General features: G+C 35.8%; 28 protein-coding genes and 6 long non-coding RNA genes across 85 annotated transcripts; 20 read left to right on the top strand and 14 right to left on the bottom strand.

The window, feature by feature from the left end:
* Positions 1-612: 612 nt before the first annotated feature.
* On the bottom strand, positions 613-3,213 carry LOC131014891 (pentatricopeptide repeat-containing protein At3g24000, mitochondrial). The gene is made up of 2 exons (XM_057943035.1): positions 834-3,213; positions 613-790 (listed from the first exon to the last, which is right to left on the bottom strand). The coding sequence occupies exon 1, from the start codon at positions 2,926-2,928 to the stop codon at positions 958-960; it is 1,971 nt and encodes a 656-aa protein (XP_057799018.1). The 5' UTR covers positions 2,929-3,213; the 3' UTR covers positions 613-790; positions 834-957.
* LOC131014883 (putative late blight resistance protein homolog R1A-10) lies at positions 3,201-11,435 on the top strand. 4 transcript variants are annotated; one of them, XR_009098367.1, is made up of 4 exons: positions 3,387-6,055; positions 6,267-6,522; positions 6,907-6,992; positions 9,769-11,435. XR_009098367.1 is itself a non-coding variant. In XM_057943024.1 (2 exons), exon 1 carries the CDS (start codon positions 3,542-3,544, stop codon positions 6,050-6,052), a length of 2,511 nt encoding a protein of 836 aa, XP_057799007.1. In that variant the 5' UTR covers positions 3,201-3,541; the 3' UTR covers positions 6,053-6,055; positions 6,267-7,127. The 4 variants fall into 4 exon arrangements, 1 of the variants encoding a protein (XP_057799007.1); XR_009098368.1 differs by lacking the exon at positions 9,769-11,435 and having other exon boundaries at positions 3,387-4,058; positions 4,248-6,055; positions 6,907-7,127; XR_009098366.1 differs by lacking the exon at positions 9,769-11,435 and having other exon boundaries at positions 3,201-6,055; positions 6,907-7,127.
* Positions 11,436-12,341: 906 nt separating this feature from the next.
* LOC131014960 (uncharacterized) lies at positions 12,342-13,857 on the bottom strand. Its single transcript, XR_009098387.1, has 2 exons — positions 12,972-13,857; positions 12,342-12,763 (listed from the first exon to the last, which is right to left on the bottom strand). It is a non-coding gene; the product is annotated as an uncharacterized LOC131014960 (long non-coding RNA).
* A 14,568-nt stretch (positions 13,858-28,425) lies between these two features.
* Positions 28,426-29,242, bottom strand: LOC131014962 (uncharacterized). The gene is made up of 3 exons (XR_009098390.1): positions 29,074-29,242; positions 28,740-28,779; positions 28,426-28,663 (listed from the first exon to the last, which is right to left on the bottom strand). It is a non-coding gene; the product is annotated as an uncharacterized LOC131014962 (long non-coding RNA).
* A 3,427-nt stretch (positions 29,243-32,669) lies between these two features.
* On the bottom strand, positions 32,670-33,607 carry LOC131014948 (kirola-like). The gene is made up of 2 exons (XM_057943134.1): positions 33,310-33,607; positions 32,670-33,131 (listed from the first exon to the last, which is right to left on the bottom strand). The coding sequence occupies exons 1-2, from the start codon at positions 33,479-33,481 to the stop codon at positions 32,851-32,853; spliced, it is 453 nt and encodes a 150-aa protein (XP_057799117.1). The 5' UTR covers positions 33,482-33,607; the 3' UTR covers positions 32,670-32,850.
* A 17,693-nt stretch (positions 33,608-51,300) lies between these two features.
* Positions 51,301-56,418, top strand: LOC131014872 (putative late blight resistance protein homolog R1B-8). 3 transcript variants are annotated; one of them, XM_057943006.1, is made up of 3 exons: positions 51,301-53,877; positions 54,021-54,134; positions 54,974-56,418. In XM_057943006.1, exons 1-3 carry the CDS (start codon positions 51,367-51,369, stop codon positions 56,183-56,185), a joined length of 3,837 nt encoding a protein of 1,278 aa, XP_057798989.1. In that variant the 5' UTR covers positions 51,301-51,366; the 3' UTR covers positions 56,186-56,418. The 3 variants fall into 3 exon arrangements, with proteins under 3 accessions (XP_057798989.1, XP_057798991.1, XP_057798990.1); XM_057943008.1 differs by lacking the exon at positions 54,021-54,134 and having other exon boundaries at positions 54,983-56,418; XM_057943007.1 differs by lacking the exon at positions 54,021-54,134.
* A 737-nt stretch (positions 56,419-57,155) lies between these two features.
* Positions 57,156-61,643, top strand: LOC131014881 (putative late blight resistance protein homolog R1B-14). Its single transcript, XM_057943017.1, has 4 exons — positions 57,156-59,948; positions 60,033-60,112; positions 60,536-60,606; positions 61,328-61,643. The coding sequence occupies exon 1, from the start codon at positions 57,257-57,259 to the stop codon at positions 59,831-59,833; it is 2,577 nt and encodes an 858-aa protein (XP_057799000.1). The 5' UTR covers positions 57,156-57,256; the 3' UTR covers positions 59,834-59,948; positions 60,033-60,112; positions 60,536-60,606; positions 61,328-61,643.
* An 861-nt stretch (positions 61,644-62,504) lies between these two features.
* Positions 62,505-67,934, top strand: LOC131014882 (putative late blight resistance protein homolog R1B-16). 5 transcript variants are annotated; one of them, XM_057943021.1, is made up of 5 exons: positions 62,505-65,584; positions 66,101-66,160; positions 66,742-66,820; positions 67,317-67,393; positions 67,691-67,934. In XM_057943021.1, the coding sequence occupies exon 1, from the start codon at positions 62,920-62,922 to the stop codon at positions 65,437-65,439; it is 2,520 nt and encodes an 839-aa protein (XP_057799004.1). In that variant the 5' UTR covers positions 62,505-62,919; the 3' UTR covers positions 65,440-65,584; positions 66,101-66,160; positions 66,742-66,820; positions 67,317-67,393; positions 67,691-67,934. The 5 variants fall into 5 exon arrangements, with proteins under 5 accessions (XP_057799004.1, XP_057799005.1, XP_057799002.1 ...); XM_057943022.1 differs by having other exon boundaries at positions 66,738-66,820; XM_057943019.1 differs by having other exon boundaries at positions 66,684-66,820.
* A 1,949-nt stretch (positions 67,935-69,883) lies between these two features.
* LOC131014877 (putative late blight resistance protein homolog R1B-14) lies at positions 69,884-77,548 on the top strand. The gene is made up of 5 exons (XM_057943012.1): positions 69,884-72,530; positions 72,730-72,833; positions 72,918-72,997; positions 74,002-74,433; positions 77,361-77,548. The coding sequence occupies exons 1-3, from the start codon at positions 69,951-69,953 to the stop codon at positions 72,925-72,927; spliced, it is 2,694 nt and encodes an 897-aa protein (XP_057798995.1). The 5' UTR covers positions 69,884-69,950; the 3' UTR covers positions 72,928-72,997; positions 74,002-74,433; positions 77,361-77,548.
* A 766-nt stretch (positions 77,549-78,314) lies between these two features.
* LOC131014874 (putative late blight resistance protein homolog R1B-8) lies at positions 78,315-83,408 on the top strand. Its single transcript, XM_057943009.1, has 2 exons — positions 78,315-80,895; positions 81,992-83,408. The coding sequence occupies exons 1-2, from the start codon at positions 78,385-78,387 to the stop codon at positions 83,180-83,182; spliced, it is 3,702 nt and encodes a 1,233-aa protein (XP_057798992.1). The 5' UTR covers positions 78,315-78,384; the 3' UTR covers positions 83,183-83,408.
* Positions 83,409-85,400: 1,992 nt separating this feature from the next.
* Positions 85,401-86,341, bottom strand: LOC131014964 (uncharacterized). The gene is made up of 2 exons (XR_009098392.1): positions 86,271-86,341; positions 85,401-85,607 (listed from the first exon to the last, which is right to left on the bottom strand). It is a non-coding gene; the product is annotated as an uncharacterized LOC131014964 (long non-coding RNA).
* Positions 86,342-86,509: 168 nt separating this feature from the next.
* Positions 86,510-88,954, bottom strand: LOC131014956 (uncharacterized). Of its 2 annotated transcripts, none has more exons than XR_009098380.1 (5): positions 88,488-88,954; positions 87,662-87,741; positions 87,517-87,556; positions 87,310-87,433; positions 86,510-86,991 (listed from the first exon to the last, which is right to left on the bottom strand). It is a non-coding gene; the product is annotated as an uncharacterized LOC131014956 (long non-coding RNA). The 2 variants fall into 2 exon arrangements; XR_009098379.1 differs by having other exon boundaries at positions 86,511-86,991; positions 87,310-87,417; positions 88,488-88,953.
* Positions 88,955-96,961: 8,007 nt separating this feature from the next.
* LOC131014878 (putative late blight resistance protein homolog R1B-16) lies at positions 96,962-102,558 on the top strand. Of its 25 annotated transcripts, none has more exons than XR_009098358.1 (6): positions 96,963-99,717; positions 100,243-100,302; positions 100,882-100,960; positions 101,440-101,498; positions 101,790-102,023; positions 102,322-102,558. XR_009098358.1 is itself a non-coding variant. In XM_057943014.1 (2 exons), the coding sequence occupies exons 1-2, from the start codon at positions 97,048-97,050 to the stop codon at positions 100,255-100,257; spliced, it is 2,685 nt and encodes an 894-aa protein (XP_057798997.1). In that variant the 5' UTR covers positions 96,963-97,047; the 3' UTR covers positions 100,258-100,303. The 25 variants fall into 25 exon arrangements, 1 of the variants encoding a protein (XP_057798997.1); XR_009098352.1 differs by having other exon boundaries at positions 101,701-102,023; XR_009098355.1 differs by lacking the exon at positions 100,882-100,960 and having other exon boundaries at positions 101,701-102,023.
* Positions 102,559-104,907: 2,349 nt separating this feature from the next.
* On the bottom strand, positions 104,908-106,990 carry LOC131014958 (uncharacterized). Its single transcript, XR_009098381.1, has 3 exons — positions 106,503-106,990; positions 105,819-106,390; positions 104,908-105,385 (listed from the first exon to the last, which is right to left on the bottom strand). It is a non-coding gene; the product is annotated as an uncharacterized LOC131014958 (long non-coding RNA).
* Positions 106,991-107,439: 449 nt separating this feature from the next.
* On the top strand, positions 107,440-111,088 carry LOC131014880 (putative late blight resistance protein homolog R1A-10). 2 transcript variants are annotated; one of them, XM_057943015.1, is made up of 3 exons: positions 107,440-110,152; positions 110,501-110,560; positions 110,637-111,088. In XM_057943015.1, exons 1-2 carry the CDS (start codon positions 107,528-107,530, stop codon positions 110,513-110,515), a joined length of 2,640 nt encoding a protein of 879 aa, XP_057798998.1. In that variant the 5' UTR covers positions 107,440-107,527; the 3' UTR covers positions 110,516-110,560; positions 110,637-111,088. The 2 variants fall into 2 exon arrangements, with proteins under 2 accessions (XP_057798998.1, XP_057798999.1); XM_057943016.1 differs by having other exon boundaries at positions 110,632-111,088.
* Positions 111,089-114,947: 3,859 nt separating this feature from the next.
* On the top strand, positions 114,948-119,085 carry LOC131014919 (uncharacterized protein YKR070W). Of its 7 annotated transcripts, none has more exons than XM_057943087.1 (13): positions 114,948-115,712; positions 115,822-115,925; positions 116,204-116,239; positions 116,438-116,530; positions 116,620-116,693; positions 116,777-116,817; positions 117,263-117,334; positions 117,429-117,624; positions 117,716-117,811; positions 117,946-118,013; positions 118,309-118,510; positions 118,590-118,673; positions 118,757-119,085. In XM_057943087.1, exons 1-13 carry the CDS (start codon positions 115,627-115,629, stop codon positions 118,814-118,816), a joined length of 1,212 nt encoding a protein of 403 aa, XP_057799070.1. In that variant the 5' UTR covers positions 114,948-115,626; the 3' UTR covers positions 118,817-119,085. The 7 variants fall into 7 exon arrangements, with proteins under 7 accessions (XP_057799070.1, XP_057799069.1, XP_057799071.1 ...); XM_057943086.1 differs by having other exon boundaries at positions 116,198-116,239; XM_057943088.1 differs by lacking the exon at positions 116,438-116,530 and having other exon boundaries at positions 116,198-116,239.
* Positions 119,086-119,554: 469 nt separating this feature from the next.
* Positions 119,555-120,559, top strand: LOC131014942 (50S ribosomal protein L10, chloroplastic-like). The gene has a single exon (XM_057943123.1). The coding sequence runs from the start codon at positions 119,724-119,726 to the stop codon at positions 120,408-120,410; it is 687 nt and encodes a 228-aa protein (XP_057799106.1). The 5' UTR covers positions 119,555-119,723; the 3' UTR covers positions 120,411-120,559.
* Positions 120,560-123,428: 2,869 nt separating this feature from the next.
* LOC131014937 (protein TONNEAU 1a-like) lies at positions 123,429-126,908 on the top strand. The gene is made up of 8 exons (XM_057943119.1): positions 123,429-123,912; positions 124,624-124,756; positions 125,075-125,163; positions 125,249-125,371; positions 125,617-125,750; positions 125,845-125,870; positions 125,948-126,104; positions 126,551-126,908. The coding sequence occupies exons 1-8, from the start codon at positions 123,826-123,828 to the stop codon at positions 126,585-126,587; spliced, it is 786 nt and encodes a 261-aa protein (XP_057799102.1). The 5' UTR covers positions 123,429-123,825; the 3' UTR covers positions 126,588-126,908.
* A 2,126-nt stretch (positions 126,909-129,034) lies between these two features.
* On the top strand, positions 129,035-131,738 carry LOC131014936 (probable adenylate kinase 6, chloroplastic). The gene is made up of 4 exons (XM_057943118.1): positions 129,035-129,664; positions 130,041-130,181; positions 130,651-130,923; positions 131,290-131,738. The coding sequence occupies exons 1-4, from the start codon at positions 129,389-129,391 to the stop codon at positions 131,431-131,433; spliced, it is 834 nt and encodes a 277-aa protein (XP_057799101.1). The 5' UTR covers positions 129,035-129,388; the 3' UTR covers positions 131,434-131,738.
* Positions 131,739-131,922: 184 nt separating this feature from the next.
* Positions 131,923-134,060, bottom strand: LOC131014938 (elongator complex protein 6). The gene is made up of 5 exons (XM_057943120.1): positions 133,619-134,060; positions 133,391-133,463; positions 132,765-132,973; positions 132,520-132,666; positions 131,923-132,349 (listed from the first exon to the last, which is right to left on the bottom strand). Exons 1-5 carry the CDS (start codon positions 133,835-133,837, stop codon positions 132,227-132,229), a joined length of 771 nt encoding a protein of 256 aa, XP_057799103.1. The 5' UTR covers positions 133,838-134,060; the 3' UTR covers positions 131,923-132,226.
* A 12,671-nt stretch (positions 134,061-146,731) lies between these two features.
* Positions 146,732-150,169, top strand: LOC131014926 (probable serine/threonine-protein kinase PBL7). Its single transcript, XM_057943105.1, has 5 exons — positions 146,732-147,058; positions 148,156-148,349; positions 148,512-148,701; positions 148,929-149,320; positions 149,427-150,169. The coding sequence occupies exons 1-5, from the start codon at positions 146,974-146,976 to the stop codon at positions 149,691-149,693; spliced, it is 1,128 nt and encodes a 375-aa protein (XP_057799088.1). The 5' UTR covers positions 146,732-146,973; the 3' UTR covers positions 149,694-150,169.
* A 154-nt stretch (positions 150,170-150,323) lies between these two features.
* LOC131014887 (uncharacterized) lies at positions 150,324-158,201 on the bottom strand. The gene is made up of 18 exons (XM_057943031.1): positions 157,569-158,201; positions 156,779-156,848; positions 156,093-156,677; positions 155,859-156,008; positions 155,659-155,772; positions 155,332-155,390; positions 155,091-155,157; positions 154,903-154,954; positions 154,709-154,801; positions 154,494-154,577; positions 153,988-154,352; positions 153,113-153,174; positions 152,372-152,441; positions 151,880-151,960; positions 151,643-151,744; positions 151,191-151,315; positions 150,907-150,994; positions 150,324-150,739 (listed from the first exon to the last, which is right to left on the bottom strand). Exons 1-18 carry the CDS (start codon positions 157,637-157,639, stop codon positions 150,626-150,628), a joined length of 2,352 nt encoding a protein of 783 aa, XP_057799014.1. The 5' UTR covers positions 157,640-158,201; the 3' UTR covers positions 150,324-150,625.
* A 5,848-nt stretch (positions 158,202-164,049) lies between these two features.
* Positions 164,050-167,753, top strand: LOC131014932 (CDP-diacylglycerol--glycerol-3-phosphate 3-phosphatidyltransferase 2-like). The gene is made up of 7 exons (XM_057943112.1): positions 164,050-164,641; positions 165,150-165,247; positions 165,348-165,398; positions 165,753-165,866; positions 166,723-166,779; positions 166,865-166,950; positions 167,103-167,753. Exons 1-7 carry the CDS (start codon positions 164,194-164,196, stop codon positions 167,224-167,226), a joined length of 978 nt encoding a protein of 325 aa, XP_057799095.1. The 5' UTR covers positions 164,050-164,193; the 3' UTR covers positions 167,227-167,753.
* A 462-nt stretch (positions 167,754-168,215) lies between these two features.
* LOC131014922 (probable protein phosphatase 2C 38) lies at positions 168,216-171,218 on the bottom strand. 5 transcript variants are annotated; one of them, XM_057943100.1, is made up of 5 exons: positions 171,035-171,218; positions 170,141-170,667; positions 169,970-170,013; positions 168,793-169,410; positions 168,216-168,711 (listed from the first exon to the last, which is right to left on the bottom strand). In XM_057943100.1, the coding sequence occupies exons 4-5, from the start codon at positions 169,372-169,374 to the stop codon at positions 168,481-168,483; spliced, it is 813 nt and encodes a 270-aa protein (XP_057799083.1). In that variant the 5' UTR covers positions 169,375-169,410; positions 169,970-170,013; positions 170,141-170,667; positions 171,035-171,218; the 3' UTR covers positions 168,216-168,480. The 5 variants fall into 5 exon arrangements, with proteins under 5 accessions (XP_057799083.1, XP_057799081.1, XP_057799082.1 ...); XM_057943098.1 differs by having other exon boundaries at positions 168,793-169,397; XM_057943099.1 differs by lacking the exon at positions 169,970-170,013.
* A 4,391-nt stretch (positions 171,219-175,609) lies between these two features.
* On the bottom strand, positions 175,610-176,394 carry LOC131014961 (uncharacterized). The gene is made up of 3 exons (XR_009098389.1): positions 176,282-176,394; positions 176,088-176,165; positions 175,610-175,770 (listed from the first exon to the last, which is right to left on the bottom strand). It is a non-coding gene; the product is annotated as an uncharacterized LOC131014961 (long non-coding RNA).
* A 25,173-nt stretch (positions 176,395-201,567) lies between these two features.
* On the top strand, positions 201,568-203,719 carry LOC131014934 (aquaporin PIP2-1-like). Its single transcript, XM_057943116.1, has 4 exons — positions 201,568-201,993; positions 202,427-202,722; positions 203,144-203,284; positions 203,382-203,719. Exons 1-4 carry the CDS (start codon positions 201,705-201,707, stop codon positions 203,505-203,507), a joined length of 852 nt encoding a protein of 283 aa, XP_057799099.1. The 5' UTR covers positions 201,568-201,704; the 3' UTR covers positions 203,508-203,719.
* A 3,518-nt stretch (positions 203,720-207,237) lies between these two features.
* On the bottom strand, positions 207,238-217,086 carry LOC131014884 (vacuolar protein sorting-associated protein 53 A). Its single transcript, XM_057943025.1, has 25 exons — positions 216,828-217,086; positions 216,606-216,679; positions 216,044-216,138; positions 215,275-215,331; positions 214,991-215,141; positions 213,885-213,955; positions 213,502-213,626; positions 212,952-213,112; positions 212,704-212,845; positions 212,244-212,307; positions 211,622-211,804; positions 211,464-211,505; positions 211,000-211,104; positions 210,848-210,907; positions 210,434-210,511; positions 210,210-210,317; positions 210,035-210,100; positions 209,304-209,381; positions 209,084-209,217; positions 208,914-209,007; positions 208,557-208,634; positions 208,287-208,349; positions 208,134-208,205; positions 207,946-208,041; positions 207,238-207,800 (listed from the first exon to the last, which is right to left on the bottom strand). Exons 2-25 carry the CDS (start codon positions 216,661-216,663, stop codon positions 207,510-207,512), a joined length of 2,472 nt encoding a protein of 823 aa, XP_057799008.1. The 5' UTR covers positions 216,664-216,679; positions 216,828-217,086; the 3' UTR covers positions 207,238-207,509.
* Positions 217,087-219,965: 2,879 nt separating this feature from the next.
* On the bottom strand, positions 219,966-224,541 carry LOC131014886 (U-box domain-containing protein 35-like). 4 transcript variants are annotated; one of them, XM_057943029.1, is made up of 10 exons: positions 224,204-224,541; positions 223,911-224,026; positions 223,724-223,842; positions 223,390-223,637; positions 223,261-223,318; positions 222,918-223,179; positions 222,747-222,848; positions 222,254-222,667; positions 221,325-222,183; positions 219,966-220,099 (listed from the first exon to the last, which is right to left on the bottom strand). In XM_057943029.1, exons 1-10 carry the CDS (start codon positions 224,388-224,390, stop codon positions 220,086-220,088), a joined length of 2,379 nt encoding a protein of 792 aa, XP_057799012.1. In that variant the 5' UTR covers positions 224,391-224,541; the 3' UTR covers positions 219,966-220,085. The 4 variants fall into 4 exon arrangements, with proteins under 4 accessions (XP_057799012.1, XP_057799011.1, XP_057799009.1 ...); XM_057943028.1 differs by lacking the exon at positions 219,966-220,099 and adding an exon at positions 220,923-221,127; XM_057943026.1 differs by lacking the exon at positions 219,966-220,099 and having other exon boundaries at positions 221,199-222,183.
* A 1,393-nt stretch (positions 224,542-225,934) lies between these two features.
* Positions 225,935-227,429, top strand: LOC131014949 (uncharacterized). The gene is made up of 2 exons (XM_057943135.1): positions 225,935-226,432; positions 227,117-227,429. The coding sequence occupies exons 1-2, from the start codon at positions 226,180-226,182 to the stop codon at positions 227,143-227,145; spliced, it is 282 nt and encodes a 93-aa protein (XP_057799118.1). The 5' UTR covers positions 225,935-226,179; the 3' UTR covers positions 227,146-227,429.
* Positions 227,430-229,620: 2,191 nt separating this feature from the next.
* LOC131014930 (caffeoylshikimate esterase) lies at positions 229,621-231,413 on the top strand. The gene is made up of 2 exons (XM_057943111.1): positions 229,621-230,781; positions 230,972-231,413. Exons 1-2 carry the CDS (start codon positions 230,134-230,136, stop codon positions 231,323-231,325), a joined length of 1,002 nt encoding a protein of 333 aa, XP_057799094.1. The 5' UTR covers positions 229,621-230,133; the 3' UTR covers positions 231,326-231,413.
* LOC131014896 (uncharacterized) lies at positions 230,886-235,326 on the bottom strand. The gene is made up of 3 exons (XM_057943043.1): positions 235,080-235,326; positions 232,161-233,658; positions 230,886-232,068 (listed from the first exon to the last, which is right to left on the bottom strand). Exons 2-3 carry the CDS (start codon positions 233,578-233,580, stop codon positions 231,704-231,706), a joined length of 1,785 nt encoding a protein of 594 aa, XP_057799026.1. The 5' UTR covers positions 233,581-233,658; positions 235,080-235,326; the 3' UTR covers positions 230,886-231,703.
* A 12,679-nt stretch (positions 235,327-248,005) lies between these two features.
* On the top strand, positions 248,006-252,342 carry LOC131014901 (protein disulfide isomerase-like 1-3). The gene is made up of 12 exons (XM_057943047.1): positions 248,006-248,903; positions 249,477-249,606; positions 249,773-249,938; positions 250,028-250,146; positions 250,232-250,312; positions 250,470-250,556; positions 250,648-250,722; positions 250,799-250,867; positions 250,971-251,051; positions 251,155-251,289; positions 251,778-251,834; positions 251,952-252,342. Exons 1-12 carry the CDS (start codon positions 248,359-248,361, stop codon positions 252,120-252,122), a joined length of 1,716 nt encoding a protein of 571 aa, XP_057799030.1. The 5' UTR covers positions 248,006-248,358; the 3' UTR covers positions 252,123-252,342.
* An 803-nt stretch (positions 252,343-253,145) lies between these two features.
* On the top strand, positions 253,146-255,165 carry LOC131014947 (30S ribosomal protein S13, chloroplastic). The gene is made up of 3 exons (XM_057943133.1): positions 253,146-253,514; positions 253,601-253,825; positions 254,885-255,165. The coding sequence occupies exons 1-3, from the start codon at positions 253,401-253,403 to the stop codon at positions 255,044-255,046; spliced, it is 501 nt and encodes a 166-aa protein (XP_057799116.1). The 5' UTR covers positions 253,146-253,400; the 3' UTR covers positions 255,047-255,165.
* A 22,621-nt stretch (positions 255,166-277,786) lies between these two features.
* LOC131014911 (patatin-like protein 6) lies at positions 277,787-282,913 on the top strand. 4 transcript variants are annotated; one of them, XM_057943069.1, is made up of 3 exons: positions 277,787-279,293; positions 280,854-281,165; positions 282,596-282,913. In XM_057943069.1, exons 1-2 carry the CDS (start codon positions 278,142-278,144, stop codon positions 281,115-281,117), a joined length of 1,416 nt encoding a protein of 471 aa, XP_057799052.1. In that variant the 5' UTR covers positions 277,787-278,141; the 3' UTR covers positions 281,118-281,165; positions 282,596-282,913. The 4 variants fall into 4 exon arrangements, with proteins under 4 accessions (XP_057799052.1, XP_057799054.1, XP_057799053.1 ...); XM_057943071.1 differs by having other exon boundaries at positions 277,874-279,293; positions 280,854-281,148; XM_057943070.1 differs by having other exon boundaries at positions 277,874-279,293; positions 280,854-282,913.
* The last annotated feature ends 2,592 nt before the right edge of the window (positions 282,914-285,505 follow it).

Here is a 285,505-nt window from a genome sequence, read left to right as displayed (position 1 = left end):
TATTATGATTAGTTGTAAATGAGTCGAATTGTTAAGATATTGATTCGAAAAAAGTTCGTCCGGGCTTGTTAGTATAAACATGTCAATTTTTTTTTTTTGATCGGGCAAAGTCATGTTAGATGTTACTAGTTAGTTCCCTCATCCACTCCAAGAACCACCTTATCTCTCCATTCACCAAAATCCACCTTATATCTCCCCAATCTCCAATTCACTCCCAAGAGGGATCGAACCCGGGTCACTTCACTTGATTGGTTAAAATTGAGCTTGATATTACTTGATTGGTTAACTCGTGATCAAGCTTAGTAACGATCTTGTAAAATAAATGTAAATATATAGTAAGTTAATGATCTCGTGAAATATATTTCGAGAATTTAATAGTTTATTTTAAGGGGACAATGAGTTTTTGAATTTTTTAATATAAACTCATTTACACTTAAGTTCAAGCTCAACATAATTATAAAAAGTTTGAAACTTAAGGTTGACTATACTTGATTCCACTCATGGCGATCTCTACAGCTTATATAGTCATTTTTTTTGTCAAACGAATAATTTTGATGTCTTCACATTGAAATGCGAAATGAGTTTGTTAGGTGTAATGAATTGGAAATGTTATGATACAAAGTGAAGGGTTTGGGCCTTTAATTTCAGAAGCCAAAGCCCAAGTATTTTAATGTTATGGGCGAAATAACCATTGTTCAAAATATGGAAAGACAACGGCATTCAAGCCCAAAATATAATATAATTTCTCTAGTCAATATTTCCCAAAACTCTTCTACTTCATCCTTTCACACTAAATATACATGTGAAGTTCAATCTACATAAGCCGAATGCACAAATGGTGCTGAAATATAGGTAATCGCCTCTGTTTCACGCAGGAAAAATGGAGTCACTTCCTAATAAACTGCTGCAGCTTTTAAGCACAAAATGACCTTTTGATCTGCAGGCAGTGTTTCTTGTTTACCAGTAGTCTCTGCAGGAGCAAGAGCCATGGCGGAAGTGATGGAATCTGTTGGTGTCTCTCAAGATGATTTCCCTATCCACCAACTTCGACACAAACTTGAACGCCGCGTGGCAATCGCCGCACACTCTGATGTTCTTCTTGATGGAGACGGGGGCTCCGTTTGGCGTGTTGAGGAGCGCAAACGCTAGAGCTAGCTTCTCGCTATGCAGCTGCAACCTCTCCTCCCTCTCCTGCTGGTCCGCGTACCAGAGCACGTGGCTCGTATCCGGGACATATCCGATTTTCTTGATCTCGTCTCTCAGCTTCTCCCACATCACACGAATCTCCGGTCCCTGCGGATGCGTGTCATCATTCGCCACAAACAGATGCACAGAATTCCCAATCTCCACCCAACTACAAGCCGGTTCCTTCTTGACACCACTCTCAGCCATCATCTTCCTCACTCTTGCAGCCTCGTTGTGTCTGCCATGAGAGGCGTAGATATTCGAGAGCAGCATGTGGGGACCGGATTCGTGGGGATCAAGCTCAAAGACGCGCTCAGCAGCATAGCCGCCTAGAAACATGTTCTTATGCACCCTACAAGCTCCAAGCAGAGCTTTCCAAACAGCTCCTGTAGGTTCAATAGGCATTCCCAATATAAACCTCTCTGCACGCTCGAGCTGGTTAGCGCGACCAAGAAGATCAACAATGGCCACATAATGTGTAATATCGGGTTCTAACTTATTCTTTTTCATCAGCTCAAAATAATGCAACCCTTTGTCAAGAAGCCCGGTGTGGCTGCAAGCATTGAGCACGCACAGGTAACTGATCTCATTCGGCTGCAACCCCACAGCGCGCATTTCTTCAAATAGATCAATGGCTTCCTGGCCATGTCCGTGCTGCGCATAGGCAGTTAGCATTGAGTTCCACGAAACAACATCCTTCTTCACCAACCGATCAAAGACCTTCTTTGCATCCTGAATGCTCCCTGCCTTACCGTACATATCAAGAAGCGTGTTGCCAACAAAAGCAATGAGCTGCACTCCCATCTTTATCAAATCCGAATGCACCCATTTGGCCTGCTCCATAGCTCCATCACTCGCGCAGGCAGCAAAGATGCTCGAGTATGTGAAATGAGTCGGTCTGAAACCTTCTCTTTTCATCTCCGAGAATAGCTTCATAGAATTGTGCCCCTCTCCGCCCCTCGCATACGCTGCAATCAGAGCATTCCAAGAAACTTCATTCCTAATCTTGAGCCCATCAAAGAGGATATTCGCTTCCGCCATTTTATTACACCTTGCATACATATCCACCAATGCACTACCAACATAGACATTATCCTCGTACCCGAATTTGATACAAGCGCCATGAATCCCCCTTCCCATTGAATGACTCTGCATACCACCGGCCGACTTCAGAGCGCTCCCAAAAGTATACTCATTAGGGCGGAAGCCCATCTTCACCATCTCCACATACAATCTCAACGCCTCCTCGAACTCTCTAGTCTGCGAATAGCCAGTGATCATCATAGTATAAGAAACCATATCCCGTTCAGTCATTTCATCAAACACTTTATGGGCCATCTCCATATCACAGCATTTTGCGAACATGTTCACAGCACTGTTCTGCAAAACAACGTAGTGACTAAAGCTCGATGTCACGAAATGAGCGTGAGCCATTCGCCCCTCTTTCAGCTTCCGCTGATCAGTGCACTTCTTGAAGAGATCAACGTACAATCTCGCGTCGGGCTGGAGTGCGCGGCGATCAATGAGGTCTAGGACAAGGAGATTACCATTTGGGGTTTTCTTGAGGAGGTCCTTATCATCGATTACACCATTGAATTGGCCTGAATCACTAGTTTCTACCGTTTCTGAGCATTGAAGTGAGCCTAAGGAGTGGGAATTGCGAGAGGAGAAAGATACGAGTGATTTGAAACGTTGGAAATATGATGTTGAGCGGAAGATAGGCATTTGTGCGGCTCCTTTCATGTCATGAGCGCTGCTTCATGCAATCTGATGACTGAAAACGACCAAACCCGAGGCTGATGACACAGTTGCGATTGTTGGAGACTTGGTTCCACAAAACCTTTTTGGGACAAAATCTAACTTCCTATTTTCGAATTAGAAAGCAAAAGGAACAAAAAAATTGGTACGTATTATTAAGTGAAAAAGAGAAAGAGGAAAATCAAAATGGAGGAGATGAAAAAGAATTAAATTAAAAAACCAGAAAATAAAATAAAAGAGAAGCAAATAAAATCTGGTTCCATCCGGTCCGATCAACTGGCATCACATGCCAATATGCCATGAAAGCTGCTAGCCCAGTCTGAATTCGGGCCGAACAAATGGGCTAGCCCAGTCTGCCCGGTCCGACCCGATCTTATTTTCCTGCAGTCGACCCGGCCCTTTTGACAATGGTGAGTAGTGACTAGTGAGTACAGAGTATCCAATGCTGCACAAGTCTCTGGAGTCGTTTTGTAGCTGAAGTTGACAGTTGCTAATTCTTTGAACTCCTCTGTATCTGCTAATCATCCACAATCTCTCTCTCGCTCTCTCTAAATTGTGTGAATTAACAAACCAAATTGAAGTCCTCCATTTGCACAATATGGCAGCTTACGCTGCTCTCGTTTCACTTGCACGCACAACAGAACTGCTGCTGAATTCTGATAAATATTCCATTCCTGTTGATGAAAAAGCACAAATTACATCTATCCGCGAGTACGCGATGTTCCTCATATCATCCCTTGAAGATTTTCCAGAGAGATCCAGCCGTCTGGAAGGGAAAATCAAGGATATAGCTAATCAAACCGAAGTTCTCATCGAATATTTTATGTGGAAGCAAATTCGGTTGAACTGGTGTAGTGTTCAGAATCTATCAAGATCTGAGTTTGACGAGCTGCTGACAAAATCACGAGAAGAGATTGGTTTAATTGTTAGCCAGACCATGGATGGACAATTCGTGGGTGATTCATCTGCTACGATTTCACCAGCAAGACTCGCACCGACGAACAACAATGATGTGGTAATTGGTTTAGGTGCTGACCTAATTACAATTAAGGATCGACTTTGTGGAGCGTCATCAAAGCTTCAAGTCATACCCATTACAGGAATGGGCGGGATAGGTAAAACCACTCTAGCTCGAAATGCTTATGATGATTCATCAATAGTTGGGTACTTTCATATTCGTGCTTGGGTCACAGTGTCACAACATTATAGTGCACATAGAATTCTTTCAACTCTCTTAGATTCGATGACTTTGTTTCTGAAAGAGCAAGTGTTAGGAGAAGAGATTGATGAAACTGTAATGGCAGAAAAAGTGTACAAATGCTTAAAGGGAAGGAGGTATCTCGTTGTGATGGATGATGTTTGGAGCACAGAGGTTTTGGATGATGTAAGGAAACTATTCCCAGATGATGGTAATGGAAGTCGAATCATGTTAACCACAAGACTATCAAATGTAGGTCTTTATGCTGACTCTTCTGGCCCTCTTCATCAAATGCGATTCATGGATAATAATCAAAGTTGGGATCTACTTAAGCAGAAGGTGTTCATGTCTGGCCAAGATTGTCCTTCAGAATTGGAAGACATAGGGAAAATGATTGCACGATGCTGTGGAGGACTGCCTCTAGCGGTTGTCCTTGTTGGAGGCATCTTGTCTGCAGGTAAGATGACTCAAGCTTCGTGGAAGGAAGTTGCACAAAATATTGCTTCAATTGTTGATGAGCAGTTAGAGAAGTTATTATCTTTGTGTTACAAACACTTGCCTCAACATTTGAGGCCATGCTTTCTATTAATTGGAGGCTTTTCAGAAGATTACGAGATTCAGGTGTCGAGGCTCATCAAATTATGGGTAGCTGAGGGCTTTCTGAAATGTGGAAATAGATATAAAAGCTTTGAAGATGAGGCAGAAGAGTATTTGGAGGATCTTGTTAGGAGAAATCTTGTTTTGGTCGCTGAAAGGAAAGCCAGTGGGAAAATCAAAAGATGCAAGCTCCATGATCTGGTACGAGACTTGTGTGTAAGAAAATCCAATGATGTTAATGAGAAGTATACTACAGCATTCATTAAAGATTTCCGCTACATCAATCATATTGATCATTATCCAAAAGAAACTTGGCTTCCAACCTTCCTTGCAATGTTAAGCCAAAGGGTTGCAACTTCCCTACAGCCAGACTTAGTAGGGAACTTCAGATTGCTGAGGATATTGGATGTGATAAATGATTCTGACAGATTGCTGCCTTCTCAAGTGTTTGAGCTATTTCATTTGAGGTATTTTGCTTTAGCATATTATGTCAAGATTCCTCCATCCATATCAAACCTTGAGAATCTTCAGACTTTAATCATTTGTCCTTGGAGAAAATATGGGAGGTACCCTGCACATTTTTCATCCTTGCCATTGGAAATTTGGAGTATGCCACAGTTAAGGCATCTTGTCTTCTCCTACTCTTATATTTTACCTGATCCTAAAGACTGTTCAACTCCTCCTCTAGAAAACTTGCAAACACTTTCGGGTGTATCAAGTCTTGTATGTAGTAGAAGGGTCATGAAACTTCTTCCAAATCTCAAAAAGTTGGGAATTATTTACTCTAGGAATGAAGATTACAACGTCTACAATCTTATACATCTGCATCAGCTTGAAAAGTTGAAAATAACTAGATGCAGGGATTCTTCTTGGCTAAGGAAAAATCCTATATTTCCTTTGTCACTGAAAAAATTAACCTTATATGGCGGGGAGTTTCCTTGGAAAGATATGGCAGTTGTTGGTGCTTTGCCTAATCTTGAAGTGCTTAAGCTCAGATTTTTAGTTTATGATGGTGACACATGGGAAACGACTAATGGAGGGTTTCTTCAGCTGAAATTTTTGCTAATTGAAGAATCAAATCTCCAGTATTGGATAACTGAAACCAACCACTTCCCTAGACTCAAGAGTCTAAGGCTTCATTATTGTTGGGATCTGAGCCGGATTCCAGATGGTATTGGAGAAATTCCAACACTTGAACTGATTGAGGTGGATGATGTGAACAAATCTCTAGTGGATTCGGCCAAACAAATACTAGAGGATCAGCTGGAATACTACGGAAACAATGCCCTCCAAGTTCATTGCATTCGTGTTTAGGAGGTTAGAGGCTAAGATTTAATTTCAAGTCATTTTTCTTTGAAGCAGAATATGTTTGTTTCAAGTCTTCATTTACTGCATAAAACATATATGAACTGCTAGCTTTTGAACTGTAATAGTATAATAACCTAGTGTATCTGCATTCATACTACTCATGGATATTTATTACTTTTGTTCTAAGTTTTATTCTAACTACTCTAGAACATGTGACCAGGAGAAGGAATCTGAGCTTTCTTGGTGGCTATTCACCAGGCCTCTCCGCCTACCTTAAAAGACCACTTGTCCTGGAAAACAAAGAGACAATCGAAAAAGAAAAAGCTGTTTAGAGCAAGCCAAATCTGATAGTTATGATCTGCAACAGCTGACAATAACTAGAACCTGGAGTTCGTCCTAGATAACTCACAAGTCCATGGGTTCACTTCTTCAGAAGAATGAACTCAGACTTGGAAAGGAAACTACAATATCAATATGTAGGTTCTTTTTTGTTTTTGGCATTTCCATTGTTATAATCATTGAATTTCGTTGCTTTGAATATATTCTCATATCCATAGTCTAGCAGAATGAGCAAGACAAAAAGCAGATATCCTTTCTGAGCTTTTGTCTCTTTCTAAAGAGAGCTTGTTTAAATTTGATTATTTGCTTTATTGTTTATACTTTGTTGTTTTCTGCTTCTTTATTGCTGGCATTGTTTATCTTCACCAGGTCGGCTCTGTTCTTGGCACCATTGTGTAATTTTATTTGCTTTCATTGGAAGATGATGCATATTATCTCTTAGAAGCCTTTTATGACCTTCTCCTTTCCTAGATTTTGTATACAAGGAGGCTGATATATGTTTGAATATCTCTCCCAAACAGATATTCGTTATTGATTCTGGTGCATGGTGCACTAACTGCTCTTCTGCTACCAAACACTCTGCAGGAGAAGTGGAGTAAGGAATCTGGTAATGTCTCTCAACGTAATTTCACCGTCTGTGCATGGAAGTTTGTTACTTTTTATTATCTGAGATACTATCCTAATCACTTTACAATGCATTATTATCCTTTATTTTATGCTATAGTCTTGCTCTTCTACCTAATCTCACTCTTTATTTATTACTATAGTCTTGCTCTTCTACATAATCTCACTCTTTGTTTGTTAAGTTTTCAACGATTAACAGATATCTTGCTCTGAAATGTTCTTTGTGTATTCCATCAGCCATATCTAATCTTGTGAATCTTCAGACCTTGATCATTCATCCAAACTTCAATCAATATATAAGAACTTACAAATATGCACCTCATTTCTGTTTGCCATTGGAAATTTGGAGTATGCCCCAATTAAGACATCTTCTCCATATGGTTCGTATCTTCCTCTACAAAATCTTCAAACTCTTTCACCCTTAAATAATCTTGTTTGGAATTTAAGATTTGTGCATATGATTCCAAATGTCAAAAGATTAGAACTTGTTTATAGGATCGATCAAGAGTATCACCTCCACCATCTCAAGTATATGCTTCAACTTGAAAAGTTGCAAGTAAATGGGTATTTTGATTTTTGTTGGCGGGGGCAAAATCCTAGTTTCCCTACAACACTGAAAAAGTTAATTTTGGTGGGTGGTGGATTTCCTTGGGAAGATATGTCAATTATTGGTTCATTGTCTAACCTACAAGTGCTTAAATTACGAGATGAGGCTTGCCAATGTTTCGTGAATTATTGGATGAAGTTATGTTGAACAGGGCTGTCGAATGTTCTTTTTTGAATCCATGTAGAAGGGAGTGATCCTTAAATCTTTTACACTATTTACTTTAAGTACACTGCTATTTCTTATGAGTGTGATTTAGGTAGCTTTGTGACTTGTAATATTTCAATTACAAGGGTGTCCATTTTCCTAACATGCATAAACTTGTTTAATACTATTAGCTTTTGTCACAGGAGCCATTTTGTCATCTCCTCACAATAAGAGATGCCATGTTTGCATCTCTAAGAATTATTTTCTTTGATAGTATCGATTTCTTTTTTCCCATTTTGTCATCTCCTCCAAGAATTATTTTCTTTGCATTAATTTTTATAATGGATGCATTAGATTTGATGGTTCTCACGTTTTCATAAATAATATAATTCTTTCTAAAACCACACTATATATATATATATATATATATATATATATATATAGGAAGAGGTTAGGGGGTCTCATTGGAGCGGCCCCCTAACTAAAATTAGTTAGATCTAGGGCACCATCCGGTGCGTTTATTTTATCAATCCTATGGCTGATATTGTATCTGGAGGGTGATTTTTTTTCGCAGGGTTCGAATCCTGGAGGGAGCAGAATATTTTAAATTTTGTTATTCATCAGTATATATTGCATTGTTCATCAGTATATACGGCCTTGTTCATCAGTATATATGTCTTATTCATTACGAATTTTTTAAATTTTATTTTTCATCAGTATATACATCTTGTTCATTAGATATACGTTTTGTTCATTAATATTATATGTCTTATTCATTGTCCTAGTGTTTCACGAAAAATATGGGGTCTCACTGGAGCGCGCCCCTATATATATATATATATATATATATATATATATATATATATATATATATATAGGGTATGGTTATAATGAGAACCTCACTTATCGTGAGAACATAAGAACCATTAAAATCAATGCATCTGCTATATAAATTAATGCATTCGCTATTAAATTTAATGCATCCGAAAATAATAAAAATTTTGCTCCCTTCAGGATTCGAACCCAGGATCTGCATTCATCCACCAAGATGATGCATCCACCGTAGATCTTGATGATCGAATGGCTTAAAATGGTTCTCCGTTCTAATTTTATTTAGTGGTTCTTATTTGAACCTCTCCCTATATATATATATATATATATATATATATATATATATAGGGCCGCTCCAATGAGACCCCCTAATTTTAGTGAGATCTAGGGCACGATCTGGTGCGTTTATTTTATCAATCCTATGGCTGATATTGTATTTGGAGAGTGATTTTTTTTCGCAGGGTTCGAATCCTGGAAGGAGCAGAATATTTTAAATTTTGTTATTTATCAGTATATACTGCATTGTTCATCAGTATATACGGCCCTGTTCATCAGTATATATGTCTTATTCATTACGAATTTTTTAAATTTTATTTTTCATCAGTATGTACATCTTGTTCATTAGATATACGTTTTGTTCATTAGTATTATATGTCTTATTCATTGTACTCATGTTACACGAAAAATAGGGGGTCTCACTGGAGCGCGCCCATATATATATATATATATATATATATATATATATATATATATATATATAGGGAATGACTACCGTGAGAACACCTCTTAAAATAAGAAATAAGAATAATTTTGAATGTATGAATTTTATGTAGTTTACGTATGAATTCGTTGTATAAAGGTATGAATTGTGAAAAATAATTTTTGCTATCTTTGAGATTCGAACTCAGGACCATTAATTCATCCAACAAGATGATGAATCAATTGTGGATCTTGATGATCTAAGGGCTGAAAATGAATTTTATTTTATATATTAAGAAGTGTACTTATTTTAGCTCTCCTCTATATATATTGAAAATGTTTAGGCTGTAAACAATTCTTGGAGTATAAAATATGAATTTAATTGTTCGTGATGTGTGTCTTTTAGTTGTTTATATGTTTAAATTATTTTTTATTTTAATAAAATTTAATATACACAATTAAGTGACTTTTGATGCAGAAATTGAAGAGTTCAATATCGATGTAGTTGATGGGATGAAAGAAAAAAGTGAAGATTTTTTGATGCAATTGTTGAGAAAGCAAGAGTACAAGGATAGAAGTTTTAAAACATTAGGATTTATTTATTCTTATTTTGTTAGAGGGTAATTCTATTCATAGCCCCCGTTTTACTCCCTATAGCCCCCAGTCAAAAATAATGAAAAATATATTAATAAATTTACTACTCTACCCTTATAGCCCCAAATTAAAATTCTATTAAATCAATCCCTACCATCATAACCTATTAAAATTATATTAAATCAAATTTCTGAATCCTGATGGTTACTGGAGTGCCACAATCTCTGAGAAAAAGAATTGGAGGAAGACGACGACATACTGGAGAATGTCGTTTGATGGTGCTCGGAAACGACCTCCTCTACACAAAATCATCAACGCAGTCGCCATCTTTGTCGACATTGTTAATTACAGTAGCCATTGCCAACTTTCTCTTTACACTATTGTCTGAAATTTTGTGGGGTTCTTGGATTGGGGCGGCGTAATTGGGCTTGACGGATTTGGCGAAAAGCGATTTGAGGTAAGCTTTGATTTTGCGAGCGAGAATGGAGTGCTTGAGCCTGCCACTTGCCTTCGTTGTTGAAACGCACCACCGGGAACACCATGCTCTGGTGCCGCTTGTCGCCGTCCGTCATCGTCGGCCACTGCTGTCCACTGATTCACTAATTTGTAATCCCTCTTCCCCTAGTTTCCTATTTACCAGCAATGACCCAAAAGGAAATAATAGGAGAAGAAAATTCCAATTTTCGTACTTCAATTTTAATTCATTTTTCTCTTATAATGAAAATTATGACACGCTTTAGAAGTAGTTAATTCTTACCTTACCCTACTGCATGTTCTTGGGTGAGGCGATTTTGATGGTGGAGTGGTGGTTGATGAAGGTGTTGAGATTGTTGGATCATTAGAAGTAGAAGTTGTTGGGGGTGAGGTTGCAACAACTTCGGCAAAATTTCGATGGAGAAACAACAATGAAAGTGGTAGCAGCGGCGGTGAATGACGTGGGGGCTATGGTGATAGTATTATTTTAATAAATTTAATTTGAGATTATGAGGATAGAATAGTAAATTTATTAAATATTTTTATTATTTTATTATATAAGGGGCTATGGTGAGTAAAATTGAGGCTACGTTGAATCACCCTTTGTTAGATTAATAAGAGTTTTAAGCCCATTAAGGGCCGTGGGCCATAAAACTTTGATTAGATTTAGAACTTTAATTTAGCCATAAATGAGGGAAGAGGTGTGCAGTAGAGATTAGGGCCTAGGGGCTTGGACGGCATTGGGAGTGAGGCGGCCACATTAAGAGGAAGTTTACTTTATATGATTGATAAAGATAAAATGGATGATTGAGTATTTTTATCTTTAATATTAGGATTATTCTAATTTTATTTTTTTAATGAGATAAAAATCAAATAAAACTAATTTGGAGGATAAAAATAATCAAGAACCTTAAAATCTCCCAAAATTGCGATCCATGAAAGTAAACAAGAGATTAATCTTACTATTTTTATCAATCGAAACTTATCCATAAAAGTAAATGCCCCTAAAAGCTTTGACTTTACTCGTCACTTATGCATTGAGACTCGGCGGCGGAAATAAGGAGATTGGCGGCTGGGAGGAGAATTTTACATGGCCAATTCATCTTTCTAGACTCTAGAGTTTGGATTTTCGTTTTAATTACAATTGCTGTAATTTGGATTCACGTATATTTGGTAATATTACTTTTATTTATATAATTCAGTTTGCTAGATAATGCTTATTCTCATCCAATCAAAAAAATTAACTACTCATGCTATTGAAAAGAAAAACATAAGCATTATCTAAAATCATATATAACCGGGTTTGGGTCATGGAATTGGGCAGGGTACAACCCGAGTGTATGGTACACCCGAGTATACACAAGATTTTGCGATTTACTTTAACTACACTGCTATTTGTTATGAGTATGATTTAGTGACGTGTAATATTTCAATTACAAGGTTGTCTATTTTCCTAACATAAAGTTGTTTAATAGATGCAATGTTTGCATATCTAAGAATTATTTTCTTTGATAGTATCGATTTCTTTTTTTCCATTTTGTCATCTCCTCACTCTCGCTCGAGCTATTTACAATGATCCATCTATCGTGGGGCATTTTGATAAATGGATGATTCTCAAAGTTATTCTCCATCACGATTAACGATTCCATATAATAAATCATATCCAAATATTAATTTTTTTTATATATTTTTTATTTCTAAATTACTCCCTCCGTCCACTAATTCAAGGCCTTCTTTCCTTTTTGGGACGTCCACCAACTCAAGGCCTATCCATTTTTAGTAAGTTTTTATTTATATTTAATTGGTGGGTCCCAAAACAATACACTTTTTCTCCACTCAACTAATAAACAATACATTAATTGTGGGTCCCTTTCTCCACTCAACTAATAAAAATACACTTTTTCTTAAAACCCGTGTTTTGCTCCTTAGGTCATGAATTAGTGGACGGAGGGAGTATAACGTAAAATGATATTCCGTCGAAACTCGACTAATTAAAGTACTAGTTAAAATTAATTAGACAGTGGTACACATAAAGTTATTAGGTGGCATGCGAGATTCATAACTCGCCTTATTTATCAATCATAATGATATATAATGAGAAAGACAAGGTGGCGGCGGCGGTGTTAATTGGGCACTCGGCGGCGGCTGCACTCAACATCTTTGAAGAAGTTAAGGAGCAAGTCCATGAACACGGTGGGTTCCGGCGCTTCATCACTCCTTTTTTCGTACTCCACGCTGTATCTAATCACATTGTCTTCTTTATCTCCATCGCTCTCTACGTCGCATATAAATTTGAATTCACTGTATAATTTCAAAGCATCTCCTTCAATCACCTTGGTGCGTTATCGATTTCTTCTTCATATCGATCGCTTCGACTATCTCTTTCGAAACGCTCTTTGCTCCACCTGTTCATATTCTCATTCTCAAAAAAAATACTATAGCGCTATGGTATTATTTTATGCGTAAAAAACATAGTCATATATAGGAAAAGCATAATTCCGTTGGATAATCAACGTTCATCAGTCAAGATCTATCGACTAAATTGATTTCTAATTAACAGAATATATATATAATTAAGGGAACTGATAATGTTTAATGAATAATTATACATACCAAACATGTATGTCCATAAAATGATGGAACCAACAGTGCCCCAAGAGCCAGCCAAGAGATCAACAGAGTGAATCATTTGAGTGATTTCTGAGAGTTGATGGGGGAAAAGGAATAGGTGAAACAAATCTCCTTCCCATTTGATGCTTGTTTGTGATACAAGCTTACCCATCTCTCAATCTGCTACTAGTTACTACTCACCCCTCACCTTCACAGGTGAACCAACAGCAGTCGAGCTTTGGTGCCCATCAAAACCAGGCTTCGATTTTCAGCCAAAAACTGAAAGAAGGCTTCGATTTTCAATCAAAAACAAAAAAAAAAGCTTCGATTTTCAACCAAAAACCAAACCATACTTCGCATCATCGCATCACCTTCATCACCAGAACCAGGCTTCGATTTTCAGCCAAATACCAAACAATGAAAGAGACAAACCAATTGATACTCCTTCACCCACCCCCAAATCGCGGACCCAGGCCTCAATAGGGCGGAAACTCGAAAGGGTCGTGGCAAGAATTGCCGGTGTACCGAAGGAGGCGGCGGCGCCGTGCCTGGAATTTCTGCAATTGACTTCGATCGCAGCCCTAGCCCCCAAAATCGCGCGGTGAGAAGAAAGGGGCGAGAAGCGGCATTGGCCAAAGGGGCGAGAGGCAGCGGCGGCCAAAGGGGCGAGAAGCGGCGTCGGCCGGAAGGGCGAGAAGCGACGGTGGCGAGAGGGAGAGCAGAGGGGGGAGAGCAGAGGCCAGGGAGAGGGAGGTCGGGGGCGGCGACCGACGGGCGAGGGAGAGAGAGCAGAGGCCAGGGAGAGGGAGGTCGGGGGCGGCGACCGACGCCGGCGTTGGTGTCGTCCGCTTCTCGCCGGAGAAGAAGAGAGAAGGGCGGGGGAGGGGCTGTGTGGGGGGGGGGGGGGAGTTTGCTGTGCCACGTTGAAGTAGAGAGAGAAGATGAATGTGTGTGTTTTGTGTGTGTGTTTGTTAAGTTAATGAGGGTTTAAGTTTAATTAGAAATTTAATTAAATTGATTAATTTAACTTAATTAAATACTAAATATTTTCATTTTAGGAAAGTGGTCACTTTTAGTGGGACAAATCAAAATGAAAATATGGCCACTTTTAGTGGGACGGAGGGAGTATTTCACAACAATTATTTCTTTTCTACTATAATCAACTCCTATATATAGGAGAGGTTCAAATTATAAATTTTATTTTAAAATAGCTAGAAATGGAGACTCTTTCTCAATCCTTAAATCATGAAGATCTATATACGATGGATGCATTATCTTGATAGATGAATGCATCACTTGGGTTTGAATCCTGAATAGAGCAAAACAATTATTATTTTTTTCGAAAGCAACAAATGCAGTAACTTTACACTCTAATGCAATGTTATTGAGTCTCATTTTAAATTGCAATTTTCACTATAACCAACCCTTATAGGTAAAGAATAAGGCAAGAATCACATCTTTTTGTGAGAATTGGGAACCATGAATAAATACATTAAATAACACGAATAAGATATGGTTAGATCATGAACATATAACACATAGATCTGACCATCTCTTATTCATGTATTTTATGTATTATAATTATTTATGATTTGACTATTTCTTATTCATATATTTTATGTGTTTGTGCATGGTTCTCAATTATGACCAAAAAGATGTGCTTCTCACTTGTACCTACCCCTATTTCTCTCTCTCTCTCTCTCTGAAACTCCCTATTTTTCGTGAGACACCGAGTACAATGAATAAGACGTATATATTGATGAATAAAGAAATTTTAAAAATTGGTAATGAATAAGACATATAAACTGATGAACAAGGTAGTATATATCAATGAACAATGCAGTATATACTGATGAATAACGAAATTGAAAAAATATTTCGCTCCCTCCAAGATTCGAACCCTGAGAAAAAAAAAGTCTTCCTCTAAATACAATATCAGCCATATGATTGACGAAATAAACGCACGAGATCGTGTCTCATGTCTCACTAAAAATAGGGGGTCTCATTGGAGCGTCCCTATATGTATATATATATATATTGGGACTGTTTAGGCTGTGAACAACTCTTAGAGTATAAAACATGAATTTAATTGTTCGTGATTTGTGTATTTTAGTTGTTTATATTCTTGAATTGTTTTGTATTTTAATAAAATTTAATATACACGATTAAATAATTTTTGGTGCAGAAATTAAAGAGTTCAATATCGAACGGAGTCGGAGGGATGAAAGAAAAAAGTGAGGATGCAATTGTTGAGAAAGCAAGAGTACAACTTGTACCGAGCCTAGGCCTGACCGAGCCTCGCCGCCCCACGCCGTCGCCTAGGCCCGACCGAGCCTCGCCGCCCCACGCCGTGGCTCAAGCCTGCGTCACCGTCGGCCCGTCGTCCCTGCCTTGCAACCTCAGTTTTTGAATAAAAAAAAAATTTGGAACGGTTTTAGGCCAAACCGAACCGAACCGAACCGAAATTTTACGGTTCGGTTTGGTTCGGTTTTTTCAAGTAAAACGGTTTGGTTCGGTTTGAAATTTTAGTTGGCGGTTTGGGTTCGGGTTGGGCGAAACGGTTCGGTTTCAACCCAACCCGCCCGAATGCTCACCCCTAAGTACAAGGATGGAAGTTTTATAACATTAGGATTTATTTATTCTTATTTTGTTAGATTAATAAGAGTTTTAAGCCCATTAAGGGCCGTGGGCCATAAAACTTTGATTAGATTTAGAACTTTAATTTAGCCATCAATGAGGGACGACGGCATTGGGAGTGAGGCGGCTGGACATTAAAAGCTTTGACTTTACTTATGCATTTAGAGTCGGCGGCGGTAATAAGGAGATTGGCGGCTGGGAGGAGAATTTTACATAAGCCAATTCATCTTTCTAGACTCTAGAGTTTTAATTTTCGTTTTAATTACAATTGCTGTAATTTGGATTCACGTATATTTGGTAATATTACTTTTATTTATATAATTCAGTTTGTTAGATAACACTTACGTTTTAAAAAAAAAAAAAATTGACTTGATTGTGTTTTATTTCTATAGCATGAGTAGTTAATTTTTTTGATTTGATGAGAATAATGAAACATAAATTAGTCCAACATTTGTAAGACCTCAATTGTTAGTCCCCCGTCCTACGAATCTTGACACGTATTTCTTTTTGGGTCGTTCCATGAATCTTGACACGTTTCTAAATATAATAACAATTAGCTTACATTCTCTCTCCTACTTTATCACTTTATTACCTTATCTCTCCTACTTTATCACTTTATTATCTTAGAGCATTGGCAACGGGGGTACTCGATGCCTTACTCGAACTCGAGTATTGCACTCGAGTAGGCGTTGCAAGTGAATGCTACTCGAGTTATCGAGTATGCTCGATAATTTTTTTTTTTTTTAATTCTCTTCTCCTCTTTAAAAATTTCTCTCTCCTCTTTAAAAACTAAAAAAATCAAGTAGGCTATCAAGGAACCCCAATGCAGCACTACCTACTCAATAACACAACCACTATCAAGTAGGCTATCAAGGAACCCCATTGCGGATGCTCTTATCTCTCCTACTTTATCATATTCTCTCTCATACTTTATCACTTTTATACTCCTTTATTACCTACGCACTTAAAATACTAATCTACAACTCTTTAATTCCTGTGCTGAAACCAAACGTGTCAAGATTCGTGGGACGGATGGAGTTATTAATTTAATTGGATTTTAATTAATTGGATTTTAATTTGTTCTCTGAGTAAAAAGTTTTAATATCATTTTCTTGAATCAGATCATTTTAGATTAATTTAGATTAGTGTCAATTAGTTCCCTCAATTCGTTATTGTTGGAATCAGGCTAATTAGTGACGAAGTTATCGTATCAATAATAGGGAATAAATTGAAAGATGAATTATTACTTGCGTTTCTTGGGTAATTTGTCTAAATTGGGTCTCTTCATCATCTTAATGTTATTGAAACATTAAATTTAGGTTGTGGTTTCCAACTAGATTATGTTCTAATAAGGGTGAAACACTAAATTTAGGTTTGTGGCTTGCAACTAGATTATGTTTTAATAAGGGACATAGTTAGGTTTGATGTCCACAACTAACTATCGATAAAGTAAGTGGGAGTTGGGTTATGTCCGTTGTCGATGATTAGAATAGTGACTAGTGTGGATTTATTTGAACGTTTATTCTTGATTTATCTCGTATTTGCTATTTTAGTTTGTTTTTCTTAGTTTATAATCGATCTCTCAAATTTATGGAGAGGTGTGGCTACACCAAACTTGATCTTTAGGAATTTGAATGCATTTATTCGTTCTCTGTGATTCGACCCTGTTTATACTCATTTAATTCTTGGCAAAATTGCAGGAATTATTTGGTGGTAAACGACTACCACCAATACAACATAAATAGATATACACAATTGACGTATCCATAATTTTAAATAGATATATACAATTGATCTATCCATAATTTAACGATTGAAATTTACTCTTTAAAAAATCGTGTGTAAATATTTAAATTCTATATAGCATAATCATACAACATAAATAGATATACACAATTGATCTATCCATAATTTAACGACTGAGATTTAATCTTTAAAAAATCGTGTGCAAATATTTAAATATTATATAGCACACATCAAAATTCGTTGTGTAAATGTCTTAATTTAGAAAATTAATTTTAGCTTCCTATAATTAAGATTTGAAAATTAATACACCCTCCGTCCCGCCCAAGATGCTACATATTCCTTTTCGAACCGTCCCAACGAAGATGATACATTTCTATATTTGGCAAAAATAAGAAATTTTAAACACTTAATTAATTAATACTAATTAAGTATTCCCTTATTACCTTATCTCTCCTACTTTATCACTTTATTATTACACACTTAAAACACTAATCTATAACTCCTTAAATCCCGTGCCCAAAAGCAAATGTATCGCCTTGGCCGGAATGGAGGGAGTATATATTTGTACAAATTAAAAATTAAAGAGAATATATATTTGAGCTTTTATTTTTCACAAGAATATATCCATTTACAAAATATGTGCTTCTACTGCGTATTGGGATTCCATTCAATCCTATACTTGCTCCTTTATTGAACATAACTGTGATCGATCGTTGGGCTTTCATACTCAGATTTTGAATTATTATCAGGGCAATTATTTTTATGAATTGATTAATTTTAAACTTCAATACTCATGAAGTACATCGGGTGATGGCAGTTTTCTAGTGCTTTATTAAGCTACTAAAAAGGTACATCCTGAAAAAAAGGTGAGAGAAAAAAAAAATTCCATCAATTATTGAAGACGATAGGGGAATATAAGATTGGAATCCATATATAGATGTTGCATGCCAAAAATGAAAGAAGTTGTGTACTTATCAAGATTGGAAGAACGTGAATTATTGTGACAAAGACACTGCTGCTTATAACAAATAAACTTTTCTGTGAGTATGAGCATTATTAATTAGTGCATGAATCTTCTATAAGAGCTTTTAATATGGTTAAATGCTCCCTTGATAAAAAATTTTGCATTTTTCCCCCTCTGCAACAGTTTGATTATTAGCAAATACGAGCGACCATCAATTCAAGAGCTACAATCTGCTGAAAAGTTTGTGATTATTTTTCCATATTCATAAAGCTTTGGTGCATTTTGATATAGTCATATGACTCATATCACTATAAATCTTTTACATTATTTACTTTAACTACACTTCTATTTGTTATGAGTATGATTTAGGTAGCTTTGTGAATGTAATATTTCAATCACAAGGTTGTCCATTTTCCTAACATAAACTTGTTTAATATTAGCTTTTGTCACGGGAGCCATTTTATCATCTGAGCGTTTACGTTGCATGATTGATAAAATGGATGATTGAGTATTTTTATCCTCAAGAGTAGGATTACCTCAATCCAACCCTTTTGATGGGATAAGAATTAAGCAAAACTAGCTTGAAAGGATAAAAATAATGAAGGGACTTGGAATATTCCAAAGTTGCAATACATCAAAGTAAACAAATGATTAATCTTATTATTTTTATCAATCAAGGCTTATCTACCAAAATAAACACCCCCTGTAAGAGAGCAACCCACACGTTTGATTGTGTGTTTTTAGAGGTTGGGAAGGGATTCAATTAGTTGAATCCATTACTTATTGTTTAGTTTGAGTAATGAGTTAACCATTACCATTAGCCTTACTTGAGGATAACCCAATCACCTAATTTGTTACCCCTCAAAATAGAGGGGAAATAAAACAAATGGAATCTCTCACTAATGATTCATTTCCATTGTTAAACCAAACACTCGATATAAGTAATGGTTGTTGTTACCATTTTCACTCCTTTATTTAATTCCATTCCCTTTACATTCATCTACTTGAATCAAATGAGCACGCAATGTTTCCATCTGTAAGAATTATTTTCTTTGATATATAGTATGAATTTCTTTTTTTCTATTTTATCACGATCTCCTCACTCTTGCTCGAACTAGCTCGAACTATTTACAATGATCCATCAATCGTGGGGCATTTTTTCATAATGGAAGATTATCAAAGTTGAGATTTGCTTAAGCAAAAGGTGTTCCCACAAATTTAACTCACCAATATAGAAACATGAAACTGTATATATATATACCAATTGTTACGAAATTGTACTTTCACTTTCTATTTTTGCTTTCGTGTAATAATAGTTGATTTCGAATTTAGCGCTCTAATACATTTAATGAACGTTTATTTTTTATGATCGGTAATTATACATGGTTGAGAGAGCATAAGTAAATCTTTATATAAACAACATTTGAGGCTGTTTAGTAAAAGGTTGTGTATATTGTATATATGTTCATAAAAGGTTACTTTGTGATATATATATATATATATATATATATATATATATATATATATAGGGGAGAGTTCAATGGAGACCACTCCCCTATGCAAAGAATGAAGACCGAATCGTGTGCGTTGATTATATGATATCTAACGGTTCTGATTTATTTTAATATTCAAACGAATTTAAATTGTTTTATTAGCAGGAAGGATAAGTTAGTAATTAACTTTCAACTCATATCCGTTTATTGAGCAAAACGTATCTATCGAAATCTTGTAATTAAGGAAAATTATTATTAAGATACGTCAGTTACAGATAAAACACAATCACAAAATACATCCGCCATCGTATTGGTCTGTATTTTTTTTTTGTGAAGAAGACGACAGTTCAATAAATTTTTTCAATGGAGTCGGAAGGTACGTGCAAGAAACTCGAATTCCTGATCACATATATTAATATTCATATGCAGTTTTGATTATAATTTTGTGCTTGGCATGTTATCGATGATTCGGTGGTTTAATACAGTTATTAATGCATTCTTAATGAAATAAGGTTATTAGTATTCATGGTTTTTCTATTCTAACAAAACAAACATGAATAAGAAGAAAACATGAATGTGTTCGAATACACTGAACTCTTCATTAAATACCATGAACATATTATTTGATGTTCGCTATATTTTGAACAAGTGTTTGTTATTTTTGATGTCAATATTTATATATAGGGTTGCAAATTTTGATAGCGCATTGTTTAATTCAGTTCTCACCATCAAAACAGTTATAAAAACAGTCAAGTTCGTAATAACTGAGCTTCGAACCAATTATTCTATGATATTTTGCTTTCACGTTATTGATTGCAGATATAGTTCAATCAAGAACACCAGATGGTCAATTGTGTTATCCAATATGCGAGGAGTCTAAAAAGCCACATTATGGGATGACCTTTAATATACTACGCGAAGCCAAAAACTTTTACAAGGACTATGCTAAAGCATGTGGATTCGAGGCTCGTGTCAGCACTAATAGGAAATCGAAAGATGGTACAATAACCTGACAATACGTTGTCTATAACAGAGAAGGAGTATGGGTAAAGGCTCGTTGACCTTTAATTTGACATGTTCACAAATTTAAGTCATTATGTTGGTTGAACACATTCATTGAACACGATTTTCTTAATTTATAGAATTGGTCACTTGGGCATGCACATATCGTCTTTTTATCTTCATGTTTTGTGTTCTTTTTACTTTATTAAATTTGTGTGGGATACAATGATATATTTTTGCCAGCATAGTTATATTATATTTTATAAATAGAGTTAAATAAACAGTTCTTCAGTTCGTGGTGTTTATCAGTACCCTAAAGAACGGCTGATCCTTTATCAGATGAAAAATTTCTTCTTGTGGTTTAATCAAGGGCGTGTATTCGGTAAACCGCGTAACCTCATTCACAGTGCGCTGTTGTTGGGGCGGCATTCCTCCCTGGGGTGGGAGTACTCTCGGAGGCAACCCTCTGAATGGGGCCCTATCTTGATGTCTTTGTCTTTCGGGTGCTTCCTCAGCTTTCTTGACCCTGTGTTTCTCATTTTCCACCTTCCTCGCCATTTTGGCATCCTCCAATTGTAGATAACCCGGCAGCCTTGCCATGATGTCATCAAAATCCCTTGCTGGTCGAATTTGTAATTCGTCAAAAAAGATCCCTGGCCTGAGTCCTCTGACATAGGCGCAGTTTTTAATTTGCGATTCTGCCTCTGGCACCTCCAGAGCGGCAAGGTTAAACCTTGCTGTGTACTCCCGAAGCGTTTCTCCCTGCTCCTGCTTAATATCCATCAGCGAAAGAGCTGACTTCCCTACCCTCCGTGAACTCGCGAACTGACGCAAAAAACGAGTCTGTAATTCTTCGAAAGAGTGAATGGAATTTGGGGGCAGCGTCCCAAACCATAACTGAGCTGGTCCAGTAAGGGTAGTGGAGAAGATCCGGCACTTGATGCCCTCCGTGCACATGTGCAACGTGACCAACCCTTCAAACCGATTGAGGTGTACCTCCGGATCGGTAGTGTCATCGTAATCCAGTGAGATGGGCTTGTAGCTTCTAGGTAAGGTATCTGCCAAAATATCGTCCGAGAAAGGACTGCGGTTGTTGATCGGGTGGAACCTCGATGTCTTAGCTCTCTTGTCCCCCTTATGCCTCCCCTGTTCCCTTCTGTCCCTGGGTACTTCATGAGCGTGGCGCTTGTGGACTCTATATTCATGTCTGCCAGAGGAATACTCCGGCTCTCTTTCCTCTGACCTCTCTGTGTAGCGCGATTTTTCCGATCGATGGGACTTCTCCACCCGGTGCGATTTTCCTGACCTTTGTTCCCTGTCCTCCCTTCGGGATTTCTCCCTCAGTGATTCCTCCAGATCCTGGAGTTGATGTTTCAGCTGAGACACTTGGTTTTTTAGCCGAGCTTTCTCCCTCGGTCTCTCTTCTTCGAACACCAAGGAGACGGATTGACTATCAGACTCGTCAACCCTCTCCTTTCTCACAACACTGTTGAGTCTGACCCGGCTCCCCTCTGGTCTTCTTTCCACTTCCCTGTCAGCCGGGTCCCCTTGCACTTCCAGAGGCATCGCAGCTTGTTTGTTGATTGCTAAAGTGTTTACCTCCTGAGCAGCGGGAGGTGGGGCCTCAGCGCCCTGCAGAGTAGCCGTTCCCACCAGTGGAGCTACAGTGGGAACAGTGGACAACATAGGAGTTCCTAGTGCTTGGCGCACAGCGGAGTAGTGAAGCAGCGCCATCATCTGTTCCATCGATCCAAACGTGAGTTGTCCCGCTCCAGACGCGGGAGTTAAGCATGGCATGTCAGATCCTGGAGTCACCAGAGCAGATCTCTGGAGGCTTGCATTCAACCCTGTCAACGGAGTGGCGGGGATAGCCTGAAACCCTGGTGGGGCAGTGAAGGTAGCATTGCCCTGTAGGCCAGGGAACAGTGAAGGTGGCACCTCAGTGGTGAGAGCAGCGGAGTCGAACTCCCTTTCTAGGTTGCGGTGAGCATCTGATGATCCCATGGTACCTACATGTAAGCAAAGTGAGAAAAGTTCCAAGGACAAAAGAACAAACCCTCCATTACCGATGGGAGTCCCAATGTAAGAAATCCAATAAGAAATCCCGGCTTCCGGTGCAGAGACCGTTAAAAAATTCCCTTCCAAGTAATTCTACACTCGGGGAAATAAACCCAGAGTATAGATTGAGAAAACAGAGCCCTCAATAAAACTTCAACAGACGCAAAATACCCAGAGATAAGTACAAACAGAGCAACCACGAAAAGATATGTTAGCCCGATTCATTAAACATGATAACAAAAAGAATTATGTAAAATACTACCATAATATGAAGATTAGTCAAGGAAAACATGGAGAACATGAATAACAGTTTCCCATAAATGAAGATCGTCCACAAAACAACAATATGAATCTCACCATAACTAAGACAAAGCGTTTAATTATCATATTACTGAGGTAAATCCCTTGCATCGACGACAATAAATACTCTTGAGATCGAAGACTAACCACAAAACCCATAGATCCACAGCAAGAAACCTCAATATATCAGGAACAGAACAGAACTTCCAATTCAACCATCGAAATCGAAGATCAACCACGCAAAACATGGAAAACGCCCATAAACCCCCTCCCTTAAATGAAAAACATCTATAAACCCCCGGCACAGAACTAACGTACCAAAAACAGATTATCACCCCCGATTCAGCGATAAAAAGCGAGGATTAGTCACCAAAACATAGGAAGTAACGGTAATTATCAATTGCAAACAAAGAATACCCCCAGATTAGCAACGCGAACCCGAGCACAACAGAAGCAAAGTATTAATCAGCGTATTATCGATGCAAACCCATGAATTAACAGTAATAACCACCCGCTTCACCGAAAACAAGATAAAACACGAAGATCGCCCACAATTATCGCACTAATACGCAAAACAACCACATACAAGCAACATAAACCCAAAATATCGGGGATCCGTAAGGAAACGACGAACACAATCGGAACAGAGCACCCAATCACAATTTCCTCATGCAAAACATTAGATCGGCGAAGAGAACCTCAATTCTACCAGAGAACCCCTTATTCGCAGATAACTACCCCAAACAAACGGTAAATAAACGTAAATTTCCCCTGATTCATGTTTTACGCCCGTCGCCACCTTTCCCCATGCACCCAAAACACAAATCAACGCAGAACTCAGCAGATTAACCACATATTAAACCAAAAAACGCAATTAAACGATTAAACACAGCTGGATATCCGGATTATCGGACCAATCGGTGCCAACGCCCGCAAATCCGATTGAAATCACAGATCTGCGTACGTCGGCGACCGTAATCTCACGTCTTAATTCAGTAGCTTTCCCACAGACGGCGCTAGTTGGTGTTTAATGAAACCAACACCTAAAACTATGGAGAAAAACCATGAACTATACCTAGTGTAATGACTGGAAGAAGACGGAGTAAAGAACAATCGGAAATCTTGCACGACAGGAGAAAATATCAGTTGTATTTGAAAATGTGAGATAGCGTAAAAAATAATACACGAGCTCGGGCCCTATTTATAGATTTACAAGCAAAGGGGTAAAATAGTAAAAACATCTTCGGTGCATGCGTCTTGCGTGACGGAAGGGTACAATGGTAATTCCGATAATACGCGGGAGACCTTCCCGCGCGTTTATTGGCTCCTCTGATGGAAATGTCTTCTCTGGCGAAGGCGTCTTCTCTGGTGATGTTGACATCTCTGGCATGAAGGACTCCTCTGGTAAACACGTCATCTCTGGTAAAGGTGTCTCCTCTGGCGATGGTGACTTTTCTGGCGCGGATGACTCCTCTGGAGAAGAGGGCTCCTCTGTCAAGAATGACTTCTCTGGTGAGGATGACTCCTCTGGCTAAGAGGGCTCCTCTGTCAAGAATGACTTCTCTGGTGTGGATGACTCCTCTGGCTAGAGTCATTCCTCTGATGGGTGAAATCCTTCTGGTAAAAATGGTTCTTCTGACCCATACGGCTCCTCTGATGAGAGTGATTCCTCTGATTTGTACTCTCTCCCTGCTCTGCATATATTGCTCCTCACCAATTTCAAAGAATCAAATGAACCTGCTAGGACTAATACTAATCATTATTAATTGACATGTTCATCTATTAGATTGCTTCTTCAGTTCGTGGTGTTATTTCAAAGAATCAAATGAACATGTTAATAACGAATTAACTGATTGTAAAAAGCAAAAAACGCATTTAGTTATCAAAAATATATCCATAATATTGCAGAATTAGAGATATAATGTATGTACGAAATATGGTATGCACATATTTAGTTAATATACCATAGACATGTTAATTTGAATGAGGTTAATGAAACAATCAAATCATGTCATTTTCAACGAACATAACTAATGAACATATAACATTATGTCATGTGCACAACAGTTCGTATAATAGATCAATGAACAAACTTAATGAACATGTATAACATCTACAAATGTATTGATATAATAGTTCACAGTCATATCGTTAAAAATATCAAATATTGCAATTAACATATCAATTTGACATATTCACAATATCCAAATATCAAGGTTTTGAGGAGCAGAATGAAATATTTGCCTTTTCTTAATTTGACATGTTCACAAAATTAATTCATAATGTTCGTTGAACACATTCAATGAACAAGTTTCTCTGTATTTATGCAATTGGTCAATTGGGCATGCACATATAGTCTTTTTATCTTCATGTTTTGTGTTCTTTTTAATTTATTAAATTTGTGTGGGATAAAATGATATATTTTGCTAGCATAGTTCAACAAGATTTTATAAATAGTTTTAGATAAACAGTGCTTCAATTCGTTGTGTTATTTCAAATAATCCAATGAACTTGTTAGATTATGAATATGTGAATTTGAAAAGTGGCGTAATATCTTATTGTGTAAATATGAGCTTGGATGGTTACTCATTTTCATAATTGCATACTATTAGTTCATTAACAATTCCGAATACAGCTAATGAAATGACGTATATATGTCGCGACGAACATTATTTCATATATTATTGTGAAAGAGTTATACACTGAGATATACTAGTAAATGAAAGTGAATGATCCATCAAAAAAGTGCATAGTTTTGAAAAATGTTATATCAGATGTTGCTAACGTATAATAATTAATTACATTGAACTGCTAGGACTAACACTATTTGTTAACGAATTAACTTATTGTAACAAGCAAAAACGCATTTAGTTATAAATATAATGTATGTATGAAACATGGTATGCACATATCTAGTTAATATACCATAGACATGTTAATTTGAATGATGTTAATGACACAATCAAAATCATGAAATTTTCAACGAACGTAATTAATGAACATAACAGTTCGCCATGTAATTCATTGAACAAACGTAATGAACATGTTTAACATCTCCAAATGTATTGATCTAATAGGTCGCAGCCATCTCGTTAAAAATACCAAATATTGCATCAATTAACAGATCAATTTGACATATTCACAAATTCCAAATACCAAGGTTTTGAGGAGCATAATAAAATATTTGCCTTTTCTTAATTTTTACATGTTCACAAATTTAATTCATTATGTTGGTTGAACACATTCAATGAATAAGATTTTTTTAATTTATGCAATTGGTCAATTGAGCATGCACATGTAGTTTTTTTATCTTCATGTTTTGTGTACTTTTTACTTTATTAAATTTGTGTGGGATAAAATGATATATTTTGCCAGCATAGTTCAACAAGATTTTATAAATAGTTTTAGATAAGCAATGCTTCAGTTCGTTGTGTTATTTCAAATAATCCAATGAACCTGTTAGATTATGAATATGTGAAAAGAGGCGTAATATAAAAAATATATCCATAATTTTGCAGAATTATAAATATAATGTATGTATGAAATATGGTATGCACATGTCTAGTTAATATACAATAGACATGTTAATTTGAATGAGGTTAATGATACAATCAAAATCATATAATTTTCAACGAACGTAATTAATGAGCGTACAACATGATATCATGTACATAACAGTTCGTAAAGTATTTCAATGAACAAACTTAATGAACATGTTTAACATCTCCAAATGTATTGATCTAATAGATCGCAGCCATCTCGTTAACAATTCCAAATATTGCATTACTTAACAGATCAACTACATATAAAAAATGTATAATATTTATGCATTATTCTTATATCGATACAGACTATAGATTGTTAATATAAAATAGTAGTACCATTATTAAAAAAATAGCAATGAATAACTTCCAAAATATGGCATGTATCAAAAATATATATATTATTGAAGGTTTCCAAATTAACCAAAAAAATCTAGATACCAAAAACCTGGATAAGTCTTATGAAAAAAACAAGATGTTCTATCATCCTAACATAATCGCATCAAATTTCGTTGCATTGTTTGCAAGTTCAATGACATATTCAGATGAATCTGTTAAAACATCATCCTTAAGCTTGTTGTTGGCCCATGAAATTATAGAAAGACATACTAACACAGCCTCAATAGACGTAAGTTAATCTGCGCTGCATTCACCAATCCAGTATTCCAATTTTGTGATGTGTCGCCCTCAAACGTCGCCATGTGCCTCATCAAATACACAGAAGAGTCTATTTGATTTTTCTTGTCTGCCCACTCGAGATCTACAACTTGAATAGTTGATTTGGCAACAGAAGAAGCACTTAAATCTTCACCATTGTGTTGTAGAAACTCCGACAGCAATGAACGCTGAAATTATATAAAGACTTATGAATAAATTTTCCAACATAAAACTCTTCTGGGTAGACTATATCATCATCCAAATCCACAACAACAGTTTTTGGACCTTCCGATTTAGGATGATTTAGCACTATACGAACACCAGTGAGTTTGAACACTTCATCAACACTATCCTTAAATGTTTTTGATATTTTCTCCTTCATTGAAGCATTGTTTGCTAGATTATTTAATGCCTCCATTCTCTCTACTATATTCTTAGCATCCTCCACTAGTTTCTTGGATATAATAAATTCATCAACTACACCTAATGGCATTCCAAATTCCCTAGCCAGCAATCTAAGAGGTTCACGCAACTTCCCTATTCCAAATTTAGGTTGATGGCTTTCGAATCGTTGACGTTCCCGTAAATCATTGCTAGACCAGTTCAACAGTATTGGGAATAGTCTCTTAGCTATGGCACCTGTTATGTTGATACGATCGACGTAAAAAAGCTGGAAAAAAAAGACACATTGTTAGCATGTATTTAAATATATCTCAAAAAGTATCATATATTCTTGAACTTATACTTACCACCAAAAACAATGATTGACCTATATACATCCTTGAATCACATCCAGCCCATGTCTTTCTATTCTCAACCAAACTCCTTATCCTTTATCAATGGTTGTGTTCGCTGTTTCCTTTCCTTTATCCTCATCAATGACAATGTATTTCTTCCCATCTGTATCTCTGGCAGCAGCTTGACAAGCATTCTTCGAGTATTGTTTGTGATAGGATGATGCTTTGTATATATAAAACACATAAATTAAACATTGTATATTGGAAAAATATGTGTTAAATATGATCACACAAAATATCATATGACGCTTAGGTGTATGGAACATACAATTAGTTATGCTACTTTGATTCAGTTGACTAGCAGCACGGAATGAAATTGGTATCTTGCCTAAGTAAAGAATATAAAATATAATATTGTATATGGTTAGAATAATGAATGACTATATATTAATAAATAAACAGATAGTTTGCATTGTACCTTTATCATTTCGTGCATTGTTTGGGTAAATTATCTTTTTCCGTTTCTTGTCCGGAGAAATCAAAGAATCACTTGGTGTATCTGCCAAAACCAGCATATATGTTAAATACACAAAAATGCAACTCTAAACAATGAAGTTTTATAAAGATCACAATACCTGGAACTACAATCTCATTTCTATGCACAGGTTCCATAAACTGTGATGACATGAAAAAAAAAGTATAAGCAATAACAAAATGACAACATTACTTTACACACCATACATATAAATAATCGGCTTCCAAATAAACAATTTTTGAGATACTTAATCATACGCAGAAACATGTAATCTACTTCTAAAGAAGATAACTATATACATTAATAATCAACTGAATGATATTTTGGACATAAATCCCTCATTGTAGTTCATTGAATTCTTAGAACCTTAGAAAAAATGATATTTTACAACAAAAATTAGAGTTCTCAATATATCGTTCGAAATTGAAACTCACATCTGTGGATGATTAGTATTATTGAAGATAAGTATGAGATTGGATTTGTTGTCTTCCTTGTCGCACAAATTCTTCTTTATTAACACAATAAAATAACCCCCTGCAATAGCGAGAGTCGCCACATCGAGCAGAACAAATGAGATTCTTTGAACGAATTGATTCCTCTGTCAAAATATTCGACGAAAACATAGAAATTTCATCCATTCAGTCTAAGTTGATTAGCCCAGATTGGAAATGGAGAAATTTCCGGGATTTGATAGGCTGAAGATTATCACTGTAATTCATATGCCAAATCTGCCCTTATCATATTTAACAATTAAGAAACAACCTCGAGTGGAGATCACGGATCAGGTTAAGGTGAATTCGGAAAAGGAAAAGGTGATAACTAAGGGAGATAACCAAACTGATCCAGGGAGTGGCAATAAATCGGCAGAGGTTCTCAAAAGACCGGTGCTGGAGGGTCCTCAATGGCAGGTGGTTCCGGCTTCGGGACATTCTCAGCAGGAGAAGCAGCAACTTTCCCTGCGAACTCAGGATAAAAATCGGTTTGCGCTACTCTCAGAGGAGGCGGCAGATGGCTCACAATCTCAGCAAGAGACCGAGCAGCAGCAGGCTGCTCCTTTTACGGAGCAACAGCAGTTCACGCCGAGGGGACCGGTGTTGGTTGTGGGTTCTCCGGTTTTGAGGGCAACTTCTCCTTCTAAAGCCAATTGTTTTAACGTTCTTGCTATTGAGGATTCAAGTCATGGGATCGATGCGGCTACGATGAATGCCCCAGATTTTTTGGGCATCTCTAACCATGCTTCCCAAGTGGTACTCGAGAAACCGTCTGGGGCAGGGTCTCCCACACATGTTGTGCCTAATTCTAGTAGTGGCATACCCACAGCCGCTATTACGACTTCAGCATCTCAGGATGAGCCTTGCATCGTTCGCACCCCTGAGTCTGGTGCTTCAATCGTCCCTCTGCATGATGACTCGACTCATGCAACTGTGCCTCTTGATCAGGTTTGCCAAGCTCCTACGGCCAAGCGAGGCCGAGGGCGTCCTAAGGGCGCTACCAAGCAAGTCGGGAAAGGGGGGATTTCTGATACCTCTATAAAGCAAAGGTTACGACATCCTGCTTCTATCTCCACTCCCGGGGATGCAGCTGGTCTTGCGATGACGGCGGTCTCTTCTCAACGTTGGGGGGACATCATGGATTCTGATATTCAAACGGTCTATCCTCAACGTTGGGGGGACATCATGGATTCTGATATTCAAACGGTCTATCCTCAACGTTGGGGGGACATCATGGATTCTTATATTCATACGGAGGATGATGCTCTTGAATTTTGATTGTCATGGGATTCCTGCTATGGAGATCCTGCACATTTCTTGACTCTTTTTTCCTCTCACGGTGTTTTTCCCTATGGGTCCTCGCCGTTATGGTTTCGTAGCCCGTTAGTTTGCGTCTGTTGTGCCTTCAACGGGTTTTCTTTGTTACTTTCGTTTTTCTTTTTCTCAATAAAATTTCAATTCAGCAGTATTTAACAATTAAGATAAAACAATATTTTAATTCATAAAAAACTGTTTCAGAATAATTCGTGGACCGTTGATCTAAGTTTTATGAATGCACCAGATGTGGTCTTTGTTCTCTACATAATATAGTGGTTGTCATGGAATGCAACCCTATATATATATATATATATATATATATATATATATATATATATAGGGGCGCGCGCCAGTGAGTCCCTCTATTTTTCGTGTAACATGAGTATAATGAATAAGACATATAATACTAATGAACAAAACGCATATCTAATGAACAAGATGTATATATTGATGAAAAATAAAATTTAAAAAATTCGTAATGAATAAGACATATATACTGATGAACATGGCCGTATATACTGATGAACAATGCAGTATATACTGATGAATAACAAAATTTAAAATATTCTGCTCCCTCCAGGATTCGAACCCTGCGAAAAAAATCACCCTCCAGATACAATATCAGCCATAGGATTGATAAAATAAACGCACCAGATCGTGCCCTAGATCTCACTAAAATTAGGGGGTCTCATTGGAGCGGCCCGCTATATATATATATATATAGGGTCGCATTCAATGGAGACCATTTCTTATATAGAGAATGAAGACCAAATCAAGGTCATTCATCTCAATCCAATCAATGATCCAGATCATTTCCTGATTTGATTTTTCATGTAATTAAATAATGGTTAATTACATTTATTTAATCCAAAAAGGGCAAAAACGTCCACTCAAATCCACGAATTATGGCATCTGGTTGAACAAATCCCGAAAATTACTCTCTTCCAATTCTGGGACCTGATCCGTCAATGAACATAATAGGTGAACATTAGTATGTTCATTTGTTTTTCGACGAACATATTGATGAACATTAGTATGTTCATTTGTTTTTCTACGAACATATCGATGAACATTAATATGTTCATTTGTTTTTCTACGAACATATCATCCAGCATTAGTATGTTCATTCATTTTTCTACGAACATATCAACGAACATTAGTACGTTCATTAATATTTTCTACGAACATTAGGTTCAAACTCCTTAATCAACCAAATTTTTCCATTATTTTTGCAGAAATCAACCAACAGAATTTATACAAAGGTTCTACCTTTTAACACCCAACTGGACTTTACAACCAACAGAATTTACGAATTTTGTAGCACATAACCACCAAAATGGTAAAATTCATCTCACAAAATCGAAATAGGGGTGATTTCTCTGTCCTGCGCTATTTTAACTCGGTAGGGGAGATCGATCTCCATTAGGGCGTGGAGGCCGCTGCAGATCATGGAGGGGAAGCGGTAGATCTGGGATTGGAGGCGGCAGATCATGGACGGTGGTGACTGGAACTGGTGCGAGAAGGCGGCGACAACTGGAGGGCGGTGGTCATGGCACCTGCGGTGGTCGCCGGAGATCCCGGAGATCGAAAGAAAATGGTGCAGATTTAGGGATCTAGGGTGCGGTGGCAGTGGCTCCACCTGCGATGACGACCATTACCAAGGCAGGAAGGGATGGCGATTTTGAGGAGAGAGGGACGGACGTGGGGGAGCGGCGCTGCTGGTCTGGCGCGGCTTGGGGAGATTGGGGAGGCGGCGGAGCAGCAGCAGGAGAGATGGAGGCGATTAGGAAGGTGGCGGGGAGGAAGGCGGCGGAGCAGCAGCAGGAGAGATGGGGAGGCGGCAGAGCAGTAGGAGAGATGGGGAGGCGGCGGAGCAGCAGAGATGGAGGCGGCGGGGGAGGGGGGGAGAGTGATTGAGAGAGAGAGATAGAGAGAGAGCGTGAATGAGAGAGAGTGTGAGATTAAGGTTAAATAGAAAATGACATGCTTAACCTTTTGATTATAAAATAAATGAAAATTAATAAAATTAATCAATTAAATTACCACCATTAGATTAAGTTAGATCAAGGAACCATATCTGGTTTTCATTCTCTATATAGGGGAGTGGTCTCCATTGAACTCTCCCCTATATATATATATATATATATATATATATATATATATATATATAGGGGAGAGTTCAATGGATATATATATATATTTTGTATTTCTTGGAATCCTGATTGATTCTTGTGCATCAGTTTGAATAGCAAGAAGACGAGTAAGCATGGAGCAATTAAAGTTAAAAAAGTGGTACATAGATGGTTACTAGATCTAGATGGCATCCATATCTCCCCTTATTTATCAATCACAGTGATAATGCATGGGAAAGACAAGGTGGTGGTGGTGGTGGTGGTGGTGGTGTTAATTGGGCACGAGGCGGCGGCTGCGCTCGATATCTTTCATGAAATTAAGGAGAAAGTCCATGAACACGGTGGGTTCCGGCGCTTCATCACTCCTTTTCTCATACTCCAACGCGCACTTATACACCTTGTCTTCTCCATCTCCATCGCTCTCCATCTCGCATATTATTTTGAATTCACTGTATAATTTCAAAAGATCTCCTTCAATCACCTTAAACGTTATCGATTTCTTCTTCATGTCGATCGCTTCGATTCTCTCTTTCGCAACGCACTTTGCTCCACCTGTTCATATTCCCATTCTCAAAAACAAACAACTTGTTAACAAAACATTAATATTATATATAAAAAGCACTATTTATGCGTAAAGAAACATATATATATGGACTAAATTGATTTCTAATTAACAGAATATGTAATTAAGGGAACTGATAATATGTTTTTAATGAATAATTATGCATACCAAACATGTATGTCCATGAAATGATGGAACCAACAGTGCCCCAAGAGCCAGCCAAGAGATCAACAGAGTGAACTACTTGAGGAGCGATTTCTGAGAATTGATAGGGGAAGAGAAATAGGTGAAACAGATCTCCTTCCCACTTGATTCTTGTTTGTGATGCAAGCTTACCCATCTCTCAATCTGCTACTAGTTACTACTTCACAACAATGATTTCATTTCGGCTATAACCAACCCCCTATATAATATATATAGGGAGAGGTTCAAATAATTTTTTTTATTTAAAATAAGAAAGGAGAACTGATAACACTCATGTTTCCATGGTTTTTAATGTTCATATGATGTTAATTTTATAGGAAATTGAGTGTTGGATGATTGTTTTGTGCTTAATTTGCTTTATCTTGTGAAACATGATTCTTACTCGAACTTTGAAGGAATTTGCAGATTTATTGAGTTCGAATTTGGAACAATGTCCTGAAATAGAAGTTGTAGATCATCTCGATACGAGTTCGTGAGCGCAAACGGATCGTAAATCCGAGTTCGGACGAGAAAGATATGGCCGAAACAAGAAAGTCGCGCGCAGCCGTGAATAGTGCCCGACGGGAATTTCCGAATTTTCGGGATTTTGCGGGATTTTCGGATTTTATCATTATTTTCGAGCTCTATACTGTATTTATCCCATGTGCCTATATATAGGTCTTCTTTTGACCTATTTTGGGTTCCCTTTTCAGTTCCCAACTCTTATTTTTCAATTTCATAGCTTTAGAATTTATTGCTTTCCAGTTTTTATTGCTTGGATTGGATTTCCGAATTTATTGCTTTCCAGTTTTTATTGCTTGGATTGGATTTCCACAAGATTGAAGATTCAAGCTGCTACATTCGTTCTTATTCAGTTTTTATATAATTCAGTTTTTCCAATTGCTTTCTTTTTAATTATGTTTATGCTTTCTTTTATTATGTATGGCTAGTTTCACTTAGCTGATTCTAGGGTTTGTAAATAGTTGATTGAATTTATGTGATTTATTTGTTAATACCTTTGTGCCTTCCAGTTTATGATTCATAATTCATGGTGCTTAATTTCTTGTGAATTATCTGATCAATAGTTTGCATGTGTAGCTATTCGGTTTGAGACCTAGCGGAGATAACTGTTTAGCGGATTCAGGAATGTATGATATGATTTTAACCTTGAGACCTAGCGGAGATAGGTGGATCATAGGGAGCTATTCTTAGGAGCTATTGGGAGTTAGTAGATTTTCTTGAGACCTAACGGAGATAGATAATTTACTAATCTACGATCGTTGCTGCTCTAGCGAGAGTGATTGATTAATTAAGTGATCTCTCATCATAACTGGATTAAACTGGTACATAGGATTAATAGATTTATTATGTGGATTTAGCTAATGAATTTACTACCCTAGGATCAGTTGTCTTTTAATATTCGAATTTTCCTACGTGTTTTTAATTATTGTTATTTGCGTTTTAGTTTAAGTTAATTAAACCTTCCTACTTTCGTTTACCTGCATACTGTGAGAGTCTGTTTAGGAGATAGATAAAGTAATTTCGTTTTACAGTCTCTGTGGATACGATACTCTGCTTGCTATTTCTGTGCTACGATTACACCGTGTTAGTTGCGGTATTTTTGTTGCTAATAAAATAGTGATCAAGAACCACTCTTAACCCTTAGATCATGAAAATATACGGTGAATGTATTATATTGATAGATGAATGCACCACTTCAATTCGAATCTTAGATAGAATAAAAAAATTATTTTTAATGTCATTTTTTTTCCGATCCAATTAATTGGATGGAGCAAAAAAACTATTTTTTATTTTTATTTTTTTGGATGCAATTAATTTAAGTGAATGCAGCAACTTTGCACACCAATGCAATGTTCTCTATTCTCATTTTATATTGTAAATTTAACTATAACCAACCCCTATAAGGTAAAGGAACAAGTGAGAATTACATCTTTTTGTAAAAATTGGGAACCATGAACAAATACATTAAATACATGAATAAGAGATGACTAGATCGTGAACAATTAAATATAACAATAATAACACATATAGATTTGAGCATATCTTATTTATGTATTTTATGTATTATAATTATTCGTGATTTGATCATTTCTTTTTCATGTATTTTATGTGTTTGTGCATGGTTCTATGTTCCGACGAAAAGATGTGGTTCTCACTTGAATATAACTTCACAGTTATAAACTAGACTATAAACTACTCCTAGAGTGTAAAACATGAATCAATTTACACAATTGATCTATTCATAATAACGGTCGAGATTTAATCATTAAAAATTCGTGTGTAAATGTCTTAATTCTATATAGCATATATTTGGATTCGCTGTGTAAAATTAATATATATTTGTACAAGCAAGAATATATATATTTCTGAGCTTTTATTTTCCACGAGAATATATCTATTTACAAAATATGTGCTTCTACTGCATATTGGGATTCCATTCAATCCTATACTTGCTCCTTTATTGAACATGACTGTGATGGACCTTCATACTCAAATTTTGAATTGTTATCAGGGCATTTATTTTTAGGAATTGATTAATTTTAAACTTCAATACTTGTGGAGTGCATCGGATGATGGTAGTTTTTTAGCGGGCTAATAGTGTTTTATGTCCCAAAATTTCAACGTTTTTCACAAAATGTCCCAAACTTTCATTTACTCCTAAAAAACCTCGAACTTTTAATTTTTTCTATAAAATGTCCTGCTATACAAAATTCGGTGACAAAAGAATTAATTATCTCGCCAAAAGAAATATTTTGGGGACCGTCATTGTTGAAAAACCATATTAGGAACCACTATTGTTGAAAAACGCTGAAAGTTCGGAGTATTTTTTTATCATCTTTCCGTCATCGAATTTTATATAGCGGGACATTTTATGGAAAAAACTAAAAGTTCGGGACTTTTTAGGAGAAAATGAAAGTTCGGGACATTTTATGAAAAATGTTGAAAGTTCAGGACATAAAACACTATTAACCATTTTCTAGTAGATGGGATCTTCTGTCCCAACATGTAGTGTGTACCACTCTTAATTTTTTTTATTTTATAATATAAAAATAAAAATTATCATTATATTATGAAGTCTAATTAATATTTTTCACTAAAAATTGGAATTTAAAAAATTATATATATATCCTAACTTTGAATTAATAGACCCAAATAATCTATAATTAATTCAAATAAATATAAAAAAATAATTATAAACCCTAATTGGATGAGTGAACCCTTGTTAATTATTTTTATACTATATTAAAGTATAATAAATTAAAATTGAATAATAAAAATTTAAAATTATAAAAAATAAAGAGTGATATACTCCCTCCGTCCCAATAATGAAGTCTCCTTTGTTTTGGGCACGGGTATTTAGGAGAGGTAAAGTAGATGTTAAATTAGTAGGGACCACATAATTAGTGTTTTAATTAATGTTATTTTATTTCTTAATTAACACCAACACACATACACTCAATGAGAGAGCAGCCGCCTCCTCCGGCTACTCCGCCGCCAGCCTCCCTCTGAAATTCGGCAGCCGCAGCGGTTAGCAAGGCCAACCACCACCGCACCGCCAGCCTCCCTAACTCCCGACTCTCACCTCTCTCCCCCGACTGATGCTCACACATCAACACCAACAGCACAAGCCAACACAACAAGCCAAAACAACAACAGCTCTCTCCGCGAACCGCCACTGCTGTTTGCCAGGAGAGATTGGAGGCGGCAGCGCCTTGCCGGAAAACGGGCGGCGAGGCAGGGGAGGAAGAGGGCGGAGGGAAATCTAGGGTTTGCAGTGGTGGCGTTGGAGGCGGTGCAAGAGGATGGCGGCAGAGGCGCGAGGCGGTGGAAGGTGGAGGCGGTGGAAGGTGGAAGGTGGTGGAGGCGGTGGAAGGTGGAGGGATTGGAATTTGGAGGTGATGAAAGAAGAAGAGGAGAGAGGGGGGAAATCAAGGTCCAAATTTTTTTCCCCCAAATCTGCAACAGAGCTGCCGCCTCGGTTGGTGGTGGCGGCGGGAGGAAGAGGCGAAGGAAGACCGGTGAAGGTGCGAGGTTGGTGGTGGCGGCCGCGTGAGGAAGAGGGCGGCGGGAGGAATGGTGGAGGCGCGAGGTTGATGGTGGCGGCGGCGGGAGTGGACGCCTGAACAGTGGGGTGCGAACTGCGAAGGGGTGGGTGGCCTGACCGCCTGAGTCGCGCCGCGTGAACGGCGGCGCCGGACGGAGAATTAAACGAGAGAGGGCGGCGATTTGAGAGTGAAGGAGGAGAGAGAGAGTGTGACAAAGAGAGAGATAATAGAGAGAGAAGAGAGAGAGAATTGTTAATTAAGTAACTAATTTTTGCCAAAAAGAGAAAGGAGACTTGAATATTGGGACGGCCCAAAAAGGAATAGGAGACTTGAATATTGGGACGGAGGGAGTATAATAGTACACATTATATTTGGGACGAATGATCTCATTTGGTTTTCTAGTGCTTTATTAAAGCCACTAAAAAGGAAAATATCCTGAAAAAAGGATGAGAGAAAAATATACTTAGAAAATTCCATCAATTATTGAAGCCGATAAGGGAATATAAGATTTTGGGGATTGGACCTTTCTAGAGGAATACACTAGTAAAATGTTACTCTATTGGGCCTCTCCAAGTTTAAAACATAATCTATTTATTGGAGTATATGAAAACACAATTTATGGCGAAATTATAATTAAAGAATCAATCAAAGTGTATTTATAAAACTCAACAAATCCCATATCCCATGTATTTTCTCTCTCCTCTCTCCTCTCTTTTATTATAGGCATTCTTCAATTTTCTGTTCTCTCTCTCTCTTTCTCTCATATTCTTTTTTTCATATTTTGATGATTTTTTTTAAAAAAATCAAATTTTATTTATAAAAAATATTCTATATATATCTTAAATTAAAGATGAATGCAAGATCTTTGATTTGGTATCAAATAATTATTCAACTCTTTTATTAGTATTCTAATAAATTCTAATAATATAATTTATTTTCCTACTTATCAATTGAAGCTTTTCTAATAAGATGACATAGATAATGAGCTAACTTAGAAAAAATTAATTTTATGCATGATTAGCTTATGTTTTAAAACTATATATTGTGATGTGAAAACTCTTTTTTGATTGTTTCTTCGTTTCTTTTAATTCGAATGATGTGTTTATTCTATAATTTTAAGGAAAAAAATAAAGTTTCCATCAAATAGATGGAAAATTAAAAATGATACTTTTCAAAATTATAAAATAAAATTAAGGATCTTTATTGAGTAATTGATGTAGTTTATTTTATTTTTTAAGAAAAAATAATTTACATTTACTTATATTCTAACTATATTTAATATTTATTTTTTATTTATTTGATACATCATTTAATTTATTTATTTTTGATAAATTAACATGATTAAATAAAAAAATTTAAAGGCCGCGCCACAGGGGCTCAAATCCAAGACCTTCGGTTTTAGACATTAACCCCTAATCGTTTAACCGATACACACACTACATCGTTTAATTTTGATGCAAAATTATGTTTGCCGTGCATTGAACGGGCGAATGTACTAGTTTTAGAAAAGGCAGAGATACTGTGAAATACTTGAAAAATAATTGAAAAGATAAGTGAAGCGTGGCGGCGAGTACACTCAATCTTGTAATGATGCAAGTAGGCAGTGTTGGGGATAAGAGAGAGAACTGAGAAGCTGAGGTGGGCTCTAGTTGTTGATATATCACACAACTCAAACTTGTTGATACCACAGCTTAAACTAGTAGGAACTTATCTAGTATTTCGAATAATGCCATGAATGTAAATGAATCAAATTGAAATGAATATCATTTTATTTGATTTATATTCATAAAATATTTATAAATTTGAATCGGTATTTGAATATATTTAAATTTTACTTGCGATTTGTATTTGTTTCGCACACTAATTTGCAAAAATTCGAATCAATCAAATGTCTATTTAATTTTTTTTAAGTATATTCAATTTAAAATTTCTTACTATTTGATTCAATTCGATTAGATTCAAATATACTCCACACATAATTCATTTACATAATAAACAATCAATAAGATGTTTCCATTGTTTCAAGTTCCAACTCCTAAAACATAATACAAGCCATAAATTCAAAAGTTTGGAATCAAAGAGTTTTTTGAAGCTTTGATTATTAGTAATTTTCTTTTTCACAGATTCATTTTCATTTAAGTAAATATTCTCCTTTTCTCTTCATTTTATTTTATACATATTTTATTCTTTTTTTAAAATATAAATATATAGAATCAAATTATAATTTTTAAATCATATTTAATAACTAATTGAACAAATTATTTTGATTTTATAATCATAGAATTTCTTATCTTTGTTTGTTTGCTTGGTGAGGGGAAGCAATGGTGATCGAACGTAATATTTACCTTTTGGGACACATGAGAGCTTCACTAATCTATATAATAGTATAAAATATGGGGGTTTCCTCTTCTTTTCTCTCTTTTAATAAAAAGTGTTAATAGGGAAAAGTACCCACCCTCATAATATGTCTATGAAAAATACCCACCTCCTAATATTTTTTTTTTCTCTCCCATCAACTTTTTCATTCCCCCTCTCTCACTTTAAATTTTAATTATTTTTTAAATATAGTCAAATTTGAGTTATTAAGTATTCAATATGCATCTTAAATTTAAGTTCGTGGTTTGTAATATGATATAAAATTATCAAAAATAAATTTAAAACGAATAAATATAAAAAATATTAAAATATTTAATAATCTCTTTTCGTTTAAATTTTACAACTTTTTATTTATATTTGTATGAAGATATATATATATATATATATATATATATATATATATATATATATATATATATATATAGGGTGGGGCTATAATAAGAGCAATATTAAGTGTATAAAATAAGAACTATTTTTGTCCATTTGATCTGCAAGATCCAATGGCTTGAAATCATCTTAAAATTCATACATCAAAAACACGTCTATATAGTATGAGGAGTTTAGTGTAATTTAACAAATCTTAACAAACTAAATCTTAACAAACCAAATCGTGTTTTACAAGGATTTGACTAGATTTAATAATAAAATTACTTCCATATCTTAACAAAACAAATATTTGATAATTCATGATTAGCCATTAACATGTCATTGCTTTAGTTGACTTCTCTTCTACAGACGTGAATCACAATTTCCTCTGTCGTCAGACGTTCATTCAACATCACAACTTTTTTATCAAAGATAATCATGGATCACCCAGGTATATGTGTTGTTCTTCGTAATTTTTATTATTACATTAATTCCAATTACTTGTTGATTAAAACTCCAAATAATTTTGAAAACTATATTTGATTTCTCAATGTTACTGTTTCTTGATTCGTACTCCAAATATATTGGTGAATTCAGTATCGTGAACTATGAATGCAAGATAAACGAATTTTGTGATAGTTCCTAATTAAGTTTTAAGAATCGTGAATTGTTAGAAGAATTCATATGAATTGTTAAATGTTATATTAAGAATCGTGACAGTTGCTAAGTTTTTTTTTACAGTTTACTTTATATACACGTTTTATAATTCATTAAATATGTTAAAATAATTCATACTCCTTATCCTTATATAAATTTCGTATGCATTATTAAGCAGTAGCTAATAATTCTTAGCGATTTGTCATATAAATCGTGATCACACTTCATTCATTATATTCATAACATATTGAATGTTAGTATTATATTCAATCTTCCTTTCACTCATCTCACCAAAATATTTCACAATTTACTAATTTATTGAAGATTGACTTGTGGGATTCATTTATATTGAATGCAATTCATAGTATCCTTAACCAAGCTGAAAATATATTACGTTTCATTTTCAGATTCAGATCCTCATGAAGGTGAAATAGAATGTCCCACCGATTCATACTTGCCCAAACTATGAGAAAAATCTGACATTCAGAATAAATAATAGATCTATAAAAAATTTTGGAACCTGCGCAGCCGGACTTCGTCATCGCCATATCAATACTGTTACGAACCGACTCAACCGACGGGAAAATCACAAAATAACTTTTCAATCTTAATCGCCGGAAGTCTGTATGTTTTTGCCGGCAATTTGAGAGAATATTTGTGAGGTTTTGATTTTTTTCCAATGTGTAGAGAGATAATGTGCCTAAACAAACCTTTATGCTTTGAAATTCACAAAAAAAATGATATTTAATTCACACTCATATTCTTTATGCTTTGAAATTCACGGTAATTGAAGAGGTTATTCTTTACACACGCATAAAATATTATATTTAATTCAAATTAATGATTAAATGCATTAACATTTAATGGACAATTATTTTCAACAGATTTTGTTTTGGATATGGAATCCAAATCTTCCAAAATTCGTTACCTCCAACTTTGGGAACGTACAAGATACATTGAAAGTCAAATATTGATTTATACCAATTATACCCTTAAACCGTGTAATGTGATGAATTAAATGGTGCCATGGTGGGAATTAATCAGTATCGAAATTTAGATCTCAGCCGTTAAATACAAGCTGATCGACGACTACAAATGATTCTTATATTAAATACTAAGAGTTGCTCTCATGGTAGCCCGCGACCCATATATATATATATATATATATATATATATATATATAGAATGGATCCATAGAGAATACATCTTTTTTAGAGAATGGAGAATTAATATCCACCCTTAGATATGGATGATCCGACGGTTTTGGTAATTCAGTTTAATGTAATCGATTATTATATGAAAGGGCATCTTAGTAATTGGATTTTTTATTGTAACCGTCCAATACGTAATTATAGTTGACCGAATCTTGATATTTTAGGTAGTTAAATTTAATATATATATATTTTAGTTTTCTACTTATTTTTTGCCGTTTTTAATACCTAGGTTTATATTAAGCATAATTCGTTTTTAATTATCTGAGATTTTATTGTTAGTTTCGCTTAACACTATTTTTGTTCATATTATTATATTATTTATTCAGTATAACTTATTGATTTCTTCGTATAAATCTGACCTTGTTCGATAAGTTTTCTTACTTATTCAGTAAACTCTTACACCATATTCATAAAAAATATTGAATCACATTCGTCTCACCTTATTCGATAAGTTTTCTTACTTATTCAGTAAACTCTTACACCATATTCATAAAAAATATTGAATCGTATTCGTTGTAAACTCTTACACCATATTCATAAAAAATATTGAATCATATTCATCTGACCTTATTCGATAAGTTTTTTTACTTATTCAGTAAACTCTTACACCATATTCATAAAAAATATTGAATCATATTCGTGAGTTGATATTACATTTACTGAATCTCCATTATGATTAAGTGAAGAATCTTCAATACATACTAAATAACAGTACAAATTTTGTGAATAATAAACAATACCTATAACGAATAACATTGATATTTATTCGAACAAATCATAACATTAAATTTCTAATAAATTGCTAACAAAATTTAGAACATCAAAACTTAATTCCTCACAATTATCTGCAATTGTAATCCATAAAATACCTAAATTGCTGCATTTGTCCAAACAATATCACCCAAAAAATTAGAACGAATAAATCCTTAAGAAGTACGATACATCATCACGGAAGTCACCCAAGCAAAATTAAATTTACTTTAAATTTGGATCCATGGACATTTCTTCATAAGTCTTTGAAGCTTTGCTCAGAACGTCGTCCTTCAGTTCGTTTCCGGAGCACTAGCTACGGCATCTGCACCTCTCTCCTACAAGTTTTGAACAAGTAATGTCTTATATCTGAACAAACATAAATTATTTCCGAACAAAGATTATTATTTACTGAATAAATAGTATTCGAAATTTATACCCTTTTCGATCTACAAACTAGTTTCCATGTCTATCGCTAACTCACCAACAAAAAAGCACTATTTTGGGACCCTAGAACTTAATCCAATTCAGCATAACATAAAAACAACAAAAAGTCCAATGATTTTTCAATCAAGAAGCGGTCACCGTTTAACATGAGTAAACCTACAACCAAAAGCTTGAAAGCAAATGAATCAATAATAGAATATCAGAAGAAGGATAGATGCTTACCATTTGTTGAAAAGCCAAGTCAAAGGATCTTTTCGGAGCAGAATTTGACAAAATTTTGATTGGTTTCTTGGAAAAGCCCATAATTCTATTATTTGGGGAAGTACCTAAGTTTCTTGTAATTTTTTCCCTCAACAATCTCTCTCATTGTAGAATTAAAGCAAAAATAAGAAATTGAAGCAATAACTTCGAATTCCAGAATCAATTCTCAGTTCTAATAAAAGTGCCCATTGTTCGCTTCTAAGCGCATCAATCAACCAAAAACATCAAAATAAGCAAAAAAAAAAACCCCCAAAATCTCACTAAATTCACATAAACCCCTAATAGATTCCAAATCCAGAGGCGAAGAGAATAGAACAAAAAAAAAAATGCTAAAAATGGCGCACCAACAACACACGCAAGAGAATTATACGAACAAAAAATAATCTGGTGAAAATCGTTGTGTTTATTCGAACATATAAAAACAGATCGGCTCATATTTAGTTAGATAGAAATATTCCATGCTCATTCCAATGTTTTTATTGTCGAATAATACAATATTAGGCTATAGATTTTCTGGAAAACAGTAAAAACCTCAAAAATTACAGTTCTGTTTTAAAGGGATCTATAAATGATATTGGAGTGATTTTTACTTTCGAATGAACAATGTAATGTTGAAATTTGAATGATTCGAACTTACCTTTCGAATGAAACACCGATGATTCTGCAAAAACCCCGATGTTTTTCTACCTTCTTCGATAATCTGCAGAAGTTGTGCGGCAACGTAATCGTTGTGTTTATACGTAATGGATGTTGCTATTCCGTATCCCAAAACCCTAGTTTCCACAATATTTTTCGAAGAGAAGGTGGAGGAGTGATTTTCGGAAATAATTGAAACTTACTGATTTACATTCATTGGTAAATTCCAATTTACCCCTTCCGGAATTTCTAAACACTTTTTTAAAATGTTTTTCGATTTTAAAAATACTAATTGGAATAAAAGAGGGCCGTAGGATGAAGTAGATCATACGGTCCTGACTTTTTCTCTATTCTATACTATAGTAATTCTCCATGGATCCATACCCTATATATGTTCAATGAAAAAGGCCTAAATGTAAGAAAGAAGAAAGAAGTAATCTCATCCGTTGATCTTATCTAATCTAACGAACATGATTTGTTCACGCCATGTTCAACGGATTTTTTCGTTGAACATTCGTGAACATATACAATATTTTTGGGGGTTCTGGGTTTCGACCCCCCATATGTTCAACGAAAAAATCCGTTGAACATGACGTGAACAAATCATGTCCGTTAGATTAGATAAGATCAACGGATGAGATTACTTCTCTCTTCTTTCTTACATTTAGGCCTTCTTCATTGAACCTTTGCCTATATATATATGGAAGGGCTAAAATAAGAGCATCTTGAGTTCGAATCCCAAAGGTAACAAAAAATTATTTTTCAAAATTCATACCTTTATACAGCGAATTCATACGTGTTCTACATAAAATTCATACATTAAAAATTGCTCTTATTTCTTATTTTAAGATGCGCTCTCACAGTAGCCAACCCCTATATATATATATACATATTTATTTATTATGACGTGTAATATGTGTAATGCCATTATCCATTATTTAGTAATTATAATTACCATTACACTTTATACAAAGTTGAAAATTTATGTTTTTAAATTTGAAATTTTATTGAGTAATTAATGTATATTTTATTTTAAAAATATATATTGTATTTATTTATATTTTGATTATGTTAAATATGTATATTTATTAATTGAGATATTTGCTGTAAAATACACGAACTTTCAACGAATTTAGATTTTTCTCATGACCTTTAAAATTTGAAAAATAAACCATCTTTTAATTTTTTTTTATTTTTTTATGGGTATGAAATGCTCCAAATAGAAGCTGATTTTAGAATTTTTGATTTAGATTTTTTTGATACTTTTTTTTTTGAGAAAGAAACTATCATATATTGATATCCGAAAGAGCAATATTTAGAAGCCAAGAAGGAAATCCCGACTTCCAAATCATTACATCATTAGAAACAACAGCAAAGCGAGCAAGCTCATGAGCCGCTCTATTAGCTTCACGCCGGGCGTGAAAAAAGTCGACCACCACATGCTTCCGGGCATAATTAAAAACCTCCCAAAGCTCGTCACAGAGGGAGTCTGAACCAGAAAAATCATCATGAAGGACATGGATAGCAAGCAAGGAATCCGAAAATAAAACCACCGGTCCAATGTCGTTCTCCAAACAGAAACCAACAGCAAGCATCATAGCTTGAAGCTCTCCCAACAAGACAGTAGCTGTAAACCCGATAGGTTGACAAGCAGCCGCAATAATCACACCTTGTGGGTCACGCACAACAAAACCAACACCAAACTTAAGCCCATCCGCATCATACGCCACATCAACATCGAGACGAAGAAGGCCCCGGGAAGGAGGGAACCAGCTGGAATCACCTTCTGGAGGAAGAGCTCGTTGAGAGATAAGAACTTGTTTCCTAGACTTCTGAAAAGTGGAAAGCAAGTTATCACTTTCCAAAAGATCAACATGCACATCTCCATTGATATTCCCATGTCTCAAATCACAGAGAAACTTCCAAGCTCGCCACAGCTTGAAGATCCAACTTTCCAGACCCTTTTTGCCCCATTCATCAAAAATAACACCACACAAGTCGACAAGCGAGAGATGACCAGATCTTCGAAGTTTAGACCAGAAGATCGTATCTTTCCAAGCATTTCGCAGCTTCTCACAAAAGATCAAGCAATGAGAAGTGCTTCCCCAATTCTTTAAACACCAGGAACAGATGCCTTTAACTGGAACGTGGTGGCGTGCCAAGTTAAGGTCAGTCGCCAGAAAATTATGGAGAGCTTTCCAAGCAAAATGTTTGACTTTAGGAGGAAGATTAAGAGCCCACAATCTCTTCCACTCTGAACCCGCAGTTGAGGAAGAGTTGGCAGGAGTTCCGTAGAAATCAGTCGCACACAGATAACCAGATTTGACGGAGTAGTGGCCTTTTTCATCAAAAGTCCAAAAGCGACAATCACTCCCATTCGCCTGAAGAGGATCAATTGAAAGGATGGCGTCAAGCAGATAAGTTGGAAAGGCCTCAAAAAGCTTGGCTAAATTCCAGCCGCCATCATTGTTAAGAAAAGCTGAGACCGTCGCCCCTTGAAAAAGCGGGCTCAGACAGACACCGCAAGGACCAAAGCCCGGAATCCAACTATCCTCAAAGGCGGAGATACTTTTTCCGTCACCAACCTTCCAACGAAGCCCCCTCAATAAGAGCTCTTTACCCCAACAGATGGAACGCCAGGTAAAAGAAGAGTTTGGTGACACCCGAGCAGCCAAAAAGTTGCCATCCTTGAAGTACCGTTTCTGCAGAATACGAGCCAGAAGGGAGTCAGGTTTTTTGATGATTCTCCAAGCTTGCTTAGCAAGCAAAGCTTGGTTAAAAGCAGCTAACTTGCGGAAGCCCAGCCCACCCCTAGACTTGGGCGAACAAAGTTTATCCCAAGAGGCCCAATGCATGCATTTACCGATATCTTTCTCACCCCACCAAAAGTTGCTACAAGCCCTCTCAATATCCGAACAAACACCCCCCGGAAGGCGAAAACAAGCCATAGCATAAGTCGGGATGGATTGGAGGACCGACTTAATAAGAACTTCTTTTCCTCCTGTTGAAAAAAGCTTTTGGTCCCATCCGGTGATTTTCTTGAGCACACGATCGCGAATATACTCAAACTGAAGCTTCTTTTTCCTCACAACAAAAGTAGGAAGACCGAGGTACATCACGTGGCCCTGGGTCTGTTTAATACCCAGAATACTAGTGACCATCTTACTATCCGCTGAACTCGTATTGGGACTAAAAGCAACTGAGGATTTGTCAAAATTAATCACTTGCCCTGAAGCAGCTTCATATTTCCTCAAAATATCATTCAAACCATTGACCGACTCCATGTTTGTCTTGAAGAAAACAAGACTGTCGTCAGCAAAAAAAAGATTGGAAATAGGGGGGCAGTGTCTAGCAATAGAAATCCCGCTGAATAAACCCTGATTTTCATAGTTGCGAAGAAGTGAAGAAAAGCCTTGAGCACAAATAACAAAGAGAAAAGGGGAAAGAGGACAACCCTGGCGCAGACCCCGTGTCGGGAAGAGAGACCCGTACACTTTACGGTTCACCACAAAAGAGAATTCCACTGAAGAAATGCAGAGCATCACCAAATCCACAAGATGAATCGGAAATCTCAAAACCTCCATCATATCTCTGATAAATCTCCATTCTACACGGTCAAAAGCTTTGCTCATGTCGAGCTTAGCAGCTGCATAACCCTCAAAGCCCTGATTCTTGTGTCGAAGCCAATGCATACACTCGTACCCCAATAAAATATTATCAGAAATAAGGCGCCCCGGGACAAAAGCACTTTGCGATTCATCAATCACTGAATGCAGGAAGCCTCTCAATCTGTTGGCCAGAGTCTTAGCAACGATCTTATAAGAAGTGTTGCATAAGCTAATGGGGCGGAAGTCTTTCACAGCAATCGGTTTCAAAATCTTTGGGATAAGCACTATCAGCGTCTTGTTCCAATCACAAATATTGGCTTTGCCATTCAGAACACACAACACATCATTAGTCACAGAATCCCCGATCTCACCCCAGAATTTCTGAAAGAACAGGGGAGGAAAGCCATCGGGGCCCGGCGCCTTATGCGGAAACATCTGGAAAACAGCCTTTCGAACCTCAGCTTTAGAAAATGGAGCACAAAGATCATCCCGTGCTTTCTCACCTAACACGGTAGAAACTGAATCTGTCACTTCAGAAAGCATGTCGGGCGTGGGAGAATTCGAAGAAAAAAGCTCATAAAAGTAGTCTTTAATCACATCAGCCATCTCTCGATCATTCTTAACCAAAACTCCCTCCTTGTTAACCAAATAATGAATAGTGTTCTGTTTTTTCCTTTTGCTCGCAAAGGAATGAAAGTATTTAGAGTTTCTATCCCCCAATCCGAGCCAATTAACACGAGAACGTTGTTTCCAATGAATCTCTTCCGCCTCAGCCATACGTTCGATATCTTTCGTGAGTTTCTTCAACTTGACATCAAAATGTTTATCCAAGAATTGGGACTGCAACAGCTTAGCTCTTTTCTTACGGAGAGCAGCCAATTCGCGGGAAGGGGCTTCGAATTTCTTCTTAGACCAGGACGTAAGGAATTGTTGGCAGCCATCAAGTCGTTCTTTGAGTGAAGCCATACCCAGATTGCTCCATTGAGTGAGAAAATCAGCCGCAAAAGTCTTATCCACAAACCACTTTTGTTCAAAATAGAAGCGCTTATAACCATTTCCCAATTCCACACGATCCTCCATCTTCTCCATCTTGAGAAGGAGAGGTAAGTGGTCAGACATGTGCGGATCAAGGGCCCGAACAATCTGGAAATCGAAGACATCCATAGCCCCCCGATTACAGACAAAACGGTCCAGCTTAAGAGAGCGAGCCTCCTCATTTTTCCGATGGTTAAACCAAGTAAACTGTGCTTCACATGAGAGAGTTTGAAGGCCACAAAACTGGAGAGTCCGACTAAAATCACGCATTTGCGACCATGGCCGGCGGCTCCTGGCACAACAGTCTTTCTGGCTCAGAATTTCATTACAATCTCCTCCCACAATCCAGGGTAAATCATGAAAACCACAACAAGCAAGCCTCTTCAAGAGTTCCCAAGAGTTCTTACGATTTTTAGTCTCCGGGTTTCCGTAAAAACCAGTAAACCTCCACTTGATGTCATTAAAAAGAACGATACAATCAATATGTCCCATAGAATAACTACGAATATCGACCACACAAGGGTGTTTCCACAGAAGCATCAAACCACCACTAGCACCTCTAGAATCAACGACAAATTGTCCATCAAAATTAAGATTAGTTCGCCACCATTTGCTTTTCATGGTATTGACCTTGGTCTCGCTGATAAACAGCAAATGTGGGGAGAAGCCAGTAACCAACCGGCGGAGCTCATGGAATGCTCGGGAGCTCCCTAACCCCCTAGCATTCCAAACAATACAATTCATAATACTCGGCGGGGCTGCTCCGCAGCCTCCGCCGTTAAGTCATCGTCCACAACCTCCTCAATTCTTGACTTAATGATTTTCTGTTTTTGTTTAGGTTGCATGTCTTCCAAATTACCATCAGAAGCCTCATGTCTTTTGGTCCCAACTTTCTTATCCTCGCTTTTCCTGACTTTACTAAATTGTGACCCAGAGCCCGGGCCTCTCGCCAGCCTCTTCCAGCCTGTACTTTTAGGGTTGAGTTTGGCTTTTGCTGAGTGAATTATGCCCTGTTTGTTATGTGTAGGGCCAACTAGTTCTTTTTGGCAAAGGGGATCCTTCTCTTTAGGCTGCGCCTCTATCATAACTTGGCTCCCCACCCCGAGCTCTTTTACTGGTACCTCAACAAACATAGCAGTAGACGCCCCTTCGTCAATATTATCGGTTCCCACCAAAACGTTAGTCTCACCGGAAACCTCCGTGGGAATAACAGTCTCATCGACCTGTTTGGTATTAACCTCACCTTCTTCCGATGAGTATTGGGTGGTATTTTGGGACCCTGAGCCCTGGTTATTGAGAATAGAAAGATGCCGAGTTCCTCGTGGAATCTCACGAGGGGTATTAAATACCCCCCCCGTGGTAGCTCTTGGAGTAGGACGTGTATGGGAATTTCTCCTGTAATCCACACCCCTACCTGCTTTAAGCCAATTACCGAACATGGGATTTTCCTTAAAAACATCACTAACATCACAATCTTTAAGGTAATGCCCAAGCTTTCCACAGCCGAAACAAAAATGGTCTGGAAGGCGTTCATACAAAACCAGAACCATCGCATCCTCATCCTTTCCTTCAGCCTTGATCGGAACACACCGGACAAGCGGCTCAAAAATCGATCTCGTAACCCTCACACGACCATAGCGTCCCATACAAATTCCCCCATTGTCATCAACCTCAGTAACTCTGCCAATCTGACTACCCACACGCCGGAGAATTTGGGGAGTCATACAAGCCACTGGCATATTGTGAAGTTGTACCCAAAAAGATACTTGATCAAATTGGGCATTTGTAGCAGTAAGCATCGAATCAGTTTCTTTCAGAATCATAAGCTCATTGAAGAAATGCCATGGTCCCTCCGCAAGGATCCGTGCTCGATCAGATTCCAGATCCAGCGAAATAGCAAAAATATTTCTTCCCACAAGCTCGATTTCCATTAGCCCCCTCGGCCTCAAAAGATTAGGGAGATTGTCTCGTAAAGCCTCTCGATTAATCAAGCGGTCTGAGAAAACTTTGCCAAGGATGAGTTTCATCGCCCTCTTATCACCAAGGGCAGATTCCGAAGCAGAGAGCAATACAACTTTCGATTTTGCCTCTGCTGATAAACGAAGATCAGCCACGCGTTTAGCAATTTCTTCGGGATCCATCACACCAGACAACCAAAAGCACCCTCACCAACAGAGAAAGAGGAAGACAAACTCTCAAGAGAAAAGGAAGAACACCGCTCCTAAAACCTAATCGCCAAGGGTTTCAGAGGAAGAGAGAAAAGCGATTTTTTTTTTTTTTTTTTTTTTTTGATACTTAAGTGTGATGGATTTTCAATTCATAGATACAACCACTTTATTTAACCCTTATTATCCTTTATGTCTGGGTATCAAAAAATTTAATTTAAAAGCTTAAAATCAGTTTTTATTTGGGGCATTTTATGCCCTTGAGAAAAATAGAAAAAAATAAAAAATAATAATGTATTTTATTTCAAATTTTAAAAAATCATAATTCATTGAAGAATTTTGACCCTTATTTGTTTAATTTTCTGACATAGTAGTATTTAATAAGTCAAAATCTCTCTCCCCTCTGTGTCGACTCTGGAGTGTCGGTTCTCTCTCTCTCGCACATAGACTCAGCATCAGTATGGCAGCTTATGCTGCTCTTCTTTCCCTTGCTCAAACTACACATCTCAATACATATCAACATCAATCTCTCTTTTCTTCCGAAGCAGAAGAAAAAGTTAGATCAATCCACGACTATGTCAGTTTCTTGCTATTGTTCTTTGAAGATTTTCCACAGAAAGTCAACCGTTGGGAAGGAAGGATCAGGGACGCAGCTTATCAAATCGAGGATATTATTGAAGTTTTTATCTGTCACCGAATTCAGCGTCATCCATCACGCGTCAAATTGGAAGACCAGCTCCAAAATGTGATGGAGGAAATTGGTTTAGTCGCGGGCGAAGTCATGGAAGAGCGACCTACTTATCTACCTGCATCTTCATCATCGTCATCAAGGCTTGCATCAACTGGCAACGACGCAGTGATTGGTTTAGACGACGACATCACAGCAATAAAGGAACGGCTTTGCGGACAGTCACCCAATCTTCGAGTCGTCCCCATCGTGGGTATGGGTGGAATAGGTAAAACCACTCTTGCTAAAGCTGTTTACGACGATCAATTAATCATTGAGCGTTTTGATATTCGTGCTTGGGTTGTGGCATCACAAGATTACAGTCCGCATAGGTTCAGGAAACTTCTTTTAGATTCAATGAAATTGTTAGAAGATCAAATGTCAGCAGATGTGATTGATGAATCTGATATTGAATTGAAAGTGTATAAAAAATTGAAGGGTTGGAGGTATCTCATTGTGATTGATGATGTTTGGGGAACAAATATTTGGGATGATGTAAGGTATATGTTCCCGGATGACAAGAATGGAAGTCGAATCATGCTAACTACAAGGCAATTGGATGTGGCCAGTTATCCTGACACTGCTGGCCCTCTTCATGATATGAGGTTAATGGATTGTTCTCAAAGTTGGGATTTGCTTAGGTTGAAGGTATTCACAGACGGCTATTGCACGCCTGATTTAGAAGACGTTGGGACAGAGATAGCACGAAGGTGCGCGGGGCTACCCCTTGCTGTTGTCCTAGCTGCTGGAGTCTTGTCTTCAGTCATCAGGACTAAAGCTTCTTGGGAGGAAATTGCCAAAAATGTAAATCCTGTTGTTGGTTGGGAACTAGAGGAGATACTCTCTTTTAGCTATACCTACTTGCCTCATCATTTAAGACTGTGTTTTCTGTTTATTGGAGGTTTTCTTGAAGATGCAAGTATTCGTGCTTCAAGGCTAATTAGGTTGTGGGTAGCTGAGGGTTTTCTGAAGCATCAAAACGGAGGTAGTAAAAGCTTGGAAGAGGAGGCAGAGGAGTGTTTGGATGATCTTGTAAAGAGAAATCTTGTGATTGTGACTAGTAGGAAAACTAATGGGAAAATCAAGAGCTGCAGCCTCCATGATATGGTACGAGATTTGTGCATAAGGATAGCCCGCGAAGAGAAGTTTCTTCATGTTATGGATGGGCGTGATCTTCCACAAGGCTTGATGAATGAGCGACGCATCAGTTTCAGTCGTTCTGATATAGATAAAATTTGGGGTCCAACCTTCCGTACCATTCTGTGCTTCCAAATGAAGATTTTTCCTAGTTGGCTAGCCATGTTAGGAAGCTATAAATTGCTAAGGATATTGGATGCGTTACATGTAAACCTGAAAGAGCTACCTACTGAATTATTTGATCTGCATTGGTTAAGATATCTTGCTTTAATGGGCTCTTTCAGTATTCCATCCGCTGTATCTAATCTTGTGAATCTTCAAACATTAGTCATTCATCTAGAGTTTGGAAAGCTACGACGAAGGTATGATGATGGTGTACGCCGCTCTTTGCCATTGGAAATTTGGAGGCTGCCGCAACTAAGGCATCTTTTCTTCCATGCTCCTTATATGCTACCTCATCCTCTGGAAGGATTTTATCTTCCTCTAGAAAATCTCCAAACTCTTTTGCTTGTCAAAAATCTTGTATGGAATGAAAAGATCCTACAATTAATTCCCAATGTCAAGAGATTGGGACTTACTTATTCAAGCAATGAAGACCATCACCTCCATCATCTCAAAGATCTGCATCAACTTGAACAGTTGAAAATGATTGGGTATCGGGATTTTTCATGGAGGGGGCAAAGTCCTACTTTTCCTTGTGCATTGAAGAAGTTGACATTAGTAGGCGGGGGATTTCTCTGGAAAGATATGGCCATTGTGGGTTCATTGCCTAATCTGGAAATCCTTAAACTACTAGGTAACGCTTGTGATGGTGAAACATGGGAAACAACTGATGAAGATTTTCCTCGGCTGAAATTTTTGCTAATTGATGAATCGCATCTCCGGGAATGGATAACTCACAGCAACCCTTTCCCAACACTCAGACGCCTAGTGCTTCGTTCTTGTTGCTATCTGAGAGAGATTCCAGAAGGTATAGGAGAAATTCCAACCCTTGAACTGATTGAAGTTGATTATTGTACAAATTCTCTTGTGGAATCAGCCATGAAAATAAAAGAGGATCAAGAGAGTTATGGAAATTATGATCTACAAGTTCTTGCTGGCCATGAGGTTAGAATCCCACCATCCTTGAACAATTTCAAAACTTTTTTGATACATGTAAAAACAAGACTAGCATTTAAGTCATAGAAAGTAATTTTTGGTATATAAGCAAGCCCCTCTTACCCCGATTCTTCTTTGTCAAGTTATATTAGATGCCCTCGGTGGAGTGGCTAGTGGTGGATTGGCTTGTTTGTGACAGAAAGGTCGTAGATTTGATGATTACCACCTACATCTCTAAGTTGAGATATCCTATTGCATACCCTATGGTATACCTACACATATGTCTAAAATAAATGTTATATGATGTCTCCTATTTTTTCTTTTTGAGGAGATAACTGATAAGCGTGTTATATCTGATTACATCACGTTAACATAAATTGATAGTGTTGAATTTACAAATAGAGTGTCCTTTTTGGAACAAAGAAAACCAACTTATCAATAATCATTATTCCTCTCTTTGTGCACTTGGAAGAATATATAATTGACACTATACAAGTGTTTATAGCGGCAATATTTAGTACTGTTACTGCTAATTATTTTGAAACAAATGTAAAGATTCTTGTTTAATTAATATACGGATTTAGATATTTTGTCATTATTTTATGTAGCACTAGCACCTCATAATGCTAGGATAATGGGGGGGGGATGACAAAATTAAGTGGAAAAATAATTGTTATTGCTCAATTCTTCCTGTTCACAATGACAAAAATATAGTCATTCATAAATGGCAATGTTGGAAAGGAGGCATTTTTCTTGTACATTTTTATTCCAAGAATATCAATCAATGCATATTTTTTATGTTGTCAAATACACTGAGCGTGTGTTAATAATATGAAATTGGAAGACTATACATAGTTTAAAAATAAACCTTTGGTCTGCAGTTTTGCTTGCCATATACTGGTATTTGGTAGTCCGTAGTCGAATAGTTTTATATGATATACAAATCCCACTAATTCTGCGTCTCTTTGTTAACATGCTTCGATTAACATGATGGAACTCTTTCTTAAACTACACTTTGATGAGTGTAACAATCTTCATTATGTACTGATGTCACTCAATACATATGACAATGAAACATAAGTCATCATTGAACTTTTTGTGGCAGGAGATTCAGTTATTTTACAAACGGATGGCTCTATCACCATCAAGACCTGCAACTTTGAGAAATGCTGCAGTGATTGGTTTAGACGATGATCTGGTGGCAATAAAGGAGCAGCTTTGTGGACTGTCATCCCAGCTCCAAGTTGTCTCGATAGTGGGTCTGGTTGGTATAGGTAAGACCACTCTTGCTAGAACTGTTTACTATGATCCATTACTCTTGGAGCATTTTGAGATTCGCGCTTGGCTCACATTATCACTGGATTATAGTACACTTAGGTTGAGAAAACAAATTCTTTTAGGCCTTTTAGATTCAATGGAGTTGTTGGATGAACATATGTCTGGAGAGAAGATTCGTGAACCTGAAATGCTAAATAAAATACATCAAAGGTTGATGGGTAGGCGGTATCTCGTTGTAATGGATGATGTTTGGAGCACAGAGGTGTGGGGTGGTATCAGTAATATATTCCCCAATGACGAAAATGGAAGTCGAATCATGTTAACCACAAGGTTGGCAGATGCAGGTTCTTATGACAATTCTGGGAACTTTCTTCATCGGATGCAGTTGATGGATGATTATCAAAGTTGGAATTTGCTTAAGCAAAAGGTGTTCGAAAACATAAATTGCCCTTCTGAGTTGGAAGACATCGGGAAAGAGATTGCACAAAGATGTGCAGGACTACCCCTCGGTGTCGTCCTGATTGCTGGTGTTCTGTCTGCAGTAGATAAGACCGAAGCTTCTTGGAATAAAATTTCCAAAAAAATAAATCCAAATTTTGGCCCACCTTTGCGGGAGATACTATCTTTCAGTTACACACAGTTGCCTCGTCATTTAAAGCCCTGTTTTCTGTGTATGGGAGAATTTGCAAAAAATAAAGAAGGCATCCATGCTTCAAAACTCATTGAGTTATGGGTAGACAAGGGCTTCTTGAAACATGAGAATGGATGCAGTGAGAGCTTGAAAGAGAAGGCGGAGGAGTATTTGGAGGATCTTGTCAAGAGAAATCTTGTGACTGTGAGTAGCAGGAAGAGTAATGGAAAAATCAAGTATTGCAGCCTCCATTATATGTTGCGAGACTTGTGCATAAGAAAAGCTCAGGATGAGTGGATTCGTCGTATTTGTGAGCGACCAGCAGAGCGACCAGCAGAGGCTGCAGAGCCTACCAAGACAAGTTTCTTCATGTTATTGATGAACTTGATCTTCTACAAGGCTCGATGAATGATCAGTTTCAATTGGGAAGATGGAAAATTTGTTTTTGTATGATTGTATCACTTGTAATTAATCTCTGCCAAACTGATTAGCTCGCTACTTTTCGCAATTTGCAAACATATAGTATCCGGCTTGTAATCGGTTCAGTCACGGGTCAACCATTCGATCCGTTAACCAATTAACCACAGATAACCGAATTGTTCAATTAAAAAAAAAAAAAAAGAATAACCTTTTGCTATCCACTCCACCAACCTGTTATTTACGCTTACATAATACATTTTTTTTATATACAGAAACGTGAAATTTTATTTATACTAATATAAAAAGTGTCTAGAGCACAACCTGTGAATTGCCTATTTTATCTCTATTATATGTTTTATAAATTTATTTTACATATGATATATTTATATAAATATATTAATTCATTAGATATTACACTAAAACTATGTGATATATATCTATAACTATTGATAAGGCTTATAAATAAATATATCTATCCAATAAATTATATTTAGTAGAAGCAATAAATTAATAGATTTTCTAAAAAATATTGTAAAAGATAATATAATTAAATAGACCAAATTTTTCATTGAAAAATTAAATATAAATAAACATTATAATTTATATTTTTATTTAATCAAATAAGATAATACTAAAATAATACTCCACCCATATAAAGAAAAAATGTACGCTCTTTTTGCTAGTATATAAAGAAAAAAAACCTTTAATTTTTATTTTTAAAATAAAATAAAATAAAATATTTTAATTATTAATTCGATTAATTGGTTTTAACCGATCGGTTACCATTTAAATCGATTAACTGAATTTTAGTGAATTCGAAAATCGAACGATTAACTGAATTTTAGAAATAATCGAAAACCAATAAAAATTGATTATCGATTTATTGATTAACTGAAAATTCGATTCGATTACGGTTATAATCGATTAATTGAACCCATTTTGCCACCCTTGTGTTGAGTCTACACATATTTATCACCGATTCAGAGAGTAAGTCAACCCTCTCTTTTTTCTCTCGTCACCACACAAAATTTAAGAGCAAAACTCCGGCGATCGCCCAGTATGGCAGCGTATGCCGCTCTTGCTTCCCTTTCTCAAACTACACATCTTACTATCAATAAACACAAATCTCACTTTTCTATCGACGCGGGAGAAAATATTAGATCCATCCACGAGTACGTCAATTTCTTGCTATTGTTCCTCCAAGATTTTCCAGAGAAATCCAAGTGTTGGGAAGTCAAGATGAGGGACGTAGCTCATGAAGCTGAAGATATTATCGAACTATATATGTCCCAGCTGTCATACTGTAGATGGATTAAGCCGTCAAACGTGAAATTTGAAGACCAGCTCAGAAATGTAACTCTAAAGTTATGTTTGATGGCTGGGGATTTGATAGACGAGGGACCTGCTCACTCACGTCTTGTTGTCTCATCGTCATCTTCATCAAGAGCTGCAACTACTGGAAACAGTGCGGTGGTTGGTTTAGACGACGACGTTATGGCAATTAAGGATCGGCTTTGTGGTTTGTCATCCAAACTGCAAGTCATCCCCATAGTGGGTATGGGTGGGATAGGTAAGACTACTCTTGCTAGAAATGTTTATGATGATCTACTAGTTGTCGAGCATTTTTACGTTCGTGTTTGGCTCACAGTATCACAAGATTACAGTGCGCGGAAAGTTCTTTTTGATGTTCTATATTCAATAAACTTGATTGAACAAAGAATGTGTTTGGGTGTTGAAGATTCAATGGAATTGAGAGAAGAACAAATGCGTAGAGAGGAGACTGATTATTCTACAATGGCGGTGAAAGTGTACAAAAAATTGAAGGGTAGGAGATATCTCATTGTCATGGATGATGTCTGGAGCACAAAGGTTTGGGATGATGTGAGGAATATATTCCCGGATGATGGTAATGGAAGTCGAATCATGTTAACCACAAGGCTACGGGATATAGCCACTTATCCCGACTCTAATAGTCCTCCTCATGAGATGAGGTTCATGGATGATTCTCAAAGTTGGGATTTGCTTAAGGGAAAGGTGTTTGCAAACTGCAATTGCCCACCTGAGTTGGAACATGTCGGGAAAGAGATTGCAAGAAGCTGTGCAGGGCTACCCCTTGCTGTTGTCTTGGTTGCTGGATTCCTGTCTGCAGTCAACAAGACTCAATACTCTTGGGAGGAAATTTCCAAAAATGTAAATCCAAGTGTTGGTGAAGAGCTAGAGAGGATATTATCTTTGAGTTACACGCACTTGCCTCATCATTTGAGGCCGTGTTTTCTATTTATTGGAGTGTTTCCAGAAGATGAAATTATTCGTGCTTCAAGACTTATTAAATTATGGGTAGCTGAGGGTTTCTTGAAGCATCAAAATGGATGCAGTAAAAGCTTGGAAGAGGAGGCAGAGGAGTATTTGGAGGATCTAGTCAAGAGGAATCTTGTAACTGTGACAAGTAGGAAGAGTGATGGTAAAATCAAGTGTTGCAGCCTCCATGATATGGTACGAGACTTGTGCATAAGGAAAGCTCATGATGAGAGGTTTCTTCGTGTTGCGGATAGTCGTGTTGTTCGACAAGGCATGATAAATGAGCGACGCATCAGTTTCAGGCTTTCTGATATAGATGACTTCTGGTGTCCAACCATCCGTACCATGCTATGCTTCGAACTCTGGAGTTTCCCTAGTTCGCCAGAGTTTCTACGACGTTTTAGATTGCTTAGGATATTGGATGCTGTGGGTGGCAACTCTAAAGACCTCCCTTCCCAAGTATTTGAGTTGTTTCATTTTAGATATCTTGCTTTAAATTGTTCTTCCAGTATTCCATCAGCCATATCTAATCTTCTGAATCTTCAAACCTTAATCATTATTCCAACCACTAACAGCTGGCATAAATTTATTAGTGATGAAGATGTATCTCATTTCTCTTTGCCATTGGAAATTTGGAGGATGCCTCAGTTAAGGCATATTGTCCTCTATGATCTTTATATGCTACCTCATCCCCCAGATGGATCAAACCTTCCATTAGTAAATCTTCAAAGTCTTTCCTACATAATTGATCTTGTATGGACAGAAGAGATTTTGCAAATGATTCCTAATGTGAAAAGATTGGGACTTGCGTATAAAAGCAATAAAGGGTATCACCTCCATCTTCTCAAGCATCTGCATCAACTTGAAAAGTTGGAACTCTATGGGTTTTACGGTTTTCCTTGGGTGGAGCATAACCTGATAACTTTCCCTCGGACACTAAAAAAGTTGACGTTAGCGGCTAGGGGATTTCCTTGGGAATATATGAGTGTTGTTGGTTCGTTGCCTAATCTACAAGTGCTTAAACTACGAGATTATGCTTGCGATGGTGACACATGGGAAACAGCTGATGGAGAATTTCCTCAGCTGAGGTTTTTGCTAATTGAGGGTTCAGATTTACAGCACTGGATAACTGAGAGCAGTCACTTCCCAAGACTCCAGTGCCTAGTGCTTCAGTATTGTTGGAATTTGAGGGAGATTCCAGAATGTATAGGAGAAATTCCAACACTTGAACTTATTGAAGTGGATCATTGTAACGAGGATCTTGAGAAGTCAGCCAAGCAAATAAATGAGGATCAACAGAGCTACGGAAATAATACTCTTCATGTTCGAACTATATAGAAGTCTTTATCACAAAATTTTCTGACGCCGAGAACGCCAGGAAGAAGCTCCGCCTCTCCAAGGATCAATCCGCCATTCTCGAGGAAAGCTTCAAAGAGCACTACAACTCAATCAAGTAAGTTCGCCTTGAAGAACAAAAATCTTTCCCCTTTTCTTGACCTAATCGATCAATCGAGCTCACATATGTTTGCTGTTGCAGAAGCAAACAATGGCTCTGGCGAAGAGATTGGGGCTGAGGCCTAGGCAGGTTGAAGTGTGGTTCCAAAACAGGAGAGCAAGGTAGTAATTTGGATTTAGGCCACTTCAACTCTTTGTTGCATTCTATTGCAATAATTATCCCGTCGTTTTCTTTTCGTATATCCATGTCTTCAATTCCACCTTCTCCAGATTTTTATCTATTTTCCCCTCAAATTTTCTTCTTCATAACTAGAGAATCCAGTAGAACAAGAAGAAAGCGACTAAGGGTTTTCACTCCATTCAATTTCAGCTGAATAACTGCTGATTCTTTTCTAAAAATCGTTGCTCTAAATGCCCATATCAGAAAAGCTTCTAAATATCGAACCGAGCTCTCTTTCCGCTGTCAGTAATTCTATTTTATTCTTTGCTGTTTATTCTGATGATTTGGACATTTTTTCGGATTGTTGATTTATTCCTGCTATGTTTTATCTGATATCTGTGTGTTTTGGACCTTTGGTTGATTAGTTGAGATAATGAAGAAAGCATCTTGCACGATTCGATTGTCTAGTAACTCCTCAAGGCATGTTGCTTTTAAGGTAAAAATTGTATTTGAGTTTTGTGCATTAATTGGAAATTTCATTCATTTCCATACTAATAATATATGTATGTATTGAAGAAACTGGATAAACAACAGAGTATGAATCTGTTGGCCCGAGAACGAACAACCCAACAGTGAAATAATACAATCGAAAACATGAATGAAATCCTCAAAAATGTAGATGAGAAAAAATTGTGGAGAGGTGAAAAAAAGGAGAGACTTGTATTACTTCTCATTGATCTACATATTACACAAATAACTCAAATATTTATACTACTCAAAAGAGACATCTAGATCACTTACTTAGTGCCATAGAAAACAGAAAAGATAAAGTGAACTAATTAATGCCTGTAGGGAAACTAAGAGTTATTATCCGTAGAATTCTAGAGATGAGTAGAACAACACAATTTGAAAACCAAAAAAGCAACTTTAATTCTTCACACTACCCCTTAAAGTGATTTTTTGGAAATTAATCCTAACTTGGACCACAGGAGCTCAAACGATTTTTTAGGCAGCGACTTGGTAAAGATATCAGCAACATTTTCTTGACTTAGCACTTCCATGGTTTTGATTGTGCCATCAAGAACTATTTCTCGAACAAAGTGGTGTTCAATCTCAATGTGCTTGGTTCTTGCATGACATACTGGATTATTTGCAAGTTTGATAGCACTTTGATTATCTCCAAAAATTGCAGTTTGCTTGATTATTGGAATATGTAGGTCATCAGCAAGCCATTGCAACCACACGCATTCTTGAGAAGCAAGTGCCGATGCTTTATACTCCGCCTCCGTAGTTGATAAGAAAACTGCATCTTGTTTCTTGCTACACCACATCTTGTTTCTTGCTACACCAGGAAATACTTGTATCTCTACAAAGAAAGACATAACAACCTGTTGTTGATTTCCTGTCATCTAAATCTCCTCCATAATTTGCATCCGTAAAACCTGTTAAGGATATCTCAACATTCTTCTTGAAGAATAAGCCCAAATCTGGAGTTGAGTTTATATACTTCAAAATCCTTTTTGTAGCTTCCAAGTGAGGCTTTCGTGGTGATTGCACAAATCCGCTAACATATCCAACAGAAAAAGCAATATCTGATTTTGTTATAGTTAAGTACAAAAGACTTCCGACAAGAGCTTGATAAGGTTGAGGATTTGGCAGAAGTGGCCCTTGAGCTTCAGATTTGCATCAAGAGGCGTAGAACAAATTGTGCTTTGGTTTAATCCAAAGCGAGCGGATAACTTCTTGGCATAGCTTTCCTGAGAAACAAAAATTCCATTACTTTGATTGCTCACTTCTAAGCCAAGGAAGTGGCTCAACTCTCCCAACTTCTTGATGTCGAACCTTATTTCAGCTCGTCTTGAAGTTTTTCAACTTTCACTTCATTTTTTCCTGTTATTATCATATCATCCATATCATCCATGTACAAAAGAACAACCATATGCTCCCTTATTTTTTAACAAATAAACTAGAATATGAATTTGATACATTATAGGCACAAAAGAGAAGGTATTCAGAAGTTTGCAGAGCTTGCGGAGCTTGCTTGAGATCGTAAAGTGCCTTCTTAAGCTTGCGAACATAATCATGATGCACACTGGATACATAACATGGCGGCTGCTCCATGTAGATGTCCTTATCGATTTCTATGTACAAGAAGACATTCTTTATGTCTAGTTGCCACAGTTTCAGTCATGAGATGCCGCCAACGCTATCACCAATCGAATTGAAATCATCTTAGCCACAGGGCTAAAAGTTTCTTCATAGCTTCACCATATTTTTGAGAAAAACCTCGAGCCACCAATCGTGCTTTGTATCGATCTATACTCCCATCAGCTTTTCTTTTGATTTTATAAACCCATTTGCAAGTAAATGGGCTTGCACATCTTTTGGCTTTGGGACAAGACTCCAAGTCTGATTTTTCTCGAGGGCATCTATTTCAGAAATTTAACGGAATTGCTAAAGATTTGGTGGATGAACGACCTGATCACTTACCTGCTGCTATGTGGAGTTATCAAGATTTCATCCGATAATCAGTGTGAATTTGGGAGTGTTTAAAGAGAAGAAAAGTGGAAAATTCAGTTTTGACAAAGCAGGGATATGTTTTATGTCCGAACAGAATATTTTCATAATTTTAATTGGGGTTGTAGGGGTAAAATTTTATTCTCTTTATCCCATTTGTCTAATTGTCTTGGTCCTACTCTTTGCCTGTCCCACTTGATTATATTTATTAAATTTTCAACGATTCACAAAGTAAGTCAATCCTCTCTCTCTTTACCACACACAAAATTTAAGAGCAGAGCTCGGCGATCGTATGGCAGCTTATGCCGCTCTTGCTTCCCTTTCTCAAACTACACATCTTACTATCAATAAACACAAATCTCACTTTTCCATCGTTGCGGAAGAAAAAATTAGATCCATCCATGAGTATGTCATTTTCTTGCTATCGTTCCTCCAAGATTTTCCACAGAAATCCAAGCGTTGGGAAGTCAAGATGAGGGATGTAGCTCATGAAGCTGAAGATATTATCGAACAATACATCTCCCAGCTGTCATATAATAGATGGATTAGGCCGTCAAACGTGAAATTTGAAGACCAGCTCAGTAATGTATCTCAAAAGTTATGTTTGATGGCTGGAGATTTGATAGACGACGGACCTGCTCACTCACGTCTTGCTGTCTCATCATCATCAAGAGTTGCATCTACTGGAAACAGTGCTGTGGTTGGTTTAGACGAAGATTTGATGGCAATAAAGGATCGGCTTTGTGGGTACCCATCCAAACTGCAAGTCATCCCCATAGTGGGTATGGGTGGGATAGGTAAAACCACTCTTGCTAGAAATGTTTATGATGATCTACTAACTGTGGAACATTTTCACATTCGTGTTTGGCTCACAGTATCACAAGATTACAATGCACCGAAAGTTCTTTTAGATGTTCTACACTCAATAAACTTGATGGAACAAAGAATGTGTTTGGGTGTTGAAGATTCAATGGTGTTGAGGGAAGAGCAAATGCATAGAGAGGAGACTGATTATTCTACAATTGCGGAGACAGTGTATAAAAAATTGAAGGGTAGGAGATATCTCATTGTCATGGATGATGTCTGGAGCACAAAGGTTTGGGATGATGTGAGGAACATATTCCCGAATGATGGTAATGGAAGTCGAATCATGTTAACCACTAGGCTAGGGGATATAGCCACTTATCCCTACTCTAATAGTCCTCCTCATGAGATGAGGTTCATGGATGATTCTCAAAGTTGGGATTTGCTTAAGGGAAAGGTATTTGCTAACAACAATTGCCCACCTGAGTTGGAACATGTCGGGAAAGAGATCGCAGGAAGCTGTGCAGGGCTACCCCTTGCTGTTGTCCTGGTTGCTGGATTCCTGTCTGCAGTCAATAAGACTCATTCTTCTTGGGAGGAAATTTCCAAAAATGTAAATCCAAGTGTTGGTGAAGAGCTAGAGAGGATATTATCTTTGAGTTACACGCACTTGCCTCATCATTTGAGGCCGTGTTTTCTATTTATTGGAGTGTTTCCAGAAGATGAAATTATTCGTGCTTCAAGACTTATTAAATTATGGGTAGCTGAGGGCTTCTTGAAGCATCAAAATGGATGCAGTAAAAGCTTGGAAGAGGAGGCAGAGGAGTATTTGGAGGATCTAGTCAAGAGGAATCTTGTAACTGTGACAAGTAGGAAGAGTGATGGTAAAATCAAGTGTTGCAGCCTCCATGATATGGTACGAGACTTGTGCATAAGGAAAGCCCTTGATGAGAGGTTTCTTCGTGTTGTGGTGGATAGTCATCTTGTTCGACAAGGCATGATAAATGAGCGACGCATCAGTTTCAAGCTTTCTGATATAGGTAACATTTGGTGTCCAACCATCCATACCATGCTATGCTTCCGACTCCGGAGTTTCCCTAGTTCACCAGAGTTTGTACGACGTTTTAGGTTGCTTAGGATATTGGATGCCATGGGTGGCAACTCTAAACAGTTCCCTTCCCAAGTCTTTGAGCTGTTTCATTTAAGATATCTTGCTTTAAAGTGTTCTTCCAGTATTCCATCAGTCATATCTAATCTCATGAATCTTCAAACCTTAATCATTCTTCCAGCCTTTCCCATGCTTCAGACCTCTTATAAGTGGAAAGGACATTGGAGAATTGGCGAAGATGTATCCTATTTGTCTTTGCCATTGGAAATTTGGAGGATGCCTCAGTTAAGGCATATTGTCCTCTATGATCTTTATATGCTACCTCATCCCCCAGATGGATCAAACCTTCCATTAGTAAATCTTCAAAGTCTTTCCTACATAATTGATCTTGTATGGACTGAACAGATCTTGGAAATGATTCCAAATGTCAAAAAATTGGGACTAGTGTATCGAAGCAATAAAGGGTATCACTTCCATCTTCTCAAGCATCTGAATCAACTTGAAAAGTTGGAACTTTTTGGGCGGGTGGAGCATAACTTGATTACTTTCCCTCGGACACTAAAAAAGTTGACCTTGGTGGGCGGTGAATTTCCATGGGAAGATATGTCGATTATTGGTTCATTGCCTAATCTACAAGTGCTTAAACTACTAGATTATACTTGCTATGGTGACACATGGGAAACAACTGATGGAGAATTTCCTCAGCTGAGGTTTTTGCTAATTGAGGGTTCAGCTTTACAGCATTGGATAACTGAGAGCAGTCACTTCCCAAGACTCCAGTGCCTAGTGCTTCGTTGGTGTCGGAATTTAAGGGAGATTCCAGTAAGTATAGGAGAAATTCCGACACTTGAATTGATTGAAGTGGAGTATTGTAAAGAAGTCAGTCAAGCAGATAAATGAGGATCAACAGAGCTATGGAAATGATACTCTTCATGTTCGTGTCTCCCATTATTTTTTATCCTTGGATGATTCTCTTGTAGAGTTAGCCAAGAAAATAAAAGAGAGTTACGGAAATTATAATCTACGAGTTCTTGCCGATGATGAGGTTAGATTTCTACCATCCTTGAATAATTTCAAATCTTATTTGGCACATGCCTTAGAATATATCAGCCCCTTTTACCCCGGATCTTCTTTGGCACTTTAAAAGTTATATTAGATGCCTTTGGTGGAGTGGCTAGTGGTGGATTCGTAAATTTGTTAAAATAATTGTTTTTGCTCAATTCTCTGTTCATAATTACAAAATAGTTGGCATGCATAAATGACAATGCTGGAAAGGAGGTTTTGAATTCTCCCTTCCAAAAGATGTTGTAGTTTTTAATTCCACGAATATCAATCAATGTATATTTTTTTAGGTTGTCAAATACACTCAGCGTATGTTAATGATATCATCTACTAATACATTTGATTTCTTGGTTCAACAAATAAACTTACCTAGCTATCTATGACTATGACTCTATGAGCATTAGTAAATCTTCTATAGGAGCTTTTGATATGAATAGTGTGATTATTTTGCAATCCAAATGCTCCCCTGATTAATTTTTGCAATTTTTTTCTTTCTCAGCATCAGTTTGATTAGCAAATACTAGCGACCATCAATTCAAGAGCTACAATCTGCTGAAAGGTTTGTGATTATTCTTCCATATTCAAAAGTTGAATATGGAAGTCCCTAAGGCAATGATGTTATAGTAGGACTAAGAGGCTAAATGATCAATTTGATTGTGTTAATAATGTTTCGTTTATATGAATCGTTTATTATTTTGTGTGTTAAGTGTGGTAGATGAAAAATTGAATAAAGATTTTTTTGCCATATAAGAAAACGTAACAAATTTCGTGCAACAACCTAAAAAGGAATATTACTCATGTTACACAGTAGCAGTACTTTTTATTTTTTATATTAAACAAATTGCATACAGCAGTAAATTTAGGATTGTAAATGGGGAGATCTCTCACAGTAGCATAAAAATGGAGTACAATAATACGTACTCACTCGTACACAAGAAAATTGTCACATTATGGATGACGCGGGTTTTAATAAAAAGTGAGGTGAAGTTGTTAATGGAGTAAGGGTTCCATTTTTTTCGTACATGGATGAAGTGATTTCTTTTAGCATATTTTATATTTATAGTTATTTTGTGTCCCCACAGGAAAAAAAAAATTCTAGATCCATCCCTGATTATAGTAACGAGTCTCTTGTGAAGTCAGCCATGCAGATCAACGAGGATCAAGATCAACAGCGCTGTGGAAATTATGCTCTTCACGTTCTGTCTCCCATTTTAATGAGGTTAGAGTTCTATACCAAACCTTGAATAATATCAAGTCTTATTTGACAAAATATACGAATAAGACTAGCATTTAAACCATATATACAAATAACTTATCTAAATGATCCTCTTTGTGAAGCTGTATTGTGTCTCCTCTACTTATTAGAGACATCATAAACACATATATTGGCATGTATCTTCAATGCTGAAATCAAATATGGAACACCATTTTCAAATAAGAAAATCAAACTCATCAGTATCGGTTCATTGCCTAACCTCCAAGTGCTTAAACTTCTAGATGATGCTTGCCATGGTCTAACATGGGAAACGGCTAATGGAGAATTTCCTCAGCTAAGGTTTTTGCTAATTCAGAGATCATGTTTACAGCGTTGGGAGACTGAGAGCAGTAACAGCGCCTAGTGCTTCATTGTTGTTTCAATCTAAGCGAGCTTCCAGCAAGTATAGGAGAAATTCCGACACTTGAACTGCATGCTAACTATTTTCTTATGAAGTCAGCCAAGCAGATAATTGAGGATCAACAGTGCTATGGAAATAATACTCTTCTTGCTCGTGTCTCCCATCATTATGATAAGGTTAGAGTTCTACCCATCCATGAATAATATCAAGTCTTATTTGACACATATATGAACAAGTCTAACATTTAAGCCATGCTGATAATTTATCTAAATAAATCTCATATCACACCAGTTCCTCTATGTCAAGTTCTATTATGTCTTCTATATTTAGGAATCCAAGTCATTAGTAGTCACAATTCGTTTCATTATGTGAGTGTATGTCATACCCTATCACCCTGTGCAAGTAGTGTTTATCATCTTTGGCTTGTATTTTGTTTAAACCAATGCTTGAATTTTATTATATTCTTGTTGTAGATGTCACGGAAAAAGGCAAAGCTCTAGGTTAGGCATTAGAGGAGAATTTCAAGGTTGGCCAAGAAGATTTGGATTTGGATTTTGGAACACAACACTTGCTTCCAATATAACCTCTTTTACAGCCCCCATACTTGATTGCTTTGAATACATTTTCATATTGATCTTGTGTGGCAAGAGAACATAACATGATCACTGTATATTCATTGTGGAAAACAGGGTATTCTTTCTAGACATCAATTCTGCCTCTCTTTCTTCTTTTTTTTCCACTTCTTTATTGAGAGTGCAACAATCCTTGGCTATTGTTAATTGATTTGCTTTAATGGTTTAGTATTGGGGTATTTCTTGGATTTGATAATAATTGATTTGGATGGATGGCTGGATATTTGTTTTATTGATTTTTATGCTAGGAGCTCTTATTTATTTTAAGTATTTAACCTAGCTTGAACATTTAATGATATTTCTTTTAACAAAATATATAATTAAGGACGATGTTTGTTCCATTCTTCACTTGTATATAAATATATATTTAGAACATATAGCTTTAAAATTCACGAACTTATGGTTAATTCTGGTTTTGATCGTGATTTTCAATGTTAGCGTAAAATACATGAACTTTCGATTGTTTCTGATTTTCCCCATAATTTGCAATTTCACCGAATTTGATGCTTTTCTGACACTCGGGATTGCTAGCATGGCAGCGTCGTACGACGAGACTTATAAATTAAAGGATTATTTGCTTAAAATACACAATTTTTTAGTGAATTCTGATTTTTTCCATGATTTTTCAATTTTGAAAAAAGATACACCATTTTCACGATTTGTCTTGATTTTTCACATGTACTGAAATGTTGTCGTTTTTGTTGGTAATTTGAGATGGAATTTGCTATAATTACGGTAGAAGTTAAGTTTGCAACTTACAAAATATGGTTCCTCTTTGTAAGACTAGGATTCTTCGTCCACAACTGATTTCGGTAGAATTCTTTGTCCACCATTTTAATTGGAGGCCTTTTTGTTGAGATTCTAAAGTTGCCAACCTCAAGCCGATGCCCTTATCCCGAAATGTAGCTACTTTGTGGCTATGGGATCCATGCTCTAACATCACACCTCGAGAAAAATTTGGTGCATAGATTCTATATATTACCAGACGATAATGTTTTAATTTTATTAACAAACGACGTCGTTTTTACCATTCAAGTCAATATTAGTGTAACCAAAAGTTTGGCAGGAGGAATTCACTGTGAGAAAAATCAGAATCAGTAGAAAGTTTATGAATTTTATGCTAACATTTGAAAGTTACGGTCAAAATCAGAATTCGCCAAAAGTTCATGAATTTTAGCATTATTTGCCTTTTATTTTTACTATCAAATGGCATTGTTTTTATTATCTAAGTCAGCATTAGTAAGCCACGTTATTTATAAGTGAACAAAAATTTTTCCAGAGAAATTCGTTGTTGAAAAAATCGAAATCAATAAAAGTTTATGTATTTTACGCTAATATTAGAAATTGGGTTAATTGTCCATAAAATACTAAACTTTCATTCAATTTTGATTTTGCATACAAATTTTGAACCGTGACGTGATAATTACTAAACTTTGAATTTTATCTGATTTTGCCATTAATCTAAATTCCGGTTAAATACCAAGCTAATATGACATGCCAATATTTAATGTGACATATTTATTCTCGTGTGACAATTATTTTTTTAAAATTTATTGTTAAAACCAAAATTAACCAAAAAATTCGTGAATTTTGAAACTATTTATCCATAAAAATGATAAAATGATGAAACCAACTGTGACCCAAATTTATAGCGATTTAATTTTCTCAATTTATTACCGATGAGGCAACCGTAACTCTAACATAACTCAATTGCCCGGCGAAATAACGATGTCGCTAATTTTAAATCAGACAACATTAAAAATTAGTAAAAATTTCAAATGAAATTGAAATTGAAATAAGCCACAGGGCATCTTCTTCTCAACACCCTCAAATCAATGCACCCAAATGGCAGCAGCGACAATGGCGGAGCTCTGCAATGGAGACAGAGAAGCGAAAGACGTCGGGAAAGGCGGCTGAGACTACACATAACACATCACAATTAATAATTTAATTTTGATTGGGTTTGTAGGGGTAAAATTGTACTTTGACTTCATCTGTATTCATTTTCTATTTATTAAATAACGGTTCACAACCGAGAAAGTCAATCACCTCTCACTCCCACACACAAAATTTAAGGGCAGAGCTCCAGCGATCGCCCAGTATGGCAGCTTATGCCGCTCTTGCTTCCCTTTCTCAAACTACACATCTAACTATCAACCAACACAAATCCCTCTTTTCTATCGACGCGGAAGAAAGAATTAGATCCATCCACGAGTATGTCATTTTCTTGCTATCGTTCCTCCAAGATTTTCCGGACAAATCCAAGCGTTGGGAAGTCAAGATGAGGGACGTAGCTCATGAAACTGAGGATATTATCGAACAATATCTGTCTCAGCTGTCATATTGCAGATGGATTAAGCCGTCAATCGTGGAATTTGAAGACCAGCTCACAAATGTAACTCAAAAGTTATGTTTGATGGCTGGAGATTTGATGGACGAGGGACCTGCTCACTCACGTCTTGCTGTCTCATCATCAAGAGTTGCATCTACTGGAAACAGTGCGATGGTTGGTTTAGACGATGATTTAATGGCAATTAAGGATCGGCTTTGTGGTCTGTCATCCAAACTGCAAGTCATCCCCATAGTGGGTATGGGTGGGATAGGTAAGACCACTCTTGCTAAAAATGTTTATGATGATCTACTAATTGTGGAGCATTTTCACATTCGTGTTTGGCTCACAGTGTCACAAGATTACAGTGCGGGGAAAGTTCTTTTAAATGTTCTATATTCAATAATCTTGATTGAACAAAGAATGAGTTTGGGTGTTGAAGATTCAATGGAATTGAGAGAAGAACAAATGCGTAGAGAGGAGACTGATGATTCTAAAATGGCGGTGGAAGTGTACAAAAAATTGAAGGGTAGGAGATATCTCATTGTCATGGATGATGTCTGGAGCACAAAGGTTTGGGATGATGTGAGGAATATATTCCCGGATGATGGTAATGGAAGTCGAATCATGTTAACCACAAGGCTACGGGATATAGCCACTTATCCCGACTCTAATAGTCCTCCTCATGAGATGAGGTTCTTGGATGATTCTCAAAGTTGGGATTTGCTTAAGGGAAAGGTATTTGCAAACAGCAATTGCCCACCTGAGTTGGAACATGTCGGGAAAGATATCGCAAGAAGCTGTGCAGGGCTACCCCTTGCTGTTGTCCTGGTTGCCGGATTCCTTTCTGCAGTCAGTAAGACTCAATCTTCTTGGGAGGAAATTTCCAAAAATGCAAATCCAAGTGTTGGTGAAGAGCTAGAGAGGATATTATCTTTGAGTTACACGCACTTGCCTCATCATTTGAGGCCGTGTTTTCTGTTTATTGGAGTGTTTCCTAAAGATGAAATTATTCGTGTTTCAAAACTTATCAGATTATGGGTAGCAGAGGGCTTTTTGAAGCATCAAAACGGATGCAGTAAAAGCTTGGAAGAGGAGGCAGAGGAGTATTTGGAGGATCTAGTCAAGAGAAATCTTGTAACTGTGACAAGTAGGAAGAGTGATGGGAAAATCAAGTGTTGCAGCCTCCATGATATGGTACGAGACTTGTGCATAAGGAAAGCCCACGATGAGAGGTTTGTTCGTGTTGTGGATAGTCATTTTGTTCAGCAGGGCATGACAGATGAGCGACGCATCAGTTTCAGGCTTTCTGATATAGATGACTTCTGGTGTCCAACCATCCGTACCATGCTATGCTTCCAACTCTGGAGTTTCCCTAGTTCGCCAGAGTTTCTACGACGTTTTAGATTGCTTAGGATATTGGATGCTGTGGGTGGCAACTCTAAATACCTCCCTACCCAAGTATTTGAGTTGTTTCATTTTAGATATCTTGCTTTAAATTGGTCTTCCAGTATTCCATCAGCCGTATCTAATCTTCTGAATCTTCAAACCTTAATCATTTTTCCAACCACTCATCGCTGGCATAAAGATTGGATTATTGGTAAAGATGTATCCTATTTCTCTTTGCCATTGGAAATTTGGAGAATGCCTCAGTTAAGGCATATTGTCCTCCATGATCTTTATATGCTACCCCACCCCCCAGATGGATCAAACCTTCCTCTAGTAAATCTTCAAAGTCTTTCCTACATAAAAGATCTTGTATGGACAGAAGAGATTTTGCAAATGATTCCTAATGTGAAAAGATTGGGACTTGCGTATAAAAGCAATAAAGGGTATGAGCTCCATCTTCTGAAGCATCTGCATCAACTTGAAAAGTTGGAACTTTATGGATTTCACGGTTTTCCTTGGGTGGAGCATAACCTGATAACTTTCCCTCGGACACTAAAAAAGTTGACGTTAGAGGCTAGGGGATTTCCTTGGGAATATATGAGTGTTGTTGGTTCGTTGCCTAATCTACAAGTGCTTAAACTACGAGATTATGCTTGCGATGGCGACACATGGGAAACAGCTGATGGAGAATTTCCTCAGCTGAGGTTTTTGCTAATTCAGGGATCAAATTTCCAGCATTGGATAACTGAGAGCAGTCACTTCCCAAGGCTCCAGTGCCTAGTGCTTCAGTATTGTTGGAATTTGAGGGAGATTCCAGAATGTATAGGAGAAATTCCAACACTTGAACTTATTGAAGTGGATCATTGTAACGAGGATCTTGAGAAGTCAGCCAAGCAGATAAATGAGGATCAACAGAGCTACGGAAATAATACTCTTCATGTTCGTGTCCCCCATTATAATAAGGTTGGAGTTCAACCCATCCTCGAATAATATAATTCACAAAATTTTCTGTATACCATAAGCCCGGGTTGTACCCTGACCCATTTTTATTAAAAAAAAAAACAAACAAATCATTTCCCCATCAAATTTCTCACTCATTCTCTCTTCTCACATAACGCGCGCGCTGTGATTTCTCCCTTAATCTTGTCTGCTGTTGTGCTAGGGTGGTGAAGAGGACGCCGAGAACGCCAGGAAGAAGCTCCGCCTCTCCAAGTATCAATCCGCCATTCTCGAGGAAAGCTTCAAACAGCACTACAACTCAATCGAGTAAGTTCGCCTTGAAGAACAAAAATCTTTCCCCTTTTCTTGACCTAATCGATCAATCGAGCTCACATATGTTTGTTGTTGCAGAAGCAAATAATGGCTTTGGCAAAGAGATTGGGGCTGAGGCCTAGGCAGGTTGAAGTGTGGTTCCAAAACAGGAGAGCAAGGTACTAATTTGGATTTAGGCCACTTCAACTCTTTGTTGCATTCTATTGCAATAATTATCCCGTCGTTTTCTTTTCGTATATCCATGTCTTCAATTCCACCTTCTCCAGATTTTTATCTATTTTCCCCTCAAATTTTCTTCTTCATAACTAGAAAATCCAGTAGAACAAGAAGAAAGGGACTAAGGGTTTTCACTCCATTCAATTTCAGCTGAATAACTGCTGATTCTTTTCTAAAAATCGTTGCTCAAAATGCCCATATCAGAAAAGCATCTAAATATCGAACCGAGCTCTCTTTCCGCTGTCAGTAATTCTATTTTATTCTTTGCTGTTTATTCTGATGATTTGGACATTTTTTTCAGATTGTTGATTTAGGCGGGTGTATTGATTTGGGATCATGTTGGATTTTTTGGGATTTTAAAAACTCCATGGATTTTCGTGGGTTTAGGAAATCCATAGACTTTATGCAGAGTTTGACTGATTTTTTTTTATTGATTTTCATGGATTTTATTGATTTTTATGCACTCAATCCCCATTGATTAAACGTAACGTTACATTGAAAACTGAAAAGCTTCAATTCATCAATCAATAACAACAATTACGTACAATATGCTCTCTCATATTTACTTATATTTGGCTTTTCAACTCTCTCATTTTCACCAGAAAAAAACCTCTCTTTCTTCAAGCATTTCAACACTCACACAGTCACACTTGTCTCTTTAAATTAGAAACCTCCCAGCTTCGTTTAACCCCTCTTGCTTTAGGTTCTAATTAAAAATTAATCAATGGAAGGAAAACATGAGCGCTCAATTACAAAGCACTTTTTCAAAGTCATGATGCCCGGTTTCCACCAAAAATTTCATTTCTAATTTGCTTCTTCGACATCTTATGTTTTAGATATTTGTTCCGACCTTTTCATTTCATCTACTGTTAGTATATGCAGATATTGAAACCATGCTTGAACAATACACACCAAATTAAGGCATTTTCTATTTTAAATTTTGCAGAACCTACCACCAATTGTTCTAAAGAGCTCAAAAAGCAGAAATCGAGAAGAGTGATTCTAGAAAGTGGAATCAGAAAATGGAGAGTGAGTTTGTGCAGAAACAACGAAAATGGATTGATCTGTTTGAATCAAGGGTGACCTCAATTTGTGGATCGCCATGCCTTGAAACTGGGCGAGTTCGTCGTCGTAATCAGTTCATTTACCTGATATTCTTGTTTTAGGCTTTGGCTTGGCAATGTCTTATTAGACAGTGACGGAGTATCACAAGCAGCGTCCACCTGGGGCCGGATGACTCGATTCCTAATCCCCTACAAGGACTATACCTCCTAGACAGCTACGTGGTTGAGTGATCGGAAAAGAAAAATTTTCAGGTAATGAGCGAGCGCTGGACAGAAGATAGGTGAAAGAATCCATAGAAATCTCATGTGATGAGGTGAGATTTCTCTCTTTGTATTTTTGAAGAAGAATCCATTAAAATTCATGGAGTTTTAAAATCCACAGACTTTTGAATACCTAAAGATTTTATAAGACTTTTTAAAATCCATATTGAATACCTTTAGATTTTTAAAGACTTTTAAAAGTCTGGATTGAATACCCCCAGACTTTCAAAGTCCAAAAAAATCCTATAGACTCTACAACCAATACACCTCAAGGCATGTTGCTTAGTCATTTAGTTGAGATAATGAAGAAAGCATCTTGCACGATTCGATTGTCTAGTAACTCCTCAAGGCAGTGACGTAGCCAGAGGGGGGGCAGTGGGGGCACTGGGCCCCCCTGGAAATTTCAAAAAATACTACGGGTATTTTAGTAATTTTATATTTAGTACTCCCTTCGTCCACCAAAAACATGCCACTTTACTTTCGGCACGGGTTTTAATAAAATGTGAGTGAAGTTGGTAGTGGAGTAAGGGTCTCACTTTAAGTGTGAGTGGAATAGTGTGGACCCTACTACTAAAAATGGATGTGGCATATTTTTTGTGGACGGACGAAAAAGGAAATTGTGGCATATTTTTGGTGGACGGAGGGAGTATTAAATAAATACATAAATATTCTTATTTTAGTAATATTAATCCCAATTTTTCTCTACGTGTAGGAGATAAGCTATTGAACGATTGTAAAACTAGTGTTTTAAGGGTGCGTTTACTTTGGTTGAAAAAAATTTATTGGAAAATGATAGATAAGAAAGGGTGAGAAAATATTTTTCTCCTTTTTTTTTTTATCATATGTTTTGCTAGAGATGAAAAGATGATAAAATGTTGAAAAATATTTTCACACTCATACCTTAGGATAATATTATCTAATATTGGAGAGAAAATGAGTGAAAAGGGGATGCTCGATAAAATATTTTACACTGACCAGAGAAAATTTTACATTATAATAAACATGTGAAAATGGTGGAAAATGGATGCAAATATTTTTTTTCTCTGTTTTCCCATCAAAATAAGTGTATTTGGTAATAAAATGAATAAGTGATTAGATGTTTTTTGCTTATATTTATTCCATATTAGAAAATTGAAATAACTTTAGCTGGGATGGTCCAGAAATGAATATTGATTAAGTTAGTTGGGACGACGAAGAGAGTATTTGCCCCCCCTAACTAAAAAGTCTGGTTACGTCACTGCCTCAAGGCATGTTGCTTTTAAGGTAAAAATTGTATTTGAGTTTTGTGCATTAATTGGAAATTTCATTCATTTCCATACTAATAATATATGTATGTATTGAAGAAACTGGATAAACAACAAAGTATGAATATGTTGGCCCAAGAACGAACAACCCAACAGTGAAAGAAAACAATCGAAAACATGAATGAAATCCTCAAAAATGTAGATGAGAAAAAATTGTGGAGAGGTGAAAAAAAGGAGAGACTTGTATTACTTCTCATTGATCTACATATTACACAAATAACTCAAATATTTATACTACTTAAAAGATACATCTAGAACACCTACTTAGTGCCATAGAAAACAGAAAAGATAAAGTGAACTAATTAATGCCTGTAGAGAAACTAAGGGGGGTGTATTCGTTGTGGATTTCCACAGACTTTAAAAAGTCCATGGAATTTAAATTCCATGGAATTCACATAGATTCCAGACGACTTTGAAAGAATTCGTGGTTGGATTTCACCTCGATTTTCACTGATTTTCGAAGACTTTACGGGATAATTTTTGAATTGAATTCCATGAAACCAGCGCCCGCGGAGAACCAGCGCCCGCTAGAAGAGACCTAGCGCCCGCAGAGTCCCTGCACTCGCTGGAAACCCAGCGACCGCGGCAATCCAGCGGCCGCTGGAGTTTTGAAAATGACTTGTTCTGTGTTGTAACATCAAAGCATGGAATTATGGATATTGAGCTATATATAATCCTTAAATGTCTCTCTATATATATATATATATATTTTGTACTATCATATTGCATATATATGTTTCAAGTCAAGTAAGATACGAATTTCAATTCTTGTCCATTCCCAAGCTATTGTGTTTGATTAGTAGACGCCTCGATTTTTGCATAGAACATAATCCATCACACTTACTGTGGGCTCTATCCATGTGCTGGGCAACATGGACTTTGGATGAAGCACTCCCCCGCCATAACTCAGCGCTCGCTGACTTTCATGGATCTCATATACCATCAATCATGACTCTCAGCGCTCGCTGGCTTCCAGCGCTCGCTGGCTTCTTGGCCGCGGGCGCTGGAACTCAGCGCTCGCTTAAAACTTCATGGATTTCAATTCTCGTGGTTCTTGGCCGGATTTCATCGTGTGTATTTTTTGGATGAAATCCATGAAAGTCATTCCGGATTTTAAGTCAATGGAATAACGAATACACCTAGATTTGTATGGATTTTAAAAAGTCTTGAACGAATACACCCAGATTTATATGGACTTTTAAAAGTCTTAAACGAATACACCCAGATTTCTGCAGACTTTTAAAAGTCTTGAACGAATACACCCAGACTTTTAAAATTCATAGAAATCCATCAAATTCCACAACGAATACACCCCCCTAAGAGTTATTATCTGTAGAATTCTAGAGATGAGTAGAACAGCACAATTTGAAAACCAAAAAAGCAACTTTAATTCTTCACACTATCCCTTAAAGTAATTTTTTGGAAATTAATCCTAACTTGGACCGCAGGAGCTCAAACGATTTTTTAGGCAGCGACTTGATAAAGATATCAGCAACATTTTCTTGACTTAGCACTTCCATGGTTTTGATTGTGCCATCAAGAACTATTTCTCGAACAAAGTGGTGTTCAATCTCAATGTGTTTGGTTCTTGCATGACATACTGGATTATTTGCAAGTTTGATAGCACTTTGATTATCTCCAAAATTTGCAGTTGACTTGATTATTGGAATATGTAGGTCATCAGCAAGCTATTGCAACCACACGCATTCTTGAGAAGCAAGTGCCGATGCTTTATACTCCGCCTCCGTAGTTGATAAGGAAACTGCATCTTGTTTCTTGCTACACCACATTTTGTTTCTTGCTACACCAGGAAATACTTGTATCTCCACAAAGAAAGACATAACTTGATGCTGATTTCCTGTCATCTAAATCTCCTCCATAATCTGCATCCGTAAAACCTGTTAAGGATATCTCAACATTCTTATTGAAGAATAAGCCCAAATTTGGAGTTATGTCTTTTCGTTTAAATTTTACAACTTTTTATTTATATTTGTATGAAGATATATATATATATAGTATGACGTGTAATATGTGTAATGCCATTATCCATTATTTAGTAATTATAATTACCATTACACTTTATACAAAGTTGAAAATTTATATTTTTAAATTCGAAATTTTATTGAGTAATTAATGTATATTTTATTTTAAAAATATATTATTGTATTTATTTATATTTTGATTATGTTAAATATGTATATTTATTATTTGGGATATTTGCTGTAAAATACACGAACTCTTAACGAATTCAGATTTTCTCATGACCTTTAAAATTTAAAAAATACACCATCTTTTAATTTTTTTTTGGTTTTTTTCATGGTATGAAATGCTCCAAATAGAAACTATTTTAGAATTTTTGATTTAGATTTTTTGATACGTAAGTGTGATGGATTTTCAATTTATAGATACATCCACTTTATTTAACCCTTATTATCCTTCATGTCTGGGTATCAAAAAATCTAATTTAAAAGCTTAAAATCAGTTTTTATTTGGGGCATTTTATGCCCTTGAGAAAAATAGAAAAAAATAAAAAATAATAATGTATTTTATTTCAAATTTTAAAAAATCATATTCATTGAAGTATTTTGACCCTTATTTGTTTAATTTTCTGACATATTTAATAAGTCAAAATCTCTCTCCCCTCTGTGTCGACTCTGGAGTGTCGGTTCTCTCTCTCTCGCACACAGACTCAGCATCAGTATGGCAGCTTATGCTGCTCTTCTTTCCCTTGCTCAAACTACACATCTCAATACATATCAACATCAATCTCTCTTTTCTTCCGAAGCAGAAGAAAAAGTTAGATCAATCCACGACTATGTCAGTTTCTTGCTATTGTTCTTTGAAGATTTTCCACAGAAAGTCAACCGTTGGGAAGGAAGGATCAGGGACGTATCTTATCAAATCGAAGATATTATTGAAGTTTTTATCTGTCACCGAATTCAGCGTCATCCATCACGCGTCAAATTGGAAGGCCAGCTCCAAAATGTGATGGAAGAAATTGGTTTAATCGCGGGCGAAGTCATGGAAGAGCGACCTACTTATCTACCTGCATCTTCATCATCGTCATCAAGGCTTGCGTCAACTGGCAACGACGCAGTGATTGGTTTAGACGACGACATCACAGCAATAAAGGAACGGCTTTGCGGACAGTCACCCAATCTTCGAGTCGTCCCCATCGTGGGTATGGGTGGAATAGGTAAAACCACTCTTGCTAAAGCTGTTTACGACGATCAATTAATCATTGAGCGTTTTGATATTCGTGCTTGGGTTGTGGCATCACAAGATTACAGTCCGCATAGGTTCAGGAAACTTCTTTTAGATTCAATGAAATTGTTAGAAGATCAAATGTCAACAGATGTGATTGATGAATCTGATATTGACTCGAAAGTGTGTAAAAAATTGAAGGGTTGGAGGTATCTCATTGTGATTGATGATGTTTGGGGAACAAATATTTGGGATGATGTAAGGTATATGTTCCCGGATGACAAGAATGGAAGTCGAATCATGCTAACTACAAGGCAATTGGATGTGGCCAGTTATCCTGACACTGCTGGCCCTCTTCATGATATGAGGTTAATGAATTGTTCTCAAAGTTGGGATTTGCTTAGGTTGAAGGTATTCACAGACGGCTATTGCACGCCTGATTTAGAAGACGTTGGGACAGAGATAGCACGAAGGTGCGCGGGGCTACCCCTTGCTGTTGTCCTAGCTGCTGGAGTCTTGACTTCAGTCATCAGGACTAAAGCTTCTTGGGAGGAAATTGCCAAAAATGTAAATCCTGTTGTTGGTTGGGAACTAGAGGAGATACTCTCTTTGAGCTATACCTACTTGCCTCATCATTTAAGACTGTGTTTTCTGTTTATTGGAGGTTTTCTTGAAGATGCAAGTATTCGTGCTTCAAGGCTATTTAGGTTGTGGGTAGCTGAGGGTTTTCTGAAGCATAAAAATGGAGGTAGTAAAAGCTTGGAAGAGGAGGCAGAGGAGTGTTTGGAGGATCTTGTAAAGAGAAATCTTGTGATTGTGACTAGTAGGAAAACTAATGGGAAAATCAAGAGCTGCAGCCTCCATGATATGGTACGAGATTTGTGCATAAGGATAGCCCGCGAAGAGAAGTTTCTTCATGTTATGGATGGGCGTGATCTTCCACAAGGCTTGATGAATGAGCGACGCATCAGTTTCAGTCGTTCTGATATTGATAAAATTTGGGGTCCAACCTTCCGTACCATTCTGTGCTTCCAAACGAAGATTTTTCCTAGTTGGCTGGCCATGTTAGGAAGCTATAAATTGCTAAGGATATTGGATGCGTTACATGTAAACCTGAAAGTGCTACCTACTGTATTATTTGATCTGCATTGGTTAAGATATCTTGCTTTAATGGGCTCTTTCAGAATTCCATCTGCTGTATCTAATCTTGTGAATCTTCAAACATTAATCATTCATCTACAGTTTGGAAAGCTACGACGAAGGTATGATGATGGTGTACGCCGCTCTTTGCCATTGGAAATTTGGAGGCTGCCGCAACTAAGGCATCTTTTCTTCCATGCTCCTTATATGCTACCTCATCCTCTGGAAGGATTAAATCTTCCTCTAGAAAATCTCCAAACTCTTTTGCTTGTCGAAAATCTTGTATGGAATGAAAAGATCCTACAATTAATTCCCAATGTCAAGAGATTGGGACTTACTTATTCAAGCAATCAAGACCATCACCTCCATCATCTCAAAGATCTGCATCAACTTGAACGGTTGAAAATGATTGGGTATCGGGATTTTTCATGGAGGGGGCAAAGTCCTACTTTTCCTTGTGCATTGAAGAAGTTGACATTAGTAGGCGGGGGATTTCTCTGGAAAGATATGGCCATTGTGGGTTCATTGCCTAATCTGGAAATCCTTAAACTACTAGGTAACGCTTGTGATGGTGAAACATGGGAAACAACTGATGAAGATTTTCCTCGGCTGAAATTTTTGCTAATTGATGAATCGCATCTCCGGGAATGGATAACTCACAGCAAGCCTTTCCCAGCACTCAGACGCCTAGTGCTTCGTTCTTGTCGCTATCTGAGAGAGATTCCAGAAGGTATAGGAGAAATTCCAACCCTTGAACTGATTGAAGTTGATTATTGTACAAATTCTCTTGTGGAATCAGCCATGAAAATAAAAGAGGATCAAGAGAGTTATGGAAATTATGATCTACAAGTTCTTGCTGGCCATGAGGTTAGAATTCCACCATCCTTGAATAATTTCAAAACTTTTTTGATGCATGTAAAAACAAGACTAGCATTTAAGTCATAGAAAGTAATTTTTGGTATATAAGCAAGCCCCTCTTACCTCGGTTCTTCTTTGTCAAGTTATATTAGATGCCCTCGGTGGAGTGGCTAGTGGTGGATTGGCTTGTTTGCGACAGAAAGGTCGTAGATTTGATGATTACCACCTACATCTCTAAGTTGAGATATCCTATTGCATACCCTATGGTATACCTACACATATGTCTAAAATAAATGTTATATGATGTCTCCTATTTTTCCTTTTTGAGGAGATAAGCATGTTATATGTGATTACATCACGTTAACATAAATTGATAGTGTTGAATTTACAAATAGAGTGTCCTTTTTGGAACAAAGAAAACCAACTTATCAATAATCATTATTCCTCTCTTTGTGCACTTGGAAGAATATATAATTGACACTATACAAGTGTTTATAGCGGCAATATTTAGTACTGTTACTGCTAATTATTTTGAAACAAATGTAAAGATTCTTGTTTAATTAATATACGGATTTAGATATTTTGTCATTATTTTATGTAGCACTAGCACCTCATAATGCTAGGATAATGGGGGGGGGGGGGGATGACAAAATTAAGTGGAAAAATAATTGTTATTGCTCAATTCTTCCTGTTCACAATGACAAAAATATAGTCATTCATAAATGGCAATGTTGGAAAGGAGGCATTTTTCTTGTACATTTTTATTCCAAGAATATCAATCAATGCATATTTTTTATGTTGTCAAATACACTGAGCGTGTGTTAATAATATGAAATTGGAAGACTGTACATAGTTTAAAAATAAACCTTTGGTCTGCAGTTTTGCTTGCCATATACTGGTATTTGGTAGTCCGTAATCGAATAGTTTTATATGATATACAAATCCCACTAATTCTGCGTCTCTTTGTTAACATGCTTCGATTAACATGATGGAACTCTTTCTTAAACTACACTTTGATGAGTGTAACAATCTTCATTATGTACTGATGTCACTCAATACATATGACAATGAAACATAAGTCATCATTGAACTTTTTATGTGGCAGGAGATTCAGTCATTTTACAAACGGATGGCTCTATCACCATCAAGACCTGCAACTTTGAGCAATGATGCAGTGATTGGTTTAGACAATGATCTGGTGGCAATAAAGGAGCTGCTTTGTAGACAGTCATCCCAACTCCAAGTTGTCTCGATAGTGGGTCCGGTTGGTATAGGTAAGACCACTCTTGCTAGAACTGTTTACTATGATCCATTACTCTTGGAGCATTTTGAGATTCGCGCTTGGCTCACATTATCACTGGATTATAGTCCACTTAGGTTGAGAAAAGAAATTCTTTTAGGCCTTTTAGATTCAATGGAGTTGTTGGATGAACATATGTCTGGAGAGAAGATTGGTGAGCCTGAAATGCTAACTAAAATACATCAAAGGTTGATGGGTAGGCGGTATCTCGTTGTAATGGATGATTTTTGGACCACAGAGGAGTGGGGTGGTTTCAGTGATATATTCCCCAATGACGAAAATGGAAGTCGAATCATGTTAACCACAAGGTTGGCAGATGCAGGTTCTTATGACAATTCTGGAAACTTTCTTCATCGGATGCAGTTGATGGATGATTATCAAAGTTGGAATTTGCTTAAGCAAAAGGTGTTCGAAAACATAAATTGCCCTCCTGAGTTGGAAGACATCGGGAAAGAGATTGCACAAAGATGTGCAGGACTACCCCTTGGTGTCGTCCTGATTGCTGGTGTTCTGTCTGCAGTAGATAAGACCGAAGCTTCTTGGAATAAAATTTCCGAAAAATTAAATCCAAAATTTGGCCCATCTTTGGGGGAGATACTATATTTCAGTTACAAACAGTTGCCTCATCATTTAAGGCCCTGTTTTCTGCGTATGGGAGAATTTGCAAAAAATAAAGAAGGCATCCATGCTTCAAAACTCATTCAGTTATGGGTGGATAAGGGCTTCTTGAAACATGAGAATGGATGCATTGAGAGCTTGAAAGAGAAGGCGGAGGAGTATTTGGAGGATCTTGTCAAGAGAAATCTTGTGACTGTGAGTAGCAGGAAGAATAATGGAAAAATCAAGTATTGCAGCGTCCATGATATGGTGCGAGACTTGTGCGAGGCTTCTGTTTTCGCTCATCAACAAGGCTCGATGAGCGAGCGACGAGCAGAGCCTACCAAGACAGGTTTCTTCATGTTATTGATGAACTTGATCTTCTGCAAGGCTCGATGAATGATCAGTTTCAATTGGGAAGATGGAAAATTTGTTTTTGTATGATTGTATCACTTGTAATTAATCTCTGGCAAACTGATTAGCTCGCTACTTTTCGCAATTTGCAAACATATAGTATCTGGCTTGTAATCGGTTCAGTCACGGGTCAACCGAATCGGTCCATCCGTTAACCAATTAACCACATATAACCGAATTGTTCAATTAAAAAAAAAAGAAAAAAGAATAACCTTTTGCTAAATTGCTATCCACTCCACCAACTTGTTATTTACGCTTACATAAAACATTTTTTTTTATATACAGAAACGTGAAATTTTATTTATACTAATATAAAAAGAGTCTAGAGCACAACCTGTGAATTGCCTATTTTATCCATATTATATGTTTTATAAAGTTATTTTACATATTATATATTTATATAAATATATTAATTCATTAGATATTACACTAAAATTATGTGATATATATCTATAACTATTGATAAGGCTTATAAATAAATATATCTATCCAATAAATTATATTTAGTAGAAGCAATAAATTAATAGATTTTCTAAAAAATATTGTAAAAGATAATATAATTAAATAGACCAAATTGTTCATTGAAAAATTAAATATAAATAAACATTATAATTTATATTTTTATTTAATCAAATAAGATAATATTAAAATAATACTCCACCCATATAAAGAAAAAATGCACACTCTTTTTGTTAGTATATAAAGAAAAAAAACTTTAATTTTAATTTTTAAAATAAAATATTTTAATTATTAATTCGATTAATTGGTTTTAACCGATCGATTACCATTTAAATCAATTAACTGAATTTTAGTGAATTCGAAAATCGAACGATTAACCGAATTTTAGAAATAATTGAAAACCAATAAAAATTGATTATCGATTAATTGATTAACTGAAAATTCGATTCGATTACAATTATAATCGATTAACTGAATCCATTTTGCCACCCTTGTGTAGAGTCTACACATATTTATCAACGATTCACAGAGTAAGTCAACCATATCTTTTTTCTCTCGTCACCAGTCACCACACACAAAATTTAAGAGCAGAGCTCCGGCGATCGCCCAGTATGGCAGCTTATGCCGCTCTTGCTTCCCTTTCTCAAACTATACATCTTACTATCAATAAACACAAATCTCACTTTTCCATCGACGCTGAAGAAAAAATTAGATCCATCCACGAGTATGTCATTTTCTTGCTATCATTCCTCCAAGATTTTCCTGAGAAATCCAACCGTTGGGAAGTGAAGATGAAGGAGGTAGCTCATGAAGCTGAAGATATTATCGAACAATACATCTCCCAGCTGTCATATAATAGATGGATTAAGCTGTCAAACGTGAAATTTGAAGACCAGCTCAGAAATGTAACTCAAAAGTTATGTTTGATGGCTGGGGATTTGATAGACGAGGGACCTGCTCACTCACGTCTTGCTGTCTCATCATCATCTTCATCAAGAGCTGCAACTACTGGAAACAGTGCGGTGGTTGGTTTAGACGACAACGTTATGGCAATTAAGGATCGGCTTTGTGGTTTGTCATCCAAACTGCAAGTCATCCCCATACACTACTAGAAAAACGCACATAGATAACGGATTTTATCCGTTATCTATGAGCAAAAAAAGCGTTGTGTATAGTGGTGTTATCTATTATAGGTGTCATACACAACGGTTTAAAAACCGTTATCTATGAAGGGAAAATATAACAGTACAACCACACATACATAACGGTTATAAAACCATTATCTATGAAGGGAATAGATAACAGTACAACCACACATACATAACGGTTATAAAACCGTTATCTATATTGATTATACATAACGGTTTTCGACTGTTATGTATTATAATTTATCCGTTATCTATTCCATAATATATATTTTTTCATATTATAGTTAACAGTTTTTTATACTTTTTATAACGGTTTAAACCGTTATCTTTGTAAGAAAAAGATAACGATTTTCCACTGTTATGTATTAGAATTTATCCGTTATGTATTATGTAATATTTTTTTTCCATATTATAGTTAACAGTTTTTTATACTTTTTATAACGGTTTAAACCGTTATCTATGTAAGACATAGATAACGGTTTTTTGTACCTTTTATAACGATTTTAACCATTATCTTTAATATTTAATATTTTTTTCTCAATTTTTATGTTATTTATATCAAGAAATAAATAAATAACTTTAAAACAACAAAATGATAAAATCAACAATAACAATATTATATATTATCCAAAATATTCGTACATTATCATCCGAATGAACCAAGTATCAAGTATCTAAGATCATTACATATTTCGATTCACTTCCTGGCTTATCCACTCCGACAAAGTCCTCATCGACCTCTCAAAGGCTTCCTTCGCGCTCATCTTCATCTTGATCTTCCTCCCTTTTTGAAAGTAACATCCCTTGATAACATACAAACATATACGCCACTTGTCAAATACTCAGTTATATGAAAGGAAAATAGTGTTAAAAAAAGATATTATGCATACACTAGCATTATTGATTGAGAAAATCCCCTTCTGAAGAAATGATAAAAAGGAAAAAGACATTGTTCTTCATGCATATGTACATTCAAGGAATATGATGGAGTTAAACCTCAATATTTTGTTAGTTATCAGCCAGATCTAACTAAACCTTTGGGTCTTTTTTTTTTCTAACAAATTTCCAAAGAGCAAAGGATAGGAAACTTATCCATGTAAAGTTCAAATTCCACATATCTACACAAGATATCAAGATGCCTCAGTTTACAGTATAAATCATAAATATGTTCTGATATGACTATATACAGTTCAGAGCATCGATACGATATCACCTTCTTTCAGTCCACATTAGCAAAGAAATTCTGAGGTGAGTACTTTCCAGCAGAATGCATCAACTTAATCATGAAAAAATCTGAAAGTCTTCTCACATTAATATATATCTATGTGTGTGTGTAATGGACCAATTTACGACAGATATAAAGCGGTAGACAATTTTACGAAAAATATGAAGAGGCTCAGTGAGATGCTCAGATGGGATAATATATCAACAGCAAGAACGCCTGATATGGAAAGAGCAGAGGCTACCTCGTAGCAATTCCTGAATAAACATCTGCGGGCTTTTCTCCAGCAACCAAGTTAACAGCAGCTGCCCCTGGACAAAATTAGAGACTTAACTGCTGTTGAATTGAATGCCTGAAAAGATTACTGGTAGCTAAAAAAGTACCTGACCACCAGTTCCAAGATATCGACCAAGAGGTTCAATAGCAAATTGTATTCTCTGATTGGTGCTTTCAGATGATCGATATGAGTTCCAACTACTCATTCAGTTCAGCTTCCCTCTCTTTCGGGTTCTTGTTCTAAGATAATTTTCTTAATGGCACAAAAATTACATATTCCAGTTTGGGATAAAATTATTCTCAAGATTGCATCCCATTTTCAACAACTAAACCCCATTAACAGAAGAATCTCTTAATCTGACATTTCTTTGCAAGTAAACCAAACACGTCTCCTCAAAATAAAATGTCAAATCAAGCTATCAACTTAACTGGTCAAACTTTGCACCTCTCACTTATCCAAACTTATCTGTATTTTTCTAGAATATACTTTCCCAAAATAATAGTTCATGGAACAGAAACACAAGAGAGCTTCTTGGAGATGATAATTGAAAGTTATATGGTTAGATTAATTTCAGTTTGGGTAGAAATATACGTACGAAATGGATACCCTGTTGAGTCCCATTCAAAATTCCCTCCAAGGAGTTTGTGAGTTTTACCCTCCCATCAGCGCTAGTAATAGCATTTTGGAACTACAAGGGGGAACAAACATTTATTGAATGTCAGTGGCGTCCACCATCACAATAAAGCTGCAAACTTTATATAAAGAAAAAATAATGGGAACATAATTTTAGTAAAGAGATTATGCTACAATATCAAACATCGGTCCCACATGAAAGTGTGGAATGGTATATAAGAGGAGGTCACAAAGTTACTAGAAGTGATAACAGATTCAACAAGACAACCAGATACCAATCACAATGAAACTAAATCAAGCAAATTATTAAGACCAAAGCACAAAATGATATGCTGAGGAAGAACAAAAGATGGACTAATTCTACAAGCTTTACCTGCACATTAATTGAATTCAACAAGGATGTTTCTTTGAGCATCAAATCTTTAATCTCCAACAAAGCATTATATGTATCATAGTGCTTCCGTGTTTGTCGGAGCTTTTTCTACAAACAAACAAATCTGTGTGCAGTTCAGCCTTATATATAAGCAAATAGCACAGAGATATAAATACTTATGATATTATTAAAATGCAAACTCTTTACCTGAATTTGAGTGTTAAGTTCAGAAAGTCGGAGTTCGTACCTGCATTGTTAATCAGAAGTTCAAACAAAGTGATGAAAACTGAGCAAGTAAGAATTTTGTGTTGTTAATTTCAAAAGTGATGGAAGAAGATGCTTAGGCGGGTACTGTATTAGTTCAGCCTGTGCTGGTACTTCATCAAGCTGCCGCTTTAGTAACACGATTGATCTTAGCTTTGTGGCGAGTTCCTATCATTGACAGAGAGAAAGCATCGTCAGTCTCGAGGAATTATCCTTAAGTATCATCTCTGCTCAGATTAAATATCGATCATCTGAAAGCACATAGATACTACTCGATTAACACCACATAGATACTACTCGATTGAACCCACATAGATCACAACAAATAACTTATCAAATACTTGAGCTTATATAATGATTTAAAAGTTTACAGATTTAGGGTCAATCCAAAGTTGGTGGAATTCATTCCAAAGCCCCATTAATCTAGAAATTAGATAAAATCACCTGATTGGCCTTCTTGGCAAGATTCCTGAAAATGACAGAGCAATTCCCTTAAGCTATTCTGATTTAATAACCAATTTCTATCCGAACAATGCAACAAAATTCCCAGCAGTAATCAGAAGGAGAAAAACAGTTGGAAAATGGTAAAAAGAGCTGATTCAGATCTAGAAATTAAACTGTATAATCATGGAAATCTCAAAACAAATACACATCAAAATAACACCAAAATTACCGTAGAAACGTGGGCGGTTCCAACCAAATATACAATTGAGGATAATCGAATAACAAAGAGATAATTCAAAAACTTGAGCAAAATAGCTTGACAAAATTAAAAAATTTGAGCAAAATAGCTTCAGATAATTTAAAAAATTCGAGCAAAAGCCCTAATCTAAATCATATTGTTACCAACAAAGTTCAAAAATTAGGGATTTGGAATGAGATTTGCGTAAGGGATGAATAATTAGGGATTCTACCTTGGTGGTGGCTATTGTAGAAGGCGGCGGCGACAGCGGCGGCTCCTAGGGTCTGCGATTGAGAGCTCGACCGGCGACAGCTGCTAGGCCTAACGGACGGAGAGAGAGAGACGGGTGCGGTAGGTGGCAGACGGAGAAGCAAAAAGCCCGATCTGCTGCTGCTGCTGCGAGAAGAGCGGCGTCGGCGGAGGAGAGGGGTGGTCTGCTCGTGCTCGGTGGAGAGGAGAAGGGTGCTCCGCCGCTCGATCTGCTGCTGCGAGAAGAGCGGCGTCAGAGGCGACGCGATGCAGGGTGGGTGGGGGCAGGGGCGGTCACTGACTCACTGGCACCGGCGTCCGGTTGCTCGTGCAGCGTCGTCCGGCGCGGCGTCACCGGGGGGAGGCGGCGGGTGTGTTAGGAGTATTGGAGCAGAAGCTTGAAAATTAGATTTTGAGTTAGGTTTTGAATTTTACCTAATAAAAATATATATTTATGAAAAAAAATAATGTTAATACATAACAGTTATATAACGCATTTCTTAACGGTAAAAAAACTGTTGTAAAAAAGTGTTAATAGATAACGGTTGACGTAACGGTTTATCAAACCGTTATGTATGTAACTAATAGATAACGCTAAAAGATAACGGATTACATCATACTGTTATCTATTGTTATGGATAACACTACATAGATAACGGATTTCTTCAGAACCGTTGTCTTTTCTAGAAAATGCGCTCATACATAACGGTTTTTTAAAAAAACCGTTATGTATGAAGTGTTATGTATGTGAAATTTTGTAGTAGTGATAGTGGGTATGGGCGGGATAGGTAAGACTACTCTTGCTAGAAATGTTTATGATGATCTACTAGTTGTCGAGCATTTTTACATTCGTGTTTGGCTCATAGTATCACAAGATTACAGTGCGCAGAAAGTACTTTTTGATGTTCTATATTCAATAAACTTGATTGAACAGAGAATGTGTTTGGGTGTTGAAGATTCAATGGAATTGAGAGAAGAACAAATGCGTAGAGAGGAGACTGATTATTCTACAATGGCGGTGAAAGTGTACAAAAAATTGAAGGGTAGGAGATATCTCATTGTCATGGATGATGTCCGGAGCACAAAGGTTTGGGATGATGTGAGGAATATATTCCCGGATGATGGTAATGGAAGTCGAATCATGTTAACAGCGGGCGCAGCTGTGGGCATAACATTGAATCTTAATCCAGTGGTCTCCATGCTACCTGCGGACACTAAATCATCATACCTATGTTGACTCGAATTCCATTTCTTGATGGTAGCTTGAGCTTCGTCCAGTTGGTTTGTGATGTGATCGAGCTTGACTTCCTTTTGAGTAACCAATGTTTCAAGCTTCGCCAAGGATGCTTTTAGCTTGGTGTTCTCGTCCTTTGACCTTTCAAGCTCCTGCCCTTGCTTCTTCCATTTTCCAAGGAGCTCATCATAAAGCTTTTTGAGCTCTATGACGACATGTATGACCTCTAAGGTGCTTTCTTCAGTGTCACCTACACAGGCATTAAAGCACATAAAATTTGAATAATAATCTGAACCATACCTGTTGGAAATAGGGTCCTCTTCATCATCAAGAATTGGTGGTCGCATAAAACCCAGATTGCCAGGCTCCATGTGGAAGCAACTGTTACGATAACAACGAGGATCACACTCAGTGTGTCGAGTGTTGGCTCTGATGCCAATTGAAAGTGTTGCTTCCTTCATACTTTGATGTTAAGCACTGTGTTAGGGCAACACACCAGTGCACACAGAGAAATATTGCAGCGAAAATAAAAATGGAAGACACAAAGGGATGGAAAAATTCTTCAAGTTATTAATTATAACTTGAAGACGCCTTATGGCAAAAAGACTAAATGGAGAATGAACACCCACGTTCAATACATTTACAAGACTCTAGGTATTTGAACACTAGACTCTCTCATTAATAAACATAAACTGGATTCAAGAGCTATACTCCGAAATCCGACGAAATCAATGAATGCTATAAACAATGTTATCCTAACACTCTAAACAACATTCGTACACAGATCACTCAAATGACTCGATTTTGATCTTCAAACTTCGTGATCTGAACTGAGACTTCACCCTTGTATTTATAAGCTTCGAATCTTGACTCCCAAGGTTGAAGTCGTGGGATTTGATAGTGGACAAGTGGCCGTTGGAAAGTTTGTTGTACTCACTCCACTTTGTCCACTCCTTCCCTTGAATTTAGGAGCTTCCAACAGCTCCTCCTCTCTCTCTCTCCTTATCTTCTCTTGCTCCTTCTTTTTCTCAACTAGAACGTTCCTTCCTTCAAGACTTCCAACCTTGACTTGGTCATAACCTACAAACACAATGTGAAGAAAGATCAAAATTCCAAAATAAACGATACTAACAAACTCCCCCTTTTTGCCTTTCTTCACAAAACCAAAACAACACACTGCTCCCCCTTGCTGTGATCTCCCCCTGCAGATGTAACATTATAGCAAGCAACACCCAAAATAAAACGTTTTGCAAGCTTAAGAGAATAGCTACACAAACTCTAAACCATCCATCATAAAAAAAACAAACTCCCCCTGACTCAAAGAACTCCCCCTGCCTTCATTACTCCTTATCCTTGTCCCCTGCTCCATCAGCATCTTCAGCAGCAGCATCTCCCCCTTTTTGGGAAGAAAGGAGGGCTGTCACTTGCCCCTTGGCTTGGTTCAGGATGGAAGATAACTCCCCATGGACTTTGCGAGCCTGAAGAAGATTGTTTTCCAGTTCTTCGATGTGCTGCAAAAGAGCCTGCAAAGCATTCCTTCACTAAAGAGCATACTATTGATAGCATACTCAAAGATTTTCTCTTTCTCGTCGGATGCTCCCTCGTGGACTTTTCGGCTTCTGGTGGGGTAATGGAAGAGATGGGCGTTGGGTTGAGCACTACTTTGGTGGCTTCCGGCGTTTGAAACACTGGTGGATGAGGCGGAACACTTTCTATCGCTGGGTTTATCGTCGCTGCATTCAGAGTCGGCAATACCTGAACTTCTTGATTTGCCGGCAATGTGGGTGTGGAGGTGGTGGCCATGTCTGCCAGAAATTTGGGGCTTAATAAGATCTGCTTTATGAGCTCAAGTGTAGACATAGTGAGAGAAAACAAAAGTAATTAAGCACAAAACTTGAGGAATCAAAGAGTCTCTCACGTAGATCAAGGTGTGAAGATGAAGAGTGATGATGATGTGATTTGCATGCAGTAAATAAATACAGAAGAAATCAGATCCAAACACTCAAAAAACAAAATCGTTGAAGTATCTTCATCACAATTTCGAAATTTAGGGTTAGAACTTAAGGAAACCAAGATAGAGCTGGCACAAATCAAAAATCATGGAAAGCTTCAAGATTCACAAAAAACCGTGGATAGAGAGAGAGATCCCACAAAAAATCGGACACTGGTAACTTCCCAAACGTTACAGATTTTACGCCTAATGTGATTTACCATGTTACCATAACATCCACTAACACATATCTCAGCTTTTCATAATTCACACATACAAGCACAGTACCAAGTAAAATTCACTCATTTGTAGTGACATAGAGTGCATCGTCGCAGCGAACGCCGTGCCCCTAGTCTAAACTTGTGAAAGCAATCGAGGATGACCATTTTATAAGGTAACATCGTCGTAGCGAACGTCGTGCCCCCCAAACTACTTTGGTTTTTTCTGTGCTTTAAATAAATTATACACACACATATACTGAGTTAGTGTAGAGGAACATGTTATAGTAACAGAGACCATCACACAGGCAAAAACACGTTGCATCCAAAAGAATAGTCACTTTACACATGATGCAACAAATAAATCATCTTTATTTAATCACGAAAGCAAAGGCCAAGAGACCTTCTTAATGTGGTAAATCTCTCAAAAACCAAGGGTTTTGTAAAAATATCCACAATTTGATTTTTGGTTTGAACAAAGTCTAGCTTGATTACCTCTTGTTCCACCAAATCGTAAATAAAGTGTTGTCGGATTTCAATGTGTTTGGTTCTTGAGTGTTGAACCAGATTTTTTAAGATATTAGTTGCACTGATGATATCACAGTACACCATCATCTCATCGCACATCACACCATAATTCGACAGCAATCTAATCGACTCAATCTGTGCCACGGGTGCGAACGTATCATCGAAATCCACCCATTCAACTTGAGTATAGCCCTGAGCAACCAACCGGGCTTTGTTCCTCACGATCGTTCCACATTCATTGAATTTGTTCTTGAATATCCACTTTGTGTCGATCACATTCCTGTCAGTAGGTCTACGAACCAAATACCAAACATCATTCCGAACAAATTGATTTAACTCATCTTGCATGGCTAATACCCAAAACTCATCACGTAATGCCTCTTTAACATTTTTAGGTTCAAGTTTTGAGACAAAACACATAAAACCAGGCAAAGACGTGCAAATAGAAGATAAGCAAATCATTTTTCGGTAATCTAATGGTGTTTTACCTCGTGTCTTCACACCATCACTCACATTACCTATCACTTGAGAGACTGGATGATTTTTGCGTATTCTTCGAGAAGGCTCACATTTCTCACTCTCTTTTTGAACATCTGTTACCATACCTTTTTCGTTGTCACTTTGATCTTCAGGGATCTGTGATGTGGTGGCTTCTGTTGTCTCAACATTTTCTGTTGCATTCCTTGATGTGGTGGCTTCTGTTGCCTCAGCATCTTCTGTTGCATCTGTCGAAGGGACTAGTGCTTCTATCACTTGATATTTCATGTCCTTCTCATCTGTAACACTACTCAAATCATCAAATACCACATTGACAGATTCTTGGACCGTTTGGCTTCTCAAGTTAAAAACCCGAAAAGCTTGACTATTCAAGGAATACCCTAGAAAAATACCTTTATCACATTTATCATCAAATTTTGTGAGGTATTCTCTGTCATTCAGTATGTAACACACACAACCAAAAACATGGAAGTATTTGAGATTTGGTTTCTTACCTCGCAGTATCTCATACGGAGTTTTGAACGTACCTGGTCGAATGTTAACCCGATTGTTAATGTGACATGCCGTGTTCACAGCTTCTGCCCAGAAGCGTTTTGCCAAGTTTTTCGAGGCTAACATCACTCTTGCCATTTCCACCAGAGTTCGATTCTTTCTCTCGACCACTCCGTTTTGCTGTGGTGTCTTGGGGGCTGAGAACTCTTGGAAGATCTCATTCTTTTCACAAAACTTTGAGAATGATGCATTCTCAAATTCACGTCCATGATTGGACCTGATTCTTGATATATTCACACCAAACGAGTTAACCGTACGAGCAAACAAGGTCTTAAACACATTAAAAGCTTCGAATTTTTCACGCAAAAAGAATGTCCAAGTGTACCTTGAGTAGTCATCTACCATAACATAGACATACCTCTTCCCTCCTATGCTTTTTACCTCTACAGGACCTACAAGATCCATGTGGATTAGCTCGAAGCACCTTGTTGTACCGAAGTGTTGCCGGTATGTTGGATCACACTATGAGTAGCATGAACTTGCTTTCCTTTTTGGCAGCTCTCACACATAATTTTTCCCTTTTGTGTGATTTTGGGAAGTCCACGAACTGCCTCCATCTTCGATAGTCTGTCAAGATTTTTAAAGTTAGTATGTCCTAATCGTTGATGCCACAACATGCTATCGTCTACTTGTGCCTTGTTGCATTTTGGTTCATCAGCTAAATAATAATTATCAACCGACCTTTGACCCTTCATAATACAACAATTTTGACTATCATACACTTCACAAGAATTTTTGTCGAACTTAACATGCAAATTATCATCGCATAATTGTCTTATACTAATGAGATTTGTCATAAGCCCTTTAACATGAAACACATTCTTGAGAGTAGGTAGTCCAGGCACATTTAAAATACCTTTACCGACGATCTTACCTTTCAATCCTCCACCAAAAGAGACATATCCTCCGTCACATACCTGATATTTACTCAAGAGCGCATTGTCACCTGTCATGTGACGGGAACATCCGCTGTCGAAGTACCACGAGCCTGAAATGTTAGTCTTAAAAGCAGTAAACACAACATTACATTTCATCTCATCCTTCCTTACCCATCTCATCACATTCCTCCTTACCTTCTGTGATTTTTTCTTCATCTTAGCTTTAGATTTATTTTGTTAACAAAGATCCTCTTCTCGTCGTTGAATTTCCTAAAACAAAACGGTTGTATGTGACCAATTTCAAAGCAATAATGGCATACATACCTTTTTCTCCGTTTTTGTTTCTTCTCTATGGGAGTTCCTTCAACCACAAACTCCTTCCCATGGGTTGATTTTACTTTTGTTTTCCCCGATGTGGGGTTAACAGCGGGCGCAACTGTGGGCATAACATTGAATCATAATCCAGTGGTCTCCATGCTACCTGCGGACACAAAATCATCATACCTATGTTGACTCGAATTCCATTTCATGATGGTAGCTTGAGCTTCGTCCAGTTGGTTTGTGATGTGATCGAGCTTGACTTCCTTTTGAGTAACCAATGTTTCAAGCTTCGCCAAGGATACTTTTAGCTTGGTGTTCTCGTCCTTTGACCTTTCAAGCTCCTGCCCTTGCTTCTTCCATTTTCCAAGGAGCTCATCATAAAGCTTTTTGAGCTCTATGACGACATGTATGACCTCTAAGGTGCTTTCTTCAGTGTCACCTACACAGGCATTAAAGCACATAAAATTTGAATAATAATCTGAACCATACCTGTTGGAAATAGGGTCCTCTTCATCATCAAGAATTGGTGGTCGCATAAAACCCAGATTGCCAGGCTCCATGTGGAAGCAACTGTTACGATAACAACGAGGATCACACTCAGTGTGTCGAGTGTTGGCTCTGATGCCAATTGAAAGTGTTGCTTCCTTCATACTTTGATGTTAAGCACTGTGTTAGGGCAACACACCAGTGCACACAGAGAAATATTGCAACGAAAATAAAAATGGAAGACACAAAGGGATGGAAAAATTCTTCAAGTTATTAATTATAACTTGAAGACGCCTTATGGCAAAAAGACTAAATGGAGAATGAACACTCATGTTCAATACCTTTACAAGACTCTAAGTATTTGAACACTAGACACTCTCATTAATAAACAGAAACTGGATTCAAGAGCTATACTCCGAAATCCGACGAAATCAATGAATGCTATAAACAATGTTATCCTAACACTCTAAACAGCATTCGTACACAGATCACTCAAATGACTCGATTTTGATCTTCAAACTTCGTGATCTGAACTGAGACTTCACCCTTGTATTTATAAGCTTCGAATCTTGATTCCCAAGGTTGAAGTCGTGGGATTTGATAGTGGACAAGTGGCCGTTGGAAAGTTTGTTGTACTCACTCCACTTTGTCCACTCCTTCCCTTGAATTTAGGAGCTTCCAACAGCTCCTCCTCTCTCTCTCTCCTTATCTTCTCTTGCTCATTCTTTTTCTCAACTAGAACGTTCCTTCCTTCAAGACTTCCAACCTTGACTTGGTCATAACCTACAAACACAATGTGAAGAAAGAGCAAAATTCCAAAATAAACATACTAACAATTTGCTTTAATGGTTTGGATATTAGTATTTGGGGTAGTACTTGGATTTGATAATAATTGATTTGGATGGGTGGCTGGATATTTGTTTTATTGATTTTTATGCTAGGAGCTCTTATTTATTTTAAGTATTTAACCTAGCTTGAACATTTAATGATATTTCTTTTAACAAAATATATAATTAAGGACGATGTTTGTTTCATTCTTCTTGTAGCTTCCAAGTGAGGCTTTCGTGGTGATTGCACAAACCCGCTAACATACCCAACTGAAAAAGCAATATTTGATCTTGTTATAGTTAAGTACAAAAGACTTCCGACAAGAGCTCGATAAGGTTGAGGATTTGGTAGAAGTGACCCTTCATCACGCCTGAGCTTCAGATTTGCATCAAGAGGCGTAGAACAAATTGTGCTTTGGTTTAATCCAAAGCGAGCGGATAATTTCTTGGCATAGCTTTAAAAATTCCATTACTTTGATTGCTCACTTCTAAGCCAAGGAAGTGGCTCAACTCTCCCAACTTCTTGATGTCGAACCTTATTTCAGCTCGTCTTGAAGTTTTTCAACTTCACTTCATTTTTTTCCTGTTATTATCATATCATCCATATCATCCATGTACAAAAGAACAACCATATGCTCCCTTATTTTTTAACAATCTATTTCAGAAATTTAATGGAATTGCTAAAGATTTGGTGAATGAACGACCTGATCACTTACCTGCTGCTATGTGGAGTTATCAAGATTTCATCCGATAATCAGTGTGAATTTGGGAGTGTTTAAAGAGAAGAAAAGTGGAAAATTCAGTTTTGACAAAGCAGGGATATGTTTTATGTCCGAACAGAATATTTTCATAATTTTAATTGGGGTAAAATTTTATTCTCTTTATCCCATTTGTCTACTCTTCGCCTGTCCCACTTGATTATATTTATTAAATTTTCAACGATTCACAAAGTAAGTCAATCCTCTCTCTCTTTACCACACACAAAATTTAAGAGCAGAGCTCGGCGATCGTATGGCAGCTTATGCCGCTCTTGCTTCCCTTTCTCAAACTACACATCTTACTATCAATAAACACAAATCTCACTTTTCCATCGTTGCGGAAGAAAAAATTAGATCCATCCATGAGTATGTCATTTTCTTGCTATCTTTCCTCCAAGATTTTCCACAGAAATCCAAGCGTTGGGAAGTCAAGATGAGGGATGTAGCTCATGAAGCTGAAGATATTATCAAACAATACATCTCCCAGCTGTCATATAATAGATGGATTAGGCCGTCAAACGTGAAATTTGAAGACCAGCTCAGTAATGTATCTCAAAAGTTATGTTTGATGGCTGGAGATTTGATAGACGACGGACCTGCTCACTCACGTCTTGCTGTCTCATCATCATCAAGAGTTGCATCTACTGGAAACAGTGCTGTGGTTGGTTTAGACGAAGATTTGATGGCAATTAAGGATCGGCTTTGTGGGTACCCATCCAAACTGCAAGTCATCCCCATAGTGGGTATGGGTGGGATAGGTAAAACCACTCTTGCTAGAAATGTTTATGATGATCTATTAACTGTGGAACATTTTCACATTCGTGTTTGGCTCACAGTATCACAAGATTACAATGCACAGAAAGTTCTTTTAGATGTTCTACACTCAATAAACTTGTTTGAACAAAGAATGTGTTTGGGTGTTGAAGATTCAATGGTGTTGAGGGAAGAGCAAATGCATAGAGAGGAGACTGATGATTCTACAATTGCGGAGACAGTGTATAAAAAATTGAAGGGTAGGAGATATCTCATTGTCATGGATGATGTCTGGAGCACAAAGGTTTGGGATGATGTGAGGAACATATTCCCGAATGATGGTAATGGAAGTCGAATCTTGTTAACCACAAGGCTAGGGGATATAGCCACTTATCCCTACTCTAATAGTCCTCCTCATGTGATGAGGTTCATGGATGATTCTCAAAGTTGGGATTTGCTTAAGGGAAAGGTATTTGCTAACAACAATTGCCCACCTCAATTGGAACATGTGGGGAAAGAGATCGCAAGAAGCTGTGCAGGGCTACCCCTTGCTGTTGTCCTGGTTGCTGGATTCCTGTCTGCAGTCAATAAGACTCATTCTTCTTGGGAGGAAATTTCCAAAAATGTAAATCCAAGTGTTGGTGAAGAGCTAGAGAGGATATTATCTTTGAGTTACACGCACTTGCCTCATCATTTGAGGCCGTGTTTTCTATTTATTGGAGTGTTTCCAGAAGATGAAATTATTCGTGCTTCAAGACTTATTAAATTATGGGTAGCTGAGGGCTTCTTGAAGCATCAAAATGGATGCAGTAAAAGCTTGGAAGAGGAGGCAGAGGAGTATTTGGAGGATCTAGTCAAGAGGAATCTTGTAACTGTGACAAGTAGGAAGAGTGATGGTAAAATCAAGTGTTGCAGCCTCCATGATATGGTACGAGACTTGTGCATAAGGAAAGCCCTTGATGAGAGGTTTCTTCGTGTTGTGGTGGATAGTCATCTTGTTCGACAAGGCATGATAAATGAGCGACGCATCAGTTTCAAGCTTTCTGATATAGGTAACATTTGGTGTCCAACCATCCATACCATGCTATGCTTCCGACTCCGGAGTTTCCCTAGTTCACCAGAGTTTGTACGACGTTTTAGGTTGCTTAGGATATTGGATGCCATGGGTGGCAACTCTAAAGAGTTCCCTTCCCAAGTCTTTGAGCTGTTTCATTTAAGATATCTTGCTTTAAAGTGTTCTTCCAGTATTCCATCAGTCATATCTAATCTGATGAATCTTCAAACCTTAATCATTCTTCCAGCCTTTCCCATGTTTAAGACCTCTTATAAGTGGAAAGGACATTGGAGAATTGGCGAAGATGTATCCTATTTGTCTTTGCCATTGGAAATTTGGAGGATGCCTCAGTTAAGGCATATTGTCCTCTATGATCTTTATATGCTACCTCATCCCCCAGATGGATCAAACCTTCCATTAGTAAATCTTCAAAGTCTTTCCTACATAATTGATCTTGTATGGACTGAACAGATCTTGGAAATGATTCCAAATGTCAAAAAATTGGGACTAGTGTATCGAAGCAATAAAGGGTATCACTTCCATCTTCTCAAGCATCTGAATCAACTTGAAAAGTTGGAACTTTTTGGGCGGGTGGAGCATAACTTGATTACTTTCCCTCGGACACTAAAAAAGTTGACCTTGGTGGGGGGTGAATTTCCATGGGGAGATATGTCGATTATTGGTTCATTGCTACAAGTGCTTAAACTACTAGATTATACTTGCTATGGTGACACATGGGAAACAACTGATGGAGAATTTCCTCAGCTGAGGTTTTTGCTAATTGAGGGTTCAGCTTTACAGCATTGGATAACTGAGAGCAGTCACTTCCCAAGACTCCAGTGCCTAGTGCTTCGTTGGTGTCGGAATTTAAGGGAGATTCCAGTAAGTATAGGAGAAATTCCGACACTTGAATTGATTGAAGTGGAGTATTGTAACGAGTGTCTTGAGAAGTCAGTCAAGCAGATAAATGAGGATCAACAGAGCTATGGAAATGATACTCTTCGTGTTCGTGTCTCCCATTATTTTTTATCCTTGGATGATTCTCTTGTAGAGTTAGCCAAGAAAATAAAAGAGAGTTACGGAAATTATAATCTACGAGTTCTTGCCGATGATGAGGTTAGATTTCTACCATCCTTGAATAATTTCAAATCTTATTTGGCACATGCCTTAGAAGTAACTTTTGGTACAACTATATCAGCCCCTTTTACCCCGAATCTTCTTTGTCAATTTAAAAGTTATATTAGATGCCTTTGGTGGAGTGGCTAGTGGTGGATTCGTAAATTTGTTAAAATAATTGTTTTTGCTCAATTCTCTGTTCATAATTACAAAATAGTTGGCATGCATAAATGACAATGCTGGAAAGGAGGTTTTGAATTCTCCCTTCCAAAAGATGTTGTAGTTTTTAATTCCACGAATATTAATCAATGTATATTTTTTTATGTTGTCAAATACACTCAGCGTGTGTTAATGACATCATCTACTAATACATTTGATTTCTTGGTTCAACAAATAAACTTACCTAGCTGTCTATGACTATGAGCATTAGTAAATCTTCTATAGGAGCTTTTGATATGAATAGTGTGATTATTTTGCAATCCAAATGCTCCCCTGATTAATTTTTGCAATTTTTTTGTTTCTCAGCATCAGTTTGATTAACAAATACTAGCGACCATCAATTCAAGAGCTACAATCTGCTGAAAGGTTTGTGATTATTCTTCCATATTCAAAAGTTGAATATGGAAGTCCCTAAGGCAATGATCTTATAGTAGGACTAAGAGGCTAAATGATCAATTTGATTGTGTTAATAATGTTTCGTTTATATGAATCGTTTATTATTTTGTGTGTTAAGTATGGTAGATGAAAAATTGAATAAAGATTTTTTTGCCATATAAGAAAACGTAACAAATTTCGTGCAACAACCTAAAAAGGAATATTACTCATGTTACACAGTAGCAGTACTTTTTATTTTTTATATTAAACAAATTGCATACAGCAGTAAATTTAGGATTGTAAATGGGGAGATCTCTCACAGTAGCATAAAAATGGAGTACAATAATACGTACTCACTCGCACACAAGAAAATTGTCACATTATGGATGATGCGGGTTTTAATAAAAAGTGAGGTGAAGTTGTTAATGGAGTAAGGGTTCCATTTTTTTCGTACATGGATGAAGTGATTTCTTTTAACATATTTTATATTTATAGTTATTTTGTGTCCTCACAGTAAAAAAAATTCTTGATCCATCCCTGATTATAGTAACGAGTCTCTTGTGAAGTCAGCCATGCAGATCAACGAGGATCAAGATCAACAGAGCTGTGGAAATTATGCTCTTCACGTTCTGTCTCCCATTTTAATGAGGTTAGAGTTCTATACCAAACCTTGAATAATATCAAGTCTTATTTGACAAAATATACGAATAAGACTAGCATTTAAACCATATATACAAATAACTTATCTAAATGATCCTCTTTGTCAAGCTGTATTGTGTCTCCTCTACTTATTAGAGACATCATAAACACATATATTGGCATGTATCTTCAATGCTGAAATCAAATATGGAACACCATTTTCAAATAAGAAAATCAAACTCATCAGTAGTCACAATTCCTTTCATTGTGCGCACGTACGTCATACCCCAGTATAATAAGTAATGTTTTATTATCTTATGTCACTATATTCGAGCTATTATTTTTAACCAATAATGGCAGGTGTCAAGGCATAGAACATTTGGATTTTTGGTTGGATTCGGAAGAAGCATAGTCCCCATACTTGATTGCTTTGAATACATTTTCATATTGATCTTGTGTGGCATAATAGATCTTGTATGGACTGAACAGATCTTGGAAATGATTCCAAATGTCAAAAAATTGGGACTAGTGTATCAAATCAATAAAAGGTATCACCTCCATCTTCTCAAGCATCTGCATCATCTTGAAAAGTTGTAACTTTTTGGGCGTCATGGTTTTTCTTGGATGAAGCATAACCTGATTTCTTTACCTCGGACACTAAAAAAGCTGACCTTGGTGGGTGGTGAATTTCATTGGCAATATATGAGTTTTATCGGTTCATTGCCTAACTCCAAGTGCTTAAACTTCTAGATGATGCTTGCCATGGTCTAACATGGGAAACGGCTAATGGAGAATTTCCTCAGCTAAGGTTTTTGCTAATTCAGAGATCATGTTTACAGCATTGGGAGACTGAGAGCAGTAACTTCCCAAGACTGATCCAGCGCCTAGTGCTTCATTGTTGTTTCAATCTGAGCGAGCTTCCAGCAAGTATAGGAGAAATTCCGACACTTGAACTGATTGAAGTGGATCATGCTAACTATTTTCTTATGAAGTCAGCCAAGCAGATAATTGAGGATCAACAGCGCTATGGAAATAATACTCTTCTTGCTCGTGTCTCCCATCATTATGATAAGGTTAGAGTTCTACCCATCCATGAATAATGTCAAGTCTTTATTTGACACATATATGAACAAGTCTAACATTTAAGCCATGCTGATAATTTATCTAAATAAATCTCATATCACACCAGTTCCTCTATGTCAAGTTCTATTAGGTCTTCTATATTTAGGAATCCAAGTCATTAGTAGTCACAATTCGTTTCATTATGTGAGTGTATGTCATACCCTATCACCCTGTGTAAGTAGTGTTTATCATCTTTGGCTTCTATTTTGTTTAAACCAATGCTTGAATTTTATTATATTCTTGTTGTAGATGTCACGGGAAAAGGCAAAGCGCTAGGTTAGGCATTAGAGGAGAATTTCAAGGTTGGCCAAGAAGATTTGGATTTGGATTTTGGAACACAACACTTGCTTCCAATATAACCTCTTTTACAGCCCCCATACTTGATTGCTTTGAATACATTTTCATATTGATCTTGTGTGGCAAGAGAACATAACATGATCACTGTATATTCATTGTGGAAAGCAGGGTATTCTTTCTAGACATCAATTCTGCCTCTCTTTCTTTTTTTTTTTCCACTTCGATTAGCATGATTGAACTTCTTCGAGTGAGTGCAACAATCCTTGGCTATTGTTAATTGATTTGCTTTAATGGTTTGGATATTAGTATTGGGGTATTTCTTGGATTTGATAATAATTGATTTGGATGGATGGCTGGATATTTGTTTTATTGATTTTTATGCTAGGAGCTCTTATTTATTTTAAGTATTTAACCTAGCTTGAACATTTAATGATATTTCTTTTAACAAAATATATAATTAAGGACGATGTTTGTTTCATTCTTCACTTGTATATAAATATATATTTAGAACATATAGCTTTAAAATTCACGAACTTATGGTTAATTCTGGTTTTAATCGTGATTTTCAATGTTAGCGTAAAATACATGAACTTTCGATTGTTTCTGATTTTCCCCATAATTTGCAATTTCACCGAATTTGATGCTTTTCTGACACTCGGGATTGCTAGCATGGCAGCGTCGTACAACGAGATTTATAAATTAAAGGATTATTTGCTTAAAATACACAAATTTTTAGTGAATTCTGATTTTTTCCATGATTTTTCAATTTTGAAATAAGATAACCATTTTCACGATTTGTCTTGATTTTTCCCATGTACTGAAATGTTGTCGTTTTTGTTGGTAATTTGAGATGGAATTTGCTATAATTACGGTAGAAGTTAAGTTTGCAGCTTACAAAATATGGTTCCTCTTTGTAAGACTAGGATTCTACGTTCATTACTAATTTTGGTAGAATTCTTTGTTCACCATTTTAATTGGAGGCCTTTTTGTTGAGATCCTAAAGTTGCCAACCTCAAGCCGATGCCCTTATCCTGAAATGTAGCTACTTTGTGGCTATGGGATCCATGCTCTAACATCACACCTCGAGAAAAATTTGGTGCATAGATTCTATATATTCCCAGACGATAATGTTTTAATTTTATTAACAAACAACGTCGTTTTTACTATTCAAGTCAACATTAGTGTAACCAAAAGGCAAGAGGAATTCACCGTGAGAAAAATCAGAATCAGTAGAAAGTTTATGAATTTTATGCTAACATTTGAAAGTTACGGTCAAAATCAGAATTCGCCAAAAGTTCATGAATTTTAGCATTATTTGCCTTTTATTTTTACTATCAAATGGCATTGTTTTTATTATCTAGATCAGCATTAGTAAGCCACGTTATTTATAAGTGAACAAAAAATTTTCCAGAGAAATTCGTTGTTGAAAAAATTGAAATCAATTAAAGTTTATGTATTTTACGCTAATATTAGAAATTGGGTTAATTGTCCATAAAATACTAAAACTTCCATTCAATTCTGATTTTGCATACAGACTTTGAATTGTGACGTGATAATTACTAAACTTTGAATTTTATCTGATTTTGCTATTAATCTAAATTTCGGTTAAATACCAATCTAATATGACATGCCAATATTTGACATGACATATTTATTCTCGTGTAACAAATAATCTTTTAAAATTTATTGTTAAAACCAAAATTAACCAAAAATTCGTGAATTTTGTCACTATTTATCCTAATTCCTAAAACTTAATGGATAATCATACATATCCATAAAATGATGAAACCAACTGTGCCCCAAATTTATAGCGATTTAATTTTCTCAATTTATTACTGATGAGGCAACCCTAACTCTAACATAACTCAATTGCCCGACGAAATAACGATGTCGCTAATTTTAAATCAGACGACGTTGTTTCAACATTAAAAATTAGTAAAAATTTCAAATGAAATTGAAATTGAAATAAGCCACAGGGCATCTTCTTCTCAACACCCTCAAATTAGGGATGACAACGGGCCGGATCTCATCAATACCAGATCCGTTTCATTTTACAAGATCCAGATCCGCGGATCTGAAAATTTAGGATCCAGATCTAGATCCGTCAGATCCACGGGTCCGCGGGTCTAGATCCATGGATCTACTATTTTTAAATTAAATTAAAAAAAAGTCATAAAATCAAAAACATTTAATTTTCTAAATAAAATATATTCTACAAAACAAAGTATATTAATTTATAATTCTAATTTGTGTATTATTTTTAACTAGTATGCACGCCCGTGCGATGCACGATGAACATCAAAATTAAACGACATTTTAAATAATCTTAATTATTCATTCACAATCTATTTGTAAATTTTGAAAGTAATAATATTTTCAAACTAATGCATATAAAAATTAACAAACTAACGTTAATTATAATCTTCATTGTATTTTTATTTAAACATGTTATTAAACATTTTTTTAAGTAAGCATGAATTAAAACATAGTAACGTTAAATTATATATAAAAAAATAAGATCTAAAGAAATACATAGAATTATTAATAAACACTATATTACAATAAATATTCATACACAATAGCAATACAATATATTGTCCCTAATCAAACATATTTTTCAACTGAAATAGTAGAAGCCTACTAAAACTAATTTATTTTTCTTTTTGTGTTTTCTCGACCCATTATTAAGGCGGAGATCACAACCATAGTGTAACTGCGTGCTAGAATTGAAAATATGTTCCATTCCATCAATCATCGGTCCCTCAAAATTATCTATGTCCTCTAGCTTCGAATTATTCATTTCAAGTGTATCAGAAACTGAGGAAGGTATAGTCATTGGATGTAGTGGTAACATGTAAGGTGTAGAACCCAAGATTAAATTTGATCATGTACAATCAAGCTCGGGATATTTTGTAGTATCTCTCAAATGGAGCAATGCTAAATCTTCACGACCAAGTAGCACATATGCAGCAGCTGGCCAATTTGTAGGAGGAGACTCGCGGCAGTTATCTATTGCCTGTACAACAAATGAAAATTTGTAATAACTTTACAACATCACATATGGGGGGATAGTTAAGATAAATAATGATAGCTAATGAAAAGTAACTCCAAAGGCCAGATTGGAGTGCAAAAAAAAAAAAAAAGACGTGGGAAGCCATTATTCATAATGCCTACTGAGAATCATCATATATACTCAAAATTAGTCTTAAAGATAGAATATAAATACTATACAAATTCAAGCCTTGGAGCAAGATGATTGTGGTATTTAATTCAGGTCAATAAATATAATTTCGCTTCAACACTCATCAACACCCTATTGTAGGAAACAATAGACTATTCATACCAAGTCACGATACATCATTTATAATCATTAATGTGAACATAAAATTGAACTGTTCTCCATAGAACTTAGAGAAAATAAACATCCTAACTATGAGGTATTAACTTACATGCCTAAGAGGAAGAGACACACCAGCTGGCAGCAAGTCTGGATGATGCAAGCCAAATCTTTCACCAACCATTCCCAAACTGTTAGCTCTTCTCGAATATGCGCAATATTACAGGTAACACCAGTTGAAAGACTTTTTCCAGATTGCTCTGTTCCGCACAACAGACTATAAAATGAAATTATCTTCCTAGCCCAGTTCACTACAGAAGTTCCACTTCTACATACCTGAAGTGGAAGATCACAAATACTGGCAGAATCACATCCATGCTGGAATAAAACCAACTCACATATAGGGGCAATCCACACTCTCAATTCTACCACATAATGCACTATCATGTGGATAGATACCAACTGTGAGAGCTCATCACCGTATTTGATGATCAAAGCAAATTCGAAGAACCTAATCTATCGATCAAAGCTTTCAGTGGATGAGATATTCAGAGATCTAATACCGAAAAGATACATAGAAATTATTCGAAATCTACAATATAAAAACTAAAATATTAAAAACCTCAAAAAATTGTGAGAAACCTTAAAACTCCACCAACTTCCGTAACAACTTCAAACCTTCATCTATAAATACACATCAAATTTATGTATTTAACAAAACTATAAAATTAGTTTAAGAATTTAAAGAAATTGAAATAGAAAATAGCATAAAAGAAATAGGAGTTGGTGATGGTACTTTCTGTATTGATTGACTAATAGCCGGGGGTGGGGGCACGCTGGTGTCTGTTCTGCCGGACGACGGTAGCTGTCAAACAATGCCAAACTGGTACAACGGTCACCGGCGAGGTCACGACTCGACAATGTCGATAAGTTAGATGGGAAAACGGTGCTAATGACAGTGACGTTCCTGCTGTGGATGATAGGTAACGGCGGCGAACTGAGAGGCGGAAGATAGCAGCAGACCAGCGGTTGCGATGGTTGAAAAGAAGTGAAAAGCGATTGTATTTTATAGATAGGTATCTTTTAGAAGAAGAGAGAGAGTTTCAGTTACGGAAAATAATGGGATCATGGGTAGTTTTTATTTTTCTTTGAAGGAATTAAGGATAAAAACCGTATAAAGCTATCTATAAATCTGCGGTTATCTCGAGCAGAAAGTTAATCACGTCTTTTTAAATCCCTTTAAAAAATGGCGCTAAAATTTTAAAGTTAAACTGCTCTTTTATATATTATATAGATTTTTAATATAATTAATATTATTAATAAAATAAATATAAAAAAATAAATAATATATATTAAATAAAACGGATCCACGGGTCGAATTTGGGTCGGATCTGGATCTCAAATTTCAAGATCCAGATCCAAATCCGTTTTAAAAATTGAGATCCAGATCCAGATCCGCGGGTCCAAAATATTGAGATCCAGACCCTGAAAAACGGATCTGGATCCACGAATCTGGACCGGGTCCAAGATCCATTGCCATCCCTACCTCAAATCAGTGCACCCAAATGGCAGCAGCCACAATGGCGGAGCTCTGCAATGGAGACAGAGAAGCGAAAGACGTCGGGAAAGGCGGTTGAAACTACACATAACACATCACAATTAATAATTTAATTTTGATTGGGTTTGTAGGGGTAAAATTGTACTTTGACTTCATCTGTATTCATTTTCTAGTTATTAAATAACGGTTCACAACCGAGAAAGTCCATCATCTCTCTTTCCCACACACAAAATTTAAGGGCAGAGCTCCAGCGATCGCCCAGTATGGCAGCTTATGCCGCTCTTGCTTCCCTTTCTCAAACTACACATCTTACTATCAACAAACACAAATCCCTCTTTTCTATCGACGCGGAAGAAAGAATTAGATCCATCCACGAGTATGTCATTTTCTTGCTATCGCTCCTCCAAGATTTTCCGGAGAAATCCAAGCGTTGGGAAGTCAAGATGAGGGACGTAGCTCATGAAACTGAGGATATTATCGAACAATATCTGTCTCAGCTGTCATGTTGCAGATGGATTAAGCCGTCAATCGTGGAATTTGAAGACCAGCTCACAAATGTAACTCAAAAGTTATGTTTGATGGCTGGAGATTTGATGGACGAGGCACCTGCTCACTCACGTCTTGCTGTCTCATCATCATCATCATCAAGAGTTGCATCTACTGGAAAGAGTGCGATGGTTGGTTTAGACGATGATTTAATGGCAATTAAGGATCGGCTTTGTGGTCTGTCATCCAAACTGCAAGTCATCCCCATAGTGGGTATGGGTGGGATAGGTAAGACTACTCTTGCTAGAAATGTTTATGATGATCTACTAATTGTGGAGCATTTTCACATTCGTGTTTGGCTCACAGTGTCACAAGATTACAGTGCGGGGAAAGTTCTTTTAAATGTTCTATATTCAATAATCTTGATTGAACAAAGAATGAGTTTGGGTGTTGAAGATTCAATGGAATTGAGAGAAGAACAAATGCGTAGAGAGGAGACTGATGATTCTAAAATGGCGGTGGAAGTGTACAAAAAATTGAAGGGTAGGAGGTATCTCATTGTCATGGATGATGTCTGGAGCACAAAGGTTTGGGATGATGTGAGGAATATATTCCCGGATGATGGTAATGGAAGTCGAATCATGTTAACCACAAGGCTACGGGATATAGCCACTTATCCCGACTCTAGTAGTCCTCCTCATGAGATGAGGTTCCTGGATGATTCTCAAAGTTGGGATTTGCTTAAGGGGAAGGTGTTTGCAAACAGCAATTGTCCAACTGAGTTGGAACATGTCGGGAAAGAGATTGCAAGAAGCTGTGCAGGGCTACCCCTTGCTGTTGTCTTGGTTGCTGGATTCCTGTCTGCAGTCAACAAGACTCGATCCTCTTGGGAGGAAATTTCCAAAAATGTAAATTCAACTGTTGGTCAAGAGTTAGAGAGGATATTATCTTTGAGTTACACGCACTTGCCTCATCATTTGAGGCCGTGTTTTCTGTTTATTGGAGTGTTTCCTAAAGATGAAATTATTCGTGTTTCAAAACTTATCAGATTATGGGTAGCAGAGGGTTTTTTGAAGCATCAAAACGGATGCAGTAAAAGCTTGGAAGAGGAGGCAGAGGAGTATTTGGAGGATCTAGTCAAGAGAAATCTTGTAACTGTGACAAGTAGGAAGAGTGATGGGAAAATCAAGTGTTGCAGCCTCCATGATATGGTACGAGACTTGTGCATAAGGAAAGCCAACGAGGAGAGGTTTCTTCGTGTTGTGGATAGTCATTTTGTTCAACAGGGCATGACAGATGAGCGACGCATCAGTTTCAGGCTTTCTGATATAGATGACTTCTGGTGTCCAACCATCCGTACCATGCTATGCTTCCAACTCCAGAGTTTCCCTAGTTGGCCGGAGTTTCTACGACGGTTTAGATTGCTTAGGATATTGGATGCCGTGGGTGACAACTCCAAGGACCCCCCTTCCCAAGTATTTGAGTTGTTTCATTTAAGATATCTTGCTTTAATTTGTTCTTCCAGTATTCCATCAGCCATATCTAATCTTATGAATCTTCAAACCTTAATCATTCTTCCAACCTCTTATAAGTGGAAAAGACACTGGAGAATTGGTACAGATGTATCTCATTTCTCTTTGCCATTGGAAATTTGGAGGATGCCTCAGTTAAGGCATCTTGTCCTCTATGATCTTTATATGCTACCCCATCCCCCAGATGGATCAGACCTTCCTCTAGTAAATCTTCAAAGTCTTTCCTACATAAAAGATCTTGTATGGACTGAACAGATCTTGAAAATGATTCCAAATGTCAAAAAAATGGGACTTGCGTATAGAAGCCATGAAGGGTATCACCTCCATCTTCTCAAGCATCTGCATCAACTTGAAAAGTTGGAACTTTATGGGCTTAATGGTTTTTCTTGGATGGAGAATAACCTGATTACTTTGCCTCGGACACTAAAAAAGTTGAGCTTGGTGGGTGGTGAATTTCATTTGAAATATATGAGTATTATTGGTTCATTGCCTAATCTACAAGTGCTTAAACTACTAGAATGTGCTTGCGATGGTGACACATGGGAAACAACTGATGGAGAATTTCCTCAGCTGAGGTTTTTGCTAATTAAGGGTTCAACTTTACAGCATTGGATAACTGAGAGAAGTCACTTCCCAAGACTCAAGTGCCTAGTGCTTCGTTGGTGTTGGAATTTAAGGGAGATTCCAGTGAGTATAGGAGAAATTCCGACACTTGAACTGATTGAAGTGGATTATTGTAACGAGGATCTTGAGAAGTCAGCCAAGCAGATAAATGAGGATCAACAGAGCTATGGAAATGATACTCTTCATGTTCGTGTCTTCCCTTATTATTCAGCCTTGAATAATCTACTAGTTCTTGCCGATGATGAGGTTAGATTTCTACCATCCTTGAATAATTTCAAATCTTATTTGGCACATGCCTAAGTAACTTTTGGTACAACTATATCAGCCCCTTTTACCCTGGATCTTCTTTGCTCAATTAAGATGCCTTTTCGGTGGAGTGGCTAGTGGTGGAATTCATGTTGTCAAATACACTCAGCGTGTGTTAATGATATCATCTACTAATACATTTGATTTCTTGGTTCAACAAATAAACTTACCTAGCTATGACTATGAGCATTAGTAAATCTTCTATAGGAGCTTTTGATATTGTTACAGTCTGATTATTTTGCAATCCAAATGCTCCCCTGGTTAACTTTTACAATTTATTTTTCTCAGCATCAGTTTGATTAGCAAAGACGAGCGACCATCAATTCAAGACCTACAATCTGCTGAAAGGTTTGTGATTATATATTCTTCCATATTCAAAATGTTTTGGTGCATTTTTCTCATATTAGCTCCGTGGTAAGAGTAGGAGATTCGGAGAATCTGAAACATTGGATGTGGCAATGCAAGTCGGATGAACGTTCCGGCATGGTGACAGCAGCAGCAGCGGAATCACTGACTAGAGGACTGTTTCATGAATTATTGGATAAAGAAAGCTATGTTGATTCACAGGGGCTGTCAAATGTTCTTCTTGAATCCTTGTAGGAGGAAGTGATCCTTTATTCCTTTTGATTTAGTCATTAACATTATAAACTCTTTTAAAGTATTTACTTTAACTACACTGCTATTTGGTTAAGATTACAAAATCCAATCACCTTATGCAAGAGGCAGTTACAAGAAATTCGGCAAAGCTAGCTGTTCATCACAGATTACTAAGATTGCAAGTTCCTATCCTATGTATAATTACTAGTGAGATGTTTTGTATATCTAGGTAATATTAATACTTTACAGATGAAATTTGTTACTTTTTCTTGTGATTAATCTTTTATATATGCACAATAAATTCTTTCTGAAACTTCTCACTCGAGCCAGAATTTTGGACATTGAATCAGCCTGCAAAAATATCAGAAAACTTAGAAGTGGCGCAAATTACCAAAATACCCCTATGAGAGGGTAGATCCAAGGCAAATGTTTCATGGAGTAATGAAGAAAGTTGAGGGTCACGTGCCATGTACATATATGAGGAAACTTATATCTCACTTTTGAAAATATTGATGGAATTTGAGTTCGTAATTTTTGCTGTAAACTCAATCATTCAACCAATATACTATATGGTTACTCTTCGGGGCCGTTTATTTTGAAGGATTAATTTTGATAGATAAAAATAGTAAAACTAATCCATTATTTACTTTGTTAAATTGAAATTTTGAGATATCCTAATGCCTTTGATTATTTTTATCATTAAAACTAGTTTTGTTTGATTCTTATCCTATCGAAATGATGAAATTTGAGTAATCATATTCTTGAGGATAAAAATATTCAATCATCCATTTTATCAATCATGCAAAATAAACACTCCTTAAGATGATAAAATTCAAACTTATCAATAAGCTTGAAAATTTTGAACCCGAACTCAAACTCAAACTCGATTATCAATTACCAAGCACAAACATCTCTAGTAGTGATTTTGCATTGTAATTTATGTCCATGTCATAAAATCACATTTTAGGTAAGTAGGTGCATGTCTTTTTTTTTTTTTTTTTTGATCAATCAAAATTTTATTCAAGAAAAGAAACCTGGTACCAGAAGTACCAAACAACATCAAGCCAGAGGTGAATACTCATTAGAGCACCACATGGAAAAAGGTACATTTGACTCCACAATGTGATACAACTTATTCCAACTCCACATCCTACCTTTGATATCATTAACAAGAGAGAGCACTCCCCAATTCTTGTTCTCTCATCTACTATCGTTCCTATATTTCCACAACAGCCAAATAGTTCCAATCCAAAGAGCTAGAAGAAACATTCTGTTTTTCTTACCTTTACCCCCTCCAATGAACGACTTGAAATGATCAACGATACCTTTTGGCTTTGCCGTCTCGGTTTTGATCCATTGTTGAATCTATCTAGTGTATTTTTATTTAATTTTTTTCTAGAAATTTTCTATTTGGTGTCATGCATGTGGAATATTTGAAAGATTGTAACAAGGGTCGAGATTGACTTTGAGGCTCCAAGCTGTCTGGGTTTGACTTATCGAATTCCCAGCTTAGTATTTGATTCGAGGAAATAACCACTTCACTACACAATCTAAGAGCACATGCATTGACCTTTTTCGCCTATCAGTTAGATGAGATGAAATCCAACACCAAAGTCAACCCCTTTCTAGAAATTAATATTTCTTTACTTTAAGTGTCTTAATTTCTAAGAAAATACATATGGTGGGATTTTTTGGGAGGTCACACGAATTTATATTGAAATGGAAAAGCATCTTAAAAGGGAATACTAATTTACAAATTTTGTCTTGATAATTATGGCATGTAGTTTCTAAGTATAGCAAGGAGTACATGTCTAATATCTTGGACGTAAAAAGTATTAACTCTCACAAATAAATTTTTAATAAAATAATTCAATCTTATTCTTGTAAATATATTACAACTTTCGATACTCTTCTAAAAAGCCCATAATTTTATTCTATATATTGCCATTCATCTTAAAATTTTATGTTTATATCGTATCAATATAAATGAAGAATTTTGCAAGAAAAGATAATTCTATTGTACCTATTAATACATAGCATAGAAAAATTCTACTTCATTTCATCTCTATTTAATTAAAAATTAAATTCCTAAATCGTTGATCTCTTAATTCCGCCAATGAGCCACGCGTCCATTACGGCACGCCACGAACTTGCCTATATATGTCCAAGATTTTGACTAATAATTTATTTAAATCAAAAGTCCATCATTTTCTTGTTTTTAATTCATGCCTAGATAAATCGTGACAAATTTGTCAACAAAATGACAAGATGAGAACTCATGGGACTACCAAATAGAAAAAGTTATAAACAGAGCGTCTGAAACCATTTGACCTAGGAATATTTAATTTCAAGATATAATTAAAGTCTAACAAGTTGCACATTCTTGGCCCCAACGCTTGCTCATAAATAGGTACCTAAATCTTCAACCAGAAATGAAGCCCAACTCTTCTTTATTTTTGCTTTGAGTATTCTTGTGGACCTCAAACACTAGCTAAGCTAGTTAGCAAAGCTCAAACAAAGTCATCAATGGAGAAATGGAATTCTATCAAGCTGGAGAAGTCGAAGATTCGAGCAAGTCCCCCTAAAAGAGGGGAGATTAAGGCCAAAATATTTAATGGGATATTGAGGGAATTGAGGCTTTGGTGCAGCAGGCTCCTACACAGAAATTAATGTTGTTGCACCCAAAATCTTGGCTTCAATTCGGTGAGTATTATGGGATTATGGGAACATTGAGTGACGAGAATATACATTATCCGGATCTTCTTTATGTACTTTTGTATCTTTTACATATGTCCATTTATTTATTGTATTTTTATGTCGCATTTTATGTTTGATATTATCAGTGCACGTACGTATTAGTTTGCGGCGTGATCGGCAGTAAATCAATTTCACATATTGCATATATTTTAGTACTTTTCCATCATAAAACTTGATCAGTATTTCTTTTTGAGTTATTCTATATAACTTGATCACTTTTCTTATATGACAATTTTTTTTGCCTTTTATTTATATTTTCACTTTTTTACATAACATACTTAATTAACACATTAAATAATACTCCGTAAAATTTATGCCAAAAAGAAAGTGATTAAGTTTCGAAGGACGGAGTGGATAATAGCTAGTGATACACAAAATATAATGCAAAAATATAAGAGAAATCAAATCTTATGCAGAGAAAATGAGCTAAAATTTTCCGGAAAAAGTAATTAATTAAGAAGTATAAAGTTTTGATATATATATGTATAGGAAGTGGATTGCATGAGAATTTGTAATCACATATTTTGTTGATCAATAACTTTATCATGCTTTTTCAATAAATGGGCCCCCGGCAATGACTTTTCCATAATAAGCTTTAATTGTAATCTTTTTTTTTTATAAATTTATAATATTAAATAAAATAAAATAAAATGCCGCATCACAGGGGACTCGAATCCAAGACGTTTGATCTTATGCATTAACCTCTTACCGCTAGGCCGACACACGTACACAATGAGGAGCGCTTATTTTGAATGATTAATAAAATAGATGATTGAGTATTTTTATTTTCAAGAGTCGAATTACTTCAATCCTATTTTTTTGATGGGATAAGAATCAAGTAAAATTACCTTAAATGATAAAAATAATCAAGAGCTTTGGAATATCCCAAAATTTTAATCCAACAAATTAATAAGAGATTAGTCTAACTATTTTTATCTATCAAGACTAATCCTTCAAAGTAAACGCTTTTTATCTATCAAGATTAATCCTTCAAAGTAAACGCTCTGATACGGAGTTCGATTTTGAGAATAGACAAGAAAAACTAATCTTATTTAACACAAGACTAGTACTGATGCTCAGATATTATCTACATGAAATGAACCTTTAATTTAGAAGGTTCTATTAAAGTCTAACACAAATCGACTAATATCGTCGATCACAAATTTAGTGAATATTATCAATGCATATCAAAGTCCAAAAACAAGCTTGAACTATGAAGACTAGCCCTTGAAAAAGTAAAACATGGACGAGGACAAAGATTAGGTTGCAATTATTGGAAGCAAACGTGGAATTCTAGATTACGTCAGCCGGTGACGTCACGGTTGCGTAAACAGCAAGTTCAACCCACATATTTTCCCTTTTATAAATGAGCTCCTCATTCACAGTTAATCCACTCACATCCTACGCCTACCACTTGAATCTTTTCTTTCCAAATCCAAATCCAAACCCCAATTCCATATTGAAGCAATTTTGTTGGATGGATAAGGAAGGAAAAAAGGGAACCAAAAATGGCAACCTCGCCAACCTCCCACAACAGAGAGGCAACAATCGGATCAAAGGCAAAATGCTTGATGATTTTAAAGAAACTTTCATCAATTTGATGGGCTCCAAAAAGAGTGCCGATTGTGGAGATCAAATTGATCAAGGAAGAAACCAAATGGCAAATGGCTCTTGATCTTACATTTGCACTAGTGTAGTTTTTCACTAGCTTTTTTTTTTTTCATATGAAAGCTGTTGGATTTGTAATTTTGCTTGCTATTGTTGTATCAATGTAGAATTTTGTAAAATGAGTGTGAATTTACATTTTGTTGATACCTTTTTCTCTTGAAAATCAACCCTTTAAACAATGGCTAGAAAGAGAATGATTTGTTCAAGAAATCAAGAGTGTTATTGATTTTTTCCAATATCCCACTTCCAACAAAAACATAAAAATCGCGTTGATTGCGAGGGACTCCTAATCCAAAAAGCGTGTTATTTGAAGAAAGAAACACTAGTACTACATAATTCAACGAAAAAAATTAATTTTTTAAAGAAAAAACAGAGGATCACGAAAAAGGAGTATGAGGTTCCGATTCAAACAGCCAGTGCCACTGTCTCTGCTCCGGCCGCCGCTGCCGGCGTCGGCTTTTCGTTCACTGTCACAACAGTTATTAACTGTTCCTTTGACCAATTCAAATCGATTCAGCTCTCGTAATTTATTGAGCTTTTGTTAAAAGTATAATATTTTGTGCGTTGATGGACGTGGTTTCTTGCAGCTCATCATTTGGGATTGCATTTGATATAGATGGGGTGATACTTCGCGGTGCAAATCCAATTGGGAATTCACAAAGAGCGCTCAGAAGATTGTACAATGATTCCGGTAATTCTGCTTACCAATTGGATACTGTAAATTTCTTTGCTTTCTGTTCAGAATTAGGTTTCTGGCTCTCAAAGAGATGAAATTCTGTAAATTAGCTAAATTTGCTTTTTTGTGAAGCTGAAATTTCTTGAAATTTATAATAGGGGGGAAATTAGTAATATGCTTGAATTTGCAGTTAGATTCTGTATATCATTGGTATATAACTCAATTGGATTTACATCATTGCCATCTGCCTTAATTATACACAATACTTAGTTACTTTCTTCTTGCTGTTGCAGGTTCATTGAAGATTCCATTTTTGTTCCTGACAAATGGTAGGCATTCATACATTTCATTCTCTGCTTCTATTTGGAGCTTAAGAGCTTGGTTTTGAGAAGAGTAACAGATTCTTTACTTTTATAGTTATTCATTACTCATTAGTGTAGCTTCATGAAACTGGTAGAGATCTGTATTCCATACTTTTCATGCTCAGGAAGTTAATTCTTAAATGAATATAACTTTTCTTTATGTAGCATACTCTCTTTGTGATACTCGGAGATTCATGCTTATTTTGATTCTGGGGCATGTCGAACTTTCATGTTGCTGTTTTGTGAAAAGTCATCTGTGTGAGAAAATATGTTTTTTTTATTTAAACAGAACTCTCGTGGCAAACCAGCAGTAAAAAAGCAATTAACATATCATTGTCTAATTCTAGGTGGTGGTATTCCAGAGTCGAGAAGAGCCCTTGAGTTGAGCGATATTCTTGGCGTGAAAATATTACCTTCTCAGGTGTAGTTATAAACTGTGAAGGTTGCCCTGTGCATACAAGCATCTGCTAATGTGATATGTTATGTACCATGCTCTGGGTATAGGTAGTGCAGGGTCACTCACCCTTCAAGACTTTGCTAAAAAGGTATAGTGAGTTTTATATTTTAATTTTCTTCGAAGCGTAGTTTAGTTTCCTTTTCAAGTTCTCAGTACAGTTGTATGCAATTTCTGGATCGATTTTCTATCAAACTAAAAGTTTTCATTTTTCAATTTTCAGTTTTACATCTGTGTCTGGTGATCAGTAATTAACTTCACGGTTCTTCATTTCCAAGATAAGGAATAGTAAGTGAACTTAGGCTTGAATATTGATCAATAGTTTCCCAGGTCTTTTCTTAATTTCTTTACTTCTCTCAATCCTTTTGGTTTTTTAAAATCGATTTTCCATGCATGAAATGATGTGAGTCACTTTGCAAAGAAAACACCTCATTAGGACAAAGCTAAAAGCTCTTTGTTGCAAATGAAAATCAGAATGTTACTAAATCTTTTTATAATTCAGTCATGAATGATGAACTTGTTATCTTCCTTTATAGATATGAAAATGAATTCATTGTCGCCACTGGAAAAGGGGAACCTGATGTTGTGATGTCGGAATATGGCTTCAAGTAAGTTCTAACTCATCAATTGTTAGTTACTTTCGGGTTGAAATTGAGTTTTCCTGGTACGTTTATTTGTTCCTAAGCCAGATCCTACCTTCAGGAGAGTTGTCTCATTAGATGAGTATGCGTCATACTTCAGTAACATCGATCCTGTGGCCCAGTACAAGCGGTGGACAACTAGACAAGAATCAAAATGCTCAAAAAACTCAGACAAGATAATCCATCAAGGTTACTCTAAAAAAGTTAAAGCTGTGTTCGTTGTAAGTGATCCTGTCGACTGGGGAAGGGATATACAGGTATTTTTGCTATAAATAAAATGTTAAAGTTGCTAGTACCTGCACATTCGCTGAAAGGATCCTTTTTGAGACGAGTAACTGACAAATTTAGGTTCTTTGCGATATCTTGACATCTGGAGGCATTCCTGGCGAAAAGAGTTGGCATCAACCGCCTTTATATTTTGCTGCCGATGATCTCCAATACCAGGTTGTTTATAATAGATATGAAGGAAAGATCTTTTAATGTCTCATGATCATAAATAATGCTCTGAATTTTCTGTTGTGTTTTATGTAGTCTATTACTTACTGAGAATGTAACAATACGTTGCCAACTCGTTACAGGCTGCGTTTCCCTCAGAACGTCTTGGCATGGGTGCCTTCAGGATAGCCCTTGAGAGTGTCTTCAACAGGTACTCAAACATCTTCTACAGCTGTAATCATGCTATGCTGGATCCACCTAAATAAAATGTTCTTTAATCAACCAAGTTTAGCCGTAACTTTTAGTATTGAATTGTGTAGTTAATCGCTGAACGTTGGTTCTAGTACTTATTCATGTATGAGAAACGTTATAGAACAAGAAAGCAACGGTTAAGAAGAATAGATTCTTAACTGAATAATTATCTTTTGAGATTGGTTACTCTGAATATCTGCAGCTTCTCTCGTGATCATTAAGCTTCATATAATTCCCACTTTTGAAATTTACAGAATTCATGAGAAACCCTTAGAGTTGACGTGCTTCGGGAAGCCAAATCCGTTGGTCTTCAGAAACGCTGAAACTATATTAGGGCATCTTCTACAAAGTGATGTCAGAAGAGGAAATGGTGATCCTGGTCCTGGTTCGCCGTCATTCAAAACCCTATACATGATTGGTGACAATCCGTTGGTTGACATCAAAGGAGCTCAACAGGTAAATTATTTTGTTCAAACAGGAAACAATAACATTAAGGAATAGTGTTTGTGAGGTAACTTTGTTGCTGCACCAAAAGGCAGGGCATCCGTGGTTTTCAATTTTGACAAGAAGTGGCGTGTTTCGACAAAGGGAGAACCACACGCAGTATCCAGCTGATTTGGTGCGCGTACGCCATCATAACAAGAAGAGCAACTCCACATGTTGAATGAGCCACTGAGCTTGCCATGTCTCTTGATTTTGCAGGTTGTGGACACAGTGGAAGACGCGGTGGCGTTTATACTCAAACGGGAGGACGCTTCGTAGCCAATGCAACATCATTCAAGTTAGCTCCTGCCTGCTTCATCTACTTTTACTACTTCATGTAAACATGTAGAATTTTTTGATTCATTGTCATTTGTCAACAACAGAGTTCTCACCACTTTAATCGCCATGATTCTTCTTCTTTTTTTCTTCTATTCGGCCACACTATCATGTAAGAATGTTTTCTACTGTTTACCCTTTCTCCCATAGTTGTCTACCACTGCTACATCAAAACAAAGTGTTTGAAAAGATGGGAAAGAATTAAAGTTGCAGTTGTATTGTTGTATGTCAGCTACGGTTAGCTCAAGGTCACGGGTCTCCATATAGCACGTCATTTCGACTATACACTTGTATTCTAAGGGTGCGTTTATCATGAGAAAATGATGGATAATAAAAATTTATACATTTAAATGCCTCTTTTTTTTCACATCAAGGATGGATATTATTATCAATCACAAAATATTTTCATGCAGAGAGAGAATGTCCACCCAGAAAAAGGGGGTGAATATTTTTTTTATTGTTCCATAACAAGTGTATATTTTTTGAGAAAAGAAAATGAACTCTTATCACATTTTATTTTTTTATTCTTTAATCATCTCCATTTAAATTTTATTTCTCTTATAAAATAAAATTGAATTCCATCACTTTTTAATCATCTTCACCTATATTTGTGTGCCCAAAAAAGAAGGTACGCTATGGCTATAAGAGGGAGGGAGTATACCAAGCTTAGAAAGTTAAATTAAATCAAATTTTATTTTCCATCTTTAATGTTAAGTTGAGGAAAGACTAATACGACGCCGTATGGATGTGAAATCCCCAGAATACCCCTGACCACCGCCACCACTGTGATTGTGAGATAAGGCATTCTGCAGTCCAATCCATTAATCCCACTTTTCTTCTCAATCCAACAATGGAAGCCACTCTCTTCACCCGCCCGCCTCCGCCGTCCCCCGCCACCTCCCTCAAATCCCACTTCCGGAACCCCTTCCTCACCACCACCCACCGCCACCCCAAACTCCGGCCCCAATCCCCAACTCTCCCCAAAATCCACGCCGCCATCAGCCGCACCAAGAAAGAAGAAACCGTCGACAAAGTCAAACAGGAGCTCGAAGACTGCCACCTCCTCGCCGCCATCAGCTACAAGGGCCTCACCGTCCAACATTTCCAGGAGCTCCGCACCCAGCTGCCGGAAACCACCAAACTCCTGGTTGCCAAAAATACCCTCGTTTACAAGGCCATCGAGGGCACCAAATGGGAGTCGCTGAAGCCGTGCATGAAGGGCATGAACGCCTGGCTGTTCGTCCACAGCGAGGAGATCCCGGCGGCGCTCAAGCCCTACAGAACCTTCCAGAAGGAGAAGAAGCTAGAGGAGAACGATTTCACGGGGGCAGTTTTCGAGGGGAAATTCTACGCGCCCGATGACTTCAAGGCGCTCGAGAATTTACCCACCAGAGCCGAGCTCTACGCCCGGATTTTGGGGTCGATTAAGGGGCCGGCTTCCGCCGTGGTCGGGACCATTCAGGCGCCGGCCAGGGATTTGATCTTGGTGTTGAAGGCTTACTGCAAGAAGCTGGAAGAGGAAGGCGGGGGGCAGTAGTAGTGGTAACGAAATTTGATGCCTTTTTATTTTTTTGGGTTGATTAAAGGGAAATTTGTAGCATAATTTGTTTGTATAATTGATGATACATTTGATGATATTTTGTTTGATGAGGTATTGAGCGAAATGTGTATGTTTTTGGATGGTTAGAATGGTCGTTGATTCTCTTGTTTTCTTCGAGAACTTAGCAATGTTGTATAATCGAATTCTGTGTTTCTTAATGTCCAATGTTTCGAGGTGAGAGAATCCGCATTCCTTTAGGGAACGTTTACTTTGCATGATCGAGTAATTTTATCCTAAAGAGTAGGATTTTTCTAATCCCATATTTTCAATGGATAATTATAAGTACCTAAAAGTTTCAATCCATCTAAGTAATTACTTTTATCTATCTTAATCCTCAAAAGTAAACGCCCCCTTAATGTAGAAGTGATGGTCTTCTTGAGCTGGAGCTAAACTCGTTGATTTTCTTGTTTTCTTCTTGAACTTAGCAGTGTTGTATAACTTTGTTCTATTAGAAACTGGTTTTCTTAGTGTTGGAAGGTTTTTAGGCTTAGAGAACTTGCATTCCTCGATGTATAAATAATGATCCTAATAGTTGTAGATGGTGCATTGATTGAGTTTGGGTTCATTTTTGCATCTCTTTTCAAAGAGAGGTTGGGAAATGTTATTCTGCAATCTGAGATTATGTTTACTTGATTAGCATGACATAAAGAGATTATTATCATTTGATCTGCCATAGATAATGGTTCATTCTGATATTGCTGTATTGTGTTGGCCATTAGCTAACTTCTTTTTGGCATCCACTTCATGGACGTGTTGTGTTCATCAAAGACATTGTTTTAAAACATTACCTTAACATTTTAGATTAGTTCATCAGCATTACCTTGTCTTATTGAGTTTGATTTCAGATTGATTGCTGGAATACGTTCAACTTCTTGGTTTTGCTCTACTGGTTTGGTCTTAGTGGATCTTGAAGCTCTTCTCTTCTCTCTTCATTTGTGCTCTACTTTCATTAATGGAAGTTTAGTCTTACAAATTCACCTAACTATTTAGGAAAAAAAAAAAAAAAAAAAACACAATCACAATAGTGTAATTTGGCAAACTGTTTGCTGTTGCTCAAACCATGCTACATTGAAGTGGATTAAAAGAGAACTATGCTACCGCATTTTAGCATTTGTCTGGAGAAGTTATGTTTGCTACTCTGCGTTTGCTTACACTCCCTCCGTCGTATTATTTTGGGACTTCCACAAAAAAAATGTCCTAGTTTTAAAAAGAAAAAAATTGTACTCCCTCCGTCCCATTATTTCCGGCCACATTCTTTTCGGCACGGAGATTAAGAAATGTATAGTTAGTGTTTATTTAGTGTAGCCCCTACAATTTGACTTTTTTGTCATACTTAATTCAAATTTTAATCCCCACCAACTTTGCAACGACGCCGGCGACTGTCGTCGCCGGTCACCCCTCACCTTCACAGGTGAACCAACAGCAGTCGAGCTTTGGTGCCCATCAAAACCAGGCTTCGATTTTCAGCCAAAAACTGAAAGAAGGCTTCGATTTTCAATCAAAAACAAAAAAAAAAAAAGCTTCGATTTTCAACCAAAAACCAAACCATACTTCGCATCATCGCATCACCTTCATCACCAGAACCAGGCTTCGATTTTCAGCCAAATACCAAACAATGAAATAGATAAACCAATTGATACTCCTTCACCCACCCCCAAATCGCGGACCCAGGCCTCAATAGGGCGGAAACTCGAAAGGGTCGTGGCAAGAATTGCCGGTGTACCGAAGGAGGCGGCGGCGCCGTGCCTGGAATTTCTACAATTGACTTCGATCGCAGCCCTAGCCCCCAAAATCGCGCGGTGAGAAGAAAGGGGCGAGAAGCGGCATTGGCCAAAGGGGCGAGAGGCAGCGGCGGCCAAAGGGGCGAGAAGCGGCGTCGGCCGGAAGGGCGAGAAGCGACGGTGGCGAGAGGGAGAGCAGAGGCCAGGGAGAGGGAGGTCGGGGGCGGCGACCGACGGGCGAGGGAGAGAGAGCAGAGGCCAGGGAGAGGGAGGTCGGGGGCGGCGACCGACGCCGGCGTTGGTGTCGTCCGCTTCTCGCCGGAGAAGAAGAGAGAAGGGCGGGGGAGGGGCTGTGTGGGGGGGGGGGAGTTTGCTGTGCCACGTTGAAGTAGAGAGAGAAGATGAATGTGTGTGTTTTGTGTGTGTGTTTGTTAAGTTAATGTGGGTTTAAGTTTAATTAGAAATTTAATTAAATTGATTAATTAGACTTAATTAAATACTAAATATTTCCATTTTAGGAAAGTGACCACTTTTAGTGGGACAAACCAAAATGGAAATGTGGCCACTTTTAGTGGGACGGAGGGAGTAGAAAAGTAAGTCTTTGTAACATAAATGAAAATACAAAGACTCAAATAGAAATACAACATCTAAATAGTAAATATGCATGTATACTAGTATCTCTTAATGCATCAAAGAAAATGAGTGAAGTGTGCGTGTATTGGCCAAACGATAAAGGGTTGAGTTCGAGTCTCATGTGGTGCGGCGTTTTAATTTTTTTATTTAATACTGTTAATTTATCCAAAAAAATGAGTGAAGATCAAATCAAACATCTACAAAATAAATCCTAAACAATCATTAAAATTTTATTTCAGTTCGATTTGTTAAACAAAATGTGTTTGTTCTTTGTTTTTCTAGACTTGAAACTTGATTGGTTCTCTCGAGTAATAATTAAATATCTTGAAAAAGAACATAGAACGTTTTTAAAGTCATGTTATTTAAGCTAGATTTTAATATAATTAAAGATTGTTCAAATACAAATTTATACTTGGTGGGAGGAAGGGGTTGGTGGGATTTGCTCTCTATTTGCGCACAAGTTCATCAATACAAATTTATTAGCAACCAAATTAAGTCCAATCATAACTTGTAAGGTTGCTTAAAGTTATTCCTTAACCATATATAGAAACATTTATGCAACAATAATTTGGTGTAAATCCTTGTGACTCATTTTCTCAAAAACAAAAATGTGAAAAAGAAAAAAGAAAAAAAGAAAAAGGTTAATGAAAAAGAAGCTGCACCAGCAAGGTAGATTTGTGTGAGGAAATTTGCACCGCATCTCCTCTCTTTTGCAGTTAGATACGGTTTTATGCACTACTAACTAAAGTCGCGGTTTAGCGCTTCATTTTAACAGCGATTTCTCACCCAAAGCGACCTGTGGTGAAATCTAATCAAACCGGATACAGAATTTCACGATTTCTGAATCAAACACTCTTATCTTTACCACTTGTACCAACCCATCAGCATTTGCAACTTAGCTCGAAACTCTGCAAAATCAAAACCGAAGAAGCTTGAAGTATAACTGGGGCCCTTCATTTGTTGAGCTGAGGAGAAGGGCCTGAGAATTGGGAGGAGAAATGGACGATTACACGCGAGAAATGATGGATTTGAAAACCCTAGTTACACGTACTCTCGAGAAGAAAGGCGTTCTTGCCAAGATCCGTGTGAGCATTGCCGCTCTCTTTCTCTTTTATGTTTTTTTTTTTCTGATTCATGTCGTTCCCTTTCTTCCCTCGCGATTTCTCAATTTTGCACGTCGCGTGCGTGGGATTTCAATTGTTTGGGCGATCGGGTGATTTTTAGTGAATTATCAAGGCAATTTTGCGTTTTTGGGAGCTGGGTTTTTTCTTGGAGGTGGAATTTATTCTGAGAATTCGAATGTCGTTGTTGGTTGTAGGTAGCATGCTATGTTACGAGGTGCTTGATTTTATTCTTATATTGTTAGATTCAGATTCGGATGGTCAGGGAATTAGATAATGGAATGGAATGTTGTTTGCATGTAACGATAGTATATGCTGAGGAGGTGCATTTGGATTTCTATAAGTGGTCTTAGGCTTCATGACCTTTTTTTATTATGTTGATGGTTGCACTTGAATTATTTTGCATTGTGTATCCTCATTAGACTTGTTTGAAGCTTCTAATTCTGCTTTTTGTCTTAAATTTAAAGAGAATTTGGTTCGAAGTGATACATTAGTCATTGCATTATAAGCATTTGATGATTAGCTCTTTATTTTTATGTAATTCCGATGACTGTACAAAATTAATACATGACTACATTTCTTAGACGTTTCTTTGTGCACCTGTCATGAAGATTTTGAACTCCCTCCTTGGCTTCATCCTAAATGCTGAAAGTTTTATTTTTTCTGGTTTATTAGGCTGAACTGAGAGCTAGTGTATTTGAAGCGATAGAAGAAGAGGATAGGGTAATAGAGAAAGACGATGGGCTGCCTCCTGCCCTTCTGGGTAGTTGCAATGATCGTGCAAAGCAGCTCCACAACTCTCCTTCTGGTACTTCTTATCGTAAAAATGTTCTCTTTCCCTCTGTTGTAATGTACTAATATATCTTTCTGCATTAGGTTGCAAATATGTACTTTGAAATAGAAACCTATAAACAAAGTCCTCCCATTTGGCGATCTTATATTTATCTAGAATGACCTCAAAGGTGCAACTGGACATAGTGACTCTTCTCTATATTTAAGTAAATCATATGTTTCAATGAGGTTTAAAGTTTTGTGAGGGGCATTAATTCTCACATTGATGCATTTGAGGTTTCTAATGTTGTTCTGAGCTTCATGATATTAATATTGTATTATCTTGTAATTGCAGGAAGACTTCTAACTGCATTGATATGTGAATATCTAGATTGGGCTCAATTAAACCATACCTTGAAAGTTTACTTACCAGAGTGCAATTTGGTACTTTCTCCACCTGTTATCCGTGTAGTATTGTTGTGTTATGAGCTTTATTTGAACGAATTTGTTAACTTACTTTCTGTTTCAGCCAAAGGATTCCTGGAAATCAGAATTAAGAGACTTTAGCAGCAAAAATGGATATGACCTTAATCGGAATGGAGACAGTGGACCTTTGCTTTTGGACGTTCTTGAGGGGTTCCTGAAGTATGAGGTATCTGCATCCTGTAATTAATATATGGGCAAACTGAAATTCTACTATCGACCCTATCTACTTGCTAGAAATGTTGAATCAAGGTGTTAGCTTGCAGTTATTGTGGTGTTGTAGCTTATATATCTGGTTTTAACAAATAACACTATGAGACTTGCTGATTGTAAAAAAACTGAAATCATAGCATATTATTATATGTGTTTCTGAGGAATTGTTAGCTTTCCCTCTCTTAATGCATGCTGTTGCAGAATTTATCACAAGGAAGGGGTAGCAACAGGAGATCGACTACTCCAGATGCCGACTCTCTATCAAACATTGATGCTAGAAACATGAGGAGGCCTTCACCATCATCTGTTGCTGGCGGTTTACCTCCATTAGGAAGGTTTGTTGTCAATAATCATTTCATCGCCACACTTTCTCTAACTTGATTTGAAGTTTAACTTCATAACATCTACTTTATGTGGTGCTCGTTTCAGGGCACTTCCTGCTTCACAACCATCTGGTAAGTTGCTAAACTATCTGAACTTGGATCTGCAAAACCATTTAATGTGCTATACCTTCTAACTGTCTGACTTTCAGATCGTCGAGCTGGGTCATCTACATCTGGCTATAGGAAAGACGAATACAGTTGGAGATATGATAATGACGAACTTCCAGAAGATGTAGGCCGGGCTTCAGCTGCATTGGAAAATCTTCAGTTGGATAGAAAAGCTCGTAATTTAACCAGCTCTTGGAGGTTTGTTTCTGAACGTTGATCTTATGGTTCCTTACACCATGATAAAAATCCTGGAATTATGTTTTTGAACTTTTTCTACAATAGTGTATACTTTGTACTAGATCCTGCTAGTGTTTCATCATCACTCGTAAGTGGCAAATGGAATTTTTTGGTTACAACATAAGAAAAATTGATCACTGCAATACCTGTAGCAGTCTTGTATGCAATGCCATTTTCTGAACCCTAGTCTTAAAATTCGGGAGATTGGGCCTTCAGAATGGGAGTTAAAGAAAAGTGGCATCTTTGGAAGTATTCTAAAGGATATGGATGGGTGCACGTAGAATAGAGCCTTCTTGAAGATTATGAATACTTGTTAGCATATCGAATTTATTTTTGTCGCGTGTTCATTATTTGTGTCAACCTATGGAATATGAGATTGATAATTTGATTCATTGATTCGGGGGCAGGCATGCTGGAGATGGAATGTCTGAGGAAACCAGCTGAGCAGACCACATGTAACCGCTCGATCGACATAGTCTGTTGGTCCAACAATGTGCCAATTGATTCTATGTAAGATCAATATGTGTTTTTTGTATTTTGTGATGTAGTGGTTTATTGAAAGCTTTCTTTCTTTTCCTGTTACCTTAAATTTTTACTTTTTCTAATCCTAGTCTGGTTTCTTCTTATTTCATTTTTTTTTACCTTGTTCTTTTTTGTCGTTAAAATTGTTAGTTTCAGGATTATAATCCTGTAGGGTGTGCCGATTGTATCAACACTTTACTGATTATTGTTTGAGCTAATGTAAGGCCTATTCTAAGTTGCTCATATATACATCTACTTAAGCATCTATGCAAATCTGTTAAGTGTTGGGAGATTAGATTTTACTCACAAGGCCATGCTGCTCGTTTTCCTGACGTGTCATCAGACTCTGTTTTAGGAAGGTTGCAGCACGAAGGGCCCGATCGGGACTTTCCCGGTCAGCAAGAAGCCCTTCGTGTTGTAACCTGAAACAACCTATTTGGTTTAAGCTTGTCTGTGGAGGATATTTTGGCAGATTGTAGACATCTCACACCAGTCACCAACTTGGCCTCTTGTGACAATATTTAAGGGGCGTTTACTTTGAATAATATATTGTATTAACTATATATAGAATCAGGTATTTGAATGGTTACATTATCTAATCAGTTGAAAATTATTATATAGATTAACTTATACTCCCAGTGTCCACGAAGATTGTATGATGGGGTGGGGGCACAAATTTTAATAAATAATTAGGAGATGTGTAAAGTGTAGAAGATGATGTACCAAAACTGAGTGGAGAAAGGCTCCACCAAAATTAATATTGTTGATATGTTAATTGATTGAGTATTTTGTAAATATTGAGTGTGAATGAGGTTTAAAATATATGGACTAATTTTTATAAAAGGAAAATATACAATTTTCATGAACAGACAAAAATAGTACTCCCTTCGTCCCAATAGTAGTGTCCCATAGCTTTTCGGCACGGAGATTAAAAAATGTGTAAAAAGTAGATAAAGTGTGTTGGTGGAATTTATTTAAATATTAGGTATAGAGAAAGAATATATTGTCAAAAAGGGAATGAGACACTACTATTGAGACGGAGGGAGTAATAAATATATAATGTTTGTGGATGTAGATTGACGGAGTAATTTAGAGCTGGCAAATTGTGCGTGTTGAGGTCAAACATTATCGGGTCCACCTGTTAAGACCTGATATCGACACGATCTAATAAGGTCAAACCTGAACACGACCTGTTAAGGAAGTGCTCGACACGAACACGAATCCGACACCATTCACTCAAACTTGAACACGACACGAAACCGACACGAATACGATTACAACGCAATTTGAATCATGTTGACATTATACGATAACGACATAATTTGATTAAAACTTGATTAAACACGAAACCCTAAAGTAAAAAAAATTAAAAATTTAGAATAAATATGTAATAAAAAATAATAATATTAACTCTATCAGGTTATACGAATCCGACATGAAATTATCAGGTCCTTATCAGGTTGACACGATAAGGACACGAACCTAATAAGGCTAACCCATTAATTTTGTACGGTTTCGTATTGTGCTTTCGTGTCGTATCGAAAATTACCAGCCATAAGGAGTATTATTTTTATGTGTTCAATATTTCACCATCTCCCGAGTGGCAATGTGTGCTCGAAAAAATTGATTAGATATGTTTATATTGTTTTTAGATATTGTTATTTTTGTTTTCTTTTGGGATAATCAAGTAACGTAAAGAATGAGTTCAAATTTTGTGTATGTTTAACAATTGTTTATGAACTTTTTCATCTCAAATTTACTACTCTCTCCTTTTCTTTTCTTTTTCTAAGCTCAAGCACATAAATTAGTTAAAAAATACAAAAAGTAACCTCAATTAGTAATAGTTAATTCTTTGGCTGAAACTCAGAAAATGTGTACATCTTCTCAAAATCTGTACGTCTTCTTTTTTTGTAAGTCCCGTGTGATTATAATTCTCAATCAATAATCTCGATTTGGAGCCAAAACCAAATAAGGAGGGAATTTAAAAAGAGAAAGAAAATTTCTATGAAATTCAAAAAAATTGTGAGTGAAAATTTTGATTTTCAGCCTTCTCTATTCAAGAAATTTGACAATTATTGTGCTATATCTTCACATCTTCATACATGGATGCACAGTTCACAATCGATGCTTGAAAATTTGGCTCCTACTTTGATCTTATTATATTGATGAAGCATGGTATAAATCATATACAATGAGTGAATGTTTGGTGGGTATGCAAAAATGAAGTGTTGACGAGGGGAGAAGAAACAATGATGCATGTATCAATATCATCCGCAAAAACAAGAGTTATAATTATGTCACTTAAATGATGAGGTTAATTTTGGCAATAAACAAATTAATCTATATAATTAATGTGATTTATGGGTCATTTTGATTTATGGAATTGAAGTTAGACGTCTGAATTAAAGGTATATTTCACATTAGTTTTAATTTACAAAAATAAGCATTAAATATTACATTAAATATCATAACACTTTTTTAAAATAAAAGAAAGAGAGTTGAGGTAGAAATAGAAATTTCGAAATAAAAAGAAAATGAGAAAAAGTAAAGAGTTAGAACCCCACGTGTTTTCTGAATTCCGCCCGTGCCTCAATTCGGTCGCTTCCCTTCGTCAACCTCCTCTCCATCTCCCCCAACTCTAATCACTCTCTCTCTTAAATCGCACCGCATACGTTGCTGAATTTCCATCAACACGTGATTTCTCCCTCCTTTCTCTATCTTCAATGGCGGTATTCAGCCGCCTTATGTGCAGAGCCGCCTCAGCTCGAAGTTTCTGCACGAAATCTACGACGGCTGACCGACACCTACTCTCTTCGTCCCTGCCCCTCAATAATTCCACGGGCAAGGGCAGAAACGTTCAGTGGGTCTTCCTTGGCTGCCCGGGCGTCGGCAAGGGCACCTACGCTGCCCGCCTCTCCAAGCTCCTCGGCGTGCCCCACATCGCCACCGGCGATCTCGTCCGCCACGAGCTCTCTTCCTCTGGCCCCCTCTCCTCTCAGGTCTCTCTCTCTCTCTCTCTCTAGGGTTGTGAATTAGATTAATTCAGTGTTATATTAAAATTTAGTGTTATTTTGTAATATATATTGTTTGAGCAAAGGCTTATTTTTTTTTATCCAAATATGATAATTTGAGTCCGTAAATCACTATTTCAAATAATTATATCTGATGATTAGATTCTTTCATTAGCTCAAAGAATTCATTTTTAGCCTGCTAACGGCCGATTGTTATCGTTTCACTTGAATAATTTCAGGTGGAACTTTGGCTTGTGGGAGTCCATCTTCAATGCATTTATATTGAATTTGGAATTATGTTATGATTCTTGTGGTTGGTTTGTATTTTTTTGCATCCCTGTATTAGTTCTCTTTCCTTCTGCAGCTTGCAGAGATTGTTAACCAGGGTAAGTTAATCTCAGATGAGATTGTCATTGACCTCCTGTCTAAGCGTCTCGAGCAAGCTCAAGCTAAGGGTGAAACGGGATTTATTCTTGATGGCTTTCCTCGGACTGTAAGACAGGCGGTAAGCAATAGCTTTTGATAGATTCGAGCAGAAAAATCACACCCGTTTTTATTTCAATGAGTCTGCTGGCTTGCTTTAGGGTAAAAGGTTTGCAATCTAGCTCGGGTTTTCTAGACATGTTGTGATCACTTCTTGACTCTTTAAATCGCTTAGGCTTGATGACTGCGCATAGGATAGTATTTTCTTCGTTGATTTTGTCTCCACTTTCAAATTGATCCATATTTGTACTTATTCATGGTATCAATATGACCCTCCTTGATTCCCTGTGGAATTTGGAATTCTTTCTCAGCTATAAAGAATAAAGTAATGATATACTGCAGTTAGTTGCATCGTTACTTCTCTATTGTCTTTTTATCTTCGTCGTCCTTTCCAAAGCTTTCTTTGCCATTTAGTGGGTTGTCTATTTCCAGAAAAGAGGAGCGAGCAGTCTTCTTGTCATTATACATTCCTGAATGATTTGATGATACAGGAAATTCTGGAAGAAGTAACGGATATTGATTTGGTAATCAATCTAAAACTCCGAGAAGAAGCATTAATTGCAAAATGCCTCGGGAGAAGAACTTGCAGCGAGTGTGGAGGGAACTATAATGTTGCATGCATTGACATCAAGGGAGAAGATGGAAATCCAAGAATGTACATGCCTCCCCTTCTTCCTCCTCCACACTGTGAATCTAAACTGATCACACGTTCCGATGACAATGAAGAAGTTGTCAAAGAACGCCTGCGAGTATACAACGAACTGGTAATTTCCATACTCTGCAAATTTTTCTAGTTCGGTTTTTCTCTCTTTTGTCCAGTGATTGTTGGGACATTAACCTCGTGTCTTCTCTGCGTTCTTGACGACTTGTTGCCATGCCACGAGACTCGATAGGTTTTAGGAGATTATCACCAATTATCAAGCACAATTAACCCAATCCATAAACAGTTGAGTAAATTGTGTGGTATAAGGCATGCTGCTAATTATAAACTTGTAGTTGAAAGTTTTACTCTGCATAGTACCTCTCGATAATTGACTGATTGATCGCTCTAAGCTTGTTCGAAATAAGACAACCTATGCTGCAGAAATATATGAATTTGATCTCATGCGATATTTTTAATCTTGATACAGAGTCGACCGGTGGAGGATTTTTATCGCCTTCGTGGAAGACTGTTGGAGTTTGATCTTCCAGGGGGAATTCCAGAATCCTGGACCAAGCTGCTACATGCTCTAAATCTTGATGATCATGAAGATAAAAGAACAGCTGCAGCCTGAAACTCGCAATGGCCATCCCAGTTTCTCTACCGTAAGTAAAGTCATTCTTCGCATGTGGTTTTCGCGTGCATATTTAGTACCAGTCAAAACTTATCTATATACATTGTAGTAGTCACAGAAGTAGGCTCTTTAAGTGTAGTTTATTCTTTCAAGAACATTTTGGAGGAGGACATCCGACTCCGACGTCTCGTGTTACCGAGTTTTAAGGTTGGTCTCATAAGTCTACAGTGTAAGTGGCTTAGCTACTCTATTAATGTGTTAATAACATTATTATTATTATTCACAGTTTTGTACTATTAGTTTTACAGAATGTGGGATTTCTGCATCACAATTACTGCTAGGTGCTAACGTTGTGAGCCGCTACTTATGGAAACACAAGCTCTCGTTGTCTGTATATTCCAATTTTTTCTATGTTGATTTTTTTGTTATTTTCTTTTCCATTCTTGGTGCTATTCCCTTCTGCATAACCTCTATATATTGTCATAACTATTTATAAAATGTGTCTGACAAATAATTTATAATGCGATTTGAATCCAAATATGGCTACAGTCTAACGGACCTTGACCCACCACACAGTCTGACAAAAGTTGTGTAATATATATCCTGTTCTGTAAAATTTGAATTCCCCTACGATCCATCTCAAAGAGAAGATTGAAAAGAATGAGATAGGAAGATACATTGACAAACAACGAGGTTGGTAACTCAGTAGAACACATTCAACCTTAATGCTGTCGTTTCACCATATGGAGCTCGTCGAAGGCGCAAAAAACTCGATTCTTCAAGTTCGGCCATTTCAAGTCTTACTCCCGGGATAGAAATATTCTACGCTGCTATCCTTTATCCTAAACTGGAAATTATGAACCCTGCTTCTTGATTTGCCAGAGCCAAGTCGAAGATTTCTGTTTGAAACGGTCAACTGCCAACAAACAAAAGAGTAATCACACTCCTGATATTACACAATCGAAAATTTTCATTCCAGATTCCATGAATTGTACTCAAATATAAATCTATAAATATATCATATTCAATAATCTGCAGTTTATAGGCACACAAATAGATACATGTAATTGTCTTCAACAATTATACCTGTCCATGGACGTCTTTCGCTAAACCTGTAGCTAAAGGTTCGATCTTTATTACTGTATCCGCCAAGTACTCCAATTGTAAAAGCAGATTGGGTTGATGCGCGGTTGAATACAGATCTTCATGGTTAAGAGCAATAAGGGAACAACCCTGTTCAAATCATATATAGTAAGAACATCTTCATAAAGCTGGCAGCATAGAAAGCCATGAAAGGTGAAACAGATGATTAATTGCATATGAAAACTCACAAATTGAGCTGTTAAACTGTAGCAGTAGCGTAGAAAATCGAGAACAAGGTCAGATGAGCCTTTGGCATCCACTTCCATAAGAGAGACATCATCTATCACTACAGTGATATTATGTCTTCCTTCGTGTGATCGAGAAACTTCTACTGCTTTCTGAACTTCTCCATACAATGCAATAAGTATATCCTCGCTAGTCTTCCCTCGATTCCTATCTAATAATATCATCCAGTTAGCTTACGTCAAATAACTTTATCTAATTTCTCGTTCACCAACAAAATTTACTACTCTACAAAGGGAATGCATAGATAAAACAAATGATCTAGTACTTGAAGGATTCGATGATCAAGCAAGTTAAATTTTATCAACCTTTTAAAATAAATGGTAGATTAGCCTATCTTATTTAATCTATTTATCCTATCACTGAAATTAAATGGCTCCCTAATAGTTGAGAAGTGCATTCAACATAAATCGGAAGGCATGTAATCTCTCCTACTTCTTTCTGCTCCACATTCGAAATTGCCAGCAGTATGTTTGCACCTATTTAGTAATTCTAAATAACGCAAACTAACAAGCTAAAACAACGAACATGACAAGCACAAAATACTCGATCTTCCACATAGAATCCTCACCTAGATGATCCAATGCAAGCATGTCAAAGAACAGCAATCTCTTATTATCTCTTTGAACACTCAGGTTGCAGCCCTGCAAGAACAAACAACCTCCTCTTCACAACTTTGGATTTAACAATACTTGTAATAGCAATAAAAGAAATCCAGAACCTAACTGTTCAGATTTTAGTACAGAAGCTAAACTTGCATTTTGTAAAGCTGATAAGAAGCAGCAGAGGAAAAAGCTACCATTTTGCGGAGAACGCGATCGTAGTGAGAGAAAGGGTGAGAGAAGGAGAGAAACACGACGGCGTCGGAAGAGTGAGGGTGGAGAGCTCGCTTGAGCAAGTGATGCACCACGAAAGCTCCGCTAGTCTCCACGCAGTCCTCCACCAGAATCATCCTTCCGCCGCCTGCTGTGTCGCCGAGGGACTCGTCGAGAAGGTTGGGTGGCGGAGCATTCGCCATTACTGGGCGAATTGAATGCTAATTTTCACTCTGGTTTTGTAGTAGTTGATTCTGCTGTAATTTGGGGGTTTTGAAATTCAAATTAGGGTTTTGCATTGAAGAGCATTTGCACTCTGCAGTCAATAGACGTTCCTGGTTCGTGAATAAATTTGTCTTTTTAAGGGGAAATCTATATATTGCGTTAGAGAGTTTTTGATAATTGATTAATGATTATGCATAAACTACACTTAAATTTTGAATTTTATATTAAATATTATGTTGGGTATGGCTTTTTTAATATGTACAAAGAATCAATTATTGTATTTATGATTATTATGTTTCTTACATAAACAATATCTGTATTTTTGTAACAATTATAAAACAATTTAATTTCTAGACTGTGAGTTTCTTTCTTTGGTACTTCTGCTTTATATTCACTTTTTTTTTTTTTTAATTAGAATTACGAGAGGTATTCAGATATAATCAAATAAGCAATTCGTATACAGACGTCACCTTTATACTACACAAAAATAAAAAAACAGAATCCAAAACTTTTCATAAAGAATAGTCTTTAGAGCATCCACAATGGAGAGCTAAGGGTGAGCTCTTAAATGTGGGAGAGTCAACCCTTGGCTCTTAAATTTGTTAAGGGGGGCTCGAAAATGAAAGGTGCATAACACGCACCCATTCAAATGTACTTTTGAGCCCGAAGCGCTGGTGGGGGATGGGCTCGCGAGCCAGCGATGCGGCAACGGGGAAGGGCGCAGAGCAAGGGGGATCGAGCCTTTTTCTGAGCCTTCATTATGGATGGCTCTTAGGTGTCTCAACTTTGTCATTTAAATTAGATCTCATTAGCTTGCTTCATATTCACTTTATGATTTTATATTTCGTATATGGCAATAAAATATTCGATATATATGCACATGTAGAATAAATTAAGTCTAGCCCATTTCAGTCCAATTATTTAATAAAAAAAAATTCATTTATCTTTCCTTCACAATCAAACCTAACTTCATAATTTGTTCACTTTAGCAATGACCTACAACTCAATTCAATGAAACAGTGACATGTTTCAAATGATTTTGAATTGCGAGGATGGTCTGCCAAGTAATGAAGCAAAAACTTTCTATTGTGGATAAATATAGTCTAACTTAACAGAATTAGAGAAAAATTAATGAAGCAAATTGCATCCGGACAAGAGGAATGAGTGAGCAAATTTATGAAAGAGAGCATTTAAATTGTACAAAGTTAGGTGGAGATGCGTTCAATTTATATTTAAGTGGTTTTTTAGGTAATTTATATTTAAGCGACAAAAAGTAATAAATACCTAACATGTATTGCTATAAACTAGTGTATTACCCGTCGAAATTCGACGGATACATATTTTCTTGTAATTTATATATTTTATGTTATTCTTATAATAATTATATAAAATAATTTTTTATGTAAATTATTTATATAATTAATTAAATTAAATTAAATTAAATTAGTAATACATTTTAAATTATATTAATCTCAACAACTTTTAGTAATTAAATTATTAATTTTATTGAGATCATAAAAATACCCATTAGTTTTCATATGAAATTTTATAGAAAGTTGACGCGCAAGAAAAAAAAAAGAGTAGAAATACATATAAATTTGACATAGGTATGATGGAGGATTGATTTGTTGCATTTGTTGTTATAAGATTTATTAATTTTGTTCAATTTTTTTTTTATTTTGCCTTTTGACCATAATTTTATATGGAGTTTGAAAAATCATAATTGAATTGAAAGTATCATATAATTCCGAACTTCTAAAAGCATAACTAATTATGAAAATAATCTCGCCTGATATTTAAAAGACCATAACTGATTTATCGAACATCGTATCATTTGGAGTTTTAAGACCAACCAAGTTGTGGGCATCATCTCGTCGCAGATTTGACAGATCACCTCTAACTTCTGAGCATCATCTTGTCTGAAACTTGAAAGAGAATCATCTCGTCTAAAACTTGAAAGAGCATCATCTCGTCTGGAGTTTTGAGCATCATCTCATCTAGAGTTTGAGAGAGCATCATCAAATATGAAATTATATTCAACCATGACTCCAATTGTCAACTATCTAAGTAACATAACTCTAACAATTTAGATATTTTATTTATGTATGTAATTTTATTAGTTCAAACTCTAAAGAGAAAGGAAAGAAAAGAGTTCTTAAAGCAGTAAAAGAGAGAGCGTGTGCTTTATTTCATCATCGTAGGTATTTATAGGCATTACAGTCGGAGTAAAGTAGTAAATTCGTTTGGTCATCTATTTCGCACGCTCGCCATTAAACTAATTAAGGCTATTATTAGATTATAACTTGTCAGGTCGTTGTCCCCTAATTACAGAGCTGGATGCTGTCCTCATCATCCCGCTCTGTCTAGTAGCTCTGTATTTCCTTCCTTGGGGCAGACTTCTACTCTTTGGCTCTGCTCTGCTAAGTAGCTCCGCCTTCTGGTGAATTGTCTCTGGCGTGTAGCTCTACGCTCTGGCTCCAATAGCTTAGCTCTGACTCTGGATCTGGCGATTTGGCTCTGGCTCTGACTCTAACGACTTAGCTCTGACTTTGGATCTGGCGACTTGGCTCTGGCTCTGACTTTAATGACTTAGCTCTGGCAGCTCTGCTCTGGAAGCTCTGCTCTAGAAGCTTTGATCTGGCATCTCTGCTCTGATTAGCTTTGGCTCTGGCATCTCTGCTCTGGCAACTTGACTCTGGCCCTCTGCTCTAGAAATCTCTGCTCTGGTTAGCTTTGGCTCTGGAAGCTCTGCTCTGGAAGCTCTACTCTGGCAGCTCTGTTCTGGAAGCTTTGCTCTGCCAACTCTGCTCTGGACTTTTTCCTCTACCTATTTCTCACAGCTTCTTTGCTCCCTGCTGCTCATCTTTGGTATTCCAAGCAATGCCACGTGTCCTGATCTCAGGACCTTGCATATTTCACCCCTCATCAGAGTTGATAAATCATATTGCTTCCATGCAACAATCACAACACGCTTGATAGCAGATGCCAAAATTCTTTCCAAAATTTGTTCTTTCTAAAATAATAATCATTCTATATTTAAAATAGTGAAACGCGTTATTAAATTAGGAAACTAATTTAATACTTACCATAAGTGTGTAGGAAGAATCACTGCTAATAAGGAAATGGAGGTATCAAAACAGAGAAGTCGTCGGTGGGGTGGGGCTCGACGGCACGGTGGACGAACTCCAGGGCTCAGCGGTGACTCGGCGGCGGACAAACCGCAAGCTCAGCGGCGACTATTTCGCCGGAGTCTAGAAGAAGGAACGACAACGGGTTATAGGGAAAAGAAATCTTAGGGCTCTTGTATTAATTGCTTCGAATGGAGAATTCTCATGGGTTTAAGAAGTGAAAACAAAATCGAACTAATTAAGGAATGGAAGAGGGAGTCAGAGATGAGGCGGAGCAACGCCGCCCTTAGGACGGCGGCGACGGCTGAATTTAGAGGGAGAGAGAGGCGGGCAGTTTAAGGGGGGAATTAAGGCTTGATTTGAGTGTGCAATCGACTTTAGAGAGAGAAAATGATTGAGAGAAGAGAGAGACAGTGAAGGGGGAGACGACGCCGACCGGATTCAGGGACGGCGGCGATGGGGTGAGGAAGAGGGAGGCGTGACTTTTGTTTTAAAAGTGAGAATGAGAATATATAGATTGGATTCTCGAATGCCACGTTGGAGATTGAGATTGAAAAGAAATAATTTGAGGCCTGCCACGTAGGCTAAGGCCTAATCGTATTATAGAATAGATATTATTATTATTATTATTATTATTATTATTATTATTATTATTATTATTATTATTATTATTATTATTATTATTATTATTATTATTATTATTATTGTAGTAATGGACGAACAGAAACAAATAAAGTTTGCAGAAATGAAAAATATATTTTTCTTCCCTATATAAATAAAATGTATGGATTTATTTTATAAAAAATAAAAATAAAATTTTAATTATTTTGATAGATATAAAATAAGATTTTGTTTTAAAGTAATCAGTTTATAGAATTTGTGCCTTATTATGCAAACATGTAAATCAATGACCGGACCCGTTTATAATTTACATATACGTGCATGTCTCAATTCAAACTTAATTTAAAATTAATTTTATTGAAACTTAAGAATATAAATATTATATATATATATATACAATATAATATATTGCAACATATACATATAATATATACGCTATTAAGTAATATAAAATTAATAAAAATATACATCTAATCACTAACATTCAATTAAAATAATTTATCGTCTATAGATTATAATTTTTTTTTTATCAGACATGTAAATCTAATTTTTATCTAGAAAAAATAAATAATAAAATTTATTAATTTAGATTATATGTAATGTTAATATTATTATATATATATATATATATATATATATATTTATTAATTATATTTATTATGATTAATGAATCTTTATATAGAATGTAATAGTTAATTAATTAATAAATGATGAAGATTATATATGGTAAATTTTGAAATGGTGAGATTTTAGATATGCCACATAGGTTAAGGCTTAATCCTATTATATAATAGATTAAGCTAGAAGCTAAAAAAGTGTTTAAATGTTGCAATACTACTATACCAGTCTCAGTTCATTATTTGTCCCAGCCCTAACTTAATTTGAGATAGCTTCTCTTTTAAATAATTCATAGTAACTATTTAAAGTATTAATTTGTTGATAGAATATATGAAAAATTACAAACTATCAAGAAAGTCCTCTTCAACAATTTCCTAGTTGCTGTTCCAACCAACGTTTGGACCTTTCTCAACACCTTCATTTAATACAAAAATAGCAAATTTCAACTTAGGCTATAGCCTCACGCAGAAAATTCTAAAAATTGAGAGCATATTCCAGCTGGCGTACAAACGTTCAATGCATTTGGATAAATTGGGTCGCATAGACATTCTATATAGTTTTATATAAATAATAAAGATATCAATCGAAAAATAATCCACGTTTATTTAAAAAAATTATTTGATGTTATGGCTCATTTTATATTTGGAGGAGGTCTCCCAGAGTGTCCTATTCATGTGGTTATTATAATCATTATTCAAATAGAATAATGATGATAAATATCATATTTGAAAGAAAATAAAGATACAAGATATTGTTTGGTGCCCTTTCTAACACAAACAATAGTAGTTTCATACCTTTTTGTCAAGTGGGCTGGATAGAGAGGCGCGATGGGGTTTGAATTCTAATTTTTTTTATTTTATATTTTTTTTATTATTATGATATTTTTGTCATTTCTGTTTATCTACAAAACTTGTGATGTATTCATTTTGATACACTTCTCTTATATTTTAAACATTCTTCATATTTAATATTTATAAATAAAAAAACCAATCATTTAACACATCAATTTTGATGGATCTTTTTCTCCATTCAATTTTGATAGATTCTTTTCTCCAATATATATACCTTCCAATCATTTATTAAAATGTATGCCCCAAATCACACCGTAATTTTCATGAATGGAAGAAGTAAAACAGAAGATTTTCGTAATTTTCATGAATGGAAGAAGTAAAACAGAAGATTTTCGCTACTTGAATGTCAACGAAGTTCCAATTTGATATACTACCATTTTGAGAAATCATCCCCTAATAATTCATAATCATATAAATCGTCCGACAATTAAAGTGTACTTTGCATTTTGAATTAATGAGTACATTGAAAGGTAGACTTCAATGAGACGCAAAATTTGTCTTGAAATACCCAATGATAAAAGCCTACATTAGTAGGCGTCCTTGATAATTAGGAGGCTTTCAAAAAATATTTGGTTAGTCCATAAAATCTAGTATAATATAAATTCTTATAAAGCTTATAAAAGGTACGCTACACATTTCATATTACAAAAATTTCAGTTTATTATTTATCACGTTTTCATAATTTTTTGTGCTGTATAGAATTTTATAGTTGTAGTGCACACTTCGTTGATCTCATTTTATGTAAACTTTGTTTAGACATACTTTATGTGACAATCTCGATCCAAACAAATGACAATGTCGATGTACTCCCTCCGTCCCATTAATAATGGCACGTTTTCCTTTTTGGGTTGTCCCGCTATTGATGGCACGTTTCCTATTTTGGAAAAAATAAGGGAGTAATTAATGTTAATTAAAACACTAATTAAAAGTCTAATTAAAACAACTTTAACACCTACCCTCACTCTAACTCTCTCTCTGCCGATTACTCTCTTTTTCTCACCCTCGCCGCCTCACCCTCCTTCACGGCGACGGCGCGGCGACTCCGCGTCCACCCACCCTCCTCCGCCGCCTCCACCCTGTCTCAGGTAACCCCATTCTTTCTCTCTCTTTCGAGATCTATTTCTCCTGCCCTCTCTCTGCTCTCCCTCTCGATCTCCCTTTTATCTCTTGTTTGCGGCGGTCGCTGCGAGTCGGGGCGGCGCATGCAGCACCGGTCGTCGCCGCCGCCTCTGCTCCCTCTTTCTTCCTCGCTCACTCCGCCTCCATGTCCGTCTCAGATCTATCTCTCACTTTATCTTACTCTCTATCTTACACAGCGCCGTGGGAGTGCGCGATGGCGGAGTGCGCTGCCTACACCGACTTCACCACCTCCTAGCGCTCGTAGCAGCGGCGACGGCGGAGCAGCGGCGACGGCGGAGTGCTCCACAGACTCCAGCGACTTCACACCCCTCTCTGCAGAAGAACCGAGCCCTAGATCCCCAATTTTCCCACTCGATTTCAGGTGACGATAGACACGCCCCTGCCTCTCTCTCTCTCTCTTTCAGATGGATAGCAGCTAGTGAATATGGAATTTCGATTTTTTGTTTCTTGATGGATAGCAGATGGTTCTTGAATTTCTATTTCAGATGGATAGCAGATGGTTCTTCAATTTCGATTTTTTGTTTCTTGATGGATAGCAGATGGTTCTTGAATTTCTATTTCAGATGGATAGCAGATGGTTCTTCAATTTCGAATTTTTGTTTTGGAATTTGTTGATTTTTGGTTATAGAAATTGTTGGAATTTTTAGTTGAGTAATTTGAATTTTTCAGATTATGTTGTTGTGATCTTGTTGCAGGAGAAAGAAAAGTCGAAAATGTTGCCAAATCTTGTTTCAGATTTTTTGAAATTTTTGGCTGTGATCATGCTTTGCTGTGATCTTCTTAATTTAGAAACAATTAATAATCCCTTAATCACAAACACCACACTCCTTATTCACTTAACTTGCTTCTCCTTAATCTCCGTGCCGAAAAGAAACGTGCCATTATTAGCGGGACGGAGGGAGTAATTTGTATTCCTTGTCTTTCTATCCAAATTCACCCCTAACCATTAACCAATAAGATCACCAAAAATGACAATATTTTAAATAAGTAATAGGGAAAATTGCACCAAAATACACAAACTTTGCCAAAAATCCAAATTTAACGCAAACTTAGGATTTTACATTTTAATACACCAATTTAAGAAGTTGTTCAATTTTGACACAATTTTAAATTCCGGCGATCGGAATATTGACGTGGCAGCCGGAATCGCCACGTCACACACACACACACTCCACCCTCTCTCTCTCACACCCCACTCTCTCTCTCTCCACACGTCAGCTTCCCCCCATCCCCCCCCCCCGGTCGGACCCTCCCCCTCCCCCAGAACCGCGTCGCACCGCCTCTTCCACCGCCGCCCTTGCTCTCCCCACCACCACACCTCTTCCTCCATTTCCTTTCCCCACCACCATCACATATCCGCTGCCCCAGCAGAGGGGGCTGGAGAAGAAGCGTGGGCAGGCGGCCGTCGGACCCTCCCCCTTCTCCCACCGCGTCAGACCCTTTTTCTTCCCCCACCACCCGCCGCCACTTCTCCCACAACCGCCGAGCCCATCGTCGGAGTACCGAATCGGGGTCGTAGTCCTCAGAAACGCGTTGTCGGAGTACTGAATCGAGGAATTGCAGAGGTGAATTCGGGTTTTGGGTTTTGGATTTGAGGAGAAATCGAGCCCTAATCCCTTGTCGATTTTGTTGGTGGGGAAGGGCGGTGGAGGGAGAGAGTCGTGGGGAGTGCGGTGGTGGGGAAGGCGGTGGAGGAAGAGGTGTGGTGGTGGTGGGGAAGAGCAGGGGCGGCGGATCTGTGATGGTGGTGGGGAAAGGCGGTGGAGGAAGAGGTGCGGTGGTGGGGAGAGCAGGGGCGGCGGTGGAAGATGCGGTGAGAGAGAGTGATGGTGGTGGGGAAAGCCGGTGAGAGTGGCTGACGGCGGTTCTGGGGGAGGGGGAGGGTCCGACCGGGGGGGGGATGGGGGGAAGCTGACGTGTGGAGAGAGAGATAGTGGGGTGTGAGAGAGAGAGGGTGGAGTGTGTGTGTGTGTGTGACGTGGCGATTCCGGCTGCCACGTCAATATTCCGGTCGCCGGAATTCAAAATTGTGTCAAAATTGAACAACTTCTTAAATTGGTGTATTAAAATGTAAAATCCTAAGTTTGCGTTAAATTTGGATTTTTGGCAAAGTTTGTGTATTTTGGTGCAATTTTCCCTAAGTAATAGCACCAAAATATATGAATTTGACCATATTTATGATATTGCACGTGAACTTAAAATCTTAGCTTCAAATACATAAATTTTTCTTTTTCTTTTCTGAGTTTTGCACACGATGAATTTTTTTTTTTGAACGAATATTGAGGTAGAAATCAGAATTATCTACGTGACTTAAACAAAGTTCTTCTTAAATGATGTGGTTGAACATTAGGTAAATTTCATTGCAATAATACACCAATATATTTAACGAATTATTCACCGAAAATGTTCATCATGTAGAAAATCATAAGAATTTTTTTTCGTATATTTAGAGACAAAATTTTAATTTATGTGCAAAATTAAAAAAATGTAAAAGTTGGTATATTTTATAGCAATTATCCCTTTAAATAAATGAATGAATTAGGCTGATTACTACATCATTAACCAAATATTGTGCGTGAAAAGCGCTAAGACAAGACAAAGTTTTCAATTACCATTCACCAAAATCATCGCAAAAGGGGGCAAAATAATTGTTATTAAATGCATAATAATCTAAGAAAAAATGTCTAGTTTCTTTAGGTGTTGCGGAAGAAACTCTTGAGATTGTCTTTTCTTCCTTGAATAAATAAAAAGAAAGATGAGAACGTATAGAATCCAAAATGTATTATAATTTATAAGATGAGTGTGAAAATCATACGAGTCAATATTTGGATATATATATATATATATATATATATATATATATATATATGTATCCAATTATATATTATAAACTTTATTAAAACAATTTCACATGAAATTTTTCCTTGTCATACTACTATGGGTGAGTAGCTTGGAAATAAAATTTTTATTTTATTTTATTTTCTTGAAAACATACACGCCACACTTTAATCATTACTACTAAGCAAAGCTTCAAGCATGAATGCCAGAATACACTGTAGCGAGCGATATGATACGAAATCATAGGACATGCATTTCAACTCAAAAGCCTACGCTATAGGCGAATTTATTTACTTGTATTCCAATTAATTCCTAGTACTATTTAATAGTTAAAAAATATTCTTTTAGAAGTATGGTAGTTCTTTATTTGATATAGTTAATTAAATTGGTTTTTCTTTTATTAATTATTATTGGTATTAAGGTTTCTAATAAAATAATGTCAAGTATTAAATAAATCTATATAATAATTTAAATTATAATTTTAAGATATATAACTAATTCTTTATTTACAAATTCATATTAAAACTAATACAAATTTCCCTCTCTTTAATGACATTAAAAACTATCATTTAAAATTATTTAGATTTAAAATAAAGTATAATTAAGCAATCAGGTAAACTTTTTGAAAGGAAAAAAAATGACATCTACTTGTTTTTTCATCAACAAACGAAAATTAAGAAAAAATAATATGATGTTTAACATTATAGATAAAGAGCAGAGAACAAAAATTAATTTTGACACTTCAAACAAATATATCTTATTTATTTCAAATTCATTTATAATATTTTTACAATGAATTAAAGATTTTTTCGTAATTTTTAATTTAATATTCATATTGAATATTTTTTATGAATCAAAGTTAACGATATGATTTCTTGAAAATAATTAAAATAGAAAAAAAAGAAGAAATAAAAATTGGTGGAAAAGTTGAGAGGAGAGAAAAAAAATTGATGGTAAAAAAGCGCCTCTTTTATGGGATATTATATATAAATTGGAATGAAATAAACATTCGTACATCTAATAATTCTTAGAATTTGTATGGCTAATCATAGTTTATGACATATTTTTTTAGCCTATTTGCAAATAATATTATCTTTAAAATATTAGTACAAAATTATTTGAGTTTGGATGCAGAGTACTGGTAAATATATCAAGAGCCTATATTTTCTGTTGAAAATTCTGACATTATTGAAGCCCCTAATCCAACATGGATAATTTATTTTGTAAATTACATTGAAATATAATTTTCACCTGAACATAAAAACGACAACAAATCATATAAGTTCGGGTCATATTTATTGTTCAAGTGAAATATATATCTCCACGTAATTTTCATGATAAATTAGAATGTATATACGACATATTCGGGCCTTTCATGTCATAATTTTCAGTCCAAAAATATATCGGATCATATTTGTAATATTTCAAAGGTTAAACTATTTTTTTGTAACTCTGAGTCAAAAATCATACTAAAAACTACAATTAATACTATAATCAGGTATTTGGAATGAAAGCTTTCAAAAATTCAACATTATAATATTAGCTTATCTAAACGACTTAATAAAAAAAACGTATAAATTATTATATCAAAATTTTATTTGAATATAAAACAAAAAATAGTAGTAGTAAATTGTTATTTAATTTATTTGAATCTCATTCATTTAATCCATACTCACGCAAGTTCATTCATGCTGACGCCCAATACGATCTTATTGTGTTTCAGTAACTGGATTTTTATAATAAGGTTGGCATGTTATATTTTTTATAAAATTATTGTAAAATGTACATCATATATCTTGAGTAGAAATTTCAAACAATTGGTCGTGAGCACCTGGATTCTCTCACCAAAGCTTGCGGCGAAATATTTTAACAAACCCACAAAATATGGCTTTCGGCTTTTGTTTCTTTCTCCTCTCTTTTTATCCAAATAAAAATTTTATATGTTTCACTTTCAATAACTCAGTACTGGCGTCGATAAATTTATTCTAAAAAATTACGAGTTTTAATTCTACTAGTCTTTTTGCTATTTATAAAAATAAAATTTATCCAAAGCATGTTACGGATAATGACTATGTTTCCGACTTTTTTATAGTCACAATGCATATATGTAATATGCTACTATGTTATAGTATATGATATAAATGTGATTGATATATAATAATCTAATATTTTTTTTTTAAAAAAACACGGTTTTGACCACAATATAATTCATAAATTAGAAATCCTCGATTATGCCGTCATTGCATACAAAAATGCTGGCCTAAAAAGTATCTCAGATATATTTAAACATCGTTTCTTTCATTTGTTTATGTTCCTCTTTTCTTCTTTTTTGTTCTTGAAGTAGAATGAATGAAATAAGTAGTCTATTTCCAACTTATATTTCATTAGTTCATGTAATACGAATAATACTCCCTCCGTCCCATGAAGCATGACACATTTTTTTTCGACACGAAAATTAAGAAATTGGTATTTTGTGTGTTAAGTGTGGTAGGTGAAAAAAATGAAAATGTGAATAAAAGGTAAATTTTTTGTCATTTTTAGAAACGTGTCATGCTTCATGGGACAGACCAAAAAAGAAACTGTGTCATGCTCCGTGGGACAGAGAGAGTACTAGTTTATAAGACAATCCTGCCCTCATCCTATGCTTGGCAAGAGAAGAAATGTGGAGGACGTAATTGTCTTTTCCCTCATCGATCGACAAATGTAGTATTAAATTATTTCTTATTCATCAATTTTTAAAATCATACAAAATCAATAAACTTTGTCTATATATAATTAACAGCAAATACAGCACATCAATCATCCATCATATCTTATAACATTAAATTTACGTATGATTAATTTTCTTCTTATTTTTTAAAATCTTCAACCTCACATCGATCTCTTATAAAACTTCAACTAACCAAACTTATATAGAAAGGTACTTCTATCGTCCCAACCAAAGACGAATACTCCATTTAATTAGCGAAAGTGGTTGAAATTAGTACTCCGTATATCATTTAAAATGTACATTAGTTTAAAATTGGTCAAATTAAAAATCAAAAAAATAATTTATATAAAGACTATTTCATATGTTAGGATCATAAAAACAATGCAAAATAATTAGAAATCACAAAATAAAGGGATTATGTATCGAATTTCTACTGGTTACAAACTTGTTTTAAAAATGAGAGGAAAGGGATCATAATCCATAATAATTACTTTATTTCTGTTTAAATAGTGAAATAAAAAAAAATTGCACATTTTTTAATCCCTTTTGATCTTCCTACTCCTTGTTACAAGTAGCAAGCTCTAAGCCCTAAACTAATGTAATTTTCTATAATGAGATTGATGTACGTCAAAAGGTTTTTTGGGTGCATTTGATCGCTCTTTGAAAGAATAAAATTCATTTTGCAATGTCGTTTTTATTTATTTTTTACGATAATTGCAATCTAATCGAAAAATAATTTATGTCTTAGATAATTTTAAGTGCACCAAAACGTTATATGTCAGTATGCATATTATCTTATATAAGCTGTTTGTCAGCTGATTCTCAAGAAATTCCAAACCTTATTTGATTTGTATTTAAGATTTTTGAGAAAAAAACAAGAAGTATACCAAATTGCAATTTTGAAGAGTTAATGGTCTTGTTAAGAATAAGTCAAGATAGAAGGGACCAACAAAGGAGAAATGAACCGAGAGCGAAAAGGTCCAAACCAAAAGAACCCTGTCTGAATTTTAACTTCACTCTCTCTCTCTCTCTCTCTCATTCTCTACACTCCCTCAAATCGTGTTTGGCCTCCAATTCTTGGCCCCCCCACTCCTTCTCGGCTTCTCCATTTCTTCCTTTTTCTTTTTCTTCTTTTTGCAGAGTGTAATTCCTCTGTTATTTCCTACATAGGGCTCGCATTCTGATAAAGGGGGAGAGAGAGTTCAGAAATGGGCTGGTTCCTTTGTTCTGGAAAATCGAAGAAGAGAGTAAAGAGAGAACATGATAAGAAGTCGGATGATCAGATCCCTTCAGGTATAGATGTTTGTAGAAGTGGATAGTAGAGGAAATATCTATGGGATATTGTGCATTTGGTGTGTCAGAATTCTAGTTTCTCTTTATCCCCCTTTATTATATCTTTTAATTTATTATTTTGAATTTATATATATATATATATATATATATATATATATATATATATTAATTTTCGCTTGTGGGGCTTCTATTTTCTGCATTTTCATGTGGAAAAAATGAGCCAGGTTCGATCGTATGAGCAGGATTTTGGGGTTTATGCAATTTATTGATCCAACTTGTTTTGGTGGAAAGAGCTGTTTTTTCAGTACCGTCGATTGTATTTTAATGGGGTTTTATGTGAGTTTAAGGTCCCCCCCCCCCCCCCCCTTTTGTGTGTGTGTGGGGGGGGGGGGGGGGGATATATAATGAGCCAAGTATTGTAGATTTGTGAAAGAATTAAGCTAATTGTGATTCGTAATTTCTGTGTAAAGATTAAATCTTTGCAGATTATGCACCAACTCAGTTTGCAATTTACTTATATTAAGTGATAATTTTAGCTTAGCTCATGTTAAAATTTGCACATTATGTCTCCGTAGTTCTCTCTCTAATAGTTTAATCAGATTGTTCTGAGATCAGTTGTGTGAAAGTTGTGAAGGAGTCTCTGTTGTTCCTTCACGATTTGTCACGGGCAACTGTAGATTCATTGTGGTCGCTCTTTCTGTCATCTGCTCTTGTTTGGCTTCTTAAGCTCTAGAAGGTGTTGAAAGCCCCGTTGTACTAGTGTAGTTTCATTGTGTTATTCGTTGAACGTTATTTGTGTTTCAGTTGCATTGTAGTGTTAGTATAACGTTGAATTTAACTTCCTGACTTTCTACTATTGAATAACTACCATAAGGGCCGCATTGAGTTTGAATTAAAAAGCCATTCTTGCGTTCACATGTAAAAGTGTATGCTGTTGATAGTTGATAGAGTAATGGTGGAAAGGCCGTGAGCTATCAATAGTTCTGCATTAGAGATATCAATCGTGCTAGGAAACTCCAGCTATTCGTCGCATTTTGTTTTCTGTATTTCCTTGCATTTTAATATGGATCTTGATTCTTTTTGTTTCCTTATGGCAGAAAAACTAAAGGCGAATCCATTGTTTGATGTAAAGAAGGAAGCTTCTAAAGACGGAGGATCTGGTCACATTGCTGCTCACACGTTTACCTTCCGTGAATTGGCCACAGCTGCCAAAAATTTTAGAGCTGATTGTCTTTTAGGTGAAGGTGGATTTGGCAGAGTGTATAAAGGACGACTAGAGAGCACTAACCAGGTTTTTCCCTGTTATTCTTTTATCTGTTGAATCAAAGCAGTTACTTATTTTAGATTGAACATTTAAATTATACTAGGTGGTTTAGTGCCTGATAGTGCAACGTTTTCAAATGACACTGTGGGTTAGTGTTAAAACATGTTTCCTCTGTGCTCCATTCTGTAGGTTGTGGCTATAAAGCAACTTGATCGCAATGGTTTGCAAGGAAACAGGGAATTTCTTGTTGAAGTCTTGATGTTGAGTTTACTTCATCACCCGAACTTAGTGAACTTGATTGGATACTGTGCTGATGGAGATCAGAGACTCTTGGTGTATGAATACATGCCGTTAGGATCGTTGGAAGATCATCTACACGGTATGTCTTACAAATTCTTTATAATTCAATATGCACGTTTCACATGATGGACTACGAAATGTAATTAAAACCCTGATGACTTCATTGATGAATTACAATATCAATTTACAAAGTTTTCGGTGCTTGGCTCTGCTTTGATAAAATCATATTGATTGCTTGAGAATTATCGTTTGGTTGCACTCTTTTACTGGTGTGTAAAGTTAATCCATCATTCATGTACATGACAGACCTTCCACCAGATAAGAAGCGTCTCGATTGGAATACAAGAATGAAAATAGCTGCTGGAGCAGCAAAGGGCTTGGAGTATTTGCATGATAAAGCGAACCCACCTGTTATTTATCGAGATCTAAAGTGTTCAAATATTTTACTCGACGAAGATTATCACCCCAAGCTCTCTGATTTTGGGTTGGCCAAATTAGGCCCTGTTGGTGATAAGACCCATGTATCCACTAGAGTGATGGGAACATATGGATATTGTGCACCCGAATATGCCATGACGGGGCAGCTCACGTTAAAGTCGGATGTCTATAGTTTTGGAGTGGTCCTTCTAGAAATCATTACAGGCAGAAAGGCTATTGACAATTCAAGAGCTGCCGGGGAACACAATCTTGTTGCATGGGTAAGACATACGTAGTATAGTGAGATTGTCCATGTTCTGTTTGTTTAATGAAAAATGCGTAGGCAACCAACTGATTATGTGACTGTTCATGCTTTCCTTTTTGCAGGCTCGACCTCTATTTAAAGACCGTAGGAAGTTCTCACAAATGGCTGATCCGATGCTCCAAGGCCAGTATCCAGCTAGGGGATTGTACCAAGCTCTTGCTGTCGCTGCAATGTGTGTACAGGAGCAACCAAACATGCGCCCTCTAATGGCGGATGTGGTGACGGCCTTAACTTATCTTGCTTCACAAAAATATGACCCCGAGACTCAGCCCATTCAAAGGCCAAGTTCAGGCTCCTCAACTCCAAGAATGCGAAGAGAACAGCGATGATATCGGAATGCAGTCGATAAGCTACTCTTAAGATTCCCCATGCCATGAACAAAGGTTTGTATAAACCCAAAGTAAGTGCCCCTTGAGAATGGTTTGAAGGATGGATGAATATATTGAACTTTTTGATCCTCTCGAAGATCCGCAACCACTGGCTGCATCATGTTGGGTGCTGTTACGGAGTTTGGATTTGTCATGAGGTTCGTTCAGAGCTGTCGTTGGTTCTCTTTAGTTATGAAGAAGAAGGTAAAAATGGTGAAGCCCCCATCCGAGTGATGATGTTTTTGTGAAGAGTTTCCTTCTGTTGTTGTATGTAGATTTTTCTTGATTCTTTGGTCTCTCTCTCTCTCTCTGTCTCTCTTCTCTTTTTTGCCTTATTCAGTTATTCCTCCTCTTTTGCAGCCCTGTCTCTAACGTGTACTTGAAGATCGTGTATTTAAATGTTAATACGAATGGCTATAAACATCATATTGCTTTCATAAGCCTTCAATTATGTTACTGCCTTATATTTTTAGGATCTTGATGTTTATGATGGTATAATAAGTCCAAAAGCCCACCTAATTATATGGTCGAGTATCATAAATAAAGACTACTAAAAGTGATAACAAAAGCAATTTTGAGGATACACAACTCTGCACATAAATTTTGTAATAATATCTATGCAACAGCAACCATTCATTATGAAGATGTTTGTACAAGAATAACAGCATACTATAATTTGATCAAACCTCTAAACCCCCATGTTCCTTGTCATAATTCTTTACTCACCAACCAAATTATTGTCAATGAATGAAGAAACAAAAAATTCAACCTCCATGAGTTGTCTTTGATCGACAATCATACAAAAATGGAGAACTCTTCATGGCCCGAGAAGTAGCTTGATGGATCCTCACAGCTTCTAATGCGTATCAAGATATACAGTTGCCTCGACTCCCTTATACCTTCTCCTGCGCCTCATGGCCATTGATGTCGTCCTGCTTCAAGCTTGAATTCTGTCCCTCATTTTGTGATTTCTCATCATTTGGCTCATCAGCGCCCGTTGGCTTCTCCTGCACATTCAATTTTTTTTCATTAAAGCAGAATAGACATGGCAAGTGAAAGTATTGGAACTGCTTTCTATGTGCAGGTGACATAAGTTTCAGCATTAGCAAGAAGATCTTTGGCGCGAACCAACTTTATATCACCATTAGTATGGAAAGCGGATTTCATTACTCACCTTGTTCCTGTCACGCCATCTAGAAAGCAAACTAGTCTTTCTTGTTTGAATCTCGGGTGAGTGGTCTTGATTACTTTGCTGCGTGGATCTACAAAGAAAATACATATAACCGTGGATCACTAAGGACGCTTTATTTGAGGAACGGAATTTGTAATGATAGGATAAAGACGGTGGAATAGGTCAAGAATGGATTAAGAATAAACAATTATACAGCATAAAGAAATTTCAGAATATGAAAAGAAAATATTATTCAACTAGGTAATAAATTTGAAGAAGTAGGCTACCGTGGAGAAGGCTGTGCTTTGTTTTGAACCGACTGGTACTGCAAGGTGGCCTCGAGCATGGACTCTGCCAGGACTGCCCTCTTTTCCATCTCAGCCAGGGTAGCAGATGCTTCTTCGTACTTTTCCTGCACGTGGTGGTCCCAACAGCGTGATGAGATCTACAGAAGGCACTAAAGTATCGCGCACAAGATAACGTCTGATAATATGCATGGAACAGTAACCAGCTTAGTTTGTAAAAGCAAACATTAGGTTTCCTAATATGAGAACTAAGATCAGATAATGATGGTATTTGCATCGATTATGCTGTTTAAATGTAGTGATCAATCGCCTCGGAAAAAAATAAAAATGTAATGATTTAGAATCTACTGTTCTTGGACATAGATCAGATTTGGTGATTCTAGATTCATTGCATAGAAATTGATGAAGTATGTACTATGAAAAAGCTGAGAAACCTGAAGCACTTGAGCAGCATATCTCTGGGCAGCAGCATCTTGCTCGGCAAACATACGGGCATCTTCAGTCACCTTCTGTTCTTGTTCTACCCTCATTAAAATCTGTGAAGGAAAACAACAATGCAATTTTGTATTAGACAAAAAGTAGAGATAGAAACAAAAGAACAAAAGAAAAGAAAAGAAAAATGAATAGAGAGAGAGAGCACTCAGAAATTCACCGAATCTAGTAAAATCTACCTGAAGCATGGCATTCTCTTGTTCCTGCTTATCAGCGAGGGCTTGCCGAATTTCAGAGATTTCTAGCTCTAACTGCTCAACCTAAAACCACATACCAATGGCCAGACATCAGGTTGGATAGTTTGAATTAGATTGGATGACAGAAGCAATATCAGACTGCAGCAGGTGCAAGATTATAATGAATTCTGCTGATTTAAAACCAACTATATCCTCGCATATACAAGTTTCAAAGTGCAAAATATCAAAGGCATTGTAGCGAATCATTCTGTAAGACCCCAAGGTTTGGCCTGTGATAGCATACTCATAAAGCTTCTGCTAACATAAGATCATAATGGCCGGAAGGAAAGTATATATATTTCAAAAGAAAATCGATTCACTAAATTTGGAGAATTGTGAATAGCTAGCATGCACCAATATACAGTAATGTACTTCACAGAAGGGCCATGTTAAAGAAATAATTTCAATATCTAAGCACATCAAGCTTATTAATACCCTTGCACTCAATTGCCGCCGATTATCCTGTTTGACCATCTCCATTAGTGCAGTTTCAAGCTCCTCTGCTCTGTAAGAATAAATTAAAGACTATGCATCAACTATAAGTAAAGCAGATAAACCACAAAAATATAAGAATTAAAATAATACAATTCAGTAACATCAGAAGTGAAATTCTTTTAAAGAAGGATAATTTGAAATCCAAAATATACACTTGATATAATACAAGGAACATTGTTTGCAGAACCTTTATCTCTCTGATTCTACGAATTTCACAATCAGAATATCTCATGATTTAACAAGAAACTTTTTTATTAGGAATATCAGAGAGGATAAATCATAAAACACACACACACATATGTGTGTGTATATATATATATATACATATACATATATATAAGAGAAAGTATCAGAACAATGAAGGAGGCATATAAAATCAAGTGGATCTCATAGAAGTTTGAGAAAATTTCTGACAGGGAACCAAAATACCTTGAGCCTAAAAGTCCACTTTGGTACTCTTAGTCACGAACCAACATACAGCGATATGTTTATTTTGCAGAGACTAATTACACAAGGCAAGGCTAGATGCTTACACAGAACAAAATTTAATGGAGTAACAGTCAAGAGTAGAGATTATTTTAAGAGTTTGGAAATCTTAAAGAGCCACGTGGGTGGGTACTCAACCAAGACTGAAATAGTCGATTATCCTCAGAGAAGCTGCCAAAAAATAAAGTCATCTACCTTAGTTCAGCAGATCTTTTGTCCTCAAGCAGGTTGCACAACTCAACCTTAAGCCACACCACCTGAAAAATACAACCAAGGCTCAAAAAGTTAAAGGGAGGATAAGATGTTATGACCATACAAACATAAAAATAAGACAGTCCAAGCACAATCAATATAAACATAAAACCTAGCATATAATGTAAAGCTGCACACCAGCCATTGAACTTGATAATCAGTTCAGTGATTAGTATAACGAGATCTTCTAAATTATAGCAAATGACAGTTATTTTGGCAATATTGATGTGTAATTCAGATGTAGCTATTACATTGAAAGTGCTTGGTATGAGGTATTCAAGATGGGGGGGGGGGGTACTCTTTCGCACCCACTTCCATTTCCAAAAAGTAGGCAACGACCCGTATCCCCAAGAAGGGAGGAAACCAAAGTCATACTCATATTCATCCCCCACCATTATAAAACCCATAGACATTCCCATTCCCATTCCCTTTAAACTACCAATCAACTCTTCTTCTTCTTTTTTTAATCATCAAATAAATTGTATATAGTTAGTACATAATTTTAATAAGAGCTTCAGTGGAAATAAAATAATGTCTCTTAGGGCAGTGATGTCTTAGAGATGCATCACTAAAAGGATTAGAGATTAATGTAGATTCAACTCTCCACCTCTTTAGTGATAATTAGAAGAAGCAACTGTTTTGTGGTGGTATTAAATGATGACCATTTCATAAGGGTCATTGTGAAAGTTGAACCAAGTCAATTAATTCCAGGATTCTCTTCAAACAAAATGGTGTGAGTGACACAGAGAGGATGAAATGGGAAAACAGAACCTATTGAACGATCAGACAAAGGGGTCACATATGTAGGAAACGGCTACCTGCTCTTTGAGATCTTTTACAGGATCTATCTCTTCATCATGCGATATGTCACCATTCATCTGCATATCCCTTTGTTCTGGTTCATCAACACCTATAAAACCAGGATCCTTTTTGAAACTATACAACTTAGAAGCTAGACCCTGGGAAACCTTCCAAGCTTTAATGTCCTTTGATCTTTCTTCTAGTGAAGCCTTCACAGCTGGTCGATGTTTATTTCTTAGTTCTTGTAGTCGCGTTTCCTGAACATTTTGATAAGCCATACAAGCTGTCAAGACAAGTTGACTACTATCGAAAGTAGAACCAGCGAGTGATTGAAGCAGTGTGACTGCATCTCCAGCATCCTTGGTTGTAACCAATGCAGGTCCTACACAAAACTGAACAAAGATAAGACTCATACGATAAAAGGGTAAATAAACTTTTCATAAGGCAAAATGCACAAGAGTTTATGAATCCAAATTTTGATTTTATATCAAATAAATCAATTGGAAACGTCACTAGGCTGTACCATATAACTCCATCAAAGCAAGTGTAGTCCGGAATAGCATGACACGGTTCCCTTCAAAGAGTAGCACATCCCAGACTCTAAGCACTGAAGGCACAATTAATCCATGAGATTTAATATATATTAATTTATAGAGGACAACAACAAGAAACAGAGTGCAAAGGTTTTAACATGGCAAGCTAAACCATATACAATGGTTCAAGACCGATAGGACTGACCGCTTTCCCATGGAAGCATATTCATAAATATTGTGAGGAACCATGGCCCAGTCACCCATGCCACCTCCACCCCCAGGTAATCGAGATGGTTTACTGCAGCACAAACAATCAGATAATGAGCAGAAACAATGGCCAAAAGAAAGTCTGCCAAGGAAACGGCGCATATCTAAAAATAGATAAAGAAAGGGACTAACCCAATTTTGGAAATTTTTCACGCACCAAGTCCTCAAGAACTAGTTGGTCAACCTGCCAAGAGAAGACACAAGAAAGTCTAATTATATAATGCCATTTGACTATGATCCACTAAAACAGATTGGTTGGTTTCAGCTCTTATTTATATTAAGTAAACAACTTGCAAAAAAAAAAAAAACACAAGGAGTACCTGTGATTCCAGCATTTCTTCTGAGTAATACCCATCGAAATAGTCATCTAGGACCCCCACTAAAGTCCTGAAAGTCAAGCAACTTATATTTCTGCCTAATCCAATATGAACTATTGAACATGTATAATTTATGCATTTTTAGGAAGCAAAAATTAGATTGTCACGCAAAATGCAGCATTTTAACAGCTCCATTAATTATTCAATATGCAAAAAAGATAGTAAAAAAACCATCTCAACTAACCAAAATGCATTTTCCTCTGGCATCAAAAGCAATAACAAGCCTGCGAAGAAATTCATGGCCTGCATAGATTATAAATAAAATCAGAGCTGACAAATGATACTAGCATGATCTTGGAAATACAGCAATTAGCAAAGAATGAAATCTGAATTATTTAACCAAAGGTGAGTAAAATTTAGCAAAATGAGTGCAAGTTGTCTGGTATTATCCAAAGCACAAAACTTTTGTAAGCAATAAAGGCGAGGATTTAGAATTGGCTAAGCAGTCAATATCTTGAGGATGCAATCTGTAATACATAGATTTTTTTGTTCATGAATGCGAGAATAATACCTGGCAATATCCAACAGAGGGATTATGACGGGCATAAGCAGTAAGCAAACGTCTTAAAGCATTTCTACCATCCTCATCCAGAGCAGGATGACCAGGAAAAGTCCGAGGTAAGTCCTGTTACAAAATCAATAAAATTGGATTTCTAATAGTTCTATCTAGCAAAAAGAATGATACTCAATAGGTAAAGAAGAATAAATAACCTTCTCAATCTGGGCTCTCCATTTTTCAGGTATACCTACACACTCTAGTTCTGACTCATGATTCCTGTCCTCATTAGTCTCAGGAGATAGCAATTTGTAATAGTAATTATCTAATCGGCGTGCTCTAAGACCAACAAAAGCTTGCCAGAGCTGTAATTTCAAGAGATGTGATGAATAGATAAAAGTGTATAAGAGAAAAACACTCAAGATAGAGTTCAATTAAGCGTAATCTACCTCTCCCCTTAGTTCCATAGGAACCCCGCCTTGAACAAGACATTCCAGTTCTTCCTTCCACGGAGGCAAAGATTCCGAATGAGTTGCATGGCCATCAACCCCTGAGTCCAAAGCAGGAGTGGTGTCTGCTGAAAGGGATTGTAGATTGGGGTCTGATTCAGATCTCTCCAAATCATAAAACTCTTCGTCAGAGTCTTCTTCAGATGCTCCTTTTCCAGGTCTAGCCTCTTCAATGGCAGAAAGTTTCTTTTTGATGCCGGATACTGGCTCATTTTTCATTACATTTATTTTTTTCACACGGGAACTCATCAAATCCTCTATGGCTCGAAGAGAAGGTCTGATTTCTGCCCATGTTTTGACCTGATGAACTTTGGTTTCAGATGCAGATGGTGCATCTTTATTCTCTTCACTCAAATTTTCAGGCTTCCTGCCATTTGCATCTTTACCTTCACCACCATCTTTTGAACTATCCTCAGCAGTTGATTCATCATCACACTTTGCAACAATGTAGTCACCAGATTGAGTAGATTCACATTGCCTTCCTAGAAAATCCTTCCATCTCTCTGACCTCTCCTCCTCCTCTTCCTAAAAGCAGATTAAATAAAATAAACTTAAGTTTTAAGTAGAAAATTTAAAAAAATATTGACCTGAAGATTAAGTAGAATTGTTAGAGAGGATTAGAAAACCTTGTATATATTTGCATATTCCCTAAATCTTTGAAGATGCTGAGGTCTCACTGCGAACCCATAAGCATCCCTGTTTACTCAACTCAAAGGGAAATCAAAATAGCCGAGTCAAATGCCGAGTCATACAAGAAAATAAAACATTTATCCAGATACAGTTGCATTCATTTTACCTAAATCAAGTTTCTTTGCCAGAGAACCTAGCCAACTAAAAGAACTCCTTTCATTCAAATACTATGACACTCTGTCTAAATTACTTTTTTTTTTAGAACCTTGTTTAAATTACTTAATCTCTCTTAATACCACAAAATGCAAATTTGTGATGCTTTTGACTATTCCACACCTAGAATTAGCCTACAATGATCCGTACTCAAAACCAAAAACGGCATTAGCCATTACGATATAAGCATTTTGTAACTCACCTATGCAACAATTACATATCCACCACCTCAAGCATTTTACCTTGATCACAAATTTCAAATCACTACCACTCAAACAACCACACACAAATTTACATCTATAATCTCTATGATTCATCCAAAACTAGATGATTCATCTCTTCCCATTCAGTCATCATTCTCAAACATGTATTCTTTAACTGTCGGTGGAACAAATCCCCCGGATCGTAAACCGACAGACACATTTCCTCAACGATAAAGTGGCAGATCAAAAAGAAAGCAACACAGGGAAAAGAAAAGGATTAAAAGAGCTACTCCAATTAAGTCCAAGAAACCAAAATGAGGGCCACGCGGCAAAAGATAAAAGCAAGGTAGCACAAAATAAACCCACATACCTCTTGTGATCAAGCGAAATCGCTGGAGCTGGGTTCGGGCCAGCCGCCGCCGCTCCTCCTATGATCGTCATTGTCGGAACCGATATCCAAAACACCCAACTCCGAAAAAAGAAATCTTTTTTCCCACTTCTACTTCTCTGGGTCCTAGATTTTCTCTGAAGCCCGATTGATCTGCGCAAATCTCGGCCTGGAATTTCTGCAGCGGATTAAAGTGTAGATTCGATAAATGAGAAATGGGTCATCTTATTTTCTTGTTTCTTGGCTACAGATGCAGTCCGTCAGCCTCAGTCATCGCAGCAGCAGCAGCTTCCACACTAGAATTACTGAATTAGTACTGGGTGTGTGGGTGGGGGGGTGTGGGTAGGGTCGGGTGTGGGTATGATCACATGGAAAGCGCGAGTTTACCGTCGAAGAGAAATCTAAACATGTGTAGGGGTTGTTTCTTAGCACGGAATTCCAGAGAAAATTCAGCAAATGGAGTGAATTTGCAGGGAAAAAAAGGTAACTGTAAAATGGAGTTGACAATTTTGATGCATTCAATTTTGGATACTACTGTAGTATTTTGTGTTGCTATCCAAAAGGTTTGAAAATTCTATTTTTCTTCTTGGAAATTCTTAAAAATACACGTTAAATACTGCAAAGGTCTAAAATTTTGCATTAGGATAAAATTTTATAGATGGGTCGCTTCACATAGTATTTTTCTGGATTCATTCATCTTTTTCATTCTACTCATTTTAAATTTCTCTCTTATTAAAACCTAGTACGATTTTTCTTACAATATATTTCCACCGGCTAGGTCGCCTTATTAAACAATAATAAAGTCAATTTGCTTAAAATTGCATTTGTTTTTTTTCCCGCAATAAGACAATTAAAATCTAATTAAGTTTTGTTATGTGATTCTAGAAGAAGCACTCTTTCTTTCTCTAAAATTTAATTTGGAATTTTATCAGAATCACAAGGGAAATACTAATGTTTTTTTCCTTCAAAAAGAATTCAAAATTCTATAGCATTTACCTCTCTTTCATGTATATTGATAATGATAATTGATAATTGATAATGATAATATTATTATGGTGTAATTTCAATTGATATAAACTCGGTTAAGTAATTTTGAATCATGACACATTCGAATTTGCATTTCATACTTTTTGGAATTATGGTTCATTGAATTGAGGCCTCCAAGATGAAGACATGTTGATTGATACTTAAAGATAAGGTTAAATGGCTACAAATTATAAACTATTACTAGTATGTATTTTTTTGTTCATTTACTATAAAATTTATGAACTAATACACAAATTTTAATAATTTTTAAAATTTCTCCTAAATTAAATATTTTAATCGAAACGAAATTGGTGTATCATTGGAATTTTCTAAAACTCATTTTAGAAAATTCTAGCTCCATGTCTAAAAATTTCAATGACACATTAGTTTTGAGTTTATCAAAACTTTAATTTTGAGAAAATTTCAAAAATCATCAAAATTTGCATATTTATTTGCCAATTTGATAGAATATGAAAATAAAAATCTGAATTTACTAATAATCTGTACCATAAATTTAGAACAAATTAACCCTTCAAAATATACAGTTCCTCAAACTTAAACTGGACTTTATTTGACCTAAATTTTTAAAAGGAACAAAAAGAGAAAAAACTTTAGTTTGAAATTTTATGACAAGACAATAAAGGCAGTAAATAATCATGCTCAATTATTTGCAGATACATGTAGGCCCCTCAAGTGCTGAAGATTGTAGTACTAGTAAATAAAGTTCCAAATTTAACTTGTCAAATCCCATTTAAAGATTTATTCAAATACATTATATTTGGGGAAATAATAGGTGGGGAAGGTGATTTGGTATATTCTTGCACATTTTCCTTTCAAAATACAAATCTCCAACTTTGGGCTCTTTTTATATAAATTAGGCATAATCTTTATAACATTTTCACAATTTTTGAATGCGTTGTATATTCCTCCCTTCTACTTTATTTCATGAATATAAAAACGAGATTTAAATATTAATCCAACGTTAAAACCAATACTGATTAAAGCTAGTTTGTTTGGTTTTTATTTTTTTTAGAATGTTTGTTTGGTTTTTTTTCCCAATAAATTTGAAGTTGAGATTTAGACATTAATTTAATATTAAAACTCAATATTGGTTATGGATTTTCGAAACTTATTGTGTGGATTATATCCTCATGTTATCAATTTCATCGTCGCATGTCTGCACGATGCGGACTGCGGACTACTGGCATACTTTAATAAGACAATTGTAAGTGTTCTAAACTCTAAACTAAACGGCATAATTGGTATGCAGGAATGGAATGAGAATAAAATGATGATTCTTGCATCCATTCTTAATCCTTTGACTGATACGATTTTGTATTGAGAACATCATTTCTGATGAAATGCATATTCTCATGTATTAGAGTATAATGCAGATCAGTTTCCATTATTGTATAAGTTTATGTTATTGTAATTAGTTAGCATTTAGTTAGAAATTAGTTAGAGCATCTAAGACAACACATGTTAGTTAGAAGTCAGTTTTGACTCTTCACTCTTTATATATATATATAAATTACATAAACATATAAAGAAATTTTTAAAGACCATGCGACGGATGACACGAACCCAAAACCTTAATTTTTTAGCATTAACCTCCTATCACTAAGTCAACACACGCATACTAAACTCTTCACTCTTGGTGTAATGTGGATGCGTTCATGCATCTTTGTAATTAAGTTTTCAGATTACATTATATAGAAAATACTCTCACTCCTATTCATATTCTTATCTCTAACTTGGAGTTAACATGGAGCTGGAGGTCATTGTGTTTGTTTTGGTGATAATCTGATCATTTACAGTTCCAAAAAGTAAACGAAAAATCCCTTTCGTAGTAGTATTGAATCTGAATATCGAGCATTGATCAATGTTACTACTGAGATTATTTGGTTATAATCAATTTCTCAAGAGCTTGGAATTGCTATTCGAGTTCCACACAAAATTCGATGCGATAATTATAGTGAGGTTGCTTTGGCCTCAAATCCTATTTTCTATGCACGCACCAAACATATTGAAATAGACGTGCGTTTTATTTGCGAAAAAGTTCAAAATAAGTTTTTGGAGATTGGCCATGTCACTGTTGTTGATCTGATAGCAGATCTGTTCACTAAGCCTCTCTCTGAGCAACGATTTTGCATGCTTCATGCAAAGCTCAAACTTCTTTTTCATTATACTCCTAGCTGAATGAGCCTTTTTTTGATGTATATTAGAGTATGGTGCATATCAGTTTATGTTATTTCAATTAGTTAGAGCAGTTGGGTCAACATGTTATTTAGAAGTCAATTTAGACTAATTTCATTATTGCATACTAGCCATCACCTATGTTTTTATTAGACACTAATAGGGCCTTTGTAAAATGTTTTATTAGAGTGTGAGTAATATGCACCGTACAGATGATCACATATGAGATTGTGTTTAATCTTAGATTTTATAAGATTTCAAAACAAAATAAAGATATAAAATCAATAAAGTTGTACTATTTCCGTCTCATTGATAATGATTTATTACTATTCGGTAGAATTATTGAAAGAAGAACTTTTAAAGAATAAAAGTGATAAAAAGTGGTGGAGCCACATTTTTTTTGTGAGTGAAGGTGGTTTTGTTTATTGGAACAAATCATTATCAATGGGGCAAATGAAAAAGGAAAGTGAATCATTATTAATGAGACGGATGAAGTATTTATTTTCAAACAAATTTTCTGTGTCTACATATTCCAAATAAAAGTGACAATTATTATGATTAAAATTTTACGATTACAAGTGACATTGCAAAAGTGACACGATTTTTAAATTTATATTTATCCTATAACAAAAAGGCAACAGTTGCAAAAATGATAATTGTTCTTTATAAAAGTGACAATTCATGTTTGTGTGCGTGTGATGACCAAGTAGTAAATAATTGATGTTTGAAGCTAAATGTGTGTTCAATCTTTAAAATAATTGATGCTTGAAGCTAAATGTGTGTTCAATCTTGAAATAAAAATGACAGTTCTTACATATAAAAAATAATTAGCTCAAATAAGGGTAAAATTTTGATTTAGACTGGATCAAGGTCAACCCGCGCACATGTGCCATAGTAGGGATATGCTTCAATTCAATTTTTTTTGCTAAAATCAAATCAAACCAACTTTATATTTAATTAAAAAAAAATCATAACGAACCAAATAAATTGAACCAAACATATCGAAAATTGAATCAAACCAATTTGAAAAGTATAAATAACCCCAAAAAACCAACAAATTGATTTTTTTTGAAAAATGACAAAAAAAAGTATTAAATTCTATACTTAATATCAAAAGATTATAAATAAATATATAAATATATAAATAGGGATATTATATATATATATATATAATTCAATTTTTAAAAAATTGAACCGAACCCAATTGAAAACATCGAACCATATTTTAATATTTTAATTTAAATCGATTCGATTATTCAGTGTACACATAAGAACAAAGAAGTGTGACTCAATTATGAATATATATCATCAATTCCAAATAGGATCCTCTGACCCAAATATGGTGTGTACCACTGTGTACCACTCTTAATTTCTTTTTAATTTTTAATTATTTGTTATTCAATTTTAATTTATTATGCTTTAATACAATATAAAAATAATTAACAATGGTTCACTCATCCAATTATGATTTATAATTGTTAGAGTCAATGTTGATTCCGACAATGTTGGGACCAACGTTGATAACATTCGTGTTTTCAATGTTGGGTGGAATGTTGATAACATTCTTGGTGTCAACATTTGTGGGCTTCAACCAACATTTCAGAGTCTGCCTTGACTCTATACTTTGACTCTACATTGGTAATTGTATATATTTAATCTTTACCTTCAAGGTTTTATTATTATTTAGTTGTGAAATAAAAGTTTTATGCTTGTTGACCACGTTTTCAATAAGTGGAAAGACGGTTATACATGGTCCAAAGTAGTGGGGTGTTAGTTCCTACTTTTAAGGAGCCATGATCTTTCAACCAACATTCCAGACTGGTCGACTAACAGTTTTTAAAGATGGATTGCAGCGGTTATAGGAAGGTTTTGAAAGTGAAAAGTGGATGAAACTAACCACAACATGAAGACCTATAAAAGCAGTAAGAAGCTTCAATCATTCTTACGTTTTGGAAGTGCAAAATCAGAGACCTAATATTCACTCACAACCAACTCGTCATTTTCTGCTGTAAACGTGACACCGGTTTTTCAAGGATTGCTTTGACGAAGGAGACTTAAGCAGCCATTCTGTAAAGTTTATCTTTGTATCGACAGGAAGTCGAAAGCAAGAATTGAAGTGCAAGGCCATTGGAGCGTATCGGGTTGTTTGTTTTGTCCGACTAACTTTTGTTATTCAGCTGATTTTGGTGCTGTGATGTATCAACATTCTAGTGCAGAAAGTATATAGGTTGATTTGTCTTAGGCAGAAAATTATGGATAGATCTCCAAGAGATCCAAATCTGTACTTTATTTTGTTGTTTCAACATAGTGTTTTTAGCCTTGAGGCACTCACGGGTTATTTGTAAAATCCGTGAAAAAATATTCCTGTGTGCTATTCATTTTCGCTGCGTGTTGGTTTCAATGTTATTAACATTCTGTTGATAACATTCTTCCCAACATTACTCTTTTATTTGCACAGTTTTACTTTGTTGGCATTTTGGGGCACTAAACTTTTTCAATAATTATTTTTTTATATTTATTTGAATTAATAATAAATTATTTGGGTTCATTAATTCAAAGTTAGTGATAAATATTAATTACACTTCCTAATATAATACTCCCTCCGTCCCATTTGGCTTGTCCCATTTAGTTTCGGCACGGTTATTAAGGAAAATATTATTAGTGATTTAAGTGTGTAGGTAATAAAAGTATAAAATTGACAAAGTAAGAAATTAAGAGTGATACACGGTGATACACACTACATTCTGGGACAGATGATATTATCTGAATCAAATATGAATTTAGATTTATATATGGATACCATCTTACAAATTAGATTTAAAGAACCCTCATTTTCTTTTGAGAAAAAATATCAACGAATTAACATGTAATTTTCTAAAATACTCCCTCCATCCCTAAAATAACTTCCTCTTTTTTCATTTTGGGGCGTCCCTCAAATAACTTCCTCTTTCTTTCTTTCCATTTTTGGAAATCTACCCCACCACTAATAATACTTTATTTATTCATATTTTTCACTTTTCACCACTCCCAATACTAATTATAACACTTTTCACAACTTTCAATAATAATTATATCACTTTTTCTCCACTATCAATACACTTTACAACTTTTTATTAAAATTCGTGTCGTCCCCAAAGAGGAAGCCATTTCAGGGACGGAGGGAGTACAATTTTATACAAATCGACGAAGCCAAAAAAAACTATAGGTACCGCTCAGAATGTGACACCAAAGTCCACATGAAATACGTGTAGGAGAAAAATTAGGTCATTATCGCACACGCAAAATCGATCGTAAAGATTTGCGAAATCCCCATCCTCACCACTGCTAACATAAGCCGCCCTGCTAACTTGAGCCTCCCTACACAATTTAACTCCGCACCACCAGTATGCCTGGCGCTCTTAAATTCACCAATTCTGTTATCCTACACCCCCACCAACCCTATACATTTCTCGTCCCCTCCTCCTCCGCCACCACCACCGGCCAATCGACGGCAACTATCCGGCTAAATCACTCCGTCGGCTGGTGGCGCAGGAAAACCGCATTCTCGCCTCCGGCGCACCGTAGAATCGCTTCGCGGAGCGGCCGGGAACATCTCCTATTCTCATCGGATTCTCAAAACGGAGAAGTAGATAGAAAGTTGTTTTGCAATTCGAATACTAATTTCGGTTCCAAAATGTGCGCCACCGTCGATGGCAAGGCCGAGAGCCAATCCGACGTGTCGTCGCCCACGCAGAAGCTAACCGGAAAACCGCCCGCGCAGCCGGCGAAGCTGCTTACATTGCCTACGATATTGACGATTGGCCGCGTCGCCGCGGTGCCGCTCCTTGTAGGCAGTATGTTTCGAATAATTGCAAATCGTAAAATCTTGTTATTTCATGTGTTTATTGGGGGGGAGGAGTGAATATGTGGTATGGTTGATTATGGACTTCTTTTGGAAAACATCGCGTCTACGTTTTAATCTCGAATTATGCGATTTTTCATATGATTGAGCACAATGTATTATTGGCTACTTTTGCACAATTTCTTGTATCCTGATTCCATATTTGTGCTCGAAGGGTCGTGTCATCTGTTGTATAAGGTTGTTGTATACTTCACGTCGGCTTATGAATGTTGCGAATATAACATCATCATCTCATCTCGTGGATGACAACCCAGTCTATTGGCTACCGTTAATCAAGCTGTAATTTTTACTGAGAAATGCTCAATCAGTTTTAAATGATTTTAGTGATTGGTGACATAAGTCCTAAATTTGGTTTGAGTGTGCGTTCTATCTATTTTATGGTTGCTGTTTGTTGTGTATATGGAAGTCATGAGATTGACACTTTACTTTCAACGGATTAGCATTTTATGTTGAGAGCTGGTGGGGACCTGCTGTTACAACTGGTATTTTCATTGCGGCAGCCTTTACAGATTGGCTCGATGGATACCTTGCTCGAAAGGTGCAGTCTTTCTAGACCCGGAGCTTCTTTGAGTCATGTGATTATGCTTCTCTTTATTTTCTTTTTTTATCTCTTTCTGATGAATTTTTTTGTTTGATAGATGGATTTGGGAACTCCATTTGGTGCGTTTTTGGATCCAGTGGCAGATAAGGTAACCGTAACACTAAGAGCAATTGGACTCACTTGGCAGAAATAGAAGTCTCGATAAATACATTCAATATGTAAATAAATAACTGATGTGATAAGACATTTGAAAAAGAAATCTTCAAATTTGGTATCATATGAAAAAATTGAAAGGTTACATTTTCAGAGGAAAACTGGGGTACTTTTTCCAAGGGTACACTTAATCGAAAATCTGACTCAAGGGGCACACTTTAATCTATAAAGATGCATATATCTTGCTGTAGAAGTATTGTGCTCTATTTATTCTGTTGGTTGACTTATGTTGAAATATCTAAGGACTGTTCCACATGTTCATTTTCTTTCTTTTCTAAAATGAATACAGCTTATGGTTGCTGCCACATTGATCTTGTTGTGTACCAGACCTTTCGAAGCTGGTGGGTTAGGGCATGCACCATGGTTGTTAACTATACCTGCTATTGCTATAATTGGCAGAGAGGTAAGAGCTTAATACTTTCTTCTTACAGAAACAAATTTTATGCCTTTTCTTGCATATCCATGCACAAGATTAAAATTTTCATCCTTAGCTACCTGTGCATCTACCATTGAATTAAAGATGTGTCTTGTATTGATGCCAAAGGTGCTACCGCAATAATAATTCAACCACTCTCTCTTTCTCGTGTGTTAATGATATGCATTATGCCTAGAAGAGGAAGTGAAGAGGGAGTGGGAAGTTAAAGTTTCTTATCCTTCTAATCCACGATGTTTGGTATAGTTGCAAGGAACAATGAGTTAATTTTCTCAGAAATAGGACAATGATACTTGGTTATTTTTTTACTCCCTGCAATTCTATAAATTATGAATTTCGGAAAATTGTAAATCGGAGGAATCATCTCGCTCTCTGACTCATGCCTCCTTCTAAGCAGAGATAAGAGGTGGTTGACACTTTCTGAATCCCCTCCCTCACCAATCCCTCCTACTGATTTGCAGTTGAGCTTATATCAGGATTCGATATGCTTTAGAATAATATCATAATGACATATTTAATCTTCATATGGGGAGAAAACATTCAGCTACCAGCTTGAAATGTGTATGGGATATCTCTGGTATTTCATGGAGCATACAAACAAGAAGAGAATTTCCTCTTCATTCTTTTCATATTTAGATGTCATTAACAGAGTTGGATAACTCATTTTGGCTTTGGACAAGTGATTTCTTCACTACATATATGAAAATCCTGTTTTCTTCACCTTTAATTTTGCACTGGAGATCCTTTTATTCAACGCATAAGTACATGTCCATGTTTCAATTTGGTTTAGTTCTTGCATTTACATATTTATTATGTCTACATGTAGATTACTATGTCCGCTGTTAGGGAATGGGCTGCTGCTCAGGACAGAGAGCTTCTTGAGGTTTGAAGCAATGACCTTGAATTGTAATTAAAATTTATAGTACTAACAGATTAACTCATCTAAACTCATTACTTCACTTTTGTAGGCTGTTGCAGTCAATAATTTGGGGAAGTGGAAAACTGCCTCACAGATGAGTGCACTAACCATCCTCTTGGCTGCCAGAGATGGCAGGTTCAGTTTTCTTCTTTTACTTCATATAATCCAGCTTTGTTCAATTGAATCTATCAAATATAAATCCATATATATATATATATATATATATGATTTCGTGGTTTCATTGTTTTCTGAAATGAAATTGGTGTTCCGTCTTCCTATTCCTGCAGTATCATTGGAGCCAAAACCTTCGCTTATTCCGGGGTTTTGTTGCTATATATTTCGGCATGGCTTGCCTTATGGTCACTGGTCGTGTATATGAGTAAGATATGGAAAGTGCTTCTGAGGCAGTAACTTCGCATACCAATTTTTATCTTGGTTCGTAGCAATTATAACGAAGAATGGAGGAGCGAGGACATCCTTACCCGTATAAAGAAGAGACTGTTCTAAATATGGGTGAGTAAGTGCTGCTCCGTTTGAGATTCTTTAGCATCAACTCAGTTCTATCGCGGAACAGCTTTGTGTTCCAATTATCCAAAAAATATACGAGACGAAATAATGCCGTCGCTCTAGTGACCTCTCATCACGGATGTAATGAGCGACGAGCAGTAGGTGGCATTCCGTGTCTTGCTCAGGCAGTATTTTTTATTTTGGCCAAGAGTCACTGCAGATGCTTTACATGCATGTGTTGCTCTGTTTAGCAGCTTGGTGGCTGATTTAGGCTTAGTAATTTGTTAGAAGTGCGAGAATGCTCGTTAAAGAGTTAGGACAAGATCAAATTTGATGTATTATTGTTATATTTGTTATTAAATGTACTATATAGGTGGTATGATAAAATCATGAAGCATAATAATGCTTGCAGTTGAAATTCGACTTTTAAACTCAGTCGCACTACTAGCTTATAAGTTACTATAACATATATTACGAGACAAGTGCAGAATTTTCAAAGAGTTTGTTTGTTTGGTTTAAAAGATGAAAAGTTTTGTAATTGATTCTTTTTAAAAGAGATAGATGCTACAATAGGTACATAATTTGTATTGAATCACTTGTCCATTAGAGAAGTTAGTAGTAATTTATGAGTTAGTTTGCTTTCAAAGCAAGCTGGTGAATTATTTGGAAACTAATCATATGTATCTCATAACATATTTGTCTGAAATGGGATTCCAATCATTTTATTGGAGAAGGATCTTATGTATCTCATAACATAAAATAATTTATTTATCTCTCTCCATACACAAACTCAAATGTATGAAGCAGGGAGTAAATAAATTTTAAACCAAGTAATTTAGTAATATATCCACAATTTACTAGATAAGCGCCCAAAGAAGTTAGATAGAAGCCTATGCAGATAAAAGACTCAATTTTTTTCTTATTTCATTATCAGTAATTCATCTGTTTTTCCTGTAAATTGGTGTGTTTCATATGCCAGTGAGCAAGAAAAATTTCAAGAACATCAGTCCCTCTGCATCTTCCTGGCATAATCATTAACATATATCAAGTATTGTGAGATACCAAAAGGCAGCTCTATACATCTGATTTGGTAACTTTCCTTTTTCTTCACTTTTGATGAAACTTATCAATAACAAAACATGTTTATACCATTCTAGTCTACGTGTTGGCGTCTCCGGGTGCTACCCCGCCTCCTTTTATTGAAAGAATCGGCCCCTGAAACGAGCTCCGACTGATCAAATGGGAGTCGAGGAAGAGGACTATTACAGTGATGTCGTCATGGAAATGTCTTCTCACTCCCCTGACGATCTTTTTCAGGTCCGAATATCTCATCTCTCTCTTCTTTGCGGCCTCCTGGAGCGCAGCTTTTACAAGCTTCTTGGCAACACCCTGAAATGGGACGGGACTCTGCCTGTTAGTGAGATTTACTCGAGGAAGAAAAACGAGCTTTTTTCAGTTAAGAAACCGTACATTGCGTGCAGAGTGGTGAACAATGTCGACTGCCTCTTGATTGCTAAGGTGTTCCCATAGACCATCCGAAGCAAATATAAGAAACTGATCTTCGTGTTGAAGTTTCTGAACGTGTATTGATGGCTCGGCCAACAGGATTGGCTTCTCGAAAGGGTCTGGAATTCTGAATTTTGCTAACAAAGGTGGTTTATTGAACTCTGCTTTCTTTAAGTAGGCGTCGCCTATTGATCTGGAAACCTGAATAAGACCCTTGACTCGCCAAACCTTGTGCTTGAGAACGACGATCTTGGGATCTTCCGGGTGCAGCGAGCGCAACTCCTCCCGAACAGATTCAATACTTGCGTTGTGTTCATCTGATAATTGAACGGCTTTCACCTGTTTACCAGACTTCTCTAGTCTTGCTAACACCACCCTGGAATCTCCAGCATTTGCAGTGTATATCATCCCGTTGCATACTACGCCTACTAAACAACACGAACCCACAGACGCGATTTGTGGTTTGATTTCCCATTGCTTTTTTACCATAGAAAGAAACTGTTCTTCCGTTTCTAAATATGCATTTTTTATAACATCCGCCGACATTTCTTGACTATCTAATGTATATCCTGCATCAAATAGCTGGAAAGTGAGTAAACCATGAGTTTTAGACAGTTTCTCATAAAAGGGACTTCAAAAAAATAGATCAAGAATTGTTCCAAAAAAAAAAAAACACAGTAGATCTCAAATCACTTTAAGCTTAGACGACATTTCCAGATTGGGATTACATAAATCGTTTTACTAAGACAAGCTATGTACACTGAACTCAGATACTAACACAACACAATACATGGATAGAGCAGCATATTCATTGTATTATATTCAATAAAATTATCTAACATTACATGTAAAGACCGACAGAAGCAATACGCGCACACACACTATATTCAAAATGCAACTAGTTCAAATATATTCCTAATTTAATCATAAATTCCAACATGATGTTAGGAAAGAATTTTACAACAACTATCTAAGGTACATGTCATTAAACTAGTTATCATCCAATATTCTTCTTCAGCTTTTGTTCAATGATTAAACATAGACGTTCACTTGTATTACAATTGTTCTGTTTTCACAATAATATATACTCAACGAATATTTTTCTGAATTAGTGTGGACGACCTAAAGAGCAGAATATTACCAGAAGCGCATAACTTTATGGAAAAGAAAGTCCAGCACATTCCACTGTAAAAGAAAGTAACATCAACTAGAAGTCCAAAAAGTGTCTAAACTACCATAAACACAAATGAACAACAGTAAAATCGCAACACGTTGAAGACTATAATAGTAACAAGGAGACAAAGGTGCATACGTTTAATATTATCGAATAGATGATTGTTTATAAACCGGGAAGCTTCAGGGCCAGCATGCCCGTCGTAGATTCCAACAAATGTCCCTCGAGGGCCAGACTCCATACAGCTCATCGGCCCCGACTCTACTTGGCATTGATCTTCTAATACATTATTTGCTTGGATGACCGCCATTGAAAATTCCCCATGTATATGTTGTCCTATATCTTTGTACCACCACAACCCGTCCACACGACCACTGGGGTCGCCCCCTCTATTGCTGCAATTCTCCCCTCGACTCTCCACCGAGGGCCGCCAACAAGGGGCGACATACTTTCTCCATGAATTTGTCACCATTGTACTCATGTACAATTTATCACTCAACAACTTTTCCTCTTCTCTTCACCAGACCAGACCAGACCAACCCTCAGCCCCAATCTTTTCTTTTTATGTACAAAATTCAGACATGAATTCTGCCCCAACCTCAACCCTTTATGATCAAGCCCAATATCACAATTTCCGAATGCAGACAAATGTAAGCACCACCAATCTGTATTATGCCAAAAAAAAACTAAATAAATAAACAAAAACAACTAAATTGAGGTATACAACAATGAAACCAAAAGCCAATATTCATTGCACATAAACAACATAAGCTACAACCACAAACCATACCAACAACAAGCAATTCAAATTTTCAAATTTAAAGAGTAAAAATTAACGCATAAAACTTAAAAAGCATAATCAAGAATCAAAGCTAAAGACCACAACTTAACAAACCCATTTCAACATTGAACTGAAACAAAAAAAAATTCCTAAAACTGAGGGCCAAAAATTGCATATATTAACAAATAATGGCACAAGGGATAGATCAAGAGATGGAAAGCAGGAAATATAGAAAGAGATAACGAAGTTACATAGAATAAATTAGTAGAAGCGAACGTGTATGATCAAATTCCAATGGGCTATTCTGTGCTGACCGGTTTCTGGGTTGGGTTTTTGGGGATTTTCATTTGTCAATTTATATGAATTTATAGGAATTTGTTTTTTACCATGAATGGAGGGTTAGGAGATTCTGACTTTGACCAAGAACACACCTTTCTTTTAGGCAACTTTTTCTCATCTCTTCCCCTTATTTTCTTTTTTAATTTACTAAAAAATTAGTAGTCCTAATTTTTGAAATATTCACTTCTAACATTTTCTTTCCAACCCGTTTAAAAAAAAAAATCATTTTCTTTCCAACTTCTTGTGATGCTTCATCAACACGAAAATAAGAGAGTCATCTTATCAATTGAAACATAATAAGCACGTTGACGTTGGTACAATACAAATATTCACCTATTCTATTTTTTAGTAAAGAAAATTGTTTATTAATTTATGTATATAAAACCCAAGTCAATTGCTCAAAAAATTCCGACCAAAACATCATTAATGTAATTATTAATAATATTTAACTTAATTATTAATTAAATATATATAATATCACCAGCATCTTAATAGATTTTCTTTTTTATCTTTAATAATTTATGTAAATTTTTGCATATTTCGTTATTTAAAGGTAATCAATTCAAATATAAAATTAGCACACATCTTTTGGTAGCATATATTTTATATATAATATATACGTGGGGTATATAAATTAATATATAGATATTCTCATATTTCTTTATTTAGAGGTAGTCAATCCAAATGTAAAATTAGCATACATATTTTGATAGCATATATTTTAATATATATAGCTGGGGGGGGGGGGGGTCACGTGAGAACTTTAAATGTGTGAAAACTAAGAACCATCATAGCCAGCGTCAAGCTCTATGGTAACCGAAGTTATGGGTGTTGTGCATGGCATAGTGATGAGCATGGAGTTTGGGCTTGCACCGATTGCGATATTCACTAACTCTAATGGCTAGACAGGAGGAGGATCGAGCATTTTTGCCCAATGACATTCGGGACATATTGGATGTTGCGAGGGAGAATTTGGTGATTGGCGTGTTTCACATGTATCGTATGGCAAATAAAAACCGCACATTGTTTAGTGCAATTTGTGCGTTACATTGAGCATCCTATGAGGTGATTTCAAGATTTCCCTAATTGGCTTAGAGATATTGTACGCAATGATTTTGAATAAATACCACAGGTTCCGTCTAAAAAAAAGTTGGAATCATGGTGATTTTAATTTTTGGCAAATCTTAATTAAATAATCTGAATCGTGATTATTCACGGTCAATTGGTCTTTATTCACGATCAATCGCTGTTTATTTACGACCAACCATATCATTATTGACGTGAATTTCATTGAAAATGACGTGGGTAAAATTCATTTTATTTTTATCATGTTATTCACGGAAATCGTGATTCATTCACGGCCAATCGCTATTTATTCACGACCAACAATGTAATAATTCACGACATTTTTCATTGAACATGAATATGAGATTTCAGTGAAGATGAAAAGTGATGTATTTATTGAGATTTCATTACCAACATGTAATTATTCACGAGAATTCTCATTGAATATGAATCTAGAATTTCATTAAAAAGGGAAGGTGGTGTAATTATTGAGATTTAAAATAATCTATGGTATGTATATAATTGGTCTTAATTCTCACTACAACGTAAAATTCTAAATGGAGCTAATCCCGTGAAACCACACTTGGGCCAGAATGCTACCCTAAATAATTCGAATTGGGCTTAAATGTGGTTCACGAACGTTGAAATTTAAAATAACTAATTTATTTCTATAAGCCTAAAAAAATTGGGCTATTTTTATAAACCGTCCTAAAATAGTGGCATAAAAAAATTTAAACTCATCCTTCATGATACATTCGTTCTATTATTTATACTTTTGTTAGTTTTTATAATTGAGATTTAGAAGGTGTAGCCAATGTATTTTAAGATTTATGACACCAAGGATCATAATTATATACAACTATCTCAGATGTGTACTTGCTGAGGTGCTCATGCGCTGATCAGTTGTCGCCGCGAGTTTACTGATTGTTTCCTTTCTTGTGTCTTTCCAAATCCTCTTCGCCAGTGGAATACACTCCGTACAACACCAAAACCATTTGACAATGACACCCTAACTTTCGTATAAAAGCTTTTGGTTTGGACGATACAAAATTGATTGTTAAAACTAACTTTGGTACAATGTTTAGTATCTATCTCAAATTTTCAATTGTCGAATGAACATTATGTGAAGAAGGCTTCGAGTTTACTGATAATAGTTTTGATTTGGGCAAAACTGAAATTTAGAGCAAAGTTGAAAATGGTAAAATTTATGTATTTATGCTACAATTTTATGGAGTTGAAAAAATAACGAAATTCACTAAACGTTTGTGGATTTACAACCAATTAACGTCCAAAAACTATGTTGCAAAATACGGATCCATAAAAAGCAATTACCAGTTCTAAAAAATCTTTATAGACTAATACAAACTTTGAAAGAAAAGTATCTACATATTTTGGTTGAAATTTTAACTAGATAATAATGATCATTAGATAAAAATATGTTGACAAATATCTTGATCATTCATTTGATACCTCTTCAATTATAAAATAAATCCATCTTCATTTTAATGTTATTATATTGATTAGAGCTATTTGATAATGTTATTGATATATTTGATACTCTCTCCATCCTTCCTCATAAAATGTGTTTGTTTTATGTGCGCGTGTTGGCCAAGCGGTAAAGGGTTAATGCCTAAGGCTAAAGGTCTTGGGTTCAAGTCCCCTGTGTCCCGCCCTTTTAATTTCTTTATTTAATATTGTAAATTTATATACATATATATATATATATATATATAATACTCCCTCCATCCACAAAATTTATTATGATTATAGTGTATTTATTGACTAATAATGTGCTCTAAATGTGCTTTTTCTAGATTTTTCTCCACCTCTTTTAAGACACTTTAGATATGCTTTTTCTAGATTTTCCCAGTTTCTTATCAGATTATCTGAAGATTGACTAATAATGTGCTATTTGCAAGACCACTCACTTGACCCTAGATAGTAGAGATTTATTCAATTGTAAATTAGTTTGGTCCGATTGTACTTGTTTTAGTATAGTTTATTATGTACTCAGTAGCCATAATTTCGATGGTTGGATCGTTGAAAATTTATATAGATAATTGATTTCTTATTCATTAAAGCTTATAGCTCTCATCTAGTTAAGAAAAAATAAAATTTTAGCTTGACTTCTAGTGTTTTTTTTTTTTTTTGAATTACTAAAAAAAAGTTACATTTAGTTGCTTTCCACGACTGATCTGTTGAATGGATCTAGTTGTGTGAATTATTTTTTTCTTGATCATTTAGATATAGTCTATAAAAAGCTAAATAAAAAATCTCGAAAAAACTCATAATCACAGAAAAAATGTTCATGAATAGAAATTAAAATAAGAAAGTGATAATAACCCTATATATCAAGGTCCCGTTTGACTGCTTGGTCAAAATTACGCAAGTAATTGAAACCCAAGGAAGCGTGGCTATTGTTGTGCGAGTTTCTTTATATTGACGCACATTTGGTAGCGTGATCACTAATTTCTTAGCACAAAATACCGCAACTAACACGGTGCAATTGTAGCAAATAATCAGTAACCGAGTATCATATCCACATAGACTGATAAACGAAATAACTCTAACTATTCTCTAAACAAACTATCACAGTAGACAAGCAAACATAATATGAAGAAGATTTAACTAAAAGTAAACTCAAATAGAAGCAAATAAAATTCAAGAGGAAAATTCAAATAATGAAAACGACTGATCCTAGGGTAGTAAATTCATTAACTAAATCCACATAATCAATCTATTAATCCTATTAACCATTTTAATCCAGTTATGATGAGAGATCACTTAATTAATCAATTACTCTCGCTAGAGCAGCAATGACCGTAGATTAGTAAATTATCTATCTCCGCTAGGTCTCAAGACAATCTACTAACTCCAAAAAGCAAATAAGGATAACTCCCTATGATCCACCTATCTCCGCTAGTCTCAAGGTTAAAATCATATCATATATTCCTGAATCCACTAAACAGTTATCTCCGCTATGTCTCAAACCGAATAGCTACACATGCAAATTATTGGCCAGATAATCCACAAGAAATCAAGCACCATAAATTATGAATCATAAATTGAAAGGCAAAAATGTATTAATAAATTAATCACATGACTTCAATTAACTATTACAAACCCTAAAATCAGATAAAGAAAACTAATCAGACATAGCAAAATAAATCAAAAACATAATTAAAAAGAACGCAATTGTAAAAACTGAATGAAAAATCTTGAATCTTCGCAGAAATCCAATCCAAGCTCTAAAAACTGGAAAGCAATAATAATCTAAAGCTCTGAAACTGAAAAACATAAAGTTGGGAACCCTAAATAGGTCAAAAGATAACCTATATATATGCACAAGGGATAAATACAGTATAGAGCTTGAAAATACTGATAAAATCCGAGAATCCCGCAAAATCCCGAAAATTCGAAAATTCTCATCGGGCACTATTCACTGCTGCACGCGAATTTCTTGTTCTGGCCATATCTTTCTCGTCCGAACTCCAATTTGCAATCCATTTGCGCCTACGAACTTGTATCGCGATGATTCACAACTTTCATTAAGACCATTTATCCAAATTCAGACTCAATATTTCTGTAAAAATCACCAAAGTACTAGCAAATATCATATTTCACAGATAAAACAATTTAAGCACAAAACAATCATCAAACACTCAATTCCCAATAAAATTAACATCATAAGAACATTAAAAACCATGGAAACATGAGTGTTATCATAGCGCTAGGTGGAAAGTGTGATTCCTTTCTTTTTCTGTTTGGTAAATAGATCTCAACTCGTGATTATAAGTTAAAATGTCCTGAATAACATCGTTAATTTTATGTAAAGACAAGCGTATCCAAATTTCAGACAACAACAAAAGATAAAAGATTCACAACCCATTCCAGACTTACATCAGTTCGCAGCTCTAGGGGTATCGCAACACGAAAGCTTCTTCAAACCAGTGCCCAATTCAGTGCCACCCGCAAACCCTAGCAGGGGTTAATCGAGTTTTTTTAGCTTCGAATATAGCAGCGAATACTAAATACGAAAAATCGAATTGAAATTTCAGAGAAAATAGAAATATGTTCAGATACGAAAAACTGACCTGGTGATTTGTGATGATGTATGTGTTCTTCGTCGCCTCCTGCTTGTACTGCTAGAATGGAAATGCGCGGACATACCAAAATTTTTGAATACTTTCAATCGAAAAAATGGGGGTTGCCATTCATAGGGTTGCCACCGGTTCCGGGCCCGAACTGGCGGTTCAGGTTCAAAAATTTCATGAACCTGAACCGGCCTGCCTAAAATTTGAAGTGCTGGTTTTCGGACCCTGAACCGGCGGTTCGCGGGCTTTTTTTTTAAATTTTTTTTTGTATTCTTTTTTATGAAATTAAATGATTTGTCATGAAATTTCAAAAATTTTTACTTTATAAGTGTTGAAAAATTTCAAAATTATTAAAGTTAAGTATTATATTATTAAAATTATTAAAATTATTCAAAAATTTCAAAAATTATTAAAATTTCAAAATTTGTAGATTATTATATTATTTAAGATTTTTAAGTTGAGTAATTTCAAAATTATTAAAGTTAAGTATATATATACGCAAAATTTAAAAAATACAACATATATTATATAAGTTATATATTTATAAGTTTTTTTTTTGACATTTGGGTGAGGGGGAGCAATGAGGTTTGATCCCTAGACCTTATAAGTTATAAGTTATATATTTATAAATTATAAGTTATATATTTATAAGTTATATATTACATGAATATAAGTTATATATTTATAAGTTAAGTTGAATCCCACATTGAAAAATGTAGGATATGATAAAAATTCGGCTGGAACCGACGGTTCAGGGTCGAACCGCCGGTTCGGACTGCCGGTTTAGGGTCGAAATATATGTGAACCTAAATCGGCCCTTAACGTTTGGCGGTTTGGCCCTGAACCGGCCCAGTGGTCAACGGTCCGGGCCAGAACCGTTGACCACCGGGCCGGTTCAGGGTCGAACCGCCGGTTCCGGTTGGCCCTTGGCACCAGCATTCATAGAACGCAAATTGGGGGAGATCTCCGCACATGTATTCGTGAATGAACAGTGATATTTGCTTGAGCCATGTGTAAAAATCGGGCCACCCACATTAATTTACTTAACTACCAAACGAAATGTAAAGTCCAGTTAGCAAGCCAATATGGATTCAACTAGGCAGTGAAAACGGGCCCCAAATATAAAGTATAGTTAATGTGCGTGTGCGTGTTAATGCCCAAGGATTGAGGTTTTGAGTTCGAGTCCAATCGTCTTGCGATCTTTAAATTTCTTATTTATTTATGTAATTTTTCAAAAAAAAAGTACAATTAATGTGCATGATATTGCGAAATTAACAAGTTAAATTTGCGGTCTTTAAATTTATTTATTTATTTATATAATTTATAAATAAAAAAGTATAATTAATGTGTATGATATTGAGCAATTAACAAGTTATTTTTTTTATTTACTTACGTAATTTATATAAAAAAAAGTATAATTAATGTGCATGATATTGCGACTTTTAGATTTGGATCTAAATATACTTGAGGGGATTTACCTTGACGTCGTGATCTTACTTCTACTCAATACATAAAACTAGAATGCAAGTATGACTAGAAAATAGAAATGTTGATTACTAATTTGAAACATGCATGACATAAATATATGGTGCTATATATATGCGGACAAGATCTAATAAAAATATTGAATAATTAAGAATACTCGAAGTAACAATCTAAGTGAAGTTGTATATAACTTTCCTTCTTCTTCTTCTTGTGTAGTGTACTACATAGAAATTTTGAGGGTTTTTTTTGTCATAAGTCAACATTTTTATTACGTCTAAAAAAAGTCAATGTTTAGATTATTGTCCTTAATTGCAAATGCAAATTAATTACCACTTTTTTTTCTCTCTCTCTTTTTTTTGGCAAATGGAGTGCCGTATTGCTCCCTTAAGTAACTTTAATGAGACCAACAATTAAGTATTATATACATATTCAGCGTAATTAAAGTTTATAATAATTGACGGCTCAAAAAAAAGTTATAATTATTGAGAGGGGCCAACTAAATGAGTCCATTCAAACAATTTGAAACTTATTTTGCAGTATGTGAAACAATTTGAAACTTATTTTACATTTCAAATATTTCTAATGGCGAGGACAAATTTCGCAACTTTTTGTTTTATAAATTTACAACCAAGGAAAACGGATGCTAATGATAAATAAAAAAGATTTTAATCCTGAAAAAGGAACACAAATGCAATTTTAGAAAGAGAAATATCGATATGTAATTCGATTTATATCTATGACTCCTTTCATCAGTTAAAAAATTATTTTTTTCGTAAGTTTCCTAAACATATGTACTCCCTCCGTCCCACGAATTTTGAGTCATTTTCTTTTTTCGATTGTCCCACGAATCTTGAGTCATTTCTTTAGATGTCAAAAAAAATTCCTTTATTCACATTTTCACTTTTTCACTTACCACACTTAACATACTAAATACTATTTTCTTAATTTTCATGCCGAAAAGAAGTGACTCAATATTCGTAGGACGGAGGGAGTATTTTTTATTTTTGAATACGACCTCATGCATAATTGAACATTTACCTTTATAACTTATAATTATTTATCCATAATTAAATTAGCAGTATTCTCAATATGAGATCATTTCTCCACTAACACAACCCTCATTTTACTCTTTATAACCCCTTATTTAAAATTTAATTAAATTAATTACAAAAATACATATTTAACCCTATAACTCTCAAACTAAATTTCTAATAATAAATGCGTAGCCCCCAAATTGTAGAGTTTACCCTGAATTACTTTCGATGGGAGCCATAGCGTGTGGGAACAAATTTTGCAATGAATTATTTTGATAAATTTAACAAAATTGATAGATTGATTATGCGAAGATTGATAATTCAGGCAATTTCATAATTTGTTTCATAAGATTCACTAAAATAACATAGAAACACATTGCTAAATAGATTAAGAGGAAAGCAGAAAATTAACCAAAAAATCATACAGTGTAGTGAGGAGGCGGTGGGAGTATATTTTTTAACGTGTTTGTTTTCTCAAAAATTTTGAGCTATGCTAATTAAGTTATTATTTGCTGAGACTTATGAGTATGCGGCGATTGAAGTATATGAAAAGTATAGCAAATGCCAAATCAATGGCAGAGGAGATGGATGAAAGGGATTTGTCAGTTCCTAACTTAGATTAAGGTCTAATGGGGGCTATTGAAAATAGGAGAGGAATAAGGATTGCGAAATGCTGAATATTTATTTCGTTAATTAGTATTACTCCAAAATTTAAGTTATTATATTTAGGGGTTATAAAGGGTAAAATAGTAAAAAAAATTACTATTATTTTTATTAATTTTAAAATAGAAAGGTGTAGTGAGTAAAATGAGGGCTATGTATAAAATTACCCTTTTAGGGGACATATCAATATTTTTTAAAATATAAAAACTGTTACCTGTAAAAGCCTACTAAACTTACTAAATCACTCGTATAAAGCCCAATCGTTTCAACAGCCCAATCATAAAAATCTATCTGCTAATTAGGCCCGTTATTACTTGCTAATATAAGACCACACAAATTATAAGGCTTTCCTTTCTTATAAGACTATTACCTCTTTACGACGTATACTTATTAAATTTTTAAATAAATATGAACTTTCCCGTCTAGACTCGAATAAAATTGACATCCCTAAAATTGATTGGTTTAGGTTTTCTAATGTTTGCCACTGCGGAAAATGATAATTTACTCTCATGTCTCAGTAATCTTTTATACACATACGTATAGCACTGATCATTTACAACTCAGTATTATTGAATTTAATACTTTCCAAAAATGTAGTTTTTGTTGTCAAAAGAAAAAAAATGTAGTTTTCACTATAATTTTTATTTCTATTTTACCCCTGCTTTAACATGTATTTTGCTTTTGAAGACCTTGGAAGCCATCTACCATGTGTTGCACACCATGTATTTGCTTCTATGGTGCCATCTACCATGTGTTTCACGTATCAAAATTCGTGAGACGGATAAAGACCACATCCAAATGTTATAAAACACAAATAAAATCATAATTATGATTGAATATGATCCGATATATAACGCACTTTATTTGTTTTTGCTTATAGTTAGATCAAGTATATAACGATTTTAGTTTTGATGCTTTCCAAATTAGGTGAGTACGTTTATTGGTCTGGTTCAATTCATTCATGTCATAAGTTAGGCGTTAAGAAGTAATGTGTAGGCTCGCATGTTATCACCTTTACAGCATTAATTGTTTTTAATATACAAACTTGAAACACCAACCAAATAAAGTAGCTTTATTTTATGCCTAAATTAATTTAAGTAATTGTGACACTTAAACGTAGTTTACTAATTAATTATGTAATGTATTAAAATCATCCAACGTCCAATTTCAAATAGGATCAATCATGTCCTAGCTAGTTACGCATGTACCTCAGCATTATCACATGCACACATATATTTATATATCATTAATTAATTTCGCGCCACGCACTAACATAACACGGCATCTCGTATTCTTAAATGAGGCATTCCCCTGTGCATCCGGGTGTAAAATGACACTAACACTACACTATCTTGAAATGACACTAAGACTATTTTGTTTTATAAATAACACTGTCACATTATATATATAAATAACACTGTCGTGAAATGACACTAACAATATATTGAAATGACACTAACATTAAATAACATTATCATGTTATCGAAATGACACTGTACACCCGGGTGCACCGTGCACCCGGGGGTGCACAAGAGAATTTGTGTCCTTAAATAGACAAAATAACCTTAATTTGATTTGTGTTGGGTCCCATCAAAGATTATTTGATCTCGATCGTAAGCCATATGCATCATCTTTTCTTCACCAAATAGGCAAAAACGTGTTTCATGTTTTTCAAACCCTAATTTTTGATGGGTGTTAGTGCATGTCGGCAAAGAACATATATATGGGCTTGTACTAAATTAGGTAGACTCAAAAATTTTAAGGTTAGGTGTTAGTGCATGTCGGCAAAGAACTATAGCCAGGGCCGTCTCTGAGGGCGGGCCAACATGGGCGACCGCCCATGGCCCATCATTTTGGGGGCCCAAATTTTTTTATATTGTCTTATATATACTGTTATTATTATGGGCCTAACTTTCTTCTTGTGTATACTATTAGCATTGTATAAAAAAAATGAGGCCCAAAAAACTTTATCTTGAATAATTTTGGGGCCCCAAAAAATTATAAGGTCTAATATCATTTTTTGTGTATACTATGCGCATTGACTCTATCATGAAACAATTAGAAGGTATAATATCTAATACAAGTTTGACTATTGCTAAGAGTTTTGCAGCTAATATGAATATGGGGCCAATATTTTTAATCAAATGTCATTTAGAATTTGAATATTTTGTAGTTGTTGTGGACATAACGATTACTTCTTTAAAATGTAGATTTAAAGAAATGAAATCATTTAATCATATATTTGGTTCTTCGTTTGATTCGAAAACTTTAAAATCTTTGGATAGTGAAAAATTAAGACATTAACGTATTAATTTGAAATCTACTTTTACTCATGATATGAGTTAGATGATTTATTTATTGAATTAAAAATATTACAAATGAAATTGCCAAATAAAATAACTTCAACTATTGAAATTCTTGAATTTAAGAAAATTACAGATTGTTATCCAAATGTTGCAATATTGTTAACTTTGTCTGTAACAGTAGCTTCGGCCGAGAAGAGTTTATGGAAGTTAAAATTGTTGAAGACATATTTAAAAACGTCGATATGGCAAAAAAGATTAAATAGTTTAGCAATTTTTTGTATTGAAAAATTTGTCTTAAAAAATATTGAAACAAATGTTCTTATAGATGACTTTGCAAGTAAAAAAGGCGAGAAGAAGTCATTTTTTTTTTATAATTATTAATATATTTTTTACCGAAATATTATTATATTACTTTAAAAAAAGTGTTTTTTTTTGTGTTGTTATGATGGTGAATAGATGGCCCATTTTTATCGTTTCGCCTTGGGCCCATTTTTCGTCAAAAACGGCCCTGACTATAGCATTATCTTTGAGTATGAGGACTCGTCTCAAACGACTACAGGTATGTTTCTGAATAATTATCTTTGTCATATTTGTTTTAGGTATGTTTCTGAATAATTATCTTTGTCAGATTTGTATTATTCTTGAGGTATGTTTCTGAATAATTATTTTTGTCAGATATGTTTCTAAAACCTATATTGTTTTAGTGTATGATGATGATGTTCTTGATCAGTGTTGTTTTGAAATTGGAATTGAGTTGCGCTCTTATGGATTTGATATCGTTTGCATATTATTTCCTTATTCAATGCAGTATGGTGTCACTTTTAATACAGAATGGGCGAAATTATATATATATATATATATAGTACTCCATTTTGTAGTTTGAATGAACCGATGATGATTGATGAATGATGTCATTAGTGATGATTAATTTAGATTTTATAAAAATGTTTGAATTGAAAATTTTGGAACGAAATTCGAAAAATGCATGATTTTGTTTTTTCTTTTTTAGGTATATTTGCTTTAAAATACATAAACTTTTAACACAAATTTGTTGAAAATTTGTGTTTTTATTACCTTTAAAATTTGAAAAAAATACACAACTTTTTGATTTTTATTTTTATTTTTCCCAAAAGTATGATATGCTCTAATTTTAAGATTTTTGACTTAAGAAACTCAATTTTTCGACAATTTAATTTACCTTTTATGTGCGCTTCCACTCCTGCTTGCTTGCTGCCCGCCGCCACCCACCGTTTGGCTCTGATTAAATAGCAGCTGCTTCTGGTTAGATTGTTTTTTGAGCAAATATTTTTAATCTATTTTTTCTCTGTTCTAGGTCTTAAATTTAATAGCAGCGAGTTGGGTATTAATATGTATGTGTGTATATCCTTGGACGTCCTTGTTTGACGGCTTTCATTGCATCAAACGGACTCTCATTTTCAGTTCTTATTCTGTGAGCAGACCAACTTGAAGAAGCACCCTTAGAAACATCCCAGAATTAAATTTGATCATAAAGGATGCATAATCAAAAGCGCCAAAGGAATTTTCTTATTGTAAGTGCATAGTTACATAAATAATACTATATTGAACAACATAAAGAACGCCTGTATATTTTGGATAAAAGCCAAATATTCCCAACAAGAAACACCTTTACCTGACAGTAAATGGAGCACTAGCTTTGAATTTTTCCTGGCATTGATATCAAATTTTTGAAGGCATTCAGAATGTCTCTAGATATCCATTGGTAATCTCAGTCTCCGTCTCAAAATGCAATAATTGTAATCTGTGTTTTATGCATGTGATCTTTTGTGAGAGATTTAATGCTGCAAAATGGCTTTAGCTTTTGTCTGATGTGGGAATTCAAATTCTGGAAAATAGAGCTCGACATTTTTTCAACGTTGACTTAATTGACTTTGAAGTTAAGCTCAATGTTGTTGGCTCTATCCTGCTCAATATGTGTCGGTTTTCGCACTCTGTATGTGTATATGCGGAGTTTAAAATTATGTAAGGCCATTATCTTAGGCCTATTTGCAAAAATAGGCCACTATTATTTGGACTTGCAAAAATAGGCCAATTATTTTAGATTTTGGCATTTTTAGGCCACATTTGAGCTCAATTCAGCATTTATAGGCCACTTTTGGGGTAAAAATATGGCCCAAAATAGCCTGATTGGGTACACATGTGGCCTAAAAATACCAAAACCTAAAATAATTGGTTTATTTTTGCAAGTCCGAAAAATAGTGGCCTATTTTTGCAAATAGCCCTAAAATAATGACCTTAAATAAATTTAAACTCTGTATATGCGTGTGCTCACTCTTTGGATATAAGAGTGATCTTTCAGCTTTGTTGACTATTTTACTTTGTAGTTTTTCTGAACTAGTAATTCACTATTGCAGTGAGTTGGTTATTAATATTAATCTGCTTGAATTCTTGGTTTTTATCTGTTTTCTTAACAGTGAGTTGGGTATTAGGGGTTACCATATTCATACATATGGCAGAGTATCTACTCACTTGATATTCTATCATTTGGAAGTACAGATTCGAAGTCAAAAAATGACTTCATCACATGCTCGGTGCTGAAACCGCCCTCGCCCCCACGTTCATATCGCTAGGTGGTGTTGGGCCAAACCAATCCCCCACCGTCCGCCCCATCCCCGTCATCCCAACCCACGCCCACGCCCACGCCCCAGCCCCGGCCCTCGCCCCCGCTCCCAAACTTCAATGGTCGTGTTGTCGTAAAGTTACCCTACAACTTGCTCTTGGTACTACAGTGGGATTCGAAAAAGAAATGTTTTGTAATCCATGGTTTATGGCCGGAATGTGAAGATGGTGAGCCATCTACTGAGGACTTTGTTTGATAGCGAGCAGCGTCCTTGCAGGGCCGTTTTTGACGAAAAATGGGCCCAAGGCGAAACGATAAAAATGGGCCATCTATTCACCATCATAACAACACAAAAAAAAAACACTTTTTTTAAAGTAATATAATAATATTTCGGTAAAAAATATATTAATAATTATAAAAAAAATGACTCCATCTCGCCTTTTTTACTTGCAAAGTCATCTATAAGAACATTTGTTTCAATATTTTTTAAGACAAATTTTTCAATACAAAAAATTGCTAAACTATTTAATCTTTTTTGCCATATCGACGTTTTTAAATATGTCTTCAACAATTTTAACTTCCATAAACTCTTCTCGGCCGAAGCTACTGTTACAGACATAGTTAACAATATTGCAACATTTGGATAACAATCTGTAATTTTCTTAAATTCAAGAATTTCAATAGTTGAAGTTATTTTATTTGGCAATTTCATTTGTAATATTTTTAATTCAATAAATAAATCATCTAACTCATATCATGAGTAAAAGTAGATTTCAAATTAATACGTTAATGTCTTAATTTTTCACTATCCAAAGATTTTAAAGTTTTCGAATCAAACGAAGAACCAAATATATGATTAAATGATTTCATTTCTTTAAATCTACATTTTAAAGAAGTAATCGTTATGTCCACAACAACTACAAAATATTCAAATTCTAAATGACATTTGATTAAAAATATTGGCCCCATATTCATATTAGATGCAAAACTCTTAGCAATAGTCAAACTTGTATTAGATATTATACCTTCTAATTGTTTCATGATAGAGTCAATGCGCATAGTATACACAAAAAATGATATTAGACCTTATAATTTTTTGGGGCCCCAAAATTATTCAAGATAAAGTTTTTTGGGCCTCATTTTTTTTATTCAATGCTAATAGTATACACAAGAAGAAAGTTAGGCCCATAATAATAACAGTATATATAAGAGAATATAAAAAAATTTGGGCCCCCGAAAATGATGGGCCCTGGGCGGTCGCCCATGTTGGCCCGCCCTCAGAGACGGTGGTCCTTGGAGGGTTTACACACGCGGAGCGCGTGCAGTTGTTGATTATTAATTATTTCTGGAGTTCTGGAGTCTTGGGTTTTATTTTATTTAAAAGTTAGTTTTATTATTCAGTTAGCCAGGCCCACATATGCATGGGCTTTACAGATTAGGGTTTTATTATATAAAGTTGTGTAATACCTAGTTACCACTTCATCTAGAAAATTATAGTCAGGAACGGAAGTTTTCCGTAGGCCTCTTCTGAGGAGTTATCTATTCAGTTACGTATTGGTTTTCTGTCTTTCAATCATCTTTACTCTATCATTGTTGCAGTAAGTAGCTTAGTACATTAGCTGACATTGCACCTGTTTCTTTATATATTTATTAAAATTGTTGTTGTTTTATTATTTTAGGGGAGAGATATTGAGGGTGCCCTCCTGGCTGACATGATACAATGTTGGCCTAACCTAGACACGAGTAAAACCCATGAAGAATTCTGGCAAGCCGAGTGGACAAAGCACGGATTAGTAAGTGGCCTTTGCGGCCTCGAGTACTTCAAGTACGCGGTGAGTTTATATAAATGGCTCTGTGTCCCATCGTTGCATGAACCACCGCTTCACTTTGGCCTTAAAGTCGCCCATTTTTATCATGCGGGTGCAGTGCCTCGTCTGCGTAAAAAATCCATTAGATTCGTTCCCAAAGTTAAGTATAAATTCGACGATAATTTCCATTTGTTTGTTCATGAAGTAAAAATTAAGATCCATAAGAACTTAAGGTTACAAAATGTTGTGAGTACACCTGATGATCGGCGGATGTATCTATGTAGTTGGCAGCGCCGATATGAAAGTATTGGCAACATCACACAAGGTCAGTCGAAAAGAACATTTTACTTTGAATTAAATTCTGATATAGATTGTGCTAACTGGATTTTATATGTTTTTGTACAGATCCTTGAGAGCAGCTTGGCAGACGAGATTCATAATCTCCAGACTGACTTAATGTTTTCATTCTCTTAGACTTGATTGTTTTCATTCTCTTACTTCATGTTGAAACAATCAGACTTGATGTTTGCCATACAATCTGTTGTCAGACTTTCTCCCCCACGCTGAGACAATCGTTCTTTCCTTTAAATTTCTCTTTTCATTGGATTTTTTTTCTCTTTTCTAGGAAAATATATGAATTTGTCGATTTATTTGTTGGACCCATAATAAATGTGGAAGATACATAATACATGCTATCATAAAAAAATGTATGTGTTTTGACTGTTAATTAGCTATAATCACTCGCCAAACTTCGCCAACGCTGACAATCATTCGCCAAACTTCTTCAGCGTTGATAATCACTTAAAAATTCGCCAGCGTTGACAAATCCGCCAGCGCTAACAATCACTCGCCAAACTTTTCTTTGCATTTTACGAAAAATGTATTATTCGGATGAAGAGTATACATTTTTCAAAAAAAATATATGTATGTACATTTAGAAAACACAATGATCATTTTTCAAAAAAATAAAAAAAAAATTTGTTAGATCATTGCTCTCGTTGGCCCTGCGGCCCTACCCAGCTCGTGTAAAGCTTGACACCTTCCCTTTGAAACAATGATAATATATTGTATATTCTTTATTTGAGTTAGTTAAAATATGAGCATTTTACTTTGAATTAAATTCAACTTATTATTGTCAATTGTAATGGATAAAATTCGTACAAAGCTGAAACTATACGGTCCAACGGGCCAGCCTGGCAAAGCGATCCGCGCAGCCCCAGGCGCCCAGCTTATCTCGGTAGACAGAGCAACAAGAGCTCAGAGGCCAGAGCAGCACAACTCAAAGGCCAGAGCAGAGCAGCTCGGAAGCCAGAGCAGAGCAGCTCAGAAGCTAGGGCAGAGCAGCGCGTAGGTCGGAACAGAGCAGCTTGCAGGCCAGAGCAGAGCAGCTCGGAGGTCATAGCAGCACAGCTCAGCGGCCAGAGCAGAGTAGCTCGGAGGCCAGCACGTCAGCGCTGCCCGGTAGCGCTCGACTGCCCAGTGCAGCCCTGCCCGGCAGCGCTTGACTACCCAGCACATCCCTGATAGGCAGCGCTCGACTGCCTAGCGCAGCCTTATCCGAAAACGCTCGACTGCGCAGCGCAGCCCTGAGGCACGCACAATAGCGCAGCCCTGCCCGACAGCACTCAACTGCCCAGCGCAGCCCTGCCCGGCCACGCTCGACTGCCCAGCTCAGCTCTGCCCGGCAGCGCTCGACTGACCAGCACAGCCCTGCCCCGGCAGCGCTCGACTGCCCAGCGCATCCCTGATGGCAGCGCTCGATTGCCCAACGTAGCCCTGCCCAGTAGCGCTCGACTGTCCAGTTCAGTTCTTCCCGGCAGCGCTCGTGTGGCAGCCCTAATTTTCCGGGAGAAAAAGAAATGGGCTATGTGACAGGACTACTAAGCTTTACTTGAATAAAATAGGTAATGTGCCCTGAGGGTTGGGCATTATGCCGTATTTAAATGAAAACAAGTACGACATTATAACATAATTATTCTCCCTATCAGGATCAGAAGTTGAAGGTCTGAGACCAAGACAACGTCTCATACTATGCATATGATAGATGCGGAAAACAATCGCTAAGAAAGTGATGGAGAGTGAAATTCATATAAAAATATGAATAAAGTATTAACATAGTTGGAGAAGAAAGTTGGAAGATAGGTTAAAGGGAGTTTAAACGTTTCATGAAGGAATGAGAAGGGTCATCAATATAAAAATCAGATTTTCTTAATTTTAATTAAATTAACAAAATGATGTCATTTTGTTATTGGCTAAAACGACACTGCATTGTTACACATCAAAAAAACGTCGTTGTTTCAATGCCACGCTAGATAAGTAGTTGACACGTAATTGACACGTCAGATTTTTCGGTCACCGAAAATGAAAATTGTGTTAAAATTGGACAACTAATTAAATTGGTGTATTAAAATGTAAAATCCTAACTTCGCATCAAATATGGATTTTCGGCAAAGTTTGTGTATTTACATGCAATTTTCCCAAGATTTAACTAAAACTAAACTCAAATAGCAAATTGAAGAAGAAAATTCAAATAATGAAAACGACTGATCCTAGGGTAGTAAATTCATTAACTAAATCCACATAATCAATCTATTAATCCTATTATGATGAGAGATCACTTAATTAATCAATTACTCTCGCTAGAGCAGCAATGACCGTAGATTAGTAAATTATCTATCTCTGCTAGGTCTCAAGACAATCTACTAACTCTAAAAAGCACATAAGAATAGCTCCATATGATCCACCTATCTCCGCTAGGTCTCACGGTTAAAATCATATCATACAATCCTGAATCCACTAAACAGTTATCTCCGCTAGGTCTCAAACCGAATAGATACATATGCAAATTATTGGTCAAATAATCCACAAGAAATCAAGCACCGAAAATTAAAAAAAAAATACATAAATATGATTTATTTATTTATATAATTTATATAAAGAAATATAGTTAATGTGTATGATATTGAGCAATTAACAAGTTATTTTTTTTTATTTACTTATGTAATTTATATAAAAAAAAGTATGATTAATGTGCATGATATTGCGACTTTTAGATTTGGATCTAAATATACTTGAGGGGATTTACCTTGACGTCGTGATCCTACTTCCACTCAATACATAAAACTAGAATGCAAGTATGACTAGAAAATAGAAATGTTGATTACTAATTTGAAACATGCATGACATAAATATATGGTGCTATATATATGCGGACAAGATCTAATAAAAATATTGAATAATTAAGAATACTCGAAGTAACAATCTAAGTGAAGTTGTATATAACTTTCCTTCTTCTTCTTGTGTACTACATATAAATTTTGAGGGTCAACATTTTTATTACGTCTAAAAAAAGTCAATGTTTAGATTATTGTCCTTAATTGCAAATGCAAATTAATTACCACTTTTTTTTTTCTCTCTCTCTCTCTTTTGGCAAATGGAGTGCCGTATTGCTCCCTTAAGTAACTTTAATGAGACCAACAATTAAGTATTATATACATATTCAGCGTAATTAAAGTTTATAATAATTGACGGCTCAAAAAAAAGTTATAATTATTGAGAGGGGCCAACTAAATGAGTCTATTCAAACAATTTGAAACTTATTTTGCAGTATGTGAAACAATTTGAAACTTATTTTACATTTCAAATATTTCTAATGGCGAGGACAAATTTCAAAACTTTTGTTTTATAAATTTACACCTAAGGAAAACGGATACCAATTAATGGTAAATAAAAAGGATTTTAATTGATGGAGTTTAAGAATGTTTTGTAAATGAAGTTTGACCTAAAAAAGGAACACAAATGCAATTTTAAAAAGAGAAATATCGATATGTAATTCGAGTTATATCTATTACTCCTTTCATCAGTTAAAAAATTATTTTTTCGTATGTTTCCTAAACATATGTACTCCATCCGTCCCATAAATATTGAGTCACTTTCTTTCTTCGGTCGTCCCACGAATCTTGAGTAATTTTTTATATGGCCAAAAAAATTCCTTTATTCATATTTTCACTTTTTCACCTACCACACTTAACACACTAAATACTATTTTCTTAATTCTCATGCCGAAAAAAAGCGACTCAATATTCGTGGGACGGAGGGAGTATTTTTTATTTTTGAATACGACCTCATGCATAATTGAACATTTACCTTTATAACTTATAATTATTTATCCATAATTAAATTAGCAATATTCTCAATATGAGATCACTTCTCCACTACACGTTCAATAATTTTGTATTAAAACTCGTGCCAAAATGTTCTTGTATATTTTTTTTGGGGGGGGGGGTAATTTTAAACACAATCCCCATTTTACTCTTTATAACCTCTTATTTAAAAGTTTAATTAAATTAATTACAAAAATACATATTTAACCCTATAACTCTCAAACTAAATTTCTAATAATAAATGCGTAGCCCCCAAATTGTAGAGTTTACCCTGAATTTCGATGGGAGCCATAGCGTGTGGGAACAAATTTTGCAATGAATTATTTTGATAAATTTAACAAAATTGATAGATTGATTATGCGAAGATTGATAATTCAGGCAATTAACTAAATTTCATAATTTGTTTCATAAGATTCACTAAAATAACATAGAAACACCCATTGCTAAATAGATTAAGAGGAAAGCAGAAAATTAACCAAAAAACCATACAGTGTAGTCAAGAAGCGGTGGGAGTATATTTTTTTAAGTGTTAATAGGGGAATCTACCCACTTCCATAATATGTCTATGAAAAATACCCACCCCCTAGGGGGTGGGTATTTTTCATAGACATATTATGGGGGTGGGTACTTTTAATTCCAGCCCTTTTTTTAACGTGTTTGTTTTCTAAAAAATTTGGAGTTATGCTAATTAAGTTATTATTTGCTGAGACTTATGAGTATCTGATGTGGCGATTGAAGTATATGAAAAGTATAGCAAATGCCAAATCAATATATATTTTTTTTCGTTTGATTAAGGATTAAGGGCTATTGAAAATAGGAGAGGATTAAGGATTGCGAAATGCTGAATATTTATTTCGTTAATTAGCATTACTCCAAAATTTAAGTTATTATATTTAGGGGTTATAAAGGGTAAAATAGTAAAAAATATTATTATTTTTAAAATAGAAAGGTGTAGTGAGTAAAATGAGGGCTATTGTATAAAATTACCCTTTTAGGGGACATATCAATATTTTTTAAAATATAAAAACTGTTACTTGTAAAAGCCTACTAAACTTACTAAATCACTCGTATAAAGCCCAATCGTTTCAACAGCCCAATCATAAAAATATATCTGCTAAATAAGGCCCATTATTACTTGCTAATATAAGACCACACAATAAGGCTTTCCTTTCTTATAAGACCATTACTTCTTTACGACGTATACTTATTAAATTTTTAAATAAATATTTACTTTCCCGTCTAGACTCGAATAAAATTGACATCCCTAAAACTGATTGGTTTAGGTTTTCTTGCCACTGAGGAAAATGATAATTTACTCTCATGTCTTAGTAATCTTTTATACACGTACGTATAGCACTGATCATTTACAACTCAGTATTATTGAATTTAATACTTTCCAAAAATGTAGTTTTTGTTGTCAAAAGAAAAAAAATGTAGTTTTCACTATAATTTTTATTTCTATTTTACCCTCGCTTTAACGTGTATTATATTTTGCTTTTGAAGACCTTGGAAGCCATCTACCATGTGTTGCACACCATGTATTTGTTTCTATGGTGCCATCTACCATGTGTTTCACGTATCAAAATCCGTGAGACGGATAAAGACCAAATCCAAATGTTATAAAACACAAATAAAATCATAATTATGATTGAATATGATCCCATATATAACGCACTTTATTTGTTTTTGCTTATAGTTAGATCAAGTATATAACGATTTTAGTTTTGATACTTTCCAAATTAGGTGAGTACGTTTATTGGTCTGGTTCAATTCATTCATGTCATAAGTTAGGCGTTAAAAAGTAATGTGTAGGCTCGCATGTTATCACCTTTACAGCATTAATTGTTTTTAATATACAAACTTGAAACACCAACCAAATAAAGTAGCTTTATTTTATGCCTAAATTAATTTAAGTAATTGTGACTTAAACGTAGTTTACTAATTAATTATGTAATGTATTAAAATCATCCAACGTCCAATTTCAAATAGGATCAATCATGTCCTAGCTAGTTACGCATGTACCTCAGCATTATCACATGCACACATATATTTATATATCATTAATCAATTTCGCGTCACGCACTAACACAACACGCCATCTCGTATTCTTAAATGAGGCATTCCCCTGTGCATCCGGGTGTAAAATGACACTAACACTACACTATCTTGAAATGACACTAAGACTATTTTGTTTTATAAATGACACTATCACATTATATATATAAATAACATTGTCGTGAAATGACACTAACAATATATTAAAATGACACTAACATTAAATGACACTATCATGTTATCGAAATGACACTGTACATCCGGGTGGGGGTGCACAAGAGAATTTGTGTCCTTAAATAGACAAAATAACCTTAATTTGATTTGTGTTGGGTCCCATCAAATTTTATTTGATCTCGATCGTAAGCCATATGCATCATCTTTTCTTCACCAAACAGGCATAAACGTGTTTCATGTTTTTCAAACCCTAATTTTTGATGGGTGTTAGTGCATGTCGGCAAAGAACATATACATGGGCTTGTACTAAATTAGGTAGACTAAAAAATTTTAAGGTTAGATCCAAAGTATACGCATAGTTTGGCGTACATGCATGCATGCCTTGCTTTAATGTGATGTGAATGTGAGAATATATAGTACTACCAATCAATCATTTACGAATTAACTTTTAAGAGGTCATATATGGCTCGAATTTTACTCCATCCGTCCCACGAACCTTCAGCAGTATTTCTTTTGAGTTCTTCCGCGAAGTTTGAGCAATTTCCATATGTGACAAAAGTTTTTTTCTTTAGTCATCTTTTTACTTTTTCACCTACCATACTTAACACACAAAATATTAACTCTTTAAACCCGTGCCGAAAAGAAATTGGTCAAGCTTCGCGGGATGGAGGGAATATTTTTTAATAATAACGCAATTCTGATTTAGGTGAGCTCAATCGGCATTAATTAAGTTCGGAATTAATATTTGATTTAATAGTTTAAATGCAATTAATATAATTGGTACGTTTGGTTAAGATGCTACTTAAAACTTATTCGGTTGGCCACACCTTTTCGAAAGAAAGTTCATAATAACGATTGATTGAGAAATGACATTGTAAACTATATACTTTTTCTTTGATGCAACAAAAGTAAATAGCTAGCAAATGCTACCTATAATGATGACTTGGGTTCGCCAAATATTTGAACATTAATTTGAGTACTTTTTATATCATATTTGAAATGAAGAGAAATAATTAATTAAGTAATCGAAAATACAATCAAGATAGGAATAGGAATAAAGGGGTTTTGACATGCACGCATTAATATAATGTCATGATTTTAATTTTACCAATATACGTACTAGTTTGAATCAATTAATTACAAATGAGGATAGCTAAAAAATTATTTACTCACATTTAAGATAATAGAAACATGTTGAAAAATTTAGTTGTGGCAAGTGAGCATGTCATGTCACGACAGACATGCAGAGAATTTGGACGGCTTTAAGAGTCAAGGGCCGGCCGGTGCTGACATGCAACTCACTCACTTAAATTATTTTCTTCATACTTTAAAATCTTTATATTATTCTTTAGTTATAGTATCAAATAGGAGTATTAATTTTAATTTGTCGTTCTTCATAATTAATTATTCAAAGCTTTTATTAGAGAAATTGTGGGGGTGAAAGAAAGAATGTATATATATTTACTTAAATAGACTAACTAGCTCGGCCAACGAACCTTTATTTTAAATATTTATAATTACACACATGGGTTGTATATATAATTTTGAAATTTGTTGAATATATATGCAATACCAATTTAATTTGTAAACTGTTTTCAAATAAATTAAATTTATAAAATCTTTTGTTTAAAACTGAATCGAGTGCACTCGTGACTAAAATTACGAGTTCAATCCATGATTTTTTTTTCTTCTAATTTTTTTTTGAAATGATGAGGTGGGAAATTGTCCCGTTGTTGATTAATTAATCTTATTATTTTTCCCCCAAGTCATTTTGTCACTCGTGAACCAAATAATATGCCCCCCACTTTCTTAGACAATGATCCAACATTTTTAAACTAAGAAGGCGCTTTTTTCTTTTTTATATGATTTATTAATAAAAATAAGCAAGTTGTCGTAATTTACTGATATGAGATATCCTTGATGAACAAAGCTCTATATTCAAATTGAAATCTAGCAATAACTTTGTCTTATTTTTTTTTGGTTTTTCTGTACAGAGTAACTGATTATCAACGTGTTCGGTAAATTTAGCCTCCCAAAAAACAACTAAAAAATATAATTATCAAGTAGGATTCCCTGCATGCTGGCTAGAAGAGCTAGCTGCGCCTTATATTTCTTAATCTTTTCTATAGTGTTTTTTCCCCCCTTTAATTTTGAATGAATGATTATGAATTATGGCTTATTATTGGAATGAGGAGCATAGGGCCGCATTACAACAAAATTTGTTTAATAGTGACACAATTTTAGTTACCAATAAAATTAATTTATTACTACCTCCGTCCACCAATACTATTATTTTAGGTTCAACACAAATTTTAATAAAATAGTTGATAGATATGTTTTTAGTGGATAAAAGGTCTTATCATATAGAAATGAGTGATAGTCGTTGAATTGAGTTGTGAATATCCAAAAGAGCTAAGTGGTTGTTGTTACAAAGAGATAGCTAGGTCATATCCAAAAAAGAAAAATAATACTAGTACTATACTATTATGGACGCCATCGGATAATTATTGTATACACTTATTGTTATACATAAAAATATAAATAAATTTTATTACATTTAAAATATAACAAAGTTTAGCTACACCTATTGTTATACATAAAAATATAAATAAATTTTATTACATTTAAAAATATATATAACAAATTTTGTGACATCTACACGTATAAATAAATTTATTATATTTAGATCTATCATAGAATATTTTTGTTACACGTATCACACGATATATTTTTGCTTTCCTCTCCCCCCCCCCCCCTCCCCCACCCCCACATGCATTATATTATTAATAAAATTAAGTTTTTTTCAAGAACAACTAATTATAAATATATGGTTATAAAAAATAATTATACTTTCACATTTTACAAAATAATTGCAGGTACAATTTTTTTGAAGGTACAATTTGTTTTGCAGGTACAATTTTTTTTTCCACTTTTTGTTTGCATTTTAAGCTACCAATGTATTTTTAATCAATGTAAATAAAATTCTCCTGTTACTTGCATAACGTTTATCAAACTAAATCATTCAAATGCTCTTACCGGCCAATTACCACATATTTTTGAAATAAGAGACAATTATATATTATAAAACGCTTAATTAGATACATGAACTCTTAATTATATTAGCTCAACCAAACACCTAAGCTGCAATATTTTATTAGCTCTTTCAAACAAGTATATACAGGCAAATTAATGCCCTCTTACGATACGAAATCTAATAGATAAAAAACAAACAGATTCCCCAATTAAGAAAACACTTTTGAAAAGTGTGCATTACATAATTTAATCACCTTGTTTGGAGGAACCCTATTTCCCGCATATATTTCACATGATATAACTCTATATATCCTCTTGTTTCATTTAAGTCGACTCATATATACTTTGTAAAAATACCTGGGAATGGATGAGATCATAGCTAGATTGATTTGGAATTTAGTTGGGACAACTCAAAAGAAAAGGTGGGTGTGGGCTGCAGTTTGTCACGCCTTGCTTGTCATGTAATCATCTTTCATCATTACTTGATTAGATGCAATCATCTTCCACCACATTTCCCTCATCATCCTATTATGGAAATTATACCAATCCACTATCAATTTTCATCTTTGCAACCACACATTTTGGACATTTATGTTCGAATTTAGATGCGGTACCGCACTTTTTAATAACTTATAAGCTGAAGTTTGAGCTGATTGATATGATTTCTAACTAAAAACCGATAAATCGCGCGTCATGATCTGAGCAAAAAATATTAGTAATATCTTATTCCCCTTTTCTCGTAACAAAAGATGGGCAGAGAGAGACAGAGTCAGAGAGGCGAGAGTAAGCGAGGAAAAAAAATCATTTCTTCACCTGAATCTTTTCGTTGTTTAATTTTATTGTCGTTGCATGCCATGCCACACCATCCGTCGCATCGAGATATACTACTTTTATGCTATATATTTTATATTTATAATTATATAATTATTTATCGTATTCCAAATTCAAAATATTTAATATGCAACTGTAATCATCTATCATATATACCAGGTGTTTCACAATATGCTCATACGTCTACGACGAGTACAAAATTATATTTTACCGTTTTCACAAATATATTACTCCTAATTACAATATGACCGTTGGTGGTGATAATTTCTGATAGTTTGGTGGAGGTAAAGAATACAATAAAATTAAATCATGTCCACTTAAAACCAATCATTTTCCTAAATAGTATTGCCAATAAACATTACTTAGGCAACACTACTTGTTTAGAAAGTATGCCTACTAATTCCACGACTTCTAACTTTTGCACGAAAAAAAGGGGCTGACATGATTAATTGGCATGATCATTTTCCGTCTCTTAGTTTACCCAATTATTTTAGGGTTTCAGTAAATAAAATTAATAATTATTTTAAAATTGTAATTTCAGTATGATTTTTGAATTGTAACGAATTAAATTATTATTTTAATTTTTTTCTTTTGCAATTTCATCTCTTTAACTTTTTTTCGGTCATCGGAATGATATCAAAGACATGCAATTTTATATGTTCTTTTATTGTGGTATTCTTCTTAATTAATAGCTTTGGCATGTCGTTTGGTTGTATTTGCGGTAACTTAATTCGATCCTCACTTGAAAAAAAATTGAATGGACGAAATTGTAAAAATTGAAAAAGAGATTATTTAATTCGTCAACATTAAAAATCCCGTTAAAATTATAATTTTGAAATAGTTCTTGATTTAATTTACCAAAACTCTTTTATTTTATCAATAAAAGTTTCGTAGTTCGCAATCAATTCCGTTTTTGATTTATGCAATTTATTGTTTTTATATTATATTGTAAAAAACAATATGCGTTAAAACAAAATATGGATTCGTTTTGATCACCTATTTACATCAGTCATATATTGGCTGAAAGGACTTGTCACCTCTCTTTCTCCATCTCGGTGCTTCGTAGGCTATTTTTTATAGGTTGGATGTACGTTCGAAAATGAAGTTTAGAGAATATTCTTTTATATTATACATTTTTTAATTTGAGAAAGGAGCGGTAGAATTTAAACTCAAAATTTTGTTGCTTATAAATTGAAGTCTGTAACGAAAATAAATTTAGACACTTTTTGCATCGACGAATATATATATATCTTAAGGGGTGGGCTACCGTTAGAGCGGATCTCAAGAGTAATTTTTAATGTATGAATTTTATGTAGAACAAGTATATGAATTAGCTGTATAAAGGTATGAATTGTGAAAAATAAATTTTTGCTATCTTTGGATTCGAACTCAGTATCATAAATCCATCCAACAGGATTACGAATCAACAGTAAATCTTAATGATTTAAGGGTTGAAAATGATTCTTATTTTATATCTTAAGAAAATGTTCTTATTTTAGCCATTCCCTATATATTAATGCTTTCTGAATTCTAAGTTCAGAAGTCTGATAATCCAACTTTTATACGGTTGGATTTGATAATGAGAACTTTTACATAACTATTTATACAAGATTTTAATAATTATATATATTTTTTTAAATAAAAAAATATGATTGGTGGAGGCCTAAGCAAAAATTGCTCTCACTGGTCCCCGCATGCCCTGTCACCTTCTCCTTCCAAATTTATCACTATCAAACATATAAATAAATTATAAAAAGAAGAAAAATAGGGAATTTGGGCTTGGCCCACAAATTACAACCGCCAATTGAACACAGGCCTTGAATAAAAGCCCTCGTGCACATTTTCCTTATCCTTCAAGGAGCCGAGGAGTGGTTTACAGCCCTCCACGTGTCTCTAGATTTAATACTAATAATTTTGTATAGGATTCTATAGGGATAATTGTCTTTCATATTATTATTATCTTTGATTCAATAGTTTGACTTGATTATACAGCTGTAGCAGACTAGTATTCAATGTTTTAATTTGTTGTAAATAAAATTTGTCTAAATTTTTCGGCATTCTTGAGATGAGAAATCAAGGATTGAGTTTCCACGATAAGAATAAAATTTTAATAAATAAAATTCAAACTTGCTTGATAATAAATGTGAATCAAATTTGAGTAGGATGATGATGATATTCAGCTTGATTCATAATAATTTTTTTTTTTTAATTTAAACTTATAAAATATGGAAAAGCTAGAGGATTTGTAAAGACTTCGACTCTTAAGCATTTAGAACTCTTATATGATGATCTAATCTATATATTATATATATGAAAAGTCAGTTTCAAGATAGGTCATCAATAAAAAAAAAATGTGTTATAATTAAAATATAATTGCAGAAGCTAGGGACTATAGTGGTTGTCATTTGGTTCAAACTTAATATAATCGTGTAAAGTAACATGCGTGAAATCATACGTCTAAATAAAAAATGAGTGCATCTTAATTATGTATTATCTCCATCATGCAGGAGGACGTACAATTCATTGTATTTCCCAAAAAAAAATATTAATTGATTTATTCTAAAGGAATGATTAATTGAATTTGAATGTACTCGTCAAGTAATTTAGCACGTTATGACGAAGTAGCGTAGAATATTCAAGAAATCAGATTATTGGGCACATGAAATCGATTTGAGAGAATCAAAATCTGATTTTTGGGGTCCACTTTTATGAAGTCCTTTTCCACCATATGCCTATTTGGAAAAGAAAAAAGAGTAGAAACCTCTAATTTCACAAACCACATAATTATTGTAATTGTGCCAAAAGTATTTAAACGCAAAACTTAAAAAATCTTATGTTAAGTATAAAAATCAGGAGCAATTCTTTGTCAGATTCTTCTAGAATTTAAGAAGAAATTTCAAGTTAAGAATCTCACACATATTCAAGTTAAGAAATTTCATTGACAAGATACACTCAATTTTTTAAAATTGTTACACTTCATGCACATTTTTTTATTAAAAAATTATATTCATCTTGTTTGTAATGAGCAAATAAAATTGACCCATGACAGCTGAGATTTTTATTGGATCATTCAATCAAAATCGACCACACGTTAATCGATATTAATCACATAAAGTTAAAACAACAAAATAATTTCATTATTCCGGCTAGTCGGAATCATGGAATTCTCAACCGTAATCATGGATTCCATGAGAAATTTATGATTATGGTCGATCGGAATCATGAAATTCTGGATCAGAATTTGCGATCGATTGCACGTTCATAACTAACGTTCAGTTCAATAATTGCTTATCAATACTCTTAATTACAAAAACAAAATTATTTCTACAATTACAGTCAACATGACATCAACTTTTAACTTTTTCAATAAAAAAATACTGCTCCTACATGAATAAGTAAAATGGATATTTCTAATGTAGTAAAGCTTTTCCATGTCGAGGCACTCTCTCGTGTAATCGATTGCACCGTATAACTGATTTCTGAATGACACTACTTCAACATATAAATGACATTTGAAGATCTTCAAGTGTTATTTGTATGTTGAAGTAGTATCATTCGGAAATGTTCAAGTGTCATTTCCCGAATAAAGTAGTGTCATTCTAGAAACCAATTGCACGGTGCAACCGGTTGCATATGAGTATTTATGTTCCCTATCATAATTTACATTCTACATGATCTAATGCGATTTTACATGTGAATTATTATTTGGATGGTTATCACGCTCTTAATTTAAATAAGAATTTTTTATTTGATAGTATTATTATATATATAATTATAAATATTATTATATTTTCCTTCATATGATCATTTTTGGGTAACTTATGATGTTTGAAACATATACCAAGTGATCGCATAACATAAGTCCGAATAACATTATTGAAATCTTAAGCTAATAACATGAGTTATGAAGTCATGCATGGCCACTCCAATTTCCTCATGAACGTTAATCTTTCATCCACCTAAACTTTTTCCTCAAAAACCATAAAATCTGACCAAAAAAGCTTCATTTCGTCAACTTAAAAATTATATCTATCTAGTAATACAAATAAAGTATCTCAAATGAATTCTCTTTTATCGCAAGAAAAACTCATAAATTAAAGATTTATAATATAGAACAATACTCTTGTATTAGAACTCAAATACTATTAACATATTATAGAAATGTCCTTATCAAAAAAAAAAAGAAATGTCATTAAATAATATTTAGATCATACTCCCTCCGTCCACCAATTCATGTCCTACTTTTCCTTTTGGTCCGTCCACCAATTCATGTCATATCCATTTTTAGTAATTATTTATACATATTTTAATTGGTGGATCCTAATAAACAATACACTTTTTCTCCATTAAACCAATAAACAATACACTTTGTGGGTCCCTTTCTCCACTCAACTAATAAACAATACATTTTTTTCTTAAAACCCGTGTTTCCTCCCCTAAGTTATGAATTAGTGGACGAATGGAGTATTATTTAACCTTAGGGCCCGTTTGATTTTCAGTATTGGATTAATCAGGATATAAATTATCCTGATAATTTAGTGTGGATTAGTAATGATTTCTAATCTCAGATGGGTGTTTGATATCATTGGTAATTAATCCCAAAAAGTGTTTGGTATCCATTGAAATAGGTTGGATTAACATATCAAATACCTAAATTAGTAGCCTATGGAGGGGGTGGAATAATTAGTGTGGGTTAATCCCATGGGGAGGTGGGATAATTAGTGTGGGTTAATCCCACAAAATAAGCTAGGGTCTTGGGATAAACCTGGAATTGACCATATTAGTAACACATAATATCAAACACTACATAAATCCATACTAATTTAACTTATCCTGCTTTTAAACCCATATCAAACATAGTCTAAACAAGTTTTAATTCAAAGATAAAAATATCCTCAAAAACTGTTAAATCAAACCCAACAGAAGTAGAAATAAATTAATTAGAGCGATTGATCGTGGACAAGGGCAAACGGGGAAATTGACAACACTAAACTAGCCGTTAAATAGAAAACGTGGGAGGTGGTGGGCCACAATCTCGTGGGTCGGTGAAAATGAAAATCCCAGCCTGTTGTGGCCCACAGACGGCCCAATCTCCACTCAATTTTAATTTATCTCATCTTAATCACCTTCAATTACCTCCCTCATTTCTTCCATAAATACCCCCACTACCCCTCCCTTTCTCTCACTACTCTATCACTACACACCCCCACAGTCTACGCACCCAATCCTCCCCTCTCTCTCTCTCTCTCTACACATCTCTCTCTCACCGCAGATGACGAAGGAGGTAGCGGAGCACGGCTCCTACGGGGCGAAGGACTACCACGATCCGCCGCCGGCGCCGCTGATCGACACGGTGGAGCTGACGAAATGGTCGTTCTACAGAGCTCTGATTGCTGAGTTCATCGCAACTCTGCTGTTCCTCTACGTCACCGTGCTGACGGTGATAGGGCACAAGAGCCAGTCTGCAACGGACGAGTGCGGCGGCGTCGGAATTCTCGGCATTGCATGGGCCTTCGGCGGCATGATTTTCGTTCTCGTCTACTGCACCGCTGGAATCTCCGGTCAGTTCATTGCTCCTTTTCATTATTCGAGTACTTCAATTTGCTATGCAATTTTTATTTTATTTTTTTATTTTTAGATTTTAGATATTTTGTTTTTGTTTCATAAGCCGTCATCTCTGCTGCATGGAGCATTGAGAATATATTTTTCCGGCGTTGGAAAGTTGGAATAATTTTTTTACGTTTTTCTTAAAAAAGTAAAGCCAAAAAATAAAGGAATCATCTTTCGTCACACTCAACCACAGAAATTTCGTTTTCTTCTGCGAAAAAATACAAAATACAAAAAATCACCCTATGTAAATTTTGCTCTTATTCAAAGATGATGAGTTTAAATTCCACATCATTTGCAATATATATCAATCTTTTTGTCCAATTAATTGTCTTGTTCATAATTGGTTTCGATTTTTCTTATGTTAATTATGTGTTGTTGTTGCAGGGGGTCACATAAACCCGGCCGTGACATTCGGGCTTCTCTTGGCCCGAAAAGTATCATTGATTCGGGCCGTGATGTACATGGTAGCTCAATGTTTGGGGGCCATTTGCGGAGTCGGGCTGGTGAAGGCCTTCCAAAGCTCCTACTACAAAAAATACGGCGGCGGCGCCAACGAGCTCGGCGCCGACTACAGCAAAGGAGTGGGGCTCGGCGCCGAGATCATCGGCACCTTCGTCCTCGTCTACACCGTCTTCTCCGCCACCGATCCCAAGAGGAACGCCAGAGACTCCCACGTTCCGGTGAGTCTATACCATTTTTCTCATCACTTTTTTGTATAGTGTGGGTTATGATGTACTAATAAATCTAAATCTTTATTAGTAAATGATAATTGAATGCCTACCTTTTTTGTAGCTGTCCAACTTATCTAATGTGTATCCGAGTCAGCAAAATGTGGCTTACAAATTGGGCAGTTGTAAAAACATGTGGTGGTTACAATTTTAAGAATTCTATGCTCATTTATTACTATACTTGAACATTAGGCAAAGGAAAAAGATTCCCCCACCATTTCTTGTTGTTGCATGTAATTTCCCTCATTACTTGGGTAAAAATAAGTATGGGATATGAAACAGATGTAGTCCTTTTCCAAGATTGGTTGGAACTTGTTATTGTGTATGTATATATATGTATTCTAATAATTAGGTTTGGATGGAATATTATTAGGTGTTGGCGCCTCTTCCAATTGGATTTGCAGTGTTCATGGTTCATCTAGCGACGATCCCCATCACCGGCACCGGCATCAACCCTGCAAGGAGTCTTGGAGCTGCTGTCATATACAACAAGGACAAGGCTTGGGATGATCAAGTAACTTTTCTTCATCAAATTCCAAATACTTGTTCAAAACATTTGAATTAATTAATTGCTTTAATTTCCTAGCTAATTAATTTTGATTTATTTGTAGTGGATATTCTGGGTGGGACCCTTCATTGGTGCAGCCATTGCAGCTTTCTACCATCAGTTCATATTGAGGGCAGGAGCAGCTAAAGCCCTTGGCTCATTCAGGAGCAGTGCTTCCCACCATGTTTGATTTATTTTATTTTGATGAATTATCAGGAAACACATAAAATTGCTAGATGTGTCATTTTATCATGGAAATGGAACAAGAGAAAGATTTAGTATCATTTTCATGTGAATTATTTAATAATCCCCTTTTCTTTTTTATGTTGTATGTTAGTTTTGTGTTACGAGATTCCTCCGGCTTTTCATCATCTAATTTATTGTTGAAATGAATTCTTGGTAGACCTTTTGTCTTTTATTGATTCAAAATATATTCCAAGTTATTCACTTGCATTAATATATCAACAACATCCCATCAATATTCTCAAAAAAAAAAAAAACAATATCCCATCAATATTCGTACTTTAATTCAATTCTGTACTCTAATCTAACGTTCGTTAATTAGTTTTTATTAACGAAAACATTGATTTTTTGTTGACCTAGCGAATTGATCGCGCGGCGTGGCCTTTTTTATGTGAATAAATGATAAATTATCCAAAATACTCAAACAAATCGCATGCATTCTAAAATGGCTTGTACTTTTAATTTAACACAAACTCTCTTAATATTTGCTGGATGTACAATCACTCATATATTATAATAAAACACTTGTAATATCTTATTAAGATGGCACTTCTTGTAATTCTTCTTGTAATTGACACTATAATATTTTAAATGACACTATAATATTTTAAATAACACTATAACATTTTAAAATATAAGCCGTGTAATTTGTATAACTGAATAGTGTCATTTACACGATTTGGATCAGGATGCGGGTTTGAATTAACATGCAGGTCATGATCTGAGTACGAGTCAACCCGAATGTACGGTACACCCGAGTGTACAGGAAATTTTGTGATTAAAGTATGTGAGTGATTCAGAAGAAACACCAACTAAGGGGTGTATTCAATCCAGATTTTTAAAAGTCCTTTAAAATACAAAGGTATTCAATTCAAAATTTTTAAAATCTTTTCAAATTCAGAGATATTCAAACCAGACTTTTTAAAGTCTTTTAAAATCAGGTGGTATTCAACATTTCATGGATTTTAACAATCCATGGATTCTGATGGATTTGTCAAAAAAAAATACAAAGGACGAAATCCGAGCTTCAGACTTGAGATTTCGATGGATTCCTCTAAACTCCACGCGGAGTCTATGGATTTCGAAAGCCCTTTAAAATCCATGGACTTTTTAAAGTCTTTTAAAATCCTACAGAATCTCAATCCAATAATTAATATGGGGTGTCCTAATTAACCTCCTATAACTTTTTTTTTTCGTCGGATAATCCATCCACGTGATTGCATCCACATGAATAAAAATTAAAAATGATCCATCATTTTTGTTATTGAAAATTAAAAGAATATATGAAGATAAAATTAGAAAAACATTGAAATTCTTTACAAACCTAGCTATCACCTCCAATGAACTTGCACTAGTTGCGGTAGTGATGAGTGAGGGAGGGGAGGAGGGGTGCCACGATGCAGACACAATTGATTATCATTCATCACAATATATATTTTATCCTTATATTATATACTTCCTCCGTCCACGAATTTTGTTTTATTTCTTTTTTTGACAAAAAAATTCTCCTCTATTCTCCTATATTATATAGTATTTTCTTAATTTTTGTGTCGAAAAGAATTTACTCAAGGTTCGCAAGACGAAGGAAGTATTATACGAGTTACGATCGAGCATCATCGTAGTATATACATATATATAACACAATCTGGCATGCTAGTAAAATAAACAACGGAATCAAAACATAACACGATTTTTATGCATGATTCGAGATTCGCGATTAATATTTTACGCCCTTTTCTTCCTTTACTTGCGCTTTTTTATGTCTGACTCAGATAACATATTTATTTATTAAAAGTTTTAATAATGAAATAATTATATATATTCTGGTATAGCTTAGCTAAATATAAAAGTCCGGGAACCATTACTTATATATACTACATTTTTAAATTTTATTTCTTCAAAACCCCATGCAATAAATTACGTATACTTGCACTTTGTCGCTACATTAATAACTGTAAAAAACATTAGATTATAAACCAGTACCGATCTAACATTATAGTACAAGATCCAAGATCAAATTTACAAACACTGGCCTCCAATTTCAAATACAAACTATATATCACTAGATTAATTTATACAGGTGGAGATAATATTTTTCATTATCATATACTGTTGTTTTACAGGTTGTTGATAATATAATTAATCTTAAACTGAGATTTGTTTGACAGGTTGTTGATAATTTAATTAATCTCAACCTGAAATATCTTACTGTTAATAGATAAGTACGATGAGTAGAGAGCATGCCAAATTTGAAATATTAACACATTCAATGTGATTAATATATGTTTATTTTTCTCAAGGATCAACCAATTTGGAACTTCTTCTTCACTCGCAATTAATGCTCAAGGAACTTTGATTATATATGGGATGATTAATCATACAGCCTTGATATTCTACTTATGATGGGGTGTTTTAGAATTTATAGGTTTGGAAAAAAGTCGTAAATAATAATTAAGAAATATATGAACGGTAACTAAAAATCCATCATCAAAAATCAACCGAATCACAACCACGTAATTAACTAAAATAAAAAATAATAGTATTAAATTTAGATCATGACATAAAAGTATACCCTCAAACCCCAAGGCAATTAAAAAATAGGTTTGAATTGTTTGATAAACTATATGGTTCAAATTGATGCAAAGTCCATTGCCAAATTCATAAATTCTTCATGAGGCTGGCCCCTACCTATCGCTATATTTTGCTCTGAAATTGGGACTTATAGTAACTTCACTAAACTTCTGTCACGTCGGTTGAAGACCTTTTTGTGTGAACAATAAAAAATAGAAAGAAAAAGAAATTCGCAATAATTATTGAATTCCTACGTGATATTGATCAGTTATACTTAGTATAAAAGTGCATTTTTCACAAAATTTAATTAAGAGTACTAGTTTAATTAATATGATAATGTATATTTATATATTATCTATTACTAATTTACTATATAAAAATGTTTATTCTTAAAGTTTTTTATTATATGTACAAGACAATAATCCGTTTGATATAAAATTATTCAAAATTATGGTAAGTTTATATATCTTCTTTTTTTTTACTTATTTATTTTTTGAATTTATTAATTATATATATCATAGCTTACCGTATAAAATAATTATACTTTTGTGATCCTATAATTGCCTTGTTACTGTGTTTTCCTATAGGATTCAAATCTGTAACTATTGAAGTACAATTAGTTTTTTTTGATCGAGCAATTACTTTATAAGTTAAATACAGTTAATTTATAGGGTTAAGTGCAAACTATTTGTAGATTTTATGTTTAAAGGGGTGTTTATTTGATCTTAATTCCAAGGAGGTTTATAATATATTGTAAAATTAAATCTCAAAACTCTCATTGGTTGAATTAGGTAACAAACATTTAAGAGTGACATAATGGAGTACGTGCACTTATGATCAAAGGTTACATTACATATCTAAATCTCGCAAACTTGCATGCAGTTAAAATAAAATTTGCCTTTTTCATATGATTTGTAATCTATTGCATAAAAGCAAGATTTCCCAAAGAGAACTCATACATAGCAGTTATGGGACGAAAAAAAGAAGAATAAAACAAGAAGATATAGTATATGTTAGCTATAAAGTTGAGGGATTGAAACATGAAACCTAGATAGGCATATGATGCAAATGCAACTGGATTCACTGTTAGTAGTAACAGAAAGAGAGGAAGAAGAGTCATTATATTATAACGCGTATCATCAAAATCTTTTTCCAGTTTCCAATTTTCATATACAAAAAAATGCCCAAAAACTAGCTAGGACGCTCTACACAACAGGATACCTCCAAGAAAAGAAAAACCCTCCACAGGTGGAAAAGGTTATCTATGCCGGTTGGGGAAGGGGAGCAATAAAGAGGTTAGAAAGATTGATGCAATACTCAGAGAGAAAGCAAAATAAACCTAACCAGAGTAAGCGAATCATTCGACTTTTTTGTGCTTTCATCCAATAAAAAGCTTCCTCAGAGGTCCATCCTTGCGATCTTTGGTAGTTGACTCGGTTAATGCCAGGATTCTGCGGATTCCAGTTGTGGCAGCACCTCTCCCGAGTGCAGCAGCCCTTGCCACAATCTCTTCCTTCAATGGAATTATTCCAGCAGGTGTGGATTGATTAGGTGCTACCGTAGTGTTAGGTGCAGATGGAACGGCCGCCTTGATGGATTGTTGATACGTCCCTGCCCCACGCTTGTTGTAGTCGTCTAGTATGCTTTGCTGGTCAGTCCTTTTGAGGCCCTGAAAATTGATTAAGTATATAGCATGTAAGCAGGAAGAAGTAATTCGAAATTAAGAAAATATTTTGAATTTTTACTCAAAGACGAATACAGAGAAAAAGAAGAAAAAAATGAATTCAAGAACTCAGAGATGGGGAAGCATCAACCTTAAGATCCAGAATTCGCTGGAACTCGGAAGGAGTACCCTCGGGCAGTAGAGCACAATATGTATCTGCCACAGAGTCGATAGGGGACAATATAACCTGTGGATCATTTAAAGAACATTTAACTAAGGAATGGTGTTTAAGCGCGCCTTGTTAAGCCATCACAAAGTCCAGTGTCAATGAACTCTTACTTTTAACAGTGCTTCAGCTTTGCTCATTTCACGGCTTACAAATTTCGAGTAGCCAGCAGCAGCAGATGCCGCCTGCTCAAGGAAGCAAACAGGACAGTTTTAAAAATGAAGGCACAGTATAAAAACCTTAAGAATGAAGAGTCGGTATCTTACCTGTTTTCCAAGGGAAGGAATTTCCAGAAGGATTGTTTTGACAGCTTGTGTATCCAGCAGCATCTGATTGTACACAAAAACAATATGTCCAAAGAGGTTAACAGCTAAGTTCAATTTCATCAAAAAAAAGTACTATAATTTTTATATGGTCACACTAGGACAAATATCATTGAAATATTTAACATTCAGAATAAATGCCTCGTTTTTAATAAAACCCATCCAACCAGGCAAACTCACACAAAATCTGACAGAGTAAAAAGGAATAAGTACTTGTTGTGCTCCTGTTTCGGAGATTTGCTTGCATTTGAAGATATTGAGATAGAAGCGCGGACCAAGAGATGATGCAAGCTGCAGAGGTTAGAGAGGATTAGCTTTGAATCATGGCTGATCTAGAAGAATAAGCATTTAAAGAATAAAACTTATGCTGTTTGTTTGAAAAGAGAAAAACTACATAGAAATTTTCATTGACTAAAGTTATATTACCACAATACCAAGAAGCTAATGTTAGTTATTATCATGCTCACTATTCTTTAGGAACGCACACTGGAAATAATAGTGAACACCTTCAAGTATTATCCTGCAACTAAAGAGCAGGATACAAAGTCAATTTAGGAATTACTTGTTCACCTTATCGAGGAAGAACTGGAAATATATAGGAGAAAGAAGCCTTCCAAGTACAGGAATGCTTGAAGTCAGAATTGTATTTATGCCATTCACATATCTGCAGGAATATAAGTAAATTAACATATGAAAAAACATATTTTGTCAGCGATCATATATTTATCAAGGCATCTTACTCTGATTGATCACCAACACTTTCGAGTGTGCCCCAAGGAACACGTGTCATTGCAGCCATTTCAGAGTCAAACTTTGTTTCTATACCATGCACAAGAGTTATCAGTGCTTTTGTTATAACTGCTGAGAACTCATCCTGCAAAATACAGAAAATGTATGAGAAGGGGGCTTGGGGTCGCAAGGCAGAAACAGTGAAACAAGACATATGAAGGTTTTATCCACCTGTACTTCAGACATGTCGATGCTATCGGCATATTGGGGATCAACTATTTTGGAGACATTTTCAGCCAATTCACCTGACTGATAATGTGAGTAAAGAAAGAGACTCAGTCTTGGATAAAAGAAAGATAAAAATAAGAAGCAAATAGAAGAACTCAAACAAGGCTATATCTGCAGCAGACATGTTGAGTTCACCAGATACGAAACTCTTCATCAGCCACCCATTAGAGTCATATGTGGTACTCGGTTCACTTGTATTTGAGAAAGTAATGTAATTTTGCATCTAATGGAGCACAACTTGTTGCTGCAACTTCTGGTTTTTCAGTGAAGGTCTGAATCAGCAACAGAAGCTGCTGCTACTTTGCTAGAAACTTGCAATAGTAGCATTTAAAGTATTGCAATACTTTTATTGAAACAACAGAAATTTCCCAACCCCAAGTTCTTTAGAGTTATCTTGTAATATTCAGCTTGTTTGATCAGTGATGCAGATCTCAACATAATTGAGAATCTTCATTTATATGAACTTCACTCAATAAGAAAGAAATATTCAAGGTAGAAGAATATCTTAAGTCACGGCCTATAAAAATAACAAGCAGGCTTAGGTTGCTTTGCAACATTCTAAATTAAACCCAGCAGTTTAATATTCTGCATTCTAAAGATTATCGGCTTATTGCATCTAATCTAAGTACTTAATCAATTTGGTCTGCACATAAATGAAGCATTTCAAAACTAACCGTCTTGTGACAATATTCAGCCGTGTTGACTATATAGCAGATCAAACGTTCATCCTTGTCAGATGTCTGTGATAAAAGGTTGGTCAGTTGAACATAACAAAGACAGCATTCAAATAAACATAAAGAAAGACACCCAAAAAAACAAAAACACAACAAAAAGATTCAACAAAGGTACCTTGATCTGACCATCCATTCCTGTAGCAGCTGCTACAAGTCCTGTGCCACCCTTCGGCAATCTTGCGAAAAGCTTTGTGGCATATGCTTTAAGAATTCTTTGGAATACCTATTTACAGGAAAAAGGAGTCGGAGTATGTGTAAACTATGTCCCTTTTATGAAAAATCACTAAAAATATCCTTATCGTTTCGGCATAGGCATATACCATTGTGAATTGAACAAACCTTGAATAAATTAAACAATGTCTGATTTTTTGTCAGAGCACTGCATCTCTTTAACGTCCTTCTTATGATCAAAAACACCTTCATAAAATAGAGAATAAGGATTTAGGATTAAGCATTCTTCAATGAGTAATGCAGTGCTAATTAAATAGTCGCTTCACCAGAAATAGGTATTCATATGAAATCAGCATGAAAATGAATCAGGCAAATAGTCCCTTCTAGCTTATATTCTTATTGATTTCATGAAGTATGAAGAGGGTTCCATTAATATTGCTTAGACTAAATAGTACGAGAACTCGAAATGAACAGGTCAGAAGCATTCTGTAAGGGATCATTATGGATTTTTTTATTTTATTTTTTATAAATTTTAATAATAATCTCTATTTAACAATACATTCTAGGTGTCTTGATGTATACCTGCATACTGCTAGATAAAATATTAGTTTGACTTCCCTCTTCAATTTCCCATGTTTCTTCCTGTAGTATAAGATGCAAAAACGTGTTAGTCAAGGAGAAAAGGTGTAGAAGGACCTAAAAGTTCACCAACAAACAATCACAATGACCCAAACCTGGACAAGTTTCTCCAAATGCTCCATAAGAGTTTTTTCCTCCAGTTCAACATAGACCGCCAAGTATGGTTCAAAGCATGATGAAATGATCCCTCTAAAATTGAACTGCCAGGTAAATCAATAGCATTCAAGCTAACACTTTGATTAATTCCCATATTCATGAAAGTGAAACTCCGATAAATGAAACAGCTAATGGAGTTATTATACTGATAAGCTGCAACTTCATGTAGGTTACGAAAAACCGAAAATAAAGTCAATCCTAAAAATTGCCATATAGTTTAAGTACAAAATGCAAGAACAGAATCTTTTTGTTTGCCTACTCAATAAATGAGGCAACCAAATTTGAAGTAAGCAAACAATACAAGATGGATGAAGGGGAAAAGATTGTTTCTGATATAAAACAAAAACTCTATTTTTTAATCGTATGTAGTAACTCGTATGAAAATCGAGACAAGAAAAGTTACCCCAGCATCAGGCACAGACAGATCTTTGTGGCCATCTTGGTCCTGGTTAGAAAAATAACTAAGTTAGGCAGGAGTAACATGATGTGAGATATCAGTTTTTGACTATTAGAATATATCAACTAACAGACTAAGTCAAGAATCATTGAATTCATCCATGCCTCATTCTCACTTCCATGATGTGCTGCAAGCCTTTTCTCATATTTCTTTCGAATGTCTGAAATAGTTTGACTGCTGCTCTCAGTTGTATCTTCCCCATTGTCACTTCCTGATTCTTTGCTGCGACTTCCACCACCAAATTTCTCTGCTAATTCTTCCTCAAACTCCAAAGTCCGTTGTAAAGCCTACAAGCACCAATCAATTAGAAGCATCAATTATGCAACTCCTAAAAAGATGTGTAGCTGAAAAGAACATGTTTTTCACCCATATCATCAATGTAGCAGAAACTTAGTAGAGTACATGGCCAAGACTTTGCAATATCTCTTCCTGAGCAAATGGAAACTAAGTAGATAGCAGAACTTATTTGGTCTTATGATTAAGAAATGTGCTTGAGAAGCTGATATTTGACTGTTTTACAGATGAAGGGATATGGGAACATAACTTATAATCTATCATAACAACAGAAGAAAAGCATGTTTAACAGAACGCCAAATGGAATATATATACAGCAGAGATGCACATGCATTTGATGTTAGGCAAGACATCACCACTGGGAAAAAGATTGAACTTAGCACTTCTATACCATGGTGGCATACACTAATTAATTTGAAAAAAGGACCTTACCAGCAACAGTGTTCCAACATCTGGTTTTTCTTTAAGATTGTTGAGGATATCCACCAGTTGTGTCCTGCCCACCCCATAAAGTACTTCATCATGATGTAAAATTCGCCATGAAGTTTATGATATCTTGTTACTCAATGAATATAAACATAAATATGGCAACTGCAACATTATGAAGAGACACCCACTTGCGGTGTCTCTACTAGCAGCAGGACGACAGATCAAAGAGAAACAACAAAAGAGGTCCTACAGGATAATGAAATCAAGATTATACTTATGCTATGCTACTACACATTCAAATCTCATAATACTAAAACTGATTATTCCTTGTCCTCTAAATGGATGTCTATCTTATCGGTCAAACAAGGATGTAAATCTAGGAAAACAGTTTAGCCATAAATAAGGCTAAAACTCATAATCACAAGTTTGACATGTGAGTTCAAAAGAGAGGTAAATCACCAACCTCGTCAACTTGCAGAACTGGATGCAAAGGAGATAAGGGACATGCCATGAAGAGGGGAAAATTTTCCAAATCTCCTCATTGGTTCGTAGGCGGCGCTTGATCCAAGCATATCGTCTTTCTGTTTTATCTAACTTTGCCAATTCTGCCAAATATATAATATACCCAAGTTTCAAATTCTAACTAATAAAGTCAACTTCAGGAAAATTGGATGGCAATAACAAAAATCAAAGTAAAGCAATAAGACAAACCTGCTCCCTCAAAAATTTGCTGGTAAGAAGTAAGCTCTCTACTACAGAAATTCTTTACTAACTCTTCCCTAACTGATGGCTCGAGGGCATCAACAACCAGGCATGCGTCAGATAGCTGCTGCAGTAAATTAGTTTCCTCTGTCTCTTTTCCTGTACCTAAGCTGTACAAAATTACAAGAAAAGAAAGGTTAAAAAGTAAGTCAAAGCACAAAAACTTGTACTCCTAATGTAATAAAAACTCAACTCAAGAGTATGATTAGATAAGCAACTATAAACTCTAAAACAAGACATCTTCTCTAGACTGTTTGACATGTACTCACAAAAACAAAAAAAGGTGATCCTGATCACCTTTTCCTAGATCTTCCAAGTTTAAAATCTACCTAAGCCCAGCCAACAAAAAAGAGCAACGAGAAGAAGAGAATCATAACCCAAGAATATGTTTAGCAACCACTCAGCAGCTCCGTACAATCGTAAAGCAGCAATAAAATTGACTGTACCACACAGAAAGCATTTTGCTCAGGTAGATTTTCATACTTCAAAATTTACACACCTAGAGAAATCCGAGAACACGTGAGACTTCAAAATTTGTTTGATGCTCTTGAACTTTTCTCGTAGCTCTGTGATCTTCTGAAAATCTCTATAAGCCTCAAAATGACTGCATAACTGGTTGACAGCCTGAAATACATACCCAACCCGTGAAATTATAGGAAAGAAAAATCAGGAAAACTGTGATTATATCTACGTCCCATTGGCAATTACAACATATGCCTCAAAGTAAATGTGATTGAACATATTAGCATAAATTTTGTGACTTGATGAACAATATTTCTAATGCAAGAAACACATAGTTCAACTCTGAGCTGCAACCAATGTAGCTCAAAAAAAAAAAAAAAAAAAAAGAAAGGCTGCAAGCATGTGCACACCATGTAATACCTCAAGCTGTGCAGCTGCCTCCTTGTATTGCCTTTTAGAAGCCATAGCTTGAAGTTGTTCTACAGCAGATACTGTCAACAAGAGAAAAGGTGGCATGATTTTTCAGGAATCAGATACCATTTAGAAAGAAAAAAAAGAAAAAAAGGGGGGGGGGGGGGGGGGGTGCATGTAATGCCAGTGTATTCTTCAAATGAACAAGGATTTCCTGATTACCCATGACCCCACACCACTACCACCAAAAAAGGAAAAGAAAAGTAGTACAGACCCTATTAAATTGTTACCCAAAAACATAGATTGTTGCCAAAGAACTCAACAGGTAGCTCCAAGTTTCAACCATAAGCAGTGACCTCAACTAAAAGTATACTTCTTCAACAGTTCATTGAAGAACTGCCATCACTTTATTAGATATTGTTAGCTATTAATTAATTCTCAGATATGTAATGAGTCATACATAGGGAAAACGTTATGCATGGATTAAGAATATCATATTTTCAACAAAAGTAGTCCAGAAAAGTATTAGAAGTAGCAAAATAATACAAAAGGCAAGAGAGGATGATAAAAACACAAGTTCCCAACTGCTCCATCTCCAAGAAGCATATTTAACTTGATTGTCGAGTTTCAATACCATCCACTCCCTCAGACCTTGTGCTCTACAATTAGAAAAGTTACAATCCTTATCTTGATTTGCGGATTAAAGTGGATGCGAACTACTAGGCCATAAGTTCTACCTCCATGCTATCAAGGATCTCCTAACTACCAATACTTCATCAGGAAGAAGTAAAAAAAAATCAATACCGTCTCCATCAAAATCATGTTGCCTTTGATGAGCTAAAACTAGGAAGAGAAAATACTGAAATACTGATAACAAATAGAACTGTCTTAACATAACATTAACCAAATATATTTTTAACATGAATTATTAGCACCTGCATGAGCATTAATAAGAGAGTTCTGTATATAAGCTTTAGTGTATCTCATATACAATAGAACTTCAAGACTAAAACACAACCAGATTCAAAGGACTACAACTAAAACCCAAATAAAACAATATTAAATGGAGTCCTAATCAAACTCCTCTCCAAGATAATCAAGACTAAAAACTTCACCTAGCATAGTAAGACGATGAAGGGCAGTAATCGTTGTAGTTATATGCTTCTTTGCAAAATCCAGTTTCTTGATGTCACGGCATATTTCCTGAACCATTGTTTCACTTTGCTCTGCTTTAGTTTTTATTTCTTGCATTTTGTATAAGAGTTCCTAAGTTCAAATGATAAAATCTAATTAGTCGAATGCTGCATGAGAGAAAATAAAGTTTTTGAGAAATGTGATAAGCAAACAGAGGAGGGTATCTGTTCTAAGAAAATCAAACTAATAAAAGTAATAGACAAACCTGAACAGCACGAGTAGCTGCTGCAAGGTCCTCCCGGGCCTTGCTCCCTGAATTACTCTATAAAAAGATTTAGTCATCATAAACGTGTTAATGGATTAAGATTGTTGAGTACGAAAACTTTATGTTCTTGATAAGCAAGACATCAGTAGAAACCAGCAAGAGTGATTAACTCTTAACCAAAACAAGCAAATATCTCTGCCTCAGAGTCAATTGTTCTGCATCAAACGAAATGAAATAGTATATGGAGAATATAACAAAGAGAAGATGCATATTTTTCTTGACATTCATATAAAAACACCTAGAAGTGAAAGTACTCAATATTTTGATAAGTAGTCCGGGCTATATTTGGTAATATATCAACAACTATAAACAAAACAACGCGAAATCAGAATTATGTATGTGCCACAAGGAGCAAGCAAGTTATTATTGAGAGGACCTTTTTCCGCTTTCATGTTCACTAATCATATCATCTTTACATGAATGACTGAGATATTATTACTAGCTTCATTGGGTTAACAATTTTAACTACTGTTTTCAAAAGTCAGATCTTGAGTGAGCTTCCTTTCCCACCCAAGCCATAAATCTTGTGATCCCCTATTCTCCATTCAATTTATCAAGCCACAACTCACCCAACTGATTCCATACATTCCAGACCAAGCAGGTCAAATTAAACCTCTAAAATTGAAGATCCAATTACAGTCTAAGAACGCCATATCCACCAATTTATCCGCAATAAAATAACTGAATACCAATTGACAATGATACCAACCTGCTGACGAACAGCAGCCAAAATCTCAGCATCCACTCTACGGATTTCACTGTGTATTTTCTGCATAAGGGGCTCAACACCAGATAGAGAGGCCTCTGCATAAGAACCAGCTTCCACATCATCAACAATTGATCTAAGTTCAACAGAGCAACATGCCAACATCTAGAAGTTCAAGTTCCAACAGCACAATTAAACTCGACCTATCTGATTGCAAAGAAAATTTGCTCTTATCCTACTGATTCTAAAAACCCTTTCCAGAAAAATAAATGCACAGAAAAAAGTAGTAAAACGATACGAGCCAGAATTAACTCTTCCTATATGCTAGCCAACTCTGGATCAGTTTTTCTTGGTCTCAAGTTTCCCATTAACTGAAACTGAGCGAAATACATCATTCCAACTTCCAAGCCAACAAGACACTAAAACTCCCCCTCATAAATCCAAATTCTTGAAATATCTCGGCATGAACTCGATAATTCTGAAAAATCCTTCCAACTACAGCTGACGCCAAACCAAAAAGAATATAAAAATCACAGAAACAGAGACAGAGAAAGATGTGCAGAACCTGTGGGGAACATCTGATTGATGTAATCCAAAGCGCTCTGCTTGTCAGGTGCCGCCATTTTGCGCGATCAAAAACTAAAAAAGAGATCGTAATCCAACAACCAATTACTCACAAACACTACAAACTCATCGAACGGATCTGAATCATGCGCTCGAACCGCTGCTTTACTGAATTCGAAACAAAAATGCAGAGACAATCACAAATAATTGAAAACTATGCTACCTGGTCAGTCACCAGTCTCCTTCGCGTCCGGCAATCGAACTGTTTCCCGATCAAAATTCGGAGCTGGAAATGAGCAATTGAGTGAACGAGCGATCCTTTTCCGACTAGTAACTGTCAAATAAAGAAAAAACTTGGATCCCCTTGAGCTTGAGTCGTCAATTTGCCAGCTACAATGAGCAACCAGCCGATTCTCTGCCAATCCCAACTCTCATAGCTATAGTTAACAATCAAAATCGAAACTGTGAGCGATTAAGAAATTTTATTTTGGTATATTATTTATTAATATAATATACTCCATAATTTCATAGCTATTAGATACTCCAAGTATTTTTTTTATCTTAAAAAAGGTTACTCAGTATATCCACGAAATTGAGATAGAGTCTCGTCTAGCGTGGACAAGAGTTTTAAGAAAATTATTAAAATTATTATAAATAAAATAAAGGTACAATTTATAAGGTAGTGTTAATACAAAAAATAGAATAAAAATACATTATTAGGTAAAAAAATGAAATAAAAATACACTTTATAATTAAATACAAAAAAAGGTATGTATGATGGGGGAGGGCTAGAATAAAAACACTCTTAAGTGTATAAAATATAAATGATTTTCAGCCCTTAGATCATCAAGATCTACGGTTGATTCGTAACCCTGATGGATGAATTCGTGGTCCTGGGTTCGAATCCCAAAGGTAGCAAAAAATTATTTTTCACAATTCGTAATCATGTTTGATGAATTCGTAACACTGTTGGATAAAATTCGTACATTAAAAAACGTTTATATTTATATTTTAAGAAGTGTTTTTACCGTAGCCCTCCCCTGTATGATGGTTCAAAAAGTTAAATAAGAATTTTTTTGTGGACATAAAATAATGGATAAATATAACTCTTTTTTCATGAACTGATGGAGTATATTGTATTCTGATTTTTAGAATTAATTTCTTGTTGCTAGTATTATTTTTTTGGGTAAATATCATGAAAACTCATGAACTATTCTCATTTTATCAAAAATACTCTAAAACTTTTGAAATATTCTCTAAACCCTCAAACTATCAGGTTTTTATCAAATATATCCCGCATCTATTTTTCGATTAACAGAAACGTAATGTGGCTCGCCGGATGCCACAATGTAATTTATATTCTATCTTTTAAAATGACATGAAAAAAACGATTTTTTTGCGTACCATATTCTATCGTGTTTATCCCTAATTCTAGGTTATTTGGGTGAATTTCAAACACGATAGGAGTGATTTTTTTATAAATGATATGATACGAAACGACGTCGTTTTTGCAATTACATTTTAAAAAATAGAATATAAATTACATTGTGGCATCCGGCGAGCCACATCACGTTTTTTGTGACTGAAAAATAGATGCGGGATATATTTGATAAAAACCTGATAGTTTGAGGGTTTAAAGAACATTTTAAAAGTTTCAGGATACTTTTGATAAAGCGAGTATACTTCAGGGGTTTTCATGATATTTACCATATTTTCTTTGGTTGCTAAAATTGATAAAATGTTGTGTACGAAATGCAAATTTTCCATCATAGTCAGCGAGTCAATGCGATGTTCAATTAGTTTTTTTTTAAGTGAAATAGTATTGCATTATTATGATAAATCAGTACTAATAATATATAACAACCACAGAGGATAATCCTTCGTTCAAATACGGGGTTGAGCACAAGCTGAAGCTACCCCAAAACAAGCTAAACTATGAGACGTCAAATTGGTGTCTTTATAAACATGATGAATACAAATAAATAGTTGCGATCTTGCAGCCACTAAAATCTCCCGAATATCAACAGGGATGAGGTTCTCCTCATCCGCCGTATTATTAATAGAGGTGATCTTGGGTACACCCGGGTGTATCGTTCAACCGGGTTATATCTTCACTAAAATTTTGACCCATATCCTGATTTGAATCCATATCCTGACCCAACCCATATAAATAATACTATTATGGATACGGGTCAACCCGATTGTACGATACACTCAGGTGTACCCAAGATTTTGTGTTATTAATAAGCGTGCCGCAAGGCATGAATCATTGTACACTTCAATTTGTAAAATCTCATGTTCCATACAAACCATGACACTAAAAATAAAAGTCATCACCTCTGCTATGAGTGAGCCAGACGTTGAAGAAACGTATATAAATTTTGTTTTATATAACTATCTAAAAATAACACTTCAATATATATAATATGTTATATATATAACTATCTAATTTAATTATAATTGAATAGATATAACTAATGAAAGAAACGTATAACAACAACCAATCTAAACCTTATGATTAAATAGATAAGCTAATAAATTATACTCCCTCCGTCCCACGAAATATGACTCAATTTTCTTTTTGGGTTGTCCCACGAAGCTTGATATGTAAAAAAAATTTACCATTTATTCACCTTTTCACTTTTTCACCTACCACATTTAACACACAAAATATCAATTTCTTATTTTATTAATTCCCGTGTCGAAAAGAACTGGATCATGTATGGGACGGAGGGAGTAATTAAATGAATTAAACAAAAAACAAAAATGATTAAAACTAAATCTTAATATCTCTGAGCCCTAAATTCAAGAGCAAGTGCTCATATTTCTTTCACTTTCATATCTCTAGGTTGAATATAAAATCTTATATTGTTTACAATATTGTTTTAGATATTTCTTTATATAAAATTTTGAATTGAATCGAATATTCGAATATCAATTCGAATCGAATACGAATCATATTTATTAGTATGTGAAATGTATTCGAATATTAATTCGAATCTTGAATAATTTAATGAATACAAATAGAATATAGTGATATTCGCTTCGATTCGATTCGTTTACAACCCTAATCAACGACCAAAGCTTGTTGGCTCCAAAATCTCGAAGCTGATAAGGCCGAAATCTTACCACCGAGCTACCAAAAAGGCCCGACCATTCCGTCCCCAATTTTGAGCGCACCCAAAAACTGTAAAAAAGCTGGAACGACGCCCTAAACCCCAATAAACAAACGAACTCGCACTCATAGTGCTCGATACAAATCCGAGCAGGCACGCGAGAGCTACCCGCCAACGCCCAGTAGCTGCCAGCATACAACAGCTCGATAATAGCCCTAGAGCAAATTGCAACAGTCGTGAAATCAAAGACCCACTCATCCCAAAATAAAACATGCAGTCGTAAGGCCAAGCCTCCGAAACCACAACTAAAACATCGGCCACCATGGTCACACCGCAAAGCCCACAACAAGCACCCACCAAGTGCTTTATATTAATATATCTTGCAAAAGTAATAATTTAATTCATATATAAATAATTAAACAAACATTCAATAGTATCTTCCAAAGTTAAATAATTCTAACTTAATAAGTAATTATATATAAGTGTCATAGAAAAAATAATTATATTTCAAAGCTCAAATTTTTCATTTTCTTGTGGCATCACAGGCTAGTCCACCATTAATCCTAAATTTAAATTTAACACTAGGAGAGCAAAAAGTAATATAGACTAAAAAAAGTACTTATATTTCAAAGCTCAAATCTAGATGATATAATATACTCCCTCCGTCCCGCTAAAGTTGGCAACATTCGTTTCGGCACGGAGATTAAGAAATTGAGTGTTATATGTTTTAATAGGGTGTCGCCTACAATTGTTGACCAAATTAGTGAGTAATTGTTGACTTAATTAAAGTAATTTTGGCATTTTTAGAAAGTGGCCTACAATTGTTGACCAAATTAGTGAGTAATTGTTGACTTAATTAAAGTAAACTTTTGCCATTTTTAGAAAGTGGCCAACTTTAGTGGGACACCCAAAATAGAAATGTTGCCAACTTTAATGGGACGGAGGGAGTAACAAATATGGTTGCAAAAAATTATTTTCTTAATCATATTTATTACAGTATATATTAAACTGATTATATATGAGTATTATTTTTTGTTAAAAAAATGTTTGGGGGGCCATGGGCACTAGCGCCCTACGTGGCTCCATTTTTGACGAAAATCATCTTCGACACAACGTGCACACATGAAATAAAATACGAGATAAACAAAAATGGAATAGAGCAAGCAGGTTGGCAAATGGCAAGCATTTAGTATACATCAATCTGAACGACTGAAACTAATTCACTAATTAAAGTATACAAATGTGGTAATTCATACTACATAACTACTCCCAAAAGTGCATTGCATTAAATCAAGCAAATCTCGATATATGCTCCTTCTACCTAAGCTAATAGTACATTGCTAAATCTTCTAAGGCGAAGCTCCATTCTCCTATTGTAATTTAACATGCAAGTTCATTGCGAATTTTCTGTACAAAAAGAAAAAAGTTAAAATTAAGTACAAGAAGGTCTTTTATTGCTCTCTACTTGTTTTCTTGAATTGATTAATAACAACTTATAGCTTGAATTTGATGCATATAACAAGCCAGAAAACGTTGGTACATAGTAAATTACGGGATAGATGATCTCATATGAAATTATTAGGACATTTTGTCTTGAGCTATACCTGATACATGTCCCGGCATTGATGTTGAACCCATGCCACTGTCTATGCCACTATACGTAGATTGAACGTTGGGATCGCTCTTGAATTCATGGGATGATTTAGAGCTACTAGAGATGAAGCTGTGGTTAGGAGTGGAAGCTGTACTTCCACCTATTAGAAAGTTGCACATATTATCTTCACCAAGCTCTCTCAGCTTGTTAAGCTCAGGCACAATGATCTTGCCAAGATCCGGCCTGTCTTTGCGCCTGAGCTCCGCGCATTGCAAAGCCAGCTTGGCGTAGTTTAAAGTCTCTTCCATGGGCCAATCGGGGACGGTGGGATCGAGCATCTGCGGCAAGGTTCCCTTTTCAATGGCATTGCCAATATGGTGAGTCAAGCCCATCGCGGGCTTGGCCGTGATGATCTGCAACAACACGATTCCTAGCGAGTAGACATCAGATTTCACGCCTAACATGCCCGTCTGCTGGTATTCTGGGTCGATGTAGCAGAACGTCCCTGCTGTGGAGGTCATCCTGTACTGTGTAACATCATCCGCCACGGATGGTGGGACCAGTCTTGCCAGACCTACGTCGCTTATCTTGCTGACGTAGTTCTGGTCTAGCAAGATATTTCCGGGTTTGAGGTCGCGGTGGACCAGTGGCTCTGGCTTCGTCTGGTGGAGGAAATGTAGCCCTGTGGCAATCTCTGCAGCAATCCTGTACCGAAGCTGCCACGTCAGAGGCCGTGTGTTTCCCCTTCTGTGGAGACGGTCTTCTAGGCTTCCGTTGGCCATGTACTCGTAGACTAGGCAACCGTACTCGGGGCAAGCTCCTAGCAGAAGTACCATGTTTGGATGTCTTAAGCAGCTCAACACTTCAACCTGCACAGATATAGGAACATATAAGACAATGAAGCATAGTTCAATTGGCAAGATGATTTTTTTTCCTTGCCTCTTGTTGAAACTGTGATCTCCCTTGAGCTGCATCAGGCCGTAGGACTTTAACTGCTACTGGTGTGTGGTCAAGGGAGCACTTGTAGACAGGGCCGTAGCCACCTTCCCCGATCTTGCGCGACTCGTGGAAGTAATCGGTGGCTTCCTCAATCTCTTCAATGGAGTATCTTCTGTATCTCAAGGGCGTCATAATGAGTCCATTTTCATCGCCGTCCTGCATCGACCTCTTCTCTGCCTCGACTCTTCTTTGAGATTCAAGCTCTGCGACCCTATGAGCTGCTTCAACGTTCTCCAACGCTGTTTTGTACCTGGCTTTCTCTTGCTCCGCTGTCACTCGCGCCGCCTCCTCTGCTGTCCGCGCCTCCTCCAGCCTCTTTTCCTCGTCTACCCTCCACCGGTGTAGCTCAACCGCCTGCAGCCGGAAAAAGTTGTGACAAAATTAATGAAAGCATATTCTTGAAATTAGGCCTAATTTTGTGATCTCATCTTACCTTTTGCTTGGCTGTTAGGGCCTCCTTACAAGCTGTGCTGTACATATCCATTGTTTTCTGCAACTCCAGCTTTAGCCTTCTCATTTCAGCCTCCACCTCATCCTGTACAGTCCTCCTATTCAAATACGAAAATAGAAAAAGTATATGTTGATTTGATCATTCGATTCTTACATTTTCCATTGATGCTGTGGAATATTCGGAAAAAGAACTCATCTCATTGTATCTTGGCCCAGAACGCATCGATCCGAAGCTACTCTCGGAGCTAACCGAAACTCGAGAGCTCCGGCTCGGATCCATGCCGTCGTAGAGCAGAGGATCCATAAATCTGCTATCTGTACTCGGCCTCTCTGAACTAATGAAAGATATATCTGTATCATTGTCAGATAGATCCATAAACATGTTTGGGTTATAGCCTCGCGTCAAAATTGGCGACCTGCGCAAACACAAACAACAAAGCCTCAATGTCTCTGTCACCAATCGTGTTACACATTTCGTGTTATTAAAAAAAAATTACTTGCTCATCATGTCAGTGTCTTCAGCAATGACCTTGCGAGGAGGCGTCCTGTCCGGACCTGCTCGGACACAATTATCACATTATTATGATTTGAGGGAGCGCTGAAAGACATCATAAATACACACAGACCTTTGCTAGGTAGGTGTCGTGGCGTGGTGCGTGCTGTGGGAGATATTACAGCATTGTTGTTACTGTTATTATTATTGTTGCTCTGCTCCTGCAATTGTTGTAAGTGCGGCAAGAGTGGGGAGGCAAATGGCGCTTGTCGAGAAGCATTTCGGACAGACGAAAGCTTCGTTTTCGAGATGACGTAGACTGTGCAGAACTCCGGTGATGATTTCGACACGCTTGTCGGAACATCTACCGTCTTCAATCTTCTGCACTACGATAAAACAACATTGTCACCCAAAACATATTAATTCAACTTAAAAACTTGCATTTTATAGGAATTAGGGAGCTTCACCTAATGAAGCCATGGCGAGATGCTCCAAGAACTAAATTCTCTATTGCAGCATGTGCAGTGTATTCCGTTATGGCCTTGGCAATGTCCATGTCCTCCAGCACCACATCGAAACATAATATCTGCACATTTAAATTTTCTCATCATAAAAAATTAAATTCAACAACACAAGAACATATATATCACTTACATCTTTACGCGTGCAGAAGCAATGGAAGGTGAGGAACAAATCTCTAGTCGGTTTTTCAAGAACTATATCACTGCCACTACCATTGATGCCGGTAAGGGCATAGTTGCAACCTGCATCTAAATCATGAAAAATAAATTCCAAAACTTCCACTTTATCAAAGGAAAAATGTTACACTCCATCATATCACTAAACCCCTCCAACTTGTCCTCCAATATAGATGAAACATTGTGATCATGTTGCATGGGCGCATGCAGACATAGTAAAGGTGGGAAGACATGAAAACAGACACATACATGAATTCGCAGAGGACCTCTGAAGGACGTGGATGAGGATGACGGTCTGGCCCTTGGCAAGGAGATTCTCAATGGCCCATTGGATGGCGTGTCGACTCGCTTTGTCCGTGTCTATGGCTACAGCAACCAGCCCATTTCGACCACCTTTTCTTCCTCGACTACTTGCCTTTCCATTTGGAAGCCACATTGTTTAAAATTCATGCACATAGACGTCTTCCTCTTCTAATTCTATCTTTTTTTAATCTTCTGATATCATAGGTTAGCTCACTTTTTCTTGTTTGTGGAGATGGAAAAGTCTATCATTTGATTTTTTTTGTTTTGTTTCTAATTTTTGGTGCAGAAAATTTTTTGTTGGTTGAGGAATCTGAAATCATTAAGGAAAGCATAACAAAAGGCATGCCGCAAATCTCTCCAGGTTTTTCTGACTATGAAAGAAATAGGACTGGTGGTTTAAATTTAATTTTGTTAAATTAATTTGGCGTGCGCAAGTGAAAAAGAAAAAAAAAAAGAGAAAATGCTACAACTAGTAACATTTACTATTTATTCGATTTTCTTTCCTTATCTTTTATTTTCTTTTAAGATATCGTGGAGTAGAGCTAGATCTTGTGTAACATCTTCTATTATATCAATTCATTATTGTTATGTGTAGTACTTTTTTTTGAATTAAAATCAGAAGAGGTATCTAAATATAATCAAATAAGTAACCTACACACATACGTGCAGAACCTCAATACCACACAAAAGTGAGAAAATAATCGCATGCAGACGGGACCACTACCCATATAAAAGGGGAAAAACTACACCGTTTACAGGTGAGGCTGAACCCAAGATGTCCGTTATGCGTAGTACTTATTTTAGCGAAAATTCACAAAAGCTAGTAAACTTTTGTACATGTAACGTATAATTCAAGAACTTAATTTCAAAAAATGTACAATGATGCGATTAATAATCTGGCTCACCGTAAGGCTGGATTCCGAACATTAAATTATAAAATCTATGTTAGGGCCTCCACTATAATGCTACCCCATAATGATGCCAAATGTGTGTCACCTCAACAATTACCTCATTTTTTAACTATCTCATATTTTCTCCACTATAAGACTACCTCATATTTAACTATTTATGGACCCCACTATTATAATAAAATAAAAAAAAAACAGCATAAAATAAATGACTCAAAAGGAAATCAATATAAATTCAAAGTGTGGGCCCCATTGCTGGCAGAAACTTCCCAAGTAGCCAATTTGCTACCTCTATTTTCGCTACCCCATGTTTGCTTGCTTTTCACTATGGTACTACCCAGGTAATTAGTGGGAACTACCTCCCATAGTGGATGACCTTAATCCCAATTAAATAGAGTTGGACTAATGCGATTCACTAGTAATTTGAACCAATCCCATTCAATCAAATATTTTGTTCTTTCATGATAGAGAGCAAATTCCAATATTTCACTTTGAATATGATCGATTCATAATCGTGAGAATCACAGTTAAAAAAATAAATTATATTGAATATATAAACTCATTCCATATACTAAAGAATAAATAAAATTTTCGCTCATTAAATTCAAGTATTGCATGCATTCACCTTATCATACTCATAGAAGGACTAAACATAATTCTTAACCCTAACAATAATTAAAATTTGAACCCTTTTATATGAGAATATACACAGAGATACATACTAGTATCATATTAATATATTGTTTGGGTTAAATATCCAATCCAAATTTTGAAACATTACTCAAATGCTTAAACTTTAAAAATGTCCAATACAATCAAAAATTTGATTCAAAACTACCACTATACACTCAACTCAAGTCGTCGACAATGACTGATTATCAACGTTATCGTCAATTTTAGTCTCCATGTTTTCCCCATTTCCCTTTTTGTTTTCCTTTCACAGCTACGCAAACCTAGCACGTTTGAAAACCAACGATTTAGTTTAGCAGATTCTTTTGGTGCCAAAAAAAAGGGATGCATCTATGGCCGTCGATGAGGCTGAGGGACTCGTTCAAGGAGAATTACTTGAAGAAACTGGACTGGAATCTTCATCGAATGAACATCGAAACGCGGCAGCAGCAGCGAAATCAGTCTGATTTCGCTCAGCAAAAGCTTCTGGAAACCGACAAGCGTGATTCGGAAGCTTCAGGGTGTGGAGGCATTGCTGTGATATTGAGAGAAATTCTCATGATTCTCTCATGCTGTTACTGTTGTTTCTGCTGTGGAGGTAACTCACTTTACCGGTGCTCTTAATCATTGTATTTGTGGTGTGTGTGGAATTGATTTTGCTGAAGAATAGTAGAATTGAGAACGGAATTTGAAATTGGGGCTTATCCTCATAATAATTGATAAAGCTTTTGGTGCAATTGTTTTTGTTTTATCGATGTTCGGATTGCCATGTGGATTTATGATGATATGTTTTGTGAGTGTGATTTGTGATTAGGAAAAAGGGTGTGGCTGGTATGCTTTGGTGTTCATTGTCTTCACAAATTGTTTGAGAATTTCAAAGAATCTACTTGATCAACATCAAAGGGATGAGTTTAGTTCCCATGGACTGAAATTTGATAACAAATTTAATGTTTCTACCTCCAACCTCAACTTAATCTATGTGGTTGATTGAAGTTTTTGCTAGTATGGATCAATCTACCCATGATAATTTCTGTGTTATAGCTCCAACCTCATTTAAACCTGCTAAGGATCCATTTGTAAAACCTCAGTTTGATATATGTAGCTGATTGTAACCCGTGCACATCATTGATTAACGAACTAGAAGCATGTGAAACTGTTAGCTTAGTTATTTCTTGGTGCTAGTTAGCTAGACTTATCTAATTCAGATTCGTGTGTGAACGTTTAATGAACAAACTATGAGTACAAACGTGTTAGCCCTGAGGGTTTCTTCTTTCCCCTTCAGCTTGTGTTTTTGATGAAGAAAGCAGCTGAAACACAGAGGAACCCCGAATCCTGGAACTTGGACTTGTAAAGAATAGATGGTAAAGGAAACATTCAATTTCAAATGTGGTAGACCTTATCTCTATTTATAGTAATGACTAGCTCTTTCAACATTTATTTTGATCTTTTCTGAATCTATATTCAGAAACTGCTCAAACACTTAGTCATGCCTTTTAGTGTGAGTTTGAGCGATTGCAGAATGTCAAGAACTGTAATTTCATTTTGGCATTTCAACTAAATCCAAGCCAATGCCATTGCTCATTCTGCTTGATTAAGTTACGCGTATATTGTTTATAGGCTAGAGTCATAAAAGCTTGACCATGATATGAAGTTCACCTCCTGCCTATGTTGTATAATGTGTTAGGCGTTATTTAGACCCCTCGCTAGGGCTGAGGACCTAATAAGTGTCGCGACTCTAGATGGGGTTAGAACTTAAACGCTGCCAATTTGGGGAAGCTAGAAGCACCAATGACCGCCTAATGACTTGGTTTGGCATGATAAAGGTGGGTGGGGATTTCCTTTAAATTCATTCCTATCTTCTACAACAACAATTTATATCAAGTACTTGAGGTGTTCAGGGCGACAATCTGACTCAAAAAATTTGTATGTTCATAGATATATTGGTTATGATCGTCTATACTGCACATGAATGAATTGTTGGTCTGAAATTGTTGTTTTCTTGAACAAATCATTAAAATGGATTTTCTTTTTATATTATAGTATGCTGCTAACCTTATTACATTTTTTTTCTTCACATTTCATCTTTTGTAGATTAAAATCAATAGAATATAGAAAGTTGAGGGTAATTTTCTTATTACATCTGCAAAGGATTGTGAATCTTATCTGTTCATTCATAACAAATACAAGAAGATTGAGTTGGGCACTTGGGCCGTTACAACAACTTTTGTTCCCACTCCCAGCCAGGTATTTATTATGCATTCTGTCACTTTCCTCTCTTCATTATTACTACGATTGCTTTTCGTTATGGTTGAAAATGTAGAATAAGCCATTTCGTTTTGAATTAGTTTTTTAATTAATTGGAAAAAATTGTTAAAGACTTGTTATAAGTGAATTAAGCTAAATTTGGGTAATATTTGTTTGTGTGAACTAGCTTGTGGAATATGAAAATTATTGGTTTGGTATATAACTTGTAAATTTTGTACTTCATATATGATCTGAATAGACGTATATAGTTAATTTGTTGGATAGAAGAGAATATTAAATTACACGACACATTACATTTTTTTAGAATATACTATTATACCTGAATAGGATGTTTTTGTAGTATAGGAATTGGTTTTTGGAGAATTGCTTACTATGAAAATTAATCTGTCTCAACGTGGTCCATGTCCACCATCAATATAATGATCAAATTTCATATCTATAATTGTAGGTGGGGATTGGATTGAATCCCATGCACCGTGATGTTCCAATCACGCCTCGTTTGTAAAATCGACATATATGTACTTATTATGAAGTTTTGTACGAGACCATCTGAGTGAGACAAATTAAGATCGGTATTCACACTCATATTTTAATAGCATATTTGGTCTCTCACAAGTTTCTTGTGATCTATCATATGTTATCACACATTTAATATCAGTAATATATATTTCTATCACTATCATAAAACTGGACTACTTTTTTTGTAGATTTTAATGTATCTATAATCTCCTTTATATTTTAATTTCTAAAAATTATTTAGTAATATATATATATATATATATATATATATATATATAATAACATTTTTGTATGTAAAGTTCTGTAAAATTGTGAAAAAAAATTACTCATTTTTGTTACATGTATAATGTATATATATATACACACATTTTGTAGTTTATTTAAAGTATATGTGCATCACAACTGGCACTACCATTTTGCTAGTTTCTTCAAATTAAAAAAAAAAACCCTCTGGTTAGGACTTCTCCAAAGAGAACGGAAGTCTAGTGGATAAGGAATCGTAAAGTTAAATATTATTTAAATTATTAAAAGATTAATGTGTACTAGGGTCTCCTCCAGTAAATTTGCCAAATCACCAACTCAGATGATCTTTTATTTACCAGCATACTTTATACATTGGTTAATTTGGTTTCTATATTTTATTCGAATTCGGATTCATATTAAAACACACACTCCATTCCTTTGATATCGTGTTTGGCGGAAAACTCGATGGAGGCAGCCATCGCTCTTATCAGGGTTTTGATAATTCCTACGTCTCTCTCTCTCTCTCTCTCTCTCTCTCTCTTTTTTGAACAAATAATTCCTATATCTCGACACAGATATAACTATGACACAGTTTATACAAATAGACACGAAGGTGACACAATTTCATTTGTTCTACTACGGTACAATAACTCCGTGATTAAAATCTGGTTTTGTACAAAATAGCACAAATATTATATTTTTTACATAGGATTAATAATGATTCTTCATTTTTTCATGTGAAATAGGTAAACTTAATTTTGCAAGACACAAATAATAATGATAATAATAATAATAATATTATTATTATGATAGGGACCAACATTGAATGTAACATGATATCATTATTTTGATACTATATGAACACGCTACATAAATATAAATATATATATATTGACACTCTTGAATACACCTACCTCCTCAAAAATAAGAAATAAACCTACGTAGAACACACAATACGTGTCCCGTAAAAATACCATTTGGTGGATGCAGAGGCCCTATCGAATACTACTTAATTTCCTATATTCGGCGCCAATTAAATGACTTAAAAGTTAGAACCAAGGTAAATTTTTAAGCTTACTTATTTCTTTCTTGGTTTTTAGCCAAAAAGATATACTGTAAAAATCGAGAAAGAGTAATTTTTTTTTACCAGTACACTCTACTCTTAGCACTCTAGCATCATCACATTCATATAGTTCTATCAACAACAAACAATCAATGTCATACCAATAAATCCAACGCAATCTTCACCCCAGCCGCAGCTCCAGCCCCCCTATGGCGAAGTTGAAGCACCCAGTTGCAGAAGCCAACGAGACGAGCCCGTTCGGCTCACTCAGTCCGGACGAGTTCTACGCCCACCACTCAGTGAGCCACGGCTCCGAGTTCATCACCAGCAAAAAGGGAAACCTCAAGCTCTTCACGCAGTGGTGGACGCCGCAGCACTCGGCCCCGCTGAGGGGCGTCGTCTGCGTCGTGCACGGATACACCGGCGAGTCCAGCTGGTTCGTCCAGCTCACCGCCGTCCACGTGGCCAAGCACGGCTTCGCCGTCTGCGCCATCGACCACATGGGCCACGGCTACTCCGAGGGCCTAATCGCGCACCTGCCGGACATCAATGTCGTCGTCGATGACTGCATCTCCTTTTTCAACGGATTCCGCGCGCGGTACGCGCCGGATCTGCCGGCCTTCCTCTACGCGGAGTCGCTCGGCGGCGCGATCGCGCTGCTCATCTCGCTCCGCCGCGACGGGATCGTGCCGGAGAGGAGGTTCGACGGCGTCGTGCTGAACGGCGCGATGTGCGGGATCAGCGACAAGTTCAAGCCGCCGTGGCCGCTGGAGCATTTCCTCTCGATCGCAGCGTTTCTCGTGCCGACTTGGTCCGTCGTGCCCACGCGCGGCTCCCTACCTAACGTTTCATTCAAGGTGATTTCCAATTTATTCAATTTTGATTGTGTTTGAATAATTGTGCTGAAACATGATGAAATTTCTTAGAAATGATACTTCAATTTCAGCTGTTGTAATTGAGATATTTTCAATTCAAGCTTTTATTGATGGCTAATGTGTACAATTTGATTTGATGATTATATTTGTTAATTGGTGGCGCGTGAAAAAGGTGGAGTGGAAGCGGAAACTGGCGCTTGCAAGCCCTCGGCGGCCGATGATAAGGCCACGCGCCGCCACAGCACAAGAGCTGATGAGGCTGAGCAGGGAGCTGCAGGGGAGGTTCGACGAAGTGGACATACCGTTCCTCATTGTACACGGCGGCGACGACATCGTCTGTGACCCTGCCTGCGCGGAGGAGCTCTACCACCGCGCCGCCAGCAAGGACAAGACCCTGCGTATATACCCCGGAATGTGGCACCAGCTGGCCGGCGAGACCGACGAGGACGTCGAGCTCGTCTTCGGGGAGGTGGTCGACTGGCTCCTCGCCAGATCGGAGCGGGCAGAAGCAGCCGAAGGCGGCTAAGATGGGGTGGTTGATGCTTGTGACTTGTGAGAATGTACACCAACTGATCAATGCCTGATATATGTGAAATCACTATTTCGATTTCTAATTTTCTGATTTATAGTGTCTTATCTTTATGAAATTGAGCGAAATAATTTTACTGAAAATAGAAAAAGATAAAATTTTGAGGGACAAATTAAAATGACAAAAGGGATAAAGAATTAGGAGACCGGAGAGTATTTCATTATACACCACTCAATCGTATATACATGATATCATCATAAATAAAATAAGCACAACCAGAAGAATAGATGATATCTACTGCAAAAATTGTACTAGTATCATAAAAATAAAAGAGCTTGCATATGATGAAAAAACATTGAATCAAAAAGTCCAGTGTCATCTTCTCATACCAAGAACAGAAAGTCCTCCACCATCCATCTCCATCCCCGACGCGTCGCCGTTTTGGGAAACGTCGTTCCTCGATTCATTCCCGATCCAGTCATCGACTAGGTCGAGCTCATCGGACCCAATGTAGGTGGTCTTGCCAGGTACAAAGTTCTGCAGCTGCATGTTGTACCTAAGGAAGACCATATCCCTCAGCCTCTCCTGCCCATCTTCATTCCTTCTCTTATTGAGAAGTGCCTCTGCTAAGCTTCTGTTGAGCTGAAACTTGGCTGCTCCGTCGCACGTCTGGCTCAGAACTCGAACCACCAGCCTCTGCAGCTCAGGGCACTCCCCACCATATCTCAACCACCAAAGTGCTACAACAACAACACAGTTTAGAGAGAGAAACTTCAATGAAGAATGGCATATGATATGTGAGGAAGAGAGGGCCAGGGGAAGAGGTATTAACCTGGAGAAATATTTGATCTTCGATCTTCAGCAACTCCAGCAGCCATGGCACCTTTGGCAGTTCTGTACTGCTCCATCTGGACAGTAATCCGATCCTGCATCTGAAAGTCAGCAGTGGAACGAACAATGCAGCAGCACAAGCCGGTGACAACTTCAGGGTCGATAAACACATCAGTCGAGAAGAAGAGATTGGGGTTAAAGTAGTATCCTGTAGAGTGAAGAGGGCTGTAGAGGGACTCGTTCCAAACATCATCGATTGCTTGCCAAAACGGTGCATACGCGGATTTCTTCTTGAACCCCTCCTTGATGGTTTCCTTGGCCTGATCAATGGTCTCGTATATATACCCCATGTGATCGTTGCCACTCTTGTTCATCCATTCTATGACGCGCACAAGAGGTATAGCGCCTTTCAGAATAGTCACGGCCCCAGTCCAGAACAAACGATCCGCCACCAACTCAGCCACTCTTCTTCCCTCCATGGTTGACATCAGAATCGAACTTTGAGAATGAGAGGAGGACAACATTGTCTTCAAAGTCTCCTTATTTATCACTATATTCTCAAGCACTAGAAAAGGCCTTATCGACCTCGTCCTCGAAGAATCAACCAGGCCACTCCCATTCGTCTGCTCTTGCATATACTTCAGAGCAATCGGGTTGCTGTGGACGAATCTAGTGATGATCTTCGCCTTCTCCAGCGTCTGTTTGATGAGATCCATGCTCCCCAGTTTCTCCAGCATAAGCTCAATGCAGTGGGAAGCACTCACCGTCCAAAAGATGGGCCGGTACCTCTCCATGAGCTGCGTACCGGCCTCCTTCATGAAGGCCGAGCTCGAGTACGTCATGATCTGCACCACATTCTGGACTCCAACCTCCGCCAGAATCTTGGCGAAGAAGGTCTGCATAGCATCCATGTTTTTGAGACAATCACTAATGTCAGAAGAGTGAAGATACACAGTACCTTTCGGGCAATCCACCAGAACATTCACCAAACTCCGGCCGTTTGCATCCGTCCATCCATCAAGCATGATGGTGCAACCAGTTTCAGCCCATGATCTTCTAATCTCATCAACTCGTTGGTTCATTTCTTTGATCACATCTTCAAAGATCCATCCTTTTAACTCCTCGACTGTAGGAGCTTGACACTGCATCCCCCTCCGACAGAAAAGGGAGATCATGCTCTGGAAGCTCGGAGAATTGACAGCATCGAAATCCAATCCATTCTCATAAAAGAATCTACCGATGTGCATCTTCGCTTCCTTTACCAAAGCCTCAGCAGCGGTGGTGGGAGAGATATGAGGACATTCCAATGTCTCCCTGCCCTGGCAAGAAGTTGATGCCACCCCGTTGTTTTCTGATGATGCACTTCTATATCGCCTCTCATCAACGGCTCCGTGTCTCACAATACGCCCTGTTGTATCCATCTCAGTGTACTGATTTTTGTTTTCACAAACAACTTGCTCGTTCGAAACTTATTTTAGAATACTCTTCACCTTCTCGACCTACCAAAGAGCATTAGTTAGTAACAGAACTTCATCTTCACGATGAACTTGATGCCATTTTTGCATGATTATTATAAACTCATTTTCTCTAAAATATAAGTAGACATCAGAGTAGATGTATTTTATTATTTCAATAGCATCCTTAGTATTGTTTTATAGGTTTCCATTGAAACAAAAAAGGCAATCACAAATTAACTCATAATATGCATATAGCTATTTTCTCTTAGAGCACGTCTAGTTTCCTCTCTTTAGGCATATCAAGAAAAATGTAACAAAGCACAAGTTTTGGAAAATAAAATAAGCTATTGGTACACATTATAACAAAAAAATCTATCACAGCATGAAGCCAACACACAGAAGCCGAAAATCTTCTAGAACTTCATCTCTCCATTTCAACGATTAAGAAAATCCGTTTCGTCATAAAGTTCAATGGACGAAACATATTTCTCTAGAACATATCAAGAAAAGCCTCTTAATCATGTCTCCATCTTCAACTTCTTGCCAAATGTAAAGCAAATAATCTCACACAAACTCGTTACAGAACCTGATTTTCCCATTAAAAGCCTCCTAGTGAGAATGACTCTTGTCACTAAGGATAGCAATTAATACATTTTCCGTCTTCTATCTCTGTATTTTCTTGCAAAGTTATTACATGGAAGTGGATTGTTATTAAGGAAGGGCATCATTTATCAAATAGACATAACAAACAAATTACAGAAAATTGAACATTAATCTTTATCAATAACACAATGTAGTTCAAAAGAACTGAACATAAAATTTTTCTCATATAACTAAGCAAAGTTTTAGCATCCTGTCATACATATTTAGCCTTGATCCCGTTGATTTAATTTCGAAGTTTTTTTTTTTTTTGGGACGAGGGAAACTACTGATGACTAAAATCATAAACTTAGACAACTACGGTCGAGCAATGCTATGATTCACCCTTGTGAAGTTCCAAAAATAATCGACTTTAAATCAACCTCCCATGAAAAAAAAAAAAAACATAACTTGAACAAAATAATCTAATTCTTGAAAATAATAATAATAAAAGAAATATTTAAAGAAAAAAGTCATTTTGATTCGGCACCAAAAATGAACACTCAAACAAAACGAGGACAAACCTCACGAAAATGGGTAGTTAGAGACACGAAATCACAAACACCATTTCAAAAACTACAACTTTGTCACACTCATTTCATCATACATCTTTCCATCACAACGCCCCCATCAAATCAGACCAACAGTTGGGACTTTATCACAAACAGAAATCACACAAAGAGGAGCGAAAAAAATTACAAAGACAAAATCTATGTTGAGCCCCATTAATCCTCCATTTTTGAAAGAAAAGCTTGTCAAAACCCCATGAATGAAATGTAGAAACGAAGCATCAAGCGAAAAGAATCAGAAACAGCAGGGCTCACCACTTAGTTCACCCTTTGCATGCAGTTCTTCTTGCTTTCAACTGAATGAGTGAGGAAAGGGAGATGGGATTAGGTGAGACTTATAGAGAGAGAAAATGGGGCCAGAGATACCCCAAAGCGACGCGCAGCGGTGGGGATTGTGGTCTGCTCGAAAGGAATTTCACTTTCACACTTTCAGGCCATGTACCAATCTCTTCTTTTTGTTTTGTTTTAAAGTGTTGATTTTCTGTGTTTCTGTTTCTGGAATCTCGCGTAAAGGGACAGGTATTAGATGGTGTAAATAATTCGACTCGAGATGAGTTGAGTTGAGTCGAACTTGAGTTACTCCTTTCCTCCCTTCATTTTGTTACAAATTTTAAAAAATTAATATTTTATGTGTTAAGTGTATTAAGTAAAAGAAATAAAAAAATAAAAAAATTTACATTTAAAAAAAGTGCTCAAACGTCATGAAACAGAGAAAATATAATCATGTGAAAGTCGAGCGAATTTCTTATGAATGGCTCAAATTATTTGTACTCATTAACATTAGTCAGAGCTTATAATTATTGTGTCTAAAAATTTCGAACGAGTGTTACACTGTTACTCAATGGAGTCAAATTAGAGTTAAAACTGAGTAAACATCGTGCAAGTTTTTGAAGTGACTCGCAAATCCCGCTCAAATTATGTGCACTTATTAATACAAGTCAGCCTATAATTAGTGTGTGTATTAGTAAATAGGTGTAAAGATTCGATGCGAGTCTTGTTGAGTCGAGTCGAGCTTGAATCAAAATCGTACAAATGTTTTCAAATGGCTCGCAAAAGTGGCTCAAAATATTTGCACTCGTTAATACTAGCCAGCGCCTATAATTAATGTTTGTATCAGTGAATAGGTGTAAAAGATTTCATTCAAGTCTTGATGAGCCGAATCGAGCTTGAGTCAAATTGTGCTCGCAAAATTGGCTAAATTATTTGCACTAATTAATAATAGCTTACGCCTATAATTAATGTTTGTATCAGTGAGTAGGTGTAAAATATTTGATTTGAGTCTTACTAAGTCGAGTCGAACTTGAGTCAAAGTTGTGCGAGTGTTTTGAAATGGCTCGCATTACTAAGTCGAGTCGAACTTGAGTCAAAGTTGTGCGAGTGTTTTGAAATGGCTCGCAAAATTGGTTCAAATTATTTGCACTCATTAATGCTAGTCAACGCATATAATTAATATTTATATCAGTGAATAGGTATAAAAGATTCAATTCGAGTCTTATTGAGTCGATTATTTGCACCAATGAATAGGTATAAAAGATTCGATTCGAATTATACTGAGTCGAAAATCGCACAATTTTTTTTGGAATGCATGGCTTGCAAAATCCGGTTCAATTTAATACGCTCCTCATAATGCTACTCCGGGCCTATGGTATCCAGATGGGATCCTCTGTCCCACTATTTTGTGTGTACCACTCTTAATTTATTACTCCCTCCGTCCGCCAAGATTATGGCAATTTGCTTGGGCACGGAATTTAATAAAATTAGTGATGATTTTGATGTAGTGGAGAAAGGGTCCCACCACTTTATGAGATGAGTGGTTTTTTTTGTAAATAAAGAGTGTTAGTAAGGATAAAATATTAAAGAGGATGGTGGGACCATTGCCATAAAAGGAAAGTGACATAATCTTGGCGGACGCCCGATATAGTAATTGTGACATAATCTTGGCGGACGGAGGGAGTATAATTTTTAATTTCAATTATATTTTTTCAATTTTAATTTATTATGCTTTAATATTATGAAAAGATAATTAACAAGGATTCACTCATCCAATTAGGGTTTATAATTATTTTTTATATTTATTTGGATTCATTAATTCAAAGTTAGGTATATATTTTTTTAAAACTTTCAATTTTTAGTGATAAATATTAATTAGAGTTTATAATATATTAATATTTTTTATTTTTATAAAAAAATAATTATAAAATAGACAAATTAATTAAGAGTGATACACATAAAATAGTGGGACAGAGTATCACATCTGGTAGTATACATGTTTTATCTTGAGTCTCGAGTTTTTGTATTATTGTTCCAAGTTGAGTTGAATTGAGTTCGAGGATTTATCTATTCGATTGTTTAAATAATCTGCAATCGAATTGGTTTGATTTTGAGTTGAATTGAGTGGGGGTCAAATTCAGTGTTGATGAATTTAGAGTTGAGCAAGCCTTTCTTTTTGTAACATAGAGTTGAGTAAGCCTTATTTGAATGAGTTCCATCAAATATTTTCCTAATATATAGTATTAATTGACTCGAAAAATTTGGAATGAGTTTGCAAATATTTGTTCGGAAACTAGTTTACGCTCATTAATAATATCCCGAGCCTATAATAAAATCATCTCACAGACTCTATTTAATAATACTAGTAGATACAACATGTATTCACACGTAAAAAAAATTATTTTAATAAATAATTTTTATGAGTGTAAATTCATATTTTATAGTAAAATTTATTTATTTTAATATATTGAATAACTTTTGAAAATATAATGTTATAAAATTCATAAAAATTAATATAAAAGATAATTTTAATTAATTAATCATGGCCTAATTTTGTCATTATTAGAAAAAAAAATATGATCAAAAAGAAAATAAGATTGGTATACCATTCATGTTTATTTTCTAAGTTTCACCTTTACATAATTAATTTTAATTCCAGTGATTCTAGTAATTTAAACCTCTATATAATAATGCTAATAAATAAATTATTTTTATTGTAACTAGTAAATAGTCCGTCGAAATTCGACGGAAATTTAGTATTATATAAATCTGTGAAATTATTTAATGCAATTTTGTATTTATTAATTTTATTTTATTAAAATAGAATGCTAAATAAGATATTTTTATAATAAAATAGTGTAATATTTATTTAAAATTGATCTAAATTAAATGTTTTATGAAATGTATATCTAAACAAAGTACTGACATTCCACAAAATTTTAAAATAGAAACTGCAACATTTATTTGGAAGTTGCCTAAATTTATATTTATGTAGTTGCAACCAATCACTGAAAAAAAATATCAATAGTGACTTAAATTTACAAAGTCCGAATAAATTATTAAATTTGTAATTACTTCATAATTTATCGAAAACTTCATCACATACCATATTAATTGTTGTGTCATATGTATGACCATATCTCATCACATACTGAAATTTTTAGACCTCTTTTACAAGTGACTTTTGAGATTGCTACGTACAGTTGTTCATGACTAAACACAAGTGTCGGTAGGTAAATCCTACATTCAGAAGAAATTGTCAATGACTCTTGTTTATTGTCATAACAAAAAAAAAAAAAAAACACTTACAGGGAATTGTCTTCTCTAGAACCGAATATGAAATTTAGTGAAATTCGATGGTCTCATAATCATTCTACCAATATAAAACTTTTTGCTTGCTTTTTTTTTTTAAATGAGTTTGCCTCTAATTACGTGTTCCCCAAATTGAGTTATTATCAACCTATGTCATTACAAAGCTCATTAGATGTGTCAATATTTTTGAGAAGCATGACTATGCATCTCTTTTCAATTTAATTTCATGACTTGTCAATATTCTACAAACATTTAACTTTTGTAGTTAACCCTTTCGAATTCATCCTGTTATTTTCTTGGATATTGTACTTTTGTAATTTCAATTCATAGATAAAAAAAAAGAATAATAATAATAATAACACTTGATCCCTGCTTAATACTAAAATAATATTCAGTTAATTGGGATGAAAATAATATGAATAAATAATGCATGTTAATATAATTTATTAAATTATATATTGAGATTAAGAGTAAAATTAATACATGTAATCTCATGTTGTTAGTTAACTTGAAAACTTGACATGTATTCTGAAGTTGAGATGAACTAATGGATGCATGCACGATATTATGCCGACTTTCCTTTGGAATCACTGGGAGTATCTGTCGGAAGTCACCTCCTAAAACAACCACCAATCCTACAAAAGGTTTTTTAACCCTATCAGAATATCTCATAACATCCTTGAAGCTTCTATCGAGCGCTTCAAAAAAGTATGCGCATCATTAGTGTCTCATCCCAAATAGTAAGGTTTGTCCTTTCGAAGAGTCTAATTAAATCGTTATGTGAATTGATCTTGTTACATGTGGAGTATGAAGTGGTAAACTTAAACTAATATTATATAATAAAATAAAATATAAACATAATATTTTTTTGGATATGGAAGTTAATTAAAAATTTAGAAAAAAAAATTAAAATAAATGAGAATTGAAGAAAATTAGAATGGAGTGATTACACGATGCCACGTAAGGTAGGATTTATTTTGCTATTATATATATATATATATATATATATATATATATATATGTTCCAAATTATTAGATTTACATAATAAAAATAGTAACATGTGTGGATGAAGAGTTCTAGTGGATACTAGCTACTACTTTACTAAAATATAAAATATAAATTATATATATTTTAAGATTTATTATATTTATTAGTATATATTAAAATACACAATTGACCTTAAATTAATATATGAGAGATATAATAGATAAATCAAATTTTGTAAAACAAAGCTCTTTTATAATAGGTATATATAGATATTTATAATCTCTAAATTTTATGCATACTATTTTATACGATCCTAATCTTTTTATTGGGCATAATTGAGTTAACTTTAATATTGTGTATGATTAATTAAAACTTATAAACAAAAATTCAAACAATTATATATAAAAAAGTAAAAATAAAAATATAAAGCGCATTATTGTAAATTGCTCCATAATAATAGGATAAAAGTGAAATCCATCATGTGCTCTGTCTTTCCATGGATAAACTTGTACAAATTGCGTTGGCCTTGATTCCCTTTCTTCCAAATCCATCAGTTTTTGATCGACAATGAAGAATTCCGAGAAACGGCTTCTTGTGAAACGTAACATTGGAGAGTTGGATATGTATTATTTAAGTGCTAGGGTTTGTTCATGGTTTGTGTTTTTCATTGGGACCTCTGTTACTGTAGCTGAGCTTGCTGCTAGCCTGCTACTCTCTTAAATTGCTCCCACTTTGTGTTGAAAATATTTGTTTCTTCAAATTTCATTCTTATTATCGTTTCTTTGAAAAAAAATAAGTATAATGTAACTTTAGATACTCGAGATATATAAGTGCTTTTTGCTACCGCTTTTAAAGATGGTCTTAATTCTCAATACGCACACACATTAATTTAATTGAGCATATATAGTATGAATTTTTTATTTTTCTTTTACAATTAAAGATCTTTCATAAGCCCCATTAATAATCCCCCCCCAAAAAATAAAGAGAAAATGTTAGACTACCAGTTATTCAGGCTTTGCATGTAGTTGTTCTTGCTTTTTGCTTTCAAGTGAGAGACATGTATAGAGCGAGAAAATGGCCGCCGAAACAATGAGGTTTATGGTCTGCTCCAACCCTACAAGACTGAGTCGGAATCGTGATGCGCATTAATACTAGTTGGAGCGCATAATTAATATGAGTATATTAGATAGGTGAAAAGGATTCGAGTCAAGTCGATTTGAGTCATAATCGTGCGAGTTCGAGTGTGTTTTTCTTAATGGCTCATAATGTTAGGAAATTAGACGCAACTAATTCCGCCCGGGATCTGGTGTGACGCAATATTTTGGATATCGACCGATATGAAATGAGAAAAAAAATGACACCGATATTTTTAACGTGGTTCGGCCAAACTGCCTACGTCCACGGACCCACACCAATATATTAGAGAATCTCAAAAGGAGGAGTACAACAAAAATACCACACTGTATTTTGTATCTGCCTACGCAGAGGCTATCTCTCAACTCACTTTTATCACTCGTGTATAACTTCCACACTGAAGTTTTCTCTCACAAGATTTTTCTCTCTCTCTCTTTCTCTATCTCTCTCTAGCAGAAAGCTTTGATGGTTGTTTTTTGTGTTGTGTGTTGGATGCTGTAGAAGAGCTCTCTATTTATAGGAAGATTTGGAGGTGGTAGGTGAAAGGTGGTTGGTGTGAGGTGGTTGGTGAAGAAGGTTGGTGGCAGCCACTTTTGACTAACAATCTCCCACTTGAAGACTGATTTCAATCTGTCTTCACACCTCGATCAACGCAACAGCCTTTCTGTCTTTGTCATTCTAGCAAACCAATTGAAGCTGAGCACAACTTCAATTTATCAATGGTTACTGCCTTTGTAAGCATGTCGGCTGGATTTTGAGCTCCTTGGATCTTTTCAAGTATTAACACCTCATCCTCCAACAGAGATCTGATGAAATGATAACGAAGTCCAATATGCTTTGTTCTAGAATGAAATGCTGAATTCTTTGCCAGATGTATCGCACTCTGACTATCGCTGTGCAAGACATTCTTCGTCTGATCAAAACCCAATTCTGCCAACAACCCTTGTAACCAGATCATTTCTTTGCTAGCCTCGGTGATTGCCACGTACTCTGCTTCTGTAGTGGATAAAGCAACAATCTTTTGTATCTGCGAGATCCAACTAACAGCAGTCGTGCCAACAGTAAAGACATAACCGGTAGTGCTTCTCCTGCGATCTACCTCACCGGCAAAATCTGCATCTACAAAACCTTGTAGTGCAACATCACCTCGTCGAAAACACAAGCATCTATCAGTAGATCCACGTAGATATCTCAATATCCACTTTACTGCTTCCCAATGCTGCTTTCCTGGATTTGCCATAAATCTGCTCACAACTCCCACTGCATGAGCGATATCTGGTCTAGTACAGACCATGGCATACATCAGACTTCCAATGGCTGAGGCGTAAGGAATTTTAGCCATGAAGTCTCTTTCCTCCTTAGTCTTTGGAGAGTGCTCTTTGGATAGGCGGAAATGGTTAGCTAATGCTGAGCTAACCGGCTTAGCACTGCTCATGTTGAATCTTTGCAAGATTCGATTGACGTAGTTGGCCTGAGACAACTGCAAAACACCTTTTTGCTTGTCTCTGTAAATTCTCATCCCGAGAATTTGCTTTGCTTCTCCTAAGTCCTTCATCTCGAACTTCGCTGAAAGCTGCCTTTTCAACTTCTTGATTTCGTTCAAGTCTGAGCCGGCTACTAACATGTCATCAACATAAAGTAGCAAGATGATATAGCTGGACTCGAACTTCTTGAAGTAACAACAATGGTCAGCATTGCACTTCATGTAGCCATTTTTCTGCATGAATCCATCAAACTTCTTGTACCATTGCTTTGGAGCTTGCTTCAAGCCATACAGGCTCTTTTTCAACTTGCACACCAGCTTCTCCTTTCCATTGACAGAGAATCCATCTGGTTGTTGCATGTATATTTCCTCCTCTAAGTCACCATTGAGGAAAGCAGTTTTCACATCTAACTGCTCTAGATGCAAGTCCTCCGTTGCAACAATACTCAGGACCGATCGGATTGTTGTCAACTTTACAACCGGAGCAAAGATATCTGTGTAGTCAATTCCTTCTTTCTGTTGGAAACCTTTGACTACCAATCTTGCCTTATATCGCTTTGAACCATCATGCTCTTCTTTGATTCTGTACACCCATTTGTTGTGTAGAGCTTTCTTTCCTTTGGGCAACTCAACTAGTTCCCACGTCATATTAGAGATAAGAGATTTTATCTCTTCTTTCATTGCAAGCTCCCACTTGACAGAATCTCCGACTTGACATGCTTCTTCATAGAATTCAGGTTCACCAGCATCGGTCAGTAACATCTGATTCATGTACTTCCTGTTTGGAACATGAGGTCGAGATGACCTCCTGGGTATAGGAGTTGGAGCTGGAACTGGAGACTGTGGTGGATCAGCCTCATAGTTGGGCTCCTCCGTCTGCAAACCTTCATCTGTTTGCTTTGATGTACTGCACTCTGCAGTATCATCTGGATCAACGTATGTTGGATCGTCACTTGTTGTGTCGGTGGACTGCACTGCATTCATGTCCTTGTATATCACATTTTCATTGAATATGACATTCCTGCTTCGAATGACCTTCCTGTTTTTGTCATCCCAAAAACGGTACCCGAACTCATCTCCACCATATCCAATGAAAGTACATTTTAGTGATTTGGAGTCGAGCTTACTCCTGGCATTATCACTAATGTGTACATACGCGACACAACCAAATACTTTCAAGTGAGAAAGTTTAATTTCTTTGCCGCTCCAAACTTCCTCAGGTATTCTGTACTCCAATGGTACAGATGGCCCATGGTTAACGAGATATGCCGATGTGTTGACAGCTTCTGCCCAAAATTGTGTTGGCAGTCCTGCATGTATCCTCATGCTCCTAGCTCTTTCTGTCAACGTCCGGTTCATGCGTTCTGCAACTCCATTTTGTTGTGGTGTCCCTGGCAACGTCCTTTCTAACTTGATGCCATCCTGGTAACAAAATTTCTTGAACGCCATATCTTCGTATTCTCCACCATTATCGGATCTCAACTTCTTTATCCGTAAGCCAGTTTCATTTTCCACCATGGCCTTCCACTTCTTGAACGCCTCGAACACCTCTGACTTGTGTCTCAAGAAGTAAACCCACACCTTTCTCGAGTGGTCATCGATGAAAGTCACAAAGTAAGACTTTCCGCCATTGGATGAAACTGCTGCTGGGCCCCAAACATCTGTGTGGACTAACTCAAGCTTTACTTGCTTCGGAGTTCTACCACTGGTATTGAAACTCACCCTCTTCTGCTTCCCGTAGATACAACTTTCGCAAAAGTCTATATCAACAGACTGAAGCTCTGGTAGTTTCCCTTTCGAATGCATATACTTGAGCCCTTTCTGGCTCATGTGCCCAAGTCTTTGGTGCTACAGATTTGCATTCTTCTTGCTATCAGCAACTGCAATTGTCACACACGCATTCATCGTTGTGTATAGGCTTCCAGTATCCTTGCCACGTGCAAGAATCATTGCGCCCTTAGTGATTTTCCAATAATCACCAGAGAAGTGTGTATCACATCCTTCTCTTGACAATTGCTTGACGGAGATCAAGTTCTTCCTCAACTCTGGAATGTGTCTCACGTCCTTCAATTTCCATACAGATCCATTGAGTTTGATCTGTACTTCTCCTATGCCCACCACGCTGCATGGATGATCATCTCCAAGATATACTTCTCCGAAATTTCCCGACATGTAATTTATGAAGGAATTTCGATTCGAGGTGGCATGGAAAGATGCTCCAGAGTCTATGACCCAATACTCGGCCCTTTTCTCCATGGAACATATCAAGGCATCGCCTTCTTCTTCAGCCACAACATTGGCTTCGGTCTTTGTCTCGTTTCCATTTGAAGGTACTTTACACTGCGTTCTGTAGTGTCCGACCTGACCACAGTTCCAACATTCAACAGACTTTGATTTGTTGGAATTCTTGTGGATCCTGGAGCTCTGCCTGCCATTCCTTGACTTGCTCCGTCCACGCCCTTGACTTCTGTTTGAGTTTCTGCCTCTGCTTTCTGCATTTAAAGCGGCACCTGAAGTGGAGACTACATCTGACTGCCTCCGGATCTCCTCGGTTAAGATCATGCTCACGACACCATCGAACTTCATTTTGGACTTACCGGCAGAGCTGCTAATGGCCGTAACTGTGCCATTCCAGCTCTCAGGTAACTGCCCAAGAATTAACAAAGCCCGGACCTCATCATCGAATTTGATGTCCACCGTGGTAAGTTGGTCCGTCACTTCGTTGAACTCGTTCAAATGTTCTCCAAATCTTCCGCTCTCCGTCATTTTCATATTGAACAATTTCTTGATCAAATGAACTTTATTTGCTGCAGACGGCTGCTCGTACATGCTGGATAAAGCTTTCATGAGAGACGCTGTTGTCTTCTCATGCTTTATGTTGAAGGCGACTGACTTTGATAAGGTCAGTCTGATTGCGCCGAGTGCTTTTCGATCAAGCACCTCCCACTCGTCGTCCTTCAAATCCACTGGCTTTTCCTTCAAGGGCTTATACAGGTCCTTCTGGTACAAGTAATCCTCCATTTGCATTTTCCAAAATCCAAAATTCACACCATTGAATTTCTCCATTTTGGAAATTTTATCGTCTGTCGACATTGCTCCCACTCGATCAAAAAAACACGATAATTTTCTCAAAAAATTCGTTTCTGATGTGGAGGTTCAGTTTACACTGCAACCACAGAGCATACTAAGAATTTTAAAAGAATAATTACCGTTGCGCACGAAACACTGTTCGCAAAATTTACTATTCACGAATTCACTATTCACATGAATAGTACCAGCGCAAGAAAAAAAAATTCGCCACCAACGTGGCTCTGATACCAGTTGTTAGGAAATTAGACGCAACTAATTCCGCCCGGGATCTGGTGTGACGCAATATTTTGGATATCGACCGATATGAAACGAGAAAAAAAATGACACCGATATTTTTAACGTGGTTCGGCCAAACTGCCTACGTCCACGGACCCACACCAATATATTAGAGAATCTCAAAAGGAGGAGTACAACAAAAATACCACACTGTATTTTGTATCTGCCTACGCAGAGGCTATCTCTCAACTCACTTTTATCACTCGTGTATAACTTCCACACTGAAGTTTTCTCTCACAAGATTTTTCTCTCTCTCTCTTTCTCTATCTCTCTCTAGCAGAAAGCTTTGATGGTTGTTTTTTGTGTTGTGTGTTGGATGCTGTAGAAGAGCTCTCTATTTATAGGAAGATTTGGAGGTGGTAGGTGAAAGGTGGTTGATGTGAGGTGGTTGGTGAAGAAGGTTGGTGGCAGCCACTTTTGACTAACACATAAAATCCGAAACAATTTTTTTGCTTTCATTAATGCTAGTTTGGGTCTATAATAAATGTGCGTCTAAGTAATACTATAACAAAAACTTAAAACAAAATCAAACAATTAACAAAAGCAAAAATAAAAAATAAGAAAAGACCGTAAACAACCATCGCTTGCTCTGTAAGTACAAAACAAGTACAACGCAGCTCTGAATTCAATCAACGCTCCGGTCCAAATAAATTCAACGTGTTAAAAAGAGGAAATACAAGATATTGAATAATAACGTGTTAAAAACCCATGAATCAAATGTAGAAACGAAGCATTAAGCAAAAAGGTTAGAAATAGCTCATCACTTATTCAGCCATTGCATGCAGTTCTTTTTTTGAAACCGCATGCAGTTCTTCTTTCTTTTGCTTTCAACTGAATGGGTAGTGAGACATTGAGAGGAAATTGGGTGAAAGAAATTGTGCAAATGATTCGATTCGAGTTTAAATTGTGTAAATGATTCGGAGATGAGTAGGAATTGTACGATTTTTGTAAATTATCTTTTTACAATTAATGTGTGTATTAAATATATAATAAGTGAAAAAAAAGATAGGAGTCGAGTCAAATTGAGTCAAGTTTGAAATAATCGTGCGAGTTCGAGCGTGTTTTTTGAGTGGCTCGCAAAATGCGGCTAAATCTATTTGCACTTATTATTTTGATTCATGGGATTTTGATAAGTTTTTCTTCAAATTCCCATATATTTTTTCTTTATTTATTTTTTGTGCAAATATGGAGGATTAATGGGGCTCGTCAAAGATTTAGTCTTCGTATAAAAAATGTATGCTTAATTAATTTAATGTGTGAGCATCTTAAGACCATCTTTAAAGTCACAACTAAAATACTGGAGCGCTGACCTAATTAATAAATTATTGTATTAGCAGAGAGTGCGTGCATTACACATAATTAATAAACTTCATATTAATAAATTGTTATAATTGAATAATTGTAGTATTAAATTTCACAATATACACTAATTAATATACAAAACTTGAAAATTTACTCTTTTGATCATGATTAACATAAAACCGAAGATATATTTTTAATTAATTTAGCAATGGATAAAAACATATAGATTTTTAATATATATTTAGTGAATTATTATGTTGTTATAGTATTTTTGGGATCTAATTCTTTTCTTTTAATAGAAAAATGAAGCGAAACCACAAATAGTATATTTTTTAATGTAGCAATGAATATGAAACTGAAAATAATTTTAATGTATATATAATGAATCAATATATATATTCTTCTAAATATAATTTATGAAATATATGTATATATTTATAAGTCTTATCAAAAAGTGTTGTTATTGGCTTGAAAGCCTTGAATGACGTTATCATAACTCATAAGAGTGATGAGGTATTGTTAAATCAAGAAGAACGTTGAATTCACCAATGAGACATAACTCAAATGACAAAGTTGAGATACCTAAAAACTCTTTTTTGTGAGAGGTTATGGGTTTATAGGTAGGATAAATTAAATTAATACAGATTAGTGTGATGTTTGATATCATGTGCAGTTAATATGGTCAACTCCTACTTAATCCTACTTCTTCATGCTATTTTGTGGGATTAACCCATACTAATAATCCGCCCACCCCCCTCGGATAAATTTAATACTGAGAAGTTGGATAAAAATTCTGCTACCCTTCCTCACGCATATCGATGCAAATGCCCAAGTAATGGTGGACACACATGATATTTTTAAAATTATGTGAGGATAGTTTTGGTATTAGATAACATAATCCAACATAATCTTATGGATATCAAACATAATATAGGATTAAGTAGCCATGATATCAAACACCCATGAAATAATATAAATCCACACTAATCCACACTAATTTCTCAAGATAATTTTAATCCTAATCAATGCTAAACTGCAAATCAAACGGCCCCTATATGGTGTAAATGTCTCGTCTGCGTACGAGTAACTTATTTGATTATACTTTAGATACATTTTATAATTTTCAAGAAAAATATTTTTTTTCATATTTATGTAGTGTTAAGGTCTCGCATGCGTACAAATAACTTATTTGATTATATATTAAATACGTCTCGTAATTTTTAAGAAAGAGAACAGTGAGTTTAACATAGGCCTTGGCTTTGTCTAAGGCCATTATTAATCTGAATTATCAAACACCTAAATAATGTAAAATTATTTATTTATCTTGCTTTATCACCTCCACCAAACAGTGTCCAAACCTCTAGTGTACTCCCCGGTTTTTTGCACCTCACTACACCAGATCCCTACCTTCCTCCGGACCAGAGACTCAAATCCTGTGCGGACAAGGGGATGGAAAGTCAAACATCTGATTCATTGCTTCCACGTGTTAACATATTATTGACAGTTCTACGTCGTCCTACCAATAACACACTCCCACGTGGCGCGTTCCTCCAGCGTGCTATTCGTGAACCCGCCACCGCCATTTTCGCTCTCTCCACTTCCTCTGTCACACTTCTCCACACTCAATTTCATGTTTAAATTCTCAGTTTTCGAGATATTCAGCTTATTAGTTTATTGCAATGGCGATTAAATCTCTGCTAGTTATCTCCATTTGTATCTGCTTATTTTGCTCGTATATGCATCCATCTTCGTCCACATCGGAAGAAGACGAAGATCTCAGTTTTCTCGAGCAGCAGGAGCAGAGCGATGCGGTACCATTGGGTGATTCTGACCACTATGGCCACCCCCACGACTACGAGAACTACGACGATCTGGAAGAAGACGAAGAATCGGCGGCGTACGGCGACGACGACGGAGGATACGCTGCCGCGGAGGTGGACGAGACGCACGTGGTCGTGCTAAAGCAATCGAACTTCAGCGAGTTCATTGAGAAGAACACGTTCGTGATGGTGGAGTTCTACGCGCCGTGGTGCGGCCATTGCCAGGCTCTGGCGCCGGAGTACGCGGCCGCCGCGACGGAGCTGAAGGACGAGGCGGTGGCTCTGGCGAAGGTCGACGCTACAGAGGAGACGGAGCTCAGCCAGAAGTTCGACGTGCAGGGATTCCCGACCATTTTCTTCTTCGTCGATGGCGTCCACAAACCCTACCCTGGTCAACGCTCTAAGTAAGATTTTATTGTCTCTAATTTTAATTTAATTATAAATTTTGATAATAGGAAATTGAAATGTTTTTCCTCTTCGAATCCATGCTGCTTTTGAAAATGGACCGAGTCAAAATGTTATTTTTAGGTGACGAGTAGAAGCATTCTATATTAATGTTGATGTGATTTATTTGAAATAAAATCAAGAATATCATGAAATCTTGTCTAGAAAGATTTAAATCTTCTCATACTAGGTTATGCTTTTGGATCTTGGAACGTGTTTTAAAGAACTATTATAACTATTATAATTAGCTAACAAAGTATGAAAATCTTAATTTTGTTGCATATTTATGCACTATGTTATAGTTTCTTGTTTTTCGTTTGCCAAATTATTAGTTCATACATATAGGTATAGCTGAAGAGTATATCTCACATGGCTTGCCAGATTAGAAGCAGGGTAAACGTCAATATTCATCTAATGAAAACATATGTTTCAACCAATTTTCAGATTGTTAGGAAGAAAATTTCAGAATGTGGTAATTACAGAGATTGAGAGCATTGGATCCAATGATGATGTAATGAATATTTATATTGTAGGGATGCCATTGTGTCGTGGTTGAAGAAAAAGACCGGTCCTGGATTGCACAATATTACAACCACAGAGGAGGCAGAACGCTTCTTGGCAGACGAGGACAAGATAGTTTTGGCCTATCTCGAGAGTCTGGTGGTATGATTTTGTCGATCTTAAATGGGAGTTTTCTTCTACTACCACATTGTGCATTGAATTTCTGTTAGCGTAGCTCGTTCCTGGATTATGCCTTCTTAAGGAGTTTATTAGAACTTGAACTATGAAGTAACTGTGTTCTAGCTTTGTATTTGAAATACTTATTTAGGGCTCGGACAGTGAGGAGTTCTCTGGTGCTTCAAAGCTCGAAGATGATGTTAACTTTTACCAGACAACCAGTCCAGAAGTAGCGAAACTCTTCCAGATTGATCCACAGACCAAACGTCCGTCTGTTGTCATGATCAAGAAAGATGAGGAAAAATTTAACCAATTTGGTCAGTTAAAGTTGTCCCACATCTTACAGAATTTAATTTCCTTTTTCCGTGTGAAGTAATAATATCTATTGACAATTTTCTATCATCAGGTGGTCAGTTCACTAAATCTGCAATAGCTAAATTTGTATACGAGAACAAGCTTCCTCTCGTCACCACTATGACTAGAGAAAGCGCACCTCTGGTGTTTGAGAATCCAATAAAGAAACAGGTGTTCTGCTTGTTTTCTTTATGGTTATACAGTGGAGATATCCTTTTGTCATTCCTTTGATTTATTGGTTATTTCTACATTGCAGTTGATACTTTTTACAACTTCTAATGACTCGGAGAAATTTTATCCGGTATTCACAGATGCAGCAAAAGTTTTCAAGGGAAAGGTGAGGAATGGCTATCAGTTTTCTTTTAAGTAATAGTAACATTTACACACTAGATCACGTAGTCTAGTGCATTACATGTTCTGTTCTCTCTCATATCTTTTGAATCTGTTTATCAAAAGTTTTCCCACCGAGAGATCTTATGTTTAACCATTTGCAGCTCTTATGTGTTTATGTCCAATTGGACAATGAAGATGTTGGAAAACCAGTTTCAGAGTACTTTGGAGTGGATGGAGAAACTCCAATTGTAAGCATTAGAATACGAAATTCTCTATACTTAATAGCACCTATGTTTTGGAGATTCAAGTATCAGATGATAACTGGGATGTTGGATGCAGGTTCTTGCATATACTGGAAATGATGATGCCCGGAAATTTATGTTAGATGGTGAAATAACTGTTGACAATATCAAGGTTAATAATTCACTCTCTTTTAGATTTTCGAAAACAACTTAAGATGCATTCAAAATGATTTTGTTTCGATATGCAGTCTTTTGGAGAGAAGTTCCTGGGAGACAATCTCAAGCCCTTCTACAAGTCGGACCCTATTCCAGAAAATGTAGTGCTTTCTTTTTCCTTAAAGATTATCTATGAAGATGTGGTAATATTAATGTTAGTGTAATGCCTTCATTCCAAATTCTTCGCCTTTTGTCCTAATGCAGAATGATGGGGATGTCAAGATTGTCGTTGGCGACAACTTTGATGAGATTGTCTTGGATGAGTCGAAAGATGTTCTTCTTGAGGTATAGATTTTCATTGCCACAACCAAAGTCGAACAACCTTAAAAGAATATGCCAGTGTAGAGTTTGTAATCTTGATTTATGATTATCGTTTGTTTACAAACAGATGTATGCTCCCTGGTGTGGACACTGTCAATCCTTGGAACCTATATATAACAAGCTTGGCAAGCATTTGAAAGGCATCGACTCACTCGTCATAGCTAAGATGGATGGGACGACAAATGAGCACCCACGAGCCAAGGTATTTCCGATATGGTTGTTTCATGGAGTTTCAAGGGTTAATTGCTGTGCCATTTACCTGAATATGTAATTTTCGCATGACTTTTAAAACGTTGCAATTACAACACCACTTTAAAAAATCGCAATTATAACACAGCCAATTGTGTTGAGTGAAAAAATTGAGGATGTTCCAAGTGAACATTTTGAAAGGCAGCGTTGTAATTGCAACTGCTTAAAATTATGTCAATGTTGAAAATTCGGGTAAAAATCGTGTTATGGTATGCAGCAATTAACCACCCCTCTAGAGAACAATGGACCTCGTATTCCTAGTAATCCCATTTTGATTTTTATTCTTAAATTTGCTACAACTAGGAAAAGAACACTCAGATTCAAGGTTGTTTGCTCATTTTTCACACAGTTTTTGAAACACATCGTAAATTTGTGCATGAGTTCTATTGTGAATGCTGGTTGAGAATATATTGATGGAAACCTTTTCATGTTGTCATGCAGCCTGATGGATTCCCCACAATTCTCTTCTTCCCGGCCGGAAACAAGAGCTTCGATCCGGTTAGATAGCTTTGCTTCTATTAACCCATTCTATTGCTGAACGCTTTATCTTGTTCTAACTGCTACATCCAGCCGATAACTATGAAAATTCAACCGGTTCAAACTATGCTCGTGCAGATTACTTTTGAAGATGATCGCACTGTGGTGGCCTTCTACAAGTTCTTGAAAAAACATGCGTCCATCCCATTCAAGCTTCAGAAGCCAGCCTCGTCAGAGCGGCACACTTCTCCTGATGCTGCTGCTAGCCACAAAGACAGCAGCAGCAGCGACGTGAAGGATGAGCTTTGAGTGTGTGAATCTGTCTCGGCTTGAACACAAAGTGCAGGGAAAAGTAATGGTGTATACAAACTCCTCTAATCAGGTTAGTTTAAAGGGAAATTTTTGTTATACTGAGTTACATATACTGCAAGGACAGGACAGGATGAAAGCCAATTGCTTTATAAATTATTTCCATCTAATTTATTATTCTGAGAAAATGTTCTATATATGTGAGGGTTAATGTGTTTCAGTGTTTTGAAGCATACCATGTATGTAGCTTGTTTCGTTTACTATGGAATCGAGGTCGAGTTTTAGCCCCCTGCATTGATGCAAACAACATGGCTAAAATGGTCATCACAGGGATAACATTTTCATCCATTTTTTCTTTTCTCAAGATAATTTTTTACGTTGAATTTTTCGCCTAGGCTTTTTAATACTCAATTTAATACGCCAGAGCTTATTCCTTAGTTGCCACAAGCTCAATTTAATACTCATTTAAGGGCCGTTCACTTGATTCCTATCCATTGAAAGAGTGAGATTATAAAAAATTATTTGCTTTAGAATAAAAATACTCAATCATGCAAAGTAATTGCTTTCTAAAGTTTTTTTATGCGATCGATTTTTGAATTCTATCCATCTTATCAATTATATGCGAAGTAAATGCGTTCTAAAGATTTTTTATGCGCCTGGTTAGTCTCACAAGCTTATTCTTTATTCACTCAAAAACTTAATACTATTAGTTACCGTTTTGTAATAATAATAATTACAGTAACGATTAGAAGAATAATAATACTTAACAAATCCAAAGATTAATTAAACTGAGCACAGGGCATAACATAATATCTGTATAAATTAAATTAAGGGGAAACATATAGGGCAAACATGAATAATGAATTGGGCTCAAAATATTGAAAACCAATAGCGAAAAGATAATTTTTTAAAAAAAAGTACTAATCCAACCTACAATTGTTGTCTTTCAACTGCCACAACTCATTACCATTTCAATTTTTCGAAACAAATAAATGTTAAAACAAAATAATGGGCATAGGAAATACTAACGAATATGATAAATGGGTAATTATTAGTAAATCAGTACTTTTGAAAATTGGGTATTTTGCAAATCACTAAAAATAATTAAAGCCAAAGCCCAGATGAATAGGGTGGAGTCGGTTTAATCCACTCCCATGCCCGACCCGAATAAGTCCGACTCGGTCCCAATAGGGTCGGATTCGAAACCCGCCCGAGTTTCAGCAACGGATAAGAAAAATAGCAGCACAGTCTCTTCCTCATCCCCAATTTTCACCGAAAATGGCGCAAGCGTTAGCTACACCAGTAGTGCCTTCTCTCTCTCTCATCTCCAATCCTATCTCTAACTCCTCCAAACTCTCTCTCTCGTTTCCGCTATCCACTGCTTTCCCCAAGGTAAAAGTGTCAATTTTTTTTTTTTCCGCTTTTCCGAGTATACAGATGGTTTGACTGTGTGTGATTTGCTTGTTTTGTGTGGTTAGGTCGGTGGATTGAGCATCAAATGCGCTCGTGTTGGCGGAGTCGAGATTCCGAACAACAAGAGAGTGGAGTACTCCTTGCAGTACATTCATGGAATCGGGCGCACTAGCGCCAGGCAGATTCTCAACGACCTCAATTACGACAACAAATTGACCAAGGATTTCTCTGAAGAGGAGCTCACCACTCTGCGTGAGGAGGTCTCCAAGTATATGATTGAAGGAGATCTTGTAAGTGTTTGATTGCTCGTGTTTCTGATTTTAGGTGAATTTTTTAGGTTGCTCTGTTGAGTGTCATTGGACTTAAGTTAGTTGAAGTGTTGATAGACTTGAACTTCTTGTGAATGAAGAAATAATGTAGTTAGGATTGATTTTGGGGAGGTTTTAGCACAAGGATTGAGCTAGAAATGGTATTGATGGACTAATATTGCTTGTGGAGATAATGTAGTTAGGATTGGTTTCGGGGAGATTTTAGTATAAGGATTGAGTTAGAAATTATGTGTTGATGGACTAATATTGCTTGTGAATGAACGAGACAATGTAGTTAGGCTTGATTCCTGGGGAGATTTTAGCACAAGGATTGAATTAGAAATGATGAATGCATGCTAAGCAACAACATTTGGTGTAGTTTGACCTTAGTTTTAAGTGGACATTGTCATCTTGAAGCATTTATGGTCGGGTAGAACTTGTCTCTAAATGCTAAAACTCAAGGCAAGAGGGTGTTCACGAGTCGAGTCCATACAAGTATCTACTATAGTTTCAAGCATTGTCATCTTGAAGCATTTGGAATAGGGTAGAGGGCGTTCATGAGTCCGAGTCACATATGAGTATAGTTTCAATTTTTCATATATCTCTTTCATTGTTTGGTATACTTACAGCCCAAGTTTGCATGGTGTGTCTTCACTCTTGTTTGCATTGGAGTTTTAAGGTCATGAGCTCTAGATGAACACGTTTGTAAACTATCTTGACTTGCCAAATTCATGAAAAATAAAGAAAAGAATGTACCTTAGATTGTTGCATGAATTCTAACCTGCCAATGTCGTTGCATTTAGTTGCAAGTGCTGACTTGTAGCAGTTAAAAATCCCCTAATCCTTGACATCAGTGTTGTAAAAATCTGTCTGGGCTAATCTGCCACATGCTTTGATGAATTGAACAATTTTGAGCTTGTTGGATTGTGTAATCCTTCGAATACTCAATCCTATTATGTATTGTTTCCATTTCTTTAATGATTTGTATGTAAGATGGGGGTTTGGATATGTAACAATGGGGTTTGTTGTTAACAACTGTAGAGGAGGTTCAATGCACTTGCGATTAGAAGGCTAAAGGAGATACAATGCTACCGCGGCGTGAGACACATTCAGGGATTGCCATGTAGAGGGCAGAGGACTAAGAACAACTGCAGAACCTTGAAGGGCAAAAGGGTGGCCATTCCTGGGAAAAAGAAGAAGTAATCTCTCTAATTTGTTGTGATTTTGTAGAATGTGAGACCTTCTCAAGGCTCAATCCTGTTTTGTAGTCAAAGGTAACTACTTCAAACCTCCAATTCAATTCTAATCATTTTTCTCTGTTTGAATTTGCATTTACTATGTGAATGTGCTCTTCGTATGTCTATTTTGCTCCTCTCTTCCCTAGGATAGTAGATTTGCAGTAATTCATGATCAAGCTTTAATCATTGCAGATTTTCTCGCCAAATGACATCAAATAAAAATGGTTAAGTGTATTGTGAGTGGAAAAATGATCTCATTTAAAAAGTAGTGTTAATGATAATTAATTGAAGATAATGAATTGTGAAATATTGTCTAAAATTGAAATTGGACTATTTTGTGAACATTTCAAAATAGTAAAAATTGATTATTTTTTGTGAACGGATGGATAGAGTATGATATTTGTATGAATATGAGTAAGTGTTTTGACTATATCTAAAACTTTTTTTTGAGAGGGACAAGAGCTTATATTAAGATAAATCGAAAATTGCAATATAAAGAGGAAAATCCGACTTCCAGATCATTACATTCGAATAAGAAAAAGCAAAATGAGCAAGTGTATGCGCCGCTCTATTAGCATCACGACGAGCGTGAAAAAACTTGTGAACCACCTTATCGCGAGCGTGGTTGAACACCTTCCAAAGGTCGTCACAGAGAAAGTCAGTACCATGGTGAGATTCATGAAAAAGATGAATAGCCAACAAAGAGTCCGAATAGAGCACCACCGGGCCGAAATCATGCGTCAAACAAAATCCATTCGCCACCAACATCGCATGAAGCTCGCCAATGAGAACCGTCGCGGTATGGCCAATTTCCTGACAGCCTGCAGCTACAATTTTGCCGGCCCCGACCCTCTGAGCATCCTCCTGATATGCCACATCCACATCGAGTCGAAGAATATCCGGCGGCGGCGGAAACCAGTGTGAAACTCCCTCCTTCGGCAGCACCTTCCCATCAATCTTCACACGCTCCCTAGCCTTGTGATATTCCTTAAGCAGCATACCTCCATTCATGAGAGTAAACCCGGAATTATCCTCACTGTCTCCATGCTTGAGAGAACACAGCTGCTTTCACCACAGTAAAAAAATCCTTGAATAAATCTTCCAAAGGTAAATGCTTGAGGTGGTGAATAAATCCTCCACAACCTTGAATAAAACTTAAGTGCTCTTTTTGCCCTAGCACTTTCAACTTGAGTTTATAGATAATAAAAGTAGAATGGAAGTACCCACGAGTCATTTGGGCCAGCTTCCCCAACGTATAGGCCAATCTGCGGCCCTACGCAATAAAGATTCAGATTTGTCCAATCAAGACATGTAAATATGATTGGATTTTTGGAGCCTACAAGGCTACAACTATATTGTCAAATCCCACCCCAAATTTAGATCATAAGTATTTGACAGCTGTAGAAAAAATACACAATAAAACAAGAAATTTTGCCATTTATAATGAATGATACTCCCTCCGTCGCGCGAGTCTTGACACGTTTGGGTTCGGCACGGGAATTAAGGAGTTGTAGATTAGTGTTTTAAGTGTGTAATTAATAAAGTATAAAATTGATAAAGTAGGAGAGAGAAGGTAATAAAAGTGATAAAGCAGGAGAGAGAATATAATAAAGGTGATAAAGTAGGAGAGAGAAGGTAATAATTATTGCCAAAAAAGGAAACGTGTCAAGATTCGTGGGACGGCCCAAAAAGGAAAACGTGTCAAGACTCGTGGGACGGAGGGAGTACTCCCTATGTTTTTTTAGTTTCCTATTGAGATTTTCTAAAAAAAAAAAAGTTTCTTATTGAGAAAAATTACCTTTGTGCCTATATTTATTATTTTCAAAGTTTAATTGCTAACTTATGATAGTATTAAAGAAAAAGGATAAAATAGGAACTTTGTGATCCCTTTTATTCTCAAATTCTAAAATAAGACACTTAAAATGGATTTTTTTTTTCTTTCTCAATAGGACACTTAAAAAAACCGAGGGACTGAATATTCCATGACATAAAATTTCTCGAAACCACGATCATTACAAAATATGAAAAATATCCATGTGAAAATATCAAATAAAGATGGGAATAACGTCTAATTATCAAGCAACTTCAAAATATTTTTATTCATAAATAAAAACCCTAATATATAGGAAAATGTTTCATTGAGAATGCTAAATGTGTTGAGAATTGAAAATTCGTCCGAACAGTTGCAAGCAAGTCATTTCATTTTGATGAATAAGTCAATAATTTTTTTGTTCATCGGTTGTATTTGGTAATTGGTATGTTCATAGAATTTATTGATTGTGTTCATTATTTTCATTTCTTACGAAAAATCAAATTCTAAATATAACCTAACCATGTAAATGACAATATATATTCCATATACATTCTTCTCACACACATTCATCTTGTGATTCTAAAAAAATTGTGAACTTCTAAACTCTAAACAACACCCTATGAGAAGTGGGCTCTCCTCGGAGTGGTCATCTGCTCTATCGATGTTGTATCTAAGCTTTCAAGATAAGACAAGGAGCTAATAAAGAATGAGATGCTGTAACGAATGCTTAAATTTATGGATGTTGAGTTTTTAAAGATATATTGTTGGAGAATTATCCACTCCCAAAACTATACGAAATATAACCTGAGCTGAAATTTTTTAGGGTTTCGAGGAAAGGGACAAGATGAGGAGATGCCCAAGATGTAGAAGGAACCTACTTTCTAGTATCTAGATTTATGATTTGCTATTCATTTAGGTTTATTTAGTTCAATTAATTTTCATTTCATACTAGTTATTTTTCAGTTTAATTTCATGTTATGTTACAGGCCAAAATGGTTATTAAAATCTCTTTATATTGGTTATCTTTTATGCCTATAATAAAGCAAAAAAAGAAATTTAACTAAAATAAAAAGAATTCAATTAAAACTAAAATAATAAATCAAATAAAACTATTTTGGCCTATATAACACAACAAGAAAACTGAAAATAGTACAAAATAAAATCTATTGAAATAAATAAATCTAGATTAATAGAAAATAATATATTTATAGATAGATACCACAATCAATCTAAATTTACGATACGAACATTGGCCTTTGAGGTTCATGTCTTCATCTTGGGCATCTCCTCTAAAATAATCTTTCAACTCACAAAATATTTTGTACAGCTTTGGAAGTGGACAATTCTCCAACAACAAATCTCTAACAATCTCAACGAATGCATGTGTGTTGACTTATTGGGTGTGACATTTGTTGGAAATATGGTTTTATGCCATATCTGAAAATTTTTATTTAATTAAATATTTATTATTTAATTAAAATAATGATTGGATGTTAATCTACATCTCGAGTAGATCAACGTGATATACTTGAAGTCTCAAAACCGATTTCCGGTGAGTGAGATATTGTATGTCAAAGTTTGGATGTTGAAGAGGGAAAATCAGTTTCAACTTCTGTGTTCAACGATTGCGGCCACCTACCGCGTTCAACGATTGCGGCCACCTACCGCACCCGCCGGAATTGACTGACGTTCCGTTCACACCGGCCGTTCACACCGGCCGTTCACACTAGGTTTAACACCTATAAATACGGGTGTGTTGTGAACTCATAACACACAACTTAGAACTCACAACTCAGAACTAACGACTCTGAGAACTCACAACTCACAACATATTCTGCATTCCACCTCAACCTCTAGCTCAGTTTTCGATCCTTATTCAGTTCGCCGGAGCTCGCCGGATTGTGGTGCTACATCCGACGAGACGAAGTCGTTTTACCTTTGGGGAAGATACGCCAAACCGAAGAGCACTACCGGGGCGATAATCTTCTTGCGGGAAGAGATTCATCTCGACTCGACTTATTTTATACGTATAATTTATTTATACAGTATATTTCAGTTGTATACAATTATTTGAGTTGTAATTTCTCAAATTATTTTCTTTGTAATATTTTCAATTATTTTGAGTTGTATTATCTCAAAATATTCATTTTGTAATATCTCGATCGTGTACCCGGTTCTAACAATCGCAAGAAGATTATTTCTCTGCCGTTGATACACGTTCGAGAAATGGCTCACACCGACGTCAATATGGATGGCTCCACCACCTCTGCAACCATCGGTTCAACCACGTCGTCAATATTTTCCTCGTTTGCATCAACGGGGGCTTCATCGTCAACATCTAGAACTATTGGTCTTGCCGAGAAACCATCAACGTTCTCAGGCAAGAACTTCAAATATTGGCAAGAGAAGATGTTATTCTACCTCACAACCGTGGGGTTTGCCGGATTCTTAATGGAGGATAAACCTCCAACCCCGAGTGAAAAGGAAGGGGAGACAAGCCAAGAAATTCGTGCCGGATATTTGAACTGGTGTCGCGGCGACTACTTGTGTCGTAACACCGTTCTCATGTCTCTGGACGAACGGCTCTACCGTGTTTTCAAGGTTCATGAAACCGCGAAACAATTGTGGGAGGCCCTTGATCTAAAGTATCAAGTGGACAAGGCGAATACTACCAAGTATGTCGTTGCCAAATGGTTGGAATATAAAATGGTTGACTCCCGACCATTGATGGACCAAGTGGAAGAGTTCCAAAATCTTTCACATGAGGTTCAAGCCGAAGGGATGCCCTTGGCGGATGCATTGCTCGTTGCAATCATCATAGAGAAATTACCTCCTAGTTGGAGGAAATTTCAAAACCTTTTGAAGCATGAGCGCTCGGAGATGTCCGTGCCGATATTGTTATCCAAGCTTCAAATGGAGGATCACGTGAGAAGTCGTGATCAAAGGGAAAAGCTCCGATGGAGGCAAAGGCCAATCTCGCCGAGAAAGGCGGTCCCTACAACAAACGTGGTCGCCCTAACCCTAATAATAAGGGTAAAGGGAAGCAAAGCGGTAGTCAACCATCAAAGTTTGATGGTGTATGTTATAATTGTGACAAAAAAGGTCACATGGCTAAGGATTGCCGCAAGCCAAAGCGGAAGAAAGCAAATGGCAACGTGAACAACGTCGAGAAGGACTTCGACGATTGGAACCACGATGACTTTGCTGCCATGATCTCCGAGGTGAATCATGTGGACAACCCGAACGCTTGGTTCGTGGATACCGGCGCTACCGTCCATATATGCATAAATCGTGAGTTGTTCCACAACTACAAAGAAGTGGAAAACAAAACGATAATGGAGGCTAGCGAACGGACATCCCAAGTCCTTGGCATGGGAGATGTGATTCTTCAACTCACGTCGGGCGTGGAGATCACATTGAAAGACGTATTACACGTTCCAACTGTCCGAAAGAATTTAATTTCGGGCTTTAGGCTTACGAATAAGGATTTTGAATTGTTTTTCAAATCTGACTATGTTGTAATACGCAAGTGGGGAAAGTTCCTAGGGAAAGGCTATGCCTCCGAAGGACTTTTCAAACTTGGTGTAAGAGCTTGTAAGCCTGCCAAGGCTAAGATCAATAAAGATGCATCAACCTCTTCTGCTTACTTGATTGAGTGTTCTGATTTATGGCATTGTAGACTTGGACATGTTAATCTAAATGCTATAAAGAGATTAGTAAAAATGAATTTACTAAAAGTTGATGAATACAACTCACAAGAAAAATGTGAAGTTTGTGTTGAAGCCAAAATGGCTAAGTTACCGTTTAAATCGGTAAAAAGGAGCACTCAACCTTTGGAACTTATTCACACTGATGTTTGTGATTTAAAGTTCGTGCAAACTAGAGGTGGCAAGAAGTACTTTATCACCTTTATAGACGATTGCACAAAGTATTGTTACCTTTACTTATTGAAAAGTAAAGATGAGGCTATTGAAGCTTTTATAAACTTCAAAAATGAAGCCGAGAATCAACTTGGATGTCGAATTAAGATGGTTCGAAGTGATAGAGGTGGAGAGTATGTAGCTCCGTTTGCTGAATTATGCAACGAAAGTGGTATAATCCATCAAACGACGGCTCCTTATTCACCACAATCTAACGGCGTTGCTGAACGCAAGAATCGAACTCTTAAGGAGATGATGAATGCCTTGTTGATTAGTTCAGGATTACCCCAGAACATGTGGGGGGAAGCTGTCTTAACGGCCAACTATATCTTGAACAAGATTCCACTCAAAGGGAAAGATGTAACTCCCTATGAGCTATGGAAAGGAAGGAAACCTTCGTATAAATACCTCAAAGTGTGGGGGTGTTTAGCCAAGGTAGAAGTGCCTTTACCAAAGCAAGTTATAATAGGACCTAAAACGGTGGATTGTATCTTCATTGGTCATGCACTTAATAGCAGTGCCTATCGTTTTATAGTGCACAGATCGGAGATACCTGATATACATGTTGGGACTACGATAGAATCAAGGAATGCTATATTCTTTGAAAATATCTATCCTCACAAGGATAAAGGTACATCGAACTCTAATGATGGAGTTGATGGTGATGCTACAGGTTCTAAACCTATGGAAGTAGCAAGTAATTCTACTCAAGTAGATGATGCCACAAGTTCTAATCCTGTACCACCTAATAGGAAAAGACCAAGGTCTAAACCTATGGATGTAGAACCAAGACGTGGGGAACGAGTTAGAAAAGCTAATGTCTATGGACCGGATTATGTTGTCTTAATGCTAGATGGCGAACCAGTGACGATTAAAGAAGCTATGTCTGGCTCAGATGCAACTCTCTGGAAAGAAGCCATCGATATTGAGATTGATTCCATTATGCAGAATCATACTTGGGTGTTAGTGGATCTACCACCCGGAAGTAAAGCTTTAGGATGCAAATGGATCCTAAAGAAGAAGTACAAATCTGATGGTACTATAGATAAGTACAAAGCCCGACTTGTCGTTCAAGGTTTCAGGCAGAAAGAAGGGTACGATTTCATCGATACCTATTCACCTGTGACCAGACTAACATCTATTCGGATGCTTCTCGCTATTGCTGCCTTGCACAATCTCGAGATTCACCAAATGGATGTGAAAACTGCGTTCTTGTATGGCGAGTTGGAAGATGAAATATATATGAAGCAACCTGAAGGGTTTGTAGTACCTGGGCAAGAGCACAAAGTATGCAAACTTCAAAGGTCTTTATATGGGTTGAAGCAAGCACCGCTTCAATGGCATTTAAAATTTGACAGTGTAATGTTGTCAAATGGATTCAGAATCAATGAGTGCGATAAATGTGTCTACATTAAGAATTCTAATAACGGATATGTTATTGTTTGTCTTTATGTAGATGACATGCTCATCATGGGAAGTAATTCCCGAGTGATTCAAGAAACCAAAGGCGTGCTAAGTAAAAACTTTAGCATGAAAGATATGGGCTTAGCTGATGTTATCCTTGGAATTAAAATTCTAAGAAGACCTGATGGTATTACTATAACACAATCTCACTACGTTGAGAAAGTGTTAAAGAAATTCAACGTTTTTGACAAGCCAATAGCTAAGACACCATGGGAACCTAGTGTGCATTTGAGTGTACACAAGGGAGAACCTGTTGACGCGATAGAATATGCGAAGATTATTGGGAGCTTGTTGTATCTAACAAATTGCACTCGTCCCGATATAGCATGCTCGGTCAACAAGTTGGGCAGCTTTACAGCTAACCCTAGTAATGAACATTGGAAAGCTCTTGAAAGGGTTTTGAGATATTTGAAATATACTCAAAACTATGCGATTCATTATACTAGGGAACCCTCTGTACTTGAAGGGTACTGTGATGCAAATTGGATATCTGATGCCAAAGACTCGTTTTCAACGAGCGGTTATGTATTCACTGTGGGGGGTGGTGCTGTGTCTTGGAAATCCAAGAAGCAAACATGTATTGCTAGATCGACCATGGAATCAGAATTCATAGCTTTGGATAAAGCTGGTGAAGAAGCCGAGTGGCTTAGAAATTTCCTCGAGGATATTCCATGTTGGTCGAAACCTGTGTCGTCCGTGATAATTCATTGTGATAGTCAAGCTGCTATCGGACGAGCACAAAACCATTTGTATAACGGTAAGTCGAGACATATTCGTCGACGTCATAATACCGTGAGACATTTGATCACTAGTGGAGTTATCTCAATTGATTATATAAGATCAATTGATAACATAGCGGATCCTTTGACAAAAAGTATCCATCGAGATCAGATGTATAAACTGTTAGGGGGAATGGGTTTGAAGTCCACAAATTAAGGATAATCATAGTGGCAACCCAACCATGATGACTGGAGGATCCCAAGAACTTGGTTCAATGGGAAAACTAAGTTATGAAAATCCGTGTGTTGAACACTCAAATTGCCTATTCCTTGTAGAACAGTGAGTGTTCGGAAACCTGCACGTGGTGAGGATAAGTCTTTGACTTTTAATGACTCTAGAACTCCTCGAAGAGGACAAGTATAGCAGGATACTTGAGTTAAGAGTCACCTATGTAAGTGTGAAGTGGGGCCGCTTCGATTGAAACACTTATGAATCCAAAGAGGTGTTCCAAGGCCTGTAATGGACACAAACGTGAGAACGAATAAGGATTGAAGCAATATTGTGTCAATATTGTTGACTCAGTATACACCGAGGAGGACTAGTTCAAGGAACACAATCCACTAGGCCGCCGGTATACTCGATAATATTGACTATGGCAGGTTCAAAGCCACAAGCTACCTTTCCAAATGCAATGTTGTATCTTAAGAGGACTGAGCTAAGTGTTTGCATACTTTCGCATACTGATTTCTCACTCATGTGGGGGATTGTTGGAAATATGGTTTTATGCCATATCTGAAAATTTTTATTTAATTAAATATTTATTATTTAATTAAAATAATGATTGGATGTTAATCTACATCTCGAGTAGATCAACGTGATATACTTGAAGTCTCAAAACCGATTTCCGGTGAGTGAGATATTGTATGTCAAAGTTTGGATGTTGAAGAGGGAAAATCAGTTTCAACTTCTGTGTTCAACGATTGCGGCCACCTACCGCGTTCAACGATTGCGGCCACCTACCGAGTTCAACGATTGCGGCCACCTACCGCGTTCAACGATTGCGGCCACCTACCGCACCCGCCGGAATTGACTGACGTTCCGTTCACACCGGCCGTTCACACCGGCCGTTCACACTAGGTTTAACACCTATAAATACGGGTGTGTTGTGAACTCATAACACACAACTTAGAACTCACAACTCAGAACTAACGACTCTGAGAACTCACAACTCACAACATATTCTGCATTCCACCTCAACCTCTAGCTCAGTTTTCGATCCTTATTCAGTTCGCCGGAGCTCGCCGGATTGTGGTGCTACATCCGACGAGACGAAGTCGTTTTACCTTTGGGGAAGATACGCCAAACCGAAGAGCACTACCGGGGCGATAATCTTCTTGCGGGAAGAGATTCATCTCGACTCGACTTATTTTATACGTATAATTTATTTATACAGTATATTTCAGTTGTATACAATTATTTGAGTTGTAATTTCTCAAATTATTTTCTTTGTAATATTTTCAATTATTTTGAGTTGTATTATCTCAAAATATTCATTTTGTAATATCTCGATCGTGTACCCGGTTCTAACAACATTTTCGATTTTGAGAAGAATTTCACAAGATCGTCAAGGTGTTGTTTTAGGATATATAATAAGATGAATATTGTGTGTGAGAAGAATGCATGCAAAAGTGTCCATTTTTTAAGATAAGGACAAATTATTTTGTGTTTTATTTATGAATGGAAATTAATATTTTGAAGTTGATTATATTCCGACGGCATTTTGATCAAGATTGTGATTTCGAAAAATTTATTTCATATCATCGTATATATATATAGTCCCAAATTAGATTTTCGGCGTTTTTTTTAGATCTATCTTAATATTGTATCTGGTGGGGCCATGTCCAAGAAAAACATACAACAAAACCAAATGTATTGAGAAATTATCCACCAAACAAGAAGCGTATAAACACAACATGATCTGAGACTGAGACATTGAAATAAAATTACTTCATATATATATATATCTCTCCAATTCAAACAACAACCTTATTACTCAATGATCTGAAAAATGAGTATTAATTAATTAAAAACTTTTGCAATGACAAACGGGATTATATTCTTTCTTATATTTGGGGTTATCAACGCACACCCCAGAAACACAGTAGCCGTTGCCGCAACCTGTTTTCTTGCACACAAAGTTGCAGTATTCATTCGAACATGGAATTGGATTTGTTGGGAAATCGAAATCTCCTTGCACACCATTCAAATCACCAAAGATTGCTACAAATATTAGAAAATACACCCAAAAATTTAGTGGAGATATATTTTTCCTCTCCATATTTGCAATTTTAGGATTTCTTTTTTTCTTTTTTGTATGAAATGATGAGAGCGTTTGTCACTTTGTTTTCTCTATATGTGACGATTTTGTATATGGGTAGCTAAGTATATATAGTAGAGGTGGTATGAGTTGATGACGTTTTTCCCTTATTTTATTGGAGGGTGACAATTATTATCTTGTTGAGACAGATTATGGTTGTAATTTTTGTATAGATGAAATTATATTTGTGTTTAACTGGAATCTGTCGAATTTAATGTAAGGTATTTGTATTTAATCAGGATTAATGCACAATATTTTAGAAGGGTTTGGGGTGGACTTTTAATTTTGTATGTTCACTTCATATGCATGCGTACCACTTTTTCTAGTATGGATGGTAGCAAATTGAAATTATTAGAAATATTATAATGTGCAATGAATGTTTCTTTTTGGGTAAATAAATTAAATGCTAAATAGCCCAGAAGGGCCAAGTTTATACAGAAACTAATGAAATAAAATAGATCGGAGAGAAAAACAACACGGTTTTAGCATGCTAAAACATGCCAGAATAATCACGCTCAAAATAGGTAATTAAAGTGGGTACAATAATATTTCATATATACTCTTAATTGGTAATAAATATTGTTTTTTAAATTTATTCAATATAGATTGATAGAAAATATGACATTATCCTTGTGTAACCTATGTTATATATAGCACACCCGCATATATACATATATATAGGCAGTAACTTTAATTTGAGGTATAAGTATATTTACAATCATAGTAAATTTTTATATGCAGTTGACCACACGTTACGGATCACTCACACACTTTAATAGAACATTTACAATTATCATATTAGAATATGTAAGTGGTCGTCTAATAGGACACTTGCAAATATTCCCCACGTCCCACTTTTTTTTATAAAAATTGTCTCATCTCTAATGACATTTTTAAAAAATAGGATGTGGTCTTTTTCCACTTTACATTTATTAAATAAATGGTCCATATCAACTTTACACTTCTTAACACTTTATTCTTAATCTTTGTGCCCATTTGTATTGTACTATCATTTAAAATGAGACGAAGAAAGTATCGTATTAAAATATATAAGAGACCTCCTCTTATAAAATGTGTTCAATACAAACTATATATAAAGACTGTATATATATATGTAAGTAGAAAATGTGTTCAATATGATAAATCTACACAAAGACGTAACTGAATTTTTTGGGGTCAACTTTTTTTTTTTTTTGATAACGTCATTTTATTTAGATGTGACAAAATTAATTAACTACATAATTAAAATCGTTTCAACATAATCAGTTTTGGTATGCCGTTTTCTTAAAGATGCACAAGATGGTATGTACACAGAGTTTAACGAGTCGTGCTAAATATGATAAGATGTAGTCATTTAGTATTTTCATTTCCTCATTCTCTATTTACACAATTAAGTTTTAGAATTGCTATTATATTGTCCTTTGTTGTATAGTATGTAGATACACGAAAAACATATATCCTTCATCTCCCAAATAACTTATTATTTCTTCTTTTTGAGCCGTCCCCTATAAATAATTTCTTATCTATTTTTGACACTACCCCATCATTAGTAATATCCTATTCATTTTAATTTTTACATTTTCACCATTCTCAATATTAATTATAATACTCCATCCGTCCCGGCTTTTGGTATTCAGTTGAAAACGGCACGTGTTTTAATAAAGTGGTTGATGTGTTGTGAGTGGAATAAGGGTCCCATATTTTATGTGAGAGTTAAAATAATTAAAGTGGAGTAAGGGTCCCACCTACTTTTACCAAAAATAGAAGTGGATACTAAAATGTGGGACGGCCAAAACAGAAAAGTTGGGTACTAAAAACTGGGACGGAGGGAGTATATTTTAACACTTTCAATATTATTTATAACACTTTTTCATTTTTTTTCAATATATTTAACAACTTTGTCTTAAAATTATGTCCCCCCTCTTAAAAAATTATTTGGGGAACGAAAGGAGTACAATGTTTATAATTCGTAGAAATTAGAATCAGTATTATCCATTTATGTGCACACACTCTCTCGAAAAAACCAACGTTTCACCTTATTTATGGTGATTGGCATATTCATTTCTATAAATATATATTTAAAAAATATCGTATCACGAGTAGAAAAATAATATCCGTGCATGCACGACTGCACGTACATAAGTATTAAGTTGCTTGTTAAATTTTTCTTCGAAATAAAGGAAATAATAAAGAATGGATCATACTACAATGTGAGATCTCAAAATATATACTAATACTAGCAAAAAAATCACCTGAATTAAAGAAGAGATGCTCATATTTTATTTATAGCAACCGCATAAAAACATTACATCATCAAACATGATACGGTGAGTTTATAGTAGTAATTAAATTCCCATTTAAACCATTTCCATACTTGATCGATTAATTCGAACATTCACAACCCAATTTTCTTTGGCCTTTTTCGAAGATTTCAACACATTTGCCACAAACGTTTTTGGGAGCATCACAGCCATTTTTTGCACCAGTCTTGAAGCACAAGAAGTCACAATAGCTGGGGATGCATGGATACGGGTCGAACGAGACCATCCGACCGTCTACCCGACCCGGCCCGACTGCAAATAAAATTGTAAAAACTATCAAGCAGTAACACAAAGATAGTACTCTCGTTATCTTACTTCCAACCATTATGGATTTCTAATTTTATTTCGATTTTGAAATTATGAGAGAATAAGAGGTGTGATTCTAAATGGAGTTGCGACTGCCTTTTATAAACTCAAGGAGCCAAATCATTAAATTACATCTTTAATAAATTGTTTAATTCGAGGATGTGAATGTGATTGTTTTTCCATTAGCATTAATTATTTTAATCCAATTTTATGACTGTGGCTTCAGCTCGAATATAGTATTTGGGGTTATATATAATAAGTATATTCTATAATGTGATATTAATTACTCCAAATTATAGTAATAAAATAGGGGAAGGCCTGTGTAATTTTTGGCAAACACCATTAATTCGATAAAAAATTTATATTTTAGAGACGATCCCCTTTTTTCAAATACGTCGATTTTGGTATTGTATAAATGGTTGAGTTGGAGTATATGATATTGGCCGGATTAGGATTTTACTAACATTTTAACAAAATTAACACTCTTATTAATTTTATTTGAGTCGGTAATGTACATGTTTTACGGCTGAAAAAAATATTTTATTAGAAATAGTATAAATATATCAAGTATTTAAATAATAGGAGTTCTACTAGGTAGAAGATCGTATGCATTAAGAGTGGGAATACGGAATGTGATGGAGTCTCGTTTCTTAAAAAAAATGGCACTTTTATATTTCTTAAGCTGATAAAATTGTCATTTGATTGATCCATAATTAATTTATGAAGACAATCTGAATCTAGTGTTGTTATAAAATCACGCAAAGTCTTACTTTAGCATTTTTATTTATCATCCAATCTTAAAGAATCTGAAAATTGGTTTATTCTAAAAAAAATTAGGTTATTTTTTATTTATAAAAAAATTTATTTCAGCATTACAAGAAATCTTATTCGTATATTTATCGACTTATACTCGTTTCCAATTCTCATTCTCAAGAAAGATATCATTCTCACTTGATCATTTTTTTATATATAAATATATACAAGGAGATAATTATAAACAATAGTGATAATTGCATAGCTTAATTAAGTTGAACTACAATTATAAGTTTATAACGCTACATTCATAGTTTCATATCTTGGCAAGCGATACCCAACTTGTAGCCTTCAAATTCAATTGATTCGTCATTTTTAAAAAAAAAATTAAACATATTCTCATTGTTTAAACATTTAATTTGAGAAATTAAAGATTGAGCTTTGATGGGTTCGAATGCGGAACATTTTGACATATAAATTAATGTCCATTACTAGCTCCGATCATGATAAATTTCACAAAATCTGTAAATATTGTTTGTCACTCTTAAATATGTTGGTGTTATGGCGAATTATCATCGCAAATTAACAATTACTATTTGACATCAATCCATAAGAAGTGGATTATGTAGATTAAAAATTTTATTGTAGTATATAGAACTAAATATAAATCATGCATTGTTTTTATGTGACGCACTAAGAACGTGACATGTGGCAGAGATCTTCCAAGACAAAATCCACATAGGGATAAAATATAAAATAGAACGTGACAACGCCTCTCAGAGACAACATGGAAACATGTGAATCAAACTGACAACTGCAATACATGATCATAGCCCAAAAATAACTACAACCAGAAGATAACGGAGACACAATAAAAAAGAAAGCAAACCAAAGCAAACTAACTATCATCATGAAATCTGAACCTAAAGTTAGGATAGTCAAGTTGGTCCATCCTAAACAGAGCTAGAAAATAACGCAGAGCAGAGAAACAATCGAAAGTAGTCAAAGCCGGAACATGATGCCTTCTCCTCACCATAAATTAGCAGGCTGATTCCCCTCGCGGTGGATGTGAGTGAACCGGATCCGCCGATGCTGAATGAGCTGTCAGATCCAAGTAACAATATGGCGGATACTAGCATGACCGTGATGTCCATCAAACATGAGCAGAACGATCGCTGCAGCGTTCAACTCAACCCAAATATAAGCTGCGAAAGAGATAGTTAGCCTAAGACCCTCAAGCAGAGCAGCTAACTTAGCCTCAAAACTGGAAGTAGCATCAGGGGGGCATAAAGCAATAAGAAGAGCTCCAATGTGATCACGAACCACCTCCTCCGCCGGCACCACGCTGTGTCTGCGAGTCATAGGATCCATCCGTATTAAACTTCACCAATGAGGACTCCGAGGGAAGCCATCCAACCATAGTGGAGCAAAGGATCCTCATCACGGGAGGAGCAGGTGGCATGAAGTCAACCGGTGGAGCACATCCTCACCAATGAGTGCCGGTGAGTTTCCCCGTTGCAACAAGGAGACGAAGATGGTGAGTAACCTGCCAAATCACATGAGAAGTACGAAAATGAATAGCCATGTGCTTACGATTATTCATCTCCATCTAAAGAAACCACATAATCAAGCAAGGAACTAGCAACAAATATGTATATTGTTACATGAATAATTTTTAATCTATTATTTGACTGATCGCTTAATGCAATGCATATTTGAGTCATTGTTATATCTCGATCTAAAATTAAACACCTAAATCATTATTTTTTTTATAAAAAATATGTCATCGAGTTTGATTTCCAACATAGAAAATTCGATGCTATACGCTAAAAGACGATCTGGATTTTAACAACATAAAATAAAAGTAAAATGATATCAAAACAATGTTGTTTTCCCTCGATAACACTTTTAGGTGGTGTCTGATTTGACCGATTGATAAATAATTTCATTTAATCAAGTGTTTGATTTGTATAATTTGGTTTTTTATCGTTATTAATAACTCAATTTACAATCTAATAATTAAATTAAGTGATTATTTATCATTTCAAAATTGAATGAAATATTTAATCACTCTTCAATTCTATCACTATCATTATCATTATCACATCTACCAAGTCAAACGCTCCCCTAAGAGATTGAACCACTCAATTTTGTTGCCAATTCATTTTTTTATAGGGAAAATATGAAATATTATTAATTTAAATGAGAAAGTACAATATAAGAGAGCCATAAAGGAAAATCATATCCCATAATGTAATTATTAAAAATGTAATAGTTTACATATTTAATTATTACTAGTATTTTATTTAGATCGAACGTAATTGTGAAAATAAGAATAGATTTAAGTAGAGAGTGAGCTAGGGGTAGTTTGCAAGAGTAAAAAAGTGTTGAATCCTTTCCCAAATAAACGCTTTGGCGCTCTCCTTTTTGCCGCGTTTACCGTTCCCAAAAAAGCCAATTCCTTCTCTTTTTCTCTGCGTGATTGGTGATTAGTGCTTCGCACTGTGGATATGACTTAAAGCTATAATTTTTTTGACGAAAATTTAGGTTGATTTTAAAGTTAATAATAATGAAGTGTATTGAATTAATTTTTCCGCCCATTTTATCCGGTTTGTTTTCTTCAAGACTTTTCTGTCTTTTCTTTAGCCGGGGAGAGTGGTGGCGGTGGAGGTGGAAATCAAAATTAAAATCTCTTTTTCTTTAAAACATGAATTGAGTTATCATTTTATGTGTTACGTTTGAAAAATGAAATGGTAACTAATGTTAAATTTTAGAATTTATTTTATAATTTATAGAAAATAGTCTTTTTGTAGTAACAATGTAGATTTTTACTATTTATCTAATTACACGCATATATCATGTGCATGTGGACATCTTTATCAACTATATTATACGATGGCAACGTTTACACAATAAAGTTTAAGAATGAAGATATATACTCCATCCGTCCCATGAAGCATGACACAGTTTTTTTCGGCACGGGAATTAAGAAATTGATATTTTGTGTGTTAAGTGTGGTAGGTGAAAAAGTGAAAATGTGAATAAAGGGTAAATTTTTTGTCATTTTTATAAACGTGCCATGCTTCGTGGGACTGACCAAAAAGGAAACTGTGTCATGCTTCGTGAGACGGAGGGAGTATTTGATTTGATTGGGGAACTTCTCCAAAAGCTAGCTCTCTGAATTTCGGTTTCAAGGCTATTACATATAAGCACAAGGTATTTAGTGTGCATGCCAAATAACGACTGTAAATTTTCAAAGTTGCATAATTTTCACTTTTATTAAAGGAACATATTAATTAATAAAATTTGCCACAACTTAAGATTAATCTCATTGCAGAAACTTTTTGAAGGAAATACACAACGAGAGTCGGCAACTTTAAAATTTTACACACGAATAATATGTTTCCAAAAGTAGACCGGCGGGAGCTACGGTGTGTATGTAATTTATTTTGCCAAAGTCCCAAAGTTGGAGTAAATCAATTAAGAAAAAATAATTACATATTATCATTTTTTTTCAGAAACGAACTCTTTTCCTATTTACTAATTTAATTATTAGTTTTTTTGTCATATATAGTTTGTATCTAAAAATATATACTTTTCCTCTGCCAAAAAATAGTTTACTTTTGTCATTTTGATATTTTCACAATTTTTTTTTCTATTTATAAACATTACCTCACAAAATATTATGCTCAATATATCAACTTATTTATCTATTATACAACACGCTGAATACCATTCTCCACTCATATACAAATAATTAATCATTATTATTGAGATGAAATATTTTCTCCACCCACAATACATTCAACCGTCTTTAAAGCATTGGCAACGCAGCAACTCGATGGGTTACTCGAGTAAGGCAATTTCTTCGTGTATGGCGTTGCAATGGGGGGCTGCTCGAGCATTACTCGAGTGCTCGTGTAGCACTCGAGTGGCGCGTGCTGTGCACGCGCCTCAAATTAAAAAAAAATATTTTAATTTCCAATGACTGTTTTTTTTGTTTTTTTATTATTTTTTTATTTTATTAAAATTTTATGTAATATTTAGGATTTTATAATTAATGCAATTTAAATTTGAAATAAATTGTGTTATTTAAATTTGAGCAATTAAATTTAAATGAAAAACATAAAATCAAAACTAATGTTATCAGGTAGGCTATCAAGTAACTCCAATGCAGCACTACCTACTCAATAACACAACTACTATCAAGTAGGCTATCAAGTAACCCCATTGTGGATACTCTTAATAAAATTTGCATCGTCTCTTTTCCGGGGCCCACTATTTTTTTGGGTCAAAGTGAGTATTAATTTTACTAATAAAAAAAAAGTTTGAACGCAAGACAAACTTAAATATAATTGTGCACCTATTGTTTCATTAATATGGTATGGGTGTCTTAATAAATTTTCCGGCGTGAGCGACTGGCGCGGCTGCCTCCTCCTCACATACTTGATTGACCCGTGCACGTAAACAACATGAATCCGCGAATTATCGACGAAAGCAATTAGACGTGTCAATTAACTAAACGTGACAAAATTAGAGCAATTCTGTCGTAATTGGTGAGTCTGCAGCCCAAGATTACCGTTACGAAAGAATTTCCCCCGTTACAATAAATGTTGAGAGACTTGACCAGAAGCCATGGGGCCCACAGCGGACTGGACCACTGGACCGGCTAGGAATGAAACCGGCTGGACCCACCGCCCCCCTAACTTGGGCCCACGTCTCTCCAATTCGTGGACGCCCCTCCTCCCTTAGACGGCTCACCTCACTAATTCTTGTTTATCATAGTTTATTATGCAGAAACGATCACCTACCCACCGTGGGCATGCACAGGGACGGAGCCAGGGGGCTAGGGGGGGCTAGAGCCCCCTCCCAAATTTTGAGTTTTTTTTTTTTTTTTAAATATATATAGATATATGTTTATACCTATTATAAAATAATTTTATTTTATAAAAGAGTATTTGATTATTATATTCTCTCATATATACTTAATTTAAGGATAATTTTGTTATTTAAAACTATATAATCTATGAAATATTGTTTGTTATTATTACTATTATACTTGTCTTTTAATAAAAAATGCCTAATATGTACGAAATGCTAAAAAAAATTATAATGTATTGAAACTAATTTGTAGTATATAGAAAATATATAATTTATGGACATGTTGTTTGTTATTATTATTATTATGCTTGCATTTTAATAAAAAATGTCTTAAATATACGGAATTTCCAAAAAAAGTTTTGTGATATATTGAAATTATATAATCTATGAAAATATTGTTCGTTATTATTAGTATTATGCTCGTATTTTAATAAAAAAATACCTTAAATATACTGAATGCCCAAAAAAAAATTTTTGGGGGCGGTAACCCCCGTACAAGTTCAGTCCCCCCCCCCCCCGAATTAAATTCCTGGCTCCGTCCCTGGGCATGCATAACGTGCCCACTATGATGTGGCAATTGTAATTATAGTAAGATAATTTTAATTAGAGTAAGATTTATTAATTCTCTTTCTTAATTAAAATTGTCACATCAGTGATGGCATGTTATGCTTGCCCACGGTGGGTAGGTGATCAGTTCTGCTTTATTATGATGATAATGATGTCTCAATTTTAATTAGAATTGTCCTTTTCGGTTCAATCATTTCTTAATTGGATTAACAGTCTGGTCGTTGTGCCGTGTACAAGAGATTCATAACGTTAATAACTCATGGAATTCAATGCTGTACCCGTGAGTCACCTTTTTTTTTTTTTTCTTCCTTTCAACATTTACTATCGTTATTTATGGACGTGTCAAGATTATTTCGATTGAAAAGATTCGAATGATTGATTTATATGATTTATTATAGTAACATAGTTATGAAATCGATTGTTGTAATCATAATATAGTTTCATGCAGGGACGGAGCCAGGGGGGGGGCTAGGGGGGGCTAGAGCCCCCTCCCAAATTTTGAGTTTTTTTTTTTTTTTTTTTTTAATTTAAAATATATATAGATGTATGTTTATACCTATTATAAAATAATTTTGTTTTATAAAAGAGTATTTGGTTATTATATTCTCTCATATATATACTTAATTTAAGGATAATTCCGTTATTTAAAACTATATAATCTATGAAATATTGTTTGTTATTATTACTATTATACTTGTCTTTTAATAAAAAATGCCTAATATGTATGAAATGCTAAAAAAAATTATAATGTATTGAAACTAATTTATAATATATAGAAAATATATAATCCATGAACATGTTGTTTGTTATTATTATTATTATGCTTGCATTTTAATAAAAAATGTCTTAAATATACGGAATGTCCAAAAAAAGTTTTGTGATATATTGAAATTATATAATCTATGAAAATATTGTTCGTTATTATTAGTATTATGCTCGTATTTTAATAAAAAAATTCCTTAAATATACAGAAAGCCCAAAAAAATTTTCTCGGGGGCTACCGCCCCCGAACCCCCGTACAATTTCAGCCCCCCCCGAAATTTATTCCTGGCTCCGTCCCTGGTTTCATGTATAATTTTGAGTAGCTCTCTGATTTAGATGTTCGTAGCTGACTTAGGAATATTATATATATAAAGTAATTTGTATCATGAAATGTTAATTTATCACTATAAGTTAATGCATTTTTACAACTAAATTCGTATAATATTCAATATTTCATGAATGTGTGAGGTTTTTAATAATAATATGTTTCAATATCCTTGCAAGTAATACATTAGAAACTCTTGTCGATGAGGCATGTCTCCAGCGGCAATGTTGAGGCACTCTTTTGTGAGAGATCTCGCCTACGTGAGTGTAGCTTATTTGATTATATAATAAATACCTCGTATAATTCTAGAAGAAAAAAAAATACATTAGAAGCTCTTGTACTAGACTTAAATTTTAAAACTAGTTGAAATTCTTGAAACCAATTTTAAAGAAACAATTACATTCTAGATATATAAATATAGGAAGGAAATTAGTGTTTAGATAGAAAAATACAAATTTGTGATTAGTGAGAGTGCCACCCCATTTTGCTGCCGACGGTTACAGATCGGGGCTGGCATGGCCGACCCCACACGTCATCACTAACCACACCCTTCCATCACGGACAAACGGGCTCAACTTGACCCACGCCGTTGCAAAATATTCTGTTTCTTGCCGGACCTAAATCGGCACCCATTATCGAATTAGATTAGTATGTTTAAATCAATTATTTATGTTGAATTTCTTTTCTCATCTTAATTATTGTTTCAAAGTGCATTTTAGATTAGATAAGATTATAATGTTATATAATAGCTTTGTGATTTGTCAATCATTATGATATATTATTTCCAAATGCTCGTTTTTTTATTTAATTTAAATTTCAATGTATTTACTTTGCATTGGTTAAATACAAGAAACAAATCTCATGCACGATTATATAAGAGATGAGAAGATTAACGTAATATTTTCAATCTGAATAGTAATAATTTTAATCTAAAAGGAAAGCTTTTAACATATATTTTATATGCGTCTTATGGGTTTTTGACCGTTGCATATAAATTTGTATATTTATAACGAAATTTAAAGAGTTTCTAAAATCTTGAACAAATTTGCAGTTGTAAGCATCTCCTTAAATGTTATTTTTGGGTCACTATTTTAGTAATCTTGGTCATTTTGTTTATTTAGTCAAGCATTAATCATCTTGATTAAATTACGATAGTGCTTACAATCTACTTTAATTAATCAGGAGTTACTTAATCTCTATAACAAAAAATTACCGTGCCCGGTAGTTATTATTATTATTATTATTATCATTATTATTATTATTATTATTATTATTATTATTATTATTATTATTTCTTCTTCTTCTGATATGTGAGTTCAAACATGATTGTTTACGTATTATAATCTGCACCGCATGAATTTGTTCGTCTTGTAGTTAAAAACTTTCATATCACTTAATTTTGATGGAATTTATAATTAATAGAAGTTCTCATGCGTGTGAATTGCATAATTGATTATATTCAGATACATCTTGCAATTCTAATTAAAAAAAAAAACCCATCAATTTGCTAAAGTCGCAACGAAATTGATAAAATTAAGGAATCCGTTAAAAATAGGATGAGCAAAAAGGTAGTTTGGGCTATTAGAAGATTTACATTTTATTAATTATAAAACATGTGAATATATGTAATGTTGTGTTTTCTATATTTTATAATTTGCATCATTATCTTCGTCATAAAAAAATAAATTAAGATATTGAAATATTAACAAAAATTAATAGAAAATTTAATAGCGTTATTGAAGTGGTTGTGACCATGATCTAAACATACACTAGTGATATTATATGCAAAATATATTAACAACATATAATATAAAATCAAACGTCATGTTGCAATATAAGGTTATTGTCATAATAGAAATGTTAAAATAAAATTGATATGAAGTGGACATATCCTATAACGTGTGTGTGACTATGCTATCATTTTCAGTTATGTATCGAGTATTTGAGTGTCTCATATGAACCTTATTTACCTATTTATGTGAAATCTTCAATTATTTTAAATGCTAGTATAAGAATGTTATCCTACAAACTTTAATGTTCATTTCCAATTTAACATTCAACAAGTGCAATTTACTATAAAGTCAAAATTATTACCCTCACTAGTCGATTTACACATAAATGCACGAAAAATACTTATTGAGATCTCCATTTATAATAATTTTCTTATGTCACATTACGATTTCGTCAGTTGTACTACACTATTGAGAATTGTTAAATTATGGCATTTACATAATGAATATAGGATACATTATACAAATGTAATAAAAATAAAATTATAATACGGATGAGAACCTACTAAACTAATAAACTATAGCTGAAGGATTATGTCGATACAAATTTTAGCAAAAATATAATCACTTATGATTCATTGAATAATTATACAGTATACCGGTATTAAAAACCCTGTATGAAGAAAACTTAAGTAAACCTTTCTTTTTAGGAGAAGTAAACTTTTACTTTTAATCATATTGTTTAAATAAAATAAATGAATGAAGAAGTACAGTAAAGTCGTCGTAGATTGGCGCGATAAAACTTTTTTTCCTTTCTTTTTTTCATTCTTCCCTTTTTATATTTGTTTAATTTAAAACTTTTTTCCTTTTTTTTTTTATAAAAAGGCTACACAAAACAAACATGCTCTGCAAAAACTGGATTTTGTGTTGTAGTTTGCTGCCCCCTTTCTCTCTCATCTCTCTCCTGATTGTGTAATCCTTTTGACGCCTTCTCCCTCTATCGTCGGCAATCAGCAATAAATATTACACAATCCTAAAACCTTATTCTTCCGCCATTTGTACGCAGCAAACCAATTCAAGAGACATATAATCGGATGACGTGAAGAGATTTTCAATCAGAAATGGCGTGTGTTGATGTTAACGACGACCGTAGCATCAATCCAATGATTGGATTGCAGGAGCCGAGCATCGATACCGACAAATTGAGCTATGAAATTTTCTCCATTTTGGAGAGCAAGTTTTTGTTCGGCTACGACGATCAGCAGCTTTGGGTACAGAAGCCGATTGCGGTGCAACCGAAGAGCGCCGTCGTTCCAGGCATCGACGACGGCGGAGTTCAGGTGGCGAAGAATCAGAGGGGGAAAATCTGCATCCTGAGCATCGACGGCGCCGGTATGCGAAGCATTTTGTCGGGCAAAACGCTGGCGTATTTGGAAACAGCGCTGAAGAACAAGTCGGGGAATCCTGACGCCAGAATCGCTGATTATTTCGACGTCGCCGCCGGCACAGGCGTCGGCGGAATCTTCACAGCGATGCTATTCGCCGCAGGAGATCAGAACCGTCCGATTTTCCACGCGGACGACACGTGGAAGTTCCTCGCGGCGGAAGGGAAAAAGGTATACTCCTTGGCGAGAACGCGGAGTTCGAGGAACGGTTTTCTCAAGCGTGTTTTTAAGAAATCCGGCAGCGGCGGCGGCGGTTCGTCGACGGCGGGAATGGAGAAAGCGATGAAGGAGGCGTTCAAGGACGAGAGAACCGGTCGCAGCCTGACGCTGAAAGACACGCTCAAACCGGTTTTGATCCCCTGCTACGACCTCTCCAGTGCGGCGCCGTTTTTGTTCTCGCGAGCGGACGCTCTTGAGAGCGACAGCTTCGATTTCAATCTATGGGAGGTGTGCTTGGCGACGGCGGCCGAGCCGGTCGTATTCGACCCGGTTTGCATGAAATCGGTTGACGGTTTGACCCGGTGCGTGGGGCTAGACGGCGGATTGGCGATGAGCAACCCTACAGCGGCGGCGATCACTCATGTTCTCCACAACAAACAGGAGTTTCCGTTTGTGAGAGGAGTGGAGGATATTTTGGTCCTTTCAGTCGGCGCCGGCGGGCAGCTAATGGAAGGCAGCTTTGACTATGAGCAGGTCAAGACATGGAAGGCCAAGGATTGGGCGCGGCCGTTAGCACGGATTTCCGGCGACAGCGCGGCGGAGATGGTTGACCATGCTGTGGCCATGGCGTTCGGGCAGAGCCGCAGCAGCAATTACGTCAGAGTTCAGGTACGCAAAATGCGTGACCATTTTAATATATTATTAATCAGCTCATTTAACACAACTTTTACCGTTTAAATCCTGATTGCAAATGAGTAAATGATGGAATCAATAGCTGAATTTCAGATATTCCTGAGAAAAAATTTGGGTGGGGGCGACAGGCTGGAGTGGGATGGGGAGGTTGTTATTAGGCTAACATGCGCCAGTGGTATTTTTGGGAGCATGCAATTAAATTCTGTGTGTTTCTTTTGGGGAGGGAGGGTGGGGAGACTAATGTGAAGATGAGTGAGGGAAAAGGAGAGTTCAAGTCAGGTGAAGAACATTGTCGTTTTGATGCAACATGGCTGCCTAAGCCAAAATGCCAACCATAAGTTCAGTATTTAGACATTGACATGGGTTGCCGTGACTACATTCTGTCATGAAAATGATCATAATCATAACTGCAACCTTTATTATACTGTATAATAGCATTATGTTTTCTATCGACCACTTTGTTTTAAGCTTCTCGACTTAAAAAGAGAGCTAAATTTTACAGCAACTAGGTATTCAAACTAGTACTTCCTCTGATGCTGGAGAAGACTATATTGCCTTAAATGCTATATTTATGGAGTTTTAAACTCACAGAAAATGGCATTATTGGCCGATTCTGTAGTACATATTTTTGTTAAAATCAGTAGCACTCATAAAATGATGAGATTGGAAGGGGAAGGACTAAAATTATAGTACTAGATTTTATTATCATTATTATATTATTTTAAATAGTATCACCATTATTGTTGTTGTTCAAAAAATCACATTACTATTATGATTACTTGTTAAAATCAGTAGCAGTCAGAGGATGATGAGATCGGAAGAGATAAAATTATACACAGTTTGCAATTTTGTCATTTTTTAGATTTTTCACCAAGTGTGATGTTGATGCGGTCCTTCAATTGGGCCTGCCCATGAATATGTTGATATGTATTATACCGGAGATGGTAATACACGCACAGAATGTGACTTGAGTTTGGAAAACAATCATGGTTTTTGTCACATGCTTTTAGGAGAAGGGGACTATGTAACTAGGTGATTTTGCCACTCTTATTTGACTTGAACTGGTTTAAAACTGGCGTGGTATGGGATTCATTTCAATGGTCCTGCCAGCCATTTACAGCAATGGTCCCGTTACTCCCAGCAGGACCTTACTTAATAAACTTCTCTTCTTTCTCTATTTATTTGCTATATATACAATATAAATATATATATTTCAGGTGTGCAATCTGTGGGTATATTTATTATGATGGCTGATGCGGCATGGGATTAACTAAAAAGTAAGAAACATATGATTAGGTACTGAGCTGGATTACTTTGCAAGATATACATGATAATGTCAGTTAAGATCTATTTGTCTTCTTCAATGTAATGAAATAAACAAAAATATGCAAGTGGCACATTAAATATAGAACTGGATAATTTTGAGGGAAAATGGATGAATAATCAGTGGCGATTGAGGTGTTTTGTAACTATTGTACTGAGTGGTAAATTTTAAAGCTAAGCTCATATGCATTTTCTGAACTCTTCAAACAACAGGCAAGCTGTTCCAGCTTCGGCCAATGTAGTGCAAATGTCGATTCAGACCCCAGCCCAAGCAACGTAAAAATGCTAATGGGGATAGCAGACGAGATGCTGAAGCAGAAAAATGTAGAGTCTGTCCTGTTCAGTGGTAAGAAGATTGGAGAGCAGAGCAACTTGGAGAAACTCGACTGGTTTGCCGACCAACTTGTGCTGGAGCATCAGAAGAGGAGTTGCCGGATAGCTCCCACTGTCGCGTTCAAGCAACCAAGCAGGCCTTAAGCAACTTTCGACTACTCAAAATACTCATCAAGTAAGGAAAATTAAATGGTAAGCTTTCTCCTTTCGAGCACTACTACTTTATCTTAAAGTTTACTAGAATGACATATCCTGCTGAAATCAACCAGGCCCCATAAATTGATAAATATGTCGTCGCACCAAATGTTTTCCATCCTACATTATGAATTTGATAATACTAATCACAAAAAGATACCAGCCTTTGTCTGCTTCTGCTACCCCGTGGGCTCTGTCTTGTCATTTTCTACCGATTTCAGAAATAATAAAAGCTGACGAGGAGTTTCGGTTGTTGCAATAGTAAATGTTCTTTAACTAGTGTTGGAGATGAAATCTCAGCCTAACATCCTAATCTTGCTGTCCGCCCACCGACACTGCTTCTAGGAGGTGATAACAGAGAGGGGTATTTCAGTCATTCTGTCCAGTATGGTAGGCCTTTTTGAAAGGGTAGGGAAGAGTCCTTGTATTGTGGACTCACAATTCCGTAGTCCGTATTGAGAGAGGAAATCTCTGGTCCTAGTTTGTTTTGTCTCTTAAACCAATGCTCTTAAACACACATTTTTTCGATCAAGTTGATTTTAACAAATCGATGCTTGGCCCATTTTAGTCTCTCTCTTTCTCACTAGGGTCCGGCCACTTTTTTGGTGGGAGCCATTGTGATAAATGGCAGTATTCTTACTCCTAGAAACAGCCATCTTCCTGTAGCTAATATGGCCCTTAGGATTTTGACCTTGATTTGTGTTAGTTGGCCAAAATCGTAGAGAAAATCACATTTCACACCAGATGGCCTTGAAATTTCAATCAATTGCCGACAGAAACCAATTTGAAGTACAGGTGTCGTATAATTGTGCAAGATATAGATGTCGTCTACATCCAATAAAGTCGGTATGCTTTGGCCGAAAGTGTTTAACATATGTAAGCATTATGTCTAAATAGTTGAAGATACATAACACGACAAACATTTAAATATATGTAGACATTTGTCCTGTAAGAATGTAGAAAGAACCTAGCTACAACATCATCACCAATAACATTAGCATACTAGTTTCTTTTGGAGATTGGTGGAATGATCTTGAATCCTAAGTAGTCAAAGAATTCCTCCCACTTTTCTAGCTTGCTGTCTGAACTATTACATTAGTTTAATATATTGGCATTGACAAAGGCAATAGTACCACCAAGCTGTGTATGATTTGAGAAGAATTAATTGGTAGTCAAAAGGTCGTTTTTTCAAAAGAAGAGAAAGTGCATGGCAGAATGAAAATACGCAAACTTCCATAATTTACTGAGTTTGTGATAAAGGTGAAAGTAAAAACAGAAAAGAATTACTGGCATTACTGAGTGTGAAAATTTGAGGAGCAACTGATTAAAGCAATCCAACACAATGATGTTTGCATGTTTGAATATTTGTCTTGACTTTTCACAGAGCAAGTGGTTCTCATTCTTGCAGTTTTTGTGACCTTTTGCAGGTAAATGTGTATGGTATGAATTGGGCACAAGTAAAAAAGAGGAAAACGGAAAAAGAGAAAAAAAATTGTAAAGTGATATATATAGCGACTTTCACATTTTGAGAAGGATAGGGAGATGGGAGAAGTGGGGTTTGAGTTTCTGTTGTAAAAAAAAGGGTGGTGGGTGGATCTTGGTGGGATTCTTTGCCGGCAGCGGCGGAGCATGGTGGTAGCCGCCTCACCACGCGCGGTGGTCTTACTAAAGTTGTACCTTTTTCTCTTCTTTATTTGGATGATGAAAAAAGTTCTACTATTCTAGCCGAAGTTCTTGGTGGGTTATCTCTTTGTGAATTTCAATACCGATGTGTATATATTTTTTCAATTTTTTTATTCTAGTGGTGGCAAAGCTCCTCGAACTTAATGGTGGGACTTAAAAGCAATATCATTTGGGAGAAAATTATTTCTACCCACCATCAGGAGTGATTAGGGATGTCAATCGGGCCAGCCCACCGGGTTTTCGGGCTAGTCCTATCGGGTTCCGGGTTAGTCGGGTGCGGGCTAATCGGGTTGGAGATTTTTTTGGATTGTAAATCTTCAACCCTAACCCTAAACTTTCGAGTTTCGGGCTAGCCCATCGGGCTAATCAGGTTAAAGGCGTAAAAATAAAATTATCATTTGTATTTTATTATTCCTAATGATCTAATGTATAATGTATAAAATATACATAGATATTAAAGATATAAATTATATAGCAAAGCATGAAATGCAAAAATATAAGATATTCAAGATTACATAAACAAAATTATATTAAAATGAGATAGTAAAATTTAACATGTATCAATGCACTAGAATCAATCTGGATTATTACTGAATAATTAGTGGATTTGCCATGCACGTCTCATTGACAGACAAAAAAAAAAAATTGGTAATACTTTAAATTGAGATACTAATAATTAATTTCTAACTAATGAGATACACACATATATATATTCTAACTAATTAATTTCACTTTTTTTTTAATGAGGCTACATATATATATTTAAGCAAATATCATAGATCTAAACATAGCAGAAGTTGTAACTGGATGTATCAGTCACAATTCCGTCAGCCCACCGGGCCAGCCCATCGGGTTTTCGGGCTAGCCCTATCGGGTTTCGGGTTAGTCGGGTGCGGGCTAATCGGCCTGGAGGTTTTTTCGGGTTGCGATTTTTCAACCCTAACCCTCTAATTTTGTCGGGTTATTCGGGTCGGCCCACGGGTTTCGGGCTGCATTGACATCCCTAGGAGTGATAGGTACAAAATACCTATTTTCATATAAGCATGTCTGGGAGCCTCGTTCAGGGAAAACGATAACTTACTAAAGTTATGATAAAAATGTACTTACACAATAAGACTCAATATCTTCCCAAAACTTCACAAACAGTGAAAAATTGGAAGCAAGACAATGATTCACTCCCTAGGTGTAAACTTGACGCATTCACAACAAGAATCAAATAAACAAGAGTCTACAACTCTTTTTAAAAAATATATTCAATAGTGTTTACCTCACAAATACTCTTATGCTAAAACAAAGAATGAACTAATATCGAGAACCGCACCACTGGCAGCAAGTTCGGGGGACACCTAGCACGAACACAAAAAATTTCATCTAGAAAATGCGAGATCAATTTAGCACTAACTCCCTCACCTTTCTAAACAAAGTGAATATTCTTAAATAGGCTTCAAGCCATTGATCTTATCTTGCAGCCCAAGTTAACACTTTCCTAATCGTAAATGGTAACAACTCCTTAAAGATAAGTACGAACACATTTGTCATCATGACAACTCATCAAAAATAAGTATAATCAAATTTATCCACAGTCTTAGCAGAGTAAATCTTCAACAAATAGGAAATATGAAGTCGTACATCTTCTGAAAACTCTTATATAATGTTGATGTCAATCCTTTGCAAATTCCCTTATAGATAAGGAATCTGTTGTCTTACGTCAAATTGGTACATTTGGTGACACTAGTATCTGAAAGAGTATCAAGGACAACAGATACAATTGTCTACATAATTACAATCATCCTAAGAGTATAATCTATGCTCTAACAATATACATAATGTTAAACATGAATATATAACATTTAAACTAATTATTGGATTTTTAATCATGTATAAATAATATATTGATCAGCTAAAAATACCACAAACTTATATGATCATACTGAACTAGTATTATTTTTTTGTTGTTTTAGTAGGATGTGTTTGGTAGTTAAGTTGAGATAAAGGTTAATAAATAAAAACCTCGATAAATAATACTCTAAAATAGATATGAAAAGTAGAGGGATTGTGGTGGGGTAGTGTACTAAAATAGAAAAGTTCATGTTTTTATGAGACGCCCCAAAATGACAAAATGTTCATGTTTTTGTGAGACGGAGGGAGTATGAATTATGTGAAATTATTATTATTATTATTATTATTATTATATGTTTGGTAGGTAAGATATAATCCAAGGATAATTAACATTGTTGTTTGGTAGAAAGGTTACAATTGCAAATTAAATTAGTAAATGATAATTTTAACCAAGGGTAAAGGTCACTTTCTGTCACATCGTTTTAACGAATTCTCAAAAATGTCCCACCCTAACGATAATATGAAAACGGTACCCAACCTATCACAAAAATATCGTCCGTGTCCTATTAAAATTTTTCGATAATATGCGTCTCCTTAAAATTGTTGGGTGTTCTCGGCGGCGGTCTGAAATTGGTGGGTGTTCTGAAATCGCGGCGGATTTGTTCTCAACGGCGGTCTGAAAAATCGTGCGGCATCTCCTTCAAATTCTGGGTTTTTTGAAATCGCGCGGTGTCTCCTTAAAATTGCTGGCTGTTTGATAACACTCATGTTTCCATGGTTTTTAATGTTCTTATGATGTTAATTTTATAGGAAAT

The sequence above is a fragment of the Salvia miltiorrhiza genome, chromosome 3, assembly GCF_028751815.1.
Source record: "Salvia miltiorrhiza cultivar Shanhuang (shh) chromosome 3, IMPLAD_Smil_shh, whole genome shotgun sequence".
In the NCBI taxonomy this organism is placed as follows: domain Eukaryota; kingdom Viridiplantae; phylum Streptophyta; class Magnoliopsida; order Lamiales; family Lamiaceae; genus Salvia; species Salvia miltiorrhiza.
Note: the sequence above shows the minus strand (reverse complement) of the source record. Positions and strands in the feature narration are given on the sequence as shown.

Bases quoted from the DNA above. Each gene is read 5' to 3' on its own strand.
- LOC131014881 (XM_057943017.1), top strand. From the start codon at position 57,257: ATGGCAGCGTATGCCGCTCTTGCTTCCCTTTCTCAAACTACACATCTT.
- LOC131014896 (XM_057943043.1), bottom strand. From the start codon at position 233,580: ATGGATACAACAGGGCGTATTGTGAGACACGGAGCCGTTGATGAGAGG. The intron at 232,069-232,160 runs GTTAATACCTCT...TTGTTGTTGTAG, and splicing joins AAGATCAAATATTTCTCCAG to CACTTTGGTGGTTGAGATAT.
- LOC131014937 (XM_057943119.1), top strand. From the start codon at position 123,826: ATGGACGATTACACGCGAGAAATGATGGATTTGAAAACCCTAGTTACA. The intron at 124,757-125,074 runs GTACTTCTTATC...TTGTAATTGCAG, and splicing joins GCTCCACAACTCTCCTTCTG to GAAGACTTCTAACTGCATTG. The intron at 125,372-125,616 runs GTATCTGCATCC...ATGCTGTTGCAG, and splicing joins AGGGGTTCCTGAAGTATGAG to AATTTATCACAAGGAAGGGG.
- LOC131014942 (XM_057943123.1), top strand. From the start codon at position 119,724: ATGGAAGCCACTCTCTTCACCCGCCCGCCTCCGCCGTCCCCCGCCACC.
- LOC131014872 (XM_057943006.1), top strand. From the start codon at position 51,367: ATGGCAGCTTATGCTGCTCTTCTTTCCCTTGCTCAAACTACACATCTC. The intron at 53,878-54,020 runs GTTAGAATCCCA...AAGTTATATTAG, and splicing joins AAGTTCTTGCTGGCCATGAG to ATGCCCTCGGTGGAGTGGCT. The intron at 54,135-54,973 runs GTATACCTACAC...TTTTTGTGGCAG, and splicing joins ATCCTATTGCATACCCTATG to GAGATTCAGTTATTTTACAA.
- LOC131014930 (XM_057943111.1), top strand. From the start codon at position 230,134: ATGGCGAAGTTGAAGCACCCAGTTGCAGAAGCCAACGAGACGAGCCCG. The intron at 230,782-230,971 runs GTGATTTCCAAT...CGCGTGAAAAAG, and splicing joins TACCTAACGTTTCATTCAAG to GTGGAGTGGAAGCGGAAACT.
- LOC131014901 (XM_057943047.1), top strand. From the start codon at position 248,359: ATGGCGATTAAATCTCTGCTAGTTATCTCCATTTGTATCTGCTTATTT. The intron at 249,939-250,027 runs GTCAGTTAAAGT...TTCTATCATCAG, and splicing joins GGAAAAATTTAACCAATTTG to GTGGTCAGTTCACTAAATCT. The intron at 250,147-250,231 runs GTGTTCTGCTTG...TCTACATTGCAG, and splicing joins AGAATCCAATAAAGAAACAG to TTGATACTTTTTACAACTTC.
- LOC131014883 (XM_057943024.1), top strand. From the start codon at position 3,542: ATGGCAGCTTACGCTGCTCTCGTTTCACTTGCACGCACAACAGAACTG.
- LOC131014919 (XM_057943086.1), top strand. From the start codon at position 115,627: ATGAGGTTCCGATTCAAACAGCCAGTGCCACTGTCTCTGCTCCGGCCG. The intron at 116,531-116,619 runs GTGAGAAAATAT...GTCTAATTCTAG, and splicing joins TTTTGTGAAAAGTCATCTGT to GTGGTGGTATTCCAGAGTCG. The intron at 117,812-117,945 runs GTTGTTTATAAT...AACTCGTTACAG, and splicing joins CCGATGATCTCCAATACCAG to GCTGCGTTTCCCTCAGAACG.
- LOC131014882 (XM_057943020.1), top strand. From the start codon at position 62,920: ATGGCAGCTTATGCCGCTCTTGCTTCCCTTTCTCAAACTACACATCTT.
- LOC131014932 (XM_057943112.1), top strand. From the start codon at position 164,194: ATGCCTGGCGCTCTTAAATTCACCAATTCTGTTATCCTACACCCCCAC. The intron at 164,642-165,149 runs GTATGTTTCGAA...TCAACGGATTAG, and splicing joins GGTGCCGCTCCTTGTAGGCA to CATTTTATGTTGAGAGCTGG. The intron at 165,399-165,752 runs GTAACCGTAACA...AAATGAATACAG, and splicing joins TGGATCCAGTGGCAGATAAG to CTTATGGTTGCTGCCACATT.
- LOC131014938 (XM_057943120.1), bottom strand. From the start codon at position 133,837: ATGGCGAATGCTCCGCCACCCAACCTTCTCGACGAGTCCCTCGGCGAC. The intron at 133,464-133,618 runs GTAGCTTTTTCC...TTGTTCTTGCAG, and splicing joins ATCGCGTTCTCCGCAAAATG to GGCTGCAACCTGAGTGTTCA. The intron at 132,350-132,519 runs GTATAATTGTTG...GTTTGTTGGCAG, and splicing joins CGAAAGACGTCCATGGACAG to TTGACCGTTTCAAACAGAAA.
- LOC131014922 (XM_057943096.1), bottom strand. From the start codon at position 170,483: ATGAGTACAATGGTGACAAATTCATGGAGAAAGTATGTCGCCCCTTGT. The intron at 169,398-170,140 runs GTATGCACCTTT...TATTTGATGCAG, and splicing joins TCTATTCGATAATATTAAAC to GATATACATTAGATAGTCAA. The intron at 168,712-168,792 runs GTACGGTTTCTT...GTCCCATTTCAG, and splicing joins TTCACCACTCTGCACGCAAT to GGTGTTGCCAAGAAGCTTGT.
- LOC131014934 (XM_057943116.1), top strand. From the start codon at position 201,705: ATGACGAAGGAGGTAGCGGAGCACGGCTCCTACGGGGCGAAGGACTAC. The intron at 201,994-202,426 runs GTCAGTTCATTG...TTGTTGTTGCAG, and splicing joins CTGCACCGCTGGAATCTCCG to GGGGTCACATAAACCCGGCC. The intron at 202,723-203,143 runs GTGAGTCTATAC...GAATATTATTAG, and splicing joins CCAGAGACTCCCACGTTCCG to GTGTTGGCGCCTCTTCCAAT.
- LOC131014886 (XM_057943026.1), bottom strand. From the start codon at position 224,390: ATGTGGCTTCCAAATGGAAAGGCAAGTAGTCGAGGAAGAAAAGGTGGT. The intron at 223,180-223,260 runs GTAATTTTTTTT...GTGTTTGCGCAG, and splicing joins GACACTGACATGATGAGCAA to GTCGCCAATTTTGACGCGAG. The intron at 222,849-222,917 runs GTAAGAATCGAA...AGGACTGTACAG, and splicing joins CCACAGCATCAATGGAAAAT to GATGAGGTGGAGGCTGAAAT.
- LOC131014891 (XM_057943035.1), bottom strand. From the start codon at position 2,928: ATGAAAGGAGCCGCACAAATGCCTATCTTCCGCTCAACATCATATTTC.
- LOC131014877 (XM_057943012.1), top strand. From the start codon at position 69,951: ATGGCAGCTTATGCCGCTCTTGCTTCCCTTTCTCAAACTACACATCTA. The intron at 72,531-72,729 runs GTTGGAGTTCAA...CTGTTGTGCTAG, and splicing joins GTGTCCCCCATTATAATAAG to GGTGGTGAAGAGGACGCCGA.
- LOC131014884 (XM_057943025.1), bottom strand. From the start codon at position 216,663: ATGGCGGCACCTGACAAGCAGAGCGCTTTGGATTACATCAATCAGATG. The intron at 209,218-209,303 runs GTGGATAAAACC...TGTATTTTGCAG, and splicing joins TCGACATGTCTGAAGTACAG to GATGAGTTCTCAGCAGTTAT. The intron at 208,206-208,286 runs GTAAGATACCGA...TTCCTTGAGCAG, and splicing joins TTCCTTCCCTTGGAAAACAG to GCGGCATCTGCTGCTGCTGG.
- LOC131014948 (XM_057943134.1), bottom strand. From the start codon at position 33,481: ATGGGTAAGCTTGCATCACAAACAAGAATCAAGTGGGAAGGAGATCTG. The intron at 33,132-33,309 runs GTATGCATAATT...GAATATGAACAG, and splicing joins TTCATGGACATACATGTTTG to GTGGAGCAAAGTGCGTTGCG.
- LOC131014874 (XM_057943009.1), top strand. From the start codon at position 78,385: ATGGCAGCTTATGCTGCTCTTCTTTCCCTTGCTCAAACTACACATCTC. The intron at 80,896-81,991 runs GTTAGAATTCCA...TTTATGTGGCAG, and splicing joins AAGTTCTTGCTGGCCATGAG to GAGATTCAGTCATTTTACAA.
- LOC131014911 (XM_057943069.1), top strand. From the start codon at position 278,142: ATGGCGTGTGTTGATGTTAACGACGACCGTAGCATCAATCCAATGATT. The intron at 279,294-280,853 runs GTACGCAAAATG...TTCAAACAACAG, and splicing joins GCAATTACGTCAGAGTTCAG to GCAAGCTGTTCCAGCTTCGG.
- LOC131014887 (XM_057943031.1), bottom strand. From the start codon at position 157,639: ATGACGATCATAGGAGGAGCGGCGGCGGCTGGCCCGAACCCAGCTCCA. The intron at 155,773-155,858 runs GTTATTTATTCT...ATTTTGTAACAG, and splicing joins GGAGAGCCCAGATTGAGAAG to GACTTACCTCGGACTTTTCC. The intron at 154,802-154,902 runs GTTAGTCCCTTT...TTTGTGCTGCAG, and splicing joins TGAAAAATTTCCAAAATTGG to TAAACCATCTCGATTACCTG.
- LOC131014947 (XM_057943133.1), top strand. From the start codon at position 253,401: ATGGCGCAAGCGTTAGCTACACCAGTAGTGCCTTCTCTCTCTCTCATC. The intron at 253,515-253,600 runs GTAAAAGTGTCA...TTGTGTGGTTAG, and splicing joins TATCCACTGCTTTCCCCAAG to GTCGGTGGATTGAGCATCAA. The intron at 253,826-254,884 runs GTAAGTGTTTGA...TAACAACTGTAG, and splicing joins ATATGATTGAAGGAGATCTT to AGGAGGTTCAATGCACTTGC.
- LOC131014949 (XM_057943135.1), top strand. From the start codon at position 226,180: ATGCATCTATGGCCGTCGATGAGGCTGAGGGACTCGTTCAAGGAGAAT. The intron at 226,433-227,116 runs GTAACTCACTTT...TTTCCCCTTCAG, and splicing joins CTGTTGTTTCTGCTGTGGAG to CTTGTGTTTTTGATGAAGAA.
- LOC131014880 (XM_057943015.1), top strand. From the start codon at position 107,528: ATGGCAGCTTATGCCGCTCTTGCTTCCCTTTCTCAAACTACACATCTT.
- LOC131014926 (XM_057943105.1), top strand. From the start codon at position 146,974: ATGGGCTGGTTCCTTTGTTCTGGAAAATCGAAGAAGAGAGTAAAGAGA. The intron at 148,350-148,511 runs GTTTTTCCCTGT...TCCATTCTGTAG, and splicing joins GACTAGAGAGCACTAACCAG to GTTGTGGCTATAAAGCAACT. The intron at 148,702-148,928 runs GTATGTCTTACA...TGTACATGACAG, and splicing joins GTTGGAAGATCATCTACACG to ACCTTCCACCAGATAAGAAG.
- LOC131014936 (XM_057943118.1), top strand. From the start codon at position 129,389: ATGGCGGTATTCAGCCGCCTTATGTGCAGAGCCGCCTCAGCTCGAAGT. The intron at 129,665-130,040 runs GTCTCTCTCTCT...TTCCTTCTGCAG, and splicing joins CTGGCCCCCTCTCCTCTCAG to CTTGCAGAGATTGTTAACCA. The intron at 130,924-131,289 runs GTAATTTCCATA...ATCTTGATACAG, and splicing joins TGCGAGTATACAACGAACTG to AGTCGACCGGTGGAGGATTT.
- LOC131014878 (XM_057943014.1), top strand. From the start codon at position 97,048: ATGGCAGCTTATGCCGCTCTTGCTTCCCTTTCTCAAACTACACATCTT.